The sequence below is a fragment of the Gambusia affinis genome, linkage group LG12, assembly GCF_019740435.1.
Source record: "Gambusia affinis linkage group LG12, SWU_Gaff_1.0, whole genome shotgun sequence".
In the NCBI taxonomy this organism is placed as follows: Eukaryota; Metazoa; Chordata; class Actinopteri; order Cyprinodontiformes; family Poeciliidae; genus Gambusia; species Gambusia affinis.
The window spans coordinates 27,323,350-27,598,753 of NC_057879.1; the positions used below are offsets into that span (position 1 = coordinate 27,323,350).

At 41.3% G+C, this 275,404-nt stretch overlaps 24 protein-coding genes, 3 long non-coding RNA genes and 1 gene segment (V, D, J or C); 14 read left to right on the forward strand and 14 right to left on the reverse strand.

Annotated features, from left to right (window-relative positions):
* The first annotated feature begins 13,464 nt into the window (after window positions 1-13,464).
* Window positions 13,465-16,218, forward strand: LOC122841787. Its single transcript, XR_006372439.1, has 3 exons — window positions 13,465-13,653; window positions 13,919-13,970; window positions 14,916-16,218. It is a non-coding gene; the product is annotated as an uncharacterized LOC122841787 (long non-coding RNA).
* A 12,050-nt stretch (window positions 16,219-28,268) lies between these two features.
* On the reverse strand, window positions 28,269-36,010 carry crfb16 (cytokine receptor family member B16). Its single transcript, XM_044135305.1, has 7 exons — window positions 34,982-36,010; window positions 34,509-34,635; window positions 32,451-32,635; window positions 31,851-31,975; window positions 31,539-31,686; window positions 30,662-30,813; window positions 28,269-29,747 (listed from the first exon to the last, which is right to left on the reverse strand). The coding sequence occupies exons 1-7, from the start codon at window positions 35,121-35,123 to the stop codon at window positions 29,655-29,657; spliced, it is 972 nt and encodes a 323-aa protein (XP_043991240.1). The 5' UTR covers window positions 35,124-36,010; the 3' UTR covers window positions 28,269-29,654.
* Window positions 36,011-38,474: 2,464 nt separating this feature from the next.
* cldn15la (claudin 15-like a) lies at window positions 38,475-41,725 on the forward strand. The gene is made up of 5 exons (XM_044135317.1): window positions 38,475-38,908; window positions 40,719-40,883; window positions 41,026-41,107; window positions 41,191-41,304; window positions 41,409-41,725. Exons 1-5 carry the CDS (start codon window positions 38,692-38,694, stop codon window positions 41,479-41,481), a joined length of 651 nt encoding a protein of 216 aa, XP_043991252.1. The 5' UTR covers window positions 38,475-38,691; the 3' UTR covers window positions 41,482-41,725.
* Window positions 41,726-43,533: 1,808 nt separating this feature from the next.
* saga (S-antigen; retina and pineal gland (arrestin) a) lies at window positions 43,534-53,131 on the forward strand. 7 transcript variants are annotated; one of them, XM_044135264.1, is made up of 16 exons: window positions 43,534-43,761; window positions 44,924-45,005; window positions 45,590-45,650; window positions 45,754-45,798; window positions 46,456-46,790; window positions 47,648-47,715; window positions 47,785-47,920; window positions 47,994-48,078; window positions 48,151-48,223; window positions 51,157-51,294; window positions 51,366-51,443; window positions 51,949-51,963; window positions 52,052-52,104; window positions 52,199-52,208; window positions 52,278-52,315; window positions 52,628-53,131. In XM_044135264.1, exons 2-16 carry the CDS (start codon window positions 44,958-44,960, stop codon window positions 52,675-52,677), a joined length of 1,233 nt encoding a protein of 410 aa, XP_043991199.1. In that variant the 5' UTR covers window positions 43,534-43,761; window positions 44,924-44,957; the 3' UTR covers window positions 52,678-53,131. The 7 variants fall into 7 exon arrangements, with proteins under 7 accessions (XP_043991199.1, XP_043991201.1, XP_043991203.1 ...); XM_044135266.1 differs by lacking the exon at window positions 52,278-52,315 and having other exon boundaries at window positions 46,456-46,655; window positions 46,731-46,790; XM_044135268.1 differs by lacking the exon at window positions 52,278-52,315 and having other exon boundaries at window positions 46,456-46,598; window positions 46,731-46,790.
* A 573-nt stretch (window positions 53,132-53,704) lies between these two features.
* LOC122841694 (otolin-1) lies at window positions 53,705-58,226 on the reverse strand. Its single transcript, XM_044135236.1, has 5 exons — window positions 57,232-58,226; window positions 56,728-57,160; window positions 55,811-55,891; window positions 55,624-55,704; window positions 53,705-55,534 (listed from the first exon to the last, which is right to left on the reverse strand). The coding sequence occupies exons 1-5, from the start codon at window positions 57,289-57,291 to the stop codon at window positions 54,609-54,611; spliced, it is 1,581 nt and encodes a 526-aa protein (XP_043991171.1). The 5' UTR covers window positions 57,292-58,226; the 3' UTR covers window positions 53,705-54,608.
* A 1,299-nt stretch (window positions 58,227-59,525) lies between these two features.
* Window positions 59,526-66,146, forward strand: proca (protein C (inactivator of coagulation factors Va and VIIIa), a). 2 transcript variants are annotated; one of them, XM_044135256.1, is made up of 9 exons: window positions 59,526-59,763; window positions 60,028-60,110; window positions 61,245-61,402; window positions 62,010-62,034; window positions 62,340-62,450; window positions 62,670-62,810; window positions 63,410-63,528; window positions 64,539-64,656; window positions 65,510-66,146. In XM_044135256.1, the coding sequence occupies exons 2-9, from the start codon at window positions 60,032-60,034 to the stop codon at window positions 66,076-66,078; spliced, it is 1,320 nt and encodes a 439-aa protein (XP_043991191.1). In that variant the 5' UTR covers window positions 59,526-59,763; window positions 60,028-60,031; the 3' UTR covers window positions 66,079-66,146. The 2 variants fall into 2 exon arrangements, with proteins under 2 accessions (XP_043991191.1, XP_043991192.1); XM_044135257.1 differs by lacking the exon at window positions 59,526-59,763 and adding an exon at window positions 59,816-59,937.
* Window positions 66,147-66,298: 152 nt separating this feature from the next.
* On the reverse strand, window positions 66,299-71,890 carry dusp28 (dual specificity phosphatase 28). Of its 2 annotated transcripts, XM_044135335.1 has the most exons (4): window positions 71,761-71,890; window positions 71,219-71,384; window positions 70,181-70,572; window positions 66,299-68,551 (listed from the first exon to the last, which is right to left on the reverse strand). In XM_044135335.1, the coding sequence occupies exons 3-4, from the start codon at window positions 70,526-70,528 to the stop codon at window positions 68,450-68,452; spliced, it is 450 nt and encodes a 149-aa protein (XP_043991270.1). In that variant the 5' UTR covers window positions 70,529-70,572; window positions 71,219-71,384; window positions 71,761-71,890; the 3' UTR covers window positions 66,299-68,449. The 2 variants fall into 2 exon arrangements, with proteins under 2 accessions (XP_043991270.1, XP_043991269.1); XM_044135334.1 differs by lacking the exon at window positions 71,219-71,384 and having other exon boundaries at window positions 71,761-71,885.
* A 421-nt stretch (window positions 71,891-72,311) lies between these two features.
* LOC122841728 (zinc finger protein 239-like) lies at window positions 72,312-80,155 on the reverse strand. The gene is made up of 2 exons (XM_044135289.1): window positions 79,738-80,155; window positions 72,312-73,895 (listed from the first exon to the last, which is right to left on the reverse strand). The coding sequence occupies exons 1-2, from the start codon at window positions 79,907-79,909 to the stop codon at window positions 72,922-72,924; spliced, it is 1,146 nt and encodes a 381-aa protein (XP_043991224.1). The 5' UTR covers window positions 79,910-80,155; the 3' UTR covers window positions 72,312-72,921.
* Window positions 80,156-81,072: 917 nt separating this feature from the next.
* vcpip1 (valosin containing protein (p97)/p47 complex interacting protein 1) lies at window positions 81,073-90,908 on the reverse strand. The gene is made up of 3 exons (XM_044135159.1): window positions 88,085-90,908; window positions 85,513-85,599; window positions 81,073-84,921 (listed from the first exon to the last, which is right to left on the reverse strand). Exons 1-3 carry the CDS (start codon window positions 90,735-90,737, stop codon window positions 84,185-84,187), a joined length of 3,477 nt encoding a protein of 1,158 aa, XP_043991094.1. The 5' UTR covers window positions 90,738-90,908; the 3' UTR covers window positions 81,073-84,184.
* Window positions 90,909-97,936: 7,028 nt separating this feature from the next.
* LOC122841756 lies at window positions 97,937-100,483 on the forward strand. The segment is given in 2 exon segments: window positions 97,937-98,198; window positions 99,988-100,483. Coding segments are annotated over 2 exon segments (501 nt in total).
* Window positions 100,484-110,228: 9,745 nt separating this feature from the next.
* Window positions 110,229-119,681, reverse strand: LOC122841781 (immunoglobulin lambda-1 light chain-like). The gene is made up of 6 exons (XM_044135347.1): window positions 119,468-119,681; window positions 119,052-119,375; window positions 114,234-114,278; window positions 112,021-112,320; window positions 110,865-110,927; window positions 110,229-110,787 (listed from the first exon to the last, which is right to left on the reverse strand). The coding sequence occupies exons 1-6, from the start codon at window positions 119,640-119,642 to the stop codon at window positions 110,654-110,656; spliced, it is 1,041 nt and encodes a 346-aa protein (XP_043991282.1). The 5' UTR covers window positions 119,643-119,681; the 3' UTR covers window positions 110,229-110,653.
* A 3,467-nt stretch (window positions 119,682-123,148) lies between these two features.
* LOC122841417 (zinc finger protein 420-like) lies at window positions 123,149-133,657 on the reverse strand. The gene is made up of 5 exons (XM_044134711.1): window positions 133,442-133,657; window positions 131,152-132,379; window positions 129,638-129,868; window positions 129,520-129,584; window positions 123,149-125,696 (listed from the first exon to the last, which is right to left on the reverse strand). Exons 1-5 carry the CDS (start codon window positions 133,602-133,604, stop codon window positions 123,988-123,990), a joined length of 3,396 nt encoding a protein of 1,131 aa, XP_043990646.1. The 5' UTR covers window positions 133,605-133,657; the 3' UTR covers window positions 123,149-123,987.
* Window positions 133,658-134,114: 457 nt separating this feature from the next.
* Window positions 134,115-143,875, reverse strand: LOC122841730 (zinc finger and SCAN domain-containing protein 2-like). 4 transcript variants are annotated; one of them, XM_044135296.1, is made up of 4 exons: window positions 143,569-143,869; window positions 142,175-142,312; window positions 135,540-135,824; window positions 134,115-134,550 (listed from the first exon to the last, which is right to left on the reverse strand). In XM_044135296.1, exons 1-4 carry the CDS (start codon window positions 143,726-143,728, stop codon window positions 134,531-134,533), a joined length of 603 nt encoding a protein of 200 aa, XP_043991231.1. In that variant the 5' UTR covers window positions 143,729-143,869; the 3' UTR covers window positions 134,115-134,530. The 4 variants fall into 4 exon arrangements, with proteins under 4 accessions (XP_043991231.1, XP_043991230.1, XP_043991229.1 ...); XM_044135294.1 differs by lacking the exon at window positions 134,115-134,550 and having other exon boundaries at window positions 134,696-135,824; window positions 143,569-143,875; XM_044135295.1 differs by lacking the exons at window positions 142,175-142,312; window positions 143,569-143,869 and adding an exon at window positions 136,876-137,127 and having other exon boundaries at window positions 134,115-135,953.
* LOC122841783 lies at window positions 137,490-140,179 on the forward strand. Its single transcript, XR_006372434.1, has 3 exons — window positions 137,490-137,804; window positions 139,237-139,382; window positions 139,484-140,179. It is a non-coding gene; the product is annotated as an uncharacterized LOC122841783 (long non-coding RNA).
* Window positions 143,876-144,983: 1,108 nt separating the features above from the next.
* LOC122841418 lies at window positions 144,984-148,696 on the forward strand. Its single transcript, XM_044134712.1, has 4 exons — window positions 144,984-145,001; window positions 145,956-146,118; window positions 147,595-147,894; window positions 147,986-148,696. Exons 1-4 carry the CDS (start codon window positions 144,984-144,986, stop codon window positions 148,150-148,152), a joined length of 648 nt encoding a protein of 215 aa, XP_043990647.1. The 3' UTR covers window positions 148,153-148,696.
* Window positions 148,697-150,715: 2,019 nt separating this feature from the next.
* Window positions 150,716-154,631, forward strand: LOC122841729 (zinc finger protein 135-like). Of its 2 annotated transcripts, none has more exons than XM_044135290.1 (3): window positions 150,716-151,026; window positions 152,134-152,270; window positions 152,711-154,631. In XM_044135290.1, exons 1-3 carry the CDS (start codon window positions 150,828-150,830, stop codon window positions 153,485-153,487), a joined length of 1,113 nt encoding a protein of 370 aa, XP_043991225.1. In that variant the 5' UTR covers window positions 150,716-150,827; the 3' UTR covers window positions 153,488-154,631. The 2 variants fall into 2 exon arrangements, with proteins under 2 accessions (XP_043991225.1, XP_043991226.1); XM_044135291.1 differs by lacking the exon at window positions 152,711-154,631 and adding an exon at window positions 152,359-152,704 and having other exon boundaries at window positions 150,717-151,026.
* Window positions 154,632-156,120: 1,489 nt separating this feature from the next.
* On the reverse strand, window positions 156,121-159,295 carry LOC122841690 (zinc finger protein 62 homolog). Its single transcript, XM_044135231.1, has 3 exons — window positions 159,211-159,295; window positions 158,777-159,061; window positions 156,121-158,010 (listed from the first exon to the last, which is right to left on the reverse strand). Exons 2-3 carry the CDS (start codon window positions 158,793-158,795, stop codon window positions 156,380-156,382), a joined length of 1,650 nt encoding a protein of 549 aa, XP_043991166.1. The 5' UTR covers window positions 158,796-159,061; window positions 159,211-159,295; the 3' UTR covers window positions 156,121-156,379.
* Window positions 159,296-159,408: 113 nt separating this feature from the next.
* Window positions 159,409-163,962, forward strand: LOC122841681 (zinc finger protein 436-like). The gene is made up of 2 exons (XM_044135219.1): window positions 159,409-159,709; window positions 161,471-163,962. Exons 1-2 carry the CDS (start codon window positions 159,511-159,513, stop codon window positions 163,045-163,047), a joined length of 1,776 nt encoding a protein of 591 aa, XP_043991154.1. The 5' UTR covers window positions 159,409-159,510; the 3' UTR covers window positions 163,048-163,962.
* A 449-nt stretch (window positions 163,963-164,411) lies between these two features.
* On the reverse strand, window positions 164,412-169,409 carry LOC122841670 (zinc finger protein 343-like). 2 transcript variants are annotated; one of them, XM_044135194.1, is made up of 3 exons: window positions 169,084-169,409; window positions 167,890-168,120; window positions 164,412-166,878 (listed from the first exon to the last, which is right to left on the reverse strand). In XM_044135194.1, exons 1-3 carry the CDS (start codon window positions 169,241-169,243, stop codon window positions 164,810-164,812), a joined length of 2,460 nt encoding a protein of 819 aa, XP_043991129.1. In that variant the 5' UTR covers window positions 169,244-169,409; the 3' UTR covers window positions 164,412-164,809. The 2 variants fall into 2 exon arrangements, with proteins under 2 accessions (XP_043991129.1, XP_043991130.1); XM_044135195.1 differs by lacking the exon at window positions 167,890-168,120.
* A 1,746-nt stretch (window positions 169,410-171,155) lies between these two features.
* LOC122841735 (gastrula zinc finger protein XlCGF7.1-like) lies at window positions 171,156-173,821 on the forward strand. The gene is made up of 2 exons (XM_044135303.1): window positions 171,156-171,531; window positions 172,622-173,821. Exons 1-2 carry the CDS (start codon window positions 171,333-171,335, stop codon window positions 173,392-173,394), a joined length of 972 nt encoding a protein of 323 aa, XP_043991238.1. The 5' UTR covers window positions 171,156-171,332; the 3' UTR covers window positions 173,395-173,821.
* A 1,911-nt stretch (window positions 173,822-175,732) lies between these two features.
* LOC122841726 (zinc finger protein 239-like) lies at window positions 175,733-178,932 on the reverse strand. The gene is made up of 2 exons (XM_044135286.1): window positions 178,666-178,932; window positions 175,733-177,907 (listed from the first exon to the last, which is right to left on the reverse strand). Exons 1-2 carry the CDS (start codon window positions 178,826-178,828, stop codon window positions 176,922-176,924), a joined length of 1,149 nt encoding a protein of 382 aa, XP_043991221.1. The 5' UTR covers window positions 178,829-178,932; the 3' UTR covers window positions 175,733-176,921.
* A 4,395-nt stretch (window positions 178,933-183,327) lies between these two features.
* On the forward strand, window positions 183,328-189,841 carry LOC122841782 (immunoglobulin lambda-1 light chain-like). The gene is made up of 5 exons (XM_044135348.1): window positions 183,328-183,496; window positions 183,589-183,911; window positions 186,720-186,756; window positions 188,641-188,940; window positions 189,032-189,841. The coding sequence occupies exons 1-5, from the start codon at window positions 183,454-183,456 to the stop codon at window positions 189,196-189,198; spliced, it is 870 nt and encodes a 289-aa protein (XP_043991283.1). The 5' UTR covers window positions 183,328-183,453; the 3' UTR covers window positions 189,199-189,841.
* A 2,422-nt stretch (window positions 189,842-192,263) lies between these two features.
* LOC122841419 lies at window positions 192,264-200,401 on the reverse strand. The gene is made up of 7 exons (XM_044134714.1): window positions 200,049-200,401; window positions 199,636-199,956; window positions 195,861-196,668; window positions 195,597-195,658; window positions 194,391-194,489; window positions 192,863-193,168; window positions 192,264-192,783 (listed from the first exon to the last, which is right to left on the reverse strand). Exons 1-7 carry the CDS (start codon window positions 200,221-200,223, stop codon window positions 192,515-192,517), a joined length of 2,040 nt encoding a protein of 679 aa, XP_043990649.1. The 5' UTR covers window positions 200,224-200,401; the 3' UTR covers window positions 192,264-192,514.
* A 2,984-nt stretch (window positions 200,402-203,385) lies between these two features.
* On the reverse strand, window positions 203,386-204,278 carry LOC122841802. The gene is made up of 2 exons (XR_006372455.1): window positions 204,175-204,278; window positions 203,386-203,596 (listed from the first exon to the last, which is right to left on the reverse strand). It is a non-coding gene; the product is annotated as an uncharacterized LOC122841802 (long non-coding RNA).
* Window positions 204,279-212,378: 8,100 nt separating this feature from the next.
* On the forward strand, window positions 212,379-216,085 carry LOC122841724 (transcriptional regulator Myc-B-like). The gene is made up of 3 exons (XM_044135284.1): window positions 212,379-212,561; window positions 213,256-213,928; window positions 214,335-216,085. The coding sequence occupies exons 2-3, from the start codon at window positions 213,262-213,264 to the stop codon at window positions 214,844-214,846; spliced, it is 1,179 nt and encodes a 392-aa protein (XP_043991219.1). The 5' UTR covers window positions 212,379-212,561; window positions 213,256-213,261; the 3' UTR covers window positions 214,847-216,085.
* Window positions 216,086-224,375: 8,290 nt separating this feature from the next.
* On the reverse strand, window positions 224,376-234,894 carry LOC122841734 (CYFIP-related Rac1 interactor B-like). The gene is made up of 11 exons (XM_044135302.1): window positions 234,740-234,894; window positions 228,943-229,016; window positions 228,723-228,844; window positions 228,177-228,282; window positions 227,847-227,983; window positions 227,695-227,772; window positions 226,749-226,865; window positions 225,888-225,967; window positions 225,587-225,713; window positions 225,262-225,332; window positions 224,376-225,185 (listed from the first exon to the last, which is right to left on the reverse strand). The coding sequence occupies exons 2-11, from the start codon at window positions 229,013-229,015 to the stop codon at window positions 225,116-225,118; spliced, it is 981 nt and encodes a 326-aa protein (XP_043991237.1). The 5' UTR covers window position 229,016; window positions 234,740-234,894; the 3' UTR covers window positions 224,376-225,115.
* A 2,598-nt stretch (window positions 234,895-237,492) lies between these two features.
* Window positions 237,493-244,428, forward strand: LOC122841740 (prohibitin-2-like). 2 transcript variants are annotated; one of them, XM_044135308.1, is made up of 10 exons: window positions 237,493-237,609; window positions 238,002-238,131; window positions 239,060-239,144; window positions 239,861-239,940; window positions 241,185-241,369; window positions 241,464-241,593; window positions 241,673-241,776; window positions 242,249-242,326; window positions 243,312-243,388; window positions 243,463-244,428. In XM_044135308.1, the coding sequence occupies exons 1-10, from the start codon at window positions 237,589-237,591 to the stop codon at window positions 243,482-243,484; spliced, it is 912 nt and encodes a 303-aa protein (XP_043991243.1). In that variant the 5' UTR covers window positions 237,493-237,588; the 3' UTR covers window positions 243,485-244,428. The 2 variants fall into 2 exon arrangements, with proteins under 2 accessions (XP_043991243.1, XP_043991244.1); XM_044135309.1 differs by lacking the exon at window positions 237,493-237,609 and adding an exon at window positions 237,897-237,915.
* Window positions 244,429-271,752: 27,324 nt separating this feature from the next.
* The window catches only part of ptmab (prothymosin alpha b), a 4,141-nt gene continuing 489 nt past the window's right edge, over window positions 271,753-275,404 (forward strand). Inside the window, exons 1-5 of the mRNA XM_044135342.1 lie at window positions 271,753-272,705; window positions 274,597-274,662; window positions 274,728-274,812; window positions 274,899-274,984; window positions 275,109-275,404. The exon at window positions 275,109-275,404 is cut by the window's right edge and continues 489 nt beyond it. Coding sequence (XP_043991277.1) covers window positions 272,661-272,705; window positions 274,597-274,662; window positions 274,728-274,812; window positions 274,899-274,984; window positions 275,109-275,147 — 321 coding nt within the window. The 5' untranslated portion in view covers window positions 271,753-272,660 and the 3' untranslated portion in view covers window positions 275,148-275,404. The remainder of the gene's footprint in view (window positions 272,706-274,596; window positions 274,663-274,727; window positions 274,813-274,898; window positions 274,985-275,108) is intronic.

The window sequence follows — 275,404 nt, forward strand, 5'->3', positions numbered from 1 at the left end:
ATTTGCTTCTCTCTGTTTCACCCTTAAGATGTGCCGAGTGAAGCCCAGCATTGCAGTCCGTGAATGTCATTGCTCCATGTTAATATTCATCCAAAATACATTAAAGCTGTTTCAACCTTCCAGACCTCTGAGGTCTGAATATGGAGAATCATCATTCAGCTTCTCTGCACCTCTTAGAAAACTTAAAAACAGCTGAAACACTGAGTTCCTTTAGTTCAAGACTTAAACTCAGTAGAGTTTACTGTGAACCGTCATAAATGGAACATTGACCAACTTATTTGGAGGTTTTAATGATGTCACTTGACAAACTGTAATGTCTGTTACTGGTTGTCACAGTTGTTGACTGTATGATGTGTTACTGAAGTTTTTTTGTTTTCCTGATGTAAATAACTCTGAGCTCCATTGTTCCAGATATGATATACATAAATAAATAAACTTGCTTTATTTGAATGTCTTGTAATACTTGATAATTTCTGGCATTAAGGCCTTGGTTTATATTTAACTAAAATCTAATTATTTCTTAATGTAATAATCCCGTAGGGTTTACTGGAACTGGGAAAATGAATTTGATTGTTGCAGGATAAAAAATGTACAACATAACATTAGTGTCATCTTAAATATAACGTCTAAAAAATTTCTTAAAGTCAACAGACTTCTTACTACCTCATGTTTCCACACTGAAACCAACTTCAGACTCCACTGGTTTCATTGCCTTTTTTGCTGTCCAAGTTAAATAATTCCTTTTCTAAATTATTAAACTTTGGATTCAATTGCATGAAAATAAATGCTATTACAGTCCTTTGGTTTTTGGTTTGTTCCTTTTCTTGTGGATTATGTTCTACGGGTCTTGGGATATTCATTGACACATTTATTAAATTAAATTCTACACACAAATACTCCATTAGGACTTTCTGGATTTTTTTTTACAAGTATACTAAAAATTAAAATAAACAATAAAACATATATAGGTAATCAAATCCTTCACGTAGTACGTTGTTGATGTAGGACTGGAGTTAAAGACCTCCTGCTCTATGGAGTCTAAATAATGTTCCTTTGTGATTCTAAGATCTTCTATCAGGACCAATGAATTAATCTTGGACTTAAACTATCCATACATCCATCCATCTTCTTCCGCTTATCCGGTGTCGGGTCGCGGGGGTAGCAGCTTCAGAAGGGAGGCCCAGACTTCCCTCTCCCCAGCCACTTCCACCAGCTCCTCCGGAGGAATCCCAAGGCGTTCCCAGGCCAGCCGAGAGACATAGTCCCTCCAGCGTGTCCTGGGTCTTCCCCGGAGCCTCCTCCTGGTGGGACGTGCCCGGAACACCTCACCAGGGAGGCGTCCAGATGCCCGAGCCACCTCAACTGGCCCCTCTCGACGTGAAGGAGCAGCGGCTCTACTCTGAGTCCCTCCCGGATGACTGAGCTTCTCACCCTATCTCTAAGGGAGAGCCCAGCCACCCTACGGAGAAAACCCATTTCGGCCGCTTGTATCCGCGATCTCGTTCTTTCGGTCATGACCCAAAGCTCATGACCATAGATGAGGGTGGGAACGTAGATCGACCGGTAAATCGAGAGCTTCGCTTTTTGGCTCAGCTCTCTCTTCACCACGACGGACCGGTACAGCGCCCGCTTGACGGCAGACGCTGCACCAATCCGCCTGTCGATCTCCCGCTCCCTTCTTCCCCCATTCGTGAACAAGATCCCGAGATACATAAACTCCTCCACTTGGGACAGGACACCCCCCCTGACCCAGAGAAGGCACTCTACCCTTTTCCGGCTCAAGACCATGGCCTCAGATTTGGAGGCACTGATCGCGATCCCCGCCGCTTCACACTCGGCTGCGAACCGCTCCAGCGAGAGCTGCAGATCACGTCCCAATGAAGCCAAAAGGACCACATCATCCGCAAAAAGCAGAGATGCAATCCTAAGGCCACCAAAACGGAGCCCCTTAACACCCTAGCTGCACCTAGAAATTCTGTCCATAAAAGTAATGAACAGAATCGGTGACAAAGGGCAGCCCTGGCGGAGTCCAACTCTCACCGGAAACGAGCCCGACTTACTGCCGGCAATGCGGACCAGACTCTGACACCGGTCGTACAGGGACCTGACAGCCCGTATTAAGGAGCCCGTAACCCCATACTCCCGGAGAACCCCCCACAGGGCTCCCCGAGGGACACGGTCGAACGCCTTCTCCAAGTCCACAAAACACATGTAGACTGGTTGGGCGAACTCCCATGCACCCTCCAGGACCCTGCTGAGGGTGTAGAGCTGGTCCAGTGTTCCACGACCAGGACGAAAACCACACTGCTCTTCCTGAATCCGAGGTTCGACAATCCAACGGACACTCCTCTCCAGAACCCCCGAATAGACCTTGCCAGGGAGGCTTACGAGTGTGACCCCCCTATAATTGGAGCACACCCTCCGGTCCCCCTTTTTGAACAGGGGGACCACCACCCCAGTCTGCCAATCCAGGGGAACTGCCCCCAATGTCCATGCGATATTGCAGAGTCGCGTTAGCCAGCACAACCCTACAACATCCAGAGCCTTGAGGAACTCCGGGCGGATCTCATCCACCCCCGGGGCCCTGCCACCGAGGAGCTTTTTAACCACCTCGGCGACCTCGACCCCAGAAATTGGAGAGCCCAACCCAGAGTCCCCAGGCTCAGCTTCCAAAATAGAAGGCATGTCGGTGGGATTGAGGAGGTCTTCAAAGTACTCTGCCCACCGGCCCACAACATCCCGAGTTGAGGTCAGCAGCACACCATCCCCACTGTAAACAGTGTTGGTGCTGCACTGCTTCCCCCTCCTGAGACGCCGGATGGTGGACCAGAATCGCCTCGAAGCCGTACGGAAGTCTTTCTCCATGGCCTCTCCAAACTCCTCCCACACCCGAATTTTTGCCTCAGCAACCATCAGCTGCTTCTGGAGTCCCACAGGCCAAAAAGGCCCGATAGGACTCCTTCTTCAGCCTGACGGCTTCCCTCACCGAAGGTGTCCACCAACGGGTTCGAGGGTTGCCGCCGCGACAGGCACCGACAACCTTGCGGCCACAGCTCAGATGAGCCGCCTCGACAATGGAGGCATGGAACACGGTCCACTCAGACTCCATGTCCCCCACCTCCCCCGGGACGTGTTCAAAGTTCTGCCGGAGGTGGGAGTTAAAGCTCCGTCTCACAGGGGATTCCGCCAGACGTTCCCAGCAGACCCTCACAACACGTTTGGGCCTGCCAGGTCTGACCGGCATCCTCCCCCACCAGCGGAGCCAACTCACTGGTAGCGGAGCTGTCCACTGACCACTACTGACCAGGTAGTGGTCAGTGGACAGCTCCGCACCTCTCTTCACCCGAGTGTCCAAGACATACGGCCGCAAGTCCGATGAAACGATGACAAAGTCGATCAGCGAACTGCGGCCTAGGGTGTCCTCGTGCCAAGTGCACATATGGACACCCTTATGCTTGAACATGGTGTTCGTTATGGACAATCCATGACGAGCACAGAAGTCCAACAACAGAACACCACTCCAGTTCAGATCGGGGGGGCCGTTCCTCCCAACCACGCACCTCCAGGCCTCACTGTCATTGCCCACGTGAGCGTTAAAGTCCCCCAGCAGAACAAGGGAGTCCCCAGGTGGAGCCCTCTCCAGTACCCCCTCTAGGGACTCCTAAAAGGGTGGGTAACCTGATCTGTCGTTTGGCCCGTAAGCACAAACGACAGTCAGGACCCGTCCCCCCACCCGTAGGCGGAGGGAGGCTACCCTCTCATTCACCGGGGTAAACCCCAACGTACAGGCGCTGAGATGGGGAGCAACAAGTATGCCCACTCCTGCCCGACGCCTCTCACCTTGGGCAACTCCAGAGTGGAAGTATGTCCAGACCCTCTCAAGGAGACTGGTTCCAGAACCAGAGCCATGCGTCGAGGTGAGACCGACTATTTCTAGCCGGAACCTCTCGACCTCACACACACTAGCTCCGGCTCCTTCCCCACCAGAGAGGTGACCTTCCACGTCCCAAGAGCTTCTGCAACCGAGGATCGGACCGCCAGGGCCCCCTCCCTCGGCCGCCACCCATCACACAATGCACCCGACCCCGTTGGCCCCTCTCACGGGTGGTGGGCCCATGGGAGGGGGGACCCATGTTTCCTCTTCGGGCTGTGCCGGCCGGGCTCCATGGGTAAAAGATATGAAGAGGTTCAATATTCAAATTACTCATTGAATGTTACAGGTTTTTATTAGCATTTGAACAGTCTAATGTGTAGTTTCATCAGTACATTGTATGGCCCAAAATGAGAACAAGTTTTGCGCATCTTGTATAAGGAATTATTTTACGTAAAAAGGGTTTTGTCTTGGTCATGCTGCAGTGGACCAGATCTAGCTGAAGGAAGTTTGCTTCTCCATTGTACATGTTTTCTGGATCTCAAGAAAACTTAAGAGTCTCGACACACAAGAAGCAACAAACCACCGTGAAAGGCAAAGGTTTTCCGCCACGTGAGGTGAACCCAACATACGATAGTGACAGTACTGTCAACAGTGACGAGTTGATGCCAGTGTGTCCGTAGCTAGCCTGTGTGTCCACGTCTACATGTATGAGCTCAAAGTTTTACGTACATGGATTACACCAGTTGCTTGGCTGAAAGAGGGAAAACCGAAATTAATGGAGAGTGAGCGATGTCAACAAATTCAATTCATTTTATTCTTATAGAGCCAATTCACAGAAATCGTCGTCTTAGGCAGGTCACAAAAAATCCATTTCCACTATACATATAAAATATTACAATGAATCCTAGCTTTCACACAGAGCAGTAATCTCAATTATTCAAAATAGTTTAAACTGTCTTGTATCTATGTAACCAGTAGACAACCGCTTGCTTTTTGTTGTACACCGCAGCAGTTCCTCATACCAAGCACATCTCCAGAGGAAAAGAAAAATTCCCCTTTATCAGGAAGAAACCTCCACCTCAATCAGAGGCTTTTCTCTAAGCAAAGATATTCATCCTGGTTTCCTTGCTGAAAAACATTTAATTTTATTTTTATTTCCTGATGTTCAAGATGCATACTGTTAAGTAAAGACATTTTCTTCCTGATACTGTTGCTGACTCATACAAGAGTTTTTAATTAAGTCAGAAACAAGATTTTAATTGTCTGAAGGTAGAGCAGAATGGTTCTGGTCGATTTATTTATTTTGAACTGAATTTATCCTTAACCAAAATCATATGAACAATAAAAAACTTTAGAGGACATCAATATATCTTTTAAAGCTTAAATCAATCCTGTTATTGACTGAATTATGCAGCTGAAAACAAACAATCTGTACAAACTCCAACACACAAAACTGAATCCAGTTTGGACTTTTTACTAAATCACTACATTTGGATGTTTTCTATTACTAAGTCGTTATCACTTTTGACAACTTTTTTGAGCTTATACACACTAAAATTACCTCAGGATATGCTGCGGTTTTTAATGAGTCATCAAGCCGTCTGCTTTTCAATTCTCTCTCTACAGGCGACTTACCAATGTTTCACTTGTCAAAGTAGGTATGGTGGGTTTTGTTTCATTCTCAGTAAAAATAGGTGTGTGTTTGTCTTTGTATAACAAAGTCTCTCTTAGTATTTATTTCAGTTGAATGATGTTAAAATATTTTTCTGAGTTGTATGAGATTATTTAAATCAGGTCTATATATTAGCTGCATAGTATGTGTGGAAGTTGTTCCTTCAAAGGAAAGTCAGGTGGTAGGATTATTAATTATGGTGAATATAGATTTAAAGCTAATGCTCCTTTAGACACATGACCTGTTCTATTACAAATGTTGATTGAAACAATACAACAGGAAGAGTTAAAGGGGAAAAAGTTGTGATAAAGTTGAGGAAGTTATAAAGTAAATTCCTTCACCACCATCATGGAACAGAAGTGAAACTATTCCAAGAGCTTGAAAAGTTTTAGTTTTTTGCTAGACTCATTGAACCACATACTATAGAGAAAACTTTCACAAGCATTTAGTCATTTTTAAGTAAACAAAGGTTTCCTAGTAGAACAGTTATTTGAAATTCTCTGTGGCGTATGCTAAACTCGAGGCTGGCAGGCCAAACCCGTCCCTTCAGAACCGTTTGTGTTTCTGCCTAGAAGGCTAATAATAAGAATGTTAGTTATTGTCATCAATCAAAATTAATTACCTTTAATCTGATTAATGCCAATTTGTCAATATAAAAAGTGGTTCAATATTTGAAGTACTCAGCTATTTATTAGTATTTGAACAGTTTGTTAATGTGAAATTCTGTCAATACATTCTTCCACAACTAATAGTTAGAGGACGGTCATGATATTAATACAACCCGACTGTTGCAGACAGCTTTTGCCTCATTAGACAAGTTTCATAGGAAATGGATGGAGAGGTATTGATGTCTCCTCTCATGCCAAATTCAATTCATTTTACTTGTATAGAGATAATTCATTTAAAATGTCATCTTCACATTTTGTAGTGATATAATGGTACTGGTATAATAATGCAAGAACACCTTCTCAAAAATCAATAAACTTTAACTTCTAATGAATATTAAACAATTTAACTGGAAAACGTTTTAAATATCCAGAATAATTAAACAACTAAAAAACAAAATGACTTATGATGTCTCTGTAAACACAATTATCTTTAAAAGAATTGCTAGTTAAGACCAAAGCACCAGACTGAAGATGTTTTGTGTACAAAGAAATGATAAATCATGCAAATGAAATTGATTTTCTTTTATCACGATTGTTTTATTGGTTATTGCGACAAGCCTACATAAAGTGCATTCAATTAATTCTAGTTGTCAAGCAGAGCAGTAATCTCAGTTAAATATTCAAATTAGTTTAAACTGCTTTCTGTCTCTGTAATCAGTAGATAATCGCTCATGTTTTGTGAACTTTGCAGCTATTCCTCATACCGATCATATCCGTCATGGGAGAGGAAAAAATCCCCTTTAACAGGAAGAAACCTCCAGCAGAACCAGAACCTGGCTCAGTCCTAGTGACCATCTGGGGGTTTGAGAAGACACTAAAACAAGCAGATAAAATGATTTAGAAATATTTTCTGTTTGTTAAAAGTAAAATGCTAAGGAAAGATTTTCATCTTGGTTTTCTTGCTGAACAAAATGCAGTGAAATGTAGTGGAAACAAAATCACTACATTTAAATGTATTCCATTATTAAGACATTTACACTTTTCATAACATTTTTGAACTTATACACATTAAAATTACCTCAAACTCTTCTGCAGTTTTTAATGAGTTCATCAAAAAGTCTGATTTTTTATTCTGTCCCTACAAGGAAGTATACAAATGTTTCAGTTGCTTGAGGAAAATACAGATGTGAAATATTTTCTGTATTGTTGAATTTGAGCCAAAATAGGAACCATGGTTTTGGTTTCATTCTCAGTAAAAGTAGGTGTGTGTTTGCAAATCTTTGCATAAAAGAAGGAGCATCTCTTGAACAAAACAGAACTCTTAAGATAAATTGGAGGTAAGTTTTTGAGCAAGGATTTTGTTTTCTTAAACATGATTTATTTCAAGAAACTCCATCTGACGAATTTTACAATATTTTTGTGAATTAGTTTTTCAAAACTCAACACCCTGCAGAACCTGAACTACAATGAGCAAAGAACAATCAACAAAGGTTTGCATCTGTTTACTTAATCTATGCAACTTCTTTTGTAAATACATTATTAGTCCATTGTTTTTTAGTTTGTACCCCAGACTAAATCTACTTCCTGCTTTGTTTACCTCTCACAATTAAATGTATAAAGGTGGAGAGATTTTGAGGAAAATGCTTTTTGAAAATCTATTTCTTAATTTTTCTCTGAATTATTTCTGTCTCTTCCTTCTGATCCAAATATTTGGTGTTCAAACCTCTAACTTCTGTCAGACTTTGCTATTTACACTGCATTTATTTAATGTTCTATTCATCAGTTGTATTTATTTATCTTGTAAGCAACCATGATCTTAAATATATTTTACTTACACTTACTGACATTTATTCTGGCTTCATTGAATAATATCTGAACTTAATGTTTTCAGAACAAGATCTAAATAGATTCTGTTCATTTCAGGAATTTGCCAGATTGCAAAATCCAAAAGACGTCAAAATCATCTGGATCTGCAAGTTGTTTTGGCAACATCCGACCCAGGTTTGTTGTGAATCAACTTAGCTTTGCAACTTTTTTAAAAAAGAAAAAAAAAACATCATTATTGGCTTTTTATGCAGCTGAGTTACCAGCTGCTGTTCAGACCAAAGATCTGCATCACTGGCATCAACTGACACAAAAACTGAGAACATGAGTTAAAGTAATACTTCCCAAAGTGGGCACCTATTTTCCAGGAGACACTCAAGAAGGACGTAGGGGTTGGTGAGAAAACAGCCAAATCACTTGTGCACATAAATTCACTGAGGCACCTTTTTACATTACCAAATACCCGTGTAAACACTACCACCTACTGTTCTGCAAAATCATTGCAGCCATCTACAACATGAATAAATGCTGTGGATTCATAGGAGAGTAAGACAATGGGTGTGACTTACTTGTCAGTCAAAGCAGCCTTCACTCAACTTCTTGTTGACGCTGTGAAGAAATGGACAGATTGTTCAGAAAGAAAATGTGCCAGGCCAGATAGTCCAGCCTGACTGTGGACAGCAACTAGGACATAAATGCAGAAGCAGTGGTTTTGGGAACAACATTGTCTCTGACCATGAAACAAAACTGTGTAAATATGGTAAAAGCTGCATTGCTCTGGTATTCACATGCAGCAATATTGGTGGATTTCCTCAAACAGTGTATATCACATAACTTAATGAAGCTTTTACTGTTGCAAAGACTTTTAGAAACAAAACATTCATATTTTAAAAACAAGCCACTGGAGTATTTAAAGAGTTGAGATCACTTTGTACCAGTAAGACTTGTTTTGGGGAAATCAATGCTGACTACAAGAACAGACTAAAAGCATATTTTACAGTGAGTTACACAGAGGCTAAAACCAGCAAGTGAAAGACTTGATATGACCTCCTGCCTCAGACATGGTTGGGATAATGCTGGAAGAAAAGGCTAAGAAAAACTGCAATCAATGCCTTTGCCACATTTCTCTCTGTGCCTTTCTGAAATGGCAAAGAATGATTTAAACAGCTTTGACTGAATATGAACAAGAGTTTAGTACATTCTATGTACTAAACAGATGTGGCTTGACAACACATCTCTATATACAAGCAATGCATTAATAAAGGGATAATTAAGGAGGGCAGGGTCTTCTGTAAGCTTCTAGAAACAAGAGGAAATTTTCCAAATACTCAACAGCAATTTAACAAGTGGTGTAACGGCACCATGCTGAGCTCATCATGTGAACTACTTGGTCCACGCTCCTAAGATCAACTTAATGGATGAACCTTATTGTGCTGAAGTGATTCAGGGTCAGAAAGGTTCTTAAAGAGGCAGAGGTTCAATTTTAAGTCGTTTAACTGTAAAGTCAAATTTCTTTTGTTGTTTTTGGTAAATACAGCATTTTTATAGTAACTGAAGGTAACAAAGTTACTTGATCACTCTATAAAATAATATCTGCCTGGGAAATACATATTACTCCTTTAGCAGGGGAACTTAGAAATATGAATGATGGATAGATGTTGAGGATCCTTAAGCTGCTTACTTTCTTGGTGTTTGTGAACAAGAATTTTAGCAATTGCATAAATGACCAGAGGATCAGATATGAAAATACCTAATTGTTCCTGATGTAACATTTTGGTTTGTGTTTTCTTGTTTAACAGGCTGATTGACAGCAAAGATCTGTACTGACTACCAAGATGTGGCTGTTACTGACCATAACTCTACCCATAGTGGTTGTACTTTTGATGCTCCACTGGCTGAACATCATCACACTTACACATGTGTTCACATCCGAGAGCAAGCTCTCAAAGTTGGTCATCACAATATTAGATGATCCTAAGATTTCAGGGACGTTAACAGTGACAGTCACTGTGTTCTTCATCTTCTCAAACTCCCTCACAACAACTCTGTTGGTTGTTGTGTCTGCAGTATTTAGTCTGCATTGGTTGGACATCGTTCCACTGCCAGGTTTCTTCCCATCAGCAGTAAAAGATCCCAAGATATCAGGAGCAGTAACAATGACAATCATAGTGTCTCTTAGTCTGTCAACCTCACTGACCACAACTGTCTTGGCTGCTGTGAATGTTGTTCTTTGGTTTCTTTGGCTGAAAATCATCAACCTGAAGGTGATATTTGAATGGGACCTCTTAAAGTTGTTCATCCTGGTATTAGATGATTGGAAACTGTCAGGAGCTCTAACACTGACAATCACTGTGTTCTTCTTCATGTCAAACACAATATTAGCAACTTTCTTAGTAACTGCATTTACAATATTTAGTTTGCACCGGTTTAACATCGTTACACTGACACATTTCTTCCCGTCATGGTTGAAGAATCCTAAAGTATCAGGAGTGTTGATGGTGACGATCGCAGTGCTTCTCACCGTGTCAACCTCACTGATAACAACTCTCTCAGTTGCTGTGATTGTGATGCTTTGGTCCAATTGGCTGAAAATCATCAACCTGACGGATGTTTTCACATCTGAGAAGAATTTTTCAGAGTTAATCTTCACAGCATTACGTGATCCTAAGATATCAGGAGCGTTAACGCCAACAATCACTGTCTTCTTCTTCATGTCTAACATAGTGGTGATAACTCTCTCAGTTGTTGTGTTTGTAATATTTAGTTTGCATCAGTTTAACATCATTACACTGACACACATCTTTGATTTAGGATTAAATAATCCTAAAATATCAGGAGTGTTGACGGTGATCTTCACTGTGCTTCTCACTTTGTCAAACTCCCTCACAGCAACCTTTTCAGTTGCTGTGATTGTCACCCTTTGGTTAGACTGGCTGAACATCGTCACACTGACAGATGCATTCAGATACGCGAGGAACCTCTCAGAGTTGGTCATCTCAGCTTTAGACGATCCTTACATATCAAGAGTGTTAACGCTGACAGTCGCAGTGCTTTTTATCTTGTCAAGCTCCCTCACATCTACTCTCTTGGTAGTTGTGTCTGTAATATTTAGTTTACATTGGTTGAACATCGTTAGACTGCCAGGTTATGTCCCATCAGCACTAGACAATCCTAAAGCATCAAGAGCAGTCGCAGTGACTGCTGCAGGGTCTCTCACTCTGTTGAACCCACTGATAATCATCTTGGCTGCTTTAAATTTTGTACTTTGGTTTGATTGGCTGGAAATCTCCACACTGACAGAACTGTTCACACTGGGTTCAGACTTATTCATGTCGTTCATTAGTGACTTTAGTGATGCAAACACCTGCACTGATTCAAAGTCAGAAGGAAAGGAGCTGAAAAGTACAGGTGTGAAGTTTGAGGATGTCAGGGAGGGAATACGAGTCAAACTTAGCTTAGCCAAGACGGAAATCAGGGAGACAATCCGTGTTAGACTTGGGTTAGAGAAGCTTCAAATCAGTGAGACAGTTCAGGTTAAACTTGTTTCTTACCAGCTTGAGGACAACAAGGAGAAGAATGAATAACTCTTAACCAGTTATTCAGAAACACCAGAGATCAGAAACAATTAAATAATTTTGTTTGTCATCATGTGAATAAGGAAGTCATTCCTCCCATGATGTCAAACTGTGTATTTCACCACCAACCAAATGCAGTGAAGCTCTTAGTTTATTTGTCTGACCTCTCATTCACCATTTATTCTTAGGTTTTTTCAGTTAAACTGTTATTTTTAGCTAAATGGTTTTTATCAGTGCATAAACAAAGTTTAAGTGAATTTTCTAGAGTTTCCTCTTGATAATTTTAAATCCAGTCAATCCAAATGTTACCATGATTTGGTTTTAAAGTTGAATTTACCCAAACTACCAGGTTTGTTTCCCATCTACGATGTTTTGTTCACCTGGAGAATCGTTTAGTTTTGGTTTGACTTCATAGGACAATCGAGGGAAAACGCATGTTTAACAATAGATTAAAAATGTACCATATCTTTTATATTTTGCTTGTTTTTTTCAGTTGTAATTCATGGTTTATGGTTTGCCATTGTTGTGAACTAAAACACCTTATTTCACTCAGTTTTACATCTTGTCTGTATTTGCTGTTTGTCTTTCAGGTTCCTGATGTTTCTTTGTACTGAGTTTGAGGAAAAATCTAAAAATATTGTATATGTGCTTTAAAACACCAGATTTGTCTTTGTCTCTTGTTGGATTCTTCCAGTGGTTTTACTGTAACTCCATGTTTCATGTCCTGTTTTTTCTCTTCATTAAAAAATGCATCATTTGAAGTTTGTGTCTCGTCTTTGATCACATTGACAGACACAAAAACATCAAAGGATGTTGTAATTAATTCAAAGCAGATAAAGCAAAATAAAATCCTTGCCATGCAGTTTTTCTTATAAAGTAATAGTATTATGACTCCTGTAAGATCAGACTTATTGGTTTCATCTAGAAAATATAAAGTATAATTAGCTTACAGAGAACAGCAAAAATCTGTTGGACAGAAATATGTTGCTTGCTAGAAAACTACCAAGAGATTTGTTTTCAGGAAGTTTGTCCTTTATTCTTGGACAGTCCTGGAGAAACGGGTGAGACTCGCCCAGTAGACAGAGAGAAAAATGCCCAGAGGATTATTCTCCCAGTTTGTTGCTAACTGGTTTTGTTGATCTGTAAGGTTTGGTTTCCAAGGACATCAGGAGGGAATATTCTGCCAATCAGTGGCAAACTGATACTAATACAAGGCTCCAAAAAATGAAACACTCATCTTCCAGCTCTGAAACAAAACACTCATCGATCCAACAGGGTTATATGATGAACTCGTCCTCCATAACTGATAATAATCACAATGTCAATTAATTTTGTGGAGATCATCTCTGCCTTTATCAGACATCAGTAGAACTGAAAATACTCCAGGAACTGCAGATACTTTTCCCCCAAACTCACTGAGCCACATGCCTCTGGAAAACATCTGGCATGAATTCATAATCACTTTTAAACAAACTGAATCTTCCTGGTTGAACAGTCATTTGAAATGAGACGATGTTAAATAAGTAGTGAATCTCAGTGGCTTGTTTTGTCCTTCCAGTGGAATAATGGACCAGATCGTTTTATTTTTTGATATTTTATCTTTCAGTGTGATTTTACAGTATTTAATCTTTTAATGCTAAATCTCCCTACTGGTGTTGGTGTTATCTTTCCATTGGACTCTGCTAAAGATGCTACTGGTCACTGATGAAAAACTTGAAGATTTGCTCTTTCTGGTTTCCTTGCTGAGCCACAAACTATTTTATTTTAACTTCCTGTTGTTCAGGATGTTTTCTATGGCAAAGCAAAAATATTTTCTTCCTGGTACAGATAATGACTCAAGGAAAAGTCAAACATGAAGAGTTTTTAATCAGCTGAATGATAATCTCCCTACAAGGAAGTACAGAAAAATGTCACTTGCTTGAGGAAAGTAAAGGCTTCAGATGTTTCATTATAAAGTTGAATGTGAGCCAGAAGGGATATGATGGTTTTTGTTTCACTCTGACTAAAAGTAGGTGTGTTTTAGAAGGACTTGTATGTAAGAAGCAGCAACCCTGAAAGATCGCAGAACTCGCTCTCATCATCTCTGGAGAACATCTGGAGGTAAGTCTGAACAAAGCTGAACTCATTTTGCTTGTTGATGTTAAACTGCCTCCCATGTGTTTCTGCATCGATGATTGGGCCCCAGAACCTGAGTTCACACCGAGGAGGAAAACATTTTTAAATGTTTAACCCATCAGAGCTTTAGAGCTCAGGTTGAACCGTCCTGGTTCAGGGATGTGGCCTGATGTTTGTGTAGCTCATCTAATTTCCTTAAACAAATCTCAGTCTGTAACTAATTGTCCCATATTTCTGTAAATTAACCCAGATTAGCAGAACCTGCAGATCCTGAACTACAGAGGACAGGACAGTCAACGAAGGTTTGCATCATTTCATTTTAATCTTTGACAGAAATGTGATTTAGTCCAACCCAACTGCTTTAATTTCCTCCCATAATCAAATGTTCATGGACTTTGAAATCATGCAGTTTTACATTTTTATTGAGGTGGAGACATTTGGAGGAAATCGTTACTTCATTCTGTGAATTATCTGTTTCTGTTTATGACTTTGCTATTCTCACTATTTTTGGCTTTCAGTGTTTCAGTTATCAGTTCTATTTACTTTTCCTGCAATCATTTACATAAATACATCCAGTCATGTAAAGTTTTAGTGTTAACATCAAACAACTGGAGAGTTTTTATAGACATGCAGTTGATGCTTGCAGCTCTGAATCTCTAATATTCATAAGATTATAATGTTCAGAAAGTAACGACTTAAACCTTTATCTCATTGAAACCCTGAAGGGTTTTATCTCTGTGTACAGAATAACTACATCACTAAACAGTTTTTGATTCACACAATTTTACTGGAATTATTCATAAATATTTTACTGTTTTTCATCAGAACAAGAAGAAATAAATCTGTTCTGTGTTGATTTCAGGAATTTTTCAGACCCTGACTGGAAATCCAAACAATGAGATCATCTGAATAAAAAAACTCACATTAATTTCAGAAATATGATAATAAAAATTTTAATACCTGCCTGTCAGCACTATACAGGATTTTCACTGTTTTGACTCAAATGTGTGAAACTTTCATAGAAATTAATTTTTCATCAGAGTAGCTTTATTTAACAGCTAATAATAATCACAATGCCAATTCATTTTTAACATATTTTTTCCAAGAACCCCCATAATTTTGGTGGAAGTGTTTAATTTTCTGTGAGGAATCATTTTAATTTACCTGCATTAATAGCTCATGTTAATTAAATATTAAATCAACTATTTTCTCTACAGTTTTATAATTTTTCTTCTTATTATATGCAGATTGACACCAAGAACCAGCTCTGAGGATCATGATGGATCTGGTTCTGACCCTCCGCCTCCTCGTTGCTGGAGTTGTTTTGGTTTTGTTGCTTTTGTTGCTCTGGCAGAAAAACATCCCTGACAGATTTACTCACAGAAGGAAAGCCAGTTTCAGATGTAGTGATGCCAGCATTAGAAGATCCAAAGATGTCAGGAGCATTAACACGAACCGCCACTTCGGTTTTCATTTTGACAAACTCACTGGAAACGACTCTGTTGGTTCTGGTTGATCTCACTCTGTGGCTGCAGTGGATCAACATCCTCCCACTGACAGAGTTAATGAGGTTAGCTACACAGTTTTATCAGTTAGCTACACAGTTTTATCAGTTAGCTACACAGTTTTATCAGTTAGCTACACAGTTTTATCAGTTAGCTACACAGTTTTATCAGTTAGCTACACAGTTTTATCAGTTAGCTACACAGTTTTATCAGTTAGTTGAAGGTAAAAGTGAAAATATGCACCAAGAACAGAACCAGTACAATGATGCAATGATGTCACAGTTCAGTATGAAACCAGAAAGAGGAATTTGGAAATGAGGTCAGATTTGTTTCCAACCAGTTTAGTTTGCACTATAATATTCTGCAGATTCTTCCCACAAAAACAGCAAAATTATAGAAGTTTGGCTGAAAATGTAGGAGCACAGCGCTGCCTTTAGTTTTACCTGCAACTCCAGTTTAGCTAACGGTTAGCTCTTGATACTTAGCGTAGCAGCTTAGTGGAAAGCTGTGGAAAGATGCTAATGTAGCAGCCATGCTAATGTTTAGCCCATAAAGCCAAACCATTAGCATGGCTGTTACAACAGGTGAATCTTCCAAACTGTGGTAACTTTATTTTTTTTACTTCCATGCAGATATTAATATCCCAACTTATTGTGTTGGTGTCATCAAAAGGTTTTATCTTAACATGTATTTTAGCCAAATTGTTTTTCTCAGAGCTGTTTGTGCCTGCTCTAAAAACATCAATGTTTGTTTTTTATTTTAGACATTACATTGTTTTTGCTGTACTGCTATCAGTGGCTGTTTTCCAAAGGCAAAACTACTTTTGCTTAAATTATGGATTCATTGAGTAAAACAGATGCTGGGTGATTTCTCTGTGTCGATTATTGCTGTTAAGGTGTTGCCATATCAGTTCATTCCTGTTTAGTTTCATAATTTATTCTTGTTTTTTGTATTTGTGGTCGACCATTTTGTTCATCTTTATAATTGTCTTTGGCAAAGAGGCAAAGGACTTACTGACCTTAAAATATTGCACCACAATTAAATAACAAACAAATAATTAGCTACAAAAAAAACTCTGACTTATTGTTTATATTTCTGTGGAATTTAGCAAAAATAATTAGGTAATTTTACGTAACCTAAAACAAGTGACAAGTGGTCTGATATAACTTCCGAGTGAGTAAAAAGGTTCATGTGGCGTATGTAAACTTCTAGTTTTAATTGTGGAGGCTCTGCTCCTCCCTCTGACCATTTGCTCCTCCCTCTGACCATTTGCTCCTCCTTCTGACCCATTTGCTCCTCCCTCTGACCATTTGCTCCTCCCTCTGACCCATTTGCCCCTCCCTCTGACCTGTTGCTCCTCCCTCTGACCCATTTGCTCCTCCCTCTGACCATTTGCTCCTCCCTCTGACCCATTTGCTCCTCCTTCTGACCCATTTGCTCCTCCCTCTGACCCATTTGCTCCTCCCTCTGACCCATTTGCTCCTCCCTCTGACCCATTTGCTCCTCCCTCTGACCCATTTGCTCCTCCCTTTGACCCGTTTGCTCCTCCCTCTGACCTGTTGCTCCTCCCTTTGACCCGTTTGCTTCTCCCTCTGACCTGTTGCTCCTCCCTCTGACCCATTTGCTCCTCCCTCTGACCATTTGCTCCTCCTTCTGACCCATTTGCTCCTCCCTGTGACCCATTTGCTCCTCCCTCTGACCCATTTGCTCCTCCCTCTGACCCATTTGCTCCTCCCTTTGACCCGTTTGCTCCTCCCTCTGACCCGTTTGCTTCTCTCTCTGACCCAGAGCTCCTCCCTCTGACCCATTGCTCCTCCCTCTGACCCATTTGCTCCTCCCTCTGACCCGTTGCTCCTCCAGTCTGCAGCTGAACCTGAACTGGGCAGAAAAAGAAGAAGTGAGAAGCTGCCTTTCACTTTCAGATTGACTCGGGGAATTTTCCACAAAGTTTGGGTTCTTTCAGGTCAAGACAGAAAGAGCAGATTTTATTCTGGTTTTTGTCTTAACATCAGCAAATGTCACTGTAAGTCACCCTGAACTGCTTTTCCTGCTACATTATACATATTCTGCAGAAAAAGAGAAAAACCTCTAAATTCATTCAAGCCGCTTAAAAACAAAAAATTTCTTTTTTCCGTTGTGACTAAACGTCTCTTGTTTTTGTTGTTGGGATCAACACATTTATATTTTTATCACCCAAACAGAGAAAATTTATTTTCATAACTTTCATTCTACATTTTGTTAGTATTGCCCATTTTAAACTGTAAACTTTGGATAAAACCATTAAAATCATTTTGTCTCATTCCTCCAAACATTAACCTGCAATAATGTAATGAGGAAACATCTGCTGTCATCGTTGAGGCTCCGCCCACTGACCGGACGCCACAGCAGCCGCCCACTCCACGGATCAGATTGTCACCAGTTAGAAGAAGTGAAACCTCCAACTCATTTCCCAGAAATGACAGAATCAACATGATTTCAGAACATGGTTAGAAAAGCAGCAGAAGCGTACGTCTCCTCGTTAAATAAATGTAATTCATAGAATCCAGGCAGCATTTCTGTGGGATTCTGTGCAGAACAGTTTAATAAAGTTAAACTGTAGGTGTGTGATCGTTAGGTGGAGGTTTGATAATCCTGTGAGATTATAGTTTCTAAGCCCACCTTCCAGCCTGGGTACCTGCTCAGGTCCAGGATCTTCTGTTATTGACTGATGATCAGAAATTCAATCGATCAGATCAGAACCAGTGACGTGCGGTGAGGTTCATAGCTGGTGAGGCACTGACGTCATCAGAATCAGATTTGCAAATAGATGCATAGATTGACAGCAGTTTACAGGTTATGTTTCACTTCTGCATCCTTACACATACAAACTGTAGCTCACAAAACACACATTTCCTTAAAAAACAAAACAAAATAAATGTTATTACTGTCTTACCTTACCTAAAAAATCACTATCTCTATTATAATCTATCGCTGCACTTGACTTGCTTCCCGAATCGTTTAGCCTAGCTCGCTGTCACTTACTCGGCAGTTGAGGAGTGAACAAGACGAACGCCTGGGATCTTGAGCGCCCCCTGCCATGAGGCAAGAGAACTGCCTGCCTCACCTCGAACCTGTTCTCTGCCGTTTATAATCGCTCATTACACGAAACACATTACACAAACACAGTTGGTGACAAAACGCACTGTACATTATATACATAAGCTAAATTATTGGAAATAAATTCACATATTAAATTTGTTTAAACCATTTTATTGACGCCGTACAGCAACATGCTCTCTCCGCTTAGCAGCCAGCGCAGAGCCAGGGGTTGCGCAATCCAAGGTGAGGTAGAGCTCGCTGCTGCCTCACCGGCATCGCTTCCAAGCATTTGAATGGGAAAATAAGAAAATTCAGCGATTTTGAACAAATAAAAATCGAAATTGGTGAAGCTACATGAAAAATAAATATTTTTTAGTACAAACCACCGGATGAATATAACAATTTAAATTACTTTATGATTATATATTTTCTTTCTTTTCATGATGGCTGGTGAGGCACTGCCTCACCTGCCTCCCCTGACCGCACGTCACTGATCAGAACTGATTTCACTTTCATGTCTCAAACATCATTTCCAGGTTTTCCAAAGAGGCTGAAGTTAGGAAAGTAATTTAGTCATTAATGTTGAGAGACAACCAGCCTGGGAAAACATTTATTTTATGATTGGCATTTTATTAGGGATGGATTTATTTTTAGTTTGAATCTATATTTGTTGATTATGTTCTTGATTTAATCTAAAACACAAGTTTTAGATTAAATCAAGACACAAATCATCTAAACTCATTTAATTCAGTAGTTTGAAGCAAATACATTTATTTAAAGGAATATATATATATATATATATATATATATATATATATATATATATATATATATATATATATATATATATATATACCTCGACATTTATTGTATACCAAAAAGTAAATTGCAAAGACATTTACTTTAAAGAAACCATGTAAGGCTTCAGAATAACCAAAATAAATAAATTGAAGCTCATAATTTATTTTTAAAAGTTAAATTTTATGTATGCAGCATTTTGTGAATGTTTGTGAATCTCCTGAGTTCATCAGTTAGAAATGATTTTCAACCAACCAAATATTTAAAATGAACGATTCATCCATCACTATTAATATTACTTCACAGGACCATCAACCAAGCAAACACTGGATTGATTTTAAACAGACTGTATGTTAAAACCTGATTACCTCCCCACTGCTCCCCAGAGGGTTGGCAGTTCTAGGAAATGGAAACGTGTCGCCTTTCATTTCACAGAAATCATTTAAAACTTGTCAACACAGGAGGGTTTTTTTCTCACTCTGAACATCTAACAGAAAAAATGCCAAAAGCTTTTTACCCTTTTCTTTTGAAAGTGTAAGTGTGTGTGTGTGTGTGTGTGTGTGCGTGTGTGGCTGTGTGTGTGTGTGTGTGGTTGTGTGTGTGTGGGCGTGTGTGTGTGTGTGTGGGTGTGGTTGTGTGTGTGTGTGTGGTTGTGTGTGTGTGGGCGTGTGTGTGTGTGTGTGGGTGTGGTTGTGTGTGTGTGTGTGTGGCTGTGTGTGTGTGTGTGTGTGTGTGTGTGTGGTTGTGTTTTATCAGTTGTTTCACTTTTGCTTTGTCCTTCATCCTGAGGTTATAAATGCAGCTGCAGTAACTGAACCCAGAAATCTCCCTCTGGTTCTGACAAAGAAAAGTTGGTAAGTTTAGAAACACATTTTTTTCTTTTTTACATTTTTAAAGTTTTATCTTTAAATTTGATTTTGCAGATTCTTTTTGTCAAATCCAGTAAATAATTTGTGTTTTTTTGTTAATAAATGCAGTTTATCAGCAGAACAAAAACCTCAGACTGGAGAAACTCAGAGAGATAAAAAGGTTAGTTTCTCTTTATCTTCCCTGAAGTAACAATTTTTAAGATAATTGTAATTTAATGTTTATAATTATCAAATAACCTTGTAAAAATAAAACATTTATCAGTTTGATTGATTGAAACATAATCTGTTCTTTAACAGCTTCTTCTGTTTAACATCTGAAATCCTCATTTCTGCATGTTGATCAAACAGATTTTAGTCCAATAGAAAAGTTTGAGAAAATAATTATGCACCTAAAATCTAGACAATAAAATCTTTAAAACTGGACATAAAATGTGGATTTAGCCTTTAATGTAACTTAATGCTCATTAATATTAAGAATGGATGTTTTGGAAATATGCCACAAAAAGCATAACTAATAAGTTCATGTGAAACTCCTCATGTTTGATTCTCCTTTCTGTGAAACGTAATAAAAGTTCTTTATCAATCAATCAGTTCTTTATCAATCAATCAGTTCTTTATCAATCTGTGTCACTATTACACAGAATAAATTGATCAGGTCCCACAAATAAATAACAGAATAAACAGAAAATTCAACTCTACTGACACAAAATAAAGTGAAACCATAAAAGCAGAAACATAACCGACCCTCAGAAGTTATTTGGAGTTGTTTGAATGTTTCTCCTGTTTTCACATGTAACATGTGAAACCGGCTGCAGGGGGAAGAAATGTCCCAACATGCAGCTCAGATCTGGTTCATTTCCCTGATTTGGGAGTTTTTGTCTTTTGCTCCATGTTTCACTTTTACAGGAATAAACTGACAAGTTCAGTATTTTTTAATTCCAGATTTCTTTCAATAGTTGAATTAAAGTTGTTTGGTGTTTTCTAAGTTCTTGACTGCATCAAGTCAAATAAACTTCTGACTAAAACAGTTAAACCTGATGATGTGAGATATTAGATGTAAAGAGCTGAAGTTCAAACGTTTGTTTTCTGTTTGTGTGTTTACATGTTTACAGGAATTAGTTTTGCAACAGATTAAACCTGACCAGTTCCCAGACAAACTGAATATGACATGTTTTAAATTGATCAGTTAACATTGCATCACAGAAATAACCGTTATTAACCTCTTCTTACAGGTTACTACATGTTAATTATTCTGATAACTGTGTTATTGGTTAAATCTATTAGGAAAGAGAAACTTCAGTGTTTTCCATGTTTCCGTTTATAAATGTTACTGCATAATTTAATCAGGCTCATTAATATTCTTTTTATTGGATTTCAGGATTTTGAAAGATACTGACTGAAGCAGCTGAAGCAGGTTTGTTGTGTTTAACTCAACACATTATGTGAAAATGATCCATGAGTGAAAGATCTGCTCTACTAAATATCTGCATGATTGGTAACATTTTTTAAATATGGTGTCACATTCCAGGCTCACTTTTTGGCTTCCTGCTTGAATTAATGATTTAAAACCAGTTTTGCTCGGAGACGTGACGTCATGCCGTTTGTTCAGAACCTCAGATTAGTTCCCTTTTCTCTAATTACTCTGTTGCAACACTTGATGTCTCAACACCATATAAATCTGGATCTATAATAAAATTCAGCCCATATTCCCTTTCACTGCTAAGGTATGAATATTTAGTATGAGATTAATGGGAATATCCACTTTATGTTGACAGAGGAAAGTTTATTTCTCATTTCCTTTTTCGTACCGTTTTCTTTGTCCTCCATCTCTTCTTCTTCTTCCACATTTTGAATCCACACCCCGTTCTCTTCCTATTAGACCAAATCTATGCTGGGTGTCTGGAACTTGATTGCTGCTGAAAATCTGGGAAATCAGATTATCGAATCAGATTATTGGAAAATGGTTGTAGAAGTTCGTCCTGCAATCGAGGTTGCTGGTTCAATCCCCATCTGTCGTTGTGTCCTTGAACAAGACACTGCACCCGCGTTTCCTGCTGGTGATGGTCAGAGGGCCCAGCAGGTGGCGCCGGTGCACGGCGGCCTCACCTGTCTCAGAACGCCTCAGGGCAGCTGTTGCTACTATCCTGTAGCTTGGAATAGGACAAAAGCTACATACAAAATCTGCAGTAGGAAACCTTATAATATAAATGTCATAATAACATTACAGTATAACATCTGTAAAAAAATGGGGTTCACAAGGATGATTGACAGCGCTAAGAACCTCCTCCTGGCTCTGATTGGCAGGCTAGTCCTGCTGATGATCCACATTATCATCAGCATCATTTTCTGCCTTGGAAAGAGGCAGAAAAGCTGTTTTTTGTTTTGTTGTTTTGTTTTTTACAGATTATCGGTGTCATAGTGAAAGTTTTAACAAAAATGTGAAATAAACAATTTTATAAAAGTTTTCTACTGCAGCTTTAAAGTTAAACGTAACAAAGTGAGTGGAGGTAAGTCAACATTAGTCAACATGCTAGTGATAGCCCACATACTGACTACTAACCTTAGCATTGTAGCTAATTTTAGCTTATACGCTATTGTTTTCATAAAGTGCTAGCTGATGTGCTTCTGATAGCCATTCATGCTAATGGTGGCATTAAAGCTAAAATTAGCATTTTGGTAATAGCTTATGTAGTACTGCTTACATACTAGCAGGGTGTTACTGGAGGTCAGCCTTACATGGACTAGGCCAGTGTTAGTCAACATGCTAGTACTTTATAGGCTTGATATCCAAAGCCTAAAGTCTGCAACAGATGCTGCTCTTAATGTTGATTAGATGGTGCAATAAAAGAACATGTCACTGTTTCATAGGATGACATTTTATTTTTGATGCTGTTTCCGTTTGTTTGACTCCAGGCAGATTGACAACAAAGAAGAATCTGCCATGGCGGTGAAGACGTGGCTGTTACTGAGCATAACTCTGTTCATCGTTGTGGTTGTACTTCTGATGCTCCACTGGCTGAACATCATCACACTGACTGATGTATTCATATCTCAGAGGAACCGCTCAAAGTTGGTCATCGCAGCATTAGACGATCCGAAGATATCAGGGACGTTAGCACTGATAACCACTGTGTTCTTCATCATGTCAAACTCCCTCACAACAACTCTGTTGGTTGTTGTGTCTGCAGTATTTAGCCTGCATTGGTTGGACATCGTTCCACTGCCAGGTTTCTTCCCATCAGCATTAGATGATCCTAAGATATCAGGAGCAGCATCAGTGTCAATCATAGTGTCTCTTAGTCTGTCAACCTCACTGACCACAATTATCTTGGCTGCTGTGAATGTTGTTCTTTGGTTTAATTGGATGAACATCATCACTCTGACTGATGTATTTGTATCTGAGAGGAACTTCTCAGAGTTGGTCTTCACAACATTAGATGATCCTAATATTTCAGGGACATTAGCACTGACAGTCACTGTGTTTTTCATCAGGTCAAACTCCCTCACAACAACTCTGTTGGTTGTTGTGTCTGCAGTATTTAGTCTGCACTGGTTGAACATCATTTCACTGCCAGGTTTCTTCCCATCAGCATTAGATGATCCTAAGATATCAGAAGTGATGACAGTGACGATCACAGTGTTTTTCACTTTGTCAAACCCAATGACTACAACTGTCTTAGCTGCTGTGAATGTTGTTCTTTGGTTTAATTGGCTGGAAATCATCTCACTGAAGGATGTATTCTCATCTGAGATAAACCTTTCTGAGTTCATCTTCACAGTATTAGATGATCCTAAGATGTTGGGAGTGTTAACACCAGCAACCACTGTGTTTTTCATGTCCAACTTATGGGTAATAACCCTCTCACTTACTGTGTATGCAATCATTTGTTTGCACCGGTTTAACATCGTTACACTGACACATTTCTTCCCGTCATGGTTGAAGAATCCTAAAGTATCAGGAGTGTTGATGGTGACGATCGCAGTGCTTCTCATCGTGTCAACCTCACTGATAACAGCTCTCTCAGTTGCTGTGAACGTCATGCTTTGGTCCAATTGGCTGAAAATCATCAACCTGACGGATGTTTTCACATCCGGAAGAAACCTTTTAAAGTTGGTCATCTTGGCATTAGACGATCCGAAGATATCAGGAGTGTTAACACTGACGATCTCTGTCTTCTTCTTCATGTCAAACATGCTGGTAATAACCATCTCACTTATTGTCTCTTTAGTATTTAGTTTGCATCGGTTTAACATAATTTCACTGACACATATCTTCCCTTCAGGGTTAAAGAACCCTAAAATATTAGGAGTGTTAATAGTGACAGTGACTGTGTTCCTGACTTTCTCAACCTCTTTGATAACAACTCTCTCAGTTGCTGTGAATATCACACTTTGGTTCAACTGGCTGGACATCATCACAGTGACAGACTTAGTGACACTGAGTTCAGATGTATTCAGGTCAGGTAACAGTGGGTCAAGTTACTCAAAGACCCACGTTGAGTCAAGTCCAGGAGCTCAACGATTGGCTGATGTTGTCAAAGGGAAAAGCACTCTAATAACGTCGCAAACCGGCTGCACCCCGATTTACAAACTTCATCTAGAACAGAAACAGATCAACATTAATGGCTGTAAGAGTTTCACTTTTGGAGAGAAATCTATGAATTGTAACAGAAACATCATGGTTCTTGGAGCTGCAGGTGCTGGGAAGTCCACTGTCATCAATGCGATGATAAACTACGTCCTAGGCGTTAGATGGGAAGACTCGTTTCGGTTTAAGTTAGTGGATGAAGGTCAGTCAGACTCACAGGTTCACAGTCAGACATCAGAAATCACAGTGTACAAACTCTACCACCAGGAGGGATTCAGGGTGAACTACTCCCTCACCATCATAGACACTCCAGGCTTTGGGGGAATCGTGGCGAGACAGAGACAAGGAGATCACAGAGCAGCGTAACCTCTTTGCTAACCAGGAAGGTGTTGGTGAAGTTGATACTGTGTGTTTCGTAGTTCAGGCTGGTCTAACTGAACTGACATCAACACAAAGATATGTGTTTGATTCAGCACTCTCAATCTTTGGCAAAGATGTGGCAGAAAACATCAGGATCCTGGTGACGTTTACAGACGAGCAGCAGCAACCAGTTGTAGAGGCCATCAAAGTGTCCGGTGTCCCATGTCCTAAAGGTGCAGACGGGCTGCCAGTTCACTTCAAATTCAATAACTCAGTGCTGTTTGCTAACAACAAATCCTTAGTGGCAAAGATCTGGTCCAATGAGGAGAAAACCTTTGAGTATTGGAACATGGGGACGAAGAACATGGCTGGTTTCTTTGCTAGTTTAGCAAACATCAAAACCATAAGATTGACAATGACCAATGAGATCCTGAAAGAAAGAAAGCACCTGGAAAGTACAGTGGAGGAGCTGCAGAAGCAGGTTAAACTGGGCTTAGCCAAGCTAGAGGATATCAGGGAGACGAATGACAAACTCAAAGAGCATGAAGCAGAAATCAGAAACAATGAGAACTTTGTGTTTCACATCACTGAGAGAAAGAACAGGCAAATTGATATTTCTCACACTGGGCATTATATTACCAACTGCATGCAGTGCTATGTTACCTGTCACTATCCTTGTGGCATACCGAATGACGATGGTAAGAAAGGATGTTCTGCAATGAACAAAGATGGATACTGTCAGGTGTGTCCAGGGAAATGTTTCTGGAATGTGCATTCCAACCAGCGCTTCAGATGGGAATATAGTCAAGTTGATGAAGCACAAACTGTGAAACAACTGACAGAAAAATACGAGAAACTATGTGGACAGAAGGTAACCTTAGAGGAGCTGATGAAAAGTCTGATGTTGGAGTATCAATCTATGCAGGATGATTTGGTGAAACTGATTGCAGAGGCTGCAAAGTGTCTGAACAGAATGAAAGAGATAGTCCTGAACCCAAATCCCCTTTCCACTCCAGAATACATCGACATGCTCATTAAAGGAGAGGAACAGGAGGCCAAGACGGGCTGGGAGGACAGAGTTCAGTCTCTGATGAAGATGAAGGAAAAGGCAGAGATCATAGCTAAAGTAGAGAAGGAAGTTCTGGGTCATCAGTAATCTGACGCTTCACAACAAATCTAAAAACAGACAAGAATCAGCCAGCTACCAACACTGGCTGGGATGTTTCCAGTTTCTCTGATTTTTGCTTCTTTAAATAGCTTTGCTAATAATTGTATTGTATTTTGTGGGTTTTGCTGGGAATTAAAACAAATTGTTTTACTTTGTCATTTTAAAGATGTTTCCACCAGGTCTTGTTAAGGTTAGGATCACATCTGCTAACAAATATCTAAAACCTGTGAATATCTAAGACCCCGCCTCAAAGACTCTTACAACTCTTATTATTTTAACAGTTCAGACAAGGTGTAATATATCTTAATATTCATTAATACATCCAGTGGGAACAGTTTTGGCACTATCCACAGTCTTCCTTTTAGCCGTTCTTTGGGTTCAGCCAATCAGTGCCAAGGAAAATGAACGATGCTCCTGGATTGGCTGCTTTGAAAATACCAGCCAATCGTGCATCAAGTGTCTCAAGTACAGCAAAAATATTTCAGCTTTCTAAAGTCCATGTTTGAACAAATATTTGAGATTTTCTTCAAATAATTTGGAGTTATGTTGGTGAATCTGTGTGAACCGTGATCAGACGGGCGTCTGCTGTGAGTCTTTGGGCTGCTGATGATTCTGTGTATCTGCTTTTCACTTTGGGTGGAAAGGTAGATTTTTGTTATTATTTTTATTTTGCTTACTTCAAAGAAAAATCTGTCCTTTGTGCAGAGATTTTCCTTCTTATTGCATTATTTTCATTGTGTTTTTTGCAAGGTTCCACAATAAGGACTTTTAAGGTTTATGTGAATGTTGATTACTGTTGGGAAAGATAAATGGTAACGGCAGAAGAGCCAGAGTAGAAACTTACACAATGATCACCTCCACACTTAAATCCCAGCTCTGGTTCTGCTGGAGGTTTCTTCTTGTGAATTGGGAGGTTTTTTGTCCAATTGAATGCTTAGTAGGAGAGATTATTGCAAATTTAACAGCTCAGTATCAGATTTTCAGTCAGGAGGAACAAATGGTTTAAGTTAACAACTCAGTGCAATCTACTTGGCGAGAAAAAAACAAAACTATTAAACTAATTTAAATAAGATTAACTTAACTACACCGTTTTCTAACGACAATTGAGTTGGAATACATGTAATCCGTCTGGATAATTGGATTGAATTTATTTTTTTCTAAAGTCCCTGAAACTATGTTGTTGTGAACTGGCTTTTTGTGAATAAACTGAATTTAATTGAGAAAATCAAACCGACTTTTTCTTTAACTGCTTAGAGATGGTCTTATTTCAAAACATAACCATGTTAACATTTTGGTTCAAAAACTAACATTGAATTTCTATTCACACAGATTAAAGTATTTTGAACCATTTGTGTATTTTGAGAACTTTGAAGTTAATTTTCAGAAAATTCTCACACGACTGCTGACTAAAGATTGTTTTTAAACACGAGTTTCTCTGTTTGTGTCAAATTACTGACATAAATTAGTGTAATTATAATTGCAGAAGAAATTCTCATGTTTACTTATAATAAAGTCCAATAACAAACCGAGTTGAGCTCAGCTTTCATTCACCACTGGGTTATGTTCAGTTCCTCCTCTGTCCACTAGGTGGCAGCACACCTTCAGCCATTGACCATGGAGCAGGTCCAGTTAAAAACTAAATTAGTGTAGAAAGTAAAATCTTCCCGTTTTATGTATACTAAGTGTTGAGAAGTGCTAAACCCTCTAAATATTTCTACTGCAATGTTTTCATATTTACAGAGTTAAACTAACACCTTCATGGCACGTTGGGTTTACAACATCTTTAATTATCAGAACAATATTAGAAGTTTCTACAAGTTAAATTTTGATTCCCATTCATTCTAAATTTTTAAATTATCCAACAAGGTGTAAGAACATTTAATTTTAAACTATTGCATGCATATTTATCTAACAGAAAAACGGGATGTTTATCAATCATTCCATAAAATTAACATTTTATGTTTTATTTTGACGTAAATACATTTTTAACGTCCTTATTATCCTCCAGGGGGCGGTGTTTCCTTCTCGGCACTTCTACTTCCTCCGGAAGTCTGTCTCTGTTTCAAGCCAAAAGTATTCATACTCCTGGTAGATTTAGGTTTAAAGTAACCTTTTACACGTTTCCTCTAACTTGAATCTGAGATTAGGGTGATGGTTAAGAGTCCTTCTGTCCTCATGGATCTGGAGTTAATCATTTACATAAATCATCAAAATATCAAGAAACTACAAACATCTTTCATTTCTGCCGTTTATTTAAATTCTTCATTTTTTGACTGACAAATATCAGTGTTCTTGAGTTAATATGGACAAAATTATACTTCATTTTAAAAAACACATTTCAACATCCACAAAAAAAACAGAAGAAAAATAATTTCTGTTTTAGGAAAATCAAAACAAAACATTTATTTTAAATTCAGTCCACAAAAAAGCAGAAAACAACTTCAAGATAAACATTTTTAACAAATTATTATCTTAGTTTTCACAGAGAACCGTGTTTTATTTTATTTTATTTTATTTTTACCTAGGAAGTTCTACGTTTCTTTAATCAGATCGGGATGAAAAACCTTCATTTGTGATATTTTGAGAATCTTTACTGGTGAAAAATCTTTCACACCCTCAGAACAATAATGCAGAAAAGAAAGATTAACTTCCCAACATGAATGTTTAACACATCCATCTAAAGTCTAAATTTGATTGAACTGTTGATCAAATGGAATCAAAAAATGTTTTTAGTTTGGACAGAAATATTGATTTTAGAAAAAATAAGGATATAAACTGAAATAAAGACGAAAGAAAAGCGTCCATGGACGTCCAGCTTTAAGATTGTCATGGCAACGGGGCAATAAATCACTTCCTGTGTGGAGGAAACTGTAGCTGTCGCCATGGTAACAAAACCCTGAAAACGATTTGTTTATATTGTTTAAATCTTTTCATGACAAAACAAGAACCAGTTTTATAATAAAAAACAAAAATCTTTGAAATAAAAAGACGCAGCAGAGCTGAAGGTTGAATGAATCAACAATGAGACAATAAAACAGTTTATATATCAAAACGTTTCTGTCTTTCTCCAGACGATCTCTGAGTTTGAAGCCAAACCTGGTAAAATCATGAGACCCTGAGAGATAATATAATATAATATAATATAATATAATATAATATAATGTAATATAATATAAAACCACCTTTAATTTGACACAAATCCTGAATAAAGTGGGTTAAAATAAATCTGTTATGGTGGAAAATAAAGAAATAAAAACCTGTAACTCACCAAATCCTCGTTTTTAATCAGGTTGGTAAAGTTTAGGTTTTACTTTTTATTTGTAAATATAACATGAACATCTATGTGATGTTTTTCTGGTATTTCCAGAATCTTGAATCTTCTGACAACAGCTTATAGAAACATTCATTTACTGTCTACAACACAAACATGCTGTAGCTGTGACCTTTGACCTCCTCCCCCTAAACCAGCCTCGTTTTAAACCAGAAGACAGCAGAACCTCCTTCAGTCGGCCGGACCCGGGAAACCCCCGGTCGTCCCGGGTGACGGCTGTTTCCATGGCGATCACAACGCAGCCCTGACAGCTTGTTTAAGGTGCAGGTGGAGCGGCGCTGAGCTGGGGTCACGTAGCCCCGCCCCTCAGCAGGTGGGGCGTTTCCTCACAAAGCTCCTCCCTCTGCTGGGGAATCGCAATCCAGACGGTGAAGTTTCCGCTCTGCACAGAACAAAAACCCGGTTCAAAATTTCAACATTATTTAATAAATCCAGATCTAAATCCAAACCTTTCTGCTGTTTGCTTTGTTTCTACACCAGTTTCACAAAACGGAGAGCAGCAGAAACGCCGAACATCCAGCCAAACCGATGGCAGCAAATCCACCGTTTCTGGATCAAATCATCATTTTTCTATTTCATGATTACAGAGAAAAACTAAAATGTCTGAGCAGAGGAAGAACGTCAGAGTGGAAAATGGGATCATTCAGAGAGAAACTGCTTTGGAGGATAAAATATCTCATTTTACATGGATGTCCATTTCTGACCAAATATTCTGTTTCAACATTAAAATAAATTCATTTAAAATATTTAAGATATTGTCAGGGATTTTCTTGTTTTGTGGAACATTTTCTTCCTGAAAGGCAGGATGAGAAATTTGATGTTCAAAAGTGAATCAATCAATTATGTTTTTCTGTCACTTTAAAAGAAAAATATTTTTTCAAGTTGTTGTTTTTGGTTGAGTCTTTTATTGATTTTGTTTTTGTTTTTACCCTGAACGCCACTAAGGAGTTTTTTTTTTCAGAGAAATGCCCCAGCACTAGTTTTTAAATGCAACATTTTTTATTTCTTATTTTGTACATTACAATAGTTTGTTTTGTTCCTCTTTAGAAATCTAAAAGTTCCTCCAGGAGAAAATTCCCCAAAACATAATAATATGTCAACAGTTTGTTAAACTTAGAAATAAGAAAAAGAAAATCTTGTCAGACTTAGAAAATGTTGGCCTTTTTTCTTCAAACTAATTTTCTCACATTTTGCACTCAGAAATATTTCTGTGATCTCCCAATGAGCCTGACGTTGTCTAGAGAACAAAAAACAGAATAAAAACTGGAATCTGCAGTTAGAAGATTAGAAACCCACCAGCGACGGCGGCAGCGGCTCCTTCTGGAAATACTGACAGCAGTCGGGGCGACAGTGGACGAGCGACCAGAACAACCCGATCAGGAGGCCCAGCGTGACGACGACCGTCACCGTCACCACGGTGGGCTGCTTCCACGCCGGAGCGCCAGGACCTGCAGGAGAGCCAGGCACGGTTCTGATTAAAGCTCCAGCCGGCTGGGAACTCGTCCGTTTTGTAATGGGATTCGAGTGTTTGGAGGAACCGGCCCGGTTCAGTCCGCTTCGCTAGGCGCGGTGTGAATGCTAATCGAACTCTGGTCCAAACCTCAATCTGGGTTCAGTTGAAGTGAACTTTAGTTCAGTTTGAATTCAAACACCAAGCGGACCTGAGAACGCTCCAAGGGCAGACTACAGAGCAGGGCATTCTGGGTAAATGCAACCAAAACAAAGGTGCTAGCCTAGCCTAGCTGGAAAAATGTCCTGTGTTGTTTTACCAAAGACTAAAGAGAAATCCTCCAATCACTAAAATCTGTATTTAGTTTTTGTGAAGAAGGAAGTTGAGCTCAGCATCTTCAGAGTTTTTCAGGTTGTTTCATTCAATGGTTCCTGCTGCAGCGCCCCCACAGGCCAGGAGGGGAACAGGTTGCTCAAAGAGTTTGGTTGTTTGAGTCAGAGCAGAGAGAAGGAGAACCACAGCAGCTGGAGCAAAGGTTTGACCTTTGGCCCCAATCAAACCGACTCTACTGGACCAGCAGTATGAAAACATCTGTACTGTGGAAACCATCAGTAATGAAAGATATTCTTTGGATATAAAGACTTTTAAAACCAGAACAGCTCTATTCTTACAGCTGCTGATTAACCTGGTTTATGTTTCTGGAGTCTGAACGGTTTTCTGTACCTGTGATGGAAACACAGTGGCTGTGGGTGAATCCACTCTGCACCTCCAGACTCAGGACAACCTTCGCCTTGACGCAGTACACCGCTCCCTCCTGCAGGGCGGCGACCTGCAGCACCTCCTGGTCCGCTGGCATGGAGAAAGTCTCAGTCTGGAGACAGAAACAGAAGTGCGGGAGAAACGGGTCGGTTCATTCAGGCTGAGCTTCCAAAGTCTGAGATGATCAGAGTTTTTCTTCTGGACACCAGAAATAAACTGAGGGGGAGAAGAAGATGGAAACGAGAGGAAGAGGAGCATAAAGCTGAAGAAAACAACCTGCTGCTCTTTGTCTTTCCTCCACATCGTCACCATGGTAACGGCGGTGAGAGGAAACTTCCTGACGGACACCAGCAGAATGTCGCCCGCCGCCGTCAGCCTGAGCTCAGGAACTGGAGGCGTGACTGCAGAGAGACGTGATCACAGGATCACTTCCTGAACACACGACCTTTGACCTACAGAGAAAAGCTCAACCAGGACTTTGACTAGGCCACTGCCACTCCTCGTTTGTTTTGTTTGTCAGGCACTCTGCTGCTGTCCAGTTTGGACCAAAACTTCCGACTAAATGTTCTGTGGCTGCAAAGCAAGCCCACATCATCACCCATCCTCCACCGTGCCGAGTTAGTTTCTAACATGGTTCTGTTCATCAGAGACAAACGACGTTGTTCTGTGCATGTTCATCACCTTGGGGTCATAAAGTCTGATTGAGATCATATTTTATCAATAAAATGAACAAACATGCAGAAAATCGGACTCCATCCGGACTCTGAGTTTGGACCGGCTGTGTGAACTTTAGTTTCTGTGAGACCAGAGGAGCTTCAGCCTCGTAGAATATGGACTTGTTCGTTTGGGTTTAATGAATCGGTTCAGAACTCTTACTGTTGTTCCTGTTGAACAGAAATCTGGCCCAGGCGGACGTCCTGGAGCCACACTGCGCCCTGACCCGCAGGCTGTAGTTGGAGTCAGATCCCAGGTCAAAGGTCAGGTCGCAGCTGGTGAGGGGGATCCTCTGGCACTCAGGAGCGTTTATCCAGCTGCCGTTCTTGATCAGGAGCTCAAACTCCCTGAAAACAGAAGCAGGAGGAAACAAAGTGACTCAGAAAGCAGCCGGACTCTGACGGTCGGGTTTCAGTCTCTGAAGTTTCCATCGGCTGCGTTTGATTCCAGGAGAAACTCTCAGTAATCCTGGCTGATCTGTCCGCTCCAACTGTCAGGAATGTTTCTGTTGGTTTTGACCTCAGGTCCAGGATCAACGTTTCTCAACAGCCGTTGATCTGGATTCCCCCTGCAGACGCTGCAGCTGTCAGTCAGGCAGCTGGTGGCTGCCAGCGCTGATCACTCTGACCTGCTGCTCCTGTGACTCACCTGCCTCATCCAGCAGGTCGGGTCGGTTTGATGGAACATGAAGCAAAACTAAAACAGAAACAGAGTCAGGCTGCTGCTGCTCATAAACAACATGTTGTCTCTGCAGTCTGTGTTAATTTTACCTGATAAATTAATCTGTTTTCATTGTGAGAGGAAGAAAACATGAGCTGCTTCCATCTGGAAACTTTTTATCTAGTCTGAAGCTGCTGCTGGTTTCATTCACTGTTTTAGTTTTAATGTTTTAGTTTTAATGTTTTAGTTTAATGTTTTAGTTTAATGTTTTAGTTTAATGTTTTAGTTTTAATGTTTTAGTTTTAATGTTTTAGTTTTAATGTTTTAGTTTAATGTTTTAGTTTTAATGTTTTAGTTTAATGTTTTAGTTTTAATGTTTTAGTTTTAATGTTTTAGTTTTAATGTTTTAGTTTTAATGTTTTAGTTTAATGTTTTAGTTTTAATGTTTTAGGTTTTGTAGTTTCTGACTAACAACCTCAACAAGGTTTGTCTTCATGAGTCTATTATGTTTAGAGAGACGATTCAACCTGACAGCCATGTTTCTGCTGGAGAACCCAGAGAAAACCCAGAAAGACCCCGGGCCGGGAATCGAACCCAGAACCTTTGGGCTGCAACAGTGTGGTTCCTGTAAATAAATGAGAAATCCTGCATCTTGCAGCAAACAGTGTTTCTTCCTCTGCAGTCGTATTTTAAACCGTGTTGGACGGCAGGCGGCTTGTTGACATTAGAAAACTGGTTCTCCACTGAAACCTGATACTGAGGTTCAGATAAAAACTGTTAACAATAGAAATCATAGTGAGGTTTTAACTTGTTGCTTTCTTCCCCTCCACCACCACCCACTCACTCACTCACTCACTCAGCCCTGTATTATCTATAGACTCTAAATGTGAGCAAATATTAGTTTTTTCTAATAAGTAACTCAAACAGAAAAACTCTTCTGAGCAGCTGAACAGAAGCTGCTTTCATTTATAGAAATTATTCATTATTCATGCATTAGAGGTCAATAAGTTTGTTTTTATGTATTATTAGAAAATAAATACAGAGGAAAACTACCGTCTGCTGAAAGCCAGAGACAGATTTGATTAAGGAGCAGAAAAAGGGAAAAGTTAGTGGAAGGAAAAACAAGAGCTCTCACTGAAGTCACTTTGATTATTTATAACTTCTTCAATCAATAAATCACCAAACGTGTTTCTAAACGGCTGATTTTAGTCAAATCCAGAAACTTTATTAGTCCCAACAGAAAATTAATTATCAGCATCTAATCCATTTAGTGACCTCTGACCTTTGAGGTCTGCAGACTTTTAGTTTTTTGTTGAGTCAAATTATTGTAAATTAATTCAGTTTCCAAAAACTAAACCTTCAAATTCTGATGAATTTTCACCAAACCTAAAAACTTTTCATCTGCAGAAATAATATTTATATAATTCATCAATAATATTTATGATTCATCAATAATATTTATGATTCATCACTGACAGCAAACATTTTCCTCTGCAGTGTTTGTTGGACGGTTTCGTTTGGTTCTGTTGATCAGATCGGTGGTTCTGTGACTTTACTCACCCCTGGTACTGGACGGAGTAAAGCACGGTGGAGTTGCATGATGCTGTGGGCTGCGTCCAGCGCAGGACGTGTCTCATGTTGACCGAGTCCATGCAGACGGTCCCAGGAGGCGGCAGCGTCCCGACGCCTGCAGGAGAATCCCATCAGATTGTTGGATGCACTGAGATTCTGTCGCTCTTTTCTTTTAAAAATATAAATTCTCAAACTTTTGGTTTCCTTACAAACATTTAATAAAACATTTAATTCTGCTGAGCAATAAGTTGAATGAAAAACTGTCAAATGTTTGTCAGTAAAATGAACCGAATCCAGTTTGGTTTGAATTCAGTTCAAATGGTTCTGATTTGTTCCAGTAGAACCAGAACAACACGACCAGAACCCACAGGACACCAGCAGGAATGATTCAGCTGTTTTAGACTTGAGTTTAAACTTCTAGTTTGTTCTGCTGGAGGAAAAGTTCAGACGTTTCTGCTCACCGCTGGTGAACTGCAGCAGGACGACCATCATGAGCAGCTTCCTGCTCCTCCTCATCGCCATGGCAGCAAACCGCAGGACGGAGCCCCACAGAGCGGAGAAACCAGACACTTCCTGTTCCTGCGGGAGGAAACGTGTCTGCATGTCCTGCGGAGCGTCGCTCTAACCCATCGTCTGATCGGGTCCGGCCTGGAGAGGCAGCAGGGATCCACTGTGATCTGTTGTGATCCGCTGAGAAAATGCGACGTGATCAGATGCTGAGGAAAGATTAGAAGACGCAGATCTGGTCCGACCGGCTGGGAAAGCCTCCAGGGCTTCACCTGTTGGCTCCGGTTCACATGGAGACACACCTGGACGGATCAGAGGGAACGCTGCTGCTCTGCTCTCACCTCACTGACAGAAAACGATTATTAAAAACATTTTTCCAGATTTAGTTTTCCTGGTGCCCTGACCTCTGACCTCTCCTGCAGCAGTGCGCCCAGGGCTCAGCATGTCTACACGACGCGTTTCTTCCTGTTTTTGTTTCTCGACGCGTCGAGCCGCTCGCTGACTCATCAGTTTCTGCTCTGAACCAGTAAAGTCAACATGCTGGTTTTACTGGGAGGAAGTTATTCCATTAACTGGTCTGACCACAGAGAAGCTGCTGAGAGCTGAACGGATTCATCACCACAGAACAAATGACATCATGAGATATTCACTCATTCATCACATCTCCGCAGGATGAAACAGGAACATCTGAAACATTCATGGTTTCACTTCGGATTCAAAGGAACCAAAAGTTTCTCAGGAATTTCTCACATTTCTGACTCAAATTTCTGACTTTATGATTTCAGAGAATATTTTTCATGTTTTCATTTTGAAGACTCGTGTTGGACGTTTCTTCTCTAAAAATAAAACAAAAGGTTTTAATTTCCTGTTCAACTCTTTTTTAAAATATTTAATGATGTTTAAAATCTGAGCCTCTGGTTTTATCTATTCAGCTTTTCTGCCTTTTCTGAATGTCTGAAATAATTCTTTCATTTTTACACCAAACTATTAAACTATGGAAGCTTTTAATCAGACAAAATTATTTTATTTATTTTTGACATCAGAGAAAATCCAAGTTTTTATCATAAATATGTGAAACTCATGTAAAAATGTCTCAGTGTTTTGGTGTGAATGTTGTCCTGTGGTTCTGGTTCTGAGGTCAGAATAATGAGGATAATCTGAATAAATCTGAATAAATCTGATGGATCCAGATGTTTATAGAAACAGAAGTTTTATTTAAATCTCCCAGAGATGATCAGGCTGTTTTCTTTCATTTTTGTGTTTATTTTCTTGTTCATGCTCCAGTTTCATTCTTTATGTTCTAATTATTCCTTTATTAGGACGTTTCCATGGTTATTATTTCCTCCTTCTCATTTATTTAGTTGTTTCTAAACATAATCAGTGTTAATATTCTGGCTGTCTCTTTCTGCTCCGTCTGTTTGGACTCATTAGGTAAACAGTCGAGTAGTGATCCTCTGTCAGAATAGAACATCTCTGTAGTGATCCTCTGTCAGAATAGAACATCTCTGTAGTGATCCTCTGTCAGAATAGAACATCTCTGTAGTGATCCTCTGTCAGAATAGAACATCTCTGTAGTGATCCTCTGTCAGAATAGAACATCTCTGTTCTCCACCCAGCCTGCAGGTTTTCTTCTCTCACCTGTTTCTCAGGTTTGTTTCTCTGAAATCGTTAATTTGACGGATTGAGTGGAAATGAGAGAATGAAGTTAAATTAGTTAAAAATCTCTTTGTTCTGTTTAACTGGAAACTCTTTCCTGTTTCAGCATCACTTTATCATTCAGGCCTGTAAACATGTTTCCTTTGCAGCCTGAAGAAAAAACATGAAAAACTCAAAAACCTGAGAAAGAATCAAAAACATTTTCCTGATCGGAGAGAAAAATTAAATCCTTTATTGATTTTAGGAAACAATTTGTGCCACGATTATTTAAATCACAAACTGAAACATGTTAAGATAATTATTTATGTATTAAATATAAAATGTAACTGAAATGGAAACAGAGGAATTAAAGCTGCTCTGTTTTCTAATGGAGCTGCGCGACAGAAAGGTCAAAGGTCAGTTCGTCAGGCTGCTGAACATGTTGACCTGCAGCTGCCGTTAACCACACCCAGTTAGGAGAGGCGAAACCGACCAGAACCACCTGACCGGGCCGCCAGAGGTCAGAGGTCAAGAAGAACCAGAACTGACGGCAGTGAGGATGTTGGTCGTTCAGAACGGGTTTGATTCTGGCCCGGTTTCAGTCGGATCAGAACTCCTCAGACTTTGGACTCTGATGTTGAGCAAATATTAACCAGCAGCCGCCATAAAACCAGTAAACCCATAAAAGCTGCTGACTGGCCTGCTGGGTTTCACCGAGACCAGAACCCTGGAGAACCCTGGAGAACCAGAACCAGAACCCGTTCCGGTCCGCTGCCCTGATGCTGCTGCAGAACATTTATTCAGCTCATCCTGAGGTTTTATGATCATCAGGTTCACGTTTTCATGTTTAAAGGTTTTTATGGATCAGGGGAAGCGGATCAACATCACCGTTTCCATGACAACGCCTCACTTCTTCTTTCCCCTATAACGGTCAACCTGTAAAGGTCAACCTGTAAAGGTAAACCTGTAAAGGTCAACCTGTAAAGGTCAACCTGTAAAGGTCAACCTGTAAAGGTCAACCTGTAAAGGTAAACCTGTAAAGGTCAACCTGTAAAGGTCAACCCCGATAAAAACAAAGTTCCCCATTTTCACTTCCTCAATAAACAGAAACGACGGAGGTCAGAGTGAAAACATCCTGCAGATAAATATCAATATTACTGACTGTGACATCATGAATGACATCATGAATGACATCATTAACGAGGAAGGGCTGTTGGTCACCAGGTGAAGAAGACGTCTGGCGTCCATCTTTTTATTATTTTATTTTATTATAGCTCATTTCAGCATCAAGGCATTTCAAAGTGCTTTACATCAAATCAAACAGAAACACAATGCAGCACAGAATCAATAATCAAAACACGACATTAAATCAGGTTCCATCAATAAATCTGTAATTGATTCTGTTTCAGATAAAATCATAATCTGGTTGGTTTTTAGTTGAGTTTCATCCATAAAAGGTTCACTTGCCTCCATCTCACTTTCAGATGTTTTACTGGGAACCAGAGACCCTGAAATGTTTGTCCAGTCTGCCTGCGACAGGAAGTGTTTGTCTCCATAGCGATGGCTGCCATGGCAACACAGCTGATTCCTCCACACTTTGCAGTTTTTTTAGTTGTTTTGGGTGAAAACCTGTTTGGTTCACCATGACCTCCAGTCTCTCTACCGAAGTATCTGAGGAGTGGCTGAAGACTCTCCATCATCGTCATCATCATCATCATCATCATCATCATCATCATCATCGTCACTGTGGCCATATTAGAGATGAAGGGAACTACAGGGAGTGGCCCTGCGGTTTATGGCCCTGGTAGAGACTAAAGTCCTGCTCTCAGAGCCTCAGACGTCACATTATCTGAAGGAGAGGCATCAGCTCTGACTTCACCCACCAAAGGTTTCAGCTCTCAGGACTTGCTGCTCTTTCTTTCTGCCTCCAGGCTTCCAGCAGAGGCTCCTTCAGTCTGAGATCATCTTCAGTACTTGGAGTTTTTCTTCTGTGCTTCATTTTGAGAAGTTTTCCAAAAGCGTTGCCACCATGTCGACGGCAGTGGAGGCAGCGGGGTTCATCATGTGCTTGATTGGCTTCCTGATCACCGGCGTGGCGCTGGCTAACGACTACTGGAAGATCTCCTCGGTGTCCGGCAGCGTCATCGTCTCTCAGAGGGAGTTTGAGAACCTGTGGCACGCCTGCGCCGAGAACAGCGCCGGCATCGCCAACTGCCGCGACTTCGAGTCCATGCTGGCCCTCCCAGGTAAGATCAGCACCTGGAATCAGCTGACTGTTTACTTCAGACACAAGTTTTAAAGTGAAAAACATTTAAAAAAAACATTAAAATTAGAGATTTGTATCAGATTTCTCCCAGATTAGGTCATTTTATGGCTGGTTATTTCGCTGCTTTACGTTGATCAGCTGAAATGAGGAACTTTAGCTTCAGTGCTAAAGTTAATCTGTCCTCAAATGTAAAATCTGTTGAGTTTACTGGTGGATTTTATTTCCTGAATAAACGATGAGCTGACTGGATTTCTTTAAAAGCTTAACAGGAATTAGGTCAGTTCGCCCAAAGTGGCACCGGTTCTGGTTCTGGTTCTGGGTCGGCGGTCCAAAGGTTGGGGATTTCAGAGTCTGACGTTTCCCGCCCAAAACAGAAAAACTAGAAACTGGTTATTCATTTTGTTTCAAATTAAACAGCAAATAATCTCAACAAAAGTTAGACTTTTAAATGAAATGTTCAAATATGATTTTGTTTGTTCTTCCCATCATGCTCTTGGATCCGTTTTCTTCTGGACGCCATTTTGAACGTTTTTCCTGCTGGTTGTAAAATGGAGGGAAAACAAAAGTGAAGCAAAAAAAACAAAAAAACAGCTGGAATATTTAAAAAAGTATTCAAAGTGTTAAAAATTTAAACCGTCATTAATTCTTAAAGTTATTCTGAGTTTTTATCAGAAGACATTAAATAAAGATATTTGCTCCTGTTTCCACATTTAACTTAAAATCTTCTGGTTTTGGGGAAACTCACATAAATTCACCTGATATTGTATTTGAAGTCTCAGAAATGTTTTATGAAACCGACATTCAGGTTGTTGGAAACCAAACGTTTCTCTCCTGAAACTCTGGGCCGTCGTAAAAAGGTGCGGCGGTTTGTGTGATCAGCGAATCATTTTATTACAGTAATAAATTACTGCAGCAGCTGTAAAGTTCCTCCTGCTGTAAAAGGAGTTAACGTCTGAATTAAAGACATTTCCTTAAAAACAACCTCTGGAAACATGTTGGAGTTTTGTCTTCTCCCCTCCAGGGGGTCTTTTGTGGCTCTAATGTCCCTTTTATGAAAGTAGGAGGGGGGAAAACATGCGGCAAACATCGCTGGGTCCGGGAATCGAACCCGTGACGCCACGTCAACGACTCAAGGCCTCCAGATGAAAGTCGCGCTGCTCCCTACGCCGCCACTGAACGCCCCATGATGGAGTTTCTTAACATTTGACCTTTTAACCTCCTCTACTTGTATAAAAGTGGTAAATTTTAAACAAAATGAATATAAAGACACTCACTGACTTTCACTTTTTATAGATTAAATTTGACACAAAAATAGCATAAAATAAACAGATTTCATTATTTGCCTGGGTTTGTTGATGAAACCTGTATTTTTGTGTTTAATAAAAAATACTTTTTATTTTTGAAAAAGAAACCAAAGTGATGAAACATAAATTGACCTTATTTTGAACATTGAAAGAGTAGAATAATTAAAATTAATCTCAAACAGAAAATGTACCAAATGTTACTTATTTTTGTTTTTATTATCAGTTTCTGATAAATTAACATAAAACTTAACTCAGATAATCAAATTTAGACACAAAACTATTCATATATTTAGTAAAAGGTTGATATTTGTATCAACCATCAATTTGTCACTTTAAACTGATTTTATATTTTCTGTCATAAATTTTTAGTTTCAGTTGTTTTTGGAAAACATTTTTGCCACATAATGATAGTTTATTGTAGAAAAGCATCCTCAGCGTGTGTGTGTGTGTGTGTGTGTGTGTGTGTGTGTGTGTGTGTTCCTGCAGTTCACGTCCAGGCGTGTCGCGCTCTGATGATCATCTCTCTGCTGCTCGGTCTCGGCTGCATGATCGTCTCTCTGCTCGGACTCAAATGTATCAAGATCGGCTCGGCCACCGTGGAGTCCAAGGCCAAGATGGCTGCCACCGGAGGAATCATGTGCATCCTGGGAGGTAAGCACACACACACACACACACACACACACACACACACACACACACACACGCACACACACACACCCAACAAACATCCAAACTGGGAAAATCAGCTTCAGAATGATGCAATGAGTCCAAAATCGATGTGTTTGTGCTGCAGGGCTGTGCTGCATCATCGCCTGTTCCTGGTACGGATACCAGGTGGTTCAGGAGTTCTACAACCCGCTGTACGGAGGAGCAAAGTGAGTTTCCTCCAGTTCACAGCAACTGGACTGGACCTGAACTGGACCTGAACTGGACCTGAACTCTGTTTCTGTTTCTGCAGGTTCGAGCTCGGCACCGGTCTCTACCTGGGTTGGGCCGGAGGCTCCCTCTGCATCGTGGGTGGAAGTCTCCTCTGCACTGCCTGCAAGAGAGCGTCACCTGCTGGAAAGAAAGGGTAACTGACCGTTTTTATTTTTCTCAGATCATCTTTATGTCGTGATGCTGCAGCTAATTGAAATTAATTATAAGCCGCTCTGAACGCTACGTTTTGTTTTGCAGCGGTTACCCAGCGAAGAAGGTTTACACGGCCACGGCCCGGACCGACACAGAATCCACCAGAGCTTACGTCTAATCACGTGTTTCTATCTGGACTGTTTCCACTCGTTTCTAGAAGGTTCTGCTCAGTTAAGCTGTGACATAAAAAACTAAATAACTTGAAGTTTTTCTCCATCAACATTTGCTTTTGAGTTCAGGATGAATCTCTTCAGATACGCCGTCTGAAAGTCACCTTCTACGCTGATGATGTTGTTGTTGCTGTTGTTGTTTTCTGTCTTTGTTTGAATTATTTTAAATCTTCAATGTTGGTTTTATTGAAAGTGAAGAAAATATCTGATTGATGATGATTTTAACAAAACTGTTTCACATTTATTTTTATCTGAATAAAGTTTGTTACCAAAACATTTCAGCTGCTTGATTTCCTCAGAGACTCTGGACCAAAGAACTCAATTTTTATTTTGTCTGATCATCAAACGTTCCCTGAAAGGAGCTGATTTTAGACCAGTGATCCACTTCATCTCATTAATTAAGCCTTTATGTGATGCTTTTATGAGACTTAAAAGCACAAAGCTGTTCCTTCAAACTGTGTGTGTGTGTGTGTGTGTGTGTGTGTGTGTGTGTGTGTGTGTGTGTGTGTGTGTGTGTGTGCACGTTTGTTTCTAATACCTTGTGGGGACCATATTCCTGACACTACGTTGTGGGGACCCACTGCTCCTTGTGGGGACCAAACCCTGGGGGGAAACGCTGTTTTTAGGTCAGAGGTCAGATTTAGGACCAAGGTGTGAATTGAATCTTGGTCAGGGTTAGGTTTGTAAGGGTTAGGGTTATTATAAGGGTAAGGATACGGTTGGGCTTTAAATGAATGGAAGTCAATGGAAAGTCCCCATAAAGAAAACCACACAAACGTGTGTGTGTGTGTGTGTGGGGGGGGGCGGGCAGGGGGAGTGCGCTTGTGTGTGTGTTAGCGCTGTAATCTGAAGTGTAATTTGGATGATTAATGCGCTGCAGGCAGTAATCCTGCTCCTCTATACCTGCTGACAGGCAGGTCGGTGGATTAGCGCCCCGCAGCATCACCCTCCAAAGCCGTGCACCAGCTCTGCAGACCGGATCAGAACCAGCGCTCAACCTTCAGAACGCTTTCTGCACACACTCCACATGTCAAAGGTCTGAGCAGCTCAGACTGTGGCGACGTGATCATGGCAGATGTTCTGAGAAATTGTCAAATGTGTTCAGATTTATTTAACTACAGCAGAAAACAGAATGATGGTCGTTTATTTATCGGTTTTTCTCTGGTTTTTAAAATAGTTCCTTTAACAGTTTTTAATCTTTTATTTTTTCATAATTTGGATTCTTCTCCATTTTGTTTTTTCAGTTTATTTTGTGCTTTTAATTTCAATCAATCCAGTTTATATGCAGAACATTTCAGCAACGAGGCAGTTCAAAGTATTTACAACAGAAAAACACAAAAAGTCATAAAAACACAAAAAGTCGACGACTGAGAACCAGAACAAACATTTTAATGAGCTCTGTCATCAAAATCATCAACATGCTGCTCAGTGTTTCATTTATTATTAATCAAACTCTACACAGATGGTTTAGAGGTTCTCAGTGTTTCGGCTGTTTCGCAATTTTCTGGACATTTGTTCCAGATTTGTGGAGCATAGAAGCTAAAAGCTGTTTCTCCACGTTTTATTCCTCCAGAATCTGTAATTCTCACAATAAAAACATAAATGTTGTTTTCTGGAGCCAAAGAGTTTGTTAAGCTGTTGGACAATTTTACTGTTTTATGTTTTCATTTATTTATTTTTACTTCTAGTTGATTTAACCAGGAAACACGAGACAAAACATTTAAAGCTGAAGTTTTGTGAATCCCGTCAGGTTGGACATCAGCAGCAGGACGGTCATTTTTACAGATGAATAAAGGAGTTTATTTATGAATAAAACAGTTTATTTATGAATAAAACAGTTTATTTATGAATAAAGGAGTTTATTTATGAATAAAACAGTTTATTTATGAATAAAACAGTTTATTTATGAATAAAACAGTTTATTTATGAATAAAACAGTTTATTTATGAATAAAGGAGTTTCTTCTCTAGCAGCTGCCGGATGAAGAACCTCATGCGGCGCTGCAGGCAGAGCTCCGTTCTAATCCGGCCCGATGTGCTGACGGAGGTGGAACCGCTCCAATCCTCTCAGGAAGTCTGGCTGTCTGTGGAACAGCAAGGAGGAGGGCAAAGGTCACTGCAGGCGGCCTCTGATTGGCCCAGGCAGCCCTGACAGACAGCAGGTGTTTACATATAGAACCAGTGGACCGGGCCGGTCTCCTCCTCTCATTCAGAACCTCAGCAGCACAGGTGAGTCACTTGGATCCGACCTGCAGGTTATCGTGTTTTATCTGTTTACTGTAGGAGGAGTCCGGACGGGAAACGGCCCGATTCAGGAGGAACCAGAACTCTCTGGAGCAGGAGACACTAAACTAATGTTTATTAGATATTCTACATGATTCAGAAGATCAGTGATGAAGAAAATACTTTAATAATTATAATTATAAACCCAGAGAGAATCATGTTCCATGTTAGAAGCTCCAGCTGGAACAGATTTGTTCTGGTTCTGTGAGCAGAAAGTTCTGGTCCAGATCAGTGGGAGGATTTTAACAGGATTAAGAGGCTCAGCAGCTGAAATCTGTTTACATGTTTTCCTCTTCATCTTAATTTCATTAACTCTGCTGTAAACAGTTTATTATTTTAGTAAGAAATCAACTGAAAACAATGATGGAAATCTGTTTCTGCTCATCCTAAGTTATTCACTTATGAAGTAGATTATTAGACTAATTCTATAACATATTGTTTTAAGTTATTTATTTTTAATTTTTTTAAGAAATGTATTTACAGCTTCTTTTTTTAACCAGTGGATGAAGCTGCAGTGCATCATTTCGGCCGCTAGAGGGAGATAAAACTAAACCTGGACATATTCAAGTTTCACCTTCTAATTTCTAATTATTTAACTTTCATTCTCTGAGTGAATAGTTCTACTAGAAATCATATTTTCATCATATTTCTGTAAATGTTACGTCTGTGTTTCAGCTGAATTTTAAAAAGAAAAACAATTTTTTAAAACCTTTTAATCAGGAGCTCCAGTGCATTTAAACAAGCTGATAAAATAAAACTGCTCTGACTGAAGACTCATGCTAACATGCTAACATGCTAACAGCTCAGCATCCAGGCAAAACGTCCTGGATGACCGTCAGCTGTTAGCTCGCTCTGCTAATCCGCCTCCTTTGCGTTTGCTGCTCCTCTTTAAGTCTGTTTGTTTAGAATCCATACATGATCTCTGCAACATCTTACAGAAATTAACTGAAAATGTATTGAGACTCAAACTTTACCCAACTGGAGAGTTGATGCAAACTGTGAATCTGCTGGATGTAAATGAGACACATTGAAGGTCAAACCTGTTTCAGGTCTGAAGGTCAAACGCTGCAGTCCTGATATTTATTTCATCTGTTTCTGCTTGTTCCAGTTCCTCAGTTCAGCTGTTCTCCATCTCCACCATCATGAGTCCAAAAAATGTAATTTTTAAGAAAACCTGCAAAGACAAGTCGGTGAGTGAAACAAAGTAAACTGGGGATCCAGTCGATCCACTTCCTGTCAGAGCGACTCTGTTTAGTTTCAGACTAAAGTAAATAAACAGAATCGCCTGACAGACTCATTTCTGCACCAAGCAGTTTTAAAAACAGACATGCAAGAGAACCAGCAGTTGTTTGAGTTTCCACTCATGAAGGGAAGTTTTATAACTGCTGTCCCACATGTAAATAATTATTTTACTATTTGGAAGCTTAATAAAAGCAGATAAACTGTGATTTCTGTATTAACATTTATATTTATGACTTAAGATCAATAATTACATCCAGAACTTCCCTTTAAACATTTTATGCCTTTAAAATATGAGTAACTCAAATTATTATTAGTTATCTTGTTTCAATTGAATTGTCTGATAATAAAGTGAAATTTATTAATAAATCATTTTCTGCTGGTTATTCTTTACACATCAGATTTAAATAGATTTATTTTTCTTAAATGTGATAAAAACAAAGTCACAGTGAGGATTCTGAATGTCCGAGTCACAGAGAATCAACCTTCAGTATTCAAACTGTCCCAGTGCATAACGGCTGCTGGATGTTTTCAGGTCGGCGTGTTCATGGGGAAGAGAGACTTCGTGGACCGAGTGGACTCTGTGGATCCAGTGGGTCAGTCTCACAGCCGGATCCCTCCGGAACCAGAAGAATCAGAAAACATTTCAGAACCAGAACCTTCCTGTCACTGACCTGCTTTCTCCTCTTCCACCAATAGATGGCGTCGTCCTCATCGACCCGGAGGCTCTGGCCGGGAGGAAAGGTCTGTGAATGATTTTCTCTCCTGATGATCATTAAATGAAAACATGGTGGAAATATTTTAGTTTAGAAATATTTTCTGGTTCAACAGGAAGATAATTCAGGCCAAAACTATTCATACGCCTGGGAAACGTAGGTTTAAAGTAGAAATGTTTTCATTTCAACATGTTTCTTCTGACTAGGAATAAATAAATCTGATAGAAAATCTGTGATGGAGCTAAAGATTAGGGTGAATAAATTATTGATTATTGATTATTATCAAAGATAAATCATCAAAACCCAAGAGAACAAATCTGCCAGGGGTATGAATACTTGTGGCCCTACTCGTATTATATGATTTGATCTAGAAAGCAGGGCTGGCCCTCGGTTTTCTGGGGCCCTGGGCAGAATTTGGCCCCTCCTGCTGTTTAAAGCATCATCACCAGTAATCTGGTGCATTCTGGGAAAAGGGGCGGAGCTTAAAATCAATCACAGATAATTGGTTATGTATTAGTGAGCAAACTGAGCTCAACCACAAAGAAAGGATGTGTAACCATGGTAACACATCAGACAACGGAGATAATTTTTTGCACTTTTGCATCCAGTTGAAAATCTTTTATCTTTTATTTTTTATTACATGTAGTTGATCATAACAGCTGCTTGTGCCTCTTCTGCCCTCTAGTGTTCGTCACCCTGTCCTGCATCTTCCGCTACGGCCGCGACGACATGGACGTGATCGGCATCGCGTTCCGCCGGGAGCTCTACCTGTCCACCCGCCAGGTTTACCCGCCGCTGCAGGACCGGGACAAGGCCGTCCACACCAAGGTCCAGGCCAAGCTGCTGCGCAAGCTGGGCAACAACGCATACCCCTTCTTCTTTGAGGTGACCGGAGCAGCCAATCAGAGTCGGCCTTACTGCAGAGCCAGGCGAAAACCTGAAATTTGTTTTTCTTTCCAGTTTCCTGACAACCTGCCTTGCTCAGTGGCTCTCCAACCAGGACCCCATGATGTTGGGAAGGTGAGCCGCGGTTAAATTCTCCCACTTCTGGATGACTTCAGTTTTCGGTTCAGGTTCATTTCAGCTTCACACCAAAATCTGCTCCAGTTTGGTTCCAATCATGTCTTTTTCATCCAGCTTGGCAGCTTTTACCTCCCTGGTTAAACATCTGTTTGTTTATTGATTTATAGATTATTGTATAAAACGAATAAGAAAACAGAATCTCCTCTGAACACGACTTCCTAACTCGGCTTTTATTAGAAAGTTTTCTGACTGAATGAAACTAGATTTATTCATGATGATGAAGAATTTAATGATTATTGGTAGAACTCTGATGCTAACGCGGTCTGGGTTCGGTTAAGTGAACTCTGATTCAGTTTGAATGCATATGTGAAACGGACAACAGTGCAAAGAATTCTGGGTAAATCCAACCAAAGCTAACGTGTTAGCCTAGCGCTAGCAGCAGAAATGTCTCCTGGTCTTCAGCCAAAGACTAAAGAGATAAAATCTGACGCCTCCATCTTGTTTCCATCTGGTGAAGAAGGAAGTTGCTCTCAGTGTCTTCAGAGGTTTTTGTGTGGTTTCCTTCAGTGGTTGTTGGTGCAGCGCCCCCACAGGCCAGGAGGGGAACAGGTTGGTTTGGGTCAGAACCACAGCAGCTGGAAATGAACAGATGATGAAGTTTTGGTTCCAGTAGAACCGGGTCAACTGGACCATCAGGAGTGAAGCAGAGTGTGGAGTCCAGTCTGTCTTCTCTCTGTAACTCCATCTGGGTTGACTTCACATCGGCCATTTTGGCCAGGTTTTCCCAGCTGTCCCTCTGGCCGTCCTCCCGGGTCTCCCTTCAGTAAAAACCCAAACCGTCTCCTTTTCTGCAGCAATGTGCCGTGGAGTTTGAGATTAAAGCGTTCAGCGCCGAGAGTCAGGATGCAAAAGTTCGCAAACGGTGAGTCTCATCTGTCCTGAAGGCTGAAGCTGTCGGTGAGGAAATGCTGAACGTCTGTTTGTCCAACAGGAGCACAGTGAAGCTGATGATCAGGAAGGTCCAGTACGCTCCAGACATGCAGGGGGCGCCACCTTCCGTTGAAACCACCAAAGACTTCGTCATGTCCGACAAGCCGCTGCATGTTAAAGTCGCTCTGGATAAACAGGTGGAGCGTCTCGATCCACTGATTCATTCATTTACAATCAAACCTGTAATTTTAATCTTAAATTGATGTTTAGCTTTATTACCACGGAGAGACGATCCACGCTCACGTCAACATCACAAACAACTCCAACAAAAACATCAAGAACGTCGTCCTTTCAGGTAAACACACCTGACGGTGGTGATGACATCATCAAGTTTTAAACAAACTCACCTGAATGTTTCCCGTCTCAGTTGACCAGGTTGCCACGGTGGTGCTGTACTCCAACGACAGCTACGTCAAATGTGTGGACATCGAGGATTCTGGGTAATGATTGGCTCACAGCAGAATCACAGCAGGTCAAACAGGAAACAGGAAATGATTCCTGACCAGAAATAAGGAGGTTGAGCTGCTAATTATGTGAAGTCTAACAAAATAGAGTCCTGACACTGCAGTGAGGGTCAATCCACCAAATGTTATAACCAACAAAACCATAGAAGAAGATTCGTCATGCAGCACTATCTAAAATATCTGATCAAGTTAATGCTAGCATGATCATTTCAGTTTGACTTTAAAGAGAAACTGTTTTAAATTTACGTTAAATTTTATTTGACTATTGACATTGGAGAATTTTGTGATTATCATTTTGTTCGGATGAGGATCAATAAAAGGATAATATAATAATGATGATCTACAGAACTGAAAACATTCCTGCTGTGAAGTCAGGAAACTGCAGGAAGTTTAGATGCTTTAATCAGACAGAAATGAAGCTGAACCAGTTGAAAACTCTCAGCCTCTGAACCCTGAAGGTTTCCTTCAGTCCTTCAGCTGCTATCAACGTTTCACCGCCGGAGGATTTCAGGTCCGGAGGAGAAACCTGACGCAGTTTCGCCTTTTATGTTTTTCTGTCTGAGCTTCATTTTTCTCAGCTTCACTAAGTCAGGATAGCGAGTCGAGTTCAAGAAGATCTTCACTGCCCCAGTTTCTGCAGAGCCTGTCTGCAGGACTGGTGGACGGAGAAGCAGGTCCAGCAGTGTCCTCTGTGTGAAAACGTCTCTGGAGAGAAGGACGCGCTCTGCAACCTGGTGCTGAAGAACCTGTGTGAGAGTTTCACCGCAGGGAAAGTCCCGGAGAGGCGGCAGGATGTGTGCAATCTGTACAGCAAAAAGCCCAATCTGTTCTGTTTGGACCGCCTGGAGCCGCCGTGAGTCGTCTGCAGAGACTCAGAGAAGCACAACGGCCACAGGTTCAGACCCTGACGAAGCCACTCAGCTGCGCAGGAAGGAGGTCCAGAAAAACATCCAGGCTCTGCAGGACGAGGTGAAGCTTTTCAGTCCAGTTCAGTCAAACACTGAGCACTTTGAGCTCCAGGAACAGCGAGCAGAGGGGCAGATCAGGCAGAAGTTCCTGAAGCTTCACTAGTTTTTGGAGGAGGAAGAGGAGCAGAGGAAGACGGTGCTGAGGAAGGAGGAGAACCTGAAGAGTCATGTGATGGAGGAGAGGATGGAGGCGCTGAGAAGAGAGATGTTGGTTCTTCTGGACGCCATCAGAGCCTCAGAGGAGGAGCTGAGAGCTGCTGCTGGGCTGCAGAGCGCAGCACTGCCCCCTGCTGGGTGACCCCCAGCTGGCCCCAGGAGCCCTGGTGGGCGTGGCCAAACATCTGGGCAACCTGGGTTCCACATCTGGCCGAAAACCCGGACCGGATTGAAGGCTTCTGCTCTGGGGTACACAGTTCAGAGCTGGAGGGACTGGAGGGACCGGGCCTTTAGGGACTGGGTCCAGAGGGACCGGGCCTTTAGGGACCGGGCCTTTAGGGACTGGGTCCAGAGGGACCGGGTCCAGAGGTGTTTCTAATACCTTGTGGGGACCATTTTCCTGACATATATCACATTGTGGGGACCCACTGCTCTTTATGAGGACCGAAGCCTGGGCCCCACAAGGGGAAAACCTGTTTTTGGGTCAGGGGTCAGATTTAGGACTGAGGTGTGAATTGAGGTTTGGTTGGTTAGGCTGTAGAAATGAATGCAAGTCAATGGAAAGTCCCCACAAAGATCGCTGCGCAAACATGTGTGTGTGTGTTTGTGTGTGTGTGTGCATGTGTGTGTGTGTGTGAACTGTATTTTGCATCAATAAATAATTTTTAATATTAAGAATCTAATCTGAGTGTTTCCAAAATCTCACAGCGACTACTGAAGAGTAAATCATGAATTAATTGATAATAAACGGTTAAATAATGATGAACTATTGATCTAGTTGCACTGATAATGATTAGTTAATAGTTAATTAGTGAGTATTTGACTTCACATGTAATTAACTGTTGATCAACATTTAATTACCTGTTAATTAATAGTTTCTCTGTAGTTGATTTAATGACTTATTTACCATCATACAGTTTCCAACAGTAAATAACTTCTAACAGGATTTAAAACGTTGATCTGGTTTCAGGAAAATCATGAATGTTTGTAGAATAAGAGGAAAATAAATGTTGAACTTGACGGTTTTAGATGTTTTCACTTCAGCTGATAAAATAGTTGGGTTTTTATTTGCTTCATGTTTATTGAAGCACAAAACTATTTTAGCTGCTTTTTGTCGTCAGTGAATTTCAGGAATGAGTGACGAAGGAAGAAACATCGAATCTTAGCACATGAGAACCGACTGCATGTCAAAGTTTGCATCATTTTTCCTCTGAGAAAAATATCAAAGTTTGTAACCTCAAGATCTCTGGAAACAAACATGTTCCTACAAATGCTGCAGGATATAAAAATTGTCATCATAAATTAAAACGATTTGTTGTGTTTGGAGTTTGACTCGGGAACAAAAACTTCAGATCTTTTATTTATTGTTGGTTGAATTGAACAGATTTAATGTTTTTGCTGCCAAAACTGGTTGTAAGCTCAAAAGAGAAAAGTCTTCCATCTGGTGGTTCAGTCAGGAACTGCAACCGGTTTTTATTTTCTGTCCATCTTTGGTCCAACATTCCTGGCTGAATCCTCGGGGTTTCACAGTTAGTGATGTTCATTCGTTCAGATATACGTTCTAATAAAGAGTTTTAAAGAGCAGAATGTCTTTTTGTTGTTTTCTCTGCATTTAACCTGCTTGTTGCTCCTGCTTGTTGCTCCTGCTTGTTGCTCCTTCTTGTTGCTCCTTCTTGTTGCTCCTTCTTGTTGCTCCTGCTTGTTGCTCCTGCTTGTTGCTCCTGCTTGTTGCTCCTTCTTGTTGCTCTCGGTGTGTTTTCACTCTGTTTCTCGTCTCTGTGTCAGGGACTCGGTGTCTGCCGGAGCGACGCTGCAGAAGGTCTACAAGCTGCTGCCGCTGCTGGCCAACAACCGTGAGAGGAGAGGCATCGCTCTGGACGGGAAGCTGAAGCACGAAGACACCAACCTGGCCTCGTCCAGCATGTGAGCCGCGCTCCACGCCAAAGCGCTGCTCCACAGAACCGGCAGGATCTGAAACGTCTGTTTTGTTTCAGCGTGAAGGAAGGAGTCCTGAAGGAGGTTCTGGGAATCATGGTTTCATACAAAGTCATGGTGAAGCTCATCATCGGAGGGTTGGTGGTTTTCCTCTGATTTTCCTACAACCATCAAAATCACAACAACCTTTCAGATCATCAGATGTTAGAGAGATCTTTATTCAATTCAGCTGATTTCACAACAAATGCCAAAACAAAAGAGAAACATTTACAGCAGGAGAGGGAGAACAGTTAGGAAGTGGCAGCATCATGTCAGGGTTCCTGACCTGAGCCAATCAGAACGTCAGACCAGCTGAAGAAAAACAAAATGTTATGAGTTTAAAGCAGGTTATTTAGAAGGAAAACTGATGTGAATGAGACAACAGAAGAATCTGAGGAGTTTTCATCACCGTGTTTCTTCTCTTCCGTTTCATTGAGTTTTTATCGTCAGTTTTCCAGTCCAGACCTGCTGCTCCCATCAACTGTTTTAGTTTTTCATATCAGGATCAAATGAAGGATCGGAGCCTCAGAGGATCTTTGTGTTTCGTTTTCTCTGAAGAGTTTCTGCTGTAATCTGATCTCATGTTTGTCTCCCTGCTGGCAGGATGATGGGATCCAGGTGAGTTCAGGCTCCGTGGAAACATCGGGAAGGTTGGACTCACCCTGTTGATCCTGAGTCTGAGTCTGTGTGTGTGTGTGTGTTGCAGTGAGGTCGGCCTGGAGGTTCCCTTCACACTCATGCATCCCAAACCAGAAGCAGGTAGAACTTTCTCTCTCCTGATCTCACCTGTCCATCAGACCTCCTTCCCTCTTTCACCTCCGTTTTTCCTCTTTGATTTTCTTGCTGCCTGCAGTGAAGGAGAGGTAACTATGAGAGCAACTAGATTCTGATGAGGCTGAAACAAAGACAGAAACTTCCTGTTCTTATTGAAGCTTTAGATCAGATTATTCATCAGCTCTTCTCTCTACTGGTGCGTTTTGTTCTTTATCTGTCGTCTTCTAATCGGGTTAAACAGGAAGAACCTGCCGCCATGTTGGGTGGCGACGCCTTGGTTGGTTTTTGTTTCATTGTTTTCTTTAATGTCAGAACAGATGCATGTTGGGTTTATGGGATAGTTTGCAGCTTTAGATGCAGGAATAAACAGACACTAGAGAATATTTACAGATCAGTTATGAATTTCGGTTCATGGTGAGTGTTTGTGTTTCCTGAATCTTTTCATGCTGATCAGTTTCTGAAGTTTTGTTCTCGGTGGTCTGATCTGTGATGCTCCTGCTGTTCGCAGTGAGATGGAGGATGAGTTGGTGTTCCAGGAGTTCAAGCGCTCCTACCTGAAGGGAATCATGGGCGCCGGCGAAGATGACGATGAGGAAGGCAACGTGTCGGGCGGAGACGACATGGCGCCCAAGGAGAAGTAGAGACGCTGACGTGTTGGGATGTGACGTCACTGTTTTAATCCCATGTTTTAGTGAAGTCCGGCTCCTGCAGCTCAGAGATTTTAGTTACCATAGAAACGAGCTGCAGCTTTTCTAGACCAGCTGTTGTTTTGTGTTTGAACAATAAAAACTATTGGACTCCATCTTAGATCTGATTTTATGACATGAATTCATAAACTACTGGATTGAAAGGAAACGGAAGATTATTGTGATTTAAACATTTTCTACTTTACACCATGGAATAATATTCATTACATGACAAGGTTTGATTAAAACTTACATTTTAGTGGACAGAAAAAGGATTTTAATTACGGCATAAAGAGTTTGCTACTGTGGCAGGTTTAGATAAACACAACCGGACCCGACCGGGTCGGACCGGACCGGGTCGGGTCGGACCGGGTCGGACCGGACCGAAGCGGGTCGGATCGGATCGGGTCGGACCGGACCGGACTGGACCGGACCGGACCGGACTGGACCGGACCGGACCGGACTGGACCGGACCGGACCGGACCAGGTCGGACTGGACCAGGTCGGACTAACAACTGACGACTCCTTAATCAGAGAACATGTGAAGTTTAATGAAACTTTAACAGGACAAAAGGATGTTAGCTTCTCTGCTGGCGCTCAGCTGGTTTCCACTGGATGTATTGATGAATAATTATGAATATCTGCTGTTGAAATGATTAATAATGTTTTTGAAAGCGCTCTGATGTATTTGTGAACATTAGCTGTAAGCTAACCAGTTTGTCTGGTCAGTTTCTGGACTCTTGATTGTAAACAGCTCTGGAACAAATATCCAGCTGCTTTTTATGGAAGCTAAGATCTTAGAAAACGTTTCCAGAGTCACAACCTGAAAATCTTTCTGGAGCAGAAAACTGTTTGGGACGAATGAAGAGCTTCGTTTGAATAAAGACAGAACTGCAGCATTCTGTTTTCATCTCTTTTACTTCAGTTATCCACACATTCCTCAGATTTATTCACCTGGAAACTGTCATGAATCTCTGCAACAAGAGTCTCAAACTGCTGATCAGTGAGTTTGAGTCAAATGAAAAAATCTCCAGTTTTCCAACCGGTTTGGTGTTTGTCTCCGAACACGGAGCGTAAAACGAGACGGTTGTCTTTCCAAAACTGGAGATTTATTCAAAATGACATGAATCTATCCATAAACATAACACAAATTTACAAGACACACTTTAGTTATTGTCTGAAAAACAACGTGGAAACTTCTGCTCTGCTTTTATTCATGCATCATTTTAAAAAGCAAACTGATAATATTCCTAAGAAAATAAGCTGATATTAATAATTAAAAGCAAATCAACTCTACTGCTGCAAAGTGTTTTGGAAATATTTCATGTTGGAGTAAAGCTGAGCTTCTCCAGCAGAGGTCAGAGGTCAGAGGTCAGACGCAGTGTTGAATCAGAAGTGAGTTTTTCTGGACGTTTCAAAGGAGGAGAATTTGTTTTAATCGTTTCTTCATCTCAGAAACATCTTGGATTTATCAGTCATAAAAAGAACACAAGCTGGTTTACAATCAGATTATTTTGACTTTCATTCAAACATGTTTTCTCTTCATCCACCTGTGACTCAGTAAAGCTCATATCTATTCATACCCCGGCTTCCTAAAGAGACCAGACAATAAACACTCCTGATCAGCTGCTAATTCCAACATATCAGCCGTTAAAATGTTGGTTCTTTATTCAAAACATCAATGTGATATTTTGCTATTTTTTGCTTAGTTAGTTGATAAATCAGTGTGGATGGTATTAGAACTGTACCCAGGAGATGAAATGACCATAAAGTCGTGTTTTAAATGTGATTTATTGCAGACTGTTAAACACCTGAAGGCGGTGAAGTGGTGGGATGGCCACCATGCCCGTCCCAGGAGAAGCCACCAGAGGGCGGCGGAGGCCTGATGTCCCTGCCCAGCGGCATGTCGCAGGAGTCGGGGTGCAGCAGGAAACCGGAGAACGTGCTTTTGCTTTCGCTGTCGGTGAACATGCCGTTGGTCAGCGAGTCCTTCACCTGCAGCCACACCTGGTCGTATCTGCTCATGTGCAGGACGACCGTGTGGCTGGCGGTGGTCTGGCTCGACGCCTCCGTTACCCTGGCAACCGGGTAGAAGTTTCGGAACAGGCCGACCTTCAGCGGCTTCTGATTGGTCGCCAGGTGGAAGGAGAAAATGTAGGTGCCGTTGATGGGCGCCGTGTAGATGCCCATGTTCGGGTCGAAGTGGCCCTGCTCGTTGGTCAGGATGTCAGGGAACGAAACCGGCCAGTTGGCAGCTGGGAACGACTGGTTGATGCTTGCAGAGAAAGCAGATTGGATGGCCGGGGAGCAGGGCCCGGGGGGACCCATGATACCCATGTTACCCTGATCTCCCTTCAAACCCGTGGGGCCCTGAATGCCTTGTAAACCAGAATCACCTTTGTCTCCTTTGCTGCCCTTTTCCCCTGGGGCCCCGTTGGCGCCGTCCGCCCCGTCGGTGCATTCACAGATCCCCTGTTCACCCTGATCTCCCTTCTGACCATTCACACCGGGATTCCCTGCCACTCCTGTGTCTCCCTTATCGCCCTTCACACCCGTAGCTCCCACAATGCCCTGCACCCCGGGCAGGCCCCGGGCCCCGACTGGCCCCGGGGGCCCCGGCAGACCCGGTGCACCTGGGGCACTCTCGCAGGAGGCGGGGCAGGAGCCCATCTCTCCCTGGGGCCCCTGAGAACCTGGAGGTCCGCTCAGGCCCTGGTCTCCTTTCTCCCCTGCAGAAACACAAATCCAGCAGTGATCACATGAAGAAACATTGAAAACATTTTTCTGAGTCGATCTCCAGTCTGTTCTGATCTCGGACCTTTGAATCCTCGATCGCCCTTCGTCCCGGTGAATCCAGCTGGACCGCTCTGACCTTTCTCTCCTGAGTCTCCTTTCTGACCTGAAGTGGAAATGAAGGAAACTGCTGAAGAAGCTGCTGACCTCAGACTCCCTGCTGCTGTATTTCAGGGTTACATGTGGGAACAGGAGGCAGGTCTGTAACTCACCCTTTAAGCCCTGGGGGCCCGTGAATCCTCGGTAGCCTTTGAATCCCATCATCCCTCTCATTCCAGGACTTCCAGGTTCACCTGATCAAACAAAAACATCCTCTGACTTTTATAAAATACGATTTCTGTTGAACCTGTTTCAGATGAAGTCAAGGTGCTGAAATGACTTCATGCATAAAACTGCAAGACTTGAGCAACAATCCGGCTCTAAAACTGAACTTTATCCCTCCAACAGTTAAATATACAGAAAACCCAGAGATGATGAGTTACACTTACTGAGTGACCTTTAGAAAACATCCAGGAAAAGTTTTATTAATTTAACTTCAAACATTAGGAGGTTTAGCTGCTCTTATTGTGAAAATCTTCACTGAATGACAAACAAAAAGCACCAGAGCGGAAAGTCTGAGACGTTTCCTGCTCTGGTTCTTCCTTCTAGTTTGTTTCTGCTGAGTCTGCAGTAATAATGGAAGTTCTTTGTTTTATTAAATACTGACTGTAAGTGTTGGTTCCAAAGGTTTAATGCTTTGGAAACATGAAATGTGAATTTGTCATTTTTAAGGATAATTAAATTTTACTCGTGTTTTATATCATCATGCTTTTATGTTTTGTCTGAGTAATAAAATCATTTTCACAAATTAAATCAGATTAAACTTTCTACTCTTTTTGTCAACTAGACTCACCTCTGGCAGGAGAACAAACTGGACAAATTTGGCAGAATTTAACATAACAGTAAAGCACTTCCAGTCCAGTCACTGGTCTGTGTAAAATGTGCATCAACAGGCATTAATGGACCAGAAGACCAAACGCTTTGAGGTTCAGACAAAACTGGTCTCAGCTGCACATAAAGTCTTTAAGAAGTGAAGGATTCTGTGATCTCTGGTTTGCTGATATAAATTTGAACGTTTGTGTAATCCCACCTGGGGACCCCCGGTCTCCACGGTCTCCTTTGGGCCCCACGGTCCCTTTGCAGTAGGAGCAGACGCAGAAGAAGGGGATCTGGTCGATGGACGGCGGTACCGGCTGGCTGAACAGAATGTCACAGATGGACGTGTCGGGTTCCGGGACCAGAGGCGAGCCGGTGGGCAGCATCCGCAGCCCGTTAGCGTAGTTGGTCATGTTCTCGCCGGGGGGCCACAGGGGCCCGCTGCGGGTCTGCAACGGCCACTGAGGGTCCGGAACCGAAGAGTGGTTCAGGCCGGTTTCAGGCCAGCGTGAGGTGTTGGGGTCGTATGAGGAGCCTTCTTCTTCTGGTGGCTGTCCTGTTTGGACCAGGTTCCTGGTCATGTTGGGGACCAACATGGCGGAACAGGTGGAGAACAGGACGAAGAGTCCCAGAACGCTGGGCAGCATCTGGAGGAAGACCAGGTGAGTCACAACGTTCCTCTCACTCGCTCTGAATCCTGAATTCGGTTTCTACTCACCTCCCTGTATGAGCTGGACATCCTCGTCTCCTGCAGGCCGTTTCGGAAGATGAGCTGCATGAACGCAGCTTTGATGCATTTATAAGCGTCGCCCAGAACAAAACAGCTTTCAGGTTCTGTCTCACCTGTTGGGCCCAGAGACAAAAGGCTGAGGACGGGCCGGGCGTGTCCTCATTGTCCAGCGCCGGAGGAAGAACTTGGCTCTCTGCCGTCCTCATGAAACGCCAAACATTCCCAGGCGAAAGAAGAGACTATGGTTCTTATCGCTCCATCTCTCCTCCACCCTCTTTTTACAAAACCAGCCTCTGACCTCCACTTCTCTGCTCTGTTTACCTGCAGACACGGGGACGGTCTCCGCAGGTCCAGAGTCCAGAACCAGAACATTTCCTGGTACCTCAGGTGTCCACTCAAAAAGCTCAGCTGATTTTTTATTATTCAGTTTTTCCCATCGCTGCCACAGAAATCTGATAAATCGTTAAAAATTCCCTGAACATCCCGTCCTGTGAGGTCAGAGGGAGGAAAACTGGTACCGACCCAAACCCTGGAATAAAAGACTCACTAAATGAATCCTGTGTGGGGTGAACTTCAGGATCACAGTCTGATAATCCAACTCAGGACAAACAGAACCAGAAGATCTGCAGGATTTGAACTGAGGGGAAGTCAGAGAACCCAGACGGTTTCAATCTGCTGCATTTTAAACGTACAGAACTTTTACAGAACATTTATCATTCAACTGGATTCAAAAAACGAGCTTGAATTAAAAAATTCACCAGATCCATTTTAGATTGCATTTTCAATTATTTACCTCACAGAAAAAAACTATTTATTTAAATTTCTTTGGTGAAATTTATGAAAAGCTTCAAACAGAAACAAGATTTTACCACTGAGACGAGGGAAATCGTCTGATTGGCTGTTTGTCCTGCTATAAATTCATCTGATTCTGACTCATAATGTTTGTAGATATTAGAGCAACACTTTGTGAAAACATCAGAACCGGAGCGGTAACGGATATGAAGAGGCTCAACAATACGGTAATCTAAACCTGGACGTCACAATGAGCAGCCGACTGTCCTACTTACATTATCGGCCGTTTTAGCGAACAGGACAAAACGTCTCCTGGGTTCATCGGCACACATGATACTGATGAGAGCAGAATAACTCAGATAAACCTGACATCCATTCAGATGTCCAGTTTGGATCAGGCTCAGATTTATGGAGCCAAATCTGAGCCACAAAGCTGTGAAGAAAAAAAACCTTTTTGTTTAAAACTAAAAGAAAAAGATTTAAAACTAAAATCTAAAGTTGACACAAAAAAAGTTTTAAACTTTTGAACAAAGGTTCAGTTTCAAATGTTTATTATTAATATCTATTTTACTCCATAGTGGTTATAACTGAAGAGCAATTTTAAAACTCAAAACCTGAAACGTATTTCTGAGCTTCTCTTGGTTTCAGATCTTTTCTTGGATGCAGCTTCATGTTGTCACCAAATTTAAACAAACATGAGTGTCAAAACTACTTTGAAGCTTCTTGTAATTCCTGTTAATCATCTCATAATCTGTGGAACCAGAGAAGCTTCCTGTGCTTTTATTCTGAAAACCCGACGTAAGCCGAGCCGAGAGGAGACAAAAGAAGAAGAATGGCTAATGGCCGGTTCCTCTGGCCTGGTTTCATTCATGACGTTCCTGAGAACATCCAGGTTCTGATTTTTCTCTTCAGATTCAATCTGAAGGAGGAAACCCAACAACATTTATCTTCTCAAATGTTTTTTGGCATAGAAAGAAGTCAGTTTTCTTTAAATGGCCTTTGACTAGGCCTTTGACTAGGCCTTTGACTAGGCCTTTGACTAGGACTTTGACTAGGCCTTTGACTAGGACTTTGACTAGGCCTTTTACTAGGCCTTTGACTAGGCCTTTGACTAGGCCTTTGACTAGGCCTTTTACTAGGCCTTTTACTAGGCCTTTGACTAGGCCTTTGACTAGGCCTTTGACTCTGCTCTCTGCTCGTCTCCTGGGATTTATTTTGCCCACCTTCGTTCAGATTACAGGGAAAAGTAGATTTTTAGTTTTTGTTTCAGGCTCTTTCATTTTTTTCCATCTTCTCTCCCATGAAGGTCCGAGGGCCTCAAATGGCCCCCGGACCACATCTTGGACAACCCTGCTGCTTTTCCTCAGAGCTCAGTCTGATCAAGCACGGGGCGACAGTGGGAGGGAAGTCAGACAGGAAGGACTTTGACTCTGTCTGGGTTTTTGTTGACCCAGACAGAAACTGACAAACAGAGGATCAGAGATCAGAACCAGAATCCTCCTGGTTCTGATCCACTTCCTGCTGTTTCATCAGGAGCAGCAGGTTTCTCTGTTGGACACTGAGATGCCGATCGGCCCCAGAGGTGAGTGGGTGGAGGTCAAAGGTGAGGCTGTGTGTTGACAGGCTGAGCTGCAGACTGTGGACTCTCTGTCAACACGGCTGGTCACTCATTAACGCAGCGGCGGCCGACTGGACCAGCGTCTCAGCCTCAGCGCCGCTTCTTCACATGTAAGTATAAAACCTGCTTCTGCCTCTGGAAGCAGCCACTTCCTGCTTCCTGCTTCCTGCTTCCTGCTTCCTGCGTCTTGGCCTGATGATGAGCGGATGGAGCTCAGATTCTGTGGACGGACCGCAGGCCGGGTCGGTTCTGTCCAGAGAACTCTGAGCCTCCAGGCGACTCAGGTCAATATTCCTGTGGAGCTGCGAACGTTTTGGAAAGCAGAACGATCGTCGCTCCCATCGTCTCAGACGTTTTGTGTTTGGTGTCTGCAGTCTGATGGAGCCCACGACTCGCTCCGCGTTCTGCCTGCTGCTCTGCGTGGCTCTGTGGTCGGCGGCAGCCCTCAGCCTGTCAGGTGGGATTACAGAACATTCTTTAAATACAAGGAAAAACTTCCAGAGGAAAAACTTTGGAGGAAATTCTCCTCCTGTCTGTCCTGAACTCAGGGTGATCCGGACATTTCTGATGAAAATGTTCCGGGTTTCATCGTTTTTCAGGGAATTAATAAACATATTTGAGCTGATTGGTGCGGTGCGTCGAACATGACAGAGCAGGTTCTGGTTCTGATCCGTTCAGACAGAACTGCTGCTGGTGGATATAAGATCTCAAAGTGCAAAAGAAACTTTACAGACAAACAGCAAAATAAATGAAAACAAGTTGAGAATAATTTGATTTTAAAATATTTTCTGCTTTTTATTACATTAAAAAGAAAATATTTATTTTATCTCAATATAATGTCATATTTTTGTCCATTGTGATTTATAAAGTGGGATATTATTATTATTATTATTATTATTATTATTATTATTATTATTATTATTATTATTATTATTATTATTATTATTATTATTATTATTGTTATTGTTACAGGTTCTTTTCCTGATACAAAACTTTAATTATTTATATGATTTTTTCCAGAGATTTTAAAATCATTTTGTTCTTGTTTAAGTTTATAACTTCATAGAGAAGAAACATTTTAAATACATTAAAATCTAAATTTGTTCATCCTAACATGAACATAAAGTCATAATTCACAGCAACATGCAGATCAGAAAATGTAAAGCACGGTGGAGGAGGAATGATGATCTGGGATTGTTTTCAATCATTTAGTTTTTACATATTTGTAGCTGTAATACAGTCACATCATAAAACACATGAAGACAAGTTTCCTTTAAAACATGAAGATTCAACTTCCAGCTGCAACCAAATGAAGCTCAACACCAGACTGAAGATCCGGTTCAGTCCGGTTCGGTTCGGTCCGATCTGTTTCTGTTCAACAGAAATTCAGTTACAGATCTGATTCTGTTAAAGTCTGATAAAACCCAAACAGTGAAATGTGTAAACGGTGTGTGTGTTTGTGTGTGTGTCTATTGTGTGTGTTTGTGTGTTTCTGTGTTTCTGTGTGTGTGTTGTGTGCATTGTGTGTGTTTCTGTGTTTCTGTGTGTGTGTTGTGTGCATTGTGTGTGTTTCTGTGTGTTGTGTGTCCAGTGTTCTCCGACCCGTCCTCGGCCCACATGCTGCTCCGGTCCCGTCGGGCCAACAGCTTCCTGGAGGAGCTGAAGCCGCCCTCCAAGGAGCGCGAATGTGTGGAGGAGAGATGTGACTTTGAGGAGGCCAGAGAGATTTTCCAAACCCGGGAGGCGACAGTAAGTTATGAACGAATGAGAACGGAGGAAAACCGACCGGATTCAGGTTCTACTGGGAAGATTTACGGTTTTCAAAACTTTAGATTCTCATAATAATAATAATTTCCACCCAGGAACTCAGAGGTTTCCATCTGTTAAACACTTCAGGGTTTGATGCTTTTCATCCTTCAGATCCGTTTCAGATTTATTGTCCTTCAGCTGCTTAAAATGAACGAATGAACCAAAAAATAAGCAGCAAGAATCAAATATGAACCGAATCTTTCAGAACACATTTTAAATTCATTATGGAGAAATATAACGACAGAAACAGAAACTTTAAGATGAATTTTATGTTTTGAGGAAAAATCTAAATTCTGAATGGAAGAAAAAAAAAATTAAAGAAAAAATGTAAAAAATGTTTTAAGCTAATATGAACTCAGGTCAGACATTCAGCAGTGATTATGAATCATGTTTTAGATTCTGATCTCAAACAGCAATAATCACTGTTCCCATTAAACTACACAGTTTAATGTAGTTTAAACTACAGAGTTCAGCTCCGGCTGAAGGGCCAAACATTCGGCCCTAAACGGTTTCAGATCTTATCTGTGATATTTTGTTTGTCTTGCAGTTGGATTTCTGGACCGTGTACACCGGTGAGTTAAACACCGACAGCATTAAGAAAAACATCCTGAACATGTTTGGAGAGTTTTGCTTTTCTTCATGCTTCAATTTCTCAGAAAACTTCCAACATCTGATGGAGAAACCAGCTGGTCTGACGTACGAAAGTTATTGTAGATGAATTATTGAAAAACAATAACTGACACAAACCAGAAACAGAAAAATTGAAGCAGGAAGCTGCAGGAAAACCTGGATAATAAAAGTGAAAACAGCAGCGGCGGTTTCTGACGCTGTCCGGTCCGGTCCGGTCCGGTCCGGTCCGGTCCGGTCTGTGTTTCAGATGGGAACCAGTGTCAGTCCCACATGTGTGTCCATGGAGACTGCGTGGATCAGCACCAGGACTACAAGTGCCTCTGTTACCATGGATACGAGGGCAGATTCTGCCAATACAGTGAGTCCGACCTTCAACCTGCGGGTCAAAAATATGAACCTGATGAGGGTTCAGGACAGGAGGCTGGTTTCAGTTCAGACCCGGTTTTAACGTGGAGATGATCGTTTATAACCATGTTATAACAAAAAGAGAAAAACACCGAAAACTTACCCAAAACCAAACATTTATGTACGATGCTTAACTTCATTAAACTCCCAATAAAACCTAAACTCTGTCCAGATGTAACAGCCACAAACTGCTCTGTGGACAACGGCGACTGCGACCATGAATGCTCAGAGAGGGACGGCGGCGCGCGGCGGAGCTGCGGCTGCCTGAACGGATACAAACTGGATGACGACTCCAGGAAGTGCAGCCCAAAGAGTGAGAGCGACTCCCAGCCTCAGATCAGCTGACTGCGTTTCGGCTCTGAAAACACTTTAATGAAACTCAGAATATTTTTTAAACTGATGTTTTCAATTTAAAAATGCTGCAATACACGTTACCCACCAGTAGGTGGAGAAACATCCTGAGCACGATTAAAGCTGTGCTGGGCTAAAAATCGATTCGACCTTCAACTTTAATGTTACAAATCTGACATCACAATGATGTCACACCCATATTAACTGTGTTCCAGTTGCAAACTGGGAACCAGTGTGGTCTGCCAGTGTGAAGGTAAACTGTACCATGACAGTGAGCAATTTAGGAGTTACAGACTGACGGAAGTGCAGATTACAAATTTATCTCTCCTGTAATTTTGAGTTAAAAGGTCAAAAATATATTTTTTTAGGTAAAGATTTTTGCTTCAGGGATTCTGAAGTTAATTTTTACCAACTTAAAATCGTAAAATTCCAACTTCAAGTAGAAGAGGAATGCAGCATGCTCCTCTAGATGTAACTGAATAAAGAAAGACAAAGCATGAACTGGCCTGGATTCCTGCTAACATGCTAACATGCTAACATGTTTCCTGTTTGGTGCTGCAGGTGCCTCGTCTTGTGGTCAGATTCTGATCGACAGGTCCGAGTACACCCAGCCGGTGGACGGCCTGCTGCCCTGGACGGTCGGAGGGGAGGTGGGCAAGAAGGGGGAGAGTCCCTGGCAGGTAACCGAGCAACAGGGAAACTCAGAGTTCAGCAGACACCTCGTCTTTGACCAGAATGTGAAAAAAGAGATTTTAATCTGATTTACTTAAGTTTTTTACCATTCTACCTCAAACATAAACCATCAAATACTCAAACTTCAGGATAATAACTCATTCCCACCCTGGAGTCAATAATCAGCTGTTTTTAGAGCCTCATATTTGGAAAGTCCAGACTACAGGAACTGCTCTGCTGGCGATCTCAAGATCAACACAACTTCACCGTCTGCAGAAGTGATAGAAACCCCAACCTGTCCAGTTTTGGCTTTCCAGCTGCAGAAAAGAACTTAGTAACTGGAAAAATTCAAACAGGGTGACTTTACTCCCACCAACCACCCAACCACCCAACCAACCAACCAACCAACCAACCAACCAACCAACAAACCAAGTCTGTGTTGAGTTTCTTCTGGACATTGGAAGGTTTTGCATGTGGGACATTTCTCACTGGAAAGCGACTTTGAGGTGAACCAAAACAGTTTCAGTGGAGACATTTTGTCTCAGAAATGTTTCACTGCAGGAAACATTCCTGAACCTGAAAACCTGAAAACTGGACACTTTGAAGGTTTAGTGGAGCAGATTCCTCTGCAGACGGAGCTGAACGTGATGAAGAGTTAAAAATCATTCAGCTGTGCAGATTGACAAAACAAACGGAAAATTAATTCAAATGGGTGAAAGGAAACAATGATCCACTGTTATAGTTATAAGTTATGGATGTTTTATTATGGATTTTTAGTCAGATTGATTAAAGTTCATACTGTCAACACTGAGCTCTTATTTTGGATTCACAATTCATTTAAAAAAATAAAACAAGTTACTGGGTTTGGAGTAACTTTGCTCAAAGCCAGAAATAATCTTCCAAATTAAAGTCAGATTTGGTTTAAAAATACCAAATTAAAGTAATCTGAATACTTAGTTAAATGTTTTAGCAGTGTGTTTCCGGGCCAGTGTGTGTGTTAATGTATGTTTTTTTCTAGGTGCTGGTTCTGAATGCCAGAGGGCAGTTTCACTGCGGAGGGGTTCTGATTGATGAAAACTGGGTCCTGACCGCTGCCCACTGCCTTGAAAACAACTTCAGGTTCAGCGTCCGGCTGGGTGAGAATCCATGAACCGTCAAACTGAACATAACACAAAAACAAAGAGAAAATGATGCTGGAGTATTTGTACAACTTTTATTTTATCTTCTTTTAATCAGCGCAGCAGGTTTCACTTTTAATTTCAGCCTCTGTTTGTTTCATCAACTTGGGAAAAACTTCAGTCATGTAGCAGAAACTTCAAACGTTGAGCTGCTGTATCTGCTGTGTTGGTGTTTAGGTCCTGAAGATCTGGTTCTATAGATCTACAGAGAGAAACTGAAGGTTTTTTTGGACATCAAGTCTTTGAAGTGATGGTGTCATCAGTGTTGTTAAAGTGATTAGTGTGTGAACACTGAGATCAGTGGTGTGGACGTCACAGTGTTCTGCTGAGTCGTGACTCAGGATGACTCAGCACCCTGTGGTTTTATTGTCATTATTTTTCATATTTAAGTGACCATCTGGGCATTAAAATTAAATGATCTATGAATGATCCAGAGTGATCAGATGAGGATGAAGAGAATAAAACAAGCAGTAAACAAAGACTTAACGGCAAAAGTTTCACTTTCAGTTTCAAGCATCTGACATCCTGATGTGAGTAAAGCCTCAGTATAGCATAGAGTGACATTGAGTGATGTCATTACAGCATCAATGCTGGAGTGTTTTAGTGCATACATGCAGAGAACGTTAATGTGTAAGTAAATTATTCCAACCTCTGGCTGATTTATCGGATGATAAATCTCTTATTCTCCAGGTTTAGATGTGCAGCTCGGCATTGTGGGAGAATTGAGGCAGTTTCTCTTTCTCAAGATGCAATAGTGTGACAGGAGTGTTAAATCATGACACCTCATCGTGATCATCACCTTTTCACTCAGGTGACTACGAGCGAACGAGAAATGAAGGCACAGAGGTTTTGCTTCGAGTCGCCAAAACCTTCAAACATCCCAAGTACAACTCCAGGACGGTGGACAACGACATCGCCCTGATGCGTCTGCAGTCGCCCGCCCTATTCTCCAAATACATCATCCCCGCCTGCTTACCTGGCCGCGCCTTGGCTGAGAAGGTGCTCCACCTGAACGGCACCACCACTGTGGTGACAGGCTGGGGTAAAGATGACAGCGGGAGGTACAGCTCGGCGCTCAACGTCATCAAAGTCCCGCTGGTCAACCACACCTTTTGCAGCCAGCAGATGTTTCCCCATGAAATCACCAACAACGTCCTCTGTGCCGGGATCCTGGGTCGGAAAATCGATGCCTGTGAGGGGGACAGCGGGGGGCCGATGGTCACTCTGTACCGGGGCACCTGGTTCCTGGTCGGCCTCGTGTCGTGGGGCGAGCGCTGTGGCATGGAGGACAAGTTGGGCATCTACACCAAGGTGTCCAACTACAACGAGTGGATCACTCAGGTACAGGAGGAATGGGACCGAGGAGTTCATCCTCAGTAACAGCCAACCGACCCGTCTGGAACGGCCCACTGATGAAAACGTTTTGTTAAATAAACCTGGTAACTCCAGAGAGGCTTCAGAGTTTCTGTTTAATCACCGCTGACCTTCGAACTTCAGGTCAATAACCAGATGTAACATCCAAACTTCTGAAGGGTTTCAAACTCGACTCTTCTGAAGCATCTGAATGTGTTCGATCTTTTCTTCTACAGTCTGCAGTAAAAACGTGCTGCTTTGTTTCAGATTATTTAAATCATGCCGACAGTCTCGTTACTCTGCAGCCAACCGTCCAGCCAGACCCACTAAAGACATCTGACTTCTGTTTGGGAGAAATAATTCAACTTTAACTGAATTGAATTGGATGAATAACAAACTGACAACAGTTGAGTCTCATGGGGGCCGAACATCATTTAGTGTCCAAACAAACATTAAATTGACGATCATCAGATTATCTGACGATGATCTGAGGTGAAATTATGACAAGCAACAAACTTCAACATGATTACACAACAATCAGCTCAGAATGCAGAACTGTTTATTATATTTACTGTCATTTTGCTCCAGATAAAACTGAGTCTACAGCTTCTTAAAGGGACAGCAACACATTCAGGTGTTACATTCACTTAAGGCAGGGGGGCCCAAAGTGGGTCCTGGAGGGCCGACATCCTCATGTTTTAGTTCTCTCCCTGGTTTAACACACCTGAATCAAATGATGGCTCGTTAGAAGGCCTAAGAAGAACGTTGACATGCTGAAAAGTTGTTGGTAGAACCAGAGAGAGAACTGAAACGTGCAGGATGCAATCGGCCCTCCAGGACCCCTGACTTAAGGCTTTTACTGTACGCTAAAATGTTCTAAGAACTGAACACAGTTTGAAGTAGATATGATGACAAAATGATTGAATTCAAGCGGAGTAAAGATGCAGAACATCACGGTGAGAACCAACATCTACAGACGCTTCAACTTCACCAAGTATCACGAGAATATCAACTTATTAAACTACATCCACCTTTCAACAACTTCTGACAAGTTTCCTCTAGAGAACACTTTAAAAACACGGAGTTCTGCTGACCTGAGCTTTTATTCATTTTATTATAATACTGGACAGGATGCTGACTCAGCAAAACATTTATCTCTAAACTCCCTCCAGTTCCCTGGTTTTAAATTTGTGCTTTTGATTAAATGTTTGAAAAACAAAAACAAGTTTCAGGTTAAATATTCATGATGTCAGTTTCCACAAAGAAGCTTTTTTTATTTAGACTTGAGAAATTTAATTTATTATTGCATTTCCCTTTGATAAAACAAATAAAATTTAATCTGTTGTTTTGTATAAAAGGTTGAGAAATGATTCATTAACTCACCTTCCCTCTGAATCCAAACCGGCTTTTCACACACGGATCCAGATCAAAAGTCTAAATGATAGAATTTATTAGACTAAATAATAAAATCTATCATTTAGACTTTATTATTTAGACAGAATCATTTCACTGTTTGCTCCTCAAACTGTTCCTTTAAATCACGATGATGTCACTTTAATCAGGAAATTCATTTCAGATGATTCTGAAAACCAAAGTTATGAAAATCACAGCTGGAGGAAACCTGGAGCGTTTCTCTGTCAAATATAATAATAATAAGTTTTATTGTTTATCTCTAGTTTTGGTCTTTTTGTTTTCTTTCCTAAATTATCATTAATAAAATGTTTTCATCAGTTTTTCTTTTTGTGTTTCTGAGTTTAAATAGAGATTAAATTTGAGAAAAACATTTAAATATGAAACCAGAAAACTTAACAGAACAAAACAGATTTGAAAAATATGTTGGTTCTAAAAAATATTATAATTTAAACACAAAAAAAAATCTATTTGAGGTTCATGGTTTTTATTTAAGAGGAGACATAAATAAAGTTTGTTATTTAAATCTGAAATAAAGATTAAAATAATAAATCATTGAACTCGTTGAAATCCAATCTGCCTGATTTGTTTGTCAAACTTCATTCAATCACCAATAATTATGCTTTTTCATAAAATCAATAAATAAAAGTCTTAACAGATTTGATGTTTAACTTGTTTTTTATGGGTTTATTTTTTAGTTTTTAGATTTGCTGCAGAAGAAAATCTAAAGTTGAAACCCTGCATGTTCTGACGTATTCCACTTATGTTACTTTATGGAATATAAACACTATTTATGTATTTATGAGTCATTAATGTTTTTATTCCTCAACATTTTCTCCCTCAAATCTAATCTCTTGGTTTTTTTGGTTGATTGTTGTTTGATTTCAGAGTTTTTCTCCTGTTGCTCCTCTAACTGACCCAAAGTTTTAGTTTTTAGATTCAGAATCAAACTGATGGTTGTGAATCGGAGCAGAGAGGAAAATCTTCATCAGGACGCTCCTCTCCTCTTCCTCAGCTCCTCCTCGTATCGCTGCAGCTGAGACATGAAGCCGGGGTTCGGATCCACCACGTGCCGAGCCGTTTTCACCCTCTGGGAGGAAACAACAGTCAGGAACCGAAGTTCTGGTCCGGTACCGACACCTGAGCTCAGAGTGAAGGAGGGATGCTGCCCTCTGCTGTTGGTTTAGGGCAGCAACCCTCCTGCCCCAAACCGATCAATAATATTGGTTCGACTGGTTTCTAATCAGTAAACCAATATAAACACCTTGAGACTGCAGGAGCAGATGGATGATTATTGAAACTGTTAGAAAACTTTTGACTATTTCAGTTGGAAAAAATCAACTAAAACTGAACAGAAATGAAGAAATGAAACCAAAAAGAGGCGACAGCAGATTTCTGATCAATCTATCAATCTATCAATCTATCAATCTATCAACCTGATCAATCTATCAACCTGATCAATCTATCAATCTGATCAATCTATCAACCTGATCAATCTATCAATCTATCAACCTGATCAATCTATCAATCTATCAACCTGATCAATCTATCAATCTATCAATAATAATAATTATTCTTATTATTATTACTATTATTATTATTATTATTATTATTATTATTATTATTATTATTACTATTATTATTATTATTATTATTATTATTATTATTATTATTATTATTATTATTACTATTATTATTATCATTGCAACATATTTCATTTATTGATGATGATCTAATTTAAGATATTCAGGTTTTTATTTTACTGTTTCATATTTTTTCTGATTGTTTCATAATTATTGTTTAAGCTGCAGCACTTCAGTTATTCTTTATAAATGTAATTATTAAAAAATCATTTTTAAAAGTTAAAAAGTGAAAGTGATCATGACTGTTGACGTCTAAATGCAGTTAAAGGAGTTTTGATCTAATAATTCAATAAACTGGAGATTTTAAAAATTTCCTTTGATTCTGATGATTGAGTTGGATGAGCTCTTTCCCATCACCCTAATCTTTAGCTCCCTTCACAGATTCTCGTTCAGATCCGTTCTGAAACGCTCCAGAACATTTATACTACTTCCTCAGAATTAAACTGAAATATTATTTCATGACATTTATTTTGAGCCTGAATGTTTTTCCTCTGAACTCAGTGACCTCTGAACTCAGTGACCTCTGAACTCAGTGACCTCTGAACTCAGTCGTCAGCAGGAATCTGTTCCGTCTGCCGGGTCCAGAGTCACCTTGGACATTAAAACCTCGGGTTCTGCTGAGCAGACGGAACCGCTCAGCGCCGGTTCGTTCCTCTTTTCTGTCTGATCCGGTTACAGCTGCTGGTTCTGACCCAGAGTTACAAATATGAACTCAGTGGGATTTTAATGTGTCTGTTAAACATAAAGAAGGTCAAAGGTCACATCGTTCAGTCAGTCGCTGTAATAAAGAGAACAGTTCTTCAGTGTTCAGAACTATTTCACAGAACATTTACAGGTTGAAATAAAAACTCTTCTGTTTGGGCTGAAGCCGAACCGGACCAGGTTCTGCTGGAAAGTCTGAACATATGCAGACGACTCTGTGATTTCTGTTTGCTCCGGTTCTTCTGAACACCAGAACCAAGCTGGATTTATCAGAACCAACATTTACTTTCAACATGTTTTATCCCATCATGACTGGAGGAACCGATTCAGATTCTCTCTACATCAAACCACCAAACCCAAAAGCCCTGGATCACCTGGAAGGCCTCCGCCAGCGTCAGCCTGCGGTGCTTCATCAGGTAGGCGATGCAGATGGTGGCCGAGCGGCTGCGTCCGTTCTTGCAGTAGACCACGCTGCGTCCGCCGCGGCTGGCCTCCTTCTGGATGGCGTCGGCGCAGCGGTCAAAGTGGCGGTACAGATCCTCGCCGGGGTCGTCGTAGACGGGGATCTGCATCCTGGTGACGCCGCTGCTGGTCGGGAACGGCTGCTGCTTGGACACGTTGATGCAGAGCGTCACCGCCTCCTGCTGGATGAGGTCGTCGCTGCAGGCTGAGCGGGCGTTGCTGATGAACAGAGCCTTGGTGACTTTACACAGCTGCAGCATCCTGCCTGACCCTCCTGGGCTTCCTTACCAAAGCTAACAGCTTCCTGGTCGGAAGGAGAAGCATGAGAGTGTTAAACATGGACAGTTTACAAAATTAAGATTACTAAGATTTTATCCACAATCTGCTCAAAGATCTGCTCTCGACTCCTCTGATTCCTGCTGATGGTAAAAGTTTGTTGCCTGGCAGAGAAAACAGACAGAAATCAGAAGTTCTGCACGTTCTCAATTTTCGCTGAAATCTGATTTGTTTTTTCTGCGTCATTGTTCGTGCTGCCGATTAAAAGCGACTTGTGTGTGAACAGTTTCTGACCCCAAAGTGACCCGCAGAAAAGGAAGGTGGACACAACAGCAGGAAAATGGCCGCCGCTGTCTCTGGGTGGATCTGAAGGAGTTTTCAGATCCGACAGCTGGAGAGAAATCTGACTGGACACAGACTTCTTTCATTTCAGAACTTATCATTTCAGTCGTTGTTTACATCCAGATTTACTTCTGGTGCATAATTATGACGCATTCATGACGTAATAGTCGGATGAAATGTGACCTTTCAGACTGCAGACGCTTTGAAAACTATCAGACGTGATTTATTTCCACAAAAAGAAAAAGTGACATAAATCTGACAGTTTGGGAGTAAAAAGGTCGGAGTTTGTCCGTTCAGACTGATAGGAAATAATCTGATTGATTTTCATTTACCTGCTGAGTCAACGAGTCGACAGCGACTCGATATTTCAGTTTGGCTAAAAAAGCAGCGGTGACGCCATCTGGTGGCGGAAACAGGAAGCTACCAACAGATGCTGTCCGCTTCCTGAGGCTGGTGGGAAAAATCCTTCATTTTCCAAGGATTCGATGCTGCTGATCGCTGGATATGTAAAATATGAAATATGTATGTAATAAATAACCAATTAGCTTCTGTAATAAATGTATAACTTTACCCAACAAACCAAACATCCAGAGTTTATTACAGCAGTGAAGTTTCTCCAGCCTGGTCAGTTAAAGTGGAAATGTGTTTTATGTATTTATCTCGTTTTTCATGTTTATGTTTGATTTTAAACGTTTTAGCATTAAACTGAAATAATACATTTAAATCTGGAAACAGTGGATTATTTCAGATGTATCATTTAGGTATAATTCCTTATTTATTCAAAAATAAAAAAAAACATTTCAACACCTAACACACACACACACACACACACACACACACACACACACACACACACACACCCCGTCTGTCTGACCTGCAGCTGGATCCTCCTGAATGAATCCACTGTTCTTCAGAGGAACCCGTTCTCCGTCCGTCCCTGCAGACCGACCGATCCGCTGTGTTCAGGCCTCCTTTTGACCCCCAACTGTTCTGATCAACAACACACACACTCACACACACACACACCCCTCCTGCTGCTATATTTATGCTGCTGACAGCTGCAGGGTCCTAATGCTGCTCAGATTAAAGCCTGAAAGGAACCAGAGAGAGTTTCTGTCTGTCTGTCTGTCTGGAATCGACTGCTTCTGTCTGTCAACTGATGTTTGTAATATTTAGAATCAGCATCATAAAAATCACTTTACTGAAAAATCATGTTTGGTTTTATTTCACCTCAAAGTTCCACCCAGATCTGTTTTCAGCAGATTTTCTGTTTTATGGTTTGAAAATGTGACTGAATGTAGAGCAACACCGACTAGATGAGTCTGGATGTTATTAAATCTTACATATTAAAATAAACATCCATGAATCACTTTAATATTCCATATCTGACTGGAGGGAAATAAAAACAGAGAAGAAAATCTGAAATCTGTTTTTGAATGTTTTAATAAAAATCTGCAGCTGATTAATGAAATTATTCAGGTTTCTCTGTTTCCTACAGATCTATTTCTCTCAGGAATTTTACACACGGATAAAAGGAAAACAAGATTTTAGTAAAACTGGAAAAATTTACAAAATTTAAGTTTACAAAAAAGGATTCCTTACAGCAAAAACCAAAATGACAGATATTTATAGGTTATTGCAGAGGTTGATGTCTGTGGCAGGAAGGATCTCCTGTAGCAGTCTGTTACAGCGAATCAGCAGAAGCCTCTGACTGAAGACAGTGTTGTCATGAATGAGACGCTGCAGGTTGTCTGTGACGTTCTGCTCTTTAGATTCAACCATCCTGACATTAAACCATCAATCGTCTCAAACGCATCGTAACTAAAATGTTCTTCAGAACTTTTCCCACATGTGGCCAGTAGAGGGAGCTGGTTCCCACCGGACTGTGAGGCCTCAGTGTTCAGGTTTTGTTGCAGACTGCTGGAAGATCTCCAGTAGAACAGGTTGTAAACTCACACAGCTTTGATTTACTTTACTTCATCTGTTGTCCCTGCAGACGTTTCGGGACAGACATGTTGACCTCACATGCAGGACCTCAGCCAGATGTGTAAATGTCGCTGGCGTGCGTCGTGGCATGTTTTTTCAGCGTTGCAGCGTATTGAAACCTCTCCCCACACGAGCTACAGGAGTACGGCTTCTCTCCTGTGTGCGTCCTCATGTGGACGATCAGGCTGTTGCTCCGGCTGAATAGTTTCCCGCAGGTTTTGCAGGAGTGCTTCTTCTCGCCGGTGTGCGTCCTCATGTGAGCCTTCAGGTTTCCGCTCTGGGTGAAGCTTTTCCCACAGATCTGGCAGGAATACCTCCGGTCGCCCATGTGGATGGCAGTGTGCCACTTGAAGGCTGATGAGCTGGTGAATCTCTTCCCGCAGGTGTTGCACAGGTATGGCTTCTCCCCAGTGTGGGTTCTCATGTGGACCAACATGCTGTAGCTGCACCTGAAGCTTTTCCCACACGTCTTGCAGGAGTACGGCTTCTCGCCTGTGTGCATCCTCACATGATATCTCAGAGCGGACGCGGCTTTGAAAGATTTCCCACATTCGTTGCAGACGTACGGCTTCACTCCCGTGTGGCTCATGTGATGCATCTTCAGGTGATATTTTTTCCTAAAGACTTTTCCGCAGAAGCCACATTTTAAGGCGTCGCGTCCAGACTGAGAAACACTCTGGTTGTCTGAAACCGGACAAACGTCCTGGTTGATGAGCTCACTGCCATCGTCTTCAGGTCCTTCCTGACCCGCGTGTTCTGTCTTTGTGGATCTTAGATCTACAACCTGGCCTTCTTCGTGATGCACAGTCTGGAGACCATCATAGGTTTCCTCTGCTACTCTGGGCTCACCTTCCCCATACAGAAGCGCCACCAGAAACGTTTTGGACTCTTCCTCCAGCTGATCTGTCTGCAGACTGCTGCTGGGTTCCTCCTGCTCCTCTTTGATCTGTGGCGGTTCTGGCTCCTCCAGCTGCTCGGCAGGAAGCTCCTCCTGCTCCAGATGAACGTGTTGCTGTGGAAGGTCTAAAAGGGAAACAGTTTGGATAAAGTTCAGGAAAACATCAACACAAACCTGTTTCATCACTTACATTTTTATAAAAGGTGAATTTATTTGTGACAAACTTTTGGTAGAAAAGCAAACTACTGACCTCTGCTGGTTAACTGAAAAACAAGCTTTAGGAAGTAGATTAAACTACTTCCTATTTGGGTTTTAACCAACCCATCTTTAGAATTACAGTGAATAACTGTTGGAGCTTTAACTAAAACATTTAGTATGTTTAGCTTTGAGATGCATAAAAATAAAATATATAACCTTTCGTTGACAGTTAATTGCTGCATCGTAGGTGCACAAAGGAGCGCTACAGCAGATCCTTCATCCCACACAACCCTCCATAACGCTGCTTTTATTTGCATATTTAGGCCCGAGCAGCAAAGCGCTGCGAAGGCCTATTGTTTTTGTACTGTTTATTATTTTTTTTATTTTTCTGCCCCCCCAAAGAGGGGCCTTTTTGGAGGCTTTATCATATTCAAAAACTCACCAAACTTGGCGGACACATAGAGACTGTTTAAAATTTACGTATTTTAAGGTCGTCGCAAAAATCGCCAAAAAAACCGCTCAACGGCGCCACCTAGAAATTTTCAAAAGACCCAAACCAATCACTTTACTTTATCGTAGAGACTTGAAATTTGGTACAGTTGTAGAGCTCCCCAAGACGCTCAGAATTTACAATTATAGTCATAGTGCAAGTATCACAGGAAGTCGGCCATTTTGGATCGAAGGTCACATTTTGACCCGATTTTTGCCGTTTATAGCCTTCGTATTTGATCGAACTCCTCCTAGGGATTTCGAGTGATCGGCTTCAAACTCGGTCAGTCTGATCATAAGGCATGGCCGATTAAAAGTTATCAAAACGGTGACTTTTTGAGTATGCTGAAGGGGGGTTAATAGGGGTCAAAGTTCACCGACTCGCCACGAAACTCTAAACAGTTATAACTCCTACACTAAAAGTCTCAGAGGAACCAAACTTTCAGTGATTGAGCATCATGGGTTGACCTAAAATACCCTGGGGTCAAATGATGACATCACTAAGGCCACGCCCCCTGAGAACAGGAAGTGTCATATTTTACTGGGAACGGTCCCTATATTACACCTTTGACCTAATCAACATGAAACTGTGTTAACAGACAGGAAACATATTGCTGTATTGGAGATTCCAGCCCCGACCGGCTTTGATGGAGCAGGTGGGCGTGGCGGCGTGGCGAAGTGACCTCTAACGCCGCTGTCATACGTTTGGCTCTGAATTCCACAGTTTTGGGCCAAACTTCTCCAAACTCACTAGGATGGATCTTTATCCACCCCAAGACAGGAATCCATAATAAAATTTGGTGGGCGTGGCCTAATTTCTCTATAGCGCCCCCTAGAAAATTTTAAATGACCAGCCCCAAGCTATGCTTTAACCCAGAATTATGAAACTTGGCACACATTTGTATCTTGTCAGGACGTACAAAAAAGTCTCTTGGAGCCATGGTCTCAACCCAACAGGAAGTCGGCCATTTTGGAATGAAGTTCCAAAATTGACCCCATTTTTTATGTTTACAGCCTTCGTATTTGATCGAACTCCTCCTACAGTTTTTCAGATACAGACTTCAAAATCGCTCAGCACACACTTGAGGCATCAAAGGTGAAAAGTTATCAAAGGAATTTTCGTACTTCAAAGTATGTGGGCGTGGCTATGTGTCAAACTTTGACTATTCGCCATGAAACTCAAAACAGTTATAACTCCTACATTAAAACTCTCAGAGGAACCAAACTTTCAGTGATTGATCATCATGGGTTGACCTAAAAGACCCTGTGGTCAAATGATGACATCACTCAAGCCACGCCCCCTGAGAACAGGAAGTGTCATGTTTTACTGGGAACGGTCGCTATCTTACACCTTTGACCTAATCAACTTGAAAGTTTTTCCAGACACAGAAGACATTCTGGTGTATTTTGGATTCCAGCCCCGACCGGCTTTGATGGAGCAGGTGGGCGTGGCGCGTGCAGTGACCTCTAACCGCTGTCATTCGTTTGGCTCTGAATTCCACAGTTTTGGGCCAAACTTCTCCAAACTCACTAGGATGGATCCTTATCCACCCCCTGAAAGAAATCCATAATAAAATTTGGTGGGCGTGGCCTAATGTATTTATGGCGCCACATAGAAAATTTTAAATGATCAGCCCTAAGCTATGCTTTAACCTAGAATTACGAAACTTGGTACATATGTGTATCTTTTCAGGACGAACAAAAATGTCTCTTGGAGCCATATTCTAAATTCAACGGATTTTCTGTAATTTTAGATTTTTAAGAAAAAAAAAAAATGTTATTCCCATTAAGTCCTCTTGGTGTCACTGTTACTCCACACATGAATAAGGAGAATTACACAGTATGAGAGAGGTGCTGTAATGGCGATATTAACCACTTGGTGTCACTATCACGCCATACATGACTATGTGTACATTTTACCACTGCAATTCCCAAAGATGCATCTGTGTATTTTGTAGTTCCACAGTTACGTTGTTTTCGATACTTCTGCTGGCTCGTTGGGATAAAAATAGCCTCCACGGATAACATTAACGATCAATCCTTCCTTAATCCCGTCTGCATGTGCGTTTTTATTATGTAAGTATACATTTCCATCTCCTATATTTGCGTTTATATCACTTATTAGCACTAGAGAACTGAATATGACGGTTGACAGTCAAGCTAACGCAGCTAAGCTATCGAAGTGCACCGAAGCATGCATGATTTAACGGAGAGAGCAGCGACTGCAGCTGTCTGACTGCTCATTAATTTTCCCTGAAGTAAAAAAAGAAAAGAAGAATTTCTGATATTTTTATTTTTGAATCATCTTTATAATTAAGAAAATTGTGGAAACATTGTTTCAAAACATCTTGTACGTAGCGCATGCCAAAGCTTAAATCTTATTTCTCAGTTCGGTTTTGCCGCCCCACCCTCCTCCCCTCCGCCGCCCACATATACGTAGCAATGGCTGGCTCGTTGGGATAAAAATAGCCTCCACGGATAACATTCACGATCAATCAAGCCGTCATGATATGTATGCAGTTCGATCTTTATAACGCACGCACGCACGCAATCCCCCCCCCCCTACTCCCCCCCGAAGGGGTGAATATGACGGTTGACAGTCAAGCTAACGTAGCTAAGCTGTCGGACCTAACGAATAGGAGACAGATGTCATGGGTATTAGCGGTGAGATGTCCTGTTGTTGCATTCCAACTTATCAACGTGTTTGCTGCAGAGATGTGGATTCTGGTGAGTCTGATATGCTAAACAATTTCTTGCTCATTTAATGGAAGCCACATTATTTTGTTTGAACCGTACATGGGCTGCACACTCAAAGCTGTGGAGTTTAGTACTTTCAAAATATCCTTACAGTTAAAAGTTTGCCTGGCAAACCTATTAAACGATATTACCTCAAAGGTGTTGACAGGAAGTGAATTTTATTTATTAGACAATAAAATAAACTGGTCCAAAAAACGTGAAAACAGCCACGAATGAACGTGTCCGTAGTTGCCAAGAATTATCATGGCAACTTAACGCCACTATAATAATTAATATTGAGATAAGTGTCACAAATCTGTGCAGCAATCTGAGCTGTGGAATTGCAGGAGGATCGCTGAGCTTTGATATTAAACGCAGGGCCGTAACGCAGAACCTGGAGGCGGTGGGTGGGGTGGGGGGCTTTAAATATGACGGTTGACAGTCAAGCTAACGTAGCTAAGCTGTCGGACATAACGAATAGGAGACAGATGTCATGGGTATTAGCGGTGAGATGTCCTGTTGTTGCATTCCAACTTATCAACGTGTTTGCTGCAGAGATGTGGATTCTGGTGAGTCTGATATGCTAAACAATTTCTTGCTCATTTAATGGAAGCCACATTATTTTGTTTGAACCGTACATGGGCTGCACACTCAAAGCTGTGGAGTTTAGTACTTTCAAAATATCCTTACAGTTAAAAGTTTGCCTGGCAAACCTATTAAACGATATTACCTCAAAGGTGTTGACAGGAAGTGAATTTTATTTATTAGACAATAAAATAAACTGGTCCAAAAAAGGTGAAAACAGCCACGAATGAACGTGTCCGTAGTTGCTAAGAATTATAATGGAAACTTAACGGCACTATAATTATTAATATTGAGATAAGTGTCACAAATATGAGCAGGAGGAGCGCTGAGCTATGATATTAAACGCAGGGCCGTAACGCAGAACCTGGAGGCGGGGGGTGGGGTGTGGGGCTTTAAAGTAATTCTTAGAGTTTTCCACACAGCAGTGGACCACACAAATTACTCACGTTTTTATTTTTTGGACAATCTCCTCTTCAGTTCAACCTTATCAGTGGATACACATTGTTGATGTTACCATTATAAAATAGCTTACAATTAAGAATTGGCAAAGCTCAATGTGATTTTCACAGTAGACGGAGCTCAGAGGAACCAAACCTTCAGTGATTAATCGTCATGTGGTCAAATGATGACATCACTAAGGTTAAACTGTCACACTTAAAGTAAATATTTGTTGTATTTAACATATTTCAGGTAAGAAGTGAACATGTAATGAAATTGATCCTGTCCTCCAATTTTATGTAATTGAACATTACAGCTAACAAATGTGATGATAATGTGAGGTAATACATTTTATGAATTTTTTTTATATAGAGTATATTTTTTAAATACAAAATTAGTTAAATAAAAAAGGGGTCAAATGTAATAAAGATGAATGTGCTTCATCTATACTCTCTAGTAGAACAATTTCACCTTGATTTTGAGTTAATGGGCCACACGATTTGGAAGCTATTGTAGAAATCATATTATTTAATATTAAAATTATTTATCCAACCATCTTCTTACAGCAGGGTGTCAAACTCCAGTCCTCAAGGGCCGCTGTCCTGCAACTTTTAGATGACATCTGTCAATGCTGGCTGAACAGTGTGGGCGTGGCCAAATTGCAAATGTCAGACCCTCGCCATATTCATACGATTGTCTTTAAATCACACATGGATGATCCGATTGGCACCAAACTTGAAATGTAAGACCTGTGGTAACCTTTAAAGAGCTCAAATGTTTTGAAATGTAATTTGACTCCACTGCGCCCCCTAGGTTAATCCATCAGCTATATCTCCGCCGTAAATGGACCGATCTGCGCCAGATTTTTTTTGAGTCGTCGGGGAGCGCTGCCGAACGCATTCACGTGTGTCGTCTGGCGGGCGATTGGGCGGGGAAGGTTCGCGACGGCTCCCGCTGCGGCGAGCGGGCGCCGGCTCTGGAAACGGCGCGAGAGCTTCCGCGGCTGGAACTCCAGCGGTGGCCAGTGAGCCGAGCAGCGCTTGCTGCGACTTTAATTTTACTTGCTTTTTACTTTTTATCTAATGCTATTTTTTTTTTTACCTGTACAGTATTGTCTTATACTAAATATTTGTCATTGCAGTAAAGTCTTTCATTCTTGTTTTTCAAGACAACGTTTTTAAAATTTTATGTTATTCTCTGCCTGACATTTCAGAAAAGATGGGCAAATTTTTTATACTAGAAACTAAAACATGACTGTTTCAGTCATTTCATTTTGCAGGCCTGTTTAAGCTCCGCTTCCTTGGTTCAGTGTGAGGGTAAAGAAGCAACTCATTAGTCCCAGATCATCACCTGAACAGGCAGCATCCTGACCGTGTGTGGCCCTTTAAATCTGGCAGTCATCTCTTCCCATCTGTCTGATAAATGACTGCTTTTAAACCTAGTTGGTAAAAATAACCAACCAGGATCGTCTGGGGGGAACATCCCTGTATTTGCTTATTGAGGTCATATAAAACTCCATACCTGCTGGTTTCTGATGTCTTTGTGTTTCCCAGCTCGTTTCCATCATTCTGCGCTGACGGTCGAGCTCTTCTTCATACTGAATGATGGTTTTCTCAAAAACTCCGAAGATTTCCTCTGCAGCAGCAGCTAGCCGCTGCCTGATGAACTCTCTCACATTCAGAGCTGAACACATTGTTGTTCCTGACCGGAGAAAACCAACAAACAACCCGCACAATGGAGCTACAAGCTACAAGCTATAAGCTAGCTTCTCATTGTTTACTTCCGCCGGGAGGTCAGAAGGTCCGCACCATCTCAACGCCGGCGCACATGGTGGCGCACTGGCTGGGTGGAGTCTGTGTTGAAAGCTCTCTGTCAGCATTTAAAAGCTGATTTCTCCAGATACGAGTCTTTCAGTTTAAGCGGCCTGGGGGCCATTTACGGCCCCTGGACTAATTTTTGTGCGACTGCAATTCAAGAATCATACAAATATGACCCTCTGCAGCTGGTTAATACAGATGGAAACTTTAATTATACCCATTTTATTCATCCACTAACATTGTTTATTATTACACATATGAAATCTTGGAAAAAAACAAATAGTGAATTTGCATTTTCTTTAGTTTTGTCATAAACAGAATCGTGTCTATCCAGTGACCTTTACTCAAAAGCAGACTTGGTTCATTTAAATCTGTTTTTTAAATCATTTTAACATATATTATATTACTCTCTCGTCTTAAACATATATAGCGTGTTGCATTAATTCTTTCTCGCATGTTTGAAAAATCAAATCTCTGTTTTTATTTATTATCTCAATTCTAATGTTAGGAAAACTTTCCACACATAAAAAAATCCAGTAAGTGGAGGCAGAACTAGGGACATTATAGCTTCAACGTAAAATCTCAGACTTTATCATACCAAATGTGATTTTAATAAAAAGAAAAAAAAAATCAATTTCTTTTGTTCAAAAAAGGGTTTATGGTTAAACTTTGCTCTTATTTCAGTCCTCGTTTCTGGGAGTTGAGTTGAATTCAAAGTCCAACTGAAGACAAGCTGATGGCCACAGTGAAGTCTAAAGATTATTACAATATTGTTACTAATCACTGACTTATGACTCTTATTATTTTATTCTTGTATTGTTTCAGCTTTATTTTTTGTTAAATGACTTTATTCTCCATCTTACTGTTTCTTAGTACAGCCCTAAAACTGAAGAACAAATCAGTGGGAATCTGATGTTGCAAAAATTAAATCTTCAGAAGGAGCAACTTTGATTATTTGACCAGTTCAATCCTGAATCCTGCAGAGTTGATCAACAGACAACAGAGTTAAACCAGCAGAAGGACTCGGCTCACAAACAAATGGAGGAAATGATTTTATTGGTGGAGCTGAGAAGTTTTCATGCAAACAGCGACGTGGAAGCAGAGTATCGTCAGCGTTTTATTAGCAACCAGACAGCAGATCCAAAAGAACCAAACGGAGCGGTTTCTGTACAGGTCCAAATATTCTACATTATGTACTATAATACAGCAGGAACACAGAGGAGCCGCGGGTCGGTGACAGCAGGAGGTTCTGATCCGAAGTGTCCTTCCTGCTCGGGTTCAACAACTTCAAAGTACCGAGTTTTACTTCACTTCAACCAGGAGCAGAAAACTGAGCTGAGAGGCAGAAAAACAAAAAAATTAAACAGTAACACTTTAAAACTGATGATTTCTGAGAAAAGAACCAAAGCAGAACCAAAACCAAACTAAACAGAACCAAAACAGAACCAAAACCAAACCAGAACAGAACCAGAACAGATGGAGAGAAACCTGATCACTGGTGGTAAACATCAGCTTCCCTTACAGAACAAACTCAGACTAACTTTCTAAATGTTAAATGATTGAGTTTCGTCAAGTTAAGTAAAAACTAATCAGGTGTCGTCATGGCAACCACCTCCTCATCACAAAGCATGAGCATCAGAAAGCTTTGAGTAAAACAAACTCAGGGTCACTGTGAGAGACGAGTTCAAGAAAATAAGAAGCTTTATAGTTTATAGCAATAAAAGAAAAGAGGAAACATTAAAAATCAGGATGTTGATCGTTTCAAACTTCAGCTGCAGAAACAAAAGATTTAAACTGAACTCCAACCTTTTCATGAGTTTTATGCGAAAAGTGAGGAAAGTCGTGGTGGAAATGTGTTTCCTGTAGGAACCGGGAGCCCAACCAGAACCTGAGATGTGACATAATCCAGTTCTTCCAGAACCCATCATGTGGACCTTTGGTGTTCTGGTGCTGGAGCAGTGTTCAGGTCCAGCAGGTGGCGCCGTCCTGAAAACCTGAGCCAGGTTCTGGAGGGGAAACGGTTTGTTCTGATCGGTTCCCGTTTGTCAAACAAACGTCAGAAAAACTCTCCAGAAAAATAAAACAGATCAAACGCTTCCTGTAACCCGACAAAACCTCTGAGCTTCCCAACTCTTATTTATTTTTTTTGTAATTTGGTGAAATGTTGGCAGAAACACAAACATAAGGAGCAACTTTAACCTGGTTTTCTTTGGCTGCTGTTTAAACAGAAGTTCAGGTCCGGATGGAGGGAAGTTCTGTTCAGCTTTAAGAGCCCAGAAATAAAAAAATAAAATCAGGTTTGACCAGAAGCTTCAAACTCAAAACAATTCAAAAAATAAATAATACAAAAAAAAAAAACATCCACAAGAGAAATAAATCACCTTTTTAGGAAATTTGTTCTTTGTTGACGTCTTTGAATCGCCAGACATTTTTTTAATCTAAACTTGATTTATTTGACATATTTACTTAAATATCTTCAAACAAGAAGAACTGCACTGAGGTTTTCTCTCCAGCAGGGGGAGCCATCCCCTCTACCTTCTCTGCTCCTTCACGTTGTTTTTTCTGACTTCTGGTTTTGGCAACAGGAGCTTCAGCTTCAAACTGCTGTTAGAATCGACTTTATGGAGACAAAAAGGTTAAAAATTGTTGTTATGGAGATTTTGAACTGAAGAAAAACAAACATATTTATCTGTAAAAGTTGCTGCATAAACTGACCTCCAGGTCAACCCGCCTCAGTCTGAATCCTCAAATTAAACGTCTCTAAAATGCCGATCAGAAAACGTTTCTCTCTTTGGCATTTCCGTTTTTACATTCAACAGACGAGTGATGAATTAAAGGAATTACAAACTGCTGAACCCTCCAGAACGACGAAGCCTTCAGAAAGTCAAACTAGCAGGAAGTGGGAGGCTGATCTGAGTTTAGACCTGCATGGAGGACGTGATGCGGTTCCTGTGGATGAACACACCACTCAACACTCAGTAAATGCTTGTTGGGTTGGCTTGTCATCTGGGAAACGGCCTCTGATCAGAACTCTGTCAGCCAGGTTTTAGAAATATTTACTTCAAAACTGAGATCAAAACTCAACAGAACAAACAAGAAAATAAATTGGCCTGAAGGTTTGATTTGCAGGTTTCAGTGAGAAAAACCAGAAAGAATCTCAGAGGTTCACAATCCAATATGGCTTCTGTGCATAAAAAACAGCTGAAGTTGTACGTAGAAACTATTATTATTATTAACACTTAATGTTTTATTAAGCAAGTGGCACACACTGCTGTACAATCTAATAATATCTACCTGTGAACTCATTTAGTGTTTAATTAAAGTGACTCACTCAGAACAGAACAGAACCAAATCCAACCGGTTCTCTGATTGGCTGTGAACGGATTCCTACAAATCTAAAACCTCAGCTGGACTAAGTTCATTCAGGAGAAACGTTTCCTTCAGTCGGTGTTTTCCTTTAATTGGTCACTCGCCTGCGTCTCCAGCAGTCGGCAGAGACCTGAAGCTCACTCTGGTTGAACCTGTAAGCCTCTGCAGGAGCTCCTTCCTGCCTGCAGGTGGCGCAGTTTGACGGCTTCAGGAGTCCAGCATTCTTCAGACAGGCGGTGGAGCAAAGCAGGTGTTGGTGATGAAGGCAGCAGAGTTGAACAATGAAAGCGGTTATACGGGGCGTCTCCTCTGTGGGCCAATTATCACTTCCTGTACAGACAGGAAGTGTCCGGCTCTTTAATCTGACCGGGTTCTTCGGTGCAGGAAGAATTGGCGTCTGAAGGAGGGACTCAGAAGGCTGGAGATACAATCCGGGCAGCTTCCAGGTAACTGGGAACACTGGGAGCCGTCAGCTGGAGGGACAGTTCTCCTGAAGAAGGAAATAAATCCGTTTGCTCTGGATTTACTTCCTGCCTCTGAGGTGAGAGAGTTAGGAAGTAAAGACACGGACAGTGGCGGACAGACGATGCGCCGCAGACGGACCGTCTCCGTGTCTCAGCTCAGTGACGGTTGCCGCGGCAGCAGCAGGGCGGTCAGTTCGCTCCTCAGTCATGCAGCAAAGACGACGCGACGTAATAAAGACCTAAGCTTTGGGGTCCGGCCTGCGGCGGGGCAGCAGGCGGCGGTCAGGGGGCGGAGGCAGCGCGGCGGCGGCGGCCCCATCAGGAGTGGTCCATGGGTTCGCTGGCGTTGCCCTGCCCAGCCTCCTGGCTCTCCATTTCCTCTGGCTCCTCCGGTTTGCCCCCGGTGGCGGCCGCGGTGCTGGGTTTGGTTCCAGCAGTTCGCTCCTGGCTGGCCCCGCCCACGGCGCCCGCAGCGTCCTGCTGCTCCTTCAGGTGGCGCTCCATGGAGGCCTGGATGGAGGACACCATCTCCTGCAGCTTGCGGCGCTGCTGCTCCATCAGACCCGGGTCGGGAGCGCGGCCGTCCCTGCTGGCCACGAAGCCCGGCGCCATGCGGACCAGCTCTCTGGTGGCGTCCTCGGGAATGTCCGACAGGTCCGGCGCTCCTCTGGACACGCTGGCGCTCAGGTCCACGCCGCTGCTGTGCTGCCGCGTGATTGGCCGGTGCTCTGGAGGGGAGGAGCCTCCGGCGCTCCCTAGGGAGTGACCTTTGCCCTGGAAGGCGGTGACGCTCTGCAGCTGCTCCTTCTTGCGGACGACGCCGCCGCTGCCCAGCCGCAGGACGCCGTGGGACGGGCTGCCCTCTCTGCTGCCCCTAGAGGCCGCCTCGGAGCGCAGCTGCAGCACCGCCTCCCTCACCAGCTCCTCCACGTCCGGCCCGACCGGGAAGTGACCCGCGGCGTCCACACAGAGCTCCAGCCGCTCCTCCACCGCGTTGTAGACGAAGGTTTTCCCCGTCAGGTGAGGCAGCGTGCAATGCTTCCCGTCCATGAGGCCTGGAGGACAAACACACACAGAACCAATCAACACACACAGAACCAATCAACACACACAGAACCAATCAACACTTTAACTTATTTAACTAATCATGAAGGTGATTCATTAAGGAAATCACTACTGAAACTAATCTAGTTATCGATTAATCATTAATCTCAGTATACCGACTCAAAACAGAGTCAGAGCAGAAATTAGAGCAAAACTGTAACATATAATCACTGATGATCATTTTGTCCTTGTTCCACTAATATTAACACAGTTCAGTTCGTCTACAGTCCATCTGAACTCCATGAGGCTCCAGACTCTGTCAGTAACTCAGAGCGAACGAGGAGATGTGATGTGAAACGTCTTCAGTCTCAGGTTAAATTTATCTCTGAATCTGATTATTTCCACCACAGCAGCTTCCAGCTCTGTTGTTGTGTAAATGTGACGAAGCTTTGAAGCTTCAAGCTGGAAACACTCTGGGTTTTAAACATCCTGTACTGAATGGAAACTTAATAAAAACAACAGAAACCCAGATCCTCCCAGTAGGTCGTCCTGACGATGCTTGCTCGCGCTCTTGGCTGCGCTGCTGGAGAAAACAAACTCACCCATGTCTTTCTTGACGATGTTGTAGAAGACGCCGCCCTGCTGGAACAAGTGCGGCAGCTTCTTGGCGTACGACCAAACGTCCTCGCCTGGAAAAGAACAGTCATCGGGTTAGAGGCGTCCAGAAACACGCAGAGACCTTGAACGCAACACGAGGTTCAAATACGTCCGTAAATCAGGAATTCTGACGGGAGAAAACATCCGAGTCATGAAAACTGCAGCACAAAATCTGATGTTGTAAAACTAGATTCACTGCATGGATCCCATAACTCAAATGAATAAATCAAATTAATAACTAACTGCATCTTGTTTTCATCTAATTAGTGCAGGACGGTCCAAAGCTGCTGCCCTGGTTCACATCATCTTCACTTCTTTGTCGTTCCAACATGTTAGAATCGAAACGTGTTTCTGAGACGGTTCAGGTCCAAAACGCTGAACGAGTCCAATGTTCTGGAAAAAGAAATCCCCCTGATGACATCACAGAGGTTTATTCCACGCAGCCAATCAGAAACACGGAAATGTTTCAGCGGTTTACAACCTGCGGCTCGGGGCCACAAGTGGCTCCTTGGTTCTTCCACCGAGTGACTAAAGATAGAAAAGGAAGCAACATGCAGACGGAGGTTTCAGCAGGTTTTCAGTTTATTTCATGGAATAACTGCAGAATGACACTAAAAGTACCAGGAATAAGAATAATCTATTTGTCTTTTTATCTAATATGAATTTTTTTTTGTATAATTTCTGCAAATAACATCTCAGAATGAATTGATCCTGATTTCTGCAGATGTTTTATGTTTTTCTTTATTTTGAAGCTTCAATATTGATGCTTAGAACAAAATGATGTTTTTTAAAATAATAAAATATTAAATATTTGTCATTATTTATGTTGTTTTTAAACTGGTGTAACATTAGTGTTTCTAAGTGAGTTTTAATGAGGAAAACTGAGTTTTTTAAAAGCTGAAGATAAGAGAATTAAACCATCAAATTAGAATAAATATTGAATTTTACAACCATTTTACTGAGGCAAAACTAAATATTTCATTTTACATTTAAATACAGAAGCTAATTCTCAAAATAACTGCATACTAAACCACAGAATTATTGTTTCTGTCGCCAAACCGTTTATTCTTTCTATTTATTGTCAGCTGGAAAATGGAGGAACTGAAACGTTTTCAGCTTATAAAACTGTTTGTTGCTGATTTTATTTAACTGACTTCAGCTGCTAATATTTATATTTCAGGACATGAGAATCAGTGAAATGGTGTTTCTGGTATTTCATGATGGATCTGCATTTTACTGGCCGATTTATCAGAAGGTTTCAACCAATCAGAGGAGCAGCTCTGCTTCCAGGACCTTTTCATCTCCTGACGGGGTTTGAACTTCATCAGGATGAAGGAGAAGCAGATAAAACTCTGAACATTTTTGCAGATCAGTTGTTCTAACAGTCCGGCTGCAGCTCTGATGCATTCCTGTCCAGTGGACAGGAAGTGCAGCGTCAGGTCCAGCTGAGAGCTGAAAAATCAGCAGCAACGCTACGTCATGTTCTGTGTTTATCTGAGAGCGGCGGTGACCTTTGACCCTTTTGGCAGGCGACACAGGGAGGGGACGAGATGCCGGAGTCAGCAGATTGACTGAACACTCATCAGTGAATGCAGAGTTTCTGGTTCATTCAGCTGCAACCTGCTGGAAGCCAACCAATCAGAAGCCAGCTTGTGTCTGTGCTGTACAGCTCGACCAATCAGCAAAGCTCTCAGGTTCCCTCGAAATGAAAACAAAACTAAGAAAAACACTATTATTCTTTATTATTACATAAACAGGACTGAATACTAGGAGAGAGAAAAGTGGCCTGAAGACCCAGAATAGAAGACGACTGGGTTTTAACTAGGCCAGAGACTTTAACCTGTTAATTTAGTTTTATTACAATGAATCTTTTTTTAACAATTAAAGAAAAACAAAGCCTAACACAGTTAATATTTTATTATTATTGTTTTAGTTTACATACAAAAGCTCTGAGCTGGAACCGCGACGGCGGTTCTGACCCGATTACAAACGATAAACATCTTTGTTGTTGAACTCATGTTGATTTATTCAATAATTTAGCAGCAAAAAGTGTTTTGAATTGAAAACGTTGCTTATTTTGATAATATAGTTTGATTTATTACTTGCAGATTAACTTGTTCCATCATTAGTTTTAACTAGACAGGATGTAAACATCTGGCATAATAAATACCAATAAATTTAAAAATCCAGTTCTGTGTCCATTTCAGTTATTTAAATGATATTTATTTATGTGACTGCTAACATAAAGAAACTCGTTACAAATGGGAGCTTTTGTGTTTGTGAAGTTATTATTGACATTAAGTTACCTAAAAGACAAATAATGAATAAATACTTCTTGTTGTCACTTTTATCATCATCACAATAAAACCATGAAAAATTGTGATTAAACTTTATGCACTTGCTACAAAACTAAAACCATGTGAAATACTCTGATCTTATTCTGGAACAGGAGCGCTGCCAGGCTGCTTCCAGGATGTGATGTCATACAGGATGACCTGCGTGTCGCCATGTTCTTACCCATCAGGGTTGCTAGGAGACAGAGGGAGGACATCTCCAGGTCGATGCTCTCCTGGATCTCCCGGCTGCTCGTCCGGCCAACCGTCACCGCGTCGTCGCTCTTCGCCGAGTGCAGGGCGGAGTGCGAGCTGGTCGCCCTGGTGATGGGGGCCCCGGGGCCCCTGTCCTCAGGGCCCTTCAGGATCTCCACCGTCACCCTGTCGCCGTGCTGCAGGGCCACCGGCTCGTTCTCCTCGCCGTCCCGGGGCGGCAGCAGCTCTTTGGGGGGGAAGCCGTAACGGATGCACTGCTGCGGCGGCGGCACATCGAACTGCTTGGCGATGCTCCGGCGCAGCTCCGCGAAGGTGGTGAGGGCCGGCAGGGTGAGCATGGCCTGCCGCCCGTCGCTGGTCGTCACCCGGATCTTCTTCTCCTTGTTGGAGGAGGAGGAGGGAGAGGAGGTCTTGGTGGGGGTGGCGGGGGCCGAGGAGGAGGAGGTTTCCGGGGAGCCGCTGGGGGACGAGGTCCGGCCCTGACCTTTGGGGTCGTGCTTTAGCTTGTCGGAGCGTCTCTTCTGGGAGACGAAGGCCTGCTCACTGATGCTCTGCTGGAGGCTGCGCTCCGCCCGGCTCATCGTCAGCTCCTCCTTGTGGAGGGTCTTGGCTTTCTGACCCGTCAGGATGATCTTGGTGGGCAGCTGGGGGTCCGGTGGCGGCGGCACCTCCGTCCCGTCGCCGAGGCGATGGGCGTGGGCCCCGTCGATGGACACCGGGTTGTACTCATCCGGGTTCTTCTTGGCCGTGTGGTGCAGGATGGTGTTCACCACCTTCTGCACCAGGATCTCACTGCCAAACTCTCCAGGGAAGTGCTTGGTGACCAGCTTCATGGCCACGTCGTACACGTTGCTGTTCAGCGTCGGGTCCGTCTCGTGCTGGAACCAGTACACGGTCTCCCGGACCACCCTGCCCCCCCACTCCAGGGTGATGGGGAAGGCTTCGGGCAGATTGTCGTACTCCTTCCCATCCCAGTAGTGCTTGAAGCCACAGCCACACTTTCCTCCCTGCGACCGGCTGTTGGTTCTGTCCCCGTCCAGGTACACCACTGACCCGTTCCCGCGGATGTGCCGCACCGACGTCCCGTGGCACCAGGTGCAGGTGTTCAGGGAGCTCAGTTTGTAGTCCGGGACCAGGAAGTCCCTGTGGGGGTCGTAGGAGCACACCACGTTGTTGAGGGGGAAGCTGTAGTTCTTGTCGGGCCGCAGCTGTCCGTGCGTGGACTTGGCCAGGTTGTACAGCTTCCCGCCTGGTACCAGCCACTCGGACGGGATGTGTAGCTCAGAGAGGGCGCCACAGATAAGGCAGCGGTGCAGACGGTTCTCCATCACGGACTTCTTGGCCGCCTCCGTCACCTCCTCCGGTTGGACGCCAATCACGCCGGTCCGCCGGTAGACGTACTGGTGAACGTCGGCCACCAGCGACGGGTGGATGCTGTGCTTCTCCATGAACACCTCCTCCATGGCGTTCACCAGCCGCATCAGGTACTTATCCTGCAGGCTGCGGTCACCTCCGATCACGCAGCTCCCGTCCGGCTCCAGCTTGATGTACTTCCTGATCAGCTCCTGCGGGACGCCCCAGGCCTTCGGCAGCAGGCGGGGCGGCAGCTTGGGGAGAACCGTGTTCTTGATGCCCACCAGGGGAACGTAGTGGTTCCTGCCGGAGCTGCTCCAGGCGATGCAGATGGGTTTGTTCGGCTTCCCGTCCTTCCCCTTGCACTGTTCCTCTGGGACAAGTCCGGGCAAGAAGGTGGCAGAGTAGTCGCCAGAGCTCCTCATCCCGCTCATGGAGTCCAGCAGGACGATGGGCCGGTGGAGGACGTTGGCCAGCCCGAATATGTGGATGTTACGCAGTCCCAGTGGGACGCCTTCGGGGGGGATGAACAGAGGGTCGCACTCATTGATGATGTCCTCCCACTCTGCGGCATCAATGAAGTCCTGGAACAGGTTTTTGTAGCAATCCAGGTTCTGCTTGAAGTTCTGCTTGAGGTTTTCTCTCAGTGCGTGCCAGAACAGTTCCCTGCCCACCAGGGCTCTGGACACGGCGTGGACCAGGCAGTGTCCATCTCCGTCCACGTGCACCGGGATGAGACACTCTCTGTTGCCATTGGCCTTCTTTATCTCCTCCAGGGTGTCGTGGAGGTAGATCAGGCTCCCGGAGCGGTCTTTGCCGTACCCCATGGTGGTGACATGGTCCGGCTCTATCAGGAAGGCACGGTCCCCCAGCAGGGAGCAGTCAAAGATCTCACCCTGGTTCATATCTTTCAGCAGTTTGGCGCTGCCGGTCTGTTTGTCCATGCCGTAGCGGGTCAGCACCGGGGACAGCAGCTTGCAGTGGTAGTTGGACAGCCCCATCACCTTCACCAGCTCGGTCCCCTTCTTCGGGGCCCCGGTGACGCCGAGCAGGGCGTTTCTGAGCAGGTTGTGGAGCACCACGTCCGGGTCGGTGACCTCCTCCACGTTCAGCAGGCCGCTCTGCTCGTGCCGCTGGCCGCACTCCGTGCACTCGATGCTGATGGAGCCGTGAGCGGGGAAGAAGAGCCGCGCCTGGCATTTCGGGTCCGGGCAGGTACCGCACAGAATGCGCTTGTCTTTCTTCTTGGAGCTCTGCAGCAGCGACATTTCGGGGAAAATGAGGTGAAAATATCTCCAAGCTTCACAGAACCATGATAATAACCCCGCAGAGAGGCTGTCAGGTCAGCTCTGACCGCGCTAACGACTGTTTTCAACCAGAATAACACCAGAACAACACGGAAGCGGCTGGCTTTCTTTTAGCAACTGACCGTTGCTAAACGTCCCTACGTAATGACGCAGGACCTCTGGGACTTGTAGTACATCTGAATAATAATGAGCTTAAACCATTCATTTGCTCCAAAATACCTACATATATGTTTTATGGTTACAATTATTACACAAAATAATGTAATTGACCATTAATTAACCTGAAATTACAATACTGACTAAAATGTTCATAAACGATATCTTTAACCTTACTACATTTCCCAGAATGCGTTGCCGTATGTCGTCGTTTTGTTGTGTAAGGAAGTGAATTCAGGCAGAGTTCTCAGTTTATCAACAATAACACGATTAATAAAAACATATTTTACTAATGCGACGTATTTTCAGTGTTTACAGTAGTTTTTACATGCATTTTGGGAAAGTGTTAAAAAGTTAATTTTAAAAACCAGAGATTCCTAATGATCCCAGTCGGTAGTCTGCTGAATTTCATTTAGAAATATGTGAATTTGAATTTTTGCCTGATTATTCACTTTAGACGGGACAAAACAACAGAAAAAATATATCTTAATTTACTTTACTTATATATAAATAATTCGGCATAAACTGGATCCATTGAAATAAAGCTTATGTGGAGTAAATATTTTAAAAAGCCTATATGACAGGGGTTCTTACTGAATGTTTTTGTAACACGTTGTTTTTGTAAGAGGTTGTTGTAAGGTTTATTAGATCTGTGAATGCATTCCAGTGCTGAGCCTCAACAATTCAGTTAGGGGGGAAAAGAAGAGGATAAAAACTTAAAACATTAAGCTGTACAACATTGAAGGGTCTGGTAGGATTCAAAGTGTCTAGAAAGTTCTCAGTAATCATCTCCTGAACATCAGAGAAATCAATAAAGTGCAGAGGAAACCAGATACAGCCTGCTGTCTCTGCTGTAATCCTGCAGGTGATTCAGCAGATATGTGAATATCTTCTTTCCCATCAGAAAGTATGAAACTTAGTACAGTCATTAAGTTTTTCTGACAGCCTTTATTCATTTTCAGATAACATAAGATTTTCGTATGTAATAATGTCAAGCATCAGTTAGACTTGTATTCCACTCAACCAACTAGGCTGAGTTTTAGTTTTTACTCCTTTGAACTGACCACCAGATGGCAGATTTACTCCTTGTACTGGTTGAAGCTTCCAGCTCCAGAGGGTTTATCTGTCATGTTCAAATATATCTTATTTCTTCCTTTTTGCAGTGCTATTTTACATCTTGTGTATTTATCACTGGGGAAAAATCAGGTTTGTCCAGAATTTAAAAAACCAAGAAAATATAAATTGAAACAACTTCTTTTTGAAAATTGTTTACATTTCCAGCATAGATAATAAAATTTTATTTGGTCCTGATGCAGACCAGAAATGTGGAAGATTTTATTCAGCTGATTCTGATATCACCACAGGAAGATTTCAATTCTATTGTTTATTTATGTAACATTAATACGCAATAAATTTCATCTCAATGCTCTTCATCGTATGTAAAAATGTAGAATCAATTCAGCCTAGTGCAGTTTTTCTATATCGACAGATTCAAATTTAATCTTCATTCTTATTTAATCTGAATGATAAAATAATTCAATCAAATTCAGCAAATGAAAGTGTAAGATCTTTTCTAAGATCCCCAGATTGCAAAGCGTTAGGAAGCCTTACTGAGCTGGCATGTGGTGACAGTAGAAAGGAACAACTCAATGTTCAGCTTCCAGCGGGTGGAGGAACATTTACCAGAGCTTCTGAAGGTCTGCAGGTACGAACACCAGCAGAACATGTAAACAGTAACAAAATAAAGTCTAACTCTTGTGAGAAATTCTCTGCTTCAGAGTATTCAGCACCTAAATCACGACACAAACATGTCGGCAGAACAAAGAGCTTTTATTGTGGGAGACGCTTCAAAGTTTCAGGAGAGCAGAACAGAAACGGCTGCTTTCCTTTCAGGGTTGTGATTTTTCACAAGTCGCCTCCTTGTTGCCGTTTCATGAATTAATTAAAAGGATGATTAAAGCTGTTAGATATAAAATGATGCATCTTAATGCAAACAAAAGAAAAAAAAAGTTGAGTTAAAATGATAGTTGAAGGAAAGCGAAGCAGGAACTTATCAAACACCATCCGTTTCTGTCCAGAGCAGGGGCTGATGGGAGTTTTGGTTCCTCTGCTAGAAACCAGGTGGCCCTGGTCTGATCTCACAGCTCGTCCTTGTTTGGCCTCAGCTGCATCAGAGCGCCACTTCTCCCCAGGTTCACCAGAGGAAACACCACTGCACACAATGCTTTTCCTCCCAGCTGCTGCTCTGTGCTGGCTGGGTTCAGGTGAGTGTTTCCAGCCAATCAGGAGCCAACAAAGCCCACCTGGAACAAACACTGTCACACTAACCTTCACCTGTCTGTCTGTGTCTCTACAGCGCTGGCTGCCATGGCAACACCGCTGGTTCAGGACCAGTTATCACTTGTTGCTAAAGAAGGTAGCCCCGTCTCTTTAAAGTGCTCAGAAATAGACATGTGTGATAAAAATCAGGTTTACTGGTACCAAACCACAGAGAGCGATCCGCTCAGAGGGATTATACGCTTCGATCTTGGAGATGGAAAAATTAATCACCTTCTTCAATTGAAAGATTCTCAGAGAAAGGATTTCTTAGCTACACTTGAACCAAACGGCTGTAATTTGGTGATCCAGAAAGCTGAAACGGGTCATAGTGGCTCATATTACTGCGCCTGCTGGAAGTTCCCACAGTGAGAAACGATCCAACCAGCCTGAACAAAAACCTGCAGAGGAGCAGATGTTACACAGGAAGTAAACCACAGCCTCACCTTCAACCAGTTCACATCTGGAAAATCATTACCTCTGAAGATTTACAGCAGGGGTCCGCAAAGTGGCTCCTGGAGGGCCGATGGCATCCTGCATGTTTTATTCTCTCCCTGGTGGAAAAAACAACCTTTTCAGCAGGTCCATGTTCTTCTTAGGCCTCCAATGATCCATCATTGGATCCAGGTGCGTTAAACCAGGGACAGACTAAAACATGCAGGAGGCCCTCAGGGACCCACTTTGGGCCCCCCAGGTTTTCTGGTTGTTATTTAAAGATTATCAGTCTGAATAGAAACATTAAATAAATCTAATCCTGTTCCCAGGTTAGCTTGATGTGTTTTGAAGAACTCAGATGTTTGGACTTCTAGCCTCTGTTCTCACACCTGCAGCCTAAACATCCATTTTACTTCTTCATATTATATATCATCAACTTACACTTAAAATTAATTTGGTACAGTGTAAATATGGGCAGCTGTCGATCATAATTAGCTCACACTCAGGTCACATAATAAAAACACAAAGTTATAGAACACAGCAACTAATTAAACATCAACTTATCAGATACAAAAATATCTGATTATAAAAACACAAAGTTGGGCAAAAACCTAAAAGTGCTGAATTCTAGTATTAATTTAATCAGTTCTCTTGTTATTTATGCAATCTTTATGTTTTTTTATATCTCATGTTTATGCTTATTATGCAGAAATGACAAATATGATAAGAAGGAAAGTTCACTTATGAAGCAGTGTGGTGATGCTGAGCGGTTTCACAAGTCAGTATCCTACCTGCCATTGATAACTCTTCATCATTTTGATGAACTTTGTGATGAACTGAAGATCATGTCAGGTTGTTTTCTGCAGCGCTGACCGCTCCATGTGAAACAACAAACATGTATGTCGGGTTAATATGCTATGCTAAGCTAATGCATTAGTTTAGCAATAAACATGTTGTGTACTCTTCATCCAGTGTGTCCTTAGCCTCTCAAATCAATAACTATTGCTTTGTTTTTAAAGAAAAGCTTAATTTCTGATTTTATCTTCAATGCTTCCATTTAAAACATCAATTATTAATATTCATGTCTTTGAAACATGATTGTTCCTCCACCTTCTGTCCCCAGTGGATGAAATAAAAGAATCAATCTATGAAACTACGGGGTCTGGGTTGGTCAATGTGGACTCCCTCTTTTATTTCTTTCTATTTTTCAGTTCTAGAGGCCTTTTCCTGACAGTGATCTGTCAGAAAACGGCTGCAAGACGTGGAAGACACGTGGCAAAGGTCAACAGGTGGGACTCAAACGGCCGCATGGAGGACTGAGGTCTCCGTCCACAGGTCACTCACTCCACCTGCAACATCACAGCGACCCACTTTCCTGAACCTTATGACAGTTTAAATGTTTCTGGACAAACCTGTCATGATGTCACTGTTTAACAGAGACGCCGACAGAACGGCGAGGTTTAAACCCGAACCACATGAAACGGCGTGACGCGTCCAGAGCAGGGGCTGATGGGAGTTTTGGTTCCTCTGCTAGAAACCAGGTGGCCCTGGTCTGATCTCACAGCTCGTCCTTGTTTGGCCTCAGCTGCATCAGAGCGCCACTTCTCCCCAGGTTCACCAGAGGAAACACCACTGCACACAATGCTTTTCCTCCCAGCTGCTGCTCTGTGCTGGCTGGGTTCAGGTGAGTGTTTCCAGCCAATCAGGAGCCAACAAAGCCCACCTGGAACAAACACTGTCACACTAACCTTCACCTGTCTGTCTGTGTCTCTACAGCGCTGGCTGCCATGGAAACACAGCTGGTTCAGGACCAGTTATCACTTGTTGCTAAAGCTGGTCCCACTGTCTCTGTCCCTTTAAAGTGTTCAGAAACAAACCGCTGTGATAAAAATCAGGTTTACTGGTACCGAACCACAGAGAGCGATCCGCTCAGAGTGATTCTACGCATCGACCTGACCACCGGAGACGTTAATAAACGTTACAGTCATCCTCAGCGAGATGATTTCACGGCTTCACGTGAAGGAAACGGCTGTATTTTGATGATCAATGGAGTTAAAGAGCAACATAGTGGCTCATATTACTGCGCCTGCTGGAGGTTCCCACAGTGAGAAACGATCCGACCAGCCTGAACTAAAACCTGCAGAGGAGCAGATGTTACACAGGAAGTAAACCACAGCCTCACCTTCAACCTTTAAATAACTGGCAATTTATAAGCTGGTTTCCAGCTGTAATAACTGAAGCTGCATTGACTCTAGATCTATAACTCTAGATCTATAACTCTAGATCCATAACTCTAGATCTATAACTCTAGATCTATAACTCTAGATCTGTAACTCTAGATCTGTAACTCTAGATCTATAACTCTAGATCGTTCCTCTTTATGTCCAAACATAACTTCAGTTTTGATTCTGGTCAACTGGAGAACAGAAACAAAACTGTTTCATTGAAAACATTAATCTGTTCTAAGTATCTGTTCAGTGCTTGGATGGGGTCAAAGGTCACCTGGTGACATCATAACGGTAGAGCTGTGCATCATCTGCGTCGTTATGGTAGCTAATCTAATTTCTTGTTATGGCCTGAGCCAGTGGGAGAATGTAGATATTGAATAAATTGGTCCTAGGTTGTACAAATTACCACATGTGACCTCTGACCTCTTCGATGAGAAGTTTCTTATTGAAATAAAGAAATCCCAGTTCTTTATGTCAGACTGGAACCAGTTGAGTTCTGGACCGGAGACCCAATTCTCCAGTTGGTTCAATAATATGTCATGATCGACTTTGAGGTCCAACAGAACCAGAACCAGCTCTGTGGTTCTTCCACAGTCTGTGTTTATGTGGATCTCATTGAATACTTTGACTAGGTCAGTCTCAGTGCTGTGGTCACCAAGGAAACTAGACTGAAAGATGTGAAAATGTTTGGTTATCGTTGGGAATCAACCCGGCATTCTAACATCTATAAAAACTAATTATCCATCAACGTTTCAGATACATAAATATTTGTCATGTTGAGTTCCCATCTTTTAGGTCAAATACATAACAGTCAGGAGAACAAAAAATCAGATAAAGTTCATTTTAGCAAAGATGAAATGTGAGATTGTGTGGTTCTTGTCCTGGGGATGGGAAACCGGGTTGTCAGAACTCTGAAGACAGAGAGAAGGTAAGTTGATGGCAAATTGAAAAGGTTGAATCTTGAGGAACTGGACTGATAATACTTGGTGTGATGAGTTTCCACAAGGGGGGGTTACTGTGGTCTCTTTGCAGGGGGTTCTTGAGATGATCCAGGTTCCAGTGTGATCTTGACTGAGTTCTTTGGATGTAGATGGAAGAGCCTTGCGATGGAGGGCGGACAGGAAAGTTCTTGTGAGGAGAGGTGAGGAGCGAAACCAGGAACCGTGAACGATTCTTCAGCAGAGGCGGAGAGGGACTCGGGCCATCAGTGGGTGATAATCCACAGTGTCACGAGGAGAAAAGCAGAAACTCAGGCCACACAGAGAGTAAAACACCAGAGAGAGGCAACAGGAAAATATTGCTGGAAACAACCTCAGAGAGCCGACTCAGAGCGGTGCAGAGTACCATAACTGGCAAACACTGAGAGGAAGTGCTGGCAGCTCCTCCTCACATACTCCTGGATGATGAGGTGAATGATGGCCGGTCCACTGAGTCCCGTCAGCAGGCACGTCCTCCAGGTTGGCAGAAAATCCCCACTAAGGGCAAAAACCCCAGTTCCCAACAATATTTGATTATAAAAGCACTAAGTTGAGGCGTGCTCCGGTGGCGTGGAGGGTAGCGCACCCCACGTTTGGAGGCCTTCAGTCCTCGACGCGGCCGTCACGGGTTCGATTCCCGGACTCGACGACATTTGCCGCATGTCTTCCCCCCTCTCCTTCCCCCTTTCCTGTCAGCCTACTGTTGTATAAGGGACACTAGAGCCCACAAAAAGACCCCCTGGTGGGGAAAAAAAAAAAAAAAAAAAAGCACTAAGTTAGACCGACCAACTATAGAAGGTGATGATTTCTAGTTCTAACGTCACCAATGTCCTGTACTTTGCAGTGCTGAAGTACACTGTAAAAGAATCCGTAAAATTTAGGGTAAGAAACTGTAAAATACAACAGTTACAGACTGTAGCATCCAAATGGCTGCTGGAATAGATGGAAGCAGCGTTCCTTTGGTGGTCAATGTGGACCAAAGGCAGCTGGACCTTCTAGTGCGACTTTTCTAAAAGTGTTGAATGTTTCTGGACAAACCTGTCATGATGTCACTGTTTAACAGAGACGCCGACAGAACGGCGAGGTTTAAACCCGAACCACATGAAACGGCGTGACGCGTCCAGAGCAGGGGCTGATGGGAGTTTTGGTTCCTCTGCTAGAAACCAGGTGGCCCTGGTCTGATCTCACAGCTCGTCCTTGTTTGGCCTCAGCTGCATCAGAGCGCCACTTCTCCCCAGGTTCACCAGAGGAAACACCACTGCACACAATGCTTTTCCTCCCAGCTGCTGCTCTGTGCTGGCTGGGTTCAGGTGAGTGTTTCCAGCCAATCAGGAGCCAACAAAGCCCACCTGGAACAAACACTGTCACACTAACCTTCACCTGTCTGTCTGTGTCTCTACAGCGCTGGCTGCCATGGCAACACAGCTGGTTCAGAAGGATCTGACTCTGACCAGTAACACTGGTGAAATGATCACCATTGGTTGTTCTGGTTTTGAAACCTGTGACTTCAATGTTATTTACTGGTACCAGAAAAAGACTGAAACAGAACAGTTTGTACCGATCCTTCGATTTGATCGAAGTGCTAAAAAACCCCCTTACAACTTTAATCACCCTCAAAAAAACTCGTTTTCATTGATTAGGAAAGACGACAGCTTTGAGCTGGTGATCAGCGGCACAGAAGACGCACATTCAGCCACTTATCACTGCGTCTGCCGGAAAACTGTATCCCACAGCGCAGAACCAGGCCTGACAGCCGAACAGAAACCCTCTGAGCAGAGCAGCTGTTTAAATGAGGCAGAGAGAAAAGAAAACCACAGAAAATCCCAGAACAGCTCAGATAAAACTATTCACTCAACTAAATATTACAGACTGTCACGGTTTCTCTGAGCTTCAACAAATAAATCTGATCTGTTTAATCTGTGTAAAATGGAAAACCAGTTTGACCATTTTCAGCAGTTCCAGATTACATGATTATTGTTTTCAACAGGAGAACCTCAGATGATGGTTGACTGGAGGCAGCAGAAATGTTTCCAGATCATTTCATCCCTTTAATTCCAGGCAGGATTATTTATAGACAACATTTACACACAAGTAGGAGACCTGGAGGAACATACAGCTGATACATTTAGGGATGTTCTGTGGTTTTCTGACCAGCCTGTGGAAAATCTGGGCAGTGTGATCAATGGAGAAAGAGGAAAAGGTCAGAGGTCAGGATGTTCCAGTGATGTAGTAGATTTACTCATACAGTAACCATCATTTTCTAACCAGTTGGTATAAATGTTTAATATAACAAGCTTTGATCAGGGATTGATTATTTGGCTCGTTTAATAATCAAAACACTGAAAAACATTACAAGAAGACTCATTGTTTACAGAAACAGTTAATCTGTTTGGTATTTGGTGGTTGTGTTATGAACCGTCATGGTGCTACAGTTGGAGATCAGAAAAGATGAAGAAGATTCATGGAGGAAGAGGATAAAGTGATAAAGTTCAGCTGCTGTGATGTGATAGACTGAATATTGAAGCTGCACAGTGAAGCAGTTAGCATCGTTGTCTCAAAGCTAAAGGCTAGCATTCTGCAAGACGTGGAAGACACGTGGCAAAGGTCAACAGGTGGGACTCAAACGGCCGCATGGAGGACTGAGGTCTCCATCCACAGGTCACTCACTCCACCTGCAACATCACAGCGACCCACTTTCCTGAACCTTGTGACAGTTTAAATGTTTCTGGACAGACCTGTCATGATGTCACTGTTTAACAGAGACGCCGACTGAACGGCGAGGTTTAAACCCAAACCACATGAAACGGCGTGACGCGTCCAGAGCAGGGGCTGATGGGAGTTTTGGTTCCTCTGCTAGAAACCAGGTGGCCCTGGTCTGATCTCACAGCTCGTCCTTGTTTGGCCTCAGCTGCATCAGAGCGCCACTTCTCCCCAGGTTCACCAGAGGAAACACCACTGCACACAATGCTTTTCCTCCCAGCTGCTGCTCTGTGCTGGCTGGGTTCAGGTGAGTGTTTCCAGCCAATCAGGAGCCAACAAAGCCCACCTGGAACAAACACTGTCACACTAACCTTCACCTGTCTGTCTGTGTCTCTACAGCGCTGGCTGCCATGGCAACACAGCTGGTTCAGGACCAGTTATCACTTGTTGCTAAAGAAGGTAGCCCCGTCTCTTTAACGTGTTCAGCCTCAAACGGCTGTGATAAAAATCAGGTTTACTGGTATCAAACCACAGAGATCGATCCGCTCAGAGTGATTCTACGCATCGACCTGACCAGTGGATTTCCTAATAATCGGTACGGTCATCCTCAGAAAAATGATTTCACGGCTTTCAGTGTAGGAAACGTCTGTAGTCTGAAGATCCAAACAGTTAAGGAGGAACACAAAGGCTCATATTACTGCGCCTGCTGGTGGTTCCCACAGTGAGAAACGATCTGAGCTGCCTGAACAAAAACCTGCAGAGGAGCAGATGTTACACAGGAAGTAAACCACAGCCTCACCTTCAACCAGTTCACACCTCAGGGGGGGCAGTCCTGGTCCTGGACGGTCAGAGTCCTGCAGAGTCCAGTCTGTCTGGTCCAACAACCTGGATCTCCTCCTCAGTGCAGTCGGGTTCTCCAGAGTTCTGCTGATGACCTCATGATTGGACTCAGGTGTGTTGAAGTAGAGAAACATCTAAAGGTAGCAGGACCTCATGGTCCTCCAGGTCCTCCAGGTCCTCCAGGTCCTCCAGGCCCTCCAGGTCCTCCAGGCCCTCCAGGCCCTCCAGGTCCTCCAGGTCCTCCAGGTCCTCCAGGCCCTCCAGGTCCTCCAGGTCCTCCAGGCCCTCCAGGCCCTCCAGGTCCTCCAGGCCCTCCAGGTCCTCCAGGCCCTCCAGGTCCTCCAGGTCCTCCAGGTCTGGAGTTGCCCACTCCTGACAGAGACTCATACACAACATGAAAAGCAATAATCATTCAAAGGTAAACATTTAACTAATTATCCAATAAATTTAAAATATTTCTGCTCAAACAGAACAAAACATGAAATGTTTTTTTTGTTATTCATGATTGTTGTGGATTTTATATCTTATGTTGTTTATCAGGCAGGAATCAGATAAAAAAGCATCTAAATAGAAAGAAATTTGACTTCACATCATGAAACTGATGTCTGTCTCTTTAAGAAACTCCATCAGCAGTACTTCTCCATGATGCCATTTACAACCATTCTTAGGAACGTTGTACTGTTTGCTGACTTTAGGATGCTAAATCAATATCTTTGATCATAATTTATCGATGACCTGTAAAGGTGAAGACCAGACAGATTTTTATAAAACTTTGTGATGTTTTTACTCCATGTTGGTTTTGGTGAATCAAAACGTTCAATATTTACTGAACCTTTTCTAACAGTCTCATAAATTAAACATTTTTTAACATGAAGTGAAATAATCTGTCAGTGGAACCAGGACGTTTTCATCAATATTAAGGAACTATTTACTTAAAACAAGTTCCTATTTCATGCTGAAAAGCTCCGTAAACGTCTGTTTAGTTTTGTCTCAGTTAAAGTGGATTAAGATATTAAACTAGAACAAAATTACTTGGTTGGATTTTGTGTTTTTGCAGTGAAAGAAATTAAAACCAAATTAATGTTGATGCAAAACAAGAAAACTCATTTGGTCGAAAACCGTCTTAGAACCGGATACTACGGGTCAGGAGGGCAGAGAAACCACAACAATGTGAAAAATAGGAGAAAATAGAAATGATGGGAATGTGTTAAAAAGTGACTTTTGACTAAATCTTTTAAACTTTGTTCTCAGCAGCAGCAACGTTTCTATCTGTTCCAGTTCATGGAAAAGCTTCACATGTGATAGAAAACATTTGTTCCTGTTTTACCTGAGATGTTGAAGTTTGGAGAAAGTTATCCTTGGCCACATCCAGCCCCCCAAACACGCAACCCTTAAAGAAAGCGGCTCCTTCCTGGCGCTGCAGACTCTGAGGTTTTTGTATCAGAGAGTTTCGCTGTGGAAGGATCTGGAGGATCTAATGAGTCCAAGAAGTTCCTCATCTTTGGGACTGGAACAAAACTTTTTGTAACAGGTAAGAAAAACATTCATTATTAATCTGCTGAAATTCTGAATTTGTGTTTTGAGCTCTGAATGTTTTCAGCTCTGACAGAAATATTTTATGATCTGAATTGAGGTGAAAGTCAGCAGCTCCAAAACTCTGATCCTCCTTCCTACAGCAGCAGAAACCTGATAAAAAAAAACAAAGTTTGATAAAGTTTGTTATTTTCTGGTTTCTGTTCAGCCGCCTGTTTCCTGGAAAAACACAGAAACCAGGAAACCTGAATTCTGAGAACGACGGAAACTTTTTCTGCTCCGTTCTTCAGTTAACCAGAGTAAAAAACAAACATTTCATCACAGAAGATCTGAGGAAGTTACCAAGGTCTAATTTCAACATATTCATGTTTAAATGCTGGATTATATTTACAGACATATCAGCGTTTTTGCTTCTCAGTGAATCTGAGGCGTTTCTGGGAAACAATAATAATCAATAATCAAAACTTCATCTGATTGTCTGGAGTCCAAACATTTTGCTTTCTGGACCAAAACTGCAAAGCTGGAAGTTTTAATAAAATAAAAAAAATAAAAAAATCTCTTTTATTATTAATATTTCACCTGGAAAGAAAAGAAACACAACATTTAATAAAACAAGAAAATATTGTGATTTCTGGAGAAAATGAATCTGATGGTAGATTTGAAACATTTTATTTTTTAGATTGTATTTTTTTGTTGTTTTGTTTGTGATTTTTCAAAACAACATTATTGAAACAATAAAAACAATAATAACAGGCTGTTAATAATAATAATAACATTTTATCACCAGGTGACCTGATGATCAAACCCAAACTGATCGTTAGTAAAAGTTTTTGTTTCTGTTTCAGTTCAATTAAAACTAAAATCATGTTTGATCAAATATTAATACTTTTGGGGGCTTTAAATGTTTTATTTTAAGGTTTTAATCATTTTAAAAAATGTGAATCTGCATCAAACCAAATGAATTATTCTGTGTCCGCGATGCGACACCAATCACCCGCCGCCGGCCCGGCGCCGCGCGTTGGACACCCCACAACACCAAAACATTTTATTAGATTCATAAGCATCCATGATGTAAATATGTCTACAGTTTTACTTTTTAAAATAATTATAACAGAAACAAATTTTAAAATTTGAAGTTAAAATGAAATTGAAATAAAATCATAAAACCAGCAGCTGGTTTTTATCTGTCATGTTCAATTTACCGCAGGAACTTTGTAAAGTGTAAAATTTCATTACTTAACATATAAACTTTATTATAAAATATATAAATATATATCTATATATCAGCTTTAAAAATGAGATTACACCTAAACAAAATGTTATTTTCTCCAAATAGTTTGATATTTTATTCTTGTAAATTTACTGCAGTTTGTTAATTGTAAAAAATAAAAAAATAAAAAAAATCTTTTAAAATCAATTTAAAGTTTCTATTATTATTATTATTATTATTATTATTATTATTATTATTATTATTATTATTATTATTATTAGCATAATAAAACAAAGTTAATGTGTGGGAACGTATACAAACTTATTAAATTCATTTTTGTTCCTATTTATATTTACATTGTAACATTTTATATTACAGCCCAGATTTTTCAACTTACACATTAATCATATTTTATATATTATATATTATTGTATATAATTATTCATATTAGTAATACAGACTGGAGTTTTTACATCTTCATTTTATTTTATTCTCTCTGAAATATTTAAACTGTAACAATATTATGAAATTAACATTAAAATTCAACAAAATATAAAACAAACTATTAATTCCGAAATTCAAAACATACTTTTAAAAACTTGTAAAAACATTTATATTGATTTAAAATATATTTTTATGATATTTTATATCTATGTTGGAATATAGATATAAAAATATTTCATTAATATTAATTATGTTATTTATTCTGTTTGTAGAAGTTTTCTAGTTCTGGTTAAGAAAAAAATAATTTGTCACTTTAACAATTAAAATAATTTATTCTGCCACCCAACAATAAAACCTTTTTAATCACATTAATAATATAATAATAATAATAATAATAATAATAATAATAATAATAATAATAATAATAATAATAATAATAATAATAATAATAATTATAGCAATAATAATAATGATTAGAATGCAAAGTATTAACGGATGAAAAGAATCTTATATTGTTGTTGTTGGATGATATAAAAAGGCTTTTTTACATAAATATGTATTTTAAGGATTTTAGTGACAGATAATTTAAAATATTGATTTTTGTTGATTATTGATTATTGACAAATTCTGTTGAACCGTCTGTATTTTTTTCCATCACATTTTATAAACTCTGGGTTGGAAAATCCTTCAAGAATTTAATTACTTGAAATTTATTTGAAATCATTTCTTATTTTGTTTCTTTCCAACATTTTTCAGTTAAATTTCTTCCTTTGTTATGATGATGAATCTTCATATTTGCTCTTTATTGAAATGTTTTTTCTCCTGTGACGCTTCAGATGGCCGAAAGAAGGAACCTGAGGTGAGCCTGTACTCCGGGGCTCCGCAGCCGCAGCCGGACCGGAAGGAGCAGCAGCCGGACCGGAAGGAGCCGCTGCTATGCGTCGCCTCACGAATGATTCCGCCTGTGATCCGGTTCACCTGGAAGAGGAAGAGGGAGGACGGGAAGGAGGAGGTTCTTCCTGCTGGAGCGGAGCAGCTGGAGCTCAGCGAGTCGGATCGGTTCTCCTCCATCAGGATGGTGGATCCGGATCCTCAGCACGCCTACGAGTACCGCTGCTCCGTCCAGCATGAAGGGGGCGCTAAAGAGTCTCCCTCAAAAACAGGTAAAGAGGCTCAGAGTTACTGAAGAGGCGGAAAACCCAGAAGATTTACTCAAGTTAAAGTACAAAGTATCTGTCCAAGTATTCAAGTATTTGGTAAAAAGTACTGAGGAACTGATTATCAAACATTTAATACGTCACAATGACATCATCAGATGGACCAAATCATAAGGTTCAGTGGAAATTTTGCTATTTTAAGGATGAAAATGACAATAATTTATATAAGTAACAAAAAGTATCAAAATTAGGCCAAATATTTTTTCCTAAATCAGTTTATTTAAAAAATAAATAAATAATAAAAAAAAAAAACTTTAGGAAACTTTAACAAAAACTGCAGGCGTGTGTCTGGTGAATTTCTGGTTAAAACTTGTTTATTTTCATCCAGATGGCAGAAAATCCAAAATTTTACTCCAGTAAGAAAAGAAATACTTCAAAATAAAATGATTCAAGTAAAAGCAAAAAGTTCAGCGCAGTGAAAAAACTTTAGTTTGTTTCAAATAGTTACTCAGGTAAAAATGATTTAGTGGCTCTGGTTCCTTCAGCAGCCGATGTTCTGATGTTCTGATGTTTTAATGTTCTGATGTTCTGATGTTCTGATGTTCTGATGTTCCTCTCAGTTCTCCCCCGCCCCCCCAGCCCTCTGCCCTCCACCAGGTCTCTGGGTTTCAGCCAGCAGCTCGTCTTCCTCATCTACTCGCTGCTCATCGCCAAGAATCTTCTCTATTTCTGCAGCCTCTTCTTGATCAGCGTCTGTGGAACCAGCAGAGCCGATTGATGGTTCCCAGTTTGTCCTGGGAACCAGCAGAGCCGATTGATGGTTCCCAGTTTGTCCTGGGAACCAGCAGAGCCGATTGATGGTTCCCAGTTTGTCCTGGGAACCAGCAGAGCCGATTGATGGTTCCCAGTTTGGAAGTTTCCAAACATGAATGTAAAACTTCAGGATTTCATTATTAAAGTGAAAACGCTTCTACATGCTGCATTTCTATACTGTTCACCCAGCGGGAGGTAAAAACCTCATTAATCATTTTAAGAATGTGAAAATATTTTTTATCTTTTGAGGCTTTTGGATGAAATTTTGCATATTTCTGCTTTGTTTACATTTATTGTTCTTATTGCAAAGAATTTATTTCATTTTATTATTTACTCAGTTTATGAATGTTTTCTCTTTCTGCCAGCTGAACCTGTTTTAACTCGACCTTCAATAAAGCTGAATATATTCTGTCTTTATTAATGTGAGGCGATTATCTGGATTTCATAAATTTGGTGAAATAAAATGTAATTAATAAAGACGTTGTTTCAATTCATTCTGTTTCATTTCACTGAGATTTTTAATTTATGATTGTTGTAGTTTAATATGAAGATGTTGGTCATTATCTAATTAATAAATAACAAAATAAGAATGAAAAGTATTATTAAATATAATTACAAAATGTTTTAACATGCACAGGTAAACAAAATAGATGTAAATTAGTGAAGATAATAATAATCTGACTGCCTGAATAAATACAATTATATAATTTATTGCTATAATTTAACATTTAAGTTAATTTTATTATTCTCTATTTTAAATTAAAAACAATCCAATTTACTTTTGAATCTAAATAATATATAATAAAACTGATCTTTAGTTATTGAGCAGCTGAAGATTCACAAATGATTCTGTAAAAAAGAAAATACAGAAAAAGAATTAAAGAACAAAAAACAGAATCAAATATAAAAGTTGATATTTTTACAGCAGGAGGTTTGAAAGCCGTTTGGACAGTTGGATCAGATCAGCGATAATCTGGGTTTGGTCGTCCTGCAGCTGTGTGGGTTTGTGCTCTGCAGCCTCCACACCGTTAGCTGTGGCTTCTCACCTTAATAACACAACGACAGTTACCAGCATCGACTGAAACAATCGTTCAGGAAGCAGCTGTGTTCTTCATCTGAGAGACAAACAGCTCAGAGCTGAACTCACAGCTCAGCAATCCGCTCTGATCACAGTGAAATCACATCAGTCTGCTCGACGGCTCAAATCCTGCAGAATAATTAGAACCAAAGACTGAAACACCAACAGCTGAATCTGAACTCGGATCAGTTTTTCTGTTTCTGTTGCTGCAGCAGGAAGATTTCAGCTCACAGGAACAAACAAAGCAGCAACAAAACCACCGAGACAGAAACTCCAACCACTGAGACAAACATTCATCTGGTTCTGTTCCTGTCACCAGGCGGCCATGTTGGTTCTGATCCGGTCCCGTCGATCAGAGGAGTCTGGACGTCTCCATCACTGCTGACCTTCTAACTGGTTTGGTCTCTGAGGACCAGCTCTGTACTGGTTTCCATCAGACTGATCAACCAAACTTTACAGTGGAGTCCTGTTACCATGGCAACCTCCACTGGTGACTCTTTCTGGGTCTCATCAGAACCATCTGGGTTCTCTGCATCCTGTCATTCAAAACCAGATGAATTCTGATCTCCTGGACCAGAACCCGGGTCAGACTGACCTGAAGGTTCTGTTGGACCAGAACCCGGGTCAGACTGAGGTTCTGGTGGACCGGAACCCGGGTCAGACTGAGGTTCTGTTGGACCGGAACCCGGGTCAGACTGAGGTTCTGTTGGACCTGATTGTTGTTCTAACACCTTGAAACATAAACCAACTTAAAGCTCTCAGATGGAAACTTGATGGTTCTGATCCACTTCCACCAGAACATTCTGGTTCTGGTTCCGGTTCTGGTTCCACTGTTACAAAACTTCATCAAGTTTCTGTTGATCATTTAAATTGTTTCATGACATTTATGTGACCTTTGATATTTTAAAAACATTTGTAAGTATTTGAGGTTAAAATACTTTAACTTTACATTTTCTGATGACGTCAGAAGATTTAAATATCAGTATTTCAGGCTACATGGTGAACAGCGCCCTCTGCTGTCACAGTATGATGACGGTCATAAGATTTTATGATCCTCTGACGTGTTTCTAGTTTTAAGTCAAATCTTCTTCAGTTTCTGGTTCTGGTTCCACGCTCCATCATTTTTATTTATAATTCACTCCATGCCATGAAGCTCTGATTCAGCACTTTATAAATAACAAATTTATAAAGTTTGTAAATTTATAAATAACAAATTTATAAAGTGCTGTTTGTTATAATTTGATTCGTTGGTAGGAAAGTTTAGAGCATTTTTTACTCTGTCTCTGGTCTGATACTAGAAACACTCAGTAGTTCTTCAGGTTGAGCTGAAGTTGAAACTTTAAAATTAGGAGGAAATGATTTATCTGAAAGATGCTGTAGGGAGGGAAACTCCTGGGATTTGAACTAACAACCTTCTCTCAGGTTGACCAGGATTTTCTGAAAGGATCAGTAAATATCTGATAAAATAAAAAATAAAAATAAAAACCTTAATGCCCATTAAAGTGGCCCGCGGTGCAGAACTGAAAAAGCAGCTGATTGGTCCGTTTTCCGCCCCCTGCTGGACTGGACCGGAACTGCAGAATGGAGCCAGAACATCGTCCGAACCAGACCAGAACTTTCTAAAGTCATTAATGGAGCAGATTTTAACAATAATATTTCATACACTAAAAATTATTTTCTGTCTTTCTACTCATCTGTGTTGCACTATAATAATACCGGTGGAAACGTGAGTCAGCTTTTAGTTCCACCTTTAATTATCCGTTTATCTGTGTCTTTATTTATAATTAATGTTTCTGTATTTACATGATGGCTTAAAGTTATGTTACTGCAGTTATGAATGTAAATCAGAAGGACAACAGCGCCACCTTCAGGTTGTTACCTACAAAAAAAGTGCATAAATGTAGTAAATATGTAGTGAACGGTAAAATAAATCCAGCATAAAAACAGATGTAGAGTAATAATAATAATAATAATAATAATAATAATAATAATAATAATAATAATAATAATAATGACTTAGTGTGTGTGTTTCTGGGTCGTAAAGCTCTGAAATGTTCCAGATGTTTGTTCTGGGCTGCACAGTGGCGCAGTTGGTAGAGCTGCTGCCTTGCAGCAAGAAGGTCCTGGGTTCGATTCCCGGCCCGGGGTCTTTCTGCATGGAGTTTGCATGTTCTCCCTGTGCATGGTGGGTTCTCTCCGGGTTCTCCGGCTTCCTCCCACAGTCCAAAAACATGACTGTCAGGTTAATTGGTCTCTCTAAATTCTCCCTAGGTGTGAGTGTGTGAATGATTGTGTATCTTGTGTGTCTCTGTGTTGCCCTGCGACAGACTGGTGACCTGTCCAGGATGACCCCGCCTCTCACCTGGAACGTAACTGGAGAGGAACCAGCAACCCTCCTGACCCCATTAGGGACGAAGGTGAACAGAAATTAGATGGATGTTTGTTCAGCTGTTTGTCGTTTTGGTTTGTTGGTTTGCAGCTGCAGCATTTCTGACAAAAGATCAAATTCATTAATATTTATCAAAAGTTGTTGGTTCAATAACACCATGATTATTCTAATTAATGTACTGAGGATTTAAGATGTTTGTAATGGTAAATACTAAACTAAAATTATTTTAGTTTGAGTTTAATGGATAAAAACAGAATATTAACCAAATATCTGGAGACAAACTGACTTGTTCTTGGTGAAAATAAATATTTGATCTGAACATGAATTCTGATTTGTTGGAGAAAGTTTCCTCTTGTAATCATTGAAATCTAAATCTGGAGACTCGCTGACTCTGATATGATTTGTTAGAAAACCATCCAGAACTCATCTTCTGATTGAGAGAAGATTCTTGGTGTTTCAGGATATTTATTGGCCTTCAGCTGCTTGATGAAGTTCATTGAATCAAACCGAATCATTCTGGATCCAGTTGATGTGAATCCATTTCAGTTCCAACAGGTCAGTTTGTCTGAATCTGTTCCTCCATGAAGCTCATTTTATATTTTCAGCTTCACCTTCATGCTGAACATCAGAGACTCTGTCACATGTTCATTAGAGCCTCATTGATTGTGATTTCACTGTGATCAGAGCGGATTGCTGAGCTGTGAGTTCAGCTCTGAGCTGTTTGTCTCTCAGATGAAGAACACAGCTGCTTCCTGAACGATTGTTTCAGTCGATGCTGGTAACTGTCGTTGTGTTATTAAGGTGAGAAGCCACAGCTAACGGTGTGGAGGCTGCAGAGCACAAACCCACACAGCTGCAGCAACGACGTCTGATTGGCTGCCAGCAGTTTGGTCTAATAACCACTGAGAACAGATTCATATCTGCTGCTCTACAAACTCATCATCTGCTGCATCTCTGTGGTTTGGTTCTGCTTCCTGGAAACATTTTCATTGTTTTTATTTAAATCAGCAGCAGAGCTGATAGACGGTGAAGTGAATCATCTCGACCGTCTTTAATTCTCACTGATCTGATGAAACACTTCCTGTCTCCTGATGAACACATTCACACTTCAGGCCCGACTCGTCAAACCTCTGGACGTTTTAGTAGAAAATAGAAAACAGATTTATTCTTTCAGCATCGCAGGATTTATTCAGAGCAAAAACAAAATGCATATTTAAGTAATAACTGTAGAAAAAACATTTGGACAAGTTCAGAGTTTTTAAATCTTTACAACACAAATTTGACAGAAATGATTTTAAACAAACATGAATATAAATGTTTTCTCAAAGCATATTATTTCTTCTTCATGAGTTTCAGCATAAATGTTTAGAATAATAACAAAATATTCTAAAAACTAAACTTTTATATAAGTCAGTTAAATGTGCTGGAACTGATTTAGCAGATTGTTCTGATTTCTGATTGGTTGAGAATATCTGACATTATTAAAACAAAGAAGCTACAGAACTAATTAAAATGAAGCTAAACTGAATAAATGATTTTCAGTGATTAATAAAATCCTGAGTTCATGCATCCTGGCAGGAGAAGCTGCAGCAGCAGACAGTTCATCTGGGGGCCGGGCCCTTGTTCCTGAGGGCCATCAGCAGAGGGAGGCCACAGCAGTACACCAGACTCTTCACTATCAGCAGCGAGTAGAGCAGGCAGAGCAGCTTCACCCGGCACTGGGACTGGAAGGACACTGACAGACACACGGACACAGAGACCTCATCAATCTGCACATCCAGCTCATCTGGATTTATCAGCAGCTGATCTTACAGTCGTGTTGCTGCAGATCCTGGTCTGCCGTCTGTGGAGGACAGGAAGCTGCAGCTGGAAGCTCTGGAGCAGAAAAGGAGGAAAAGTTTGGAGAGAAACAGAGAAATGTTCATCGTCTGCTGCTCTGCTGCCTGACAGCGACTCACATGAAGCTGAGTGAGTTTCTCACTGAGCCGCAGATTTAGATTTTAATCACATTTCATTATTTATTATCTGTACTGTTCAGCTTTTGAACTAACAGATTGTATCCTTATGGTGGGTGAAATAATAAATGTTATTATGCAGATAAGTTTCATTAAAGAGTGATTATATTCTCAGATCCATTCCTACTGTCCCCAGGCTCACTGGCGCCCCCACCAGGCTAAATGTTGATGTTTTAATCTGTAACGTTGACAGATTCTCTCTGGTGAAACTCAGCATGTGAACACAGACTGAGGTCAGAGGTCACCAGAACTCTGGAACCACTTCCTGTCTTTACCGGTTTCCATGGCAACAGCTTCGGAGATTAAAATGACAAGTCAGAGAGAAATGATAAAAAACATTTAGACACATTAATTGGGATAAAACAACTAAAGTTTCTATTTTATAGTCTGTGTTTATGTGTTATTATTATTATTATTATTATTATTATTATTATTATTATTATTATTATTATTATTATTATTATTATTATTTCAAACTTCCTGTCAACTTTAAATGTTTCTAAAACTCGGTGGATGATGGGCGCCGCTCCCGGCAGGTTTAGAGTTTTCTGCTGAAACTGTTGATATTCATCAGCTCTCACCTTGCATTAATAATAAAGTTATAAGTTTATTATTAATTAAGTTATTAACAGAGTCAATGGTTAAACTGTGGAGCTCTGATGAGAAACAGCCGGTTACTGACGGCTACTGTCTGTTAGCTTCATGCTGTTAGCTTCATGCTAATGGATACTGTCTGTTAGCTACATGCTGTTAGTTTCATGCAGGTCTGTGGCGTTTCTATGAGTTCTAATGTTACGGATCAAATATGGTTTAACATCGTGATGCACATTTCTATGTTTAGTTATTAATTATTGATTTGATTCTCTTGTTTTATAAAGGGGTTATTGGTTATTTTCTGGATGCTTCTCTTCTTTTGGATCCTGCGAGGAGAAAAAACTGCCCAGCTTCATCACCTTGTGTTGCTGGGGCCTCCACTGGGCCCCCCTCATGCTGCACAGAGCAGCGGTATCTAGATGTGCTGACAGGATCCCGATCCACCAGTAAGAGGGAGGCGGTGCGGTTCGGCTCTCTGAGCTCCAGCTGCTCTGCAGAGGTCAGATCCTTCTCTGTACCGTCCTCCAGTCTTTTCCAGGAGAACTGGACCTCAGGAGGAAACATGTCTGAGGCCAGACACAGCAGGAAGGCCCTCGGGCCCCGCTGGGCGCTGGATGCTGCTGGGTACACGCTCACCCTGGGCTTCACTACCGGATCATCTGAAACAAGCAGACAGACAAACATCCACAGTCAGCAGCAGCTCTCATCACAGTTTAACACGTCATGTTAGAAACATTAAGAAACTTTTCCACATGATTCAGAGTTCAGACTCCAGTTGATCACCAGAGAAACGACCAGAGAGGCTCTGATTGATTCTGTTTAAAACCAACAGATTTTTATTAGAACAGAAAATTAATGTTTTTAAATCAGATTTTAAACTTTACAGAAATTAATCTACTGCTTTAAGAGATTTCATGAATCATTCAAAGTAGATTCAACGTTTCTATGGAAACCAGCAGATTGATGGATTGTTTTATAGATTTATCTGCTCACATGAAGTTTTTCACTCAAACTGATTTTGTTTCCTCTACTTCCTGTCTTCACTTGGGGCCCCCGGGGCCCCATGTTGGGCTCCTACTTTCCTCTTTGTTTCTATTTAAAGAAACTTTGGTTTCCTTCCACGCAGTCGTCACGGCGACGGCTCTCCGGTTCATCGTCTGATTTATCGTTCATCTGACAGAAATAACCTTTTTACATTTAAACGAGTTAAAAACATTTGAATTATTTCAGTTTATCAGGCTGAACATTAAATAATATATACATTTTAAAATATTAAACTATTTAAATTATCATCAATTTTATGCAAATTACTGGAAGAAACATTTTTATTTTAAACAATTAATATTAAATTAGTTCATTTTTTTGCCACACAGTAACACCAGTTTATTATAAAACTGTTTTTATATAAATGATAAAATTTAAACAATTTAATTTTTGAAAACTGTAAAGTTTTAGTTGAAATCTAAACTCATAAATTGATGAAACAATTTGTCAAATTTTATATCCAGCTGTAATAAATGTAATAAATTTCTTCCACAATTTAACTGTTTACATTTGAACTCTTAATTTTTAACTTTTCAATATTTGAAAATCGAGATGAAATAATAATAATTAAAAATGATGTTTCTCATCTCTGAATAATTAATTTTATATTCATAGAAAATGTAAATGATTGAATGTTGGTCATATTTTGGTTTCCATATTTATAATTAATACATTTAAACATTAAAGTTTCTTAAATCTCTTTTTTTAAGTGAAGAACCTTTTAAAAGTTTTCTGAACCTTCCTGTAAACATTTTTATCCACTTCAAGACTTTAAAACATTAAAGATAATAAACACAAAATATCTGGAACGTTATAAATATTTAATAAAATAATAACTTTTTATTTTAGTTTGAAGGAAACCAGAGAGTTTTTCCTCTTTATCAGAATATTTCTCTCCTAATGACAGAAACATTTTAACTTGTATTTTAAAACAGTTGAAGGAGAATAAAAGTTCTTACCGGTTACATGAAGTTTGGTACCAGAACCAAAGATCGGATAATAATAACCATCACAATGAGACAGATCCAAACAAAAACCTGTCTGATGCTTTTGGTCGGATTATTACTATTATTTTTCTCTCTCAGCTTCATGTAACTCTGAGTTTTATCATTTATTAAATCTATAAAGAATATTTTACAGTAATTAGACTTTTACAGAATATTATCAGATATTACAGGATTAAAGTTACTGAGAGTTTTCAGATACTTTCTAATTATTGGTTAAAAAGCAACATTTATTTCATAAAGTCGAGTTTCAGCACTTAGTTAATATATAGAGAATATTTTATAGTATAAATTTTAATATTAGCTAATTTTACAGGGTCACTGAGAGTTTTCAGATATTATTCTCCAATATTTAAAACAAATACTTTGTTTATTTTAATATGTTCTGGGATTTTTGAACATGTTTTTCATCAGATGTTGATTTTATATCAATGATAAAACCTAACATGTAAATCCTGAATCAGCAGAAACACATTAAACACATTTTATCTTCTACAGTAAAACCAGTAAATGTTGGTTCTTACCGGTTACATGAAGTTTGGTACCAGAACCAAAGAGATATGAGAATCCTCCACACAGTGAAACAGATCCAAACAAAAACCCATCGGCTGTTTTCTGCGTTTATTATATTAATTTTCTCTGTCAGCTTCATGTAACTCTGAGTTTTCAGTAAATATTGAAAGAATATTTTATAGTAATTTATCAACAACATTATCAGATATTTCAGCGTTAGAGTCACTGAGAGTTTTCTCAAATTGTCATCCAATATTTAACGGTTCATTTAATAAACTGTTTTTTCCAACATGTTTTTTATGAATTATTGACATTTTTATGGTCAATTATCTTCTAGAAAAAACTACATTTAGGAGAATCTGGGCCTTTTGGAGCCAGAGTTTCTGCCCTGTCCTCTAAAGAAAAATGATTTTATTTATTAAAATCATAGTATATTAATAAACATCAACAGGTTGGAACTGATTTAATATTTTCTCTACACAATAACTCAATATTGTTTCTAAATAAATCAACATAATATTCACATACTTAGATGTTCCTAAAAACTAAAACTCACATGGTTTGGGGCGATGAGTTTTATATGACGCATATAAAACATACATGTTGAATATTTGTTTAAAAAAAATATTCATTAAAAACAGACAATAGAAATCTGTGGCCCCAAAACCTCTTAGCCCTGGGCGACTGCCACAATCAGCCTTTTATATAGTCGCTTTTCCTAGTAATGAAAAATTTATATTTAAATCTTGAAGCAGCAAAAAGTGACAAACAATAAAACCAGTAAATGTTGGTTCTTACCAGTTACAAACAGTTTGGTTCCAGAACCAAAGATCCATTCACCCACACACAGTGAAACATACTGATACAAAAACCCATCAGCTGTTTCCTGGTTTTATTATCTCAGTTTTTTACTTTGTCAGTTTCATGTAACTCTGAACTTTATCATTTAGTAAATGTATAAATAATATTTTACAGTAATAAGACTTTTATCAACAATATTAGCAGATATTACAGAGTTAGAGTCACTCAGTGTTTTCAGATATTATTCTCTAATATTGGTTAAAATACTACATTTATATTATAAAGTTGTTCTTGAACAAGTTTCTCTTGAATCATTTATATTTTCATAATTAATTCTCAACTAATGATCAAATCTAACATCAATCAATCAATCAGATTTTATTAGTATAGCACATTTCAGCATCAAGGCTTTTCAAAGTGATTTACATCAAATCAAACACAGAAACACAAAGTGAAGCAACATAGAATCAATAATCAAAACACAACATTAAATCAGATTCCATCAATAAATTTATAATTGATTACGTTTCTAATAAAACTCTAAACAAGTGGGTTTTTAGTTGAGATTTAAAGGAAGTCAGTGTTTCAGCTGTTTTACAGTTTTCTGGAAGTTTGTTCCAGATTTGTGGTGCATAGATGCTGAATGCTGTTTCTCCTCGTTTGGTTCTGGTTCTGGGGATGCAGAGCAGAACCAGAACCAGAACCTGAGAGGTTCTGGAAGGTTGATACAACAGCAGATCTTTAATGTATTGTGGTGTTAAACCATTCAGTGATTTATAAACTAACAACAGTATTTTAAAATCTATTCTTTGAGCTACAGGGAGCCAGTGGAGAGACTTTAAACCTGGTGTTATGTGATCTATCTTCCTGGTTTTAGTCAGAACTCCAGCAGCAGCATTCTGGATCAGCTGCAGCTGTTTGATTGATTTGTTGGACAGACCTGTGAAGACGCTGTTGCAATAATCAATACGACTGAAGATAAACGCATGGATGAGTTTCTCTAGATCTGGCTGAGACATTAGTCCTTTAATCCTTCTTGTAAATCCTGAAGCAGCAGAAAGTGACTCTGAATCCATTCTAACTTCTCCAGTAAACCCAGTAAGTGTTGGTTCTTACCGGTTCCATCCAGTCTGGCTCCAGAACCAAAGCGGTACCAGTATCCTCCACAGAACCCAGTCTGCTGCTGAACGGGTCGGCCGAGGGGAACCGGTCCAGATGATGCAGCAGGATCAGATTTCAGCTCCATGATGAGTTTCTCTGACGTTCACATCAACATGGCTGCTGAAGTTGCTGTGAGGTTCTGAGTGGATCCTTGGCAGAACCATCAGAAATGTGCTGTGAAGGTCCAAAGTAGGTCTGAAGGAAGCTCTGCAGACATCATGTCTGAAAGCTCCCATCTCTCCCAGTGGCTCTGCTGGTTTGTTGCTGAAAGTCTTCAGTGTGTTCAGTCTGAGCTGCAGCTGCTGAGATCTCCTGAGATCATGAATGCAGCATGGAGGTCTGTGGTTTCCTGGAGGCTGATGGAGTCATGAAGCTCACACTGATCAGGTGGGATGGAGACGGCAGAGGTCATGACCTTTGACACATCAGGTGGGATGGAGACAGGAAGACAACCTGACAAAGATGAAGAATCTGCTCCTCTTAATAATCTTAGTTTGATCAAAATTACAAGTTGGGGATCATCTGAATATCAGGAATTAATACAAAACACTTTTCAGTCTCTATCAGTTATTGATCTATTAATATCTGCCTGGAGAAGCAGGTTATTATAGAACAATGAATAAAGATGTTAATTTATGCACTGACTTCCTCAAACAGGTGTTCCTACACACACACACACACACACACACACACACACACACACACACACACACACACACACACACAATAAATACTAAATGCTTCTCTACAAAATATAAAAACCTACCAATATAATGCTTCAAATTTCAGTGTAAATATTTTAGTAAACAAGGTTTATCTAGATTCATATTAAACTAAACAACTAATTAGAAAACATGAAAAGAAACTAATAAACTCATAAATTTACAGAGAAAAAGACAAACAACAATAACTGCTGAGTTAACCAGTTAATATCATAATACAATTCTTAGGACAGGAATTTTATTTATTATATTATATTATATTATATTATATTATATTATATTATATTATATTATATTATATTATATTATATTATATTATATTATATTATATTACATTATATTATATTATATTATATTATATTATATTATATTATATTATATTATATTATATTACATTATATTATATTATATTATATTATATTATATTATATTATATTACATTATATTATATTATATTATATTATATTATATTATATTATATTATATTATATTATACTGTATTGTATTATATTATATTACATTACATTATATTATATTATATTATACTGTATTGTATTATATTATATTATATTATATTATATTATATTATATTATATTATATTATATTATATTATATTATATTATATTATATTATATTATATTATATTATTGTTGTGTTCTGTGTTTTTCTGTATGTTTATTTCTAGTTTCCTGTGTGTCTGAGTCTCTGTGTTGTCCTGTCTCCCCGTGATTAGTCCCCAGGTGTGTCTCGTTCCCTGATTTCCTCTTGTGTATTTAGTGTCACCTGTGTGTGTCTGTCTTCGTCGGGTCCTACGTCTTGCTACGTCCGTTTACGTCAATGTACGTCTAGTCCTCGTAATATCCTGTTGCTACCTGTTGTGAGCTTTAGCCTCCCGCTCAGCAGTGCTGCCAGGTCTGTGGACTGTTTTCTGTTTATTTATTTCATCATTAAACTCCTCATTACACCTCATCTGGGCCTGCTGCGTTTTGCCTCACCGCCACCACCACACCATTTCATGACAATTATATTACATTACATTATATTACATTATATTATATTATATTATCTGCCACTGAATCTGCTGTCTCTACTGTCTCACAGTCGTTGGTCAAACAGTCCAGCAGACTGTTTGACCAACAGTCAAACAGTCTGTTTGACTGTTGGTCAAGACTGTTCATCTGTAAGACTGTTCAACATCAGCCTTACAGATGTTGAACAAATCAACATCTGTAAGGCTGTGATTAAACCCAGGAACATGAATCAAAGCTCCAGTGCAGAGATTCAGTCAGAGTCGGTCAGGAACATGATCAGGACATCAGACGGAGGCTGAAGACAGACGGTTTCACTCTGAGTGAATTCAGGGCAGCTGATGTCGGCCATGTTTCAGTCAGTCTGCTCAGAGCAGCTGTGGCTACTATGTAGCTCATCTTCATCAGTGTGTGTAAAAATGAAAGGATGTAATGTAAAACACTTTCAGGTCCTCTGACTTGATGAAGCCCTGTCCACATGCTGATCATTTTCTATAGATTTTATTATAGACACAACGTCGTTCTGATTAAAGTTCTGATGGGTCAAAGAACCGAAGCAGAAATGAGGCTGAAGGTGAAGCAGGATGTGGGAACTGCTCAGTGTCTATTATTCAACAATCTATTCTCAAATAATCTTTTCAGACTGAATGGACACATACAGCTAGTTTTTATCTCAACCTGCTGAGAGCTTTCTATATTATAAGATTAAAATAAATTGGATGATTATTGGAAATATTGAATAAAATGGTTCACAGGACAAAGTGTTGGCAGAACTGAGATCAGATTTGCTTCTAAAATGAGATAAAGTGAAATTAAATGATGAAAATCAGTTAAGCAGCAAGAACTAATAAAGACTTTTCATAAAGACTTAACAGAAATAAAGACTAATGGATTTTATTCCTGCAGCTCTTTAAAGGAGATGATTTATTCAGAACACAGAGATAATAATAAAATCTGAAAATAATAATGAATGAAACCAGAAACAATTCAGAGAGTCTCTGTGTGAGATGGAGGTGAAATCAGTGAACCTGGGCTGTGGTTTACTGCTCTCTATGTCACAAACTGACATCTGATCATCTGGAGGTTTTTGTTCAGGCTGAAGGAATCATTTCTCACTGTGGGAATCAGAATAACAGCTGCAGTAATAGGAGGCTGAATGATCCAGTTTAACTTTGTTGATCTTCAGTTTACAGCTGTTCTCATTTCTCTCAGCTGAGAAATCATCTTGTTGAGGATGATTATAAGGTTTTTCTGGGCTATCACCAATGTCGATATACAGAATAGCTCTGTATGTTTCTGTTTCATTCTTCTGGTACCAGACTACAGGCCATCCATATCTACACTGATCCGTTCCTCCACAGCTGAAGGAGACGCTCTGCCCGGTTGTCCTGGTCAGACTTAACTGGTCCTGAACCAGCTGTGTTGCCATGGCAGCCAGCGCTGTAGAGACACAGACAGACAGGTGAAGGTTAGTGTGACAGTGTTTGTTCCAGGTGGGCTTTGTTGGCTCCTGATTGGCTGGAAACACTCACCTGAACCCAGCCAGCACAGAGCAGCAGCTGGGAGGAAAAGCATTGTGTGCAGTGGTGTTTCCTCTGGTGAACCTGGGGAGAAGTGGCGCTCTGATGCAGCTGAGGCCAAACAAGGACGAGCTGTGAGATCAGACCAGGGCCACCTGGTTTCTAGCAGAGGAACCAAAACTCCCATCAGCCCCTGCAGCCCACAGAGAAGAGGAGGCTGCTGATTGGACAATCAGAGGAAGCTGCTGATTGGACAATCAGAGGAAGCTGCTGATTGGATCATCAGGGGAAGAAGATGATTGGATGTTCCCATGTAAGTGATTATTGTTTCTGGTATTAATTAATTTCTCCACTACTGAGAAATGAAATAAATCTTCATCAAACGTTTGAGGGAACATTGCAGGAAACTTGACTTGTTTATTGTGAAACCTAAAAAGAAGAAGCTTCATCTCACTCTGAAGCATCTTCTTTCTCTGAAATCATGAAGAAAAACTCAGGTGGTTCACAGCTCTACATCATGATGTCATCAGGTGAATCTGAACCCAGTGAGGTTTTGAATTATATTCACAGAAAACAATCAGTTTTAATAAAAATGTTCTAAAGCTGGACAGAAACCAAACTAAAGTTATTATCTTCAGACATAAAGAGTCAAATGAAGGATTTTGGCCTTTTGTCTTTCATCTTCAATGTTTCTGTCTGAATGTGTTAAAATGTGTTAAAATGTTCATCCGACATTTTATTCATGATTAGGAAGTATTGATTATTTATTGTGTTAATAATAAAAGTCTAAATGTCCCAGAGGTTGAATATCAAATATCAGTCCTGAAATAATCATCAGATTAAACTGAAAACAAACTCTGGTGTTTCTGGAGCTTTAAAGGATTTAATCTGCAGAGGCATCAAACCTCCACGTCTCCATCTGGTCGGTCTTTCACCTCCCCTGACTCTGTTACCCCAAAACAGGAAGAAACAGGAAGTTTACTGATCTGCAAACGTTTCAAAGACGTCCCATTATTTTATGACAGTTTACCTGGAACATAAATTATAAAATATCTTATAGAGAACAATCCATCTGATACCTAATCTATAAAAACAGTTCAGATGCAACGTGAGGATATTCTATATCTTTCATTTTATTTTTATCAGCCCTTTAATTATGCAGCATTGCTGCTTTAAAAGTAATAATTTCTGTTAATCTCTGAGATTAACAGAATTTAATCTGTTAATCTTAACAGAGTCCAGTGGGAATAAATCTAAATCTCAGCTGTTCTCAGTGGGTTCTTCTGTTTCTGACACGTCCAGATTATAGAATAAATCTGCCTGAAGACTTTCTGCTGTATGAATTTGATATCGCTTAAAATAAATTATTTATAATTCAGGGAGAATCAACTTAACTTTAACCTTAAAATGACAGAAACCATAAATTTATTACGTCTGAAAATAATAATGAATGAAACCAGAAACCTTCAGAGAGTCTCTGTGTGAGATGGAGGTGAAATCAGTGAACCTGGGCTGTGGTTTACTGCTCTCTATGTCACAAACTGACATCTGATCATCTGGAGGTTTTTGTTCAGGCTGAAGGAATCATTTCTCACTGTGGGAATCAAACTTCACACAGCCGCAGTAATAGGAGGCTGAATGATCCAGTTTAACTTTGTTGATCTTCAGTTTACAGTCGTTCTCATTTCTCTCAGCTGAGAAATCATTTTGTTGAGGATGATTGAAAGGTCTTTGGGGGCTACCACCTCTGAAGATACGGAGAATAGCTCTGAATGTTTCTGATTCATTCTTCTGGTACCAGAATACATATAATCCACTATGACACTGTCCAGTCTGACAGCTGAAGGAAACGCTCTGCCCGGTTCTCCTGGTCAGACTTAAACCGTCCTGAACCAGCTGTGTTGCCATGGCAGCCAGCGCTGTAGAGACACAGACAGACAGGTGAAGGTTAGTGTGACAGTGTTTGTTCCAGGTGGGCTTTGTTGGCTCCTGATTGGCTGGAAACACTCACCTGAACCCAGCCAGCACAGAGCAGCAGCTGGGAGGAAAAGCATTGTGTGCAGTGGTGTTTCCTCTGGTGAACCTGGGGAGAAGTGGCGCTCTGATGCAGCTGAGGCCAAACAAGGACGAGCTGTGAGATCAGACCAGGGCCACCTGGTTTCTAGCAGAGGAACCAAAACTCCCATCAGCCCCTGCAGCCCACAGAGAAGAGGAGGCTGCTGATTGGACAATCAGAGGAAGCTGCTGATTGGACAATCAGAGGAGGCTGCTGATTGGACAATCAGAGGAAGCTGCTGATTGGACAATCAGAGGAGGCTGCTGATTGGACAATCAGAGGAAGCTGCTGATTGGACAATCAGAGGAAGCTGCTGATTGGATAATCAGAGGACGATTCTGCTGCTTTTAGCTGCTGGACTGGAATCTGATGTAAAAAATCAACCAGCAGGTGGCGCTGTTGGGTTAGATTAGACGTTATCCATCCATCCATCCATTTTCTGTTCACCCTTGTCCCTAATGGGGTCAGGAGGGTTGCTGGTTCCTCTCTGCCTTCTGGGTGAGAGGCGGGGTCACGGGGTCACCCTGGACAGGTCACCAGTCTGTCGCAGAGATTAGACGTTAGTGACACTGATATGTTTCTGATTCAGATTTTATTGACAGTTTCTAGTCTGACCATCAGATCCACACCATCAAACAGACTGGGAACAACCTGCAGGTGGCGCTGTTGCTTTTCTTTAACTCCAGAGTCTCTTCAGAGATCAGAGTGAAATGAGTTCAGGAGGTTCAGGTTTCTATTATTATCTCTGTGGTCTAGTCAAAGTTTCATTGATGCTGCTTCCTGATGCTGACATTATGAGATCCGTTGGAACATGAAGGAAAGAAGCTGTTATTTTCACATGTTGCTGAAATTTAAACCAAGCATCAAAATGAGGATTTGTTTGATTTTGACTTCATCAGTTTATGGAGAAAGAAAAGTTTGTCTGAAAGTGAAGCTTCTTTACAGGATTTACACTCATAACTTTCTTTCAGGTTTACCAAGAATGTTCTGAAAAATATCAAATATCCAGAGTCCTGTAGTAGTCCTGTGTGCCTAATAAAGTGGCCAGTTACTGTGAACCAGATTGAGTGGCCGTCGCTGCCCAAATGTCATTTTGATCATCAAATATTAAATAACTATTGATTTTCCCAAGATAGTAAATTACATCGTCTTATTTTTAGCTGCTAACCAAAACTGTTAAATGTTTTTAGAAGTTTAATTATTTATATTATTATTATTTCTCATTTTGCAGCAGTTAGGACAGATAATAACATTGTTACTGAAATATTCAGCTGAGAAACAAACACAAGCTGCTGCTGGAAGCAGCTTTGTGTTTTACTGGAGGTCAGACTGATAAACGCAAATGATTTGTCAATTTACCGCCCCCTCCTGGACTGGAGGGGAAAGGCAGATTAGCAACAGATTTCAGGTCCTTAGTGGGGCAAAACTTCTTATCTAAACTATAAATTGTGATTTTCTCCAAATATGTTTTTCATTCTAAAGTCACAAACATTCCTGTTAACTGAGTTTTAACTCAGCAATCTAGTAAAGATCAATGATCCCGAGGCCTCCAGGTGATGTTTGCTGCAATAAAAAAAATTTACGTTTTTTTTTAGAAAATTAAAAAACTTTACAAAAAAACAAAACAAAAACTCAACACAAAGTTACAAATTTATTTTCAGCACATTTTTTACATGAATCAGATTATGACCCAATCCTCAAGAACAAACAGGTTATTTGATCTGAGTGAGCAGAACCGAGTCGTTGAGGCAAAACCAGAACCAGAACCAGAACCAGAACATTTTACTGAACTTATTTATCTTAACCTAATATAACGGTCTAGTCAAAGTAAAGACTCTTTCATTAAAAAAGTTTAAGTTACAGAGGAGAAAGGATTCAAATCTTCTTGAGTCAATAGAACTTTTTAATTATTCCTTAATTAAAATTCTTCATCTTTTAATAGTTAGTGAGTAAAATAATTAAGTTTAATAGAAAATGAACCCAAATCTTTTGGTTATTATTATATTTCATATGAAATAAAATCCCTTCCTGTGAGTTTTTAACATCTTTATGTCTCTGGTATCAACCAGAGCGCCGCGCTCAAGTTAGCATGAAGACAAAACTAACATTTCAGAGTTTAGTAAAGGAGTTACATAGTCAGCATTTATGATGTAATCAATTAAGTTTAGTGTAATAAGTCATTTATTTAAGCTTCCTATGACAGACCATGCAGTTTGGTGTCAAAGAAAAAACTTCATTTGAGTAAAAAATGGAACAGAAATAGAAAACTGTTCTGTTGATTAATGGAGTCAGAAAACGTGACGCTGCAGATGTTTCCTCCTTCGATCATAAACATATTTTTGGTTCTTTTGAATTCAACTAGTTTATCTTCCTGCCATGTTTTACTCTTTGTTGTTTTATTTGGAGATTATATTAATGTATCTGAAGGTCTATGTTAACGACAATTCTTTAACCTGTAGATCTACGTTTTGAAGGCTTAGAGAGGAACAGCCTTCCTCTGGGTGTGAACCTGCATGTGTTTGATCAAACTGCTGCTCTGATTGAATTTTTTTCCACATGCTGAACAGGAAAAGGGTTTTTCCCCGGTGTGGGTTCTGACATGGATCTGCAGAACGCCGTACTGGGTGAAGTTTTTCCCACATGTCCTGCAGTGGTAGGGTCTCTCCCCGGTGTGTGTCCTCATGTGGACAACCAGGCTGCTGTTCCTGGAGAAGCTCTGACCACAGGCGTCACAGGAAAACGGTTTCTCACCCGTGTGAGTCCTGCTGTGCAGACTCAGCTGGCTGCTGTTGATGAAACCTTTTCCACACGTCACACACAGATATGGCCGCTCTCCTGTGTGCATCCTGCTGTGGACGTTCAAACTGCCCAGCTGGGTGAAGCTCTTCCCACATGTGGAACAGGAGTACTTCTCCCCTGTGTGAGTTCTCTTGTGAACGTTTAAATACGAAGGGTCACGGAAACTTTTCCCACAGGTTTCACACTTGTAAGGCCTCTCGGCTGTGTGCGTCTTCCTGTGAACCTTCAGACTGAAGCGCCTGCAGAATCCTTTCCCACAGGTCTCACAGAAGAAGGGCCACTCGCCGGCGTGCGTCCTCCTATGGATGTCCAGCTGGAAGCCGTTACTGAAGCCCCGCCCACATGTGTCACAGGAAAAGGGCCAGTCGCCCGTGTGAAACCTCATGTGTACATTCAGGCTGCCGATCCGAGTGAAGACCTTCCCACAGGTGTTGCAGGAGAAGGAGTTTTCCCCCGTGTGAGTCCTGCGGTGGACGTGGAAGTGGCTGCTGTAGCGGAAGCTCTTCCCACAGGTCTCGCAGGTGAAGGGTCTCTCCCCGGTGTGGATCCTCATGTGGACCTTCAGCCCGCTGGGCTGCGTGAAGCTCTTCCCACACGAGTCGCAGGCGTACGGCTTTACCCCTGAGTGGACGCCCTGGTGTTCCACCAGGCTGTGCTCGTACCTGAACACTTTCCCACAGACGTCACATTTCACCGGTGGTTCTGGGTCGGAGTGGACCCGGCTGTCAGACACAGGACCGCTGCTTCCTGCCTCACTCCGGCCAGACCGGCTGTACAGATGATCCACTTCTGGTTCTGGTTCTGGTTCCCTGGAGCTGCGCCTCTGATCCGGCCAGGAGTCCAATAAGCCATCAGCCGAGTGGGTCACCAACAGCTGCTGGATCTGCTGACTGCTGTGGATCAGGAAGGACAGCAGCTGAGGCTCCTCAAACTGGGACGGTTCTGAATGTCCTCCAGGTTCTACTGCAGGTTCTGGTTCCTCCTGCTCCTTCTTGACCCCTGAAAGCTCTAGTTCACCCTGTTCTTCCTTAATATGTGAAGGTTCTGCTTGTACCGTTTCCTCTTTAATCACTAAAGGTTCTGGTTCCCCTCGATCTGATCCGAATCCTGCAGGTTCTGGTTCCTCCTTAATGTGTGAAAGTTGCAGTTCCTCCTGTTCCTCTTTGATCAGTAAATGTTCTGGTTCCCTCTGATCTGCCAGTTCTTCCTCATCTTGTTCCTCTGCAGCATCAGGAAGTTCTGGTTCCACCGGTTCCTCTTTAATACCCGGACATCCGAGTTCCTCCTGGTCCAGAACAGAGAAGTTCTGTTGGATCCAAAGCTGCTGCTCAGAGAGATCTTCCTCCTCCTCCTCTTCCTCCTTCCAAACATGCTGATTCATAAAATCTGAAGGAAAAAGGAAAACATCAGACATGAACTCTTTTAATGCCGGTTTGGATTTCAGATGAATCTAAAACCCGGCTCTGCTGCTCCAGTTCTGGACCTGGACTCTCCGGGTCTAACGGGTCAGAACTGTCGAGTTCTGCTGGAACAACATGTGGATCCAGATGTTACTCAGTCAAATGGTTCAAAACAATAAAAACTTAAATTTAGCACAAATGAAACCAATAATCAGCTGGTGGAAGGAGTCCGGTGGTAACTGGTTTTACTGGTTTCCACTGGGCAATGAATCCATCGTGTGAAGTTATACTTTTACAGATAAGAAATATTTCATGTTTTAAAACATCAGCATCAAATTATTATCAGAATTTTGTAACTATTGAGGAACAAAGTCCAGACAAACCGAGACTCATTTTGTTCTCTTCATTTTAAAATGTTCTTTATTCTGAATATTCTCAGAATTAATTATTTAAACAACTCAGATTAAGATCATTGATCTATCAGAAATTAAAAAACAATGTTTAGAAACTTGAGTCTTGTTGCTAAATCAACTTGATGGAATATTTTTTTTTAATCAAAACCATTTTCTAACTTTTCAGACTCATATTTTTCTGCTTACTGAGTGACGAATCACAGAGTCAAATTTATTCTAAATGATCCAAACTGATGTGAATTAGTTTAAATCCTGACCTGCGATGCTGCAGCAGCCAGGAGGAACTCAGTGTTGAGGAAGAACAGAACCAGAGGCAGCAAAGATCCAAAATCCACCAGAACCAAAAGCAAAGCAGCTGAATCTCCAACTTCAGGCTCCATCGTCTCAATCTGAACCCGAAATTATTACGGCTTTAGTTTTATCATCACTGCATTATTGCAACATTCTTTGTAAACCTCTTTAGAACCCTGTTCTCCAAAATGATCAGTTCTCAGGTAACTGAGTGGCAGCTGCAGACTGCTGGTCAGCAGGAAAATCTTAATCCCATTAGTGTCAACATACAGACAGAAACCCTCTAGTAAAAAACATAAGAGTTTTTTATTCAGAGTATTACAGTGACTGGCGACTGGAAACTGCTCAAAAATAAATTATATCATAATTATTTATTATTTATATTGACAGGTAAATAAAAGTTCATCACAAGAATTAAGTTTTTGTCCATCTGACTCATATTTTTCAGTTTTCTCCAAGAAATGACATAAACAATCAATAATCAGTTAATATTTCACATATAAGCATTTAAATACATTACAGGATGAGAGTGAAAAGAATTACAATAATAAAGTCATTTATTGTTCTTAAAGCTTTTATTTTATTTAATTTCTGTCAGTTGTAGGATCTGTTCTGGTCAAATTCAGACTAATTTTGATCTTTGATGATTCTCAGGCTGTGAAACGTCACAGAATGATCAGGATCTGTGTTGGTGATTTATTTAATTTATTTAAAGCTGGTTTTCAGAACTCGCAGTGAAAGTTTCGCTGGTTTCTTTCTGCAGAAATCTGGTTGAAAACCAATAAACGTTTCTGTGTTTCTTTTCATGAAGGTTGAGAAAATACTCATCTAATGATGCTTTCTACAGAGTTTATTTCTATATTCTCAGCTATCGGGCCTGTTTGGATACATACCGACTCTCTGCCGTTTTGTTTCGGGTTTCCAGCGGAGATCCTCCATCTTTTCCTCCAACGAGAAGCTTTTCTTTAAACCCCTGAAAACTTCCAGCGGAGGAAATTAAGACTTTAATACTGAAATATTCAGTAAAGGTAGAAAACGCCACCGTCCTCCAGCTGCTGCTGGAGCCTGTTTGTTTTACTTCCGCTGGGTGACGCTGAGAGGAAGCAGCTGATTGGTCCGTTTATCGCCCCCTACAGGACTGGAGGAGAACCGCAGAAAAAACTCACTGGCTTAAATGAAAAAAGATACTGTTAATGTTTTTAAAAATAGGTATAATAGCAAGTACAGGGTTAATGAGCTTCACATTTTGTTTTCATGGAATAACTGAACTGAATTTATAAGACAGAATGATACTAAAACTAGCAGCAATATTTTCTCATCATTAGAACCAAAAAATGTATTTTAACATGATCTTCCAGAAATATAAACATCCCATAAAATAAAATACTGAAGTTTTATGTTTTCTCTTTGCCCGAAAAGATAGAAATAAAATTGTGTCTCTTGGTAGATACTTAGGACACTTTAGGTAAATTGTTGTTTTTCCAAAGATAGTTTAATATTTTAAATTAGTTGTTTGGCTGGAATGAGGGCAAAATGGCTCTTTGGACTGTAAAAGTAGCAGATCTCTGCTCTAAACTTTGATAAACTAAATTTTTTCAAATGTTTCAGTACTTAGGATTCCTCTTTATGTCCATGTAAAACCAGTTTTAATAAAAAATCTCTTTAAGAACAAAGAACCTTTCAGTATCAGGATCGTACATGTATGAAAATAAAGACAGAAAAAGCTCTGGTTTCTACTGGACCTGTTGGCCTGAAGCCGTAACTGAAGAACCTTAAACAAAAATACAGTAAAATCAAAACAAACATCTTGTTTAGATGAATTGATGCTCGATCCAAACATAAAGAATCACTCTGATGAAGCTAAACATGAAATCTTACAAAAATACAAGTTTATAAAAACCTTTCTGAAAAACCTAATGTGAGGCAGAATCATGTAAAAATACCACAGAAGAAGAATGATGGCGGCCATGAAGCTAACCATGAGCCTCTGATTGGTGCTTAATGAGAGATAATAGATGTTTTAGTGTTTTTAGAATCAGAAAGGCTGGAAAGTTGAACATTTTTCAAGCCTGTGAATCGTCTCTGTAGTCAAGACTAAACTGTTTTTTATTTCTGTGTTTTTCTATATTCTGTTTTGATTCCTGAAGGTAGCTTGAATAATTTACCAACAAAAATTCAAAAGTAATAAGAAAAATCTAATCAATATTAGTGATTTTAAAGCTCCAATCTCCTACATTGCATTTTAACTAAAAAAAAATCCTATTAGAAAAACTGTTTCCTATTTGGGTTTATATTTGGGTTCTGAACTACAGAACAGGATCAGGGAAACTAAAAATTAATATTTTTTCCCAGAATTGTGATTTTACTGCAGACATTTTCTCAAAGTTTCAACCACAGAGACGTGAGTTGTGCAGAAAGAAAACTAACATTCTGGACAAAATGTTGAATTTAAGGGATTTTCACAGCAGGGGGTCGAATATCTAAAATTCAGGTTTCTCTTTTATTCAGTGGCCATATAAATACATAAATAAGAGGGTTTATTTTAATTATTTCATGCTGCAAGTGGAAATTTTTACATAACTTTACTCACATTAATAATCCTACTGAGACAGCTGCAGCTGATCCAGAACGCTGCTGCTGCTGTTCTGACTAAAACCAGGAGGATAGACTCAGTTCTCCAGTCCTTCACTATGAACCACAATACATTAAAGTTCTGCTGTTGGTTAGAGTTGCTTTTCATTAATAATAACTGGAATATTGATTTATTATAGACTGATTAAACATAATTTCTTATGGTTTTATGTTTTCATTTTGTAAGTTACTGTGAATCACCTTGTTGCTGAAATGTTTTATACTAATAACTTTGCCTTGTTTTTAAAAATATGATTCTTATTTACATTTGGTGAGAAGCAAAAAAATTCTTTTTTAGTGAAATATATGTAAAACAGCCATTTGGAGAGAAAAATTAATTAGTCAAAACATTTACTGTTAGAATAATAAAAATTGATCATTACTTGTATGAGTTGCTAGATTGTCAGATTTGGACACACAGTTGTGTCCAAACTTCTGGTCTGTACTGTAGGAACTTCTCATGTGTTTTCAAACCGCCAGCCTGGGTGTAGTTTTTCCCACACGTCTCACAGGAGAAGGGCCTCTCGCCGGTGGATCCTCTGGTGACGGAACAAACTGTATTTACACTTACAGCCTTTTAGACAAACGTTACAGGTTGTAGAGGCACCAGACAGAATCAGAGCGGCTCTCTGACACAGGAGAGCTGCTTTCCTCCTGGTACCGGTTCTGATCGCCGCTCAGTTCTGCTTCATCAAAGTCTCTGTGTTGATAGGTGGGAGTCTCCATGAAAGGAAAGTCTTCATCCTTCAAGACAAACTCCAGTAGATTCCAGTTTCTCCCACTAACTCTACTGTTGACATGTTGAGTTTTAAAGCCCAGCAGTCTTTAAACGTAACGCAAACCATGACAAGTCATTTCAGATCTTTAATTTAATGTTTAATGTGACAGACATATATATTTTTTTCTTTAATGCAAATGAGAAACATGCAAATCAGGTAGAATACAAACTAAAATAAAAAAGTGTTCACACTTAAAGCACCTTCAGGTTAAAAATGAGCCGTCAGTCTTTGGTTGATCTGCTTCTGCATGTCCAGCAGCTTTAACAACGAAACATCAGTTATTTACTGACCATAACAGAAACATCAAGCAACATGAAAACAACACAATTCAGTCTCCATGGCAACGTATGGGAGGAGATCTGTGGACAATTTATGGTTCGATTACAACTCAGAAAGTCTGAATGGGATTATAAAACATTACTTTAACAACAACCCACTCACTAATACTCCCAGCCAAAACCTTCAGTTTAACAAACAAACAGTTTAATTACAGATAAATGTGCTTTTATGTATTTCTTCTTTAAAAGAAGAAGAAATCTCTCTGCAGCTCTGCAAGTTTCCAACTAACAAGTTTATCCACAAAAGTCCAGGATCTCATCTGAGATCCGGCCAAGATCAGAAATATTTCTTCAATTAAATCAAACAGATTTACTGCAATAACATCACTGGATCCAAGCAATAAAACTTTAAACTGAAGCTAAAAGTCCATTAGTTCAGAGCTGCCTTTGATGAATAAACTGTCACATCAAACTGTCGCCTGTCTTTCTACCTTTAATCGTTATTCCAGCTGGTGTTCAGTGACTGTGTGCTGGTTTTAGTTTCATATTGGGACGGTACATCCAAAGGCCAAAGTTAGAACTAGCTTCACTTCTCTTTCCACTGAGTGAAGAACAAACATGTTTTAACCTAAAAGGCAACAGACAGTTTATCAAATGAGACCTTTTGTTTGTTATTCTAATGTCATGCATGTGAGTCACTTTGGGGTCGTTCACACAGAAATCTGTGTTGGAATTTAAATTAGTAGCATGAGCAACCACACAGAGAGTGGAATTAAAAATGGAGTTGAGTGTTAAGACCAGCTGTGAGACGGTAGCTTCATATCTCCACCAGAACCGGTCCGGGTTCCTCACATGAAATGTTTCCAGGTTCCAGATGACTCAGATAACTCAGTTTTGATGTTTTAAAATCCTTCATGTCTGCAACTCTTGAAAGAACCACCAAACTCTCCTCCTCTCCATTTGGTCCAGCTGTTTGAAACATCTGGATGTGTCAGTTTAATAAGTTTCTCAGTAAAGAGAACAGAGTTATTATGACCATCCCTGTTCAGTCAGCGTTGGCGTTTGTTCCTGCAGTGTGGCTCCTCATGTGGACGTTCAGAGTTCCTCTCTGGATGAAACTTTTCCCACAGGTCCCGCAGGTGAACGGCCTCTCGCCGGTGTGTGTTCTAACGTGAGCTTTCAGGTCCCCCTTACTGATGAAACATTTCCCACAGCGTTCACACAGGTACGGCCTCTCGCCCGTGTGCGTCCTCATGTGGACCTTCAGCGCTGCGTTTTTGGTGAAGCTTTTCCCGCAGGTTTCGCAGAAATGCAGCCGGCCCTGTGTGTGGATCCTGCGGTGAGCTTTGAGCGACGTGTAGTTCCCGAAGCCCTTCCCACAGGTCTCACAGGGGAACGGCCTCTCGTCCGCGTGGGTTCCCCTGTGGAAGTTCAGGTTGGTCACCACCGTAAAACTTTTACCGCAGATTTCGCAGGCGTACGGCCTCTCGCCGGTGTGGATCCGCATGTGGACGTTCAGGCTGACAACCTGAGAGAAACTTTTCCCACAGGTGTCGCAGGAGAAGGGCCGCTCGCCGGTGTGAGTCCTGATGTGGTTCTTCAGGTGGCCGCTCTGCGTGAAGCCTTTCCCGCAGATCGTACAAGCGTACGGCCGCACGCCTGAGTGGATCCTCTGATGGCGGTTGAAGTGATGCTTCTTCTTAAACACTTTCCCACAAACGTCGCATTTGACCGATTTATCGGCGGTGGACAAAGTCGCGTCAGACGTGGGGAAGCTGCGTTCTTCGTGGCTCTGGTTCCCAGCCGAAGGGAAGCTGACGGCGTACAGACGCTGGATGTTGGGTTCTCCCTCACTGAGGTCGGCTTCCTGACTCAGAGGCTCAGTGAAGTCGAAATGCTCCTGCTTCAGGATGAACTGCTCCACCTGCTGGCTGCCGCACGCCTCCTCCTCCTCCTCCTCTTCCTCCTCTTTAATCTGCAGCAGCTCCGGTTGATCCTCTTTAACCTCCTCCTGGTTCAGTTCAGTCGGAGGTTCTGGTTCGTCCAGCTCCTCTTTAACCTCCGCACACCGCGGCTCCTCCTGTGGAGGTTCTGCTTCCTGCTGGTTCTGATTCAACCAGGAATATTCTGGTTCCGTCTGGCTGACTGGATGATGGGGAGGCCTGCGTTCCTGCAGGTTCCTCTGGAGACGTGGAGGTTCTGGTTCCCCCAGGTTTTCACTGGCACTCTGGTCTGTTTGAACCCCATCCTCACCATGGAAACGAGGATTTGGGCGCTCTGCAGGGAAAAGGAATGATGGAGATTATTAAGTGAAGACCATCATGGCGCTGCAGCCTGTGTTCATTTCTTTAGATCATCATTTCTGAGAACTTTTAGCCTACTTCGTGTTGTCAGAGAGGTTCTATTTAAGAGATTTAATGACTGGCAGTCAGGCAGTGATCAGGTCTGGTTTAAGGAAGTAAAATGGAATCAAAAATGAGTTCAGTTCAGGATGTAACATGAGTGAAATGTGTTTTATATAACTCAATGATTCAACCATCATTTAAAAACAGTTTAATCGGTTTATCTATGATATCAAAGTCTGTTTAAAGATCTGAGACATTTAAGTAAATAAAAATTAAGGAAATCTGGATGTTGTTAAATACTGTGATGTACTTTAGTGGTTCTTTTCCTTTCATTTAGCAGAAACTGTCTGAACCAATCAGTCTGCAGCTTTTCTTCTGATTGGATCTGATCTCTAATCAGGTTTGAAACATTTTATTTATCCACCGTTTAGTAAATGACCTCATTACAGTTTATAACAAATCAACCAAAGACATGCAGTTCTCAGCATTTCTATAACATCATGTGACACATTAATAATACATTAATAGGAATCATTTATCTCTTCATGGTTTATAGTCCTGAATCTGTCACAGAGGGAATGTTCAGATAAATACATAAATATTCCCCAGTCTGTAAATAAAACAACAAATCAGATCCAAAGTGGCGGTGTAGCAAAATGTTTAATTAATCTCCTTTTCTGACTTATTTATAACAGTTTATTCTTTAAAAACATTTCTTGTTGCCATGGAGAATCGGTGCTCTGTGATGATGGTTTCCTCTACCAGCTTCACTCCAGTTAAACAGTCGGTTGATCCTAAAATCGGTTGTTCTGGACTGAAACTCGGAGTTTGTTCTCAGATTATTTATTTTAACGGATCAGAACCGACTGGAGCTGAAAGAAACTACTGAATGTTCGGCTTTTTGTTTACAACTATTTATTCTTCAAAATGGCCACAGTTCAAATGTTCAGATTCATTTGGTGTTTTACTAGTTTGTGTTTTTGTGATTTCTTACCGGTCGTGGTGAGTTTTATCTGAGGTTTATTCCAGCAGGTTTCCAGCAGTTTAATGTCCTCCTCGTAGCGGACGATGGTTTTTTCAACCTCGGTGAAGATTTCTTCCGCAGCAGCAGTTAATCTCTGTCTGATAAAATCCCTCAGATGCTGAACTGAAGACATTGTTACTGAAATATCAGCTGAGAAACGATAACAAAACACAGGCTGCTGCTGGAGCCGTTTGGTTTTACTTCCGCTGGGGGTCAAACTGAGACAAAGCAGCTGATTGGTTCGTTTGCCGCCCCCTGCTGGACTGAAGGGGAACAGCAAAGCAAACACAACGAGTGTTTCTAAATCTGAATCTGAATAAAGAATTTGAAGCTACATTACAACAGCTAAAGAAATATGCAAAAAGTAATGAAAACTCTCTCAAGAAGGGATTAAAAATCAGTTTCATCCAAGGAAATAGTTTGTTTCTGATTAAAAATGAGATTCATCTTTTAAAGCTGTCCTATAAGACATGCAAAGGAGAATCAGTTCTGAGAAAATAATTAATTCTTATCTACATTTTATTTCATTTGAAAAATTGCTTCTACATGTGAGTCTCAAAAAATAATCTAACATCACAGCAACATGAACCACAACTGAGCTTTGACTGACCCCACATTCAAATAAAATGAAGCAATGACCACAAACAAGCAAGGCAACTTTATTTATACAGAACAATTCTTACATGGGGTAAGAAAATCACCAAAACAACTGAAAAGGTAAACCCAAATTAAATCAGCTGCTGTTCTTGAACCGTTTAGAGCAGATGCCAAAACTTGGTCTCTTTATAAAGATGACAAGTTAAATGTTCTATTTTTACAATAAATCTGTAGAATAAAGTATTCTGCTCGTGGATTTCAAGACTGATCAAAACAGCACAAAAAATAAATGTTGTTTTGGACATGTTTACTGTTGAGGATGTACAGATGTTGACTCCATTCAGAGTCTCCAGATGACCCATTTGGACTGTAAATGACTGTAACTCCTCAGTGCTTCAACATTCAGTCATCAGTGAGGCTCTAATGAAAGATAATGAGAGGAATCCTCTGGTAGAGACATCGTCACTGACAGAGGAAATGACCTAGAATTATAGAAATAATTACATAATTATATTAGAATTATAGGCCGTTCTTGCAGTATGTTACCCGCCCCCCTTCCTTGCACTCTAACGATACTCTAGTCTGCCACCCCCCCACCATCTCTCCTTCTTCGAACCCCCCCTGGTCCTCCTGCACCATCATTCCCTCGGCCCCCATTCTTGCTCTACCCACCTCACTCTGACTATAGCAGCAAACGGCTAAAAGTTAACGCGGTGGTTTAACGCGGTGTCAATCAAAGGGGGGGGCAGTAAGCTGCACTATAAAGGCGTCATAATGGACACCGGCAGTTTAAACTCCGGCAGCCGCAGAAAGTACAATGGAAAACGGCACGCGGGCGTCCAGGTGAGGGTTTAGGGGTTTAACCTTCCATCAGTGTTCAGGAGAAAAGATCCATTCATCAGAGTCTCTGAAAGCTGTTGTAAACTCAAATGTTTTCATCCTCCATGTACCAATCAACAGTGTTTCATCAGAACATCAACCACAGGGAAACCGGCCATCATGGTCCAGTCAAAGTCCGCTCTCATCCAACCAGCTGGATTCTCCTTCAACCGACGTTTTTCCCACGTGTTGCTCATTCATTGGATATCTCTCAGAGCTCTGTGGACTCTCTGGTGACAGTTCAGTTCACTCACACTGCTGAAGCTTTCATTACATTTTAGACATGAATATGGCTGCTCACATGTGTGGGTCTGCTTGTGGAACCTATTGTAGCATTTCTCCCGAAAGCTTTTCCCACAGGTTTCACATGGAATAAACTTGCTGCGTGTGTGTGTTTTTCTGTGAATCTTTAAATTAAAACGTCTAGGAAAACTTTTCCCACAGGTTTCACAGGAAAAGGGCCTGTCACCTGTGTGCCTTTTCATGTGCTCTTTAACGTGAGAGTTTTGTGTGAAGACTTTCCCACAGATCTTACAGGAGAATGGCTTCTCGCCTGAGTGGACTCTGAGATGTCGCAACACGTTATACTTACAATGAAAGGTTTTCCCACAGACATGACATTGACAGGATTCATTTGGAACCGTTCTGCACTGAGACCCAAACGCAGGACTGTCACTTCCTGCTTCATCTTGGTTCTCCAGAGCAGAAACATTGTTAGAGTTGAGATGCTCAAATTTTGGTTCTTCTTCACTGAAATCAATTTGTTGCAGAGTCATAATGTGAGTGAAATCAAGACTCTGTCCCTCCTGACTGCAGCAGACTTCCTGCTGTTCCTCTTTAACTAATGAAGCTTCTGGTTCCTCCTTCAGCAGCTGATGTTCCAGATCCTCTGTGTCTTGTGGAGCCTCTGATTGTTCCTGCTTCTTATTCAAACTCATCACCTGGTTACAGAGCTGGCTGTCAGTGAGAACCTCCTCTTCCTCATCTTCATGTTGCTTTGGGACGTCTAGAGAAACAGAAAACATAAAAGATCAAATATTTAATAACTGAGTCATTAGTTCATCAGTTGTTTAGTTTGGGCATCTTGAGTGACAAGAAAATACAACATGAACAACCTGGGATGTGTTGCTGAACCACAATGAAGCAAATACTCCCTTAATTTGATACTCAGTACAACAACCTGGTCCCAGTGATCAAACTTGTCTGTTTTATTGGTTACTGTAGTTAAACACATGACTTAAAACGTAAGAAGTAAAAAAAGCCATGTGGATTTAAATCTGAGCCTCTTTCTGGGTCGTTACTACAGATCTGATTATCTTTCTGCTGCTGCAACATATTTATCCCCATCAGATGCAACGAGAAGTTTCTCATTTCTTAAACAGTCAAGTTGAAAAACATCCTGTGGTCATGAAAAAAAACCAATGTCACATTCCTAAAGGAAAAGCAGAAGCTTCTTAAACTGGATCAGAACTGTTCAAAGCAATAAAAGCTGGAAAGAAAATGGAGAAGCATCGACTTTGAGGAAGAAATGCGACTGGAAAAAAATCATGAGTGTGAAATCAACCCGAAGAATGATTAGTAGAGAAAGTAAAGGTCACTTTATTTATATAGCAAATGTTCAGCAGCAAGGCAACACAAAGTGCTAAAAATGTTTCAAAGTAAAAGCATTTCTAAATACATACGATCTTTAGAGGCAATAATTTGTTGTTTTTCTGGTCGGGTAATATATTTATAATATTTATTTGTTCCTTTTCCTCATTCAGGAGAAAATTTATTGCTTCTGAATGAGCAAATAATTAGGACTCGACCAGCAGGGGTCCCCATCGAGCCTTGGTGGCAAAACTTTTCGAAAAACGAGCCTTTATTTCAACTCAACGTTTCAATCATTAACACATTTCCGCTTCTACATCGCAGCTTTACTATCGTACCGATTCTGGTGAGTTTTATCCGAGGTTTCCAGCAGGTTTCCAGCAGTTTAATGTCCTCCTCGTAGCGGATGATGGTTTTTTCAACCTCGGTGAAGATTTCTTCCGCAGCAGCAGTTAGTCTCTGTCTGATAAAATCCCTCAGATGCTGAACTGAAGACATTGTTACTGAAATATCAGCTGAGAAACGACAACAAAACACAGGCTGCTGCTGGAGACGTTTTGTTTTACTTCCGCTGGGGGTCAAACTGAGACAAAGCAGCTGATTGGTTTGTTTACCGCCCCCTGCTGGACTGAAGGGGAACAGCAGATTGGCAGCAAAACGGATCACATTCTCTGAACCGGACCAGAACTTCTGTAAACTGTTATTAATCAACCAGAAATTAATCAAGGATACAAGCTAAAGTTATTTCCATTTCCTCCTGTGCTTCTTCGTCTGTGTTACTGTTTAATAATATCTGTGGAAATATGAGTCTGATAATACATTAAAATTTACACCTTGCCTGTATTTACAGGTTCCAATGTTCCTGTCATTCCAACCAGAGAGGACCGGCCATCAGGAGCATCCAGACATTTCCCAGTGGTCAGCAGAGGCGGAGCTAGAGGGGGGGCCAGTGCCCCCCCAGCCATCTGATTGGCCCCCCCAGCGGCCCCCCCAAATGATCGACATGTCACGACACCCAGTCATTCCTTCACAGTAGGTAGCACTATGTACCACAATGGGTTGTGACACTTGTGACTGTTGTGACTGCTCAAAAGCAGCAGGGGGCGATATGCACCATTTACGTTTATTGTGATACACCATTTGGACACAACAGAGTTGACCCAACAGAAGAAGAGAAGGAGAACCGCGAAGAGACGATAGAGAAATATTGTACAGCTAAGAGGAATACAGTCGATTTGACTCCAAGACGGATAATCTGACTTCAAAGGTAAGTTTTACAATGGTTTACTACTACCAATAAAAAAACCCCGTTAAAAACATTTTGTGCTCAGCCAGGAAATAGTTTCTGGTAGTTGAGTTACTACTATAAGTTGCGAGCATCAAGCTAACAATGCTACAGCTATAGACATACGTAGACGCCGACTTAGTGAGCGAGTCGGCCAGTTCCTATGATACGTCACGTCTGCCAGTCAGACTCGTAATGCACGCAGAAGCAAAAAGTATTGTAAAGACGCTGACGTGTTTCAGTGTGTTTACCACTCACGTCTGCCTGAACAATGTCGGGAGGATAAAAAAAAGTATCCAACGTGGTGCATGTGTTATCAGACATAATGGATCACGAAATTACTGTTTATATGACCTGCCAAAATCCTCTGTTCTGTAATGCTCTTTCTTTCTTACAGCGATTTCTTATTAGCTCTGCATTAAATAAAACTATACAGAATGAAAATGTTAGCTATACTAAGAAAATAAAAATCAGAGTAGTTACTTCTGGCCAATATAATTACATGGGAAATATTTATTGGCTCAGAAGCTGTCGTTTGGCCACAAAGTCAAGAAATTCTGTTCATAAAATTGTGTTCTTTCTTTCTTACCTGTGAAAGGTAATGCTAATGGAGCCAGCTTGTACTATAAAATGAGTGAAAAAACTCCACACAAGTTCCCCACTGACATTTGCTATTTTTACTAATTCTTTTCTAAACATTTTCTATGAAACGGCAACACTTTGTTAGAGGTTCCGTTTCCCCTAGGAAAGGGCATGAACTTGTGACAATTTAATCTGTTACTCTTTTTGCTTTATTATGTTTTCCATGAAATGTTTAATTTATTTAAATTCTTATGTGTTTAGCTTTGTCATTTTCTTTTATGTTTTCTTTTATCTTATCGCTGATGTTTAGCACTTTATTTCAGCTCTGGCTGCTGTTAAAGTGCTTTATAAATAAAGTCGATAATGATCATGAACAAAAACAGGTTAGTCGGTCCAGTAGCTGAGAAGTTTGAATGCTGAACATACAGCCACAGTCTGTTTCTGACCTACACACTGGAAGTGGGGATCTATTAACACTAAGTAATAGGAAGTGATACTTGGCATAACATGACTGGCTTGTTTTTTTTCCTAGGGTCAGTTGAGAATGAAAAGACAGGGAGGCAGGATAGACAGCTTCTTTATAAAAAGAAGCAAATCAGGCACAGATCAAACAGGGTTCAGCTCTGACATCAGCAGTCCTGGTAGCTCATGTCCTGAGAACAGTCACGAGAAGAAAGTCTGGCAAACACCAATCCACCATCACCAGGTCAGAGTATCTACAGAAACAGTCAAATTCCTGCCCGTTTTAGGTTATTTTTACTTGCTGGCTTCTGCTAATGTGTTTCTTTAATTGTTGGTTCAATTATGTTAATGTACTGTTTTTACAACGTAGTTCCATCAAAGGAGGAGTCTGAAAACACAGAAAGCTCTGCGCCTGACCAGGATGATGATGAGCCAGAAGGGGCAATTGCAGGAGATACCACTGATCTCTTCTCAGCAGTATCCAGCACTCCTTTGCTTTTCCAAAAGGACCCAGTGGTAATTTTACTTACACTAAGACCTGCTTAGTAGCTGCACAATTTACATGACATAATGATCATGTAAATTATGTGTACATAACCATTGTGTTTGTATTCCAGATATTTCAAAGTCAAAAGAACAGGGCCCTGTTCAGCCAAGTTTGACAAACTTCCCCAGAACTCAGCATGGAACAAGAAAGAGAACTTTTCACAGCTCCTGGTACAAAGACTATTCTTGGTGATGCCAGGCTAAGTCACATTGGAACACTTAGCATAGAGTCAAGGAGGGCACGGGGCCTCAACATGGATGACTTTGTAACATATTTTGCTTCATCTCACAACAACCGAAGGATTTTACTTTTATGAGTGCATGAAGAAGTCTTGTGTTTCTCGTCATGATTTGGGTCTTCACCGACTGGTACTTGTACCAATGATAGTTTAGGAGTCAGTACATTTGGTCATAGCTGCATTAAGTTCGAAAATAAAATGCACATGTAGCATCTATTAAATAACAGTTTCCATAACATACAACCTTCTTTTTTGAGATATTGTAATTGTGAACTGTGTGACACTGCATTCTCATTGTAAGTCTTGTCTTGTTACAATGGTGTCATTTAGAGGTTAATGTCCACTTATGCTTTGTGTGGCATGCATTGATAATAAACTGCAAATTACATGAGCAAATCTCATTTCATGAGTCTTTATTTATATATAGTATGTGAATGAAAGTACTTTTACTGTATTGTCATTGTCATAGTCAGTGGACCCCTTACAGATAGCCCTGGCCCCCCATTGGCCCCCCCAGAAATAAAAGTCTAGCTCCGCCACTGGTGGTCCGGCCAGCTCAGGACTGCAGCGGGTCGGAACCAAGGTTGGGTTCAGGTTACACTAAATAAAACCAAACTGCTGTTCATGCAGCTCGCTCTGGAATCTGTCTTGTTAAAATTCCCACACAATGCAGTTGTAACAGAGAAAAGATCATCTTTTGTCACAGCAATGCAGAGACACACCAGCTGGGGCTCAGGTGTTACGTCAGAGTACCTGTGGATATTTTGTGCTCTGTTATAGGAACATCATTCAAACACGTCCACACCAAAATATGACAGATTTTTAGTATCTGTTGGCAGATTAAAGCAACACAGTGATGCAAAAAGTATTTCCAGCGCCGGCAGGTTTGAATTTGAAATCAATTTCAATCAAGAAGGTTGTTGCCAATTAAAAAGAGGCATTTTTTCAGGCTAAGAATCATTTTTGAATTCTTATATCAAAAGATGCAGAACTGATTATTAATGGAAAACTAATAATTATTTAAACCATTCTGCTAATCACTGAGCTGTTTTTTCCAGGTTGTTGCTGATATTTTGACTTCAGAACCTGATTGGTGCTGGTTTCAGACAAACATCAGCAGGATGAACATCAGGATTCAACATGTGGAACTTCCACTGAACTCATGTTAGAACAAACTGAAGCGGAGTGAGACGACTCCAAGCAAGGAAACTTTATTCAGTTAGAAGATACAGGGCAATCCGAAATGTTTTACAGGACATTAAAAATCTAAACTTTGTCTAGCAAGCAAGTTCAGGATGTCAAACATTTAGCAACCAAATAAATAGAAATAAATGTTGAAACATTTTTAACCTTCAGTCTCAAACTTCTGTCATGTTGAGGAGAAACGGTTCATTCATCAGAGTCTTTGAAAGCTGTAGTAAACATCAATGTTTTCATCCTCCGTGTAACAATCAACAGAACATCAACCACAGGGAACACGACCGTCATGGTCCAGTCAAAGTCTGCTCTCATCCAACCTCTTATGTATAAAAAGGAGTCGCCACGGTAACATCCTTTCCTTTTATCTTTTATCCCATTTTGACGACTCCTGATTCACATACATTTCTTAACATATTAAGATGCATGGACCTCTTTTAAAACATGCTTTTCCACAGTGTGAGAGTGAACGCCTGGATGACGGAAACATCTGGAGCAGGACGGGGAAACATCTGGAGCAGGACGGGGAAACATGAAACGACTCCCCAGAAACCCTCAGATCTCACCAGAACTCCCTCAGAGTTTTGTGGACTTTCTGGTGACAAATCAGGTCATTCATACTGTCAAAGCTTTCATCGCATGTTTGGCATGAACATGGCTGCTCACCTGTGTGGGTCTTCCTGTGGAATTTCAAATACCATTTTTCACGGAAGCTTTTCCCACAGATTTCACATGAAAAAGGCTTAACGCCTGTGTGGGTTTTTCTGTGAACTTTCAAACAAAAACTTCTGCTAAAACATTTCCCACAGGTTTCACATGAATAAGGCTTGTCACCTGTGTGAGTTTTTCTGTGAACTTTCAGGCTGGACTTCCTGGTAAAACATTTCCCACAGATCTCACAGGAAAAGGGCTTGGCACCTGAGTGCATTTGTATGTGCTCTTTCAAATGACATGTCTGTACAAACACTTTTCCACATATTTTACAGCACAATGGCTTCTCCCCTGAGTGGTCTCTGAGATGTCGCACCATGTTATACTGAGATTTAAAGACTCTCCCGCAGACATGACATTCACAGGACTCATCTGGAACCGTGTCGGCCCAACTCGCTAACACAGGACTGTAGCTTCCTGCTTCATCTCGGTTCTCCAGAGCAGAAACATTGTTAGAGTCGAGACGCTCAATGTTTGGTTCTTCTTCACTGAAATCAATTTGTTGCAGAGTCATAGTGTGAGTGAAATCAAGACTCTGTCCCTCCTGACTGCAGCAGACTTCCTGCTGTTCCTCTTTAACTAATGAAGCTTCTGGTTCCTCCTTCAGCAGCTGATGTTCCAGCTCCTCGCTGCTGTCGCTGTCCTGTGGAGCCTCTGATGGTTCCTGATCCTGATTCAGATTCATCACCTGGTTACAGAGCTGGCCGTCAGTGAGAACCTCCTCTTCCTCATCTTCATGTTGCTTTGGGGCGTCTAGAGAAACAGAAACATAAGAGATCAAACATTTGGTTTGAGTATGACAACTGTTAAAATTCCCAGAGGCAAATTATCTGCCTCAAAGATCCAGTAAATCAAGTTTTAATATTTTAATGTTCTCACCAATGAGCTGTTGATTAAAGCTAATTGTTTTTAGCAGCTTTGAAGGAAGAAACAGCAACAGAAAGTTTCTGCTCAGCAGCCCGTTGTTGATGCTGCAACACCTCAGCAGGAATCATTAAAGTTCAGACGGAATAAAATCCAACCCAACCAAATCCATAAACTTTGTGTTTGGATCTGATCCGACCCGTCTGATAAACTCCAGAGAGACGAGTTCGAAGTAAACCCGACATGTTAAGTTAAACTACCAGTTCCTTCCATAACTCTGATTTTACTTCTGCTGGTTTATTAGTGCAGCTGGAACCATTTTAGATTTGCTTTAAAATCTTCCAGAAATTAGAAGATTAGAAATATCTATTCAATAAAAAAACTTTTACATACTTTAAACTTGAAATTAAACAATACGTTTGAATCATATTATATTTTAATCAATAAATTACAGTATCATTTAAAAAAGAACAGATTTTTTTCTTTTTCTTTCATAGTTTAAGTAGCTGCTAAGAAAAATTTATTTTTTTATTTTATTATTGTAGATGTCAGAATAAAATAAAGATTATTACTAAAATAATCCTTTACAGCCCTGAATTTGCTAACTGTAATTTATGGGGTTGTGGGTCAGGATGTTTTCTGATGCTCGGTGAAAAGAGAACAATATGGACGACTTCAAATGTCCATTTAAAGAAAAATCACTCTTCAGTTCACACAGAGCCTGTTCCAGATCAAACCCATCTGGCTTAATAATCACTGTAGTTAAACAAAACAACCTCCTGGATTTAACTAGACAAAAAGATCCGAACCTCCTGCAGCTGATCATCTTTCATCTGGAGGACGAACGGCACCAACATTTAAAATAAACATTATTTTAAATGTTTATTTAAACATTTAAACAACATTTAAAATAAACATTATCACTTTATAATTAGTAGTTACAAACTTCAGCCATTTATTAAGTCACCTCTATAATTTAGTTCATGTTTAATGTTGATCGGTTTTTTGATTCCTAACTTCGACCAGCAGGTGTCGCCATCGGGTTCTGATTACAAAACTTTTCGTAAAACGAACATTTTTCTCCGAACAACTCAGCTGGAAGTTTCTCTGATTAACAGAACTTGATCGCTGTTTTATTAACGTACTGGTTCTGTTGAGTTTTATCCGAGGCTTCCAGCAGGTTTCCAGCAGTTTAATGTCTTCCTCGTAGCGGACGATGGTTTTTTCAACCTCGGTGAAGATTTCTTCCGCAGCAGCAGTTAGTCTCTGTCTGATAAAATCCCTCAGATGCTGAACTGAAGACATTGTTACTGAAATATTCAACCGAGAAACGATAAAACGACACAAAGCTGCTGCTGCTGCTGCTGGAGTCGTTTTGTTTTACTTCCGCTGTGGGATCGCACTGAGACAAAGCAGCTGATTGGTCCATTTCCGCCCCCTGCTGGACTGGAGGGGAACAGCAGATTGGCAGCCAAACGGAATCCATTCACTGGACCAGAACAGAACTTCTCTAAACTGTTAGTAATAGAGCAGATATTAACTAAGAATAAAAGTAAATATTGTATTATTTGCTTCAGGTCTTCCTCATACGTGTCATATTTTAATAATCCCTGTGGAGACGTGAGTCAGGTCAAACTTTATTGATATGTTGTAATGTTTCTGTCAGTCAAACACAGATTTATATAAACGTTTTAAAATAAAAACAACCAGAGGTAAATGTTCTCCCATTATATCTGTGTCACTCTGTTACAGTGAGTGTTTCTGCCAGGGGTTCTGATTGGTGTTCCTCTACAGTGTCATTACTTTCTGGTACCAGAGGAAAGATACAGAAAAATGTAAAGTACTATTTTGTTTTTTGAAGAGTCCAAGTGAGATTTTAGGAAAGTTCAACCATTCTCAGAAAGGTGATTTGTCATCTGAGAAGAATCTGAAGGGCTTCTCATTGAAGATAAAGTAAAACTGGATCATTCAGCCTCCTGCTGCTGCAGCTGTTGTTCTGGTTCCCACGGTGAGAAATGATTCCTTCAGCCTGAAGAAAAACCTCCAGATGTCAAACAGGAAGGAAGAGAGCAGTGAGTCACAGCCCAGGTTCACATCTTCCACCTTAACATCACTTATGAAATATGAGTTTCCACATTAGCTGCTGTTCATCTTCTGAACAGTAACTATTCATTTAATTTGAAAATTAGTCACATTTTCCTGCTGTGTGAACGAAGCCTAATTCTCTAATTCTCCTTTGGGGCCTGAAATCATCTTCAGGTTCTTCCCAGCCATCCTGAACTGGCTGGTCCAGTACTGTACTGGTGAAGTGTTGATCTCTAGTTAACTTGTTGTGATGCGCTAGCTGGCTAACATTCTACCTACTGCAGCATGTAAAACTCAGTGTTCTTGGTTTGCTGGTTCACACTTTATTCACCTCCAACAAGACAATTAGAGCACAAACTGTGATAAATCTACATGCAAACAACATTTACTGCAATGCAACGTCTGCCTGATCAGAGTATCCCAGTTTAGTCAACTGGGACTGAAACTGGAGCGTAGCATCACGTTTCCCATGACGATGACAGGATGTGAGTCGGTACTTTGTTCTCTGGTTTGGACTCCAGATCTGAACCCAAATCTCTTCCTCATCACTTTGTTTGGAATATCAGGCTGAACAGCCGTTTCCTTCATAAACATTAAGATTCAGGTTTCTGATGCGTCTCTGAACAGAAGAGTTAAAAAAATATAAAATATAAAATTAAAACAGAAAACAGTTTGATCCAATGTGATCCAGTTTGGTTCAGATTCTGTCTTCAAACATGTTCAACTCTGTCCAGAGCTGGAGGTTTTCTCACACACACACACACACACACACACACACACACACACACACACACACACACACACACACACACACACACACACACACACACACACACACACACACACACACACACACACACACACACACACACACACACACACACACACACACGCACACACGCACACACACACACACACACACACACACACACACAGCAGGTCAAAGGTCACTGCAGTTATATTATGATGTAAAACACTTTGAGTCGTGTTGCTGCTAAAATGCTGGACAGAAATGCTTCCCAGCCTGATGTGTCAAAGGTCATGACCTCTGCCGTCTCCATCCCACCTGATGTGTCAAAGGTCATGACCTCTGCCGTCTCCATCCCACCTGATCAGTGTGAGCTTCATGACTCCATCAGCCTCCAGGAAACCACAAACCTCCATGCTGCATTCATGATCTCAGGAGATCTCAGCAGCTGCAGCTCAGACTGAACACACTGAAGACTTTCAGCAACAAACCAGCAGAGCCACTGGGAGAGATGGGAGCTTTCAGACATGATGTCTGCAGAGCTTCCTTCAGACCTACTTTGGACCTTCACAGCACATTTCTGATGGTTCTGCCAAGGATCCACTCAGAACCTCACAGCAACTTCAGCAGGACGGTTCTGATCCGCTGACATTTTGACCGTCTCCTTCTCATTCAGACACATTTTAAATCTGCCTCCAGTCATCAGTTGATTCTGAGGAAACCTGGAGATCTGGACCGGTTCTGGACTGGTTCTGGACCGGTTCTGGACCGGTTCTGGACCGGTTCTGCTCAGCTGACCCGTCGGAGCGACGGCTCATTCTAATCTTAATCTTTGGTTCTGGATCCAAACTCGATGTAACCGGTAAGAATCAAAACGTTTAAATCTTTTCTGCTGCTTCAGATTTTTGTTGTTTTTTGTTGTTAGTAGATAATTAATCATGTAAACAAAGAAAACCAGAAATAAACAGAAACATTTTAATCTTCACTGCAAAACAAAAAACATTTCTGTCATTTTTAACATTTGTTCCTTATTATTTCATTCAGTGTAAATATATTCTAATTCAACTGCAACCAAAACAAATTCTGACAAATTATTTCAAATCTTTTTTCAGAAAATTCTAATTTTTATTTTTTATTTTTAGGAAATCTGTAAACATGTAGAGTCTGTATGAAATGTTTCTGATTTAAAAGATGAAAATTTTCTAGATTTACAATTAGATTAATTAGAAAAATTGCATAATAATGGAGATTAATTTGGATTTTATTTGGACATGTAAAAAGTTATTAGTTTGGAAAATAAAAAGAGAGAAAGACAAAGTGTTAATAATATAATATAATATAATATAATATAATATAATATAATATAATATAATATAATATAATATAATATAATATAATATAATATAATATAATATAATATAATATAATATAATATAATATAATATAATATAATATATTATTGGTTTAATTAAAGAGACACAAATCTGGTTCCTGTTCCTGAGAATTGATATTTTATTTTTATTATTATTTTAATTGAAACCAAAAGCAGTTTGCCATCTGGATCCATTTACTTTGATTAAGCAAATGTGTAAAATATTCTTAAATTTTATAATTTAAACTTCATTCTTTTTACAGAATTTTACATAATATTGCAAAAATCAGATTTTATTTTTGCTTTAGTTTATTGTTAAAAACCATTAAAGTTTTTTCTGTAAATTTAGTTTTTATTTCTCCTCCAACGTCGATCTGATAAAACTTAAAATAAACTTCAGATCAGATATGGATTTATATTCCAGATTAATAATAAATTACTAACAAATATTGGAATTATTAAATGTTTTATTTATTTGTCTGTTATTAAAATTAAAACATTAAATGTTCAGATAAAAACTGATGGAAAACATTTAATGTTAATAAACAGTGAATAATAATAATAATAATAATAATAATAATAATAATAATAATAATAATAATAATAATAATAATAATAATAATAATAATAATAATAATAATAATAATAATAATTAGCTTTTGTCAATAAATTACAGCAATTAATGCTGTAAAAGTTTTTGTTGCTCAAAGGGAATATATTAATTTGTGTTCAATTATTTTAAACTTAGATTATTTATTATCTAAAAACCTCAAAGCAAAAAATTATTTACCAGGAAAAAATTTATGTATATAAAATTTATAATTAAAGAAAAGAATATCAAAAAGCAGTTTGACACCAAATGAATACATTTTATGAAAAATGAATGATTGTTTTCTGACGTTGAGCTGCAGCTGCTGCTGACTGTGGATGTTTGTCTGTCTGCTTGTTTCTGCTGCCAACCTTCAGATGATCCGGTAGTGAAGCCCAGGGTGAGCGTGTACCCAGCAGCATCCAGCGCCCAGCGGGGCCCGAGGGCCTTCCTGCTGTGTCTGGCCTCAGACATGTTTCCTCCTGAGGTCCAGTTCTCCTGGAAAAGACTGGAGGACGGTACAGAGAAGGATCTGACCTCTGGAGAGCAGCTGGAGCTCAGAGAGCCGAACCGCACCGCCTCCCTCTTACTGGTGGATCGGGATCCTGTCAGCACATCTAGATACCGCTGCTCTGTGCAGCATGAGGGGGGCCCAGTGGAGGCCCCAGCAACACAAGGTGATGAAGCTGGGAGACCAGGCAGAGACTCAGGTGGAGCAGAGGACAGAGGAGGATTCACTGCAAACATTTCCCTCCTTTTCTGTTCCAGAGGTTCCTGCGTTGCTCCCAGTGTCCTTCCAGTCTCACTGCAGGGTGAAGCTGCTCTGCCTGCTCTACTCGCTGCTGATAGTGAAGAGTCTGGTGTACTGCTGTGGCCTCTCTCTGCTGATGGCCCTCAGGAACAAGGGCCCGGCCCCCAGCTGCAGGGTTTTCTGACTCCAGTGGCCTTTATTCACAGCTGTGGTAAAGTAGCAGTAAAATGTGCAGCTGGTGAATGTCGGCCTCAGTTCTCGCCGCTGCCTGTTCATCTCAGCTCCGTATCTTTCTCTCTCTCTCATAACTCACTTTCCTGTCAGATCACTGCTGATTTATTGTTTTAAAGCTTCTTTACATTTAAGTCAAACATTAAGAGAATTTTTTATTCCAGTTTTTCAGATTTACTAACAGGATTTCCATCCAGATGATGACTTGTTCCTGTCAGTCTGTGACGTTATAATTTTATACATTTATTTAGATCTCTGATTATTTTCTTTCTGCTTCATATTTGATCCTTTGTTGTTAACAGTTTTGTCTTTATTTCATTGTAACTCAACTTTGTGTAAAATCCCTGATGTTTTTATTAAAGAGCTGTTTGTGACTAAATGACTTGATTCACTGTTTGTTCTTAAATTGTCCATCAAACCAGGAGTTTCTGTCCCAACATGTTTCATCTCCCTGAGGCTGATGAGCAACAAGCTGAGAACCATCAGCTGGACTTTGACTGGACCGTCGGAATCAAAGACTTTGATCAGAAACACTTTGATTCTGTTCATTAATTATTAATGAAAAATTAATAATTAGTTTTACTGAGACACCTTCAGACACACAGTCCAGTTCCTTCCCATTATTTTAACCATCATGTTCAATAAAAACATTTACAGAAAACCAGTTAAAGCATCAGATGAAGGTTTTAAAATCTTTAAGCTTGTTTGTTCCACTTTCTTGTAAAAACAGGATTCTCTTGGTTTTCAGTCTGAACTGTGGAGAAACGAGACCGGATCAGAACCAACATGGCCGCCTGGTCCTGCTGCCGGTTCACAGGAAGGAAACATGATGAATGTGTGAGTTCAGCTCTGAGCTGTTTGTCTCTCAGATGAAGAACACAGCTGCTTCCTGAACGATTGTTTCAGTCGATGCTGGTAACTGTCGTTGTGTTATTAAGGTGACAAGCCACAGCTAACGGTGTGGAGGCTGCAGAGCACAAACCCACACAGCTGCAGCAACGACGTCTGATTGGCTGCCAGCAGTTTGGTCTAATAACCACTGAGAACAGATTCATATCTGCTTTCTGATCACAATCTGTTTTATTTACAGCCAAGACCTCAATTATTCACATATAACAGAAAGTTTATCATTTACACGTTTTATTAAAAAATGTTGTCGTGCAGAATAATTAGATTCCAGTTTAAAGTTATTAATAAAAAACAACGACTGGATTCAGTTGGTGCATCAGAAAACTTTGCTGTAAATCCTGAAGATTTTGCTGTTTTTACTGTTTCCTCCCAGTTTAGACAAAAATAATTCAGCAGAAATGATCTCACTTTGGGATGATGCAAATATTAACAATGAAGCAAATAATCAATAAATCATTGTTACAGTAACATTGAGCCAAATGTTGCCATTTATGAAACAGATTATTTTAACCTTGTTGAAATGTTCATCCATCTGAATCCAGATCTTATCAGATTCATATCGAAACTCATTTAGTGTCTTCTCATCTCTGTTGCATTAAAAACTTAAAACTCACTTTAAAATTTGATACCAGTTAATAATTTCTGTTTCCTCATCCATCATCTTTGTTGCATTGTGCTCTCATTTCTGAAGCAGGTCAGTTTTAGTGACCCAAACATGTTTTTAATGAAGCTCAAAACCTTTCAGTTTCTAGAATCATGCACTGCATCACAAACTATCAGGAGGTCCACTCCATCTTTTAGACTTCTCTTCATGCTTGATATTTATTAGTAAGGATCAGTTAACCTGGTAACAGAAATAATCCATCATTTTAATCTAACCTTCATCAATAACGTCATTTTAAAGTAACTTCATGTCTTGTTACTGCTAAACTAAAATCCATGGGAGTAATGGATGACCTCAGGTTGCCCTGGCAACAGCCTCCATGTCACCATCCATGAACATTAGAAAGGCCAAATAACGTTACCTGAAACACACCTTAACTTTTTCATTCTTTACATTTTTGTGCACCAAGTAATTATTTGTATGGTTTTTGTGGACAAAAACACAACAAAATAACACTCATAATATGACTCATAATATGTCTCATAATATGACTCATAATATGTCTCATAATATGACTCATAATATGTCTCATAATATGCCTCGCAAGTGGTAGCTGTATTTTAGTGAAACTCTTAGGAAATATTTCAGTTCTTCAGAGAATAGAATGAAATGTCCTAAAGCACAGGTTTCAAACTCCAGTTCTCCAGTCGCTGTCCTGCAGTTTTTAGATGTGCCACAGGAACAAAACACTGGAATGAAATGACTTAATGACCTCCTCCTGTTAGTTCTCCAGAACCTTAATGACCTCATTATTCAGGTGGTGCAGCAGAGGCTCATCTAAAAGTTGGGCTCCGGCCTTCGAGGACTGGAGTTTGACACCCTGTCCTAAAGGCTTTAAACCCCAAAATGAAGAAAAAGTTCAGGTCTGGTTGAGAGAACACGGTCATTTTCTGCTGTTCCAGTCCAGTCCAGCAGGGGGCGGACATGATCCAATAAACTGCTTTCTCTCAGTTTGACCCCCAGCGGAAGTAAAACAAAAGGCTCCAGCATCAGGTTGTGTGGACTCATCTAGAAAACGGTTGATTTATTGTTCCTCAGCTGATATTTCAGTAACAATGTCTTCAGCTCAGCATCTCAGAGAGTTTATCAGAGAGAGACTAACTGCTGCTGCGGAAGAAATCTTCACCGAGGTTGAAAAAACCATCATTTGCTACGAGGAAGAGCTCGATGCTCAGCGCAGAATGATGGGGATCAACTGGAAACCAGAAATTAAGCTACACAGAATCGGTTCGGAGCTGCAGAGACAAAGTTCTGGTAGGTCTGGATAAAAGTGCTGATGGGTTAAATGCAGACTATTAATCTGGAAACAGAGACAGAGGGAGGAAGAAGAGAAGAAGATTAATGATGCGATTCAGAGAGTTGGAGAAAGAGGCAATAAATTTAAACGATGTAAAGAGTTTAGATTGTATCTGATGCCAGATCAGAAAAGACAAAAATCATTTTCACTACTTTAGATTTTTTCTAAGTTGTTAGTGAGAAATGCAGCTGAGCAGTTTGTAGTATTGATGGTTCCCTCCTGATCCTTCATCCTCCCGTTGCTTGATTTTCCATTTTTCCACAGAACTGCCAAGCTGCCTCTTAAATCCCCTCAGAGTTTTATTAAAGTAACATTGAACATTAACTGTTATCGTTTCTTTGACAGAAGGGTAGAACCAACCAATAGACAAAACTGCCTAGATGCTCTACACTGACAGCCATACCAGGGGCACAAACCAGGGTTCTGTCCTGGGAACAGACAGTTTGTTTTTTTTGTTCTTTTCCCTCCATGGGGTCTTTTCGTGGCTCTATTGTTCCTTATATGACAGCAGGCTGACAGGAAATGGGGGGAAGACATGCAGCAAATGTCACCGGGTCCGGGAATCGAACCTGTGACAGCCGCGTCGAGGACTCAAGGCCTCCAAACGTGGGTCACGCTGTCCTCCACGCCACCACAGCACACCCAGCTGTGTGAAAATGTGACCTGATGAAGTGAAACAAAATATAGTTTCTGTTTAATTCAAAGAATTTCATAACTAACATCTGCAGAGTGAAACGTTTTATTGCAGGGGAGACGGTTTATAAAACATCATGTGTTCTTTAATGGTGACAGAGGCTCAGGAGGTCAGAGTTCATCCTGTAACTGGTACTTTAACTCCATTTATCATTAATTAAAGTAACAGTGGTGTTAATATTAGATCATCTCTCTACCACAAACATCACTGAACTAAAATATTGATTTTCATTTACACACTTTGTTACCAGAGCTTCAAATTTATTGAGCTGAAAACGTGACAACAGAAGATTGTTGGTCACTTATTGACCCGATGGATGAGACGGTCATCAATCAATCAATATTAATGATCCCTTCCTTTGTCCCCACAGGCGTCCAGAATCCTCGTGTTTCTGCTGCTGCCGTCCAGCAGGTTGGTGAGGAGAAGATGTCCAGTGAGGAGAGGACGTCCAGTGAGGAGAAGATGTCCAGTCATGATGAGGATGAAGCTGAATCTCACTTTACTGATGTAATGTTACATTTTATAATGTGTCCCTCAATACTCTAGTGCTGTAGATCACGTCTGATCATGACATTTATCAATAAACATTTCACAGCAGGGGGTGTCTCTGGTCCAGGAGACCTTCTGGGTTTTTCTTCCCCAACCCAGAACTGAGGCTGCATTTCATGGATTAAGTAACAACGTCCATCACTGTTGGGCTCCACAGGATCCTTGATGCTTAACAACCAAAGATTCACACCTATAATCCAGTCAGGTCTCTCTTCTCTCTGTTGGGAAACAGCCAGAGCTGCTGACCCCCTGCTGACCCCCTGCTGACCTCCTGCTGACCTCCTGCTGCTAAATGACCTGCTAGATATCAGAGGAGCCAGAATCCAGAGCAGACTGGACTCTGTATTTCTGTTCTCACCTTGCAGGTTTTAATAAATTTGTTTTTTCTTCTCTTCCAGAATCTTGTTAAAGTTATTTCTCCCATGACAACTGAAGAGGAACAGATGGAACCAGAACCTCCACTGGCTGAAGAACATTGGGAACCAGGATCTCTGTGGATTAAAGAGGAAGAGGAGGAGGCAGAGTCTGCAGTGTTTAACTTTGAACAGCAGGAACCAGAACCAGAACCAGAACCAGAACCTTCACTGACCAGGCAGAACCAGAAGCAGGGAGAACAGCTCGACCAGAACCAGTTTGCTGCTTTGATGGAGACTTTCACACTTCAGGGTCGGGATCTGAGTGACGGAGAACCGAGAACTGAGGATTCTTCCTTTCACGTCTCTCCTGAAGCCGAGAGCAGAGGACAGGAAGGAAGCAGCTCCACCGGGTCGGGGAGTCGGTCCCACACCGACACCAGGACTGGACCTTTCAGCTGCGGTGTGTGTGGGAGACTAATGAAGAATAAATACGACTTAAAGCAGCATTACATGACCCACACTGGAGAAAAACCTTTTACTTGTGAAACATGCAGTAAAAGTTTTGCTAGACGTTCTCAATTAAATGTTCACTATAGAACCCACACCGGAGAAAGGCCTTTTACTTGTCCGATATGCAAGAAAAGTTTCTTTCAAATCGGTCATTTAAATGTCCACAAGAACATTCATACAGGTGAGAGGCCTTTTTCTTGTGAAACATGTGGGAAAAGTTTCACTCGACGTTATCTATTAAATCTTCACCGGAGAAACCACATGGCTGAGAGGCCTTTCTCCTGGGGGGGCTTTATGAAAAGCTTCTAGAATGAAACCTGTCAGATCATCATGGAAAAAGTCCCACTGCCTTTCCTGTGTGGGTTTGGAGTGAACATGTTTCCACTCAGTCCAGATATCTCCAGAAAATCATTGAAATCAGTCTAAATGAAATGTGCAGCAGAAAACCTGGAAGAAGCTCATAGACTGAGGAGTCGACTCAAACTGATTCACTATTAAACGTTTTTAAACTTTTCTTAAAGTGTTTTAGACTATAAAGTTACTGATTCATCCTTAGAAATGAAGCTGAGATGTTCTTTAAAAAGCTCATGAAGCCTCTGGACACCAGCAGCTCTGACCTAATGGACAAACATCTTCACACCATCAGATGGGACCAGAAATCTTTGCACTGGTTTCATGGATGCAGTTCAGCACGGTGGTGGAGGGCTGGTGATGTGGGCTCCTTTTACTCTTCAGAGTACCAAAGTCTTGTAGACCAAACCAGAGTCCATCTGTCCAGCAGCTGAAGTTTAGTCCAAATACTGTCGTCAACATAACCGCAGATCTACAACAGGAAGGACCAAAGTAATGAAATGTAGAGTTGGAATGGCCTAATCAAAGGCCGGACTTCAACCTTATTATATCCTATATCCTGATCCTAAACTTAAATCATCTACAGTGGGGTTGTAGAGAAAACTTTTCTCCACACCAACGGTGATAAAATAACTTTTTGTTGAAATCCTGAAACTGAAGTTTAATTTCATAAATTCATAAACTCCTGATGATTGTCGACATTCTTCATTTGATTTTTCAATGTTTTTCTTAAGAACTTTTGAGTTTATTCCATTTATTGATAATGTTTTTAGACTTTTACTGTGAAAACCAAAATGTTTGAATAGTTCAGCAGTTTTTCACTTTGTGTTTGAATAAATTAAACATTTGGTTTTATAATGAATTTAAACAGGAATTAAATTTGCTTTGGTTGTAATTGTTGCTGCTGTGGTTTTTACAGGACAGCAGATTGTGAAAGATGTTCATTTATGATGAAGTATAGATATTGTTTTGTAGACGTGCCGTCTGGTTTTACAGATCCAGTTGTAATAGTTCTACAGTTTGGATGAGATTTATTCTGATTTGTCCAAAATCATTGTGCTGTGAAATGTTCTTGGTTTTAAATAAAGTCTGAATGTCTTCAGATTATTTTTATATATAAACTTCATCTGACACAATATTGGCACCAAAGTTCAAATTCAACAGTGATAAATGGAATCAGAGGAGAAAACCAATAATGCCACCGAGGTTTATAAAATGTTTACATAGAAACTGAAACTATTAAACATTTTAATGTTTGTAGGGAAATTCTTCCAGCAACCAAATAGATATAAAATCTTTGGTTCAATTAGCTTCTTAAATGCAAACCTCAAATTAGTGAGTAAAAGTTTTATCTGATAGAAATGACAAAATAATTCCAAGTGTTTTAAGGATCAGAATGGTTTTGATTTTCATAATGTTCGAATATTAAATGAGGATGTAGATCATTAATGTCACGTTTGATAATATTGAATGAATGTTTTTATTTATTAGACTCCTGAAGTCTAACTGACCCTCAAATCAACTCTTTTCTAATAAACTGATTTTTATGATTCTTTATGTTTCAGTGTGAAAATAAATAAATAAGCAGTTTTTTTCACTGCATTGGTTTTCAGATCAAAGACAAATATTTCTGTTAATATTAAAAGACAGAAGCTTTTGATCTACAGTTTATTCTGTCCAGTCAGAGTCCAGCTGACCAAATGAGAAATTATTATTATTATTATGACAGATTCCAATGATTTTATTCACCATATTCTGACTTTCTGACACTAACTTTTGAGTTTTTATTATTTAAAGCCATAATCATCAAAATATAATATATAATAATACATCACTCTATGGATGATGATTTCATACAATGTTTCCCTTTCTGAGATGACTGGCAAGAAATATTGTATTTTCACATAATATTCAAATTCTTTAATACATATTAGCATTTTCTACCTTACCTGATTCATGGAGTTATTAACAGTATTGTCATTATTATGGAAAAGTTGATCAGTTTTAACTGCAAATGTTTCCAGTTTTGTCTTTTTAATTTAGTCTCCTCTGCATCATCTTTGCTCTTTCTACTTTCCATCCATGAATGACTGAGACCGTCGACAGGAAACGTCTCAGTAAAACACAGAAACAGAAGCTGTTAGTCAGTAGAGATGGTTGCAGCCCAGGGACAGCAGCAACGACACGAGATCAACCCAGTGAATATTGACCAATGAAAAAATAATGAAGAGAGAAAACCAGACTGTCAGCCCAAATCTCAGAGCGTCTTCGGTTCTCCCAACGCGCCGATCCAGACCTGCTCGTCACCCTCACTGTGTTATTAGACTGAAATGTTGGCATTTATTAAACATAAATGAGCTTAAACCTGTCCTTACGGAGAATCTATAATCTATCACTGCAGAGTTTATCATTTAAACTCCAATGACCTCAAAAACAGTTTTTCCTAACAAACACACAGGATGATTACGTTCTTCTCATCTCTATTGTGTTCATACTTCTGATCTGTAAAATATCTGCAAAATGGATTAAAAACATACTTTCAAATTTGATCCCAGTAAAAATTTTAAATAAAAACAAATTGTCTTCAAGTGTTTAAATTCAACATTTATTATAAAATTCCAACTTGAAACTTTAAAAACAAAAAAACCTTCAAATTGCAAAACTACTGTATCCAGTGAACCAGAGTCACCCAACAAAACGGGTTTAGGTTCTGTTAAACCCGTCCAACACATCACCTTCACTCCCACTCATGTTTAAGCTTAATTGGTATTTTTTCTTTCCTAATATACTACTTAAAAATAAACTAAGAAAATTCTAAATATTTATTGTTAACCAGTGAGATTAAAATGACTATTTCTCACTTATGTGCTTTCTTTTTATGTGATAATTCAGTTTCCTATTTTCAATAAAACTTTTGCCACATATTTGACATGAAAAAGGTTTCTCACCTGTGTGGGTTCTCTGATGTACATTTAAGTGATTGCGGATGAAATAAGCTTTCCCACATACTTCACATGAATAAGGTCTTTCACCCGTGTGAGTTCTCCTGTGAACATTCAAGTTTGAACTATTTATAAAGCCTTTCCCACACGTCTCACAAGAAAAAGGCCTCTCACCTGTATGGATTTTCTTATGAATACTTAAATTGCCAAAATGAGAAAAACCTTTCCCACAAGTGTCACAAGAAAAAGGTCTCTCCCCTGTGTGAGTGTTCTTGTGAGCTTTTAAGTGATCAATTCGAGAGAAACTTTTGTCACATGTTTCACAAGAGAAAGGCCTCTCACTTGCATGATTTTTTAAAGATCTCTCATCTGCATGCCTTTTCTTATGTAGATTTAAATTATCAATACGAGAGAAAGATTTTCCACACATGTCACAGGAAAAAGGCCTCTCACCGGTATGAACTTTCTTGTGAAGATTTAAATTATAAATTCGCAAGAATGTTTTTCCACAAGTTTCACAAGAAAAAGGTCTCTCACCTGTATGAGTTTGCTTGTGAACTTTTAAAATACCAAATCGAGAAAAACGTTTCCCACATGTTTCACAACAAAAAGGCCTCTCCCCAGTGTGGGTTTTGTAATGCTCTTTCAAGTTAAACCTCTTCTTAAACGCTCTCTCACAAATTTCACATTTTAAAGACATATTCTTTGTGTCAGCATGAGACTGACTCTCTAACACTGTGGATCTGCTTCCTTCTTGATGTTTGCTGTCTGTAGGAGAAATATGAAATAAACATTGCTCGGTTCTAGGTTCTCCAGCTCCTTTCCTGGAGACTTCCTGAAGAGAAGTCTCCATCAAAGCAGCAGACGGCTCCTGGGCGAGCTTCTCTCCCTCCTCACTGCTCCGGCGGCCCTTCTGGTCCTGACCAGCTGGAAAATGTTCCAGTTCCTGCTGTTCATGTTTAATCCATGAAGAATCTGTTTCTTCCTTAACTTCAACGATCAATATTGAATCTGGTTCTTCTTTTTCTTTAATCCCTTTAGATTCTAGATCCTCCTGTTCTTCAATAAGTGGGTTTTCTGGTTTCTTCTGTTCCTCTTCAGCCCAGAAAGATGTTGGTTCCTCATTTTCCTCCTCTAAACTTGGGTGTTTTGTGTCCTGGTCTTCCTCTTTAATCCACTGTAACTCTTGTTTCTCCTGTTCTTCTGTCAGTGGAAATCCTGGGTCTTCCTCTTCTTCTTTTATCTTATGAGTTTCTGGGTTCTCTTGTTTTTCAATATGAAATAAACATATTTTAGTTTTTTTCTGTTTCTCTTTAGCCCATGAAGACTTTATTTCCTCCTTTTCTTCTTCTTTCAGTGGATGTGCTGTGTCCTCCTCTTCCTCTTTAACCCATTGTTTTGGATCTGGTTCCATCTGATTCTCTTCGGTCCACTGAGGTTCTTCTTCCTTCTGGTTGTGGTAAGGCCTCCTGCCCTGGGTACAGAGATGTTGGATGGAAGAAGCTTCCTTCTTAATGGAGACATGCGACTTTTGAAGGTCTGTCGGGAAAAAGGAGGACATCCTTAATATAATTAAATTAATGACCATCTCATTCTTCAGCCTAAAACCTCATTGGAACCATCTGACTCAACCTTCATTAAAACTGGATATTTGGGAGGAATTTCAGCAGGAGACAATATCTCCATCCTCCCTATTAAGAGACCACAGATGTGTACTTTGTGACACACTGACTAACAGGAAAGCACTCTGCAGGAAACAGCATTCACCTTGGACTCCTTTGGATGCGACAGTCAGTTTTTAATGCTGAGTGTCAGTGCAAACAATCGCAAGGACAAGTAATGTGACAGTCACTCAATGCAGCACTGTCAGTTTGGCGGTGGCGGTCCAGGTGGAGGAGAAACTAAATAAAATATAGTTATTTATTTGGTAGAAGATTTTGTATTTCAAGTTAACACTAATACAATACACATAAAAGTCAAATAAAGACAGAATGCATAAAAAGAGAAGGGGTTGAAACTCAGAATAAAGAAACACTATAAAAAGGAACAGAACTAATTAAATCCTGGAAGGAACGTTTTTACTGTCAGAAGTCCAGTCCACTAATTCTTTATCGAAAGAACGGCTTTGACGAGGGCAGCTAAGCGGGGTCCTTCGGCTATGTAGCAACAATGCTAACAGACGTTAGTCACCAGTTAACATGAAAACCTATTAAACCGTAACACCGATCTGAACGGACCTTAAAACACTGAAGTCTGTTAGTAATGCTGAAAGCTCAAGCTGTAAACCGATTAAACGGATTCATACCGATTCTGGTGAGTCTCATCTGTAGTTTGCATCAGATTATGTTTTCCTCGTAGTGAACGACGTTTTTTTTGTTTTTTAACAGCAGAAGCAGTTAGCCGCTATCTGTTGCTGAACTGCAGGGGAAGATATTGTTACTGAAATATTCAGCTGAGACATGACAACACAATCGTCTTCCAGCTGCGTCCAACACAAGCTGCTCCTGTTGTCTTTTTGTTCTCCTTCGGCTGGGCGTCACACTGAGACAAAGCAGCTGGTTGGTCCATTTCCGCCCCCTGCTGGACTGGACTGGAACAACATAACAACAGCAGCCTCCCAATCAATCAATGACTTTTATTATTTTTATTTTAAACATTGAAAGCATCTAAAGATTTCTCAAAAATTTAACAAGTATAAAGTAATGTAATATAATATAAATTACAGTACACCAAACTTACCAGCAGTCTCACTCTGTAAAAGCACCAAGGAGGAAATGGGCAAAAGCTCAACGAATATTCTTAGTTAACATTAAGCTACATTATGATTAACTGTCAATTAATGACAGTTTCAGGTCAGTTTTTGCATCCCGTCTGCTGCTCCAGTCCAGTCCTGCAGGGGCTTTAAATAAACCAATCAGCCGCTGCTTTCTCTCAGTGTGACTTCAACTGGACGTAAAACAAAAGGCTCCAGCATCACGTTGTGTGGACTCATCTAGAAAACGGTTGATTTATTGTTCCTCAGCTGATATTTCAGTAACAATGTCTTCAGTTCAGCATCTCAGAGATTTTATCAGAGAGAGACTAACTGCTGCTGCGGAAGAAATCTTCACCGAGGTTGAAAAAACCATCATTTGCTACGAGGAAGAGCTCGATGCTCAGCGCAGAATGATGGGGATCAACTGGAAACCAGAAATTAAGCTACACAGAATCGGTTCGGAGCTGCAGAGACAAAGTTCTGGTAGGTCTGGATAAAGGTACTGATGGGTTAAATGCAGAGATCCGTCAGTAGACAGCAGTCAAGTCAGCTAACCGTAGCTCTCTCTCAAAGATTAGCTTCGTGCGTACATGGTACATTACGGTAACAGAGGGACGCAATTTAATGCGAAACAACTCGAACTGTAGAGAAAGTGAGAGGCATAGCCACCAAACATTTATATTTATTACATGCAATTTACTTTTACATACTTATATTATATCCAGAATAAATATTTCATATCAAATGGATTCAGATGTAATATTATGGGTGATCAATGGTTACCCAGGATACGTGTTTGTCATTTTCAGGATTGTTTTTTCTCAAAACCAAAAGAGGTGACAATAATCTTTTTTATTTTCTGTCAAATGATCAACTATACCAAAACCACTAGACATATTTCATAATTTTACATTGCAGTTTGGAGATCTGGCTGTATTGTATAATAGTAGTAAGACTTGGATGCACTGTCTGAGAGTTCCAGGGAATTATTCAGATTATGCTCATTTCATGTCTCCCATCTGTCGCCAAAGTTTCATATCCAGGCTTAAAAGAACGATAAAATACACAAAGGGCAGCTCCAGTCATTTCTGTTTAGTTCAGTCAGTTCCACTGGATTTGCAGGCATTGTGAATGTTATCGCTGTTTTCCTGCTGTCACACTGAATCTGTAAATATCCCCACAGACATCAACCTTACTGCCTGCTATCAACTGTAGAAGACTTTTCTTTGACAGTGAAACTATTAACTTGCATAACTCTGTTTCTCTGGGGCTGGCTATAAATGATGCTATTAGCAACATTTAATATGTCTAATTAGCTTAAAGAAGTAGTAGCAAAAGCAAGCTAAAAAGCATAGAAGTAGAAAATAATAAAATAAAGCTCTGCAGGAGCCTGGAGAAACAAATGTACAATTTTCTGACCTGATATGTTTGGTGGTCCTTCCAGTTCTGGGTCTGGTATCTCCACCAGACATGAGACGACAGTCCTGTATTCCACACCTTTTCTATCCTTATGTTCCAACTGATTTTGTATCATTTTCTTGAATGCAGTTCCGCACTAACATTAATCACTATTTCTTTGAATTCTTCAAAGTGTAACTGATGCTGAAGACATGCTGAGCCCCCTGCTTGTTGTTGAGCTTTCTTACTTCAGGTTTATGAAAACACGTTACTGTTGTGGACTGACTTTGACCCAATGTCCCTGAACTGTCCATATTCTAGAGACATTTTTTCTAGACACATCTCTTGCATGCTCATTGTGCAGGTCTTCAACAAAGTCTTGATTTTACTACCTAACCAGCCTTTTGGATAGACACACCAACATGACTGTAATTATTGCTACTACAGTAAAGTGGGCCATTAACAACCCAACCAGATGTGTTAGCTCAGCAAATACCCTCACTGTTAACTATTCTCCACATTTCCAGTGGTACCATTTTCACAGATCACAGTTCCAGCATGGATTGGTGTGAATTCAACATTATTTAGGGTGAGACCATTTCTGAAGCCTTCCTCTACAGCAGTGTTTCTCATTTCCAGTCATCAGATATCATTACCCTGCATGTTTTAGGTATTTTTCCTCTGTCACACTTCTGACTTGAATGAATGTGTGATTAATAGGATTCTGCAGCACTAATTTCCTACGAATCATGTGACGCTTTCTGCCCAGACTGTCTGATAATAACTGGGCTGATGAGTGAGATGATCATCAATTAATCTATATCAATGATCTCTTTGTCCCTGCAGACCTGAAGCCACATGTTTCCATTGAAGAGGAAGCTTCTGTCATCCACCATGTCTGTAACCAAGGGAAGAGCTCCAGTGAGGACCAAGAGGAAGGAGGACCTCAATGGAGAGAAGAACAAGGATCTCCACTGACTGAGGAACAGACAGAACCAGGATCTCCAAGGATCAAAGAGGAAGAGGAGGATATGCAACTTGTATTGGTTGAACAGAGAGACCTAAACACTGAATGGATGAAAGAGGAAGAAGAGGAACCAGAACCTCCATTGATAGAAGAAAATGAGGAATCCAGGATTTCTTGGGCTAAAGAAGAATGCATAGCACCAGAAACAACACTGACTGAAAACCAGGTGGAAGTTGGACCTCCATGGATTAAAGACAGAGAGATGGAACCGGAAGCGTCCGTGACAAAGGAAAGTCAGGAATCCGAGTTCTCAAGGACAAAAGAGAAACGGGTGATAATAGAACCTCCACTGAGTGAAGGAAGGCAAGAACCTGAAACTCAGTGGATTAAGGAAGAGGAGGAAACAGAATCTCCACTGACAGAGGACCTAGATTTTTTACTGCTTAAACATGAGCAGCAGGAACCAGAATATTTGCCACTTCGGCAGGAGCAGAAGGACCTCTGCAGCAGTCAGGATGGAGAGCAGCTAGTCCAGAAGCAGTCCACTGCTTTGATTGAGACTTCTACTCTTCAAAAATCTGATTTCACTGAGCAGCTTTTCTGTCACATCTCTACTGTAGATGAGACAAAAGATCAGGAAGAAATCAATTCCTCTGTGTCTCAGAGTCAGTCTCATTCTGGCTCCAAGAATATGTCTTTCAAATGTGACATTTGTGGGACATTTTTTAATAAGAAGTGTAACTTTGAAAAGCATTGCCAAACTCACACAGGTGAGAGGCCTTTTCAATGTGAAACATGTGGGAAAAGTTTCTCTCAGATGGGTAGTTTAAAAGAGCATAAGAACAGTCATACAGGTGAGAGGACTTTTTCTTGTGACACATGTGGAAAAAGTTTCTCTCGAAGTGGTTATTTAAAAGTTCACCAAAAACTTCATACGAGTGAGAAGCCTTTTTCTTGTGAAGCTTGTGGAAAATCCTTTGTTCGAATGGGGTATTTAAAAGCTCACAAGAAAAGTCACACAGGTGAGAGGCCTTTTTTCTGTGAAATATGTGGTAAAGGTTTATCTAGAATGGATCATTTAAGTCATCACATGAAAACTCATACTGGTGAAAGGCCTTTTTCTTGTGACACATGTGGGAAAAACTTTTCTCGAATTGATAATTTAAATCATCACAAGAAAATTCACACAGGTGAGAGGCCCTTTTCTTGTGAAACATGTGGAAAATGTTTTTCACATAGTTCAAATTTAAATGTTCACAGGAGAACCCACACAGGTGAGAGGCCTTATTCATGTCAGACATGTGGGAAAGCTTTTAGTATTCGCAATCGCTTAAATGTACACCAGAGAACCCACACAGGGGAGAGACCTTTTTCATGTCAAGTATGTGGAAAAAGCTTCATTGAAAGTAGAAAACTGAATTTCCACATGAAACAAAAACACATAAGTGAGAAGTAGTCATTTAACTCTCAAACTGATGTACCATTAGATATTCTTTTATTCTTGACAGTGGCCAAACTACTGAGTAGTTATTATTAAGTGGCACATATTGTAGTATAATAAGCCATTAATCAACATTTACTGTAAGTTGATTAATGGTTTGCATTCTGACTGGAGACATTCCTGAAGCTGCAAACAAAAAGGACTAAAAGTTGACCAAACTTCAGGTCAGTTACACTTTCTTTTGTTTCAGAATCAAAACTTTCAGAAATACAGTTGATCAGAACATTGGTGTCATTAAAAACTTTTGAAACAGAAAATCAACCGTTTGGTGTGTAAAGTGACCTGCATGTTAAACATTCTGTGCATCGGCTTCATACACATGGACACAAATCCACAGTCCTCCATGTTGAGCAGCTCTTTGATAGCAGACGGTTTTGAGGTCCGCAGATAAACTATAGTTTTGTTTGCTGTGAGACACCAAAGTATAGTTGGAGCCAATCAGCGAATGCAGTCAGCTGTCAATCAAATGTCTTGGGTCCTGCACACTGTTACTATGACCTCTACATTAGGACCGGACGTCTGAGTCAGAGTCTGAATGATGAACTGCACACCAGGCTTCAAAAAGCTGGTTCACCTGCATTCAATGATGCCACCGAATAATAAAACTGTTATAGTTTTGATTCTGAATTACAGAAGTTAATTTTTTATGCCCTGACTGTTGAATGGGTTCAGTCTATTTTTTTGTGATAAAGACTATACGTTCCTTTGTTTGTTTAAATGTTCAATAAAGATAACATAAAAATAAAAGAACGCTACCAGAAGTTTGTCACCACTTAACATGAAACGCATTAATACAAAACACCTTCAGTCTCAACAGTTTGAGACTGAAGTCTGTCTATAAAACAGAGTTCAGATTATAAACCAAAGTGTCTTATTTAATATTTAGCTTCAATATTTATCTACATGCTAGTTTTGTTGAATTTTTTCTGAGCTCTCCAGTAATTTCCAGCAGTCTGATGTCTTCCTGGTAGCAGACGATGGTTTTTTTCTGAGCATTTCTTCAGCAGCAGCAGTTAAAGTCTCTCAGATGCTGAACTGAAGACATCATTACTGAAACACAGCAACACAATATTTAAACATCTGGGAGAAAATGGCTCCATCTTGAAGCAGTTTCCTTCATCTGCAGCAGAACCGGATCGGACCTCCATCTGTCAGACTTTCAGCAGTTTGTTCTGTCTGTCTGTCACAGCAGAAGTTTCTAGAGATGAACTGGAAGGTGAAGATCTGCTGGTCTGAACCAACAGATGTAACACAGACAGTAAAACAGAACCGGGTCAGAACCTTCCATCACAGATTGACTCACACACGGACACGTCTGGTCTTTTATCTAGTTTATTTTAAAGTGACAAACAGATTTATGTTAAGATCTAAATAACAGATTATAAACTCCAATCCTGTGAGGATTGGCTGATGATTTGAACGTTAAACATGCAACTTTTTATTGTTAAGAAATTCAGATTCGAACCAGCCTCCAATCCAGAAATGGACGTCCCAACAGGCAACATGAGGTCAGAGCCTCAACGACCCAATCAGAGCTCTGAATACGGCGGAACGCCATCAAGGCCTCTCAGAAAGTAAATCAGAGAACAAAACATCCAACAACGTTTTGTTTACACTAAAAATGAAATAAAAATCAACCTTCCAAATATTTTACAGAAAGTTATTTCTCATCTTTGCAACATCACTAGTACTGAAGAAAAGCAACAAAAAAAAAGAACTAGTTGACAGACTGAACGTTTCCCCTACAATGTCCACCTTTCTGGTGGCGCCTGACTCCCCTCCAGGAGGAAAACTTATTTCCACATTCCTCACATCCATAGAGTTTCCCACAGCTTCTCCTGTGGGCACCTACTTCAGATTTATCTTTAAAACATTTCCCACATTTGCTACAAATGAAGGCTGGTTTCTTCTTGTGGGACTTCCTGTGGGCTGCCAGCCTCTGTTTATCTTTAAAACTTTTCCCACATTTGCGACATTTGTTGGCCGCGCTTTTGTGGGACTTCATGTGGGCAATATAAGAAGTCCTATAAAGAAAAAGTCTTTTGCATATTCTACAAAACAAAGTTTCAGCAGCAGAGGGAGTTTCTCGGTGGTTGACTACTGGCTTTGTGGTGTTGGACATTTCCCGCCATGTTTTATACGATGTGGGCTCCTGTTCTTTGTGCCTCTTCATGTGGGATTTCTTGGTTGAATGACAAGCAAACCTTTTCTTGCATAACCCGCAGTAAAACGGCTTTGCACGTTTCCTTTGGTGTGTTTTCAGGTGAGACTTGAGTGAATATTCAGAAGTGAAATGTTTCCCACAGGTTTCACAAAATGGCTGCTCCCACTTGTGAGCTTTGCAGTGTTTTTTTAGAAAAGCAAGTTCAGCAAAGCCTCGTCTGCATATTTCGCAGAAGAAGTTCTTCTGTCTGCTTTTGATTCCAGCTAGCTGCCGAGCTTTCAGGTCGTCCACCAGGTGGGTCATCTTGTGGTCCCTCAGGCGAGCATGTTGGGCAAAGCGTTCTCCACAGCGCTTGCAGACATACGGTTTCACACCCGGATGCGTCTTTAGATGCTGATTCAAACTCTGAGATTTCACTACAGCACTGCACACATAGCATTTACTCAACTTCACAGTGTTGGTGTGAGAAAGACGCTCTGACCCTGCAGAGCTGGTTCCTTCCTGGTTCTGGTTCTCAGCTGCAGGTCGGGTCGGAACAACCTGCTGCTTCCGGTCTGGGTTCTTTTGCTGCAGCTGGACGGGTTCTGATCCACAGTGTTCCTGACCTGATGTCACAACGGAGCAGGAACCGTAAAGCTCCATGAATCTGTGGTGATCTTCTGGCAAGTTCTGATAGTGAGGCGGACCAGCGCCTGGTTCTGGTTGAAACCAGCCATGTTGTTGACAAGTTGAGGCCATTAGAAGTTTCTCCTCCCAACTCCTGACTGCTTCCTGCTGCTGAAAACATGGAGGTTCTGGTTCCTCTTGCATCTGCTCAGAATCGCATGAATAAAATGTTTTAAGCTCGATGAAACTTTGCTGCTCCTCTGCAGGGTTCTGACACTGAAACTGCTCTGGTTCTGGTTCTGGTCCAATCCAGCCATGTTCCTGAGACCCTGCTGCCATAACCTGTTCTGCCTCCCAGCCGCTGCAGAGCTTCTTCTTCTCCTGCTGGACAGGAGGCGGTTCTGATCCATTTCGTTCCTCTGTGATCTGCTCAGCATCCAGCGTTGCACCTGAGTAGAAACGGTGCTGAAGTTCTGAACGGTTCTGATGGTGAAGCTGTTCCTTGTCTGGTTCTGGTTGATGAGAAGGCAACGGGTCCATAAAGGCCTTGGTTTCACACGTTGATAACAGCTGCTGGACCTGCTGGCTGCTCTGGTTCAGGAAGGTGAGCCACTGAAGTTTCTCATGTTCACCGTCAGACCGTGGAGGTTCTGGTTCTGGTTCTTCCTGTTTGACTTCAAACTCTGCAGGTTCTAGATTTTCTTGGTCTTCTTTGATCTTCATAGGATCAGGTTCTTCCGGATCCTTTTTAATATCCATAAACTCTGAATTTATTTCACCATCTTCAAACTCTGGAGGTTCTGGTTCCCCTGGTTCATCCTCAAACTGAGGAAGATCTACATCCTCCTCATCCTCTTTCTCACCCAAACCTTCTGGACTCTTCTGTTCCTCTTCACACTGCAGATAATCTGAATCTGACGGCCCATCTTCTGGTTCTTCTGTAAACTGTGGCGGTTCTGGTTCCGTCTGGTCATTGAGGACGTTCTCTTGCTTCCAGACATGTTGCTTTGGGAGGCCTGGAGGAACACAAAGGAACAACAGAATCATTTCCCAGAATGAAACTGATGCTGTGATTCACAGAGTGTCGGCCAGCTGCTCTGGTACCATCGGTCTAAATGAAGTCCAAATATATTTGACTTGTTTTAACAATGAAGCAAAACAACTGGAGATTTAAGATCTTTTCTAGAATCTGCTCTGATCCCTAATGAATAATATAATAATAGTAATAATAATAAAACATTAATCAACAATCTGATGCCATTTGATAAAATGTAATGTTTCAGTTGTTGGCTGTGTTCTATGACTTTGTGTATTCATGATGTAAAACACCTTGAACTGCCATGAAACTGAAATGTGCTACACAAATAAACTGGAACTTTGCCTTGAATATTTAGAAGCAGGATGTTCCTCAGTTATTGTGTCTCTCTTATCCATCCAAACCATTTATTGGTTCTGAAAACAGGCCTGAAACCTGAGCTCAGTCTGCAGAAGACGAACAGAAAGCAGCTCAGCATCTTCACCAGTTCTGCACTGCAAAAACACAAAATCTTACCTAGTAAATTTGGTCTAATTTGTAGTTAAAAATAAATGTCTTGTTTCATGAAACAAGACAAAACTAACTTGCAAGTAGTTTTGTGGCTCCTATATCTTTCAGCAAGATATAGGTGCCAGTTTTAAGTCAATAATTTCTTAATATTGATGAAAAAGTATTGCTACATTGAAAAATTTTTAACTTAAAAACAAGATATTTTCTCATGCTACAAATGAAGTCATCTGCCAACGGAACAGTTACTTTTTCATCAATACTAAGGAATTATTGACTCTAAACAATTTGGAAAATATTGCTGAAAAATTACTTGTAAATTATTTTGGTCTCATTTTAAATGTACTAAGAAATCTGCACTAGAAACTAAACCAAGAACACTTGGTAAGATGTTGTTTTTGCAGTGTGGTGAGTTTCTTACCGGTTCTGGTGAGTTTCATACCGGTTCTGGTGAGTTTCTTACCGGTTCTGGTGAGTTTCTTACCGGTTCTGGTGAGCTGATTCCAGCAGATGTCCAGCTTTCTGATGTCCTCTTGGTACTGGGTCACCGGTTTTCCAAACTCGTCTTTAATCTGAATATGATCATGTTTCCCTCCAGTACAATGAGGTTCTGGTTCCTGCTGGTTCTGTCTAATGCTTTGAGGTTCTGGTTCCTTCTTGAGGTTCTGACCGACCCAGACCTCTTTCTTATTGTTGACATGCTGCTTTGGCTCGTCTGTCGGAACAAGGAGACACAAGAGCTCATTAACATGATGACTGTCTCCAGAACCGGTGTTGGTTCTGATCCAGACAGCCTGGTTGGTTCCTCTGAAGAACCGGACAGTGAAGTATGTTTAGGTTCTGTAAAATTCAGCAGTAACCACTTACTATGCCAACACCTCTCAAAGTTAATATTACCATTTTAAAAGATGAGTGTAGATTCAGATTTGATGCTGATATTAATTTGGAGTTCAGATGTCAGATAAGAACTTGAGTAAAAAGTCAATTTTATGAGTTATTGCAAATTGAATAAATACTTAGTTATTGTCACATGATCCAATGAGTTTACACTCTACGATCATTTCTGTTTTACTAGAACAAATAAATTCAATGAGTAACAACTAAGATTTAGTCACAAAAATAACAAACTAAACACTGATTTCTCTTTTGAATTGAAGGACTTTATCAATTAATACTAACACTTCCTCAGTCAGCTATATAATGATGTACAAATTCAATTTACAGTAAATATATTTAAGGCATAGCCAGAAAACAAAGCAAATCAAGTTCACTCAACAGTTTTCCATCTCTTCTCCATAAAAATGTGTAAATAATGGCGCACTCTTGTCCTGCCAGTTAGGTCCCATGTATTGTTTCGTATTTATTTTTTTTAAAGCTTAACTTTATAACTATTGTTGGCGTTTTCTTTTTCCTCGGAAATAATTTAAATGGTTTTAGTTTCCAGTTCTAGTCTATTGCCGTTAAATGAAGCAAATTAACCCGGTAACATGTAGCTAAATACAAAATTTAGCTACATGGTAGCTGCTAAAGCGAGCTGCTAAAGCTAGCAACTGGACGGTCGGCAACAGTTGCCATGGTAACAGGAAGAAAAATCCCAACCAAACGACTGATTTTTCATTTATTTGATTTTCTATTTTATTTTCTGGGTCTGAACTAGCTGGCCTCTGTAGCTTCTTACCGATTCTGGTGAGTTTTATCTGAGGTTTCCAGCATTTTTCCAGCAGCTCAATGTCCTCCTCGTAGCGGACGATGGTTTTTTCAACCTGTATGAAGATTTCTTCAGCAGCAGCAGTTAGTCGCGCTCTGATAAAATCTCTCAGCTGCTGAAATGAAGACATTGTTACGGAATATTTAGCTAAAACACAACACCACAAAGCAAAGCTGCTGCTGGAGCCGTTTTGTTTTACTTCCTCTGAGTGTTGCACTGAAACCCAGTAGATTTATCCATAGACATGAATACGTAGACGCCTCATAGAGCGGGTAGGACCGTTGCTGCGATACGTCACAGCGTCCGCCATATTGAATGTGGCCCATGTTCCAGTAATACAAGTAAATGGACCGAACTTCAGAAAGTCCCGTTCTACAAAGTATTTTAAGTCAATACCTGTGATTGACACATTCTCTCTCACACACTAATATATTTGGTAATCAAATAAATTACTAACGTCAGAGTTTCTAACTTTTGATGTGATTATTTAATTGTTTTTGGGATCTCTGAATAAAGAGCACAATGTTTTTATTTGATAGAAATGATTCTGATAATTTTTATATTGACATTGATGAATAAACACACACTTTTACAGTGTTTTATTAAAGAACATATTTGCATGATTCTATAATGTAATGTACATTTAATGTTTCAAGATAAGAAAAAAATGTTTTCTTGTATTTATTTTCTTAATATATATATATATGTTATTGAAAAATGACCTTTAATTTATCAAAGTCATTGTCACTTTACTACATATTTTTCTTACTTTTTTCTGGGGGGAAAAAATATTACAATATGTCAAATCTGCTATTGACAGCAAAGAGTGAAAATAATTCTAAGAGTATTTCATTGTATAAGCTGTATTAATACACTAATACTTCAAATTGAGATATTTAAAAATACACAAAAAGTGAAAAAATAAAAGACATTTATTTATTATGTGTTTGTTATACTGGGAACACTGGCCACAGGAAGGGCTTCCGTCTGCTGGTCACACTGGGAGAACTCCAGTGACTTCTGATACGTCCTGGTACACAGGCTAAAGCCCAGGATAAAAGAGAAATTATCCAAAAGTGTAATAGAAAAAAACATATATTTTTCCTTCACATTCAGAAAAAAATACATTTTCAGCATGTTGGGCTCTGACTCGTAGCATCTTTATAGGACAGCTAAAAACCGGTTGCAGCGGCCACTTGGAATAACCAGCCAGACCAGGGAGTCCAAACGGTGGAGTTTAATCTTGACTTTTCTTGTCATAGACACCGTGAAAACTGTAGCATGAAACAAAATTGTAGGACATGCTTAACTCTTGTATAAAATTAACATATTAATGTTCACACATACAAAAATGAGAATACGTTGTCCTTAGCTCGTCAGCACACAGTTTTATTTTTAAAACAAATAAAACAATAAAGTTCTACTGCTTCTTAAATAAATGAATAACATTTCTTATCACAAATCGCAGTTGCGCATATTTATACCTCATCCTGCTTTCCAAGGGCGCTATTTTGATGATTTTCTTCGGCGTCCTTCAGGATCTAACGCTCTTATCGTGTTTAGTAAGAACAAGAAATGCAGCGTATCACAAAACACACGAAGAAGAAATCTAGCGTTCTTCAAAATAAAAGTATAAATTAACCACTAGGTGTCACTGTTGGACCAATGAACAAGAAGGAGAATTTTACCATTTAGTAGCCATTTACACGGGTGTTCTGACGATCTGTGCTACCTGGTCAGATTTTCCTACCGTAGCTCGGATAGATAGATAAGTCTATCTGTCCAAAACGTCTACCGTCATGTTTACAATCAGAAAACTATAGCAGGTTGATAATGTTACATATAATGGATAACATTATTTGAGTGACGGGACTGAAGTGGAAACTTAGTAGTTATGGTTAGCTTAGCATTGGAACAATTTATATCCATGACGAAACCACAAGAAGATCACTTCCTTCATCTGAATATCCTACCTGTTTAAAATGAAAAGCTGTAGATGCTGCAGCCCCCGTACGCTAAAATCCCGGCTTTGCTGTTCCCTTCCAGACCAGCAGGCGGCGGAAATGGACCTCAGGTGACTCCCAGCGGAAGTAGAAGAAAAAACGCTCAAGCAGCAGCTCGTATGGATTCAGTCAGACGGGATTGCGGTCCGCCATTATAGCAAAGTTAGAAGTTAGAAGACGGTTATTTATTGTTTCTCAGCTGATATTTCAGTAACAATGTCTTCAGTTCAGCATCTGAGAGATTTTATCAGAGAGAGACTAACTGCTGCTGCGGAAGAAATCTTCACCGAGGTTGAAAAAACCATCATTTGCTACGAGGAAGAGCTCGATGCTCAGCGCAGAATGATGGGGATCAACTGGAAACCAGAAATTAAGCTACACAGAATCGGTTCGGAGCTGCAGAGACAAAGTTCTGGTAGGTCTGGATAAAGGTACTGATCCGTGCAGAGATCCGTCAGCGGCGATAGTTGCTGCTAAACTGGGCTGAACACGAACCGTTTTTAGCTCGACTGGAACAGACGATTATTTTTCAAACTATATTAACAACTGAAAGAGAAAATAGACTTCACTCAAATTACAGCCTGCCGAATAGGATCCATTATTCAATTCAGTTTATTTAAACAAATGCCTTCTAGTTTTCACTATACAGAGTAGAAATATAAATTTTTTATTGCGAGAAACGATTTGAATTTAAATTTATTTCACAAGACAAAGCTTCTACCATCTGGTTCTGGTTCTAGTTTACTCTTTACCCCCAGAACCAAAACATTCAGTTCTTATGCTCTTTAATCTGGATCAGACCGGAAGTTCCTTTAAACTAAGGATAGTTAGCTTATTCTCTGTTTCTCAGTAATCATCGTATCTTTGAGCCTCCATTTAACCGTGTGATGACAAACTACTGAAAAGTTTTCTCGCGTGTCCTAAAACTCTCTGGTCCCCAACTTTGTGCTCACCTTTCTTTCTTTGGAGACGTCAGTGTTTCAGAGTTCAGCCCATGTGGAGAGGAGATGCAGCGCCGCTTCACAGCTAACAGCAGCCAAAACTCTACAGAAACTACCGTATATCCTCCCTTTTCTCCTGTATTATCTGATAATTCTTCAAAATGTCTCGTTTCATTGTGGATTCCATTTTGTTTATTAAATTCTGTGATTCCGTCGTCGTTTTACCCACAACTCCGCCGTGGAGCTGAAGTCCTCAGACAAGCTTCTTCCCCTCTGCTGGGCTCATCATACAAACTATTCCTCTCCTATGAACGGTCCTAAACGGCAGCAGGGAGAAGCATTGTTTGATCAGATAAAGGGGATTGTCAGAAAACGTAGGAGCTTCTTAAAGAGACAGTGGCCAGTTAAAGGCCTCAAATACGGCTGTGATGCAAAGGAAAATTTGTTTAAAGTTTTTTTCTTCTATCTAGTATTTTCATAACAGCTGAAAGTCTTTTGTTCATCCTAACATGTTTTCAGGTTGTTTCCCTAAATATAATCTGAACTGTTTTTATTGTGTGGCAGACGTCCTACAGCAACATGTCTGGAAGGATGAGAAAGAGCCGATGCAGAATGTCCAACAGGATTTTGAGGGGGCCTCCAGTCTGGACCAGGAGGAACCAGAAGCTTCACAGATTAAAAATGAACCGGAGGAACTCTGCAGCAGACAGGATGGAGAGCAGCTGGAGCCTGTCAACCTTCTGGAGACACCCAGTGGTCAGGACCGGGATTTCCACGAAGTAGATCCAAACACTAAAGAATTCTGTCATAACTACTCATCCTTAACATGTGATGTTTGTGGAAAAACCTTTAAATCAAAGTATAATTCTCAGGTGCATCACAGAATGCACTTAGGTTTAAAACCATTTGTTTGTACAGTATGTGGAAAAGGTTTCTCTCAAAAAATTCATTTGAAGGGCCACATAAGCATCCACACAGATGAGTGGCCTTTTTATTGCAAAATATGTGGCCGAGGTTGTGTTGACCGTCGACGTCTGAATAATCACATGAATACTCACTCCAAGGAGAAATCATTCACTTGTGAAATATGTGGGATAGGATTCACCCTGCTGAGCTCATTGAACTCCCACCTGAGGAAACACAACAGAGAGAGACTGTTTTCCTGTCCAACATGTGGTAAAATATTCACCCGCAAAGTTTCCCTCAAAGCTCATAAGTGGGTTCACACAGGCGAGAAACCTTTCTCCTGTACAGTATGTGGAATTAAATTCAGGACAGCCAATGGAATGTACAGCCATAAAAGATCCCATAAAGACCAGGAAACAAATCTGGTTTAATGAGCAGGAAGACTGAAGATTGTTTTTTAACAGCTGTAATCCACAATAATAGATTAAACAGACATCCAACAGTTAAAATGAGATGGAATCTAAAAACTTTATGACTTCAAACAGAAAAATACTTTAAAACAGAAATAACAGCAATAATTTGATCAGTCAACATCATAATTGTTATCAGGAAATAAGTAGTTTTTGACACATGTTCTGGACGACCCAGAACTTAATGTTTGGACTTTTTAAAGTTATTTATGATCTTATGTTTGCTGTACAGATGATCTGTATTGTTTTCTGTGAAGCTGTTCATGTTTTAGTGACTGCAGATGGACGTTAGCACTGATGGCTAACATCTGATGTAAAACATATTTTCCTTTGTGCTTAATTCTGTTATTCATGGTTTTTGTTCAATAAACCAGAAACTTAATTAGAATCTCACTGAATTTGATATATTCAGCCATCACTCCAACCTGTGAAGGTTTTCATGTGGAATAATGTTTTCATTCTGAGTTAAAGGTCTCAGCATGTTAAATGAGGAGCCAGAGTTTAACCTCAACATCTTTACAAAACATTAAAGAGTCTCAACAGGTAAAGCTCATTTTGATGATTCATCCACACAAAGACGACTGAACCTTCAGAAAACCATCACTGTATTTTGTTTTGATGAAACCATCCTGGGGACACTGGTCATGGAGAACGTTTCCATCTCTGGATAATAAACAGACCTGGTAGATGTTCTGTGTGGCCCGATGTCTGCCTCTGGACGAAACGTGTAAATTAAACAGTTCTGGTTCTGATCTGTTTAAAACTCACATTGCTGTGATGGATTATAGTTCACATAATGAACCAGAGCAGCTCTGGATGCTCTAATTCAGTCTGATCAACTGTAAAACTCCAGGTTGGAAAAACTTCAGTCATTTATTTGATGGGAATTGGTTCTGGTGCTCATTCCAATTGCAGTGTTGATTTTGAACATATTTTCTTGAATTGTAATTATTTATTTATTACAGGGACAGTTCAGATGAACATTTCAGTCGTTATATCAGAGTTAACCAGAAGCATGAATTTTTTTCTCCACTGAATAAATGTCCTGAAATTAAAGGTTTGATTATTAAAATGTTCCATGTTAGAACCTATTTTAAAGCTTTTAAACATCTTCATCAAGGCTGCTAATTGTTGTGGAGGACACTTTACCTTGAAACTTAACCTGCGTTGAAATTAAAGAGTCTGACTCATTTTAGATTATTTGTGTAAAACCTTCAGTCCAGGAACAACCAGGTTGATGCATAAGAGAGTCATCAATTAATTGATATTAATAATTTCTTCCTCTGTCTCTGCAGACCTCCAAAAGCCAAACGTCTGCCTTCAGGTCAAACTCCACCCGTCTGGTTCTAGTTTACTCTTTAACCCCAGAACCAAACATGGAGGAGCTGCATTCAGGTTTTATGTTCTTTTAGTTTCTTTAAACCAGGGGCGTCCAAAGTGGGTCCCTGAGGGCCGACTGCATCCTGCATGTTTTATTGCCTCCCTGGTGGAACCAACAACCTTTTCAGCAGGTCCATGTTCTTCTGAGGCCTCTAATGGTCCATCATTTGGTCCAGGTGGGTTAAATGAATGATCTGGAAAAGGACCAGAATTGGATCAGAATAAACTGATATTTATTAGTTTGTTCAATTAGATCTTTAGATTTTCTCAAAGTCTCTAAGACTGAAGAATCAATAAAACGAGGATCAGTCTGTTTTGTTTTCAAGTTCATCTCCAAACTTTCTCCCAGCTTCATCAGCTTCTTGTCACAGCAGCTCCAGATGTTTCTAAATTTCTATTTTCTAAATATATTAAATTTCTGTTTTCAGTTATCAAAGTATTTAAATTGAACAGAGAACATTAATTGCTCCACATAAAGTTTCTCTGTAATGTTTAGTGGCATTAAAAGCCTCAGCACAGCTTCAAACTGATCCGGAGGCAGTCAGAGGTTCTGTTTCTCCATCACTACTGGATTCGGACCAACAGAACTCCATGCCTGTTGGTTTTGGTTCATTTGGGCCTTTCAGCAGGACGGTTTCAGATCAGTGTTGAACTATAAGGGTGTTCATGACATTGTTTTTACAGAATATTTGTTCTCGTCACCATGCAGGTTGACAGTAACTTTATGATCTGCAAAGTTTAGGGTGAGTTTGTTCTGAAGACAATCTGTACAACTGAGGTCAAATGTTTCTGAGGTGAACTGGAAAACAATTTTCTGTTCCAAAGTGACTCAGATCAAATGTTCAGATATTGTCTCAGTTTGGACCTTTTTCTTCCGGCGACAGACTCGTAATGTGTCCAACATGTTATGTTATAGGCAGAGTAACAAATTATTCCAAGAATGACGAGTCAGGTTCTTTCCACATTTACATTTATTACATTATTAAAGCAAAACGTTAAGAAAAAACAGCAATCAATGTAAAAACAAATGAGTTTTGATTGTTGTATGGATAAATGATCATGGTGTTTTCATCCCAGGAGGGATGTTAACCCTAACAAAACCCATTTAGAGAAATGATCATTTCTCTAAATGATAATTTAGAGAAATTTATTTTATTCACGTAGGAAAGATTTAATTGATAAAAATTATTGATCGTATCCAGAAACAGTTTTCAGCTTACTGACCTGAACATCAGATCTGCATTAAAATCTGTTGCAGAATTCATAATAAATTAACCTAACAAGGCAGAGAAACAGGCCCACAGTACTACAGAACCTCCACCTTACTTTACAGAAGATTAAGGTGTTTTCTATATATTTATATTGTTGCAGATCAGATCCACCTGCTGAGTGGAAGGAGATCATTTCACCCTTCATTCATTTTACTTCAGCTGATGAACATTTCTATATTAGTTATCTACCAGCAGGAGGCCACGAAGCCATCAGGGGTCAGGGGTCATAATCTGTTTTATCTGAGCCAAACTAAAGGAATATGGGTGAGAAATGGAGTTTTCTGATTTAATAATATAATATAATATAATATAATTTATGATTCAACTGCAGAAACTAAAGGCTGTTTACAAATGTTTGATTTCTGGATATGAAACAGAAGGAGGGAGGAAGAAACGATCTGCAGGTTAAACATTAACCTGGTTCTGGGTTAATATGGACCTCTGGTTGATGTCAATATGATATTTACTTCTTTATGTCTGGGGAAGTTATGCACTGAACAGTGCTTCAGAAAATAAACCAACTCTAGTTAATAATTACCATAGTAATCAGTTAATAACAATATTGAAGATATTGTGTCAGGTTTTCTTTAAAACCTTAAAGGTGTGTTAACCTGATTAATCTGCTCTGTTTTAAACGGATCAGTTTGGTTCCCCTGTTGGTTCAAACCTCAACCAAATATTTCCTCTCCTGGTTCTAAAATATTGTTTGTACAGTTTTGCAGGATAAATGGTGCAGCTCTTCCAGTGTTTGATGGTTTGTAAAGTGACTGCAGCTGGAACCAGAAGTGACTGATTGACTGTAAAATGAATCCCTTCAGAAGGAAAGTTCTCCGGTTTTCAGACGGTCTTGTGGGTCTCCGTGTGCCTGAGCAGACCTGCTCTACGACAGAAACTCTCTCCACACGTTGGGCAGCAGTACGGCTTCTCTCCTGTGTGGATTCTCATGTGAACGCTCAGGTTGCTGCTCTGAGCGAACCGTTTTCCACACGTGGTGCAGCAGAAAGGTCTCTCCCCGGTGTGGGTTCTCGTGTGGGTCAGCAGGCTGGAACTGAGAATAAACCTTTTTCCACACGTGTCACAAGAATACGGCCTGTCTCCGTTGTGGCCTTTCATGTGGTACTGGAAGGAACTCTCATGACAAAACGTTTTCCCACACACTGAGCAACCATAGGGCCTCTGGCTGGAGTGGGTGACCATGTGATCGGACAGATGTCTGTTTGAACTTAAAGCTTTGCCGCAGATGCTGCAGATGAAAGGCCTCTCACCTGTGTGGGACCTCATGTGGACCTTCAGATTGCTGCTTTTGGAGAAGCTCTTCCCGCATGTTTTACAGGAAAATGGCCGCTCGCCTGTGTGAGTCCTGCGATGCTGAACCAGATTGTTTTTGTAGTTGAAGACTTTTTCACAGAAGTCACATTTCAGAGAAGAATCCGTGTTTCTCTGAGACAAACTCTGGGACACAGTGGAGACGTTTCCTTCTGAACTTTGGGATTCAGAACCGTAATAACTGTAAAGCTGCTCAGCGGTTGGTTCTGCTTCAGTTTGCTGGTAACTCAGCCGGTCCACTGACGTCTCCTCCTTCAGTACCAGCTGCTGTCCCTCCTGGCTGTTGGACATCGGGACGTACAGCCGCTGTGGTTCTGTGAGTTCATCTTTAATCTGTGCTGGTTCTGGTTCTGTCAGTTCTCCTGTGATTCCTCCAGGAACTGGATCCTTCTGGTTTCCTTTAGTTGGTCCAAGTTCTTCCAGACCCGCTTCAATCAGTGAAAGTTCTGGTTCCTCCTGTTTAATCTGCAGAGGTTCTGGTTCATCTTGGTCTGGATCTGAAGGAAGAACAATCCGTAATTAAAGCTGGTCTCCTGGATCCATCCGGTCCATAAACAGCAGAACAGCAGCAGGTTTAACTGTTTGTATCTCTAAAATATTCTACAGCAGGAGAGTATTTTAGATCATTTTCATTTTGGGCAATATCAAGATCATGGATGTTATACCTAATGAAAGAAAGATAAAATATTAATAAATAGCTGCTTCTGCATCCAATAAGCCCTTCTCAAAATGAAACATTAAACATCTTATCACGTTGATATATTTTTGGGAGCATACAGGTAAAAACGGCTCAAGATTGATTGATAATATTATATTTCAACAATCTGTTAAGTTGAAGGTTGTATTTACATGTTCTAGAGCAAAGACCTTTAAATCCAGACCTTAAATCAAAACACCAGAGTTTAATACTCTTTGGAGAACTTTGGACCTCCAGCAGCTCGGTTCTGGTCCTCTCATCTTCTCACTTTGGACCCGTGAGCAACAGTCCAGTCACACGGAAATATAACCACGTTTTGAAGGGGGAACGCAGGAAGCTCAGAATAAAATTGTAATTTTAGAGCCATAAAATTATATTGCCTGCAACTATCAGGCAATATGAATATTGATCAAATATTTAAGCAGAATCAGAGCTTAGTGCAAACTGAAAGCATAACTTCTGACTTCCGGGTTAAAAGTTAAAGCAGAACTGACCGAAGTGTAAAGTTGAGACTTCAGGTTATAAACTGATTTATCAGTCACTGTTGTAGCTTCATACCGGTTCTGGTTGTCTTTATCTGAGGTTTATTCCAGCAGGTTTCCAGCAGTTTCATGTCCTCCTCGTAGCGGACGATAGTTTTTTCAACCTCGGTGAAGATTTCTTCCGCCGCAGCAGTTAATCTCTGTCTGATAAAATCCCTCAGATGCTGAACTGAAGACATTGTTACTGAAATATTCAGCAGAAACACGAAAACGCAACACAAGCAGCTGCTGGAGCCTTTTAGTTTTACTTCCGCTCAGGGTCACAGTGAAAAACCGCAGATGATTTTTCCATTTCCGCCCCCTGGTGGCCTGGAGAAGAACCGCAGCGTGGCAGCAGCAACTTAGATGCTAAAGTTTAGCATCTAAACTGTCTTTATTCACATGAACTCATCTTATTTCATATTTGTAAACAGAATATCTTTTCAAACATCTAATCTTCTATTTTCCAAAAACAAAATTAATCTTCTGTTCATCATCTGACTCTATGTGTCTTTACATGTTTTACATATTGGGACAATGATACATTATTTCCACAGTTTATACTACATATTCCAGACATACTAAACTACCAGAATTCATTTCTCTATGACTATTCCTAAACTTAATGCAGCAGTAATGTTATCCTCCTGCAGGATCTGAGGCAGCTACATTATAAGTGATGAAGCGCGTATTGAGATTTGTGTTGATGATGTTGATGTTTGAAGCCTTAAGCTGGCGGTACCACATGGATGATTTATGAACTGGGTCTCACTGAACTGATATAGCCGTAACATAGAGCTTTTCCAGTCATTTTGACCACTCAAAGCACTTTACACTAGAGTCACATTCATAATTACATACACTGATCGGCAGGCAATTTGGGGTTAAGTGCCTTGCACATCGACATGTGGCAGGAGGAAGCTGGAATCGAACCTACAACCTTCTACTCTACCACAGAGCCACGGTCGCTCACTGGTTTGTCTGTGAATCGTCATGAGCTCCAAAATGCTGCTGAGGCCTCGTCACATTTTGTTGTTTAAGGATCTTGTTGCAGTTGTGTTTGTAACACGATCGGCTTTTTTTTATTTTTTTATTTAGTCAACTATCTACAACAGTACATTGAACACGGGGACAAAGTAAAACATGACATTTTTTTTTATTTTTTTTTCCTTCTCCCCTCCTTCCCACTCCCCATCCTGTGGTCTCTTCCTTTACCTTCTGTTTATTCTGTCCCCTACCCCTCCCCATCCATCCGTACCCGGCTGCAAACAAAAGAACCAGCAAAATAAAGTAATTTAAAAAAACAAAACAAAACAAAAAAAAAACAGAACATGGATATTTAAAACTGCACAGGTTGACAAACACTATCGATAGCCAGATTCACAAGGAGCCGCCGGGCCGGGGGGACAGGCAACTACAGCAGAGCTGGCTCCTATGCGATTTTCAGGCTCGAGGGAGGGTATCCAGTCTTTCAAAATAAGATAATAGAGGGGCCCAAGTTTTATAAAATTTTTGGATCGAACCTCTAAGACAAAATTTGATCTTCTCTAACTTAAGGAACATGGACAGATCTTTCAACCAAAGAGAAGCCTTGGGTGGGTGTTCTGATTTCCACGCTAATAATATTTTTCTTCGGGCGAGGAGAGTTGAAAAAGCTAGTACATTTTTAAAATCATGTGTTAATGATATCCCCTCCCCTGGAGTTCCAAATATTGCCAATTCAGCACTGGGTTGGATAGCTATTTCGAAAGCTTCAGAAAGGATCTGAAAAATTGTGGACCAGAAGTTACACAGTTTGTTACAGGTCCAGAACATGTGAGTTAGATTTGCCTTAGCTATGTGGCACCGAGCACAGGTTTCACTCACTGTAGAATAAATCCTTGAGAGTCTGGCTCTACTGTAATGGATCCTATGAAGGACCTTGAACTGAATTAGTCCAAGTCGAGCGCATGATGTTGACCCATTTACTCTACATAATGCATGGTTCCAAGTTTCATCAGAGATGTGTATTCCAATTTCCTCTGACCATTCTGCTCTGATCTCATTGAGCTTCACAGTATTGAATGATGAGATGCTATTATAAATTTTGGAGATTAAGCCCCTATCTTGTGTTGGAGTTTGCAAAATTATGTCTATTCCTCCCTTTGGGGGTAAATTGGGAAAGCAGGGACTATTGTTACGAACAAAGTCACGGATCTGGAGGTATCGAAATAGGGAGGAACGCTGTAAGCTAAATTTAGAGGAAATAGCATCAAAGGTAGCGAAAATTCCATCTATATATAAGTCACTAAATTTATTTAAGCCTGCTCTCCGCCAATGGGCAAAGACAGGATCTGATAAGGATGGCGGGAAAACATGGTTATCACATATGGGACTGTAGATAGAGAAGTTTATCATATTGAAGTGTTGTCTAAATTGTGACCATATTTTTAGGGTTGAGATTACAACTGGGCATGACGAATGCTGCCTCGGAGAGAGAGGAAGCTTTGAGGTAACTAATGCAGGGAATGATGATGGCTTACATGCATTCAGTTCTAATTGACACCAGTCAACATCTGGGTGATGGAGTAGACAGACTATTTTTTGTAGGTTTGCTGCCCAGTAATAATACAACAGGTTAGGTAGAGCCATACCCCCCTCATCCTTATGTCTCTGAAGGAAGCGCCTGCTGATTCTAGGATGTTTATTACCCCACATGAATGAGGATAGCTGTTTATCGATAAGTCTGAAAAATGATTTTGGGAAAAAAACTGGGATACTCTGAAACAAATACATAAATCTTGGCAAGATGTTCATTTTAATACATGCTACTTTACCCGCTAAAGATAAATTTAGGACACTCCATTTCTGGAGGTCACGTTTGAGATTATTAAGCAGAGGGGAGAGATTTTTTTTCAAACAGATCAGAAAAAGAACGTGTCACGTAAATTCCCAAATATTTGAATCCTGCTCTAGCAAGAGGGAAGGGCAGGTCAGTTTCTGTAATTTGGAGCGCAGAATTATTAATAGGAAAACATTCACTCTTTGAGAAGTTCAACTTGTATCCTGAGAATTTACCAAAACAGTTTAGCAAACTCACAATGTTGGAGATAGATGATACTGGGTCCGAGATGTAGAGTAATAAGTCGTCCGCATACAGGGACAGCCGATGTTCCAGCTGTTTTCTACAAATTCCCTTAAAACTCTGTGAAGTCTTGAGCATAATTGAGAGTGGCTCAATAGCTAAAACGAAGAGGAGTGGGCTGAGGGGACAACCCTGCCGGGTACCCCTGGATAAAGAAAAGGGCCCAGACCTTGTTTTGTTAGTGATTATACTCGCTTTGGGTGAAGTATACAACAGTTGTACCCATGATGTAAATTTGGTCCCAAACCCAAACCTAGCTAGTACTGCAAATAGGTAAGGCCACTCAATCCGGTCGAATGCCTTCTCCGCATCGAGGGAGACCACGCGATCGGCTTTTTGATATAAAAACAATTTTCACTTAATAAATCATCATTTATAATAATGTCAAAAACAGCTCAGTGGTCCCTGTTTTCATTTCTTCCTTCTGATTTCTGGTGTTTTCAGAAGTGATATGTTGTGTTCAACTGAACCTTTATGAAATATAAAGACTTCATTTATACTGAGGTTCTGCATGAAAACAAAGAGACCAACTAAGAGGACCAATCGCAGCCAAGTCAGTATAGGATGCAATAAGACAGCAAACAAATAAAATCATGATGGTAACACTGGAGACAGAGAAATTTATTATCCTGACTTGTATAAACTTCTGGTTGCATTCTATAAAAGAACATTTTCTGAAGCAGTAAAACAAACAAAAAAAAAACAAAGACAAAACATTTTATTTTTCAGTAAAAAAAAAAAACTAATAGAATTTTTTCCCTTGTGACATAAACATTATTAAAAAGTAACAAAAATCAGAGACCATAATCTGTTTCCAGTATTTCTTTGAAAACTGGAAACAGATTTATTGTCTTATTGTCTTAAAACAGATTAATACAATATTCAGCATTTATGTATTGGCATAATAAACATAATTTAAACATTTATTTAGTTAAAAATAAAAAATCACTTTACCTGTTCTACATCTATTGTCCACTTGATGTCGCTGTAGAGCAAATGAAGCTTCATGGAGCTTCAGCTCATCACTTTGCTCCAAAGTTAGTAGATATTGACTAAGAATTACTTATCCAGAAAAGGTTATTTTAAGTATTTACAGTGTATTTCTTCTGAATTCATATGCTTACAATCTAATATCTGGGGAGACGTGAGTCAACTTTTAGTTCCACCTTTAATTCTCCCTCTATTTCTGTGTTTTCTTTATTATTAATGTTTCTGCATCTGCCTGATGGTTTTAAAACTTTATTACTACAGTTAAACATTCACATTTATATTTGAAGCTAATAATAGCTTCACTGATTGTGAATCAAATGCAATACAACAGCGCCATCTTTTGGTTGAGAGGCAGATTTTTACATCAGATTCCAGTCCAGCAGCTAAAAGCAGCAGAATCGTCCTCTGATTGTCCAATCAGCAGCTTCCTCTTATTATCCAATCAGCAGCTTCCTCTTATTATCCAATCAGAATCTTCCTCTGATTGTCCAATCAGCAGCTTCCTCTGATTGTCCAATCAGCAGCTTCCTCTGATTGTCCAATCAGCAGCCTCCTCTTCTCTGTGGGCTGCAGGGGTTGATGGGAGTTTTGGTTCCTCTGCTAGAAACCAGGTGGCCCTGGTCTGATCTCACAGCTCGTCCTTGTTTGGCCTCAGCTGCATCAGAGCGCCACTTCTCCCCAGGTTCACCAGAGGAAACACCACTGCACACAATGCTTTTCCTCCCAGCTGCTGCTCTGTGCTGGCTGGGTTCAGGTGAGTGTTTCCAGCCAATCAGGAGCCAACAAAGCCCACCTGGAACAAACACTGTCACACTAACCTTCACCTGTCTGTCTGTGTCTCTACAGCGCTGGCTGCCATGGCAACACAGCTGGTTCAGGACGGTTTAAGTCTGACCAGGAGAACCGGGCAGAGCGTCTCCTTCAGCTGTGGAGGAACTGGACAGTGTGGTTATGATGTAGTCTGGTACCAGAAGAAAGAAAGAGAAACATACAGAGCTATTCTGTATATCTACATTGGTGGTATCCCCCAAAAGCATTTCAATCATCCTCAACAAGATGATTTCTCAGCTGAGAGAAATCAGAACGACTGTAAACTGACGATCAACAAAGTTAAACTGGATCATTCAGCCTCTTATTACTGCCGCTGTTGGAAGTCTGGTTCCCACAGTGAGAAATGATTCCTTCAGCCTGAACAAAAACCTCCAGATGATCAGATGTCAGTTTGTGACATAGAGAGCAGTAAACCACAGCCCAGGTTCACTGATTTCACCTCCATCTCACACAGAGAGTCTCTGAAGGTTTCTGGTTTCATTCATTATTATTTTCAGATTTTATTATGATCTCTGTGTTCTGAATAAATCATCTCCTTTAAAGAGCTGCAGGAATAAAATCCATTAGTCTTTATTTCTGTTAAGTCTTTATGAAAAGTCTTTATTAGTTCTTGCTGCTTAACTGATTTTCATCATTTAATTTCACTTTATCTCATTTTAGAAGCAAATCTGATCTCAGTTCTGCCAACACTTTGTCTTGTGAACCATTTTATTCAATATTTCCAATAATCATCCAATTTATTTTAATCTTATAATATAGAAAGCTCTCAGCAGGTTGAGATAAAAACTAGCTGTATGTGTCCATTAACTCTTAAAAGATTATTTGAGAATAGATTGTTGAATAATAGACACTGAGCAGCTCCCACATCCTGCTTCACCTTCAGCCTCAGTTCTGCTTCGGTTCTCTGACCCATCAGAACTTTAATCAGAACGACGTTGTGTTATAATAAAATCTATAGAAAATGATCAGCATGTGGACAGGGCTTCATCAAGTCAGAGGACCTGAAAGTGTTTTACATTACATCCTTTCATTTTTACACACACTGATGAAGATGAGCTACATAGTAGCCACAGCTGCTCTGAGCAGACTGACTGAAACATGGCCGACATCAGCTGCCCTGAATTCACTCAGAGTGAAACCGTCTGTCTTCAGCCTCCGTCTGATGTCCTGATCAAGTTCCTGACCGACTCTGACTGAATCTCTGCACTGGAGCTTTGATTCATGTTCCTGGGTTTAATCACAGCCTTACAGATGTTGATTCGTTCCACCTCACTGGGTTCTGCTGGACTGTTTGACCAACGACTGCGAGACAGTAGAATTATAATATAATATAATATAATATAATATAATATAAAATAATATAATATAATATAATATAATATAATATAATATAATATAATATAATATAATATAATATAATACAATACAATACAATAAAATATAATATAATATAATACAGTATAAAATAATATAATATAATATAATATAATATAATGTAATATAATATAATATAATATAATATAATATAATATAATATAATATAATATAATATAATATAATATAAAATAATATAATATAATATAATATAATATAATATAATATAATATAATATAATATAATATAATATAATATAATATAATATAATATAATATAATATAATATAATATAATATAATATAATTTTGAGAACCATGACTGAAAATTCCTGTCCTAAGAATTGTATTATGATATTAACTGGTTAACTCAGCAGTTATTGTTGTTTGTCTTTTTCTTTGTAAATTTATGAGTTTATTAGTTTCTTTTCATGTTTTCTAATTAGTTGTTTAGTTTAATATGAATCTAGTTAAACCTTGTTTACTAAAATATTTACACTGAAATTTGAAGCATTATATTGGTAGGTTTTTATATTTTGTAGAGAAGCATTTAGTATTTATTGTGTGTGTGTGTGTGTGTGTGTGTGTGTGTGTGTGTGTGTGTGTGTGTGTGTGTGTAGGAACACCTGTTTGAGGAAGTCAGTGCATAAATTAACATCTTTATTCATTGTTCTATAATAACCTGCTTCTCCAGGCAGATATTAATAGATCAATAACTGACAGAGACTGAAAAGTGTTTTGTATTAATTCCTGATATTCAGATGATCCCCAACTTGTAATTTTGATCAAACGAAGGTTATTAAGAGGAGCAGATTCTTCATCTTTGTCAGGTTGTCTTCCTGTCTCCATCCCACTTGATGTGTCAAAGGTCATGACCTCTGCCGTCTCCATCCCACCTGATGTGTCAAAGGTCATGACCTCTGCCGTCTCCATCCCACCTGATCAGTGTGAGCTTCATGACTCCATCAGCCTCCAGGAAACCACAGACCTCCATGCTGCATTCATGATCTCAGGAGATCTCAGCAGCTGCAGCTCAGACTGAACACACTGAAGACTTTCAGCAACAAACCAGCAGAGCCACTGGGAGAGATGGGAGCTTTCAGACATGATGTCTGCAGAGCTTCCTTCAGACCTACTTTGGACCTTCACAGCACATTTCTGATGGTTCTGCCAAGGATCCACTCAGAACCTCACAGCAACTTCAGCAGCCATGTTGATGTGAACGTCAGAGAAACTCATCATGGAGCTGAAATCTGATCCTGCTGCATCATCTGGACCGGTTCCCCTCGGCCGACCCGTTCAGCAGCAGACTGGGTTCTGTGGAGGATACTGGTACCGCTTTGGTTCTGGAGCCAGACTGGATGGAACCGGTAAGAACCAACACTTACTGGGTTTACTGGAGAAGTTAGAATGGATTCAGAGTCACTTTCTGCTGCTTCAGGATTTACATGTTAGATTTTATCATTAGTTGAGAATTAATTATGAAAATATAAATGATTCAAGAGAAACTTGTTCAAGGACAACTTTAAAATATAAATGTAGTATTTTAACCAATATTAGAGAATAATATCTGAAAACACTGAGTGACTCTAACTCTGTAATATCTGCTAATACTGTTAATAAAAGTCTTATTACTGTAAAATATTATTTATACATTTACTAAATGATAAAGTTCAGAGTGACATGAAGGTGAAAGAGAAAAAACTGAGATAATAAAACCATAAATCAGCCAAAAGGTTTTTGTATCAGTTTGTTTCACTGTGTGTTGTACGAATGGATCTTTGGTTCTGGAACCAAACTGTTTGTAACTGGTAAGAATCAACATTTACTGGTTTTACTGTAGAAGATAAAATGGTTTTAATGTGACTTTCTATTATTTCTGCTTTTCTAACTACTTATTATGTTATCATTTTAATAATTCCTTGTGTGCCTAAAATGCATCAGATGAAAATGTAATTTAGACAAAAAAGGATTAAAGAAATCTCTGAAGATACTCAACATAAAAATTTTAAAATGTTAGTGAATATACAGAGTTAAAACTCCTAAATATGATCTAAATGTAAATCTGTTTAAATGACTTCAAACTTCCAAAGATTCTGAGATTCGTTTAAGTTCAGAAAACAGAAACTCTTTCCTGACATGAATGAATAAATTTTAATAAATTTTTCTAAACGGTTCAGTTTGGATCAGTAGAAAATTCTCCATCTTCTCATTCTGCTGAACTCTGAGTCCGACCCGATCGCTGCAGAACCGCCGTTCCTCTGACTGGATCAGTTATCTCAAAGAAAGAAAAAAAGTTCCACAAAACTTTTAAAATTATTAATTAGATCCAACATGTTTGATTCCTTCAATATTTTACCGTAAAAAATGTAAGATTTTATTTAAATGGAGAAAAAAATTATAAATAACTTTCAGGTTTCAATATTGTCATTTTTCTATAATAATTATATAAGTCACTTTTTACCAACAAATAATTTAGGCAAAAAAAATCACTTGTCAAAAACTGACCTGGGCTGTTATTTAATGAAGGTGATAATATAATGTAATTAATGTAATTAATGTAATTAATGTAATTAATTTAAGAATTAATTTCAACAGCATAATTACATCAGAATATTACGTAAATAAATGAATGAGGTTTATATGGTTAAAGGTTTTGACAATCTTGATTAATTTGGAAAAAAGGTCCCACAGAAAGGAAATGTTTACTATCAGTATGGTTTCTTAAGGAAAATATTTAATAAAAATGAAAGATACAAAATAACAGAAAGATATTATCTGACATTTTCTGATGACTTGATGAAGATCAAAGCCAGAAAACGACTCGTGAAAAAGTGTTTGGCAAAAAACAACTCAAGTTCTCTGTAGCTGTTGGATCAGAAAATCTGATATAATTAATGAAAATTATATAAAGAGGTTATCAGTTGGTGTTTAAAAAATAATGGATGAAAATTCATCATTACAAAATAAATTCTGGAAGAAAGAAACAAACATCTCCAGATCTGATGTTTTTACAACATAAAGCTTTAAAAATAGTTAATGTACAGTAATAATTAATAAATGAGAATATTATTGAAAAGTTTATTTATTTTAATGCAAATTTAACAGAATGATGATGATGATGATGATGATGATGATGATGATGATGATGATGATGATGTAGAAGAAGTTCGACTTTCACATGAACTGTCAGCGTTTTTATTTTGGGTTCAAACCTGTTTTCTTCCATCAGTGAAATAAACAGACTCAAGTCAGATTCATTCATTCATTCATTCATTCATTCATTCATTCATTCATTCATTCATTAATAAAATGCTTTAAAAACTAAAGTCAACCAAAATGCTGTACAGCTAAATCAGAAAATACAAAGTGGCCAATAGATAACACCATAACCTTTGAAAGTATAAAATAAATAAAGATTAATCTAATGCGCTGTGGAATTACAAGCCACATTTAAAAGGAGTTTCTATGAGATTTAAATCTCTGTTTAGAGTAACTTCAAAATAAAAGCCTGCAGAGAATCTGCCTGAGTCGGTGTTAGATGTGAAGGTGAGTCCAGAGGCTGCAGGTAACTTTGTTCTGTGCTGATCAGAGTCCATGTAGTTTCCAGGATCAGACTGAATGCAGTGCAGAGCTGCAGCTGCTGCTGACTGTGGATGTTTGTCTGTCTGCTTGTTTCTGCTGCCAACCTTCAGATGATCCGGTAGTGAAGCCCAGGGTGAGCGTGTACCCAGCAGCATCCAGCGCCCAGCGGGGCCCGAGGGCCTTCCTGCTGTGTCTGGCCTCAGACATGTTTCCTCCTGAGGTCCAGATCTCCTGGAAAAGACTGGAGGACGGTACAGAGAAGGATCTGACCTCTGGAGAGCAGCTGGAGCTCAGAGAGCCGAACCGCACCGCCTCCCTCTTACTGGTGGATCGGGATCCTGTCAGCACATCTAGATACCGCTGCTCTGTGCAGCATGAGGGGGGCCCAGTGGAGGCCCCAGCAACACAAGGTGATGAAGCTGGGAGACCAGGCAGAGACTCAGGTGGAGCAGAGGACAGAGGAGGATTCACTGCAAACATTTCCCTCCTTTTCTGTTCCAGAGGTTCCTGCGTTGCTCCCAGTGTCCTTCCAGTCTCACTGCAGGGTGAAGCTGCTCTGCCTGCTCTACTCGCTGCTGATAGTGAAGAGTCTGGTGTACTGCTGTGGCCTCTCTCTGCTGATGGCCCTCAGGAACAAGGGCCCGGCCCCCAGCTGCAGGGTTTTCTGACTCCAGTGGCCTTTATTCACAGCTGTGGTAAAGTAGCAGTAAAATGTGCAGCTGGTGAATGTCGGCCTCAGTTCTCGCCGCTGCCTGTTCATCTCAGCTCCGTATCTTTCTCTCTCTCTCATAACTCACTTTCCTGTCAGATCACTGCTGATTTATTGTTTTAAAGCTTCTTTACATTTAAGTCAAACATTAAGAGAATATTTTTATTCCAGTTTTTCAGATTTACTAACAGGATTTCCATCCAGATGATGACTTGTTCCTGTCAGTCTGTGACGTTATAATTTTATACATTTATTTAGATCTTCTCTGATTATTTTCTTTCTGCTTCATATTTGATCCTTTGTTGTTAACAGTTTTGTCTTTATTTCATTGTAACTCAACTTTGTGTAAAATCCCTGATGTTTTTATTAAAGAGCTGTTTGTGACTAAATGACTTGATTCACTGTTTGTTCTTAAATTGTCCATCAAACCAGGAGTTTCTGTCCCAACATGTTTCATCTCCCTGAGGCTGATGAGCAACAAGCTGAGAACCATCAGCTGGACTTTGACTGGACCGTCGGAATCAAAGACTTTGATCAGAAACACTTTGATTCTGTTCAGTTTGAAAATTTAAACATTTACTGACAAAATAAACCAATTTGGACAGACACAGTTATAACAGGTATATTTGTTGAATGAATGAATGAATGAATGAATGAATGAATAGACTTTATTAAATTAACATTTCAGGTCCCTGGGGCCGCCCTTTAGTTGGATGGGAACATTACAGCAGGAGATGAAGTTCGTAAATATCCATCATGGACACAATGTGGGTTTGTAAAAAATCATCTGCACAGAAAAAGCAACATTTCAACAACATCAAACCCAGGAAGTGATTCTGGACCCAGAACAGGCCGACATGCAGCTCCTGGATCATCACAGCTGTTGCTGCACCAGGAATGAGGAAAATCCTGAAACCTTTATAAAATCTTCTCCTGATACCTGCCTGGTTTCTCCTGCTCTGCTCCACTTCCTGAAGATAAAACAGTGAAAACATGGTGGCAGGTCCAGAAGGACGGGTTCAGAGTTCTGACATGTAATGCAGAGAGAAAAACCATGCAGGAGTTCAACGTGATCAACAGAACCTTAATGAAGCTGTGCAAAGAGATGGTTCTGATGAGACCCAGAAAGAGTCACCAGTGGAGGTTGCCATGGTAACAGGACTCCACTATAAAGCCGCCAGCAGTTTGGTTGATCAGTCTGATGGAAACCAGTACAGAGCTGGTCCTCAGAGACCAAACCAGTTAGAAGGTCAGCAGTGATGGAGACGTCCAGACTCCTCTGATCGACGGGACCGGATCAGAACCAACATGGCCGCCTGGTGACAGGAACAGAACCAGATGAATGTTTGTCTCAGTGGTTGGAGTTTCTGTCTCGGTGGTTTTGTTGCTGCTTTGTTTGTTCCTGTGAGCTGAAATCTTCCTGCTGCAGCAACAGAAACAGAAAAACTGATCCGAGTTCAGATTCAGCTGTTGGTGTTTCAGTCTTTGGTTCTAATTATTCTGCAGGATTTGAGCCGTCGAGCAGACTGATGTGATTTCACTGTGATCAGAGCGGATTGCTGAGCTGTGAGTTCAGCTCTGAGCTGTTTGTCTCTCAGATGAAGAACACAGCTGCTTCCTGAACGATTGTTTCAGTCGATGCTGGTAACTGTCGTTGTGTTATTAAGGTGAGAAGCCACAGCTAACGGTGTGGAGGCTGCAGAGCACAAACCCACACAGCTGCAGCAACGACGTCTGATTGGCTGCCAGCAGTTTGGTCTAATAACCACTGAGAACAGATTCATATCTGCTGCTCTATAAACTCATCATCTGCTGCATCTCTGTGGTTTGGTTCTGCTTCCTGGAAACATTTTCATTGTTTTTATTTAAATCAACAGCAGAGCTGATAGATTATAATGTTAACTGGGTCAGGAGACCAGTTACACCATCATCATTAATTCTGTCTCCTGTTGAATCACTGATCTCAGGTCAGTTCAGCTTATTTATATTGCACCAATTCACAACAAACACCTTTACACACAAATGTTTTTAATTCAAACAAATTCCAATTATTCCTAATTATTAAATAATGTCTCATTCAGTCCCAGACGAGCAGAAAGAGAAGCAGAAATCAGTCGTGTTGTTGACTTTACAGCAATCCTTCATACAGAGTGAGATTCATCTTTCACATCAACAAACTGACAAAGTCTTAATGGAGTAACGGATGAGTCAAAGTACAGAGAGGTCCTGAACTTTGACTCTGGTTCCCCGAACCGTCAGGTTTTGGATTATATCCATGCCGTCTTTCAGGTTTTTTCCAAAATGTTTGCCAGTTATCAGTGTTTCCTGTTTTGAGGACGTCACGTCAACAAGCAGCGGCTGAATGACGGCAAACTGTTAAACATGTCGTCACATCAGAGAAAACTACAGTCAGACATTGTTTTGTTTTCACACTGAAGCAAAGCCAACTTTAGTGACACTGATCGCTGTAATTATGTGTCAAGTTTCTTGTATCTGAACTTTCCCAGCCAGCAGTTTGTTGCTCATTCTGGTTCTGGAAAACATTTGATCAAAGTCGTGTTTCTCATTCCAGGTTTCTGACTGCAGACCTGCTGATTCCCAACATGTGTGTCAGTGAATCTTTTATAACTGGAGACGTTGGTGGAGTCCAGTGGGCTGGTTTTCAGGATTAAAGCAAGAAAAAACCTAAAAACATTTTCAGTAATGGAGGCAGCTGAACATCTGACAGAGAACCAGAGAGAGAACGTTGCTCCTTCTGAACTAACTAAACTGTGTGAAACTGAAAGGTTCCTAAAAAGTGAAGAAAACACAGAAAATGTGTTTTAGCATGTTTATGTTAGAATAACTCATAAACAACATGAGTTGTTAGTTTTTGTTTGTTCATGAGTGGAAACGACGACGTCATCGGCGTAGAGTTTGATGTTCTCACTGATTCAGAGTAAAACTGAAGAATCAGACGACAAACGGATTAAATTTACTGATACTCAGAATTCATATCAATAACTGGCATGTTGATGGTGGGAAAATGGTTTTATTGCTGTTTTAATTTCATTACATTCAGGTCAGTTAAAAGTTATAAAACATGACAAAGAAATGTTTGAGTTTATTGAAATACAGAATGAATAAATGTGTAGAATCTACAACACTGTAAAAAGTGAAAAGCAAAGAGAATAAAATTATGATAAAATGCAGCAAAATGAAATCAAAAGTACATTCCACAGTTTGTCCTGAACAATGTTTCTTAAAGCTGATGAATGTGATAAACTGCAGAGGGCTCAGCTGGGGGCCGGGCCCTTGTTCCTGAGGGCCATCAGCAGAGAGAGGCCACTGCAGTAAACCAGACTCTTCACTATCAGCACCGAGTAGAGCAGGCAGAGCAGCTTCACCCGGCAGCGAGACTGGAAGGACACTGGGAGCCTCACTGGGAGCCTGACTGGGAGCTGAGGACGGACAGACGCTGCTGGCGGCGGCGCAGGAGCCGCTGGTCCGTCTGTTGCTGCTCCAGACTTTGTTGGAGCTGGAGGTTCTGGAGGTTCTGGAAGTTCTGGAACAAAAAGAAGTCCAACATTCCAGTCACACTGTGAATCTGAAGCTGAACTGAACTTCTCTTCTGCTTTTCGTACCTTGGAACCGTGTCTGGTTGCTCACGCTGCCGCCCTCATGCTGAACTTCACAGATGTATTCATAATCGTAGAGCGTCTCGTTTTTAACCAGCCTGATGACGGCAGAACTTTTTAACCCGCTGATCTCCTGCTGTTTCTCCTCAGCGGGGGCCGGCTCCTCCTGGCTGCCCTTCTGTCTTTTCCAGGAGATCCGGACCGGGTCGGGATACATCCCCGAGGCCAGACACATCAGAGCCGTGTCTCCCTCCACACGGCCTTCTGTTCTCACCGGACACACCGTCACCTGGGGTTTCTTCACTGTTCTACCTGAAAACAGCACAAACAAAGAACAGAGAAATAATTCAGCACGTTTCAATGTCAGGAAACGATAAACTGACAAAATAAAAGATGCAAATTTAAACTACTTTCATTTATTAACTGATTATTATTTTAATTAAACACCCGACTCATCCTGGAAAAATCCAGAACATCTAAACCTTTCCAGACCTCGGTTGAGGTCAGAGGTCATGATTCCAGGATCTGCTGTAAAACTGACAGCAGGTCAGAACCAGAACATCACAGCACAGTCAAACACGGTGGTGGCAGAGGGATGCTCTGGGACTGACAGCAAGTTCAGCTCTGATGGCTCATGAAGTGAAATAAAAGTGTCGGTACGGCCTAGTCAAAGCCTGGACTCTACCACGACCTTCATCTGTTCAAACCTGTTTAAATTAACGGCTTTTCTTCTGAATAAATAATAATTCATCATTTAAAACTGTTTCTGTATTTTTGTCTCAATAAATTCATCTGATGATCAAAATTAATTCAAAACAGAAAAATGATTTTTTAATGATTTTTTTCTGTAATTTTTCTTAACTCAGATTTTATTTTATTTTTTACTAATCTACTCGTTAGTCCAGAACAAAGTTCGCTACAGAACCTGGACTCGGCTCCACAGAACATTTTAACTGGTTTCATCCATCGTTACAGCTGGAGCCGATATAAATGAATATCATCAATATCTGATCAATATCTGATCAATATCTGATCAATATCTGATCAATATATGGATATAGAAATTACTTTTTTCTTAAATAAAAAATTTACACATTTCTTCTTTATTTTGACATTATTTTTCCATACATTTAAAATTTTATTTACTTTTAAATTAAATGTAAATGTAAATGTTTTTATTTTTGCTGGTCATAATTTTTTATTATTACATTTTATTCTGAAAAACAGATCGGATCAGTTTTTAAAATTAAATTATATTTTTTGTGACATTCAGGAGCTGAAAAACTGAATTTGTTTTCACAGAAAGATTTTACATTAACTTAATTAAAACTGGTGTAAATTCTGAACATATCAGAGTTTATTGATATTATCCTCCAAAACTTCTACAAGTAAATATTTTATCAAGTTGTTCAAAGAAATCTGAGAATGTTTTCAAAAATTATTTTACTGATAAAAAAGTTTCCATTTAAACTCAGAAAGTGACTTTGAACAGATTTTAACTTCTACAATAAAACAATGAAATATTTTTCCTTACCTGAGTTTGGATCCAGAAACACCGACACAGAACCTGAAGCTGATTTCTGCTCTCGTTCTATTTTCAGTTTTATGTTTCTCTGGGTTTCAGCAGCCAGTAAATGTATAAAATATTAAACGTTAATCAGTTTTTCCAGCAGCTGCATGAACAGAAAACATGCAGCAGCTGCTCTGATCTTCTCTGAACTGTTTGCAGCTGCGACGGTAAAATCAGTTTATTGATGTCAGGAAAATGTTTCTGCAGCTCAACGATGAACTTAAAACTAAAAGTTTAATCATCTGACAGATTCACGTCTCTGCTGATTTTATCAATAAACTTTCTAACTTTTGAAACATTTGATCAGTTCTGAAATGTTTTATATATTTTCTATCTGCATTCTACTTTTCATTTGATGCATTTTCAACAGATTAAGTGATTGATCAATGGCTAAAACAATAAACATCTTTAAAACTAAAACAGCTGAAAGTGAATTTTAAACCCATTTTGACATTTTGACAGTGAAATGAATAAATGTTGGTTCTTACTTGTTACAAACAGTTTGGTTCCAGAACCAAAGAGATATTCATACCACAGTGAAACAGACTGATACAAAAACCCATCAGCTGATTTCTGTTGCTACTACAGTTTAATGTAACTCAGAGTTCCAGCAGTTATTAAATGTATGGAGAATATTTTACAGAAATTAGTCTTTTCTCAGTGATATTATCAGATGCTGCAGGGTTAGAGTTACTGAGAGTTTCTAGACTTTATCATAAACAAAACTGCACAGTAAATTTTTCATTTATTATTGATATGGCCATGATGAAATCCTTACCAACGATAGAAACTAACATGTAAATCCTGAATCAGCAGAAAGTGACTTTAGACACATTTTAACTTCCACAGTAAAACCAGTAAATGTTGGTTCTTACCAGTTACAAACAGTTTGGTTCCAGAACCAAAGATCCATTCATCCCACAGTGAGAAACACTGAAACAAAAACCTGTCGGCTGATTTCTGGTTTCATTATCTCAGTTTTTCTGTTTGCTTTCTGTAACTCTGAGTTTTAGTCGTTGGTAAAAATATAAAGTTTATTTTCTGGTTATTAGATTCATAAAAGTTGCAGAAATGAAAACAAGTTTTAGCTTGTTGGCCTCTCCTCCTAAATCATTGACATTTTCACAACAACACCTGTACTAATGGAAACCAGTAAGTTTTGGTTCTTACCTGTAACATCCAGTTTGGTTCCAGAACCAAAGCGGTACCAGTATCCTCCACACAGAGACACACTGGAATATTTGGACTCGATGTGAAGAGAGTTCAGATTCTAACCTAACATGAACTTTTCTCTGAGAGACGTTTCGTTTTTCTCCTTCCTCCCCATCTGACCTGCTTCTGATCTTCTGCTTTCCTGTCTTTTTGCAGCTTCTCTTTGCTTATCAGTCAGCTGGTCTCTCGATGCAACTGAAGAAGAACCGGCTGGAGCAGAACCCTCTGGCCCTGATGGGGCCCACGCAGCTGGAAACATGATGGGTCCCTGGGGGACCAACTATATCCCTGTCCATGTAGTTGGTCCAGGATGTTGATGATGTGAACAAGATTGGATTTTTGATGACATAATTTCTGCCGCCACCGACCCGTTCCCCACCGACCCGTTCTCTGTTCCCCACCGACCCGTTCCCCACCGACCCGTTCCCCACCGACCCGTTCCCCACCGACCCGTTCTCTGTTCCCCACCGACCCGTTCTCTGTTCCCCACTGACCCGTTCTCTGTTCCCCACCGACCCGTTCCCCACCGACCCGTTCTCTGTTCCCCACCGACCCGTTCTCTGTTCCCCACCGACCCGTTCTCTGTTCCCCACCGACCCGTTCTCTGTTCCCCACCGACCCGTTCCTCCCCCACCGACCCGTTCTCTGTTCCCCACCGACCCGTTCTCTGTTCCCCACCGACCCGTTCCTCCCCCACCGACCCGTTCTCTGTTCCCCACCGACCCGTTCCCCACCGACCCGTTCTCTGTTCCCCACCGACCCGTTCTCTGTTCCCCACCGACTTCTCTGTTCCCACCGACCCGTTCTCTGTTCCCCACCGACCCGTTCCTCCCCACCGACCCGTTCTCTGTTCCCCACCGACCCGTTCCTCCCCCACCGACCCGTTCTCTGTTCCCCACCGACCCGTTCCCCACCGACCCGTTCTCTGTTCCCCACAGACCCGTTCTCTGTTCCCCACCGACCCGTTCTCTGTTCCCCACCGACCCGTTCTCTGTTCCCCACCGACCCGTTCCCCCCACCGACCCGTTCTCTGTTCCCCACCGACCCGGTCTCTGTTCCCCACCGACCCGTTCTCTGTTCCCCACCGACCCGTTCCTCCCCCACCGACCCGTTCTCTGTTCCCCACCGACCCGTTCCCCCCCCACCGACCCGTTCTCTGTTCCCCACCGACCCGTTCCCCCCCCACCGACCCGTTCTCTGTTCCCCACCGACCCGTTCTCTGTTCCCCACCGACCCGTTCTCTGTTCCCCACCGACCCGTTCCCCCCACCCACCCGGTCTCTGTTCCCCACTGACCCGTTCTCCCCACCGACCCGTTCTCTGTTCCCCACCGACCCGTTCCCCCACCGACCCGTTCTATGTTCCCCACCGACCCGTTCCTCCCCCACCGACCCGTTCTCTGTTCCCCACCGACCCGTTCTCCCCCCACCGACCCGTTCTCTGTTCCCCACCGACCCGTTCCCCACCGACCCGTTCTCTGTTCCCCACAGACCCGTTCCCCACCGACCCGTTCTCTGTTCCCCACCGACCCGTTCTCCCCCCACCGACCCGTTCTCTGTTCCCCACCGACCCGTTCCCCACCGACCCGTTCTCTGTTCCCCACTGACCCGTTCCCCACCGACCCGTTCTCTGTTCCCCACCGACCCGTTCTCTGTTCCCCACCGACCCGTTCCTCCCCCACCGACCCGTTCTCTGTTCCCCACCGACCCGTTCCCCACCGACCCGTTCTCTGTTCCCCACCGACCCGTTCTCCCCCCACCGACCCGTTCCCCACCGACCCGTTCTCTGTTCCCCACAGACCCTAACCCCCCACCGACCCATTTCCCACAGACTCCTCTCATCACATTTCTGGATCTTGTTTATGAATTTTCGTACTAAGGTCAGTCGGGTCAAAGTGCAGAATGTGGAACCACAAAACGAGTCAGATCTGTGATTTGACTGTTTGAAATGAATAAATATTGATTTGATTTCATGACTGTTTCAACACTGAGACTAGGTCTGTCACAATAATAAATTTAGCTGAGTGATGTATTGATTTATCGTCTATCGTGACAGACCAGCTGAGACTCAACATCCAGGCTGAAAACCTCCAACAGATGAAGAGACATTCAGAACTTTGGTTTTTCTCTGCTTCTTTACTAACAACACAAAACCCGGGTCTCTGAACCTGGTCATCATTAAGGCTGTAAATATTTCCAAGGTTTTTGTAACTGCTGTGACCCAATCTGACCTTTTTCCTGTTTAGTCTGAAAGCATCATTTCTGCTGACTCAGACTGTGGTGCTGAAACTTTTACTCAGGTTTAGGTTTCAGTCCACTTCTTATCCTCTAACTAAAGTCCATGAGTTGGTTGATAACTTCCATCCTAAACTTTCAGACATTGTTGCTCCTGATAAAGTGGAGATCAAATGAGGAGTGAAGGAAGTCAGTGGATCATAAATTATGTAAAACTGAACTCCATCTATTTTATAAAAGCTGCAAAGAAAGACAGTAAATGATTAAACACTAAACTGAACAAAGGGAAACTCTCTTTCTGGAAATCATGAACGGTTCATAGCAGGTTGTTCATAACTTTTCAAATCATCTCCAGCAGCTTCAGCGTCCAGATCAGACGACACTCTGATGGAAAATGTATCCAATATTGATCTGATATTGACTGATTTAGTAGCTGCCATGTTTTCTGTGAGTAAAGTTGGAACCGTTTGCACCAAGTGGTCAGTTTGTGTAATCGCACTGGACACTAAAGATCCATTACAGAAAGAAATGCAACTTTTGTTTTCAGATTTTCTCTTCTATATTTGATTGAAGACCCAAACAAGGTGGAGATTTGTGTGAATTTACTGAACACTGCAGCTGTTAGACTAATGATCAATACCAACAACAATCCCACCTGGTTTGATTTAGTTCAGTTTTATTAACCTGCTTGTGATCAAAACATCTAAACTACAACTTATTTATGGGGAAATGTTTTAAAATCTGCACATTAATGTAGAACCAAAGCCAAACATAAAAACATTTTGAGTCATAAGTCAGTTTGTTAACCTTGATATTCAGCTCCAGTTTATAATTATTCATTTCTATCTATTTAATCATCCAGTTAGCACAGATTATGACGGGTTGCTAGAGAAATTCAATAATGTTATCAAACATTTGCTTCTTTTGTTCATGCATCTTGAATGTTGAATTGCTTTAACAAAGTTTGAGTACGTTGAAGGATGCAGAAACCGGCGCCATCTTGTTCTGACCAGACGGCTGCTCAGCAGACGGACGTTCTGTTCTACATGTTTACAATAAGATAGTTTATAGAGTAATGGTGCTGATGAGCCTTATTCACTTATGAAACGGTGAATCATGTTGCAGCTGAATATGTTTTGATAGAGCTGAACCGTGAATCATCACTAGGAATGATTGAAATAAAAAGAGAGGATGCAGCAAGACGTATTTTCAGAGCAGCTAGAGATTGTAACTGAAGGACGTTTCTGTCCGTTCTGCTCGTCAGTAAAAACAATCAAACTCTCTCTTGTCTTTCCTTGTGTCTGAATTTGATGTTCCAGGTGCTCAAGCCTGACAGAGCAGTTACCATAACGACACAGATGATACACAGCTCTGCATTATGATGTCACCGTGATTAATCTGTGAAGTTACTCTTACCATCATTAAAGAACATTAAACTGGAGAAAGGCCGTTTCCAATGGCTTCCTGTTTCTAACAGGTCCAGCATACATGATGACCATCGACTGCATGCATATGATATTATTTAATATGAATTATTTAGGATTCAGGAGGAATAATAAAGTTGTCTAATTATAAAATGACAGAAACCATAAATTTATTACGTCTGAAAATAATAATGAATGAAACCAGAAACCTTCAGAGAGTCTCTGTGTGAGATGGAGGTGAAATCAGTGAACCTGGGCTGTGGTTTACTGCTCTCTATGTCACAAACTGACATCTGATCATCTGGAGGTTTTTGTTCAGGCTGAAGGAATCATTTCTCACTGTGGGAACCAGAATAACAGCCGCAGTAATAGGAGGCTGAATGATCCAGTTTAACTTTGTTGATCTGCAGTTTACAGCTGTTCTCATTTCTCTCAGCTGAGAAATCATCTTGTTGAGGATGATTGAAATGTTTTGATGGGCTACCACCACTGGTGATATAGAGAATAGGTTTGTATGTTTCTGATTTTTTCTTCTGGTACCAGACTACAACATTTCCACCACACTGATCCGTTCCTCCACAGCTGAAGGAGACGCTCTGCCCGGTTCTGCTGGTCAGACTTAAACCGTCCTGAACCAGCTGTGTTGCCATGGCAGCCAGCGCTGTAGAGACACAGACAGACAGGTGAAGGTTAGTGTGACAGTGTTTGTTCCAGGTGGGCTTTGTTGGCTCCTGATTGGCTGGAAACACTCACCTGAACCCAGCCAGCACAGAGCAGCAGCTGGGAGGAAAAGCATTGTGTGCAGTGGTGTTTCCTCTGGTGAACCTGGGGAGAAGTGGCGCTCTGATGCAGCTGAGGCCAAACAAGGACGAGCTGTGAGATCAGACCAGGGCCACCTGGTTTCTAGCAGAGGAACCAAAACTCCCATCAGCCCCTGCAGCCCACAGAGAAGAGGAGGCTGCTGATTGGACAATCAGAGGAAGCTGCTGATTGGATAATCAGAGGAAGCTGCTGATTGGACAATCAGAGGAAGATTCTGCTGTTTTCAAAGTCTTAAATAAGCAAAGCAGGTTAAGTTGGAGGTGAATTTATGAACACTGATCCTCTGATGGAAACAACAACCTTAATCAAAAATTTATAAATTATGTATCCTGATTCTGGTCCATCTGGTGACATTATGGGTTATTGGACCAGTATTACTGATCAGAACGTTTCCAATATGTAATCAATGACTAACATCAGTCGGCTCTCTGTCTGTAAAAAACTCAGTAATGAAAAGCAAGTTAAACCAACTAGTTTTCTGTCTCTGGTTACAGTTTCATGTTCACAATGGAAAGGAAGTCAAATATGGACTTTTCAAAGTAAAACATTAAACTTCCTGTTATAATGGGGCAGGTTTGATGATGTCAGCATTTGACCATTTTGTCTTGTTAGAGATCAACAGGTTTCATCCCTCTCACTATCTCTGTAGGAATTATAACAACTTTTATTTTTTGGTAGTCAAAGTCTGACACCAGGCCACGTTTCTTCAATCGGCACAAAAAATGTCAGGATTTTGATAACTTTTGATCCTCCATGTCTTAGGAGAAAATTCACAAATTTTCAAGCCAATCGATCAAAACTTCAAGAACAAACTGACAAAATTGGGTTAATATCACTAATACAATCCAAGATGGCCGACTTCCTGTTTGTCGTTGAGCATGGTGGAAGAAACTTTCTGTAGTTTTTGGGAAGTTCTACAAGTTTTCCAGACTTCATGTCTGTATGATAAAATGAGCTGGTGAGTCACAGGTTTTAGACGTCTCCAGGGGGCGCTGTTGGTTATTTCAGTTGCAACTTTTCTGAAACCACTAAAACACTCAAATTTCATGGAAACCTGGTGAGGTTTTTGTGCAAAGGCAAAATTGTATTAGTTTTTGTCAATAATTACGCCTCAAATGACTCAATTCTTTTGCAAGAAGCAAATAAACACTAAAGACACCAGAAACCTTCACAGTGGATTCTAACAAAATGATGAAACATTAAAAACTAAAACTCAGAGAGTCTCTGTGTGAGATGGAGGTGAAATCAGTGAACCTGGGCTGTGGTTTACTGCTCTCTATGTCACAAACTGACATCTGATCATCTGGAGGTTTTTGTTCAGGCTGAAGGAATCATTTCTCACTGTGGGAACCAGACTTCCAACAGCTGCAGTAATAGGAGGCTGAATGAATAGGTTGAACATTTTCAATCTTCAATGAACAGCCGTTCTGAATTTTCTCAGAGGAGAAATCATCATTTTGAGGATGATTATACTTTTCTATAATTTTACAGCTACTCTTGTAGTAACGGAAAATAATCTTAAATGTTTCATTTTCTCTCTTCTGGTACCAGTATGTCTCATCATCATATCTACACTGATCCGTTCCTCCACAGCTGAAGGAGACGCTCTGCCCGGTTCTCCTGGTCAGACTTAAACCGTCCTGAACCAGCTGTGTTGCCATGGCAGCCAGCGCTGTAGAGACACAGACAGACAGGTGAAGGTTAGTGTGACAGTGTTTGTTCCAGGTGGGCTTTGTTGGCTCCTGATTGGCTGGAAACACTCACCTGAACCCAGCCAGCACAGAGCAGCAGCTGGGAGGAAAAGCATTGTGTGCAGTGGTGTTTCCTCTGGTGAACCTGGGGAGAAGTGGCGCTCTGATGCAGCTGAGGCCAAACAAGGACGAGCTGTGAGATCAGACCAGGGCCACCTGGTTTCTAGCAGAGGAACCAAAACTCCCATCAGCCCCTGCAGCCCACAGAGAAGAGGAGGCTGCTGATTGGACAATCAGAGGAAGCTGCTGATTGGATCATCAGAGGAAGATTCTGCTGTTTTCAACAGTTTAACAGTGAAACCAATCAGCAGGTTGTTCTGGGTTCTTTAACTGCTCACTAAGTGTTTTCTGCTTTATATCCTCATTCACAGTTTATCAGTTTAACTGTTTCCCTCCCAGATGAAGCCACTAATGGAGCCGTGGTTTTTAATCCAAACAGTTTAGGCCCCAATAGGAGAACACAGTGAAATCTCGTTGCTAATTGTCAACAGAATAAGTTGGTAGTGACAACAAAGATGCTACCCGACACTGAGGCATGCTAACATTTTATCTTTATAATAATTAAAAATAGAATATTTTTCATTTATCTGGTATGCAGTGGTATTATAAGAGATTATAATTACAGATGTTTAATAATGATAGGTCATTATCTAAAGTGGGCCGATCTGAGGCAGGAAGTCCGACTCGTCTCCGGGTCAGAACCATCCAACTCTAATCAGAAGCTCAGAACAAGTCAGTGCTTGGAGATGCTACAACTTTCTCCATTTGAATAGAAATAAAAGTGAAGTTATCATTTCTGGACCTACAGAGATATGATCAAGTGTTAGCACACAGTTTGAGTTGTTATAGGTAGAAAGTAGAAACCGCAGTGTGACTGCTGTAAACTGGATGCTTTGGGTGAAAACTGGAAACTTGCACAAATGTAAGAAAAAGTAGAAGCAGCAGAAAAAGTCAAAAGTATGAAAAACGCGTACAGAAAAATGTTGAAGAGAAGTGAAAGCTTTGAGTCAGTCCTAAGATCCCACTGAGTGAGAATTAGAAACTGATTACAAAGCTAAACTATGAGTCACATCAACAAACGAGCCAAACCGCTAACGCTAGCTAAAATACTAATGGCAGCATCTAAGCTAGCACAATAGCATGTTGATCTGCATTAACATAGTATGACTTTTAGCTAAATTTAGCTAAAATCTAAAGCTAGCACTAGCATGTTGACCTACTGTAACATTCTCCATGCATTGTGAAAAACAGCATGTAAAACAGCAGACAAAGCTTTTAAAAACTTAACATAAAAAGGCCAAAAATGAAATAACCTGACCTAAAATGTGTGGTGATTCCGCCACCAGAGGGAGCTGTTCGCAGCGCTGTTGAAGCTGCTCTGTTTAATCACTGAACATTGACCAACTTTACACTGAAGCATTAAAATCTCCAACTCACGATGTGTTGTAATTCTCAATTCTGTCACAAGAGGGCGCTAACACAAGAAATGGGAGGGCCCTACATTAACTCACTTTTATATGTTTTATTTATGACACAGTGACACAGAACCTCACTGACAAATGGGCAACAATAAGCAAGAAACACGTGAAACAGGAGAGCTGCTATGTGGTCATTCTGTTTTCCACCACCAGAGGGAGCTCTGCTGGGAGCTGCTCTGATCAATCAGTGACCAGCTGCTGGACACGATCTGCTCCAGAACCCAGAACCTCCATGATGGGAAACGCAGCTCTGGAACGACAGCGAACATCTCAGGAACCGTAAAGGCTTCGGACGTTATTCACACGTTTTCATCAGAACGAATACAGGAACGCTTCTGTCCTACTCACTTTTCACAAAATATAATATTAAATGCAAAACATTTTGTCAAAATTCATGTTTTGACAACAAAAGAAAAGTGAATTCCATGTTTAGTTGGTTCCCAACTGTTTCCTATGTGTCAGGAAATATAAAATGTATTGATTGATTCCTGCAACATAGACATCAGGAAGGATCAGGAACAATCCTGCCTCGTTTCCTTTTTCTGTCTTTGACCTGTGATGATGTAAAAATATGCCTGATTTGCAACTCTGAGACAAGATTTATGACAAAACTGTACAAGGTCTGAAAGTAAAGAGTAAAATGTGAGCATCAGGAAATTCTGAACTGAAATCATGTCAAAGTTTGTGTCTCTACGTCGCATCGTTTAGGAGATACGACGTTATGAAAAGCTGCTTTTGGTGGTTTTCCTTCTATTCCTATAACCAGTTCTGTGACGATTCGATGCTTTGAGGTGAATTCACAGAAAGTCCCACATCAGTGAGCGTTACCCCTGGAAGTGTCTTAATGTTGAAAGGTGCTGCATCAATAACGTTGCTTTGAGTTGACTTGTCATAATCTCTGTTAGACATCTGATCATCTGGAGGTTTTTGTTCAGGCTGAAGGAATCATTTCTCACTGTGGGAACCAGAATAACAGCCGCAGTAATAGGTGGCTGAATGAGTGAGTTTCACTGTTTTTATCTTCAACAAACAGCCATTCTTAATATTTTCAGCTGAGAAATCATCTTGCTGAGAATGACTGAAAGGCTTTTCTGTTCTCCCACCACTGGTGATGTACAGAATAGCTCTGAATGTTTCTCTATCTCTCTTCTGGTACCAGAATACAGGATAACCACCATTACACTGTCCAGTCTGACAGCTGAAGGAAACGCTATGATCAACTCTTCCAGTTCGACTTAAACCGTCCTGAACCAGCTGTGTTGCCATGGCAGCCAGCGCTGTAGAGACACAGACAGACAGGTGAAGGTTAGTGTGACAGTGTTTGTTCCAGGTGGGCTTTGTTGGCTCCTGATTGGCTGGAAACACTCACCTGAACCCAGCCAGCACAGAGCAGCAGCTGGGAGGAAAAGCATTGTGTGCAGTGGTGTTTCCTCTGGTGAACCTGGGGAGAAGTGGCGCTCTGATGCAGCTGAGGCCAAACAAGGACGAGCTGTGAGATCAGACCAGGGCCACCTGGTTTCTAGCAGAGGAACCAAAACTCCCATCAGCCCCTGCAGCCCACAGAGAAGAGGAGGCTGCTGATTGGACAATCAGAGGAAGCTGCTGATTGGACAATCAGAGGAAGCTGCTGATTGGATCATCAGAGGAAGATTCTGATTGGACAATCAGAGGAAGATTCTGCTGTTTTCAAAGTCTTAAATAAGCAAAGCAGGTTAAGTTGGAGGTGAATTTATGAACACTGAGCCTCTGATGGAAACAACAACCTTAATCAAAAATTTATAAATGATGTATCCTGATTCCTGCAACAGACTGGCGACCTGTCCAGAGTGACCCCGTGACCCCGCCTCTCACCCCGAATGTAGCTGGAGAGGAACCAGCAACCCTCCTGACTCCACTAGGGACAAAGGGTGAACAGAAAATGGATGGATGGGTGTCCTGATTCTGGTCCATCTGGTGACATTATGGGTTATTGGACCAGTATTACTGATCAAAACGTTTCCAATATGTAATCAATGACTAACATCAGTCGGCTCAGACTCTCTGTCTGTAGAAAACTCAGTAATGAAAAGCAAGTTAAACCAACTAGTTTTCTGTCTCTGGTTACAGTTTCATGTTCACAATGGACAGGAAGTCAAATATGGACTTTTCAAAGTAAAACATTAAACTTCTGAAGTATTTTTACTTATTTGAGTAAAACTTCTGGATTTTCCACCCACTGAATGAAAAATTCTCCAGACACAGAAACTCACCTGCAGTTTTGTTGAAGTTTCATAAGTTTTATTTTATTGAAACAAACTGATATGAAGATTTTGTCTTTTGCTTGATTTTGCTTCTTAGATGAAATTATTTTAACTTTGTTTCTGAAAATATAAAATTTCCATTTAACTTTACATTTTGGTCCGTCTGATGTATTTTTTAAATATTAAATGATTGATGATTTTATCAGTTACTCAGTATTTGACTAAACTTTTTACTGAGTACTTTTCTACTCTTGAGTATTTTATTTACTACAACTTGAAGTACTTCCACTCTTACTCGAGTATAATTTACTCGATCCGCCTGTTCTTGACGTTTTTACTGTTTCTGCTCTTAAACCATCTCTGACCGCAGGATTTATCCACAGATTCTGTTTTTAACGCACAAATAAAGATCCCCACTTACGCTTCGTTGCCATGGTGATGATGGTCTCAGTGCTCCTCGTCCTCCTCCGGTCCAGCAGCTGCGTCAGAGGCGGCGCCTCGGGGATGAGCCGGCGGATCATGACCCGGCTGATGTTGGGCGCTGCTGATCCAAACTCTCCGCCAGCAGCTCTGAGGTCCGGTTCCTCTCCACGGCGCGGCCCGCAGACAGGAAGGAGAGAGTGACTCTGGACTGTGGCTGGACTCACGACTTTATGATTGGCTGCCAACGGACTTCTCGCCCCTTTTTCTTTCCCCTCTTTTGTGGAGGTGATTTTTAAAATATTCAGTGATGGGATTTTAAAATATAGATTAGATTCATTTGCAGAAGTGGAAACGTTTTCCACCTGGCAGCAGGGAAACTCTGGATGTTTCTCCAAAGATGTCTGAAAACTTCAGTTCTCCTCTTAAAAGTTACATTTCCTGATTGAAGGATTTTAGAAGTACAGCATCGTAAAAATACTCCTGAAAAAGTTTTTTTCCCAAAACAATTTACTCACAGAACTACTTTACTACAATACAAATGATCTTAATAATTACTGGAAACACAGCAAGCATCTAGAACATAAAAGTTTTCTAAAAAAAATAAAGAAAATTGACATTTTTCTTTTATGCATAAATTTATTTAACATTTGACACCCTGAACTAAAGTCTGACTACATTTATAAATTAAATCATAAACATAAACGGAGCAGCTAAACCCACTTACATTTTTATGTCAATCCAAAAAGTGAACCAAGATATTAAATATTGATTTTATCTCATTTTATGTAGTTTCAAACAATCTGCCAGCATTTAATTGTCTTAAGTTCAAACTTCTTCATTCATTTTTAGTGGAACGTTTTGCTTTGTGAATGTGGGTTTTTGAAGAATAAAAACTATTTCATATCAGATTCTGCCCAGATGATCAGTCTACTGGTGAGGCAGGATATAAAAGTAATATTTCATCATTGTAGTGGCGATTGTTTGTCAAACCAAACATCCAATAAAAAGTTCCTTCAAACCACTTCAAGGCACTGGGGTCCAGTTTCTTAACGCAGGCAAAAGAAGTTTAATGTCCAAACTTGTTGATTATTCAGGATGATTTATTTTTCTTTTCAGCAACAATTACAAACGTCAAACTTTCCTTTGTTCTCATGCTGCCTCTCTTGCTCTGGTAAAAACCATAAAGCCCCCAAACCCAAATGCCTGCTGGTCCTTTCCCAGGCCCCTGTACTTATAGAAAGTGGACTGACCCACATGACGTCCTGTCTGACTCAAAGAATAAATAAGAAAAATAAGAAAACAAAAGTTAAATAGAATCAACAATTATTAACCTGCAAATAAATGCTGTAAATAATACAAAAAATATATGTTTAAGAATTAACTAACAAAATTCAAATGAATAAAGAAATAAAGAATAAATAGCTCCAACAATCAATAAATACTTTAATTTATTAGAATAAATCAGCAGCAAAAATTTTTCAGTCACATTTCAGAGATTTCAGCTCTCTGGTGCCACCTGCTGGTTCAACCAGACACTGCAGCTTAACTCAAACAGCTCAGCAGGACTCCCTTTATACATCTTTTATTTCTATTTAATTGTCTTAAACTTTCAAAATGTCTTCTTTGTTTTGAAAGGTTGGTATCTTGAGTCTATTTTTGTGATCTACTCAGAGGAACTACCCATTGCATCCTGGGAAGTGTAGTAGAAATGCATAAATCAGAGTCGATAAAAACATCAAAACAGTTGAGTAAAATATATCTGGCACACAGAAATCTGTCCTGATAATTATATATCTATGTTTACACTATATCTGCACAGTGAGAACATCAACAAAATATTAAATCTATTCTGGCTACAAACATTTTTCTCAGAGATTCATTCAAACATGACAGGAGGTTCAGTAATCGAAAACGTTTCTTTTTTCTCTGAAGAGTTTTTGCGGCACAAGAGGCTCTTATTTTTATGACAGAAGGCAGACAGGAAGGAGGAGAGGGGAAGACATAAAAAGGTCGTCGGGACCGGGAGTCGAACCAGCAACGTCCACGTCGAGGACTGAGGCCTCCAAACATGGAGGATGCAAAACAAGACCAGACAAAAACCAAGACCAGACAAAAATAAAACCAGACGCAAAAACCAAGACAACATACAAGACTGGCAGCAAAAGAAGAGCAGAGATAAGACAAAACCAGAGCAGAAGCAAAACAAAATTTACAAAAATATGATCAAGACTTGAAGAAAAACAGGAACTGGACCAGGCTGGAAGGAAAACCAGACAAAACTGTAAACAAGATCAAACCTCCTCCTTCATGTAGCCTACAGCGTTTTTCAAGCATGGAATAAATCCAAGATCTTGTTGCTGTGAAAAAACATCAGGCCACCAATCTTTATGTGGTCAACTGTGTTTTTCAAAACTGCCTCATATTGAGGATTCTGGTGACAGTGAACATGAGAACTTCCTTATATATATGTATATTTGATCATATTAATGTTAGGGATTACTGACAATAGTCATCAGTAATAATTTATCATGGCAGATATGGTTCATTACTATCATGTGATCAGAAGTTCTTAGTTCAGAGTTGTGAGTTTGATTCCCTGTTGGAGATTTTCTGTCTGATTCTAAATTGTCCAAAGTGACTGAGAGTCTGTATTGTTGCAGCTGCAGCTGAACATCTGGAGGCCCTGAGAGATTTTCCTTTAAATACAAACAGAAAAGTTATTATTTTATTATCCAACCCTCTTTACTATTAACTAAACTGTGGAGAGAAGAGAAAGTTATTTTGTGCCAAAACATTTTGTATGTAGCACATCAGTGTGAGTCTGTGGGGGTCAAAGGTCAGCCAGAGCCTGAATCCTATTGGTCAGTTTATTTTTTCTGTGAGCTAAAAATGATGAGTGGAGTTTGAATCTCTCGTTGTTCTAAGATCCTGTCTGAGTTTTTTACAGTGTGCAGCAGTTCCAGCAGATGTCTAAAAAAAATGTCCGACAGATTAGAAGGTAAAACTATCAGTGACCTGCAGGAGAACAACCAGATCTCCATCATGTGAGCATCGAACAAAACCAGCACAAAACTAAACCACTGAAGCAGAACACACTTTATTTTATTTTATTTTAACACAAACGATGTTAAATAATAAAGACATGGAAGTGAAGCCTATAAACCCAGTAGATCCACGTCCAGAGGAGGATGTAGATTCCAGGTCCAGGTGGTGTCAGAGTCCAGAGGAGCAGAAGGTGAAGCAACAATGTTTGATTCATTGGGGAACGTTTCCACTAGATTAAATGGTTAAATCCAGTTTTAGCTCGATGCTCAGGAAGAGCAGCAGAGGTCAGTTAACTGGTGACCCATCAGCTCTCCAGGTCAGGAAACATCAAAGAAGCTCATAAACCGGCGACCCAACAGAACCGACCCGGTAAAAAGCTCCACCGGGATCCAAACCGTTGTTAGAACTACGAGAGGTTCAAACTCTGATCATTCAGTTTTAGCTTACAGAAAAAACACCAAGCCGACAAATAAACAAAAGCAAACTGACCAATAAGATTTAAGCTCTGGGGTGACCTTTGACCCCCCACAGACTCAGATGTGCAAGATGTTTTGACACATAAGATCTTTATTTCCTCCACAATTTTGTTAATTGTAAAGAGGGTTCGATAATAAACATTTCAGAAATTATTCTTTTCTTTTTTTACTTGAAGGAAAATCTTAAGGTAGGCAAAGAGGGAGCAGCCTGCAGGCGCCGCCGCCCTCCGATAAAATCCTGCAGGCGCCGCCGCCCTCCGATAAAATCCTGCAGGCGCTGCCGCCCTCTGATAAAATCCTGCAGACGCCGCCGCCCTCCGATAAAATCCTGCAGGCGTCTGACCGGTTCTGAACTTTAACCATAGAAAAGAGTTTTATGCATAAAGCAATTTATTTTAAACATTTTTTGTAATTTACTTTAAAAAAATCTAAATATAAACAAATGTTATTAATTCAATGTAAAAACATTAAATTAAATCATTTCTTTGGCAGTGCTCCCTAATGACTATGGCTATTTTTAGAACTTGCTCCACAGGCGACTGACCAGGTCCCCTCAGGCGACCGGGGCCCTCGGGCCCCATGTTGGTGACCCCTGGTCAACACTCCCATCTTTCAGGAAGTCTTAATTTTTGTGCCCTGCTATCAGCCAGCTACCATCCTCTTATATCAGCAGTGAAAAATTATAAATATACACTACATGATGCAGGCACGTGCAGAGGGGGGGCAAAGGGGGCTGGAGCCCCTGCCCTTTTTATCTGTGATGCCCCTAGTGCAATTTAAGAATTTTTTTAAAATTATTTTTAATCTGTATGTCAGAAGGTCTGTTTGTGCCCCTCAGCAATAATATTTAGTTAAATTTAAGTTAGCAAAATAAACTAGTCTGGCTGCCCTCAGTCTAATAATGACTCTCAGAGCCTCCACGTTGTTCAGACTCCGGGTCCATGGTGAGGAGGAGGAGGATCTGTGTCCTCTAACTATCAAATTATGGGAAAGAATATTTTTTATACATTGGTTTGTGAATAAAAACGTAGGTCTGATGTTGACGTTAAAAAAAACTGTATATTTTTATAATCGTCTTTACAATAACGGGACAAAATCCGCCTCGTCCCTAAACACAGAAATGCTTCAGCTGCAGAAAAAACTTCTGACTTTAAATTCATGATTCTGCTAAAAGCCCGGTTCGGTTCACTACAGGCAGCTTGAGTCGGTCCACCGCAAGTCGCAACGCAGCTCAAAGCCCCGGTACCACCTGGTACCCACCCGGTACCACCCGGTACCCACCCGGTACCCACCCGGTACCACCCGGTACCCACCCGGTACCACCTGCTGACTGTTTGCTCTGCTTCTCCTTAACGTTTCTACCAGGCGGTTTAAAGCCGCTGCTGTCGGGATCTGGGCTGGAGGTTCTCGGCTGTAGAAGTTATTGCAGAACCTCAAATGTTAAAGGAAGATTCGGCCCGGAGCATTTGGGCCGAATCTCTTCAAAGTGACTCTGATGGAGAGTCTGAGGGAGTAATGAGGAGGAGTGGCCACCAGGGGGCGCAGTGCAGCAGCAGAAACAATACAAAGCACTGAGTAATGACAATAATCTTCATCATCATCATCATCATCATCATCATGCCTGCTGCTCTATCTGCGCTCCTCACTCACAGAATGTATTGGCTGCATTTACTGACACACTTAAACAATTTGTTAGATTATATTAGTCTGATTTTAGTGCAACAGTTTATTTAAAGTTTCATTTTGCTGGTTTATTCTGTTGAAACTGTTTCCGTTGCAACATTAGAGCAAATAAAGGGTTTAATTTTATTGTATTAAATAGTTTTCCGGTAAGTTTAGAGAAAAAGTACCGTTAGATGAACGCAGTTTGTGATTTTCCCCAGCGGAGGGCAGCAGAGCAGATTTACATAAAAACTATTTTTATGTTTTATGTTATAATTCTGTATATGTGATATAAAACTGTTTCTGATTATAGTTTTTTCTATTTTTTGCCAATAAATTTGGGTTTTGAGTCATTTTCTAAAAATGTATCAGTTATGAGGTTTTCATAACTTGTTAATATTTAGACAGAATCCAGACTTCATGTTTTAGTTTAGATCATATTTAAAATATTTTTATATCATTTTATTGTTTCACTTTCCATTACATTTTTTTCAATGTTTTATTTATGTTTAAAATAAAAAATGATTCATTTTATGACTGGCTGAATCAAAGCAAATTAAATTTAAATCATTTTTACATTTTACATTTGTTTTTGAATATTTATTTTGAAAACCTAAAATTATTGGGTGAGGTTTAAATATTTTATGGTTTTAGGACTTTTAACAATTTGTGATCATTTATTATTTAAAATATTTTTTAATTTCTTACAATAAAAACATTTGTTTGATGTTTTTATGGGTCTTTTATGTTCATAAGATCTATAAAACTTCTCGTTCATCTATTTGTAAATCATTTTTCAGGTTGTTCTCAGTAATAAATCGATTATTTATTTTCCTTGTTTTCCTTCTTTGTTTTTATGACATCATCACTGGATCATCTCGGGTTTCCCGGAACTTTCTCCCCTTGCATCATTTACAGTCAGTCTGGACCACCCGAACCGTTACACCGCACATCCGCAGAATAAACTAGTTCCCTCTTTAAACCGGTCCTCCGACCCGGTTAGACCCGGTACCGGTACCGGAGCCCCGCTGCTCTGTCGGAACCAGCGGTGCTGATGCTTCGCGGCGGGTCAGAGAGCAGAAAGAGGCGCTTTTTAGATTGTTACGTAGAAGATGAGTGGCGGGAACGTCGTGACGTCAGCGGAAAGAAAAGAAGTCGGAGGGTATAAATGCGTGACGTTCGGCTGGATGCGGTGATTCAGACTGAGAGCTGATCGGAGGAGAACATCAGCTCAGAAAAACAACAACAACAACAACAACAACGACAATAATCCGGTTGTTGATCCGGATCCATCTCTCTGGTTCTCAGCAAACTTTCATCTGAAGATTTTAACTTTTTCTTCAGAAACTTTGAAGATTTCTGTTCAGAGGTGAGTTCATCAGCTCGATTAAATATTCATAAATCTTATATTTAATCCGTGATGTTTCTGTTTGACTCTAAATAAACTGAAACATGTGGATAAAAACATCTAAGATGTTTGATTAAAGTCACTTTTTATGTCCAGATTTATAACAGAACAGAGTTTTATCGTCTTTATGTTAATTAATGTTTGAGTTTTTAAATTAAACCAGAGTCTGATCAGCTGCCGAACTTCTTCTTCTTCTATGGTTTTATGTAAATATGATGATTCAAACTGCATTAATATGTGTAATTAGCCGAGACAACAGAACCCAACCAGAACCAGCAGATTATCTCAGAAATATGTAAACATGTTCGGTTGACTTTTATTAAAATAAATTCACTTTCTCATATTTCCTAGAGAAAAAAGAATAAAAAAAATTATTTTAGATTTGTTCAAATAAATGCAAAATAAGCAGATATGATTGTTAACTTTTTGGATTTATCCTGATAATTTGGGTCTTAAAGGAGATTTTTAACAAAATAAAGTTCTTTTTTATCTGGATCTGATTGGCTGCGCCTGCTTAACTGATTATTCCTATGCTTTTGCAGTCAGTGAACGCATCATTTAAGGTTCTGATGGTAGAAACAGATTCAGCAGTTTGGACCCGACAGGATCCTTTTATTTCTTGTTGAAGTCACGTTTAACTCTGTTTCCTGTGCAGGCGGCCATGATGGCGGTCATGTTGGCCACGCCCCCAGCGCCCAACGACTTCGACTCCATGCAGCCGTGTTTCTTCCTGGGCGGAGACGATGACGACGTCTTCCCCAGCCAGCTGCTCCCCGGTCCCGGCGAGGACATCTGGAAGAAGTTTGAGCTCCTGCCGACGCCGCCCACGTCCCCCAGCCGGACCCCGACCCGTTCGGACCCACCGCTGTCCGCCGCCGACCACCTGGAGGCGCTGTCGGACCTGCTGGACGAGGAGCTCCGCCCCAGCGCCGCGCTGCAGTCCTTCATCATCCAGGACTGCATGTGGAGCAGCAGCTTCGCCGCAGCCGCCAAGCTGGAGCGGGCCGTGTCCGAGCGGCTGGCGTGCCTCCGGGCCCGGCAGAACCCGACCGACACCAGCGGGCTGGCGGCTGGTTCTGATGCACAGGACGAGACCGGGTACCTGCAGGAGCTGCAGGGTGGGGCAGCCGCGTGCATCAACCCTTCTGAGGTCCTGCCCTTCACGCTGACGGGCCAGAACCAGAACCAGAACCAGAACCAGAACCAGAACCAGAACCAGAACCAGGACCAGAACCAGGACCAGAACCAGGACCATGACAATGGAGTGGCAGTGGAGGTCGGGTCAGAGTTGAGTCTGGAGACGCCGCCGCTCAGCAGCAGCGAATCAGGTGAGAATCTGGAGACGTTTGGTTCTGATACAGTGGCGACCCCACAGGGGGCTCCGGGGGGGCCGTGACCCCCACAGGGGGCTCCGGGGGGCCTGTGACCCCACAGGGGGCTCCGGGGGGCCTGTGACCCCACAGGGGGCAGCGGTCGGGCTTGTTACCCCACAGAGTCACTTTGTTCCTTCAAGACATGAATGTAAACCCAATAAACAATACATTTATCAACTTAAAAATAAAATTTCAAAGTAAAATTTCAAATATCTTAATTATCTAAATTTTTCACATAAATATTTAGATAAATTTGGGCCCCATCTGGTCACCCCATGAACATTTTTTGGAGTTTTTCCTTCTGGTCTGATGAAGTTCTGCTCGTCTCTTCGCTTCATCCATGTTGGTTCTGTCTCCACAGAGGAGGAAGAGGAGGATGGTGAGGAAGAAGAGATTGACGTGGTGACGGTGGACAGACGGAGGACGTCCCGTCGGTCCCCTCTGGTCCTCAAACGCTCCCTCATCAACATCCAGCAGCACAACTACGCCGCCCCGCAGCCTGCTGGGAAACGGCCCAGGACAACAGAGAGCGCCGCCATGTCGCCGTTGGCGACGGCGAGGCAGAGGTGCGGCGGTCGGCGCTGCTGGAGCCCGCGGTCGGACAGCGAGGACGAGGACAGACGCAGGACTCACAACGTGCTGGAGCGTCAGCGGCGCAGCGAGCTGCGGCTCAGCCTGCTGGCGCTGAGGGAGCAGATCCCGGCGCTGGCCGCCAACCACAAGGCGGCCAAGGTGGCCATCCTGCAGGGGGCGACGGCGTTCATCCGGGAGGCGCGGGCGGACGAGCGCAGGCTGATGAAGAAGAAGGACGAGCTGACGAAGAGGAGCAGGGAGCTGCAGCGCCGCCTGGAGCGGCTCCAGACGCTACATTAGCCGCTGAACGGCTGTTAGCTAGTTTCCATGTTGGAAACGGAGGCGGAGTCAAAATGACTGCAGGACAGAACCGGGTTCTATCAGAACCGCCGGGTCAGAACTTTTATTTATTTACTCTAATTTAACCTAGCTGTGTTTAATTTGTCCTCCTGTTGTGAAATGATTTTATTTTTATATTTTATAGAAATCAAAGATGTCAAAATAAAAGCCCTGCTTTCTCTGGACCAAAGGTTCTGTTTTGCTTCGACCCGTTTCCTCTGAACCGGGTCGGATTTCTGATGTCATTCCTGAGGGATGAACTCAGGAGTGAATCCGATCCGCTGAGCCGTTTCCTGGAATTTATTCCTCCGTATGTTCCGGGTCGCTCCGCGGTCCAATCAGACGTGTCCTCTGAGGTCCAGTTGGCCCGGTTCCTGTCATTGTGTCATCCAGGACCGTCTGACCTGGAAGCAGCGGCCCGGTCGGTTCTGGTTCTGTTCCCAATGAAGTCGGAGGAAAAACTGGGTGAAAGTTCAGCTCCGGTCCGATTAAAGTCCGGATCCGGGACCCAGAACCTGGCCGGTTCTGGGTTCCTGGTCCGAATCTCAGAGATGAAGTCCAGGACTGAAACAGTTTCCTTCATTCAGGGAGAAATTAACCATTTAACTGCTTTACTGACAGACCCCAGCAATTCCCCTTCAAAATAAAAGCATCAGCTTTATTTATCTCACCAGAACCCATCAGAACCAAAACGGCCCGGTTAGTATTGGGCTGCATTTGCTGCTAAATCTGGACTCTGGCAGAACCGCAGCTTCTTCCTCCCTCCTGCCAAAAACAGTAAAACAGGAAGTGGTGGCAGGCGGGTCACACACACTGAGTCAGAACCTGAGTCAGAACCTGGGCCAGAACCTGGGCCAGAACCTGAGTCAGAACCTGGGCCAGAACCTGGGCCAGAACCTCGGTCCGGTCCGCTGACTCACAGTCCGGGTCTCCAGCTGGTTCTGCTGGTCCGGATCCGTCAGCCGTGAGTCACGACTTTCCTCTTCCTGTTGGCTCTTGATCCAGGTTCTGCTGATCCAGATCCAAACCTTCAGAACCAGAACCAGAACCAGAACCAGCTTCTTTATGGAGCCATAAAACAGTTTATTGAAATATGTTCAGTCTGTTGGTTAAAATCAGTTTTATTACAGTTTCTTCTTCGTAATTCTATTTAATTACAAAAGATTAAATTTAGATAAATTATCTTGGTTTTTAAAATCATCAGGTTTCGTTTGAACGTTTATTAAATTGATAAAAATCATTCCAGGTATTTTCCTGTAAACATGAACAGTTGTGGGTTTTATGTGGATCCGATCATCCATCCATCTCCGCTCGTTTTGGGCTCCTGGTGAACTTTGACCTGAACCTCAGCAGCTTGTGATGTCATTGACATCCTGACTCCGTCAGCCTGGACGCTGCCAGACCTCCTGCTGGTTCTCACTTCCTGTTTGGTTCTCCTGAGCGCCGCAGCGTTCCTGATGGATAATCATTGATCCTCCAGTCATGCAGGAAATCATCCGGCGGTTCAGCAGCTTCTCACTGTTACTTTAACTACACCAAACTCTGAAGAACTGCTTCAGTCTGTTTGTTACGTCTCATATTTCAAACTGACAGAACATCCTTCTTCTTCTTCTCTGGGCTTTTCCCTTCAGCCAATCATCTGTCTTCATTTAGTCCCGTCTCAGTATTATAAAGTTTGGATCATTCTTTCTCTCATGATTCGTTTTCTGAACAGATCCAGTCTGACCCGTTTCTCCTCCACATCTAAAGAACATCTAGTTGACTTTTAAAATCTTTCTGGGCTTCAGATTTTGTGTTTTAAAGGTTAAATATTTTTAATTCAATAATATTATAGACAGAAAATACTTTTTAACAGCATGTAATCCCAGTGTAATGAACGGAAACTGTTGCCTTCTGCTCATGTAGCATCAGCCTGAAGACGAACGAGCGAAAATTAATTTCATCTTTTCATGGAGATGTTTTTAGTGATGCGTTCAGGTGCTGCTGCTTAATATCCTGGTGTTTTATTTTTTCAGTGTGTTAATATTACCTGTTGTAAAATATCCTATAAAGAGATTTGATCTGATTTGTAGCTGTATGTTACATTATATGCTGATGACATTCAGTTATTTCTATAGATATACATATGCTCATAGTTATATGTAATAGATAGATATATGGATGTAGACATTATGCATCATCACATTTTGCATTAATTCTTCCACAGAATTAAAGGTCAGAGGTCATTCAGTCTGTTTTCAGTTTCTCTCATCTCCTTGACAACAGTAATGTTTTCTTCTCCGGTCTGTTAAGCATTCACTGTTGCTCCCAGCTGAACAGTTAACCAGGTCTGAAATACACACACACACACACACACACACACACACACACACACACACACACACACACACACACACACACACACACACACACACACACACGCAGACACACACACACAACTCAGAGGAAATTCTTCTAAACTGTCAGTTTTTATCTTCACAGCCTGAAATGTCCCATAAATTGATCTCTGATCTGCTGGAAGCGTTTGGATGAATTCGACCAATCAGATCCTCAGCAGCCTGTCAGGTGACAATATTACCTGTTGAGACCAAACTCACCTTTTCCTCCTGCTCCCTAAACCTCTGGTGACCTTTTGACCCCTGAAGGCAGAGGTGGGTCTTCGATGCAGCAGCAGGCTGGCAGGTCACCGCCGACCAAACCTGTTCACATGTGACCGGTTTATTAGGTCTCTGTTTAGATACCAGTGAGAAACATGATGATGATGATGATGATGAGGAGGAGGAACTTCTCTTCATCATCTTCATCATCATCAACCTTCTTTCTGCAGAAACTCCAGATGTTCAACACATCCAGGTTTATTCAAAGTTTCTGTTCCTGGAGAACTCGGTTCTTTTGACCCGACCCGGTTTATTCTGCTGCCCAGAACCAGGTCAGCATCTTAATCCTGGATCAAATCAGAACCACATTAAACGCTGCAGGTGTTGTATTATCTGGTTCTATAAATAACTCAGCAGCTGGTTCCGGTCCAAACACCCGGATCAACCTTCTGGTTTTTCAAGTGTTTTTGGTTTGAAGGTGGAGCTGCGGGCCTGAACCCCCGTGACGGGCGCAGCTCCTCTGGGACTCCATGATGCCCCCCGCCTCCGCCTGCAGGGTTTTCCTGCGTCGGTTGGTCGCCTCCCCACGCTGCGCGGAAACCGAAAGCATTTCAGTCAGCAGACCACCGTCTGTTTCCACTGCGCTGCTTCACACATGCAGCTTCACTCTGATCGAACGGCGGCTCGTTTCTGAACCACAGAAGAAAAACTGAAACTTCAACCAAACATTTTGGTCAAAAAATCACAAGTTCATGTTGCTAAAACCATTTACTTCAGGATTGAAGTGGAAATGCTTTAAATTTCACATTAAAATCATTCAGTTGTGGCTGATGTAAATCTGATCTGCGATGTTTTGGTCGGAGTTCCTGGCTGTCGCAGATCCACAGTATCCTGTTGGATAAATGCAAATAAGGCACATCAAGCCCCGCCCACTTCGCACGGCGCAGCGCTCCACTCCACCATTTCTGAAGTTTATTAGCAGATTATCGGCTCACTGGATGCATTTGGGTTTTTTGTTCTCTAACACAAAAACAATAAAAGCAAAGCCAAACTGTTCATGTGAAAACTATACTATTCAATACCTGCAGTACAGTTCTGTCCTCTAGGAGCTAACAGCTAGCACACAGCTAACGTTAGCAGAAAGCCCAATGCTACTGCTAGCAAAACAACAGCCAGGACGTCACATCAACACGATAAATTCATGATTTCATGTCTGAAATAGTCAGAATGAACAGACTGTTGATCAGGACCAACGTTTCAGTGGAGAACATCCTGGAAGAGCCGGTCAGGTCTGAGTTTCTGGGGAACGTTTGTTTGTCTGATGCACTTCAAGGACGTGTGTTTCAGAAAGTCGGTGTGGAGGGAAGGAGCAGTCAGTCGTTACGCCCAACAACCCAACAGTTCAACTGATCCACTCGTAGTTTTGGCTTCTTTGAATTTGGACTTCAACATTTCTGGATGGATTTGTGAAATTGCTTAAAAGGAAATCCATGACTTGTCAGCAGTTCTGCAGCAAACACTGTGATGTAATTATTCAAAAAAAACCTAAAGAAGAAAACTGAATGGATTGAAAACATAACCTATCAGAATATTTTACAGCAATTTTACATTTTTTATTGCGACTTTATAGCAAGTCACAGTAAAAACAAAACATTAATACTTAACTAGAGGAAACTAAATTCCACTGCTTCAACCAATGGAAGCCAAAAAACTCAAAACTTGTCCATCAAAAACATTCAAAGTTCTGGTTGGACTAAGAGGTTCATTACAAGAACTCACCATGAACTAGAAATTATTTACTTGTACAACAAAACTAAATGTGTGTCAGATTTTCACTCATTTTCCCTTTAATTTTATGATTTTCCTGATTAAATGAAGTTTATTTATAAATATAATAACCTTTCTGCCTGAAGACACTAAAAAAACTGCAAAACAGCCGAAACACTGAGACAGAGCTGCTTTTGAAACATAATAAATGGAACATTGATCAGCATATTTAATGATTATTGATGATTGTGATGATGCCTCTCATCAGGATGATTGTTTCTGGTTTCCCTGAGACTTTATTATGTTTATGACTTTTATTTTTGTGTTTTTATGAACACTTTGAGCTGCGTTGTTGATGAAATGTGTTATAAACCTGATTGACTGAAGCAGAAATATCAGCCCAGAGAGAAGGAGATGGAGAACAACGACCCCAGACTGGGATTTGAACCTGCAGCCTCTCTCTGCCAGGCAGACACAGCTCCGTAAAGTAAAATAAACTTTTAAATTTAAGAAAAAAAGGATTTTCTGTGATTATTGTTTTATCTGCAACAAATAAAATTCAGGAAGAAAGAAAACAACAATGACAAAAATCTTCCAAAACAATCAAAGACGAGTCACTGAAGGAAACATGACAGACTTTACACATTTTAGGGGGAATTTCCCTTTAAACGCATCAGTTGTTGTGTGAACTGAAGGCAGAAACATTAAATAATTTTAGGCTGAGTGAGTCAGAGCGCAGCGTGAGTCACGGTGTGTCCCGCTGCAGAGCGGAGGCAGAGTGAGGCTGCGGGATCACAGCGTCTGCTGCTGCTCAGCTGGAGTGTGACTGAAAGCCGCAGCCTGAGGTGACTTTCCATCCAGATGTTTTACGCCACTTTCTGTCAGCAGGTAGAAAAATACAGAGTGGAAACTCCAGAAACCCAAGAAAAGGTTTTACAGAAGGAGAAATGAGAGAAACTGGTTCAGCATCTGGAGGTTTTAGAGGAATATGTCAGAAAAACTGTCGACATGTAATATTAATATCGAAGTTCTGGCACCAACTTTTACTGATGTTATTCATATTAACTGTTTTTTTATAGTTCCAGCAGATTAAGGTTTTTAAATAAATTTACCTTAATCTGCATTAATGCACACGGTGGAAACTGTTTCAGCTCTTCCACTCTGGGGACTTCAGCCAATCAGCACTGAGGAACATAAATGCTGGTCCTGGATTGGCTGCTTCTAAAACACCAACCAATAGAGCGTCAGCTAGCATGCTAACATGTATCTGAGCTTCCTAAGTTGTTTTAGTAGCAAATTTTCTGAGGATAATTTAGAGAAGGAGAAAATCTGAGAGCAGAATGGAGTTTGGTCTGGTTCAACACTGTGAAGAAACAAACACCATGCAGCCAGCATGCTGAGGTCAGTCCTCAGTCCAGGTGGTTCTGATGTCCTCTCTGGTCCAGCTGCTGGTTCTGTTCTGGTGTCTTACTTTGTCCTCTAAACTCTCTGGTTGGTTTTTGCTTCACAACCTTCTCCAGGCTGCAGGCATCTCTGTTTATAGTGTTTTTCCAACAGACTTTTTCCTTCCACTCAACTTTCCATTGATAGTATTTATCAGAAATGGACAATTTTGTCAAAACATCTGATTTTAGATGTGATGCTATAATGATCTGAGAGTTAACATCTACATGTAACGATATGATCTGGTCAGATTATTATTATTATGAACAATGGTCGGGTTCTTTCTGAACCCGGTGGATCAGAACCTGCAGTTTCCTAGCAACCATTTATCTCTGACTGAAGCTCTTTATACACTCAGGATATTTTCCAGAAATATCTCAGCGTCCCTGCTGGACCTCCTGCTGTCCTTTCTGAACGTTCAGCTTCCTGTTTTTGCTTCTCGTTGGATTCAGATTCAGATAATTCTGGTTCTGGTTCTGGTTCTGATGGAGGTTTCTTCCTGTTGAAGGAGAGTTTTTTCTCTCTGATGGAGGAGTGAACGCTGCAGGTCAACGACTCGATCCGATCTCCTTAGGTAGAAACTTTTAAACTAATCTGAATAATTAACTGAATTAACTGATTGATCATCAACTGGAATAAATGATCAACAGGTTCATCTCAGCAGCTCGTTTTAAAACTTTAAAACCAGTTTCACTGCTTCTGAACAAAAGAAGGACTTTTTTTTTGAAAACCCAGCGATGGAATCAGGTCTGTTCCAAACAGTTTTTATTCTGCAGGTGATCTGTTGGTTCAGGAATGAGAGAAAAACCAGACAGAAATGAGAGTGAGGCAGATAAACCTCCATCCTGCTGCGGCTGATGAGCTCCGGCCTCCGACAAGCCGCCTGTCAGTCACACCCAGCAGTTTCCTGTTCCGGTCCACCGACAGGAAGGAAGCTCCTTATATGGAGCTCTAATACTGACATATTCAGGCCAACAGAAAATTGATTCAGTCTTAAAACATGTTCGGTATCTGGATAAATGATTACATCTGAAAATTATTAACATTGCATTAACAGTTTCTAATGTTGAAATTTAGCCAAAAGTTTAAACAACGTTTCAAAAACTTTTAAAATTTTCTTCATTTTTCTCTGAGACGGTCTGACAGACAGACCGGGCTCATTTACCAAACCCTGACTCCTAAAACCCTCACGATAAAAACTAAAGGTTCATTTTATTTAAACAGGTTGATTTAACCCTCTGGGTTCAGCGCGGCGGTGAAATGAAGCTGCAGCAGCTGACAGGAAGCAGCGCTGAGCGTTTCTCCACCTGGGGGGCTGCCCCACTATCTGCCTGATAGCAAATAAAAACTCTCATTCATGTTTATTTTTAGCTGCAGCAGCTGAAGAAACGTTGATAAAACTAATAATATCTGACCTGAATAGAGTCGGTTATGGTGAAAAACTGGATCCAAAGCCTCAGGAGATAAACACGAAGCCCTGATGATCCCCACAGGCGTTGTCATGGTTACTGAACAACTGAAACGTAAACAGTTTAAAAGCTGAATGTTTGAGACTCATTTACTGGCTAGAGGTTTCACTAAACTTCCTTCAGGACCAGATATGTGGAACAAACAGGTTTTATTGTTAACCGTCAGTTTGAGGCGATTTGAGCTTCATCCTGCTGGTCAGACTGACCTGGAGAAGATTTAATACTTTAAACTGAGAAACTGAAAACTGCTGCACAGTTTGATGAGTTTGTTGCTCTGAGGATTTTCAGTTTGACCTGCTGACTCAACAGGAAAAGACAACAGGTGGACCTGCAGCTTCACCTCTTCAGCTCACATTAATTAAGAAGCAGCATTCAGCATCTATGCACCAAAAATCTGGAACAAACTTCCAGAAAACTGTAAAACAGCTGAAACACTGACTTCCTTTAAATCTCAAGTAAAATCCCACTTGTTTAGAGTTTTATTTGAAACGTAATCAATTGCAAATTTATTGACGGAATCTGACTTGATGTTGTTTTTATTGTTGATTCTCTGTTGCATTGTATTTTTGTGTTTGATTTGATGTAAAGCTCTTTGAAATGCCTTGCTGCTGAAATGTGCTATACAGATAAAGTTTGATTGATTGATTCCTGCCTCGTCTCCTCACAGGTCCAACCACCACGAACACATGACCAATTCTGCCCCCTGCAGGCCGCAGTGGTCATTACAGCCACAGATCCAGAATCAGAAAACCTGAAACAGACACTAAATATTCCTCAAAAGGTAAATAAATATACATTTTAAAACATGAATTAGCAGATAGTTATTATTTACATAATTCTAAATATTAATTTGTATTAATTAATATTAGCAAAGACTAATATTAATATTAATATTAGTCTTTGCTCTAACTCAACCCGACCCGGATCACTTTTCCTGACCCTAAACTTGGTTCGTTAATTAAATGAGATGAAGCTGTGAAAAAAATCCACCAACTTGGGATTCTTTAGTTTCCTTCAGTGTCACAGAGGGAAACTACTCCATCAAACAGGATGTTAAATGTCTCACAAGCAGCTCAGTACAGAAGCAAAGGGAAACCCTGACCTTTGACCTCTGGTTGGGCCAGCTCCACTCAAGGCCCGGTTTCTTTCTGAACGGCCACCAGGGGGCAGTGATGTCTAGAGGAGGGTGCTGGAGCATCAGACAGTGTTGGAAGAATTTTATATTTTATTATCATTTATTTGCTTTACCTTTACTTTAAATCACGTGGCGTACCCCAAGACTCAATCCTGGGGCCCCTTGTATTTAGTTACCATGACAACTCATATGGTGCACAGCTCTACATTACTGTCACCAGGATCAGCTCAGTTCTTTCAGAGCAGATCATTCTGCTGCCATCTAGTGGCTAACGTAAAATATTTCAAGTGAAACTGTGAAATATTTGGGTCACTTACTGGAGGAAAAACAAGTTTTTGTTTTTTTATTGGTGGATTTTTTTTTCTGGTTGAACAAAGAGAAAAGATTAGACTATTTAGATTAAAAAGACAAAGTTGAAACATTGATATTAAAGTTGAAATATTAAGAAAACACTCAGGGGTCATAATATTGAGACAAAGTGATCAAACATTTCGACATGTTTGATCAGGTTTCAGACACTGAAGGAGATTTAAACTCGCTCAGCGTCATCATGTCATTTCCACTCCACAGCCATGTGTAACCATGGCAACATGGTATTGTTTTCAGATCCAGGAGCGGCTGATTGGCTTCTGAACTTTAACCCCAAATCCCAGAGGAGCTTAACAGGAGGCTTCATGGATGCAGAGAGATCGGATCCTCAGGGCCCCTGCCTGCATGTTTCAGGTGTTTCCCTGCTGCCACACCTGGACTGAATCCGTTTCTGCAGGACTTGATGGTCATGCAGTCATTTGGATCAGCTGTTCTGAATTGAGAAGCACTACCCTACTCCAACATCTTTCTAACGAAACGACCAAACAGACAGAAAGAGGAGCAGCAAAAGCAAAGGAGCTGGATCAGCAGTGCCAGCCAACAGCTGATGGTTTTATTCAGGATGAGTTACTGTGGAGTATCGTCTGCTGCCTTTGGGGAAAATAAAGGAATTTTTAACTGAATTTGTTTTTTTTTTCTTCTTTTCAGAAACCAGGAATTTGAGCCTTAAAGTTTTTCTTATAAAGATGAAAACAAACTTTTTTATTTTTATTAAAAATGTAAAAATTTTATTTGGCCAAAACATCATTTAAAACAATAAACCTGCAGCATCGAGACACAAAGAAACTTAAAGCTCAAAACACATAGCATCAGGTCAAAGGTCGAGAACAACAAAATCCTCATCAGTGGGAGGATCTTCCTCACATCCATACCAAATCATCATCATCATCATCATCATCATCATCATCACAGAGGTTCGTTCCGCTTCCTGACCTCCATGAAGACGTGAAGCAGCTGAAATGTTTGGACCAGTCCATGTTCTCAGGCTTCCAGTGTAAGACTAAACGCACCACACAGAAGTACTGGGAGGAAATAACCCAACAGTCGGTTCTGAGTCAAAGAGCTGTCAGGAAACACCAGAGAGACGGAAACATTTCCGTTCCTACAGAGTAAAGCTGAGACGTCGTCACTGAATCTGGAACAAAAGCAGTTAGTCGATGTAATTATCGCTGCAGCCTTTAGGGGGAGCTAGCGCATCAGTTTAACGTCCAGCGTCGTTCAGCCCAGCATCAGTAACCAGGAGGCAGAATTAAACCTGAATGCAAACACTGATCTTCCTCCCTTCCTCAACAATAAACATCCTATTTTTGAACTTACAATATAAAAATAATAATAAAAAAATAAAATACAAAGTAAAGACAAAAAACTGAAGTTTTGTTCAGTAGTTCTTCTGAAATTTGGACCTTAACACTTCCTGTCGCTCCGTTCCTACTCAGTGCTGAAGAAGAAGTTAGTTGGCCTGCAGCATGTTCTTGATCTGCTTGGAGGTAGTCTCATCGTTCAGGTGCTTGGTGGTGTACCTGGAGGCAGAGGGGGGTTAGAGGGGGGGTTGGATGTACGGTTGGATGTACGGTTGGATGCCTCTCTCTCTCCTACCTCAGGGCGTTCAGCAGTCCCTCCACGCTGCTGGGCGGCTGATCTTTCAGAACCTTGATGCAGCCCTTCATCTGAAAACACAACCCGTCAATCTAGAACCTGCAGAACCGCTTCTGGATCAGGAGGTTCTGATCGGTTCTGTTTCTGATTTTAAATGTTGCATTATTTTACTGATGCAGATGACAGAACATCAAAGCTGCAGTATGAAACTCTTTTGAAAAATGTGTTTTTCTACATATTTGTTAAAATTATTATCAAATGTTCATAAAAGAAAACAAACATGGAGGATAAAACTCTGCGGTTCCGGATGTTGGGCGTGACGTACGTCTATGTTGGAGGTTTTGACGAAGGCGCCGGCCGGATGGACGTGGTCGTACAGGATGATGACGCCGACCATCACACGCAGGCAGAACAGAACCGTCTCCTCACTGGCGAAGCGACTGCGGTACTCCCTGCTCACACACACACGCACACACACACACACACACACACACACACACGCACACGCACACACACACACACACACACACACACACGCACACGCACACACGCACACACACAGTGAGCGTCGGGCCGAAGCGGCGGAGGAAGACCCTACAGGTGATGAAGATGCGTTCAGGACTCACGGCGTCTCCAGCATCACTTTGCACACGCAGGCCATGGTGCTCAGACAGACGGTCGTGTTCTCGATGGGAACCTCGGGGTTCTGGACAGCAGAGACAAACGGATCATCAAACTGGGAAACCGCTGCGCTGCAGATGCATGATGGGAGAAAATCCCACAGCTCCACTACTGTAGCTTTCTTTGTAGACGAGTTATTTTTATGAGTTATGAAGTCAAATGGTCACAAAAATACTCAAATTACATCCAGAATTACAAATAAAACTTTTTAATTTGGTTGTGATAAAAGTTTGGACCAGTGGTTCTGAAACCAGACCCAAACCGGGCAGAACTGCTACATGTTCGGTACCAAAGAACCCATCTTGGACCTGCAGGAACAAACCCACCAGGATTGGTTCTGCTGCTTAAAGTAGGAGGAGTGCGCCCCCTGCTGGTGAGCTCAGCAAACAACGGCTGCTGCTGACACTGAAAACCTGATCACATCAGTTCTGCTGTTCAATAATCAATAATTACACAAAAACTGGAAGATTTATCAGTTAAAACTACATTCAGAACTGCATGTATTGATTAATGTATTGATTTAGTAAATCTGAAGGGACGGATTTGTTTTAAATTTAAGTTTAAAAGTTTCTCCCGTTAATCACTGATTGTTTCACCAACATTAATCTGGAAAATGTGTAAAAATTTACAAAAGCATTTCTTCTTCATTTTCACCTTACAGTGACAGAAGATTACATCTATATTCCCATAAATCTGTATTTTCTGATGAGTCTCTGCAGAGCAGACGGTCAGTAGAAATATTGGACCAACCAGAACCAGAACCCGTCCTGGAGGAAAGAACCCCATTAAATGACAGATAAACTCACATCTGAGACGAACTTTGACGTGGCGTCGCTCAGCATCTTCAGCATGGGCGTGGCGCTGGCGTAGAACAGAGACATCCGATTGGCCAGCTCGTTGTTGACATCACTGCCCGAGTCCGACTGAAAAACCAGAAACCAGCAGAACCCAGAGACTCACAGCGACCCGAAGAACATTTCCACAGAGGAGAAGGTTTCATCCAGGTTACACAGCAAAGATGGTGCAAGAAACTTTACATTTTAAATTAAAATTTTTATCTGATTTTGTCACAAAGTGATATCTGAGAACAGAAACGAGAGTTTGGATTGAAAACTGAGGCAGATTAGAGCCGACAGGATTAAATCCCTCAGTGGTCAGTTTATCTCACCTCATAACTCACAAAGACAAACTTTCAGATCGTCTGACATCCTGAGATTTCAGGTTGTTTTCATTGGAAACAGAAGAGGACCGAGGACACGTCCCTGTGGCGCACCAGGTTTAACAAACAGAGAATCTTTCTGATCTAATTCTACTTTATGAGGAGCCATTTGTGAAATTAACAGCGATAAATAATATTTCCAACATGTTTTCATTCATTTCAACTGTTACAGCTTCAAATTACATATTTAAACTTGGATGAAAAATATTTAGCTTGGCAGATGAATATTAAACTTTCTAACTAAATATTTAGCAAGCTAATTATTTCAGTGTTTTACTAACTAAATATTTAGGTTTCTAACAATCGTTGTTTCTTTTCTTCTGTTCCTTTATGTCGTTTTAAAGACAATAAAGGAGTTTACCATCACAGTGATCGGCTGCGGTGAGGAGATTCAGCGTCTCCAGCAGAAGTTTATACAAAGATTCACAAGATCCAGCTTTTATTTTGATAGTGCACTTCCACTAATCAGTAAGTGAATTTGCATATGAACTAAATATTTAGTTTGGAGTTGAATCTTTGTACGAGTTTCTTACCGACATGTTGTTGATCCGCATGCGGCTGATGGTTCGCCGGTAGTAGCTGAAGTCGTTCTGGATGGCCGGGTTGGTCATCTGAAACGGGACAGAGTCAGAGCGATGAAGAGGAGGGACCCAGAGGAAGAGGAGGAGGATGAAGAGCAGCCGACCTTCAGCTCGTCGAACCGCAGCGTGAAATGCAGGATGTGGGCGAACTGACGGGCCAGCGCCTGTTTCTGCTCCAGATGTTGGGTCGGAGTCGAGTCGGCGCTGGTGAGGACGTCCAGCAGGCAACGCAGGCTGGATTCTGACGGAAACACACGGAAACTCACCACGGCACCGTGCAAAAGTTTTAAACCACATTTCTTAACGTTTTGAAACAACTAAAACTATGACCAAGACTTTAAACATTTAGAGAACCAATCCGGAAGGAAAACATGAAGAAAAGTGGGTCAGGTTGGTAGTTTGAAACCCTGCCATTGCAGAAAAGCGTTAGTTACCCAGTTTCTGTGAAAACTCGTAGAAGGTTTTGAGTTTGGCGACCAGAGGAACCACAGCGGCCCAGGCCGCCTCCTGAACGCCCTCAACGTTTGGGTTCTGGATGGCCTGAAAGCAACAACGACACTTCAACACCAGGAACTGAGCTCAGCACACTTTCAAAATAAAATCCTCTGTGCTTAGTACCTTATGAAGAAAAGCTTTTCAGCATTTCTCTCTGATTTCCAACAAACTCATCGATGTTTTCATAAAGAGCTAAATTAAAGTCTAGAATGACCATGTTTTCATTACTTCATGTTGCCGTTTGTAAAGTTAGACAGCCACAAATTAACAGAAATAATGTGAATTGTTGAATCTTTCAGTAAAAATGGGGATTAGTTTTTCAAAGTCTTGTTTTCTCCATCTTATTAATTCAATTATAAACGTCAAAGTTTCAAACTAAATATTTATTTAGTAAGTGAAATGTCTGAATGGTAGTTTTAAATCCAGCTCTTTGAATGTTTAGTCTATGTTTTATTATATTTTCATAGATTCATCAAGCTGCTCGCCTGTCGTATTTCCTCTCCTGCTCCTTTGTACGTCTGCAGGTCCTCCAGGATGACCTTGGCCTCCGTCAGCACCTGGTTCACCTTCTCCCACACCTCCGTCTCTGACTGCGAAGGCTGAGCATCTGGAGGAACAGCCTGGAGTCATTATCCAAACATCTGCTGCTGCTAACAGCTGGACAGATTCAGACAGATTCAACTGGTCAGAGTCTCTGATTCCTACTTTCAAAGTCCAGGAAGAAGTTTCCAGCGTTGTTGTCGATGTCTCGGGTCAGCACCTTGATCAGGTTCCCCATGCTGCCGACACAAGAAGCAAAGGTAGCTTTAGACACACAGAAGAAAAGCTGTTAACCATGTCGCTAACGTTAGCATGCTAATGTTAGCACAGCACAGTGGGTCTGCTGGTCTGAGGTCCATTACTGAGAAAAACCTGAAGTGATGCTCCTCACTGGTTACCATGGTGACACTATGATGCTCGGGGTTGAAGGCATTTTGAACGTCCAGATTTTTTCCTAAAGACTTGATCTAAAAAGATCTAAAAAGATATAAACAGATTCTACATCACCCAACCAACAGGAACTCATAGAAATGATCTGACAGATGAAAAATATTCATTTACTGAAACAATCCTCACATTCACATGACAGAACTACAACTATGATGCTAATGCTAATGCTAATATTCAATCATTAAAAATACTGTTAGCCAGCTAGCACAATTTCTGCTAACCCATCCATCCATCTTATCCTGGTTGGGTCGTGGGGTCAGCAGTTTCAGAAGGGAGGCCCAGTCTTCCCTCTCCAGTCTCTTCTTCCAGCTCCTCCAGGAATCCCAAGGCGTTCCCAGGAATCCCAAGGCGTTCCCAGGAATCCCAAGGCGTTCCCAGGAATCCCAAGGCGTTCCCAGGAATCCCAAGGCATTCCCAGGAATCCCAAGGCGTTCCCAGGAATCCCAAGGCATTCCCAGGAATCCCAAGGCGTTCCCAGGAATCCCAAGGCGTTCCCAGGAATCCCAAGGCGTTCCCAGGAATCCCAAGGCGTTCCCAGGAATCCCAAGGCGTTCCCAGGAATCCCAAGGCGTTCCCAGGCCAGCAGAGAGACATCGTCCCTCCAGAGTGTCCTGGGTTTCCCCTCCTCCTGGTGGGACATGAACTCCTCACCAGGGAGGCGTCCAGGAGGCATCCTGACCAGATGCTCCTCAACTGGACCCTCTCGATGTGAAGGAGCAGCAGCTCTACTCTGAGTCCCTCCTGGATTTCTAACTAACATTCAAATCTAAATTGAAATGTTAGCCTACTGTTAATAGCAACATTAGCATTTTAAATGCAGTGAGTGTTACTGTAAAATTATCAGTCATTGATGATGTTAGCCTAGCAATGGTCATGTTAGCATGCTAACCCATTTCATTATTATATTCCCCATACTCCAACACTAGTTTTCAAACATAAATGAACAGACTAAACAGATTGTCTTTAAACTTAACCAGAACTTTACATCTGAGTCAGAATTTACTGGTCAAATCTAAAGAAGAACCAAAGATACAAGTGAAAAACATTCAGCTGAGGTCTCACTTCCTAATTCTCACATCACGTGATGCAAGACAGGACATTAAAGTTTAAAGAACCGGAGGTAAAACAGAACTTCTAAATCCAGTTCAATCCAACTTCATTCTGTAAATAACAGCATGAAACTGGAGTCTGGGCTTCAGTTACCATGATGATGATGATGATGATGATGATGAGGATGAGGATGATGTGGAGGATTTGAAACATTTCGTGTGACTGAGGTTGAAATCGTTGTTAATAATCAGAAGTCCTTGAAATGTACAATCTGTTTTCATTTATCGTTTAAAAAACTTATAATCTCACTTTAGAGATTTTTTTTTAAATTGATTTAGCTGTTTTATTGGTAAATCCATTTTTAAAAATCTCTAAAGAGAGATTTCTAAAATTGGATTTACCAATAAATATTAGTAAAGACTAATAATTTAATATGCAGTAAAACTCCTCTTCATGGCCTTTGTGTTGGTTAAGTTTGTTTCTGATAAACTTTAATCCCATTTAAAGTAACAATCTTTGAGTGAGGAAACCCTGAAGCTGAAGTTAAAGCAGAAGTGAAGCTCGCAGCTTCACCTTTATCTGGAGAGCATTTCATGCTGTCGGGTAGATTTGCTCTTTGTGCTCTAAAGCGTTTGCCGCCTGACAGTTTGGCAGTTTGTGGCTGCAAGCTGAAGTGGAAGCGACGCCTTCGTGTTAAAAACGGAGAAAAGAGGAAGCAACAAAGTCTCTGAAAGTTTGGCCTAAATTTAAAACAGAGGAAGTAAAACGGGCCGAGCTGAGTTTCAGGTAAGAAAGGCAGAAAAGAACGACGGCAGAAACGATTCATCCCGGTTTGTAGAGCCCGGCGGTCCATTCGGTTCTGCTAAAGACTGCAAACAGAGGAAGACTTTGTTTCGCCTTAAAGCATCTGACCTTATTTTATTCTCCAAAACACAAAAAGTTGCAGATTTTCCTCCAGCAGAAACATTTAATTTACTTCCGTCAATAAATAAAACTTTAGTTTTCTTCCAGTTGGAAGCGTTTTGAGCCGCCGGTTAAAAACGACCTGCAGTTTCAGTGATCATATTTAACCCGAGCAGCTTTTTAAAATGGACTTTTACTTCCCCAAACCGAGCCGTAATGGACTCTCGCTCTGCGGTCAGGAATCTGACGCTTCTCGCCGCCGGCTGAGATTGGTGAACTCCTAATGTGGAAGTTTCACTTCGAGACACATTGGCTGCTTTAATCACAAAGTCATCTGATCGTTTCCTCCATTTCATGGACCTGCCTGGTTCCAGAAGGTTCTGGGTGTTTCCTTCAGTCTGACAGCTGATGATCAAACTAAACCAAAATACTAAGACGGGTCGTTTGACTGGTGACCAGAATCTGAGCCTTTGTTGGCCGTCCGGCCAGCCTGGACCCAACGGTTCGTCTTTCTAGGCGATGTTGGGTCGAGGTTCTTCATGTTGTCATAAACTGGATCAGTAAAACATCAGGAAACGTTTTTCCTGAGGACAGAAGCAGCTCAGTCCAGACAGGAGGCGTCCAGCACGTCGCTGCTCTGATCTGAGAGAGTTTGTTCATTTTTTGGGGATTCATCAGTTTGTTCCAGCATCCTGCAGGAGGTTCGCTGGTCTGACGTGGTTTTCTTGAACAGAAGCAGCTCAGTTTCTGTCCTACTTGTGCAAAAATCTTAGAGTGTTTTCCAACTTCCTTCTTCACCAGATGGAAACAAGATGGAGGCGTCAGATTTTAGCGTTGGAGGATTTCTCTTTAGTCTTTGGCTGAAGACCAGGAGACGTTTCTGCTGCTAGCGCTAGGCTAGGCTAACACGTTAGCTTTGGTTGGATTTAACCTGAATGTCCACTTACTGCTTCTGCAGGGAATGAAGTCAGAGGAGGTCAAAGGTCACGCAGAGTGATGTTATGGTTCCGGGTGAACAGAACTTTGACCCAGACAGCAGAACCTGAGGCTAACCGCTGCGGAAAACGACCAGCTGGTTCTGCAGAATCTAACGTCTAACAACAACGCCTCGCTGCTTTATGCAAACATCTTGGGTTGTTTTTTTAACTCTGTGGCGTTTCTAAATATATTGATGAGCTGAACCTCCAACTTCCTCTGTGTCAGCTGAAACGCAGCAATCAGAACCAGTTCTGACCGGGTTCTGGACCAGAGCGGAGGAAACCTGGGTTCTAATCTCTCAGAACGTTCAAACTGAAGCATTTTAACCCAAATATCTCTGATCATCTGACAGAATCATTCATAATTACCACATGAATCTATAAAGTTATTAATTTAATTCATATTAAAGAATCTTAACTTTTAAAATGGAAGAAAATGTTAAAGTTTCTCAATAAATCTGGAGTTTAACCTCTCAGTTTGGACTAGAATATAATAGAAATGTCCTTTATTGTTTCCAAAATGTGCATAAATGTTTGAGAATTAAATAGAAACTATTTCTATTAACAAACTGTGCAAAAGCAGAAATGTGTAAATATTAGCAGGGATGTGAATATTTACTGGGTTTGTTTTCTCTTTAAAGTTAAATACTTTTTTATAATTAAACAAAAAACATCTTGAGTCAGAATTTATAAATAAATTGTTTGACATGAAAATATTAATTTTGGGCTAATTATTTAACTTTAGACCATCCGCTCCTTTAGTCCGTAAAGTTTTAATTAACAAAAAAATAAACTCAGAAACTTTGACTTTTTCTGGAAATGAATAAAATCATAACCTTCATATAAATTCAGAACCAGAACCAGAACCAGAACCTCTGGTCCGGTCCGGTCGGCCCTGACCAGGTGTGTGGTGACATCATGCTTGGAGGCGGAGCTTCATATTCTCTAATGTTTCCTCTGATCTGAACTAAAGGTACTTTCATTCTCCAGCCTGTAGGGTCAAAGGTCAGAGGTGAAGAAAGTTCAGCTGCAGGTTGATAAAAACTTCTGGTTAAATTTTATTATGTTTTTATCAAGTGCTTTTATTCTGAAATGTGTATTTTATTGTGAAGAAAGAAGATGAGATCTAATCTGTTTTGGGGCTGAATCGTCTTCCTACACATGAGGTCAAAGGTCAAAGTGTTCATTTATAATCAGGTCATTGCCTGATATGGATCTAGTTATGGTTTTCTGTTCCTGAATGAAAGACGACAGAAAGACGACAGACGGACAGAAAGAGCTGAGCAGAAACTGAACGATGGTTCGAATCCCAAAACCAACTTCAGTTTCACTTTTTAAGCTTCATTTCACTGATTAAAGAATGAAAACATGACTGGAATGATGCAGAGCTGATGAATCTGGACCAGAGGGTCCGTTGGTAGATATAGATAAACTGCTGACTCTGCTCTTCTGCTTCAGTTCAATTCCCCACATTCTGCATCCCGGTCACGTGACCAGGTAGAGGTCATGTGACCCTTAAACACAAGATGGAAATGAACGACATCAGTTCTTCATATTGGCCCAGTTTATGTATTAATTTAAGTCAGTTTAAAATTTAATTAGAAAAGCAGAGAGAATATTAAACAGTTTTTTTATTTTTATATTTTTGTGTCCAGAATTTCAGGTTTCAAGCTGCTGAAAGACATAATAATGCTCATATTTTTAATATTTTGCAAATATTTTATAATGACAAAGGCTGAGAATGCAAAGCTTTCATTTTGATTCATTGATTACATAGATTTTAATAAGTTCAAAAATTTAGCGCGATTAATTTTTTTTTTAAGGCGTTAGCCTGTCAGTGAAGCTATTCAAGCCTAAAATAGCATTTCAATGCTAAACATGTAGCAGCTAATGCTAATGTCAGCATCCACAGTCCAGATTTCTAAAGAAGCTCCATGAATGATCAGGACTTCCTGAAACTCTGGAAAACTGAATGGATAGAGAAACATTTCTGATGGTTGAAGAACAGATTTATTCAATAATTTACCAGCAAAAACGTTTTCTGAATTGGATGCTTATGTTGTCAATATATAGCTTTTGATTAAAATGTGATTAATTAATTTCAGACATATTTGATTAAAATGTTTAATCAAGCCCCATGTCTAGTTAAAACATTAGTGCCTTGGGGACCGGAGCCCCCGGCCGCCTGTTCCCTCGCATCGCCCCTGGACGGAGCCGCGCTCAGCCCCTGATTTGTCGGGCCTCCCCGCTGGCGGCTCTGACAGTCTGAAGCGGAGTGAAAACGGAAATGAGCCCCGCTGCTGGTTGCGGGTAAACAGACTCGAACCTGCAGAGAGGCGCCAGGATTTGGAGGATTTTGTTCTCAGAATCTGATCTCAGACCGGAACCTCCATGTGGGTCAGAACCTGCATCGGAACCTCAAAGTTCTGCTGCAGGTTCTGCTCCTCCAGCAGCAGCGGTCTGCAGGACCTGACATGTCTGATCAGTCAGGATCCACCCTGAGATCTAACCCCCACCTCCGGCCCGGACCCCGCCGCCTCCACCCCTCCCCTCCCCTCCCGGCCGCGCAGCGCCGCGCTCACCTTCACTGATCGCTGATCGATGAGTGCGGAGCGGATCGATGGCCCGATGTGCCCGCGGTGCTCCAGGTGTCTCCCGGCGGCCCGCCTCCTCTACATGCTGGTGAGAGTCAACCCGGAAACCGGCGGCACGCAGCGCCGTTAACTATAAAAGGAGTGATTTCCTCAGGAGGAACTGAAGCGTGAGCCAATCAGAGAGCAGCAGGAGACAAGCTGGGCTCCGCCGCGCGCACAGACCCGAATGGACCATCGGAACCGTCCGCCGGCCCGAGCCCCCGCATCAGAACCTCTGGTTCCAGGTGATCATCCATGCCGCAGGTCCGCTCTGTGCGCAGGATCAAAGTTCCTCTGTGAAACCAGACTCCGTTTAAAATCCGTCTAAAATAAAACGTTTCCATCAGTTTCCATCTGTTGCTGAAAGATTTCCTGCTTCATCTTTACACAGAAGCATCTTCCACAAACTTTTATTTTATTCGGCTCATGAATTAAGTCATTGGTCGGATTAATTCTGACAAATAACATGAAAACATGAAGCAGTTCACAGCTGGCGTCAGGAATTTTTACTTCAAGGGATTTTTTTTTTGCCTTTTTCCTCCAAAAACTAAAAAATTTTTCCATTTGTGTCCTTTTATCGGATCACTAGAGGTGGGTGGCTCAATTAAAAATATTGGTAATATTGATACCAAGTCAGTTTCAATATCAGATCGATATCAGGGAGATCGAATCAATACTTCAGTTTCAGTTTCCCTCTTTATTTTTGCATTGTAGTTTCTCAATAATACTGTAAAAGAATTAACGTGGTTTGCTCTCCACTGGTCATTCTTTCACACTTTGTTTATTTAGAAAGCAATGCACACAAATTAGCTTTTATTGTTTATTAATATTATTTCATTAAAGTATTTTGTTGATGTTTAAACTTTATCTGAATTCTTCCCTAGGATTTTACTCATTAATGTTTAAATAATTCAAAAACCACAAAAATGCCAAAGTATGAGAAGTTTGATTATGAATCCTTCTTAAATAATAATTATTGGTTTTGGTAATATTGTCCCTGTAATTACTTGGTGTTGGATCGACATCATATTATAGAATCTCTGCTGATCATATTTACCTGTTTGTAAGGAAATCTGAGTTCATTTCACGGTTTCACTATCGCAGCATCTCAAGAGTCTGATGATGATGATGATGATGATGATGATGATGATGATGATGATGATGATGGTGATGATGATGATGATGATGATGATGATGATGATGATGATGATGATGATGATGATGATGATGATGATGATGATGATGATGATGATGATGATGATGATGATGATGATGATGATGATGATGATGATGATGAATACTTTATTAATCCCCAAGGGGAAATTCTGTAAGACAAAGAAGCTTAGTTCATTAATAATCTATATTAATTAATTTCATACCAACACAAACAGATTCAGAGACATTTTCTGTCCCTGAATGTCTGACTAATGTTTGTATTAAACTGTCTTTAATCTTCAGATAATTCACTTCCTGTTTCGCAGCTCTTCATTATTATATAAAAGATAAAAACTTTACACAAAATGTTTACAGCCTTTTTAAAATCATCCTTATGTTTTATGTACTTTTTATTTAAATGTACACAGCATTTTGTTTATTTATTTACTTATTTTAAATTTACAACCTCTGCGGTGGACTGGCGACCAGGTGACCCCGCCTCTCGCCCGCTGACAGCTGGAGAGGAACCAGCACCAATGGGGCAAGGCTGGAAGAAGATGGACGGATGGATGGATGGATGGATGGACGGACGGACGGACAGACGAATGGATGGATGGATGGATGGATGGATGGATGGACGGACGGACGGACAGACGAATGGATGGATGGATGGACGGACGGACGGACAGACGGATGGATGGATGGATGGATGGATGGACGGACGGACGGACGGACCTTTATTCAGCCAGTTAAACCCCATTAAGATCTAGATCTCATTTTAACAGAAATCTGCAACAATTTTTATTGTTTATCATCATATTTTTTCCTAAAATCTGCATTAATCTTAGTCACCTTTGATAAAATTCAACCTTTATTTTGTAACCATGTAATTAGTTTTTAATAAATTATCATTCAGACAAAAGAATAAAATCAGTGGAGACTTCAGTGGCTCAGACTTGATTCAAAACAGAGTAAGGTAACTGAAATATTTCATCAGTCGGGAACTCCAGAGCTCTGCTGCCCCCTGCTGCACAGGAGCAACATTATATTTACCCACCGATGGATCAAATCTGATCATTTTGTTCAGATTTCCTCACAGCAGATTGTGTCTTCATACCGGAATAAAGGAAGTAAAGATCAACTTTAAATGATTTCAAGAAAGACTGACTGCTTGAGAGAAAAATATCAATAAATATTTTTGAAAGTCCATATTTTAAAATAAATACTAATGAAAAAAATATTCAAATAGAGTAGAATAGAATAGAATAAAGAGTGTACAGTATAGGACAAATACTGTACAGTTATTGAAAAATTATATCTCACATTAAAATAAATATGCCACTCAACATAGTAATTTAGAAAAATGCACAAGATGTTTTATTTATACTTAGAAAACAGCAACAGACAAATGGAAAAAATCAGAGAAAAATCATGAAAAATCAAACATATCGAAGCGGAGGTCATCTTTCTTGTTTTTAAACTATTTGATCAAATAAATAATCATCTGAATCATTAAAAATGACTCAAAACGATAAGAAGACAGTCAGGAAGCCTTCATTTCCCATAATCCTCAATGGACACGGAAATACGTCATCACTCATGACCTTGTCGTCTCTTCCCATCCGGTCTTCTAACAGGACGGCATGGCGAACAAGGAGCCAGGTGTAAGTGTGTTTTTTCCGTTAATATCTATGATTTTTACGGAACCCTTTTCTTCTTTCCGGGCCCAGTTCGGTAGAACAGCTCCGTGGTTTCCCGCGCTTTGCGCCTCGACTCGTGCCGTTTTAAAATTCAGCGCTTGAGTCCAGCTGACGTTAGACGACAAGTATAGCTAATTTAGGAGGATTTAAATGCGATTAGTAATAATATAAATGTCTGGTTCTGCTTTGTTTTAATGGCTGTTCTAATACATCAGCTCAACATTAGTGACTCAGACTCTATTAGAACAGGGATCCAAGCTTTAAGGCCTGGTATGGAGGTCAAGTTTGTTGATCCTAATGCTCTGTATCTGCTGGGTGTGTTGATCTAATCAGACGTGATCTGCTGTGTTTGTCAGGGTTTTCTGCAGCAGCTGCGGCAGATCGCTGGCAGGATGTCCTCTGGACCCCGGGGAGCAGGAACTGGACTGAAGCTCCTGATAGGAGCTGGAGCTCTGGCTTACGGCGTGAAGGAAGCTACATACACAGGTAGCCCTGACCTCTGACCCCAAACACCTCCACAGCTGGTCTGAAGCTCTGCCTCAGCAGCAGAAACAGTTTAGTTTCAGTCCAGTTGGAGGAGAAAACTTCGATTTAAATCCAGTTGATCCCAGTCCAAGTCAGTCTCCTTATGATCCCATCCAATCTGATTTGTACCTGGAAAACCTCGGGATCCTCTGGGATCCCACTGATAACCCCGACTCAATAATTGGGTGAGAAACTTCATTTCTCACCTTATAAATCAGGGGTGTCCAAACTTTCAGCCATTAGGGCCAAAACTGTAAAGTTGCGAGAAGGGCACATTTGTTTAGTTAAAACTGAAAAGATCTCTTATATTATACTAAATAGACAATACTTTATTAAAGCAAAAGAGTCTGATTTTTGTAGAAAAGAAATCTGGGAAACAGGATCTTGCAGAGTTGCTGTTTAACGTGACAGATAAATATTTCCCAAAGATTTTTTTGAGTTCACTTTCCTCATGAATTATTGTTTTACTTAAGGACAGACAGTGCTGGTTGGTTTTAGCAAAGTTTTAAGATAATTATCCTATATAAATAAATGTGAACATTTTATTTTTCTGTAAAAATCTTTAATTAATTATGAATTCGCTCCATCCTTGAGTTGTGGATTGAGGGGCCAAACGAAGCCATCCAGCGGGCTGTAAATGGCCCCCGGGCCACATTTTGGACATCCTGTTATAAACTCTTATCTGTGTTATTTTCGTTCATGTGGCTCCATCGGGAAGTTGTCCGTTAATGTCCAATAGAAAGCTAACGGTGTGGCAGAACCAAACTGAAGCTCAGACAGGAAACGTCAGCATCATGCTGAGGGTCAGAACCACTAGCATCCTGCAGGTAACGGTTCTGACCAGGACCAGAACCTTCTGACTGTCCTCTGTTTCTCTCTCTTTGTTCAGTGGAAGGAGGACATCGAGCCATCATCTTCAACAGGATTGGTGGGATGGAGATGAACACGGTCCTGGCTGAAGGTCTCCACTTAAGGTACGTTAGCTCAGCTAGCAGCTTTATTAGCTGCATTTTAACAACTGCTATTATAATTTTCACAACTGATTAGCATCTCAGAGGCTCCACTAATATCTGAACTTTGACCCTGAATCCCAGAGGAGTTGAAAAGCTTCATGGAGCAGAGAGGAGGAGGAAGTTCAGAGTGTCTCCTCCATCCATCATGGTGAACAATAGAAGATCTTTGGCAAACAAAATGGATGAACTTCAAGGTTAAAACAAGATCCAGTCAGACTTTTACATTAAGTTGTCCTAAAATAACATTTAGTGGATCTTTGGGGAGTTTTAACACAGTGGTGGGTCATTTTGACCCGAGGACAACAGGATGGTTAATCATGTCATTCAGTGGAACATGACTGCTGGATCTTATCCCAGACTCCAGCGTCTCTCAGCCTGGATTCCAAACCAAACAACCAGACACATTTAAAGAGCAGCAAAAGCAAAGGAGGTGGATTAGCAGAGCTGCTAACAGCTGATGGAGCCGTCCAGCCTGGATACTGAACTGTCTTCAGTCAGAGGCCTCTTCAGAGCCCACTGTGAGACAGACTGCTACTGGAGCTCCTTCCTGCCTGCAGCATCACCAGCCATAACGTCTCTGAGTTATGAGGACATCGTCATCCTCTGTGTGAGGATGAAGGTTTTCCTGCTGTAATCAGATTACTTTCCTCTGGTTCTGACCCAGCTGTCGTCTGCAGGGTCCCTTGGTTCCAGTACCCCATCATCTATGACATCAGAGCCCGGCCCAGGAAGATCTCCTCCCTCACAGGAAGCAAAGGTCAGAGGTCGTTTTAAATCTGACCCATATTTGGCTTTCTGTTCTGGTCCTGGTTCTGGTTCTGGTCCAGAACACTTCATTGGTTTACTGCATGTGAACAACTGTTTCCATACGAAGTGCGACGCTAAAGCTAGCTTAGCAAAGGATGGTGTTAAAAATAATGATAGGAAACCGGCTGAAAACCGGGTCACTCAAAAGCTGCAGATTCTGGTGGAAAGAAAACAAGTCCAGGAATATTAAATGATCAGAGAAGCTGAAGCTGCAGGGTGTGGATGTGTCGTTCACTAACGACTGGATTCCTCTGAACGGCTCTGTGTGGTAGAACTCCACTCACTTACTGAGAACTGTTCTTTGTTTGCTTGTTCATGAGACTCTGCTTGCACATCAACAGCTCTTGTCATTTTTCATTTTATTAAAAATTATTAAATTACATTAATTTAACACAACTGATAGAAAGGGGTTCGTTATTTTTATATTTGGTGCAGAAAATGATTTTTTGTATCTGTTAAAGCAACTCAAATCTATTTCTCATTAATTGTGCTTCAAAATCACAAATATCCCTAAATGTTATTATTGCACACAACACTTGGTAGTAAAGAACAACTTTTATATTTGCGTGTGTTTGACATCATTTGAAAGCTTAGACACTTTCAGTATCTGTAAATAATTTAAAATGCCCAGATAGATGTTTTCATGGCACCACTCTTATTAGGAAGAACTAAGAAACAACAGTATGTGAGCTAACAGACTAATATTTTCTTGTGTTATTTGAGGTTAGGTGATCTGTGACTCTTGGTTAAATGATCCTCAACCTGAAAAGGTTTGAGAAACTCTGGATTAAAGGGAAGTGGCTGCAGTTTGCTGTCGGCCCACTAGAGGGCAGCACATCCATTAACTGGAAGCTTCATCAGAGGGTTTTGATCGTCATGGAAACCACTAAATATGAGCACATTTACCTTTAACTAGACAGCTCAGCCTCCATTTTGTTTTTATAATTTATTTATTTGTCAACATCAAGTAAAAACTAACAAAAATATCTTTTAATGTTTGTAAAGTTTAAAGATTAATTAATTCATTAATCTCCCTGCTTCATCTGGACGGTCGGGTTCTGTCTGGTACCAGAATCGACCCGTTAACCAATCAGCTGTCCTGTCAGACCTGATGCTGGGTGTGACGCTGCGGGTTCTCTTTGGTTAACGATTCTGGTTCTGATTGGCTAATGGTTCTGATTCTGGTTCTGTCAGACCTGCAGATGGTGAACGTGACGCTGCGGGTTCTGTCCCGGCCGCTGGCCTCCAACCTGCCGGCTCTGTACCAGCGTTTGGGTCAGGACTACGATGAGCGGGTTCTGCCCTCCATCGTTAACGAGATTCTGAAGAGCGTGGTGGCCAAGTTCAACGCCTCGCAGCTCATCACCCAGAGGGCCCAGGTAGGTGCAGCCGACCCGACTGCTGGTTCTGGTGCAGCAGGAAGTCAGTCATGTTGATCCGGCCCGGTTCCGCCCGGCCCGTCCCCTCCTGCAGGTGTCGCTGCTGATCCGCAGGGAGCTGTTTGAGCGAGCCAAAGACTTCAACATCATCCTGGACGACGTGGCCATCACCGAGCTGAGCTTCAGCCGCGAGTACACGGCCGCCGTGGAGGCCAAGCAAGTCGGTGAGTGGACCGGAACCGGGCCGCTTCCTCAGGCTCAACAGGCCCGGTTGGATCTGATGTTCTGGTTGTTCTCCTCCAGCCCAGCAGGAGGCGCAGCGGGCCCAGTTCTACGTGGAGAAGGCCAAGCAGGAGCAGAGGCAGAAGATCATCCAGGCTGAGGGCGAGGCGCAGGCCGCCAAGATGGTGAGCTGGACGACCGGGTCGGGTCAGAGCCCAATCTGGACCGGTTCTGAACTCTCTTTCAGAAAAGCTAAAAACCAAATTGAAGAAGTTATTCTGGAATTTTTTGGTTTCCATCCACTGTTTATGATACGATGCTTCAAAATGTGCAAAAAGAGCCATAAATGCATCGTATGCTGCAGTCTGTGTTACCACGGTAACCTCACCTTTCTGCTGACCTCGGCCTGATAATTCAGTACATCTGTGATTTGATTCCTGGATGTTTTATTAAACAGTTTCCACATCAACCACAGCAGCAGCAGAAGAAGAGCTGATCTGTTATTGAAGAGTTAAAGTGACTTTCTGATCAGTTTTATTGTTTACACTTCCTGTCTCCATCTGAGCGCGTGCAGAAACCGTTACTGTCCGACCCACTTCACTCTGTGTGTGTCTCTGTGTCTCTCTCTCTCTCTCTCTGTGTGTGTGTGTGTGTCAGCTGGGCATAGCCGTGACGAAGAACCCCGGCTACCTGAAGCTCCGGAAGATCCGGGCAGCCCAGAACATCGCCAAGACGGTAAGAACCCAGCAGAACTTCCTGTTGGTCCAGACCAGCTGTAGGCTTTTCACACTCACCTGATAGGGGGGGGCGGAGCTGCAGGTAACCATGGCAACCAGCTTAGTAAACCAAGCAGCATCACCTCCAGGGTTTTATCAGAACCGGTTCTGGTTCCTGCAGAGTTTCCTCTGATCTGGACTCGCTTTGAATCCCAATAAAAACATGAAAGTTTCTGATTAATCCCAATTAAACAAAACGGTTCTGGAGGTTCTGGAGGTTCTTGAGGTCCGATCTGCTCCCTCCAGCAGCTGCTGACAGACGACCACCAGGGGGCGACAAACCTCCAGGAATCAGCCTCATTTCAGCTTCTTGCTGTGTGCTCTGACCTTTGACCTCTGGTTGTTACCATCAGAGCAGGTTAGAACCTGCAGCAGAGAGTTAATCTGCCCGGCAACAGCTGGAGTTTTTAAAGATGGAGGATAAGAAACAGGAAGCAGCAGGTCGACTGAAACCAGAGAAGAAGAAAAACCAAACGGGTTTTATATTTTATTATGGGTAATAATCTGAAAAGTGTGGCTTGCATTTATATTGACTCTGAATGGAGAACATTCTTCTTAAAATTTTACCACTGATGATTCTCAGCTGGAGTTGGTCCTTTACTTTGACTAGGCCATCCCATAATGTCTCTGGCTGGATGTTCAGACTCCCATAGCATGATGCTGCCACCACAAGGTTTTCAAATTGCACAATAAAAATTGTAGCAGATTGTGGTCTCTGCTGCTGGGTTTCTGGTCTCCATGGTGACGCTGATGGTTCTGTACAGAACCTCGAACCAGAACCTGAAGAGAACCGGGTTATAAAGGAGGCTGAGGACAGATGAACAGGCACACGCCACACTATTCAGATCTTTTCTCATTAAAAATGAACCGTTCTTCTGACCCGGCATCTGCAGGGTTCTGCAGAACCTGGTTCTGGTTCTGATCCATCTGTGTCTGTCCTGCAGGTGGCGCAGTCCCAGAACCGAGTGTACCTGAACGCAGACAGCCTGGTGCTCAACCCGCAGGACGCAGACAGCTTCAAGTGAGTCCGGTCCGCTGCAGCAGGCCCGTCTCTCCGGGTCAGAACCAGAACCTCTTCTCCTGTCTCTGTTTCAGGCTGTTGCTGTCCAAGAAGTAAGACGTCTCCTCTTCATCATCTTCCTCTGCGCCAGTTTCCCATCATCCCCCTCTCCGTCCAGCCGTCCCGATCAGAACCCAAGCAGTCTGCTGGTTCTGCTCAGATAAACCCGACCCGGAATGATGTGAGTTCCCTACAGAGACAGAGGGATGTCAGTCGGACTTCTTTACAGAACTGGACTGGACCAGGTGGCCGGTTCTGATCCGGTTCCAGCAGCAGGACGGACTCCACCTGACGATCCGTCTTCCTGGGGCCGGTTCTGCCAGGACCCGGGTCCAAACCCGGTACAGATGGGCTGCACTGAAGCTGAAGACCTGGTTTACTCTGACCCATGAAAGAGGTTCTGAACCCAACCCGGATGTTCTACAGAACCAGCCTGAAAGCAGCGCCGGGTTCTGGACCGGTTCTGACATTAAGCTCGACCCGGTTCTGTTGTTGTTCTGGAACTGGATCAGATCTAATCGCTCAAATACTGATAAATTCTCTACAGACCAGGTCCATTTGGTTCTGGTTCTGGTCGGGTCCAGATTTGTTCTAAACTCAAGATTATAGAAATGAAATCATCAGTTCCTCCATGTTCGGTTTGGACCGGGTTCTGGTCAGTACCAGACGGACCGGACCGGTCCGATGGTTCTGTTGATTTAACTGGTTCTAAATATAATGTCTCACATTTCAGGCCTCACACAGGATTTCCATATTTGGTCGTGTGTCACATTTAGCCGCTGACATCACTTTGATCCACCGGTTGGTTTGTAGTTCTGGCTGAGAGATAAAACTACAAACCCCAGAATGCAGTGGGGCAGCTGCTCCTGTCCTTTCATTGATCATGGCGTCTGGCTGGAGGAGAACGGTTGCTATGGAGATCAATAATTTAACTGGAGCTGGTAGAAACCAGGGTTCTCTTCCTGGTTTGGATTCAAAATAAAATCCAGATTTTTATACCAGATCAGATTTTTATTTTTCTATCTTTTCTAAAAAGGAAAAAACAATATATTGTCAAAGAGTGTTTATTTCAATCATCCCTTCTGAGTTGTATGAGGGAATATCAGGGCCATGAAATGAGTTTTCAGTTAACAGATAAAAGCTTGTAGGGATAACTAGATAGTGATAACTAGATAGTGATAACTAGATAGTGATAACTAGATAGTGATACTAGATCAGGTTGTCTGAGTCTTTATGTGAAGTAGCCAAAGAAATTATACATACTGAGTTGAGCTTAGCTAACCAAAACTTAGGTGTAGTTTCAGCTTCTAATTTACCAGAATAGAAAACATTTGCAGGAGCTAATGCTGAACTGCTAAACACAAATTAGAAGTTAAACCACTAAACACATAAACTGATGAGCACAAAAAATATAGTAGATGCTAATTCTGAACCGCTAAAAAAACAGTGGAAAAAATGTTGGTGAAAGCTAATGCTAACTATTAAAATGATGACATTGTGAGACTTGCTAACAGTAAAGTATTGGACCTGAATAGAGGAAGTTCTACAGAGTTCTACCTCTAGAGGAAAAAAACAAATGCATGCCACACTATTCAGAGATATCTAAAAATGAAAACTCATTTCTGGAAGTTGGTGAGGTTTTGGTTCCAACAGAACAAGATTACAGGAAAAGCTGGAACATGTCAGCTGAAGACCATCTGCTGCACACACACACACACACACACGAATGCAAATGTTTTCTGAGACCCCAGACTAACTGGACCGGGACGGGTCAGAACCTCTAGAGGCTGACAGGGCCGTGACGTCACCGTCTTTGTCCCCGGTGTGCCTCTTCTTCCTGTGTCCTTCCTCTACAGGGCAGAGACAACACAAGATGGCTGCCGGGTTATTTATAGGCCGAGCTGCTGCTGCTGCAACCAGAAACCTGCACCCAGCCGGGGAGGGAGGGGGCATAAAGGGAGGGGGGCGGCCTTCATTGTGTGAGTGACACAAAGCAGCCGCCATGTTGGGAAGCTGCTCCACTTCTGCATGAGAAAGAGGAGGAGGAGAAGGAGGAGGAGGAAGGTGTGGGGGGCAGATTTACAGCTCAGGGGATTTTTTTTATTCAGAGGGAAAGCAGGGAGGGGGGTAATATTCATGTAGGGGGGGGGGGTAGGAAAAAGGCAAGAGGGGGCTGAGAGACTGAGGCGACGTCTGATTGGCTGCGGCTTCACGCCCCCTCACACCAGGCCTGACCAATCAGAAGCCAGGACGCGGTTTGAAAGATGCCAGAAGGAGACGAGAAGCAGGGGGGCAAGAAAGGGGGGAGGAAAGGGTAAGAGGGGCTGTTGGGGGGGGTAAGAGGAAAAAACCCGGAGTCAGAGATGATGAATGTCCCGCTGGAGTCATGAGCAGCAGCTGCAGTCTGTTAGAACACGACCCGGTTCTGGTTCTGGTTCCTCCTGATAAATGACCACCAGAGCTAACTGATCGGAACCAGAACCACAGCTGGTTCTGGAGGGAAGGTCAGCTGCTCTTATTCTATCTTTAACCTTTATTTACCGCTTTGATCACAGATCCAGACTCTTTAGCCGCATCTGGTGGCGGCTGGAGGAACTGCAGCTCCTTTTATTCCGATTTTTTAATTTAAATCCGTGGAGAAATGTTTCCCTTAAAGCGCTTAGATGTTTGTGTTTCTGTAACAAACAGATAAAACTCTGAATGAAGGTGATAGAGCTGCTGGACGTCAGAGAGGAGCTGCAGTCCTGCGGTCTGACCTCCGTCATGTTCCTGCAGGATCTGCAGCACTGCTGCAGCTGCTGCTCAAAGGGGGGCGCGGTCACGTGACCAGACTGGCCCCGCCCCCCTCCCATCCTGTTTTCACTGTTCACAAATAAGGACGGATTACCGCTCATCTGCTCCGTCGCCATGGAAACACTGACCTCACTCCGGTGGTGACTCTCAATCTGGGCTGGTTGCCAGGGCGACGGGCAGCTGTTCGGTTGCCAGAGCAGCTCTGCAGTGTCGTCAGCGGCCGGAGCAGGATGGTGTTTGTGTGCGGCCAGCAGGGGGCGCTCTACCGGAGCAGAAACAGTTATTCATTTTGTTTAAACACCGTTTTCATACATGAAGAAATATTTCATTTTTATTTAATATTTTATGCATCATTTAATTACTTTATTGGGCAGCTAATATTTTTCATCTGATATATTTGTTGCATTTTTTTAAAAGTTTTATAAAGAAATGTTCTATTTTGTTATTTATTCATTTGTATTATACAAATGATTTTTCTTTTAGTTGTAAATATGTTCTATTCTTCATAATTTTATTTACTGATTTATCTAAATGTTTAATTTGAAATTAATTTATAGAACTATGGAGGTCAGAAGGTGTAAACTGCACTTCAATATATGAATGATATAAACTTCAAAACCTTATGAAAAAAGAAAACCCCCCCAAAAAACTCTCAAACAAAAATCTGTAAGAAATAACAGCAGCAAGTATTAAACTCTGCAAAGTCGCTCCTGAAAACAGAATCCTCCAGGCCACTAGGGGGAGTCTGCCAGCAAATCAAAGGGGCCAAACTTTCAACAAAGACGGGATGAACAGAAGAAAAGTGGCTGAAGGAAGAAGAGAGGCGTTATCTTCAAGTCTTTTTCAGTTTTTTACAGAACCAGTTTTTAATATTATTAATATTAACCAATCAAAACAACTAAAACTTTTTCTAATAAATCTGAAGGTTTCAGTCTTTTTCTGACCAATCAGAGTGAGTCAAACTTTCTTAAAGGCACAGTACCTTAAATGATTAGCTGTAAGTGCTTAGCGACCCGACCCAATAGACTCAGAGTCAAAGCTAACCGGGTCTGAGCAGAAGTTTTATTCTTTTCGGGTTTTTCATGTTAAGATTTTCTGACAACATCAAATAATGAAAATGGTTCTGGTTCTGATACTGGATCAGAACCAGAGAGCAGGTTTCTAATGAGGTTAAAGGTTCTGGTTCTGTTCAGTTTCCTGTGATCCAGATAATTAACCTGCTTAACGCTACAGAACCTCCTGGGACCAACCAGAACCAGAACCAGGTGGCCCCGTGGCCCAGTTCAGAGACCCGAGCCCAACGCTGCAGAACCTTCCAGGAATCAAACCAGCAGCCTTTCAGGTACCAACGCTGCTGCAGGCAATGGATTTAAATGTGACTTTATCATGACCACTGCAGGGGTCAGAGGTCATGATTCAACAAAACAAAAATGGCCTCCATGTTGAGGTCTAAGACCAGAACCGCTGCTGACCCAGAAGAACCCAGAAGAACCCTGGAACCTCCTGGTGATCCTCCAGGCTTCAGAAGCTCAGCGCTGCAGTCAGACATGGTGGTGGCAGCATGATGCTGTGGGCCTGCTCCACTTCTGAAGGTCTGGCAAAAATGGCCTAGTCAAAGTCTAAACCTTCACCAGGAAATTGTTGCTGGAAAACCCTCCAACAAGTTACACCAGAGCAGGTCAAAGGTCATCCACAGCAACACTAGTGTCAGGGTGTGAATATTTAGATTAGATTAGATTTATTATCCGACTTTAAAATCTGTTTAATCTGAAACTGGAGGTCAGAGGTCACGCTCCATCAGACTGGAGGGAAAAATGGCCGAACATCAACATTAAGAACATCCAGATGATCCCAAAGACTTCTGGGAAAATATTCTGACTGATCCCACAGTAGAGCACGGAGGTGGCAGCATGGTGTCTTCAACCGGGTTCTGATCCAAAACACACCAGCAGCTCTTCCTCTGATTGGCTGATGAACAACATGAAGACTCTGGAGTGGTCTAGTCAAAGTTAATGCTGTGGACTGACCTTTAAATGGCTGTTCAAAAGGTTTGGATTGTTTTATACTAGTAAAATAAAAACTGAATGTTGTTTTCATCAAAAATTAATTTGGTTTCATGATCAGAAACTGAAATGAGACAAACAGGAAACCAGGAAGTAAGAACCTGACATCACTTCCTGCTTCCAGCCGGAGTGTTTCTGGACCCACTCAGTCTGCAGAACCCAAACCGTTCCGGTTCTGGTTGTTCTTATTTTAGATCAGTCAGCAGAACAAAGAGCTGCAGCGGACTGAGAAACCGATCCGGGTCCAGAACGTCCAGAACCTGGAGGGAACCCGTTCCTCACTTCCTGTTTTCTGCTGCAGACAAAAACAGGAAGTGATCCGACGAGTTTCAGGCCTGCAGGCCGACTCCTGCAGCCCACACACACTTCCTCATTCCCAACCCCCTGAACCTGATCCGACCCGACCCAGAAAGGCCCGGCTCACATCGGCTCTTAATCCAGAACCAGCAGAACAGGATCTGCAGCAGAAACCCGAGTTCACATGGAGAAAAAGACAGAACAGCCGGTTATTTCTGTCCCTGCAGGTGTGTGTGTGCGTGTGCGTGTGTGTGTGTGCGTGTGTGTGTGTGTGTGTGTTTCCAGAGGTAAATGTCAGACCCGCTCTGCCCTGCAGGTGGCGCTGCAGCAGCTGCTCTGGATCTGACAAAGTTATGATAAAAACCAGAACTGAAAGATTTTCTGGAAAAATGTTTTTTATTCTGTAAAAAAAATCCCAGTTAGTGAAACATTTCAGGATAATTATAGATCTTAAAACGATTCACATATAAATTTACATTTCCATAAAGTCCAGGTCAGTTCTGGTTCTGGTTCTGGTGTCTATTGATCAGAAGAAGCTCATCCAACTGGATCTCATCACTTTCTTCCTGTGAAAGCATGTGGCGACAGTGGAGAGGAACAAATCCTCCATCAGAACCAGAACCTGATTGCCCCCCCCCCTTCTGTAACCGGGCCTGGACCTCACCGTCCAGAACCAGATCAGAACATTCAGGGTGATAATACCGTGATCCACCTCTAGGGGCAGCAGAGGTGGATCATCCTCCTGCTGATCCCAGATCTTTCTGCTCCGATCTGAACAGAGGAAACGGAACTTCAAACCTTTTAAATGTAAAAAATAAATATCATAGTTATTAAAAATGGTAAAAATTCATCCATCCATTTTCTGTTCACCCTAATGGGGTCGGGAGGGTTGCTGGTTCCTCTCCAGCTACATTCCAGGTGAGAGGCGGGGTCACGGGGTCACCCTGGACAGGTCGCCAGTCTGTCACAGGGCAACACAGAGACAAACAAAACACACAACCATTCACACACACACACACACTCACACTCACACCTAGGGAGAATTTAGAGAGACCAATTAACCTGACAGTCATGTTTTTGGACTGTGGGAGGAACCCGGAGAACCCGGAGAGAACCCACCATGCACAGGGAGAACATGCAAACTCCATGCAGAAAGACCCCGGGCCGGGAATCGAACCCAGGACCTTCTTGCTGCAAGGCAGCAGCTCTACCAACTGCACCACTGTGCAGCCACTCAAATATAATTAAAAAATATATAATATTTTTAAAATTGTATTTTTAAATCAAATTTATTTGTTTAAAAATAAATAAATTAATAATTCTTTAATTAATAAATGTTACTGATGAATATTTGACTCTTAATTGTAAATATTATTAATATTTTTATATCCTTATTGGATAAACTTTCCATCACAATTTAATGCATTGCATTTTTTATTTCATATTTTATATTTAAAGTTTACTTTTTTAAAACTAATTTAAACATATATGTAATAATTTAAGATGTAAATAAATATTCTGTGTTGTGTTATTGCTGGTTTATTGTGTGACTGGTGGAGAACTCTCTCCTCTAATGAGGCGACGCCCCCCGGGGCCCCTGGCCCCCCTGGCCCACCCCTCCCTGTGGCCCTGGGGGACCTGCTACCAGAGCTAATGGCCGACGGACGGACAAACAGACAGACGGATGGACGGCGTCCGCAGGGAGTTCAGAGGAAATGAGGCAGGAGAAAACATGAAAAACAAACTCATTAAAAATCTCCACATATCAATAAAATCTCCCAGAGATCAGACGCCATGTTGCTGCAGCGGCTCTCATTATTATTGCTGTTTATTCTCCTCCTCCTCTTCGTCCTTCTCCTCTTCCTCCATGTTTGGTCTGAGGGAACTTCTCCTGACCCTCAGGTGACCCTCCAGGTGACCCTCCAGGTGACCCTCCAGGTGACCCTCCAGGTGACCCTCCAGGTGACCCGCCTCTCACCCTTCTGACCCCACTGGGATAAGAGTGTAAGAATGGATGGATGGATGGATGGATGGATGGATGTGTGTGCGTGTGTGTGTGTGTGTGTGTGCGTGTGTGTGTGTGCGTGTGTGTGTGTGAGGAGAAGCTGACAGTGACAGATGGAGCATCATGTCTCTTCATGTCGGCCTCCTGCTCTGCTGAATCAGCTGCAGAACGACTCAAACCGACTCTAACAACAACCTGCAGTTACTCAGCTTCAAACGCTTCTTCTTCTGTTTCTTCTTCTTCTGTTTCTTCTTCTGTTTCTTCTTCTTCTGTTTCTTCTTCTGTTTCTTCTTCTGTTTCTTCTTCTTCTGTTTCTTCTTCTGTTTCTTCTTCTGTTTCTTCTTCGTTCTCTCTCGGTGGGATTTTCCCTCCAGTGGAGGGGAAAGTTTGTCCCCAGAGAGCAGCAGCTCTGGAGGAGCTGATACATCAGATAAATGTTTTGGTTCTGTCTCATGTCCAGAACCGCACTGGTTCTGTAGAATCTCTCCAGTGCTGGAGAACCTCTCTGGTTCTGGACTCGTTCACGTCAACCTTTGGCTCTCAAGTGGATCTGAAACCTGTTTTGCATCTTTGGCTTTAGCAGCAAAGCTAACAGGAAGTGTCCTCTGGTTGTTGCAGGAGGCCGGTTCTGATCCAGAAGCAGGCGGCCCGGTTCTGCGGCCAGGAGGCCGTCAGTGTTAAAGTGAGGCCTGGAAACCAATCGGTCCTCATGAGGAACTGCAGAGTTTTAAAACACTTTAATTTGCTCTTTCTGGACCGTTGAGCCTCGTTTCACACCAACTTCTGCTTTCAGAATAAACGATTCTTCTGTTTTTCTCAGCAGCAGAGGAAGTTCTAAGGTGTCCAAAGTGTGGGGCGGAGACTATTTATGGCCCATAGACTTAGTCTGTGCGGCCGCCGGCTACAATTCAAAAACGATACAAAGCATTGGGTTTCCTCAGAGAGAAACTTTATTAACTAGTTTTATTAATAATAATAATAATAATAATAATAATAATAATAATAATAATAATAATAATAATAATAATAATAATAATAATAATAATAATAATAATAATAATAAACTGTTGGGTTTGAATGAATGTCATTAAACTGTAAAGTTTTTTTAAAATGAAACTTTATAACTAATAAAATTAATTCAAACTGAATCGAATTGAATTAGTTGATGCATACTTTATTTATACTTTTGGCAAAAAACCCATTGTTTGGTCCAACATAAAGTATTTAATGTTGTTTTGTCTTTAATTAATCACATCCACTGGAACATGAGCTCATTAAACTTGGCTAAATGAAGCTAACGTTCTTAAAGAAACAGTGACATAAATCCTCTTCTTGTTGCTGAGAACAGAATCTTGTTTTTCTGTTTTGATTTTTTATCATATTGTTTTTGAGGCTCCAGATGTTTTCAGCTGACAGTTCTGGAGTATAAAAAGTTTTGACACCCCTGTTATAAACTGATTCATCTGGTTGTTCCTCTGATCAGCATCATCATGAGGATCTGATCTTCATGTCAGATTCATCTGATCGTGTTTCTAACGTTAAAATCAGATTTCCTCACTGGAATAAATGCACCAATAAAATCTTTAGATGCAAAATAAAATCCACCATAAATATTCTCTCTGCATGGAGTTTGCATGTTCTCCCTGTACATGAAGGGTTCTGTCCGGTTCTCCAGCTTCCTCACCAAGTCCAAACACACGACTGTCAGGTTGACTGTGTGTAGCTGGTCTGTCTCTGTGTTGCCCTGCGATGGACTGGTGACCCTCCAGGTGACCCTCCAGGTGACCCTCCAGGTGACCCTCCAGGTGACCCTCCAGGTGACCCTCCAGGTGACCCCGCCTCTCACCCTTCTGACCCCACTGGGATAAGAGTGTAAGAAAATGGATGGATGGATGGATGGATGGATGGATGGATGGATGGATGGATGGATGGATGGATGGATGGATGGATGGATGGATGGATGGATGGATGGATGGATGGATGGATGGATGAATGGATAACCTGTTGAAAATAAAACAGTGGAGTCTTATTAATAAAGTTTCCCAGCTTTCAGTCCTTTAGCCAAATTAATGTAATAGTTGCTTATTTTAAGAGTTGAGCTGTAACTGAAGAAATCGTCTTTAGTTCAGGTCAAACAGTTTGACCTTTTATTCATTTTCCTTTTATTTTGTGCATTTCATCGTCTGTTTATTTGTCATTTTCAGTTTTAACTTGCTAGCTTATTTTACTACCTTACATTAGGACAGGTAGTAGGTTAAGTGGACACTCACCATCATACTACCTGAGGATAAACTGACCTTATAAAGTGTTTTTCTCTGTGTCTCTGAGTCTCCATGTTGTCCCGTCTCCCCCTGATTGTTTTCACTTGTGTCTCGTTTCCTTGATTACCCTCTGTGTATTTAACCCCACCTGTTCCTTGTTCTCCTAGTCGTCGGCTCCTAGTCGTAGTCGTCGGCTCCTAGTCGTCGTCGGCTCCTAGTCGTAGTCGTCGGCTCCTAGTCGTAGTCGTCGGCTCCTAGTCGTAGCCGTCGGCTCCTAGTCGTTGGCACCAGTCACTGTTTCAGCTGCCATCCATTTGTAAACCCTGTTGCTACCAGTACTGAGCCTTTGCCTTCTGCTCTGCTGTGCTGCCAGGAGTTTGGACTTTGATTGTGTTCTTTCATTATTAAAACCATCATTTCTCTCTTCAAACTGGGTCTACACTGTTTTCCTCGTGCACTTCATGACAAATAAATTCATCTAGTTCTCTATTTTATTTAAATAGTGAATTTTATGTAGAATAAATAAACATTACATTAACCAGTAAAGTTTCTAATCTTTTACTGTGCAGCTGCGACTATCCTACAGCACATTTAACCTGTTATAAATCCTTATGCTAAGATAAACTACCACATGGAGTTTTAAAACTACAGATCATTTATGTTTTTACCTCTTCTTTATTTATCAAGTTACATTTTATTAGTGGAATAAGCTAGTAAACACATAGTTGAGCTGATTATCATAACTTTTAGGTTTGGGGAGACTAAATAAAATTAGTATATTTTTATTTGCAGGTTCTTATTGTGTAGCTTTGGAGCTAACTGCTGTCTGTTTACCTGTCTGTCCTCATGCTAATTTAAGCTTCATATTTTAAAATCACAACTCATTCATCTCTTTTTAGCTCCTGAATATTTATTAAGTTCAAATTTAATTGTTGAATTTAAAAACAGCTAGCATGGCTTCACAGTGAGTTTAATGGGATCTAATAAAGACACACTGGAGCTAACTGTCTTTATAAAACTTAAAGTCTTCTAAAGATTAGATAAACATGTTGAGTTTTATTATTCTGACTTTTAGTAAACTGACTGCTGTTTGACTCACCAGTTATCAGCCATCATCAGTTAATCTGTTTAGTGTAGATTTACTACTGAAGAGTCATTAAATGAATAAATATGAATGTTAAAGTTTCCTGCTGGAACAGTTGTTGTGGACTAATGACCTCCAGTTTTCTCTCTGAATAAATATGTTTCAACATTGACCCGGTTGCTCCTGATTATCATGTTGACCATCTGAAATAATCTTCCTGTTGGACTGAACTGTTTATTCAGTCTGCTGTGAGTCAGCAGCTCTGACATGCTTTCATTTTCTTCTCCAAATCCACAAACTTTCAGGTTTGAAGTGAAATCTCTGCGTCTGTCAGCAGGAATAAAACTCCTAGCTCAGGTTTTAGAGGGAAACGAAGTGGTCAGCATGAGAAAGTAGATTTTTATTTGGGTGAAACGCGTGAAACCAGGTTTGACTCCGGATCCAGGCTGAGCCGGACTCCAGTCCGGGCTTTCGCTGCTGCCGCTCGCCTGCTTCCCTCAGCAGGCCGCCATTTCAGGAGCTGCTCAGAGGCCCTTCATCTGCATCATGGCAGAAACAAAAGCTGCTCTTTGTCTGCAGCCTCCATGTTTCCACCTTCACACCTGCAGACGTCCGGACGGCCAGCGGCCGCCTTCACTCACTGACAGCCAGGCAGGAGACTAAAGGTCACCTGGAAACACACTGACCCCTCATCCTTCAGCCAACACTCCATCTGTCACATTTAGGAGACTTTTATTCTGAAAAATGAAAGGAAGAAACGTCTTTTCTTCTCTGACCTTTAAGGGACGAAACATTTGGACCCCCAAAAAGCTGAAAATCCAGTTAATAAATGTTTTTAGTGTAATATCTGTTTGTTTTTAAAAAGCTGAATCAGATTTTTAGGGGCTGCGCTTCTTCCTGTGGTTTATTGTCCTTTTGGGCCGTTTTACGGCCTCCAGGCCTCATTTATAACCCGACTTCCTCCAACCTGGATCCACCAGAAACAATTTGGAGGGAAAAGAAAGCCTCTTTACTTTTACGGTATGGAAACGCCCCCCCCTCCCACTTCACATGCACACACAAATAAAGGCCATCACATATCAAAGGAGTGTTTGATCTGGGGGTGTGTGGGCCGGCCGGGGGGCGGGGTGCGTCGGAAGGAGGACAGACAGAGACGGCAGATAAGGAGTGGATGGGGGGCAGGAATGCCAAACCTGCACTGTTGCAGCTCTGAATGGAAACACTGTACTTCAACCCACACAGCGACACCGCAGTCCTGGTGGTGACACCTGCAGGCTGCAGCTGGTACTGCACTTTAATGCTTTCTGAGCAGAAACATCCAGAGTTTAGTCACCAGGTTCTGGTTGAATATTTGAAATGTGATCCTTTCAGTCGACACGTTGAGGTTTCTCTGTTGCTCCGTTACTGACTGACAACAAACACATAAAAACTGGTGGCGAAAATGATCAACGGAGTTCATTTCATTTTAATCAAACCACAGAAGATCAACAACATTTTCAATTCAAAGCCCAAATGTCCTGCTAGATGACGGAATAAACTGAAGTCAATCAGATGCTGAATCTTAAAGGGAACCAGCATCATGGGGAACATCAGAGTTTTGATCAAATGGAGAGATCAGGTTAATTACTCAGTTTGTAATTAATTAATCGATCAATCAACTAAATCAGCAGCATTTTCAATTCAAAACTTCTTTTTGCTGGTAGATTATTGAATAAACAGACATAAAAATATTTAAAGTGTTTAGCATTGATATGCTAACTCCTTTTAGCACAATTTGAACTCAGCAGTAGTTTTCTCCAGCAGCCAATCAGATCGATTAGAAGCAGAACTGAAGAGGCTTCGTCGGCCATCACTGTTAGCGGATGTAGCTTGTGCGTCAGATGTTCGGCTGTACCAGAAACACAAATACAAAAGTTCTGGCTGGAACTGATGTTTGTAAAAACATAAATAAAATTAAAATTTTAACACTTTAAAATCAATGAACCAACCAGAATCTGGAGATCATGTCAGGGACATTCGCTACGTTTCCATCCTAAAATGACTGAGGTCTGTCTGGATTAACCAGGATGAAGCTTCATCTCATCAGATTTGAAAACTGGCTGCAGAAAGTAAACAAACCTGTAAGATGAAAGACGATAAAAACATTTTGAGATTTTCTGCAGAATTTGTTTCCAGACATCCCAACCTAAATGACCAACATGGGATTATTTCTTCCCCAGGACTTTATTTTATTTGTTTCAGGAACGTTAAACATGTTTTCTGATTTCTGTACTTTAAATACTAATAATATTAAAATCCCGTCTTTTTGGAAAGACTTTCTGCAGCAATTTAAGCTTTTTAAAATCTTTGACAACAATAAAGGTTAAAATGTTGCAACTTTCTGAAAAAGGTGCCACAAAATCTGCAGTCACAACAAACAGATGTAAACATCCTGCAGCCGAAAGTTAAACGGCACCAGAGAGTTTTAATGTTTCAACTGGGTTGAAGTTTAAAGTCCAGAACCAGAGCGGACGATTCTGTGGGTCAATAATTAACCGGATCTGGACTCGTCTGGAACAAACGAACCGACTAACCTGCTGGGTAATCCACAGAAATTCCTCAGAGCTGTAATCTGTAATCTGTGAACTGTAATCTGTGATCTGTAATCTGTGATCTGTAATCTCTTATCTGTGATCTATAATCTGTAATCTGTGATCTGTGATCTATAATCTGTGAACTGTAATCTGTAATCTGTAATTTGTAATCTGTAATCTGTAATCTGTGATCTACATGTTTCCTCTGAAACGTCTGGATTCTCCAACCAGCGGAGAATCTTAATAAAACTAAATCAAGTCTGAAATCATCTTTTCATCTATTTATAAAATTAGATTTCAGATTTTTTCAGTATCAACAGCTTTAGATTGTAAAATTGTTTTTTTTGTAAAAGTTTTTCTTCAAAAATGTTTTAAAACATAAAACTAGAAATAAAATGCAGTTTCTGTAAAAAGACAAGAAATCTCACAAATAAAACTATAAATAAACAATATAACAAAGCAGTATTTATTAGTAAAATATTATGGAAATATAATAGAAAACTATTTACAGATAGAAATAAATCAAATAGAAACCTGAAAATCTGGTAAATATTTATAGAAAGTTTGAGTAGATTTAATGTTTCTATAAATGTGTTGAATCTAGATCCAGTGGACAGAATCTACAGCTGAACGGTCTGGTTACAGGGCAGCTTGCTGAACCGCTGCAACACAGACCTCTACAGGAGATTCTGCACCAGCCTCCAGAACATTTAGTTTCCTGTTGGGATTATTTGATTTCTCTTGTCAAATTTACAGCTGCAGCGATTCTTAGGAACCAGAACCGGTTCTGATCCACACAGGGTCAGATATATACATACACGTTGTGTTTGTGATGATGTCATGAAGAGGCAGGAAGTGGAGAGACGATGAAGAACAGAATGATAAATGGTTTTATTGTTCCTCACATTTACAGGATTTCAATTCTTATTCATCTTTAAATTTGTTTTTAAGACATTTTTGCCTGGTTTTTATCCAGTTTTTGTTTTGTTTTTTTTACATTATTTCTGTATCAGCTTTATTATTTTTTAATTCTTTGGAACCAAAAATTATAAACCAGCTGAAACTTTTAGCATAAATTTTTTCTTTCATTTGTTTTGTTGCTCTTAGTGACTGGAGAAGTTTTGATCCATAATCTGGCTGCTGATTGCAATAATCAATATTATCACCAGGATCCCAAAGCCAGACCGCGCCCAGGGCCCCGTGGGGGTTTGGACCGGCCCTGCAGGAACCTGCAGCGGTCCAGATGGACGGGCTGAGAAGCAGCAGGCTCGGTGGAGGTGGCATCATGCTGAGTGGTTCTGGTGACAAACATGCAGGAATGTCTGGAATGTAGTCCTAAACCGGGTCGGAACCAGAAGGTTCTGATGATCCAACCTTTCTGCAGGATGAAGCTTCAGAACCAGAACCTCTGTATGAATATATTTGACCTCCAACCTGACCGGGTTCTCCAGAACTCCCAGTTTGAAAACATGAATACTTTCATCATCAGTTCTGGGAGCAGCTGACTGGACCACCTCGCGTTCTGATCCAGGACGGGATGGAGGTTCGGTGTGTGTTTGGGTCGGACCGCCTCGTGTTCTGATTATTATCCAACACTTCCACCTTAAGTCGGAGCTGCTACTCAGTTAAGGCGGATTGACTGTGAACTGGGTTCAGGTCCGGACTTGAAGACGGAGGTTCTGCTGTCACACCTGGAGCCCGGTAACCAGGACGGGTCCGAACCTGTTCTGGTTCTGATGAGACAGCTCTCTGATGCGTCCTGGTGGAAAACACGTCGGTTTTATTCCACATTTATTTCATCCTTAATGACAAAAACAGAAAAAATACTAATAATTTTAACATGTTGGGTTTGGGTTACTTGTTAGTTCGTAGTTAGTGGTTAGTTAGTGGCTTGTTAGTGGTTAGTTGTCTTGTTGAACCAAACTGTCTCTGCTGCCGCCTGCTGGTCTCCTGATGGCCACCAGGTGGCAGCAGACTGACTCTGACTCAGTTATTCATCAATTAGTTGTTTTAATAAAAGTAGAGAAAAAAATCCGGAGAATTTAAAACAATGTAACAAAAGAATGAATTAAATGATGTTAAAATCTTGAATAAAAATAACATCTTGGTTTGAAAAAATGAAAATGAAAATAAATTGAACTGAATGTATGAGTTTTATTTGAGTTTATGTTTGAAACTAATAATCTGTTTGATCTTCTGGATCAGCGGTCTTCAACCTGCGGCTCCGGGGCCACAAGTGGCTCTTAATAACATAATAATAATAATAATAATAATAATAATAATAATAATAATAATAATAATAATAATAATAATAATAATAATAATAATAATAATAATAATAATAATAATAATAATAATAATAATAATAATAATAATGCACTAGAAATTAAACAAGGTGGAAAAAAGAAACAAAATAAAACATCATGAATCTATAAAGAGTCAAAATTATCTGCCGAATATTAAAAGAAAAACGGATAAATTTTTCTGTGCAGATCAAATTTAACAGTTTGTTCTGGAAGAACCAGAACCAGCCCGACCCTGTTCAAGAAATCTGAGTTTAAAATGTTTCTTTATGTTGGAACAGCTGGAAACCAGAGTGAACAAATGACTGAAGACAAATGCATGCCGCACTTTCCAGATTTTCAGTCCAGAGCAGAAACAACGTCTTTATGAAAAACGATTTCTGCTCTGCAGCAGCTGGAAACATCTGGGAGTCACAACGATCCACACTGAGAGGAGCTGGATCTGCCAGCGGCCAGCAGGGGGCGACAGAGACTGAAGCATCAATCAATCACTGCTGAACCCCGAGACACCTGGAGACACCTGGAGACACCTGGAGACACATGGAGACATCTGGAGAGACCTGGAGAGACCTGGAGACACCTGGAGACACCTGGAGAGACCTGGAGACATCTGGAGACACCTGGAGACACCTGGAGAGACCTGGAGACATCTGGAGACACCTGGAGAGACCTGGAGACATCTGGAGAGACCTGGAGACATCTGGAGAGACCTGGAGACACCTGGAGACACCTGGAGAGACCTGGAGACACCTGGAGACACCTGGAGACACCTGGAGACATCTGGAGAGACCTGGAGACATCTGGAGACACCTGGAGACACCTGGAGACACCTGGAGACACCTTGAGACACCTTGAGACACCTGGAGAGACCTGGTGACACCTTGAGACACTTGGAGACACCAAGTCTTTCCAGGTGCTGCAGCTCTGGAAGGTTGCTGGTTGGATTCCTGATTTGATTGTTTCTACACACACATCCTCTCAGATTACATCATAACGTGTGTGTGTGTGTGTGTGTGTGTGTGTGTGTGTGTGTGTGTGTGTGTGTGTGTGTGTGTGTGTGTGTGTGTGTGTGTGTCCAGCAGGACTCTGCAGATCAATAATTAAACACGTCTAATCGATGTGTGCAGGACGCACTGAGCATGCTCAGTACAGCTGAGTGAGGTCACAGCCTCAGACTGACCCACTGACCTCCACAATCATCATCTTCATCTTCATCTGTGGTGAAAGGTATCACAACCTCTGATAACTGAGCTGCTTTCTGCAGGAAACCATCATCTGGATGTCTGAATGTTCAGTCGGCTTCATTTCACACGTCTAGACTCACATTTTATTTACAGGTTGTGACTTTTATCATCCTCCTCGATTCCTCAGACGGTTATTGTGGACGGTGATGCTGCGGGCTGGAAGGAGCTCCAGTAGCAGTCAGTGTATTAAATAGAGGCCTCTGACTGAAGGCCTTTGAAGGCAGAGATGATGCTCTGGATGACATCATCAGTCGCTAGCTAGCTCTGCTAATCCGCCTCCTTTGCTTTTGCTGCTGCTCTTTTCTTCTGTTCTCTGTTTTTGTGAGTAAAACGTGACGAACTGAACGGAGACGGACCAGAACACCAGCTGCTCCTTCTTCACCTCTTCAAACCAAAGCAGCGCCGCAGATGAAGACCGGCCCAGTCCATCCGGGTCCCATCGGTGATGAAGAACCCACTGAGAGGTCCACCTCCTTCTGGTCCAGAACCAGAACCGGAGGAGCTCCTCCATCATGAACCTGTGGCAGTAGAACCCGCCCTGACGCTGATGTTTCCTCTGGGTTGCCAGGTTGGGAGTAATCCCAGACTGGAGTCGGGTCCTGGAGGAGACGCTGCGGCGCTGCAGAGAACGGACCATTATGTTCTCCCATCATTCCCAGTGAGTAACTGGGCCTTTCACTGGGAGATAAAGGCTTGTTGTCTCAGTGAGACGGACTACTGGGATGTTCCATCCCACCCAGTTCAACCAGTTCGACCAGTTATCTGGTCAGGAAACCAGTCTAACAACAGAACACAGTCGTCTGTTTTCCAGCTTTTGAACCTTGATGGGAAAAGAGTTTTCTGACATTTTATGACTGAAGCTGATTGTAAACTGCAGTCAGAAATCCAGATTCAGAAATGAGACGTTTGACTCAAAGTTCAGGATCCTTTAAATTCAGACATAAAGAGAAGAATCCAGATTATAACGGCGAAACACAGAAAACTATTTTTTAAAACTGCTTAATGGGAACGGAGCGTTTGATCAATATTTAAGAGTTATTGACATGGGCGTGCCGTGGCGGCGTAGGGGACAGCGCATTTGGAGGCTTTGAGTCCTCAACACAGCCGTCGCAGGTTCGATTCCCGGATCCGACTGAAATTTGCCGCATGTCTTCCCCCTTTCCTGTCAGCCTGCTGTCATATAATGGACACTAGAGCCACAAAAAGACCCCCTGGAGGGAATAAATAATAAATAAATAAAGAATTATTGACATAAAATCAGTTCCTGTATCTTGTAGAAAAGTTAACTGTAGTTTGGCAATTATTTTAATAATTAAAACAATTATTCAGATAAAATAAATCGGCACATTCTGCTTATTTTTCATGTAATGTATTAGAAATACATTAAAAGATGCAAATTTAAATCATTAAATTGTTTGTTTATGTGCATCTTTTAATGTTTGCTTGTTTAAAATAAGTATTTTTTTCTTGTAAAAAATGTTTATTTTAAATAAGAAATGAGCCTAAAATAAGTTTTCCTTCAGTGAACGCTTCATGTGAAAACCTTTCTGCTGCACCGAACATCAATACATCAATAAGAATTATGTTTTTGATCGACCGATTAATAATTGGGTAGAAAAGAAGTTTGAAATGAGATTTATTGACCAGGAAGTGACCCGTCGCTGCCAGAAACACATTTCTGTTGTTTTCATCTCAAATGCAAAAGATGTTTATTATTTGTTCAGTTTTCAGGGAGTTGTTCTCTCAGCAAGCAGGTTTCCAGTCTCTGTTGTCCGTAACGATTAATCAATAGGGTATTTCAGACAATCGATCGATCCTGATTAATCGATTCTTCTGTAATGATCAGGTGACTTTTGACTTGTTTCAAAGTTTCTGACAGATTTTGTCCAAAGTTCCAGATTTAGAGTTCAAAACAGAACCCGACTGGCTGCAGATCAAGCATTGACCGACAGAACCCGATCACATTGACTCCGACTGCAGTACTCGGGTTACAGCACAGAACCCAATCGCTGCAGAACCCAACCGCCATTGGACCCGACGCTACTGGACCCGACCGGCTGCAGAACCCGACCGGCTACTGGACCTGACTGGCTGCAGAACCCGACCGGCTACTGGACCCGACCGGCTGCAGAACCCGACCGGCTGCAGAACCCAACCGGCTACAGAACCCAACCGGCTGCAGAACCTGACCGGCTACAGAACCCGACCGGCTACTGGACCCAACCGGCTGCAGAACCCGACCGGCTACAGAACCCGACCGGCTGCAGAACCCGACCGGCTGCAGAACCCAACCGGCTACTGGACCCGACCGGCTACTGGACCCGACCGGCTACTGGACCCGACCGGCTGCAGAACCTGACCGGCTACAGAACCCGACCGGCTACAATCAATCAATCAATCAATCAATCAAACTTTATTTGTATAGCACATTTCAGCATCAAGGCATTTCAAAGTGCTTTACATCAAATCAAACACAAAATACAATGCAACATAGAATCAACAATAAAAACACAACATCAATAAATTTGCAATTGATTACGTTTCGAATACAACTCTAAACAGGTGGGTTTTTAGTTGAGATTTAAAGGAAGTCAGTGTTTCAGCTGTTTTACAGTTTTCTGGAAGTTTGTTCCAGATTTTTGGTGCATAGATGCTAAATGCCGCTTCTCCTCGTTTGGTTCTGGTTCTGGGGATGCAGAGCAGACCAGAACCAGAAGACCTGAGAGTTCTGGAAGGTTGATACAACAGCAGCAGATCTTTAATGTATTGTGGTGCTAAACCATTCAGTGATTTATAAACTAACAACAGTATTTTAAAGTCTATTCTTTGAGCTACAGGGAGCCAGTGGAGAGACTTTAAAACCCTACAGAACCCAACCGGCTACAGAACCCAACCGGCTACTGGACCCGACCAGCTACAGAACCCGACCGGCTGCAGAACCTGACCGGCTACAGAACCCAACCGGCTACTGGACCCGACCGGCTGCAGAACCCGACCGGCTACAGAACCCGACCGGCTGCAGAACCCAACCGGCTACTGGACCCGACCGGCTACTGGACCCGACCGGCTGCAGAACCCGACCGGCTACTGGACCTGACTGGCTGCAGAACCCGACCGGCTACTGGACCCGACCGGCTGCAGAACCCGACCGGCTGCAGAACCCGACCGGCTGCAGAACCCAACCGGCTACAGAACCCAACCTGCTACTGGACCCGACCGGCTGCAGAACCTGACCAAGTCCAGAACCCGACCGGCTACAGAACCCGACCGGCTACTGGACCCGACCGGCTGCAGAACCCGACCGGCTACAGAACCCGACCGGCTACTGGACCCGACCGGCTACAGAACCCGACCGGCTACTGGACCCGACCGGCTACTGGACCCGACCGGCTGCAGAACCCGACCGGCTGCAGAACCTGACCAAGTCCAGAACCCGACCGGCTACAGGACCCGACCGGCTACAGAACCCAACCGGCTACTGGACCCGACCGGGTACTGGACCCGACCGGCTGCAGTACCCGACCAGCTACAGAACCCGACCGCCTGCAGAACCCAACCGGCTACTGGACCCGACTGGCTACTGGACCCGACCGGCTACTGGACCTGACTGGCTGCAGAACCCGACCGGCTACTGGACCCGACCGGCTGCAGAACCCGACCGGCTGCAGAACCCAACCGGCTACAGAACCTAACCGGCTGCAGAACCTGACCGGCTACAGAACCCGACCGGCTACTGGACCCGACCGGCTGCAGAACCCGACCGGCTACAGAACCCGACCGGCTGCAGAACCCGACCGGCTGCAGAACCCAACCGGCTACTGGACCCGACCGGCTACAATCAATCAATCAATCAATCAAACTTTATTTGTATAGCACATTTCAGCATCAAGGCATTTCAAAGTGCTTTACATCAAATCAAACACAAAATACAATGCAACATAGAATCAACAATAAAAACACAACATCAATAAATTTGCAATTGATTACGTTTCGAATACAACTCTAAACAGGTGGGTTTTTAGTTGAGATTTAAAGGAAGTCAGTGTTTCAGCTGTTTTACAGTTTTCTGGAAGTTTGTTCCAGATTTTTGGTGCATAGATGCTAAATGCCGCTTCTCCTCGTTTGGTTCTGGTTCTGGGGATGCAGAGCAGACCAGAACCAGAAGACCTGAGAGTTCTGGAAGGTTGATACAACAGCAGCAGATCTTTAATGTATTGTGGTGCTAAACCATTCAGTGATTTATAAACTAATAACAGTATTTTAAAGTCTATTCTTTGAGCTACAGGGAGCCAGTAGAGAGACTTTAAAACCCTACAGAACCCAACCGGCTACAGAACCCAACCGGCTACTGGACCCGACCAGCTACAGAACCCGACCGGCTGCAGAACCTGACCGGCTACAGAACCCGACCGGCTACTGGACCCGACCGGCTGCAGAACCCGACCGGCTACAGAACCCGACCGGCTGCAGAACCCAACCGGCTACTGGACCCGACCGGCTACTGGACCCGACCGGCTGCAGAACCCGACCGGCTACTGGACCTGACTGGCTGCAGAACCCGACCGGCTACTGGACCCGACCGGCTACAGAACCCGACCGGCTGCAGAACCCGACCGGCTACAGAACCCAACCTGCTACTGGACCCGACCGGCTGCAGAACCTGACCAAGTCCAGAACCCGACCGGCTGCAGAACCCAACCGGCTACTGGACCCGACCGGCTGCAGAACCCGACCGGCTACAGAACCCGACCGGCTACAGAACCCGACCGGCTACTGCACCCGACCGGCTACTGGACCCGACCGGCTGCAGAACCCGACCGGCTGCAGAACCTGACCAAGTCCAGAACCCGACCGGCTACAGGACCCGACCGGCTACAGAACCCAACCGGCTACAGAACCCAACCGGCTACTGGACCCGACCGGCTACAGAACCCGACCAGCTACTGGACCCGACCAGCTCCAGAACCCAGCAGATACTAAACTTCTGTGTTAAAATCTTTTCTTTCCTTCCAGTTTATTTGGTTTCATTTATTTAAATCCTCTAAAGCTTCTTCTGCTCAGCTGCTTGTTTTACATCCATCAAACTTTCTCCTGTTTGGACTTTTATCAGCCTAATCTCTAAAAATACGATCAAGTAGAAAATTTTAAAATGTTGTTTACAAGCAGATTCTGCCAGAAGGATTCAGTAGTTGGAAGAAAACTATCTGAAACTGGACTGAAGCTCCAATAAATGAGCTGCTTTCATCAGAAAAACACCACAGCATGATGCTGCCACCGCCATCTGTTATCATGACCATGTTCAGGTTGATAAATGAAGGCCACAAAGTTCATGAATCGACTGCAGGCCTGGACTGGTTGGTGGCTGATTGACCTGGAATTTTATTTCGATTTGTTCTAAATCAAGTTCGTTTGTGCAGCACATTTCAGATTAAAAGCTTTTCGTCATAAAATCAAAAAGGCAGCAAAACATCTTACAGCCAGCAGTTTGAGGACATTTTATCAAGTGCCATCATCAAAAGCACAAATATGCATCAAATATGTTGCATATTCATGTTAGACTAAATGATGTCAACAAATGCACACCACACTTTTCAGATTTCCCCCCCCATTTTCTTTCCTTTTCATATAAAACAAACAAAATGTCACAAAATGTTGTCTAAAAGCTATAAAGATGATGAATGTTTCTGAATCCTGTTCTGAGATTACCAACAGCCAAACTAAAAACACGTAGAAAACACTAAAGAGATGCACATTCCTAAACTGCATGACTGATATTTCCAGACTGAGACGCTGATGGTCTGCAGGACGTTTCTGATCTCCGGGTAACGACATCCATCAGCGTCGCTGCTGCCTGATCGATAGATCCACACAGATCCAGAGGAGATAGAGAGGCAGGCCGGATGCAGGAGTCATGTGACTCTGAGGGGAGGCTGTGATTGGCTGTGATGTTCTGGAGCTGATCTGGATCCATCCATTACTGAACAAAGGAAACTCCAAAAAACAACCACAAAATAAGTCTGCATGTAAGTCTGGATATAAAAATACATGTTTGTAATCATCATTAATGTGTACGTGAACATGAAATATTGAACAACCAGCATCATGTTGGCAGAAACATCAACCTCCTGGTAAAAGACAGGAGTTCCTCAGGGATGAAGGTTCGGCCCTCTAATCCTTTTGGTCATGATAATGGTTGTGATGGGACTGGATTTAAATTTTTAATCAAGTTAACTGCCCATTTATTGACAAACAATCAGCATTTTTAATTCAAGAATACTTTTCACTGCCTAATTGTTGATTTAATAGACATATGAGCTCAACAACAACAATATTAATTGTTTTTAATCTGTTCTTCAGGATCTTCAACCATCAGATTGGAGAGAAGTGTTTTTCCATCCATTCAGTTTTCCAGACTTTCAGGAAGTCCTGATCATCCATCCTGGGTGCTGACATTAGCATTAGCAACATGTCTGGCATTGAGATGCTATTTTAGGCTTGAATAGCTTCACTGATAGGCTAATTCCTTTAAGCACAACTTGAACACAACAATAGTCTTTTCCAGCGACCCATCAGATCGTTCCAAAGCAGAACTGACCCCCCGCTGAGCCGAGGGCAGCAGCTTGGTCCACTGGTGTTAGCGGCTGCTGCTTGTGGGTCAGATTTATGGGCAACAGGAACACAAGAATTCACCTCTGTAAGTAAAAAATGTTTTAAAAGAGTTAGTTATTAGAAATTAACAAGTTAAAATCTCAGCTCTACTAAGTACATATTGTGTTCAAAACTATTCACATCCTTTGAGATGCTCAGGTGACCTGGACTCCTCCAGTGGAGGAGAAGAAGCTGCTCAGGTTCTTTTGTTGGTCGGTGTTTGGTTCTGGTACCAAACAGGAAGCTGAAGATGTTCTCTTCTCACCTCCTCCTTGTTTCTACTCTAATGCTCTTTCAGCAGAGCCTCTCGGCCAGGACTGATCCAGGGTTTGTTGTTGGACCCGTCCTGGTGGACGCTAGTTCAAATAACAGCTGAACTCCAAAACCCAGAGGAGCTGAACAGCCGGCAGAGAGAGAGACACGTACAAACATCACATCCCCACTCCAACATCTTTCTAAGCTCATGGTCAGACAAAGATTTAAAAAGGAGCAACAAAAGTCAAAGAGGTGGATTAGCATCATCAGTCAGAAACCTCTTCTGATTCACTGCGATACTGACTGCTACTGGAGATCCTTCCTGCCAACAGCATCACCAGCCACAACGACAGGAAGGTTCTCCGTTCAGGTCTCTACTTTAAAAACCAGAACCAAGAAAACCTCCAAGTATTGTGAGGATGACCTTTAACCTCCAAAGACTATCAGCATGCAGGAGTCTGAGAAGCTAATAAAATATGCAAAATGTTCTCTGGTTGTTTTTCACAAATTTATTTCATTTAGCCTTAAAAGCTGATTGATAACTGATCTGATTCTAAAAACGTTTGAAACTTTTATCTACAAAACAAACTTAGAAACATTTTAACAGAACACAATAATTAATGATTAATAGATTTATATGAAATACTGGAGATACTATTGACCAGGTCAGGAAGTTCTGACCGGATCCAACCGGTCCTCGCGGTGGCCAGTCGTTTTTCCAGCAGAGATTCTGTGAAGTGGTTCTGGGTTTCCTTCCCTCAGTCCGGCCTGATTTCTGCGTGTTGGACCTGGACGACCCGTTGAGTCGGACCGGTTCTGGACAGACAGCACCCAGTCGACCTCTTTGGGTTTAAACGGCTCATCAGAGCTGCTCAGAGGAAGTTCACCATAACAGGAAGTTTCATCAGAGGAGCCAGCTGCACTTCCTCCAGCCCAACAGCTCTGCTACTTTGGGTTCTGCTGCTCTGGTTCTGGTCGAAGTGAACTCAACCATACGACCCAAATGGCACATGAACTCCAAGAGATCACAGAGAAATCCTACAATTGCTAAAATCTGACGCCAGTCAAATTTCGTTTCCATTTGGTAAAGAAGGAAGTTGTGTTCAGCGTCTTCTTCTGAGGTTTTCATGTTGTTTTGGTGCAGCGCCCCCACAGGTGAGGAAAGGAACAGGTTGCTCCCTTAGTTCGGATGGTGTGGCTCAGTGCAGTGTGAAAGAGAACCACAGAACTGCTGGAGATGGAACAAATGTTGTCATTTTGGTTCCCAATGGAACCGAGTCCACCAGACTGTCAGTGTGAAAACAGTGAAAGCAGCTGAGCTGAAGTTGCCGCTCCTGAAGCATCCGTCCCCGTCCAGCAGGTTCAGACATGCCGCTGCGCTCCTCCATCCTTATCTCCGAGAGCGCTTCATCCACCACTGTTATATCAGGAGCAGGAAAAACCGGAAAAAGACGGATCCAACTGCTGTTTGAGTCATGTGTGGTCTGGAGGAACTGATCTGAGCTGGAGTGGGAGGAGTTGATGAAGGAACCTGCATCCAGCTTCTGTCCCTCCAGACACCCTGTGGTCTGAATCAGGCTTCCTGGAAAACCTCCAAACTGGAGCCAAGAAACTTCCTGATCCAGCTAATCCTAATCCCAAGGTGGAAAACTATCATCTGGTAAACCCTCCACCTCCTGTATGGCAGATAATTAGTGCCCACCACCAGTTTCCTTCTTCACGAGATGTTTTCTGACAGCCAGAACCAATAAAAACTAGGAGTCAGTTTTCTGGCTGATTACCAATTTTTAAAAATTCAGATTTTAGCCAAAACCATTTTTTGTTTAAAACGTCACTTCAGTGGGGTGACAAAGAAGGGGACTGTGTTTGATTTTCAGAGTTTTGCAGAGGCAGATAAGATTGATGGATATAATTTGTTACTCATCCATCAGGGAGCCCTGAGCTGAAACCTGCAGGTCTGGGTTCTGAACACCTGGACGGGTTCTGAACACCTGGACGGATTCTCCTGCCATGAGCCTCACCTTCTGGTTCTATATCTGTTTGCTGTAGAACAGAAACTATTTGATATTTATGCCATCTTTCGACAATAATTCCTGTATTATTATTTAATATTACTAATAAAACACTACTGTCACCTTTCAGCTGTGTTTCATGTGGATTCTGAGAGAACCTTTCAAAAGTTGCAAAAAGGAAAATGTGGATTATTTGTTTTTCAATCTTCAGGCCACGCAGAGCCTGATTTAATCAGAACACGGCAGGAAGAAGAGAGACTGTAAGAAACAGCATGGGCCACATGTCTCTCCTTTAGCACATTTATTCTTTTGCAGAGAATCTGAAAACAAGCTCAAAAACTTTTTGGAAGTTGAGAAACATTTTTTGTTTCCTTCAGCTGTTTGAATGCAATAATTAAAATTTCACATTAAAATAACGTTGATAGAAACACAGATACTGTCGTCAATAAATAAATGCTTCTGATTGGTGTCAAACAACCTGCAAACACACGAATGATGCAAACTCCAAAACACAAAGACAAAAAGCAAAAACCAACAAACTAAACAAATGCAAACAAAAAACCTGCAAATGCAGAAAAATTGCTCTGATCAATAAACAAATTCCTGCAACAACAGGAAATAGGAGAAGAATGAAGGAAAATGTTGCATTTCTAGATAAAATAATTGCATTGATAAAATGCTGCAAACTCACTCCAAATAAAAGAAGTCGTCCAGACCTTGAGAGGGAGGCGACCAAAACACTGTACAGAACCAGACTCAGCAAAGACAAAACGTTCTGAAGAAAGTTGGAGGAAGGACAAAGAGGTTCCTTATACTTCATGTCTTTTACTTATACAATATTACCTGCTCCAGACTCCCTCTAGTGGCCTGGAGGACTTCCGCTTTGTGGAGTGAGTTTGCAGCATTTCTTACTTGCTCTTGTTTTTACTATTTGTGGCATTTTGAATTTCATTTCCTATCATTGCAGCATTTTTTGTTTGCATGAGTGTTTTGTGTTTGGAGTTGGGATCCTTCACGCTTTGCAGCTTGTTTTACTGTTTGCTGGTTTTTGGATCCATCAGCCACCACACAACATGCATGTAAACATGAAGTTAGTAGAGAAGAGCAAGAACCTCGAACAATGCAGCGCGTGTGGAGACTTTAGTGTGGAGCGATGATGAAGTTGAGCATCATGTTTGATTATAAAGCTAATAAAACATAAGACGAACATGTAAGCCATGACTTGTTGTTATGCATTATAGATCAGGTTAGCATTTGGGCTAATATGTTTTCACAAGATCTTCCATTCTGGAGCATATTGCTGTTGTTTCGATGTACAAGCAGGATACAAATGGATCTTAAAACTCATTTTAGGATTTTTTTTAAGCTGAAGTGTTTTTCTTTTCCTCTGTTTGTTTCTGTAGGTTGAATTTTCTGTTATCAGGTTTGTTTGAGAAACCACGGCCACACAGGCTGCTGTAGGAAAATGTGATATTTGCATTTAACGTGTGGTTTTAGTAATGAGGCAGCAATACTTTGGGAGTCTGAGAAATCAACACTAAACGGTTTGGGTGAGAAGAGCCTTATTTAGTGGTAAATAATCAGTAACTGTGATTAATCTTTATAATAATTAGTAATTATTTATTAATTAAAAACTCCACAGAAAGTTAAAATGGTCTGTACTATTTTTATTATTCCAACATAAAAAGGGAGTGTAAAATATTTTTAGGAGATTCAGTAGCAGAAATGAAATAAATCGTTTCAAATCGTTTCAGTAGAATATGACATCATTTAAAGCTCAAACAGTGAAACTGAGTGTGAAAGTAGAAACCATGAAGGAAATATGAGATTTCTGTTTATCTCATGTGAGGAAAGTTATTCATCATTTCCCACTATGGCTTCCTTTTCTTTACACTAAAAGTGAACCTTCAGGGGTATAAAACACACACAACCCAGTCCGGCATCTTTGGGAAAGTAAAAACTTTTGTGGGATTTTGAAATTATTATTTCTACTGAATTTTAGTCATTTTAAATGGACTGAAGAAAATTCAAGGTGAATTGAAGCTGTTCGGTTGAAATAGTTGAATTTTCTCAGTAAAACACGGTCAGAGGGAAAAGATTTGGTTCTGCTGAAGGATCACTTTCTCCATCTGTTCTCTCTGATAACCACATTAATATTTCATGACAGCAACAGCAACAGGGAACAGACAAGGTTCTGTTCGCCTGGGCTGTTCCGTAGAACTCATGTTTATCTCAGAGATTATTAGAGGAACCACAGAGAAAAAGAGGCGATTTTACTCGGCAGTAATCAGAAAACATAACATGGCTACAGACTGGGGAGAAACTCCACACCGACTCCAGATCCGCGATCCGGAGCCGCTGCTTACAAACAACCAACTCACACCGGTTTAAACTGACGGACGGTCACGGGAGCCAATCAGCGGCCGCTGTGTGCCTAAGTCTTGTTTATTTCACTCCATCGACCAATCAGAGCGGCGCTGTGTCGGAGTGCGTCACCAGAGCAGAATGTGAATGTGGGCACGCGCTGCTCTGCTCCCATCCCCCCACAGCAACAAGGAGTAATGGCGGCCGCTTTTTTTCTGAGTGCCGCTTTGTCCCGCTCTCAGTCAGCCTGTAACAGACATGAGTTCATAAGTGGGTAAGAAAACAGAGGATCGCGCCTCATGAGCACATAATTATTACGATGATTTTCTGTTTCCCGCACTCTTGTCATCGCATGTTTTTGTTATGTCGCACTGTTTTTTTGGGTTTTTTCCACTTCTGGTCCCTCCTCCTCCTCGGCGGGGCTTTTCTCTGTGGGCTCCAACAATGGAGGAAATGAGGCCAGTAGCTTGTTCACACCAAACTACATGTTAAAACTGCGCTCTGGTGCGTTTACTCGACGGATAGTGCGTGTTTGTGCGTGGGGCCACCTTCCCGCACGGGTTTTGAGTGAAGTGTGTGTGAAAAAAACGAGTAGAGTGTGAAGTGCGCACATTCAGAGCTGAGAGGGAGTTTCAAAAATGGACGTTATGAAGGGGGAGGGGCGAGCAGCCGAGCGGGGGCCGACCACCGCTACAATTAAACTCCATTTCTCCCTGAAACTCTCAGCAGCGCAGAAAAGATACTTTTATCCACCAAAACCGACTGTTTTCTCACAGCTTTCTCCATTTCTGCGCTTATAATCCCTCTCCGCGGCAGTGGGCGGGAGAACCGGTCCGGGTTCGCCTCCTGATTCCCTCAGCCGGCCATCAATCAATCAAACTGACACCATGTCAAACGGAGCGCTCGTTTATTCGATAAATTCACTGCACAGCTCGATTCGGACCCGGTTTTCTGGCCTCCACGGTGTCGGACGGGCTCCGTGAGTCACGATGCGGTCCGTTCCGCTGCCTTTAATCGGTTCGGATTATTTGTTTTTAGCGGAATAGGGACGGTTGCATGGGGAGAACAGAAGGGGGCGTGGTCTAAGCAGATAGAAATTCTACCCATTGTTCACTCCGGCGCGCGAAGAAAACACCTCTGTGCGGCCAGCAGCCAATCAGCGGCCGGCGACCTCCGCGAGGCCCCGCCCATAATCCTATATTAAAGGCTCGGCCGTGAGCACCGTCGGCCACTGGCACAATCTAATCCAGCTAGATCCGCAGCCGAGCAGAGGGGATTTACTTTATTCCAGCTTTCCTTTCAGCCGTCCTTTATTTTATTGAACTAAAACAATGGCGGACACGCAGGTGGACTCTGGCTCGGATATCTCTGCCAAGGTAAGCCGCCGCTCACCTTCCCCTTCCTCCCTAAGCCCCTCTCCAGCTTTACGCGTCTCCAAGCCGTAACCTACATTTTCACCAAACCTTTCTCGCGCTCATTCGAGCCCAAAGGACCATAGGAACCATTGATCCAGTAACCGGACCGAACCAGCCAGTGGTCCCGGTACTGATGGGGCGGGAGACGGGGGCCAGTAAATGGACCCCTAGAATAAAGCTGGGAGTCGGAGCTCCGCATCATGGAGATCTGCGCCTCCAGCGCCGCGTCTCATTGTCCGGAGAGGAAGAGTCTGCGCGGGGTTCTTTGTTTATACAAGCGGCTCGGTTGGTTCTGCCGTCCAGCCCGAACCGGTGCGTTACGCACGGCGCGCTCTCCGACACGCACTTATCGCGTTTTTCCGCTACTCTTATCGCCGTTTGAGGCGCCGATTCTTAATTTTTTCTTCTCCTTCGCGTCCTGAGAGATGCTGGAAGTGATCTACATTCAGAGGACAATCAGGTTCGGACTTTCTGGGGGGTCCAGTCTCCTCCAGGATGTGTGTCGGCGGAGCTGCCGGGGCTCCGGTTCGGATGTGGACTGAAGTTGATGCGTTTGAATGGAGCGCGGAGCGGCAGGAGGTGCGGAATTCTCACTGTCAACTTTCACCTCCTCCAGCTTGTTGGTTCTTGTTGGTCCATCTCTGGTTCTGTGTGTGACCCAGCAGGCACCTGCCGGCCGCCGCAGTCCGACCCGGTTTGTTTACGGACTGGCTCGGTTCGCCGCCTGGGAGCCGCGCGGCTTCCGCTTCTTCTTCAGCGGTTTTTTTTTCTTTTGCAGCGTGTTTCGATTGTATCTCCGGGGGAAAACTTTTTCTGTCTCATTTTGTAACCTTCTTCATTGTGTGCGCCTGCGTGCGTGTGTGCGCGCGCGCCGTGGAGGTGTGATGTGACGGGGCTGGTTTTCCCCTCTTTGTGGTTCTCCCTCCGCCGTTCCGACTGTGAGCCCACTTGTTTTGGCTTCAGCCGGACTTTGGTTCTGGTTTGGTGAAACTTTAACCGGTTCTGGTCGTGGCGGGGGTGCATGCCGTGTTTCCGCAGCAGCGGCGGCGGCGGGGCGCGCAGCGGGCAAACGGCAGCGCAGCTCCGGCTGGTGATGAATGAACATCCGGAGGGAGGCAGAGAGGGGAAAGTTCGGGCCCGGTATTAGGCGTTATAATCCGGGGGGCGCCTGCTGCCTCTATTTTTAGTTTTGGAGCATTTTTACGCACACGCGTCTTTTTACGCGCGGCGCGCACCACGCGCTCTTCGGCGCTTCTACACAGCTTAATGGATTCCAACCAAAGAGATTATATTAAGCAATTAATCAATAACTGTAAATGCAGTGGGTGCGTGGGCGCGCGTGTTGCGGGGCGCGCGGGAGGGAGGAGCGTGTTTCCGGTGAAAGTGTTTGTGTGGACGCGGTTTAACGGCGCGTTTCGGTTCCGTTCGGACCCGCAGCCTTTGCCATGTGTCGTCTTCTATTGTCCTCCGTTACAACAAGCGGCCAGCAGCAGCAGCGTGCGTCGCTCTCCTCCGCCTCCTCTTCATCACCCTCCTCCTCCTTCTGCGCCCTCCTGTGTTATTTTAAATCGAGCAATGCATCCTGGGTATCGCAGTGCTTCTCCCGGGCGTGTCTCGTGACACGGCAGCAATGGCAGCCAGGCTGAGGACTACAATACCCAGAGTTCCCCTGGGGCCACATCAAAGTATCAGATTACAACACATTAGAGCGGATGGAGGGGGAGGAGGCAGGGGAGGATCTGCAGAGGATCTGCTGGCTAACAGGGCTGAACAATGTGCAGCTGTAAGTAGGCCAGTGGGTAGAAGGGCAGCGCTAACCGCTACGCTAACGCTAATGCTGCTTCTGCTGCAGGACCTGAAGGAGAAGAAGCTGGCAGAGGAGAAGGAGAACGGCAAGGATGCTGCCACCAACGGGAAGGTAAGGGCCGAAAACTTGAGCTGTAAAAGGATGAAAACTTTAGCTGACGGCTGCTGTTCCTTCAGGAGAACGAGGAGAACGGCGAGCCTGAGGTAGATGAGGAGGAGGTGGATGAGGAGGAAGAGGAAGAAGAGGAGGACGACGGAGAAGGTGGGATGCCATCTGTTACCATGGGAACGGAAGGGGTGGATGTTTCTAAAACCTCCAGACCTTTGACCTCTTTCTGCTTCCTGCAGGAGATGAGGAGGACGAGGAAGATGATGAAGACGAGATCGAGGGCGGCACAAAACGGGCAGCTGAGGACGACGACGAGGACGACGAGGTGAGCCGCCGGCCGCCTTGACCTCGTCCTGACCCCGTCCCAACGCCGCCCCCCCATCCCAATGCCGCCCCCCCCGTCCCAACGCTGACCCCCCGTCCTAATGCTGTCTCTTCTCCTCTTTCAGGACGACGTCGAAACCAAGAAGCAGAAAACCGACGATTGATGCGTTTCCGCGCGGCGCCGACCTGCTGAACCACTTCCTGGTTCTTCACCTCTGACCTCTCTGACACGTCACAGGTGGAGGGGCGGGAGGACTGACCTAAAGGAAAAAAATAATTAAAAACCAACATGGTCATTAGCAAGTAGAGTTCAACAAGCATCACCACGTCCACACCCCCCCATCTCCCTGACCTCTGACCTCCAGGCTGCAAGACAAATTTTCTAGAGGACCCGCCGCCTCGCCCGACGCAGAAATCTGGC

Coding starts and splice junctions, on each gene's coding strand:
- crfb16 (XM_044135305.1), bottom strand. CDS start 35,123: ATGCAGACACGTTTCCTCCCGCAGGAACAGGAAGTGTCTGGTTTCTCC. Junction 31,687..31,850: donor GGAAAGACAAAGAGCAGCAG/GTTGTTTTCTTC, acceptor TTCTGTCTCCAG/ACTGAGACTTTCTCCATGCC. Junction 30,814..31,538: donor CCACTGTGTTTCCATCACAG/GTACAGAAAACC, acceptor GCTCTCCTGCAG/GTCCTGGCGCTCCGGCGTGG.
- cldn15la (XM_044135317.1), top strand. CDS start 38,692: ATGTCGACGGCAGTGGAGGCAGCGGGGTTCATCATGTGCTTGATTGGC. Junction 40,884..41,025: donor AATCATGTGCATCCTGGGAG/GTAAGCACACAC, acceptor TTTGTGCTGCAG/GGCTGTGCTGCATCATCGCC. Junction 41,108..41,190: donor CCGCTGTACGGAGGAGCAAA/GTGAGTTTCCTC, acceptor CTGTTTCTGCAG/GTTCGAGCTCGGCACCGGTC.
- saga (XM_044135263.1), top strand. CDS start 44,958: ATGAGTCCAAAAAATGTAATTTTTAAGAAAACCTGCAAAGACAAGTCG. Junction 47,921..47,993: donor AAGTCGCTCTGGATAAACAG/GTGGAGCGTCTC, acceptor ATTGATGTTTAG/CTTTATTACCACGGAGAGAC. Junction 51,295..51,365: donor AACCTGGCCTCGTCCAGCAT/GTGAGCCGCGCT, acceptor GTTTTGTTTCAG/CGTGAAGGAAGGAGTCCTGA.
- LOC122841694 (XM_044135236.1), bottom strand. CDS start 57,291: ATGCAGCTCATCTTCCGAAACGGCCTGCAGGAGACGAGGATGTCCAGC. Junction 55,705..55,810: donor GGGCCCCCAGGGCTTAAAGG/GTGAGTTACAGA, acceptor TTTCCACTTCAG/GTCAGAAAGGAGACTCAGGA. Junction 55,535..55,623: donor GGGCGATCGAGGATTCAAAG/GTCCGAGATCAG, acceptor GTGTTTCTGCAG/GGGAGAAAGGAGACCAGGGC.
- proca (XM_044135256.1), top strand. CDS start 60,032: ATGGAGCCCACGACTCGCTCCGCGTTCTGCCTGCTGCTCTGCGTGGCT. Junction 60,111..61,244: donor GGCAGCCCTCAGCCTGTCAG/GTGGGATTACAG, acceptor TTGTGTGTCCAG/TGTTCTCCGACCCGTCCTCG. Junction 62,811..63,409: donor CAGGAAGTGCAGCCCAAAGA/GTGAGAGCGACT, acceptor TTGGTGCTGCAG/GTGCCTCGTCTTGTGGTCAG.
- dusp28 (XM_044135335.1), bottom strand. CDS start 70,528: ATGCTGCAGCTGTGTAAAGTCACCAAGGCTCTGTTCATCAGCAACGCC. Junction 68,552..70,180: donor CGCTGGCGGAGGCCTTCCAG/GTGATCCAGGGC, acceptor GTTTCCTCCCAG/AGGGTGAAAACGGCTCGGCA.
- LOC122841728 (XM_044135289.1), bottom strand. CDS start 79,909: ATGTGTTCAGCTCTGAATGTGAGAGAGTTCATCAGGCAGCGGCTAGCT. Junction 73,896..79,737: donor AAGACATCAGAAACCAGCAG/GTATGGAGTTTT, acceptor TTTCCCTTTTAG/ACCTTCCACAGCAACACGTT.
- vcpip1 (XM_044135159.1), bottom strand. CDS start 90,737: ATGTCGCTGCTGCAGAGCTCCAAGAAGAAAGACAAGCGCATTCTGTGC. Junction 85,600..88,084: donor TCTCCTAGCAACCCTGATGG/GTAAGAACATGG, acceptor GTTCTTTTCCAG/GCGAGGACGTTTGGTCGTAC. Junction 84,922..85,512: donor CATCGTCAAGAAAGACATGG/GTGAGTTTGTTT, acceptor TTTGTCCTCCAG/GCCTCATGGACGGGAAGCAT.
- LOC122841781 (XM_044135347.1), bottom strand. CDS start 119,642: ATGGGAGTTTTGGTTCCTCTGCTAGAAACCAGGTGGCCCTGGTCTGAT. Junction 110,928..112,020: donor GGAGGCCCCAGCAACACAAG/GTGATGAAGCTG, acceptor TTTCTGCTCCAG/AGCTTCCAGCTGCAGCTTCC. Junction 110,788..110,864: donor GGATCTGCAGCAACACGACT/GTAAGATCAGCT, acceptor TGTGTCTGTCAG/TGTCCTTCCAGTCCCAGTGC.
- LOC122841417 (XM_044134711.1), bottom strand. CDS start 133,604: ATGTCTTCAGTTCAGCATCTGAGGGATTTTATCAGACAGAGATTAACT. Junction 132,380..133,441: donor GATAAAACTCACCACGACCG/GTAAGAAATCAC, acceptor TTTTCCCTGCAG/AGCGCCCAAATCCTCGTTTC. Junction 129,869..131,151: donor GGAACAAACGCCAACGCTGA/CTGAACAGGGAT, acceptor TTACGTTTAAAG/ACTGCTGGGCTTTAAAACTC.
- LOC122841730 (XM_044135293.1), bottom strand. CDS start 143,728: ATGTCTTCAGTTCAGCATCTGAGGGATTTTATCAGACAGAGACTAACT. Junction 142,313..143,568: donor GATAAAACTCAACAGAACCA/GTACGTTAATAA, acceptor CTGTTTCTCTAG/ACGCCCCAAAGCAACATGAA.
- LOC122841418 (XM_044134712.1), top strand. Junction 146,119..147,594: donor ATCCAAACTCGATGTAACCG/GTAAGAATCAAA, acceptor GCCAACCTTCAG/ATGATCCGGTAGTGAAGCCC. Junction 147,895..147,985: donor GGAGGCCCCAGCAACACAAG/GTGATGAAGCTG, acceptor TTTCTGTTCCAG/AGGTTCCTGCGTTGCTCCCA.
- LOC122841729 (XM_044135290.1), top strand. CDS start 150,828: ATGTCTTCAGCTCAGCATCTCAGAGAGTTTATCAGAGAGAGACTAACT. Junction 151,027..152,133: donor GCTGCAGAGACAAAGTTCTG/GTAGGTCTGGAT, acceptor TTGTCCCCACAG/GCGTCCAGAATCCTCGTGTT. Junction 152,271..152,710: donor CTGAATCTCACTTTACTGAT/GTAATGTTACAT, acceptor CTTCTCTTCCAG/AATCTTGTTAAAGTTATTTC.
- LOC122841681 (XM_044135219.1), top strand. CDS start 159,511: ATGTCTTCAGTTCAGCATCTCAGAGATTTTATCAGAGAGAGACTAACT. Junction 159,710..161,470: donor GCTGCAGAGACAAAGTTCTG/GTAGGTCTGGAT, acceptor TTGTCCCTGCAG/ACCTGAAGCCACATGTTTCC.
- LOC122841670 (XM_044135194.1), bottom strand. CDS start 169,243: ATGTCTTCATTTCAGCAGCTGAGAGATTTTATCAGAGCGCGACTAACT. Junction 168,121..169,083: donor GATAAAACTCACCAGAATCG/GTAAGAAGCTAC, acceptor TTGTTCCGACAG/ACGAGCCAAAGCAGCATGTC. Junction 166,879..167,889: donor GAATCAGCTCACCAGAACCG/GTAAGAAACTCA, acceptor GTGTTCCTCCAG/GCCTCCCAAAGCAACATGTC.
- LOC122841735 (XM_044135303.1), top strand. CDS start 171,333: ATGTCTTCAGTTCAGCATCTGAGAGATTTTATCAGAGAGAGACTAACT. Junction 171,532..172,621: donor GCTGCAGAGACAAAGTTCTG/GTAGGTCTGGAT, acceptor ATTGTGTGGCAG/ACGTCCTACAGCAACATGTC.
- LOC122841726 (XM_044135286.1), bottom strand. CDS start 178,828: ATGTCTTCAGTTCAGCATCTGAGGGATTTTATCAGACAGAGATTAACT. Junction 177,908..178,665: donor GATAAAGACAACCAGAACCG/GTATGAAGCTAC, acceptor TTCTTCCTTCAG/ATCCAGACCAAGATGAACCA.
- LOC122841782 (XM_044135348.1), top strand. CDS start 183,454: ATGCTTTTCCTCCCAGCTGCTGCTCTGTGCTGGCTGGGTTCAG. Junction 183,912..186,719: donor GGAAGTCTGGTTCCCACAGT/GAGAAATGATTC, acceptor GTGTTGTACGAA/TGGATCTTTGGTTCTGGAAC. Junction 188,941..189,031: donor GGAGGCCCCAGCAACACAAG/GTGATGAAGCTG, acceptor TTTCTGTTCCAG/AGGTTCCTGCGTTGCTCCCA.
- LOC122841419 (XM_044134714.1), bottom strand. CDS start 200,223: ATGGGAGTTTTGGTTCCTCTGCTAGAAACCAGGTGGCCCTGGTCTGAT. Junction 196,669..199,635: donor CTGTTATTCTGGTTCCCACA/GTGAGAAATGAT, acceptor GGTGGGGAACAG/AGAACGGGTCGGTGGGGGGA. Junction 195,659..195,860: donor GGCCCCATCAGGGCCAGAGG/GTTCTGCTCCAG, acceptor CAAATATTCCAG/TGTGTCTCTGTGTGGAGGAT.
- LOC122841724 (XM_044135284.1), top strand. CDS start 213,262: ATGATGGCGGTCATGTTGGCCACGCCCCCAGCGCCCAACGACTTCGAC. Junction 213,929..214,334: donor GCTCAGCAGCAGCGAATCAG/GTGAGAATCTGG, acceptor CTGTCTCCACAG/AGGAGGAAGAGGAGGATGGT.
- LOC122841734 (XM_044135302.1), bottom strand. CDS start 229,015: ATGGGGAACCTGATCAAGGTGCTGACCCGAGACATCGACAACAACGCT. Junction 226,866..227,694: donor TGCGGATCAACAACATGTCG/GTAAGAAACTCG, acceptor CTGGTTTTTCAG/TCGGACTCGGGCAGTGATGT. Junction 225,333..225,586: donor TCAAAACCTCCAACATAGAC/GTACGTCACGCC, acceptor TTGTGTTTTCAG/ATGAAGGGCTGCATCAAGGT.
- LOC122841740 (XM_044135308.1), top strand. CDS start 237,589: ATGGCGAACAAGGAGCCAGGT. Junction 237,610..238,001: donor TGGCGAACAAGGAGCCAGGT/GTAAGTGTGTTT, acceptor TGTGTTTGTCAG/GGTTTTCTGCAGCAGCTGCG. Junction 241,777..242,248: donor AGGCGCAGGCCGCCAAGATG/GTGAGCTGGACG, acceptor TGTGTGTGTCAG/CTGGGCATAGCCGTGACGAA.